The sequence below is a fragment of the Heterodontus francisci genome, chromosome 3, assembly GCF_036365525.1.
Source record: "Heterodontus francisci isolate sHetFra1 chromosome 3, sHetFra1.hap1, whole genome shotgun sequence".
Classification (NCBI taxonomy): Eukaryota; Metazoa; Chordata; class Chondrichthyes; order Heterodontiformes; family Heterodontidae; genus Heterodontus; species Heterodontus francisci.
The window spans coordinates 62171969-62460326 of NC_090373.1; the positions used below are offsets into that span (position 1 = coordinate 62171969).

Here is a 288358-nt window from a genome sequence, read left to right on the forward strand (position 1 = left end):
GCTGAGCAGATCACCTTAGGTTGTTGCCATCGCCTGATCCATCAGTCAGCATCCTGCAGGGTGACTGTACACAGCATAGGAGGGAAATTCCCAACGAAATTACAAAACCCAGCGACACTTCATTCAATAGCAGCCCCCCTGTAGTCACCCCATCCCCCAGACCCCCTGCTGTTGCTCTAAGTCAAAGAAGTCTGTATTGTATGTGGAAGAATGCTGAAAAAGTCCCTTCTTTGCTTCCTTCAATGTTAGCGAATAAACTGAGCGGGCACCTTTCCCTCCCTCTTTTTTTCCCAAACTAACTGTGAGCAGGGCTGGTCTACATTCAAATGCTTGCTTGTATAAGTCTGGATGGGAGCAGCTTTGAAGCAAGTTCCCCCTGGGCAGGCAAGCAGTATTTCAAGCCCAGGCGATAGTGTTGTGGTTTGGAGAGAGATGCGTCACGGTGGTGAGATTGTATTGGAGCGCTGGATTTGCTGCGCTGCTCTGTAGTGATGTCAGCAGCTGCTGCAAAGGTTTTAGCTTTAAAGAGTCACAAGAGCACATTCAGACTCCAGTGCCACATCACATGAATGGGTCGTTGTGCCTTCATTGTTTACACTACTAAACTGAAGGCCTGAGAGGTAAGACTTAGAGTATCGTTCTGTTCAACCGATTTATATAAATAAAGGTGTATTCATTTGATGTAGGAAAGGAATGAAGTTCTTAAGTGTTTTGAGGTTCTTGTTCAGTCTTGGGCTGTGATTATAATAGGACTTGTAGCCTGACAGCGATCAAAACAATGCGATTTCCACTCAGAAAATGTGACCGGTGTTATTGAAACATGGTTGCTTATATTCATCGAGCTTTCTTTTAAAAACGTACTTTTACATCCTTGTTAGAAAAATATTCCATTATAAATGATTTTTCCTTTTTTTTTTGGGGAGAGCTTAACCTGTCTGGCTTTGGGGGGGGTGGTTAACAAAGTAATATTTCTTATTGTATTAAGTGGCTTAAAATTCGTCTTAATGTTGCCAAGCTAATTTGTAAATACTCAACAGCAACTTAAATCTTTTACTGTTTGGGATCAGACTCCTGAGTCCTCTCCTCCATTTCCTGTATCAGCCCCGAGAGAGAATGGGATGGGCAAATGAGATGTTTCCAGGGTGCGGGCAACGTGACTTCAAAACCAGCTATGAGGAATTGTAAAATCTTACAGCACAGAAGGTGGTCATTTGGCTCAGTCTTCCTGTACTGACTCATTAAAATGAATATCCACTTAATCCTGAGGCCCTGCCCTCTTCACAACCCTCTTAAGTTTTTGTTTTCCAATATTTATGCACTATAAAAAGATATTATGGATTCTGTTTTTGGCATTATTTTGGTGAAGGTAATAGGGAAGTGGATGGACTGGACTCCACACAGTGCTTTCACATGATAGCATGAGTGAGATTAGAAATTCTGGTAGGGTTTACAGGACTGAATCCATGTCCTCCGCTTCCATGGCACAACATTGGGGGCAAACAAGCTTGTGGCAGAATTCTGCCACAAGTCAGAAACAACTTGATAATGTAGATCAACAACACTGCATTTCAGGGCAGTGTGGCAGCATGGCAATAGAACACAAACAAATGTGACACCTCTGCTGAGCTGATGGATGGGAATTTAGTCGGAGCTGTACAGGTGATGTACTGTTTTCTTGACCACCCAAAACACAATGACTTAGGGATCAGCAGCCAAATCAGGAGTGGTCTGATTTGGACAGAAGTTTGGCAACTCTTCAGTTTTATTTTAGGTTAGATTTAAATACATATTGTCTAGTTTGTTTATTTTTATAATTAAATAATGGTGTAGATGTGAAGGACATTTCTGTTCCTCTGTGGCGGATGCTATTTTGTTCATCCCAGTAACATCTCTGGCATTTGCAGAAGTACAATATTTTTAGGTTGGACACTGCTGAATGCATCTATTCTGTAGACCAGCAATGGGCCTGAACCCTAGTGTTTTGGGAGATAACATGCTTCTCATGGTATAGTTGAGGCTTTCTCCGACTGGTACCTGTATGTGTGTGGCATACTGGGTAATCTAGTGTGAGCTGTACTGGAAAGTGTTGTCAAGTGGCAGGTTTTTGGCCTTGCTCACCTTTTCCACCAGACTGTGCATCGTTTTGGTCAAAGACTACATTGGCAACCTCCTCATAAGGTTTCTGGCAATTGGACTGTAATTGGCATTGATATTCAGGTTTTGGATATACTTTGAAAGTCTAAACAACGGTAGTTTTCTTGGCACGCTGGTGAAAGTACTCGTTCAGATACAGGCTTTTAGAATTTAATCTTTTGGGCCTTTATAATCTGAATACAAAGCATGAATTTATCTAAGTTCCCATTTCTATACTGTACATGTGTGGAACAGTGTATTATCCTATCCATTGCAAATGTGCTGTGGAAGTTGGGTGTTGAAGCAGAAGTGCTTCCTCAGAAACAGAGGAAAAGCTGATGGTTAAGTGAAACAAAAACAAGAAATGCTGGATTCACTCAGCAGGTCTGGTAGCATCTGTGGAAAGAGAAGCAGAGTTAACGTTTCGGGTCAGTGACCCTTCTTCGGAACTGACAAATATTAGAAAAGTCACAGATTATAAACAAGTGAGGTGGGGGTTGGGCAAGAGATAACAAAGGAGAAGGTGCAGATTGGAAACGAGTTTTGGTAGATACCTTATCAAACACTAGGAGGGAAATAGAAAGCAATGAAGGTGAACAAGGTAAAAGAGACAAACGAAAATCCCGTCGGAGAGAAGAGCAGAACTTCTTCAAGGTAGGCATTCCTGGAAGAGAAGTGGCAGTGAATTAAACACTAAAATAAAAGCAAAATACTGCGATGGTTAAGTGAGCTCAGTTTGGTAGTACAGAACTTGAGTATTGCTGAAAAAAAGAGACAAACTTCAACAGCATGTCTCTTTTCCAAACAATGCTTGAGCTCAGTTTATTCTCCTCCACTACCTATGCAGATTACAGTGGCATTGGCCTTTTGAGAAATATCACCATGTAGTTTTTTGACCAGATAGATGCACAGTCTGGTGGAAGAGATGACAAATTAAAAATGGGGGAAGAAGACAAACCCCTCTTTCCTGCATTGATGGAAACATTTAACTTTATAGAATTGTTTAGATTTGCAAATAGAAACAGCCTTAAATTAAAACTGTTTACTGCCAGATACCTTTTAGGTAAAGGAGTTGTGTTGGCAGTTTTGTACACTATTTCTGGCAGTGTCAAAGCAGTGACTTTAGAAATGTATCTCTTTTTAACTAATCCTTCCTGTTCTGCAATACTCACAAGGCAGGGCATTTATTGACTGGGAGTTAGCCTGGCCATTTTAACAAAAACACACTCGCGGTTATGGTCAGAATCTGGACTTGTCAGTTCACACCATAACCTTAAGATGCATGGTGGATTGTGCCTTTTGTTGCCACCTTCAGTGTTTTTGTTTTGTTTCTGTGCAGTTATTTGAGTAAATGATCAGGCTTTATTCCTTCTCTCTCTCCCCAGCCAGATACACCCCAAAGGATGGGCACATAACCTATTGTTAGGTCACAACCAGTGACTCCTGTATCCCAATGCCTGGATGTATTTCTGAGCTTTATCCCTGGCTGGTAGTTGTTGCAGACTCTGCCCAGTGCCATGTTACTTGACATAATTCTGAATGAGAGCTGAGTGGAAGGCAATTGGACATCTTCTTTATCCTGTTCCATGGCAGTAACATAATGCTGAGTGCCACCATGGTATTTGTTACCTGCTATATTAATGACCTAACCGCTCTCTCGAACAGGCAGCCTCACCGTGTCTGAAATTTTAGAGGGCTGCCCGACTCTAAAGATAAAAAAAATCTTGGAAGCATTGAAAGGAGGTTCTAAAGAAATACATTGTTATGTATTTCCATAAAATTTGTGGAATCCCATGAGACTGTTCACCAATCCAGGATTGTCCTGAATTGAAATGTTTATGATCTACAATGGCCTTTCACCACATTAATTCTCTCCTCCCTCTGTTTGAATGCTGTAACCCTTGCTAAGGTGTGGTATGTGAGCACTGGCTGTTCAATGGCCTTTCTTACCCAGGTGACCATTCTTAGTGAATGTTGATAGATTATTTAACCATTGGGGACGTTGCAGAGGAACTCAATCCTGTCCTCAGCAGACATCCGCAGTCAAACAGGACTCAAGGGGGAGAGAGATCCGAAATGGAAAGCCTGGCTGATTCTCTTTCCTTCCTTGTTCCACATGGCTGAGCCCATTTGTAATGCCTCTAACTATTGCCCAGTCAGTTAACTCGCATGTACTGTAGATTGAACCTTTTTATATTTTTGAATAATACATTGACCACAAAGTCATAGGACAGAAATTTGCTTGGCACTGCTCCTGTAACTTTGCCACAACTATGGTGGCTGGTGCTGCAGCTACTCTGAGGAATTTCCCAGTCATGGTGTGTTGGTATGTTGAGTCTACTGCAGTTTGATCAGTGTCATATTTTAGTGACTTAGTGACGTATGTTGTGTTTATACTATGGCTGCAGTCTCTGGAACAAAAAATGCACAAGACCAGAAGGGGCTATTGTACTCCACTTGGGCAGTCCCAGATTTCAAACATTATGCTGCTCTATTGCTTTCTCTGATTAAAAATCTATTCACTTTCTCCTCTCCACCTTGAATTCACTCAGTGCAATACCACTTTTATGTGACGCATAGAGCTCAAGCCAAGTGCCTGTCATGCACCAGGCTGCTTCATGGTGCAACAAAACAAATCCTGAACAAACACAATAGGTACACAGAGTATAAACAAAAAACAGTGTTGAAAAAGAATCGAACTCCAGTTTGTGTATGTTGTGGACAAAGGTGATATAGTGGAGGGTCATGATGCCATAAAAGGCCTTAGGCCCTAAAATAAATGGTTATAATTGTATCTTGTATTGATGCGTGTTCTGCATCTGATGGTACTTTGAAATATCTAGGGTATTTCCATGTAAATCTCGCACTATGTTTAAGCTATGTTTTTGGCATGATCTCGTATAAAACAAAGCGAATTGTTACAGCTTTTGAGGTTTTTAAATATGTTTGGAGAGTGTTGAATTCTGACTTCTCTATGTCATAGTTCTGTTGACTCCATGTAAATTGAAAATTGCCCTCTTCACATTGTTTACACATATAATTTACTCAGCTCCCAATGTTTTAGACAGGTATTCTGATTTCCATTATGAATAGTTTCCCCAGGATTTCTGTTTGATGCTATATGACATAAAACTAGAGGTGTACAATGTAATCGCCCATTTACATCATGTTGTGTGATCCTTGTGGAGAACACTTAAATGAAAACTGATGACTTGTTACTATAATGTGGCAAAAGATTCTCATAACTGTACTCCAAAAAGGAATCAAGAGGAAAGACATCGGAAAAAGAATCAGGAAGGGGGGAAAAAAATTAAAAACTACTAAATGTTGGCACGCTTGTGCATTTAGTCAAAACAAAACAGCAATATTTTTCAAACTAGGCTTCAGTTGAAACATCGTACTTATCTTTTGTCCTGGAACAAGTTTCTACATGCATGTAGACTTTTGAATTTGTGATTGAGTTTTGTATAAGACAAGCCCAAGATCATAAATTTCAAAAACATTCCACCAGTTATAGGCAATCTGATATGCAGATGGTTCAAAGAACATCAGGACATCTGTTAAAACATGACCAAATACCTTCATAGCAAAAACAGATATGTTGTTCACCTTGCGGAATAATCACTTTTCAGCTCTGTTTGCCTGTTCTGAAATGGTTGACTAGGGGGTGGGGGGGGGGGAGTTTTGAAACCAAATAGGAGGGTGGGAAAAATAAGATGGGAGGGAGAGGACAGGCTGATGAAGAAAAATAAACAAATGGAGATGGTAATGTTGAAGACTGAGTAAGAAAATGTCAGTAATAAAGATGGAAAAATGCAACAATGAAGGAGTAAATAAATGTGAGATAGAAAGGTCCTTTTTAAATCTTGGAAAGGAGAGTGACAAGTTGCAAAGAAGCTCTTTTAAGGAGTTCTGACAAAGGGCACCATTTAAAAAGACTTGCCTATCTTTCATTTTGATGTCCTGTTGTGCATTTCTAGTATTTTTCTGTTACCCTGAGAACGTTGCTTGATCATCGGTGGGATGATTGTATGGGAGTATGAATGCCAAGCTTATGGGGAAAGAGCAAGAAGATGCAGCAAGGGTCCAGGATTGATAATATAAATTGTAAGGAGGCGACACGGATTGGGTGCAGTACATGCTGGAACAGATTGTATACACCCTGTGAAGGAATAGGTTCAATAGCTTTAATGATGTTTCCTCATCCTATAACTTTGTTTCTCTCTCCACAGATGCAAAACAAAACAGTTAATGTTTCAGGTCAATGATCTTTCATTATGTCTATTTACATATAGTTGTACTCCATCAACATGTTACTGTTCAGTAAAATCCTAAAGTTTCTCATCTTACCCAAAACAAAATTTCATGGTATCTTCTCTGCTGAGCGTTTCCAGCATTTTCTATTTTTATAACAGTTACTTGATTCAGTTAGCCATTAGAGTTGAGAATTTGGTAATACCATGTAAACGAAAACAATCAATACTTTTCAAGAAATTCTTACAACTGGATGAAACCATTTTGCCAACATTTGGTTTAACAGTTATTTAATGTGATGAATGATATTGCATTATTCAAAATTCTAATTTAAAAACAGTTGGCAAATTATTTGATTCAATAATGTCAATTTACATTTACTTTCGGTAAATACTTTTGGTGTGGTGGTCCTGTTTTCCTTTTTCATTTAAAAATACATATTTGCTTGGAGAGGACAATATCTTTGGATTCAGAGGAGATTCAACACAGCCACTCCTTTCTTTCTTTTTATTCATAATGCAAAGACTCATATTTCCAGACAAAATGGCCATGCACTGACCATGAAAAATACAACATGCCGCTGTAGGTGTTTAGCAGTGATAGTCATAGAGTTATACAGCACAGAAACAGGCCCTTTGGCCCATTGCGTCTGTGCAGGCCATCAAGCACCCATCTATTCTAATCCCATTTTCCAGCACTTGGCCCGTAGCCTTGTATGCTATGGCGTTTCAAGTGCTCATCTAAATCCTTCTTAAATGTTGTGGGGGTTCCTGCCTCTACCACCCCTTCAGGCAGTGTATTCCAGATTCCAACCAGCCTCTGGGTGAAATAATTTTTCCTCAAATCCCCTCTAAACCTCCTGCCCCTTACCTTAAATCTATGCCCCCTGGTTATTGACACATCTGCTAAAAGAAAAAGTTTCTTTCTATCTATCCTATCAATGCCCCTCATAATTTTGTATACCTCAATCAGGTCCCCCTTCAGCCTTCTCTGCTCTAAGGAAAACAACCCTAGACTATCCAGTCTCTGTTCATAGCTTAAATGCTCCAGCCCAGACAACATCCTGGTGAATCTCCTCTGCATCCTCTCCAGTGCAATCACATCCTTCTATAGTGTGGTACACAGTACTCCAGCTGTGGCCTAACCAGTGTTCTATACAGCTCTATCATAACCTCCCTGCTCTTATATTCTATGCCTCGGCTAATAAAGGCAAGTATCCCATATGTCTTCCTAACCACCTTATCTACCTGTGCTGCTGCCTTCAGTGATCTATAGACAAGTACACTAAGTTCCCTCTGACCCTCTGTATTCCCTAGGATCCTACCATTCATTGTATATTCCCTTGCCTTGTTAGTCCTCCCAAAATGCATCACCTCACACTTTTCAGGATTAAATTCTGTTTGCCGCTGCTCCGCCCATCTTACCAGCCCATTTATATCGTCCTGTAATCTAAGGCTTTTTCCTCCTCACTATTTACGACACCACCAATTTTTGTGTCATCTGCAAACTTAATTTCTCATTCAAGAGTTGCGCATCTCACTCTTAATACCATTTATAGCACATGCTAAGTTTTCATTTCAAAGCAGCAATTTGCATCTTATTTTGTGTTTCTCTTCCTAGTCTGAATGTCACGTTTTGTAATCTCAATACCTTTTGACATTGTTATGACCTGTTTCTTGTTTGGTACTTTCGCTATATTAAAATGGGACAGTTTTGTAAGTAAATATCTTTTCTTTTGTTTTAAAGACACAGACCATGAATTACGTTGGGCAATTGGCTGGGCAAGTGTTTGTCACAGTGAAAGAGCTTTACAAGGGATTAAATCCTGCTACTTTATCCGGCTGCATTGATATCATTGTTGTTCAACAGCCGGATGGAAGTCTCCAGTGCTCCCCATTCCACGTTCGCTTTGGAAAACTTGGTGTGCTCCGCTCCAGAGAAAAAGTGGTAAGAAAGAAACAGCCCTTTAATTTATTACAGGTTAAGACAAGAATTTACCTTGTAGGTACAGGAGTGGCAAGCCGAAGACAAAATTTGAGTAATGGGAAGTGGGTGGCACAGTAGATTATCAAACTGTCCTTTTGCTGCTGGAGTCTAGAATTCAGTCCAACCAAGACAGATGGGATGAAAGTCTGTTTTCTCTTCAGCTTTTAAGGACACTGTATGAAATGAGTTTAGGCCATCTCTACCCATTTCACAGTGGCCACTGCACAAAACGAATGGCATGAAATTGGTAATCTGAGACTTCAGTTGATTATGGGATGGGTAATCGCTCATGGTGCATTGGCAGTGCTTTGAGTTTGGTGTTAAGCCACATATTGAGGCTGTATTGATACTGATGGTAGAGGGGTAATTTTCTGACTTTATTTATCTGCTGGGGTGGTAGATTGGAAATATGAGTGTGCTGCACATGATGTTCCAACTATTTAAAATAAATGGTCACCAAATCATGCATACTATGTGTCTGATTTTCCAGTGTATAATCCTGGTGGGGAAAGTGCTTTATTGGACGCACAATGTTGAAAATTTTGGTTAAAAAGTGGATGATTGCTCTATCCATTAACACTGTGCATCAAAATTAGGTAAATGACATCTGATGGATTCTTCACACACTAACTGCCACTGAATTTATCCTAGAAGGGATAACTTGGCACAATTTTCAACAAAGTTTAGTTTCTGTTGTTTCATATGTCCTTTACTGTGTTATGCCATCTGGTTCTTCAAAATCTTCAGTAGCTAATGGTTTTTATTAACTGTTAGATGAGCATGGTTACAAGCTGAAAAGTCAAGTTGAACTTGATTGGGATGAAGTGGGCCATACTAATGGTTTTAAGAATTTTTTTTAAGATTGTCTGCAAGAAATCCGAATCCATGCCTACTTAGCAATTTGGAGCTGTGCTTGTAGTTTCTGCCTGAAATTTCAACAGTCTGGAGCTGAGAGTTAAGTGAATGGGTGAAGGTTGATTAAGGTCAAATTAATCTAAAATCCAAAATTTGTTTGCTCAGCTGTATTTAGCTATTTGAGAACAGAAACTACAGCAGGATTCTTATGTTTAAAATCTTGCTGTTCTCTCTGGAAAGAGTTTTGTAACCAGTGTTGGGTGCCAAAAATGAACTTTTAGATAGTCAGAAATTGTAAAAAGTATGTACAGATTTATACTTCCAGTTGTGTGCTTATGCGTAAGAGTTTGGGTCAGTACAAAATAAATGAACCACAGTTGCTTGAGGACTGGGTGGCACAGTGGAATAGTAAATTTCCCTCTCATGTTTAAGTCCGAAGTTTTAATTCAGCCATGACTAATGGAATGAGCATTCGCCTCTCCCTGATTATCTATAGAACCCTAATTTAAATGAAGTCCCACAAAATAATAGGAATTCAATTGAGATTAACCACAGCATAAACCTTTCTAGCATTCAGTACCAAGTGGCATTAAGTTGGCAGTGCCATGTAAGCGAGCACAAAGACGGCTGGTGTAGAAAATGCACATCTATTTGCAGTAAGGGGTGCTGTTCTGAAGTTTGGGATCAAGGTGAATTATTGGGAATATTGCAATGTCACCCTGTACTTAACTTGAATTCCTACCATCCCTAGATGCAGTGTGTTAGTTTACTAATGTGTTATATTACTGGTCTACCTAGCTAACATGAAACTGAAGCCCGGCTCGTATGTGCTAGTAATGTTTAGAGGTATTTGCTTGATGAGTCTAGACAATTTTATTCATTTTAATAGAACATAGCCTACTAAAACATTTATTTTATAGACATAATTAGGGATTTCATTATCTACAGGATCACTTACAAATTAATTTAACATTACTAATTGTTAAATTGTAAATACTGAGCAGAGAATGAATATTGTAAGCATACAATGCATGGAATAGAATTTAGCACCAGTGAGAAAGCTACTGACCTTTGGAGCAATAATCAAAAGGATGGTTTTCCTTGGTGTCCTTTTAACAAAAAAAGCATTGTATATATGCATAAAACAGGATATTGATTTCTGCAATCCGAAATGTGGCAACACTGTGCATTGAAGATAACCTATCTAGTGAATGTGATCTAGAGCACTATGAAATGCAAAATTTGTTGTTCAGACCTATAGACATATGCATAGAGTGGTGATTTTTGTGAAATAATCTGTGTCCAAACAGCAAAATGAATATGAAAATTGAAAATACAATTTGCAACTATAGCTTTGACATATACATAATATTTAACAATTTGTAGGTGGACATAGAAATCAATGGAGAACCTGTGCAACTGCAGATGAAGCTTGGAGACAATGGGGAGGCATTTTTTGTTCAAGAGACAACAAATAGAAAGGTAAGTTCAAGTACAGATCCGAATCAAGGCTACTAGTAAATGAATACAGTTCCTGGAACTAGCCTGTTTACTCTTATGTGAGTATTGCCTTGTTTATCTGTATCTGCCCTTAAATAAACTAGAGAAGATGGGCTGTAGCCCATAAATTTAAACTTGTGTGTACTTTTTCCAAATGCTGCCCTCGCCTTCCCCCAACTCACTGACATTTCATTTCTAGGCTGCATTTCAAGTATTTCTAGGGAGGGTCTGGGGCAAGCTCCCTAAATTTTTGTATAAAGGAAAATGTCCATATTCAACAGTTCAATCTCACCAGTACCTCATCAAAAGTTATCTGAATGACCGCTACTGTTATTGCCTCCTTTTACCCATCAAGTTTCATATGAGACCAGGGAACCTCGGTCAACATGGGTTTAAAAATAGAAACCCTGTTAAAATGGAAGCACCCAGCCTCCTTAAGAGGTTTCAATGAATGACCTTCTCCCTGAGAGTGGACTGTAGCCTGCCCCTTATGCTGCCTTCATTAACAACAACAACAGGGGGACCTTACTTTTGACTATCGTTTACAACACAGCCTGTGTAGGCAGCTCTGCATTTGTGTAGAGTAAGAGTGTTTGCACTGTAGCTGTGAGATTGGGCCCTTGCAAAAGGCTCAGTTCAGTAATCGAGTCAAGCCCCCAGGAGCATTTCAGAGTTGATCTAGACCTATAGAGGGAATCTGAAAGTTAGTATAGACTCTGTGCACATCATGTCGAGGGGCATTGCGCCAAATCAGTACTTGGGCACAGAGACCAGGTAAGCTGTATCGGGTCACTGGATTGTTAGCAGGTTAGAACAAGCTATTCCATCGATTTTTGCCGAGGTTGGACGATCAAACGGAGGAACCTGTTGAGTTCCAAGGTCTGTTAGAAAATTTTAGTGCCTCTATTGTCTTTTGGTCTTTGAGCTTTCTCGCGCCAAAATCAGCCTTTGTGGGCGGGGCCAACAGCTGCAAACCATGAGACCGCACCACACACTCCAAGCTTCACTATACAGTTCCACGGAGCTGTGGCAACTTATGGAAGTGTAGGCAGCTGCTGCAAGTTTTTTCCTGACTAGCAAGGAGGCTTATTCTAACTTTAAAAACAAGCTGACTTGGTTAAATAAATTGCAAGGATGAATATCAAATTTCCATTCATCAATTGGAAAGCGACTGATCTGGTCTCAGAGTTCAAGTTGTTCAAACAGTGAGTGAAGTTATGCTTCGTTGACTTAGTATCTGAGCCTGAAAAGCAAGCTGTGAAAATTCGCATTGTTATAGGCAACTAGTGTTTGCCCTGGTTTAATACATCAGGGCTCACGGAGGGGGAACAGAAAAATCCCACTAAAATTTGGTCTACAATTGAAGATCTTCTGCGGATCAAGCTCAATTTCCATGTTGCCGCCTTGAGTTCATGTCATTCTGTCAGCAGCTACACAAATCTATTGATCATTTTGTTAGCAGGTGTTGGGACAAGAGTCGTGACTGCAACTTTTCAGAAGCTGAACTTGCAGAGCGAATTATTGAATTAGTCATTGCATCAATGCTGATGGAGGCAGACCAGAAAGATCACTTGGAGAAATCTAAAGGTTATACCATTGATTCACTAGTCAAGGACAGGCACAAATATGAAGCAGTCATTGCAGGACAACAAAGTTTGTAATCTTCGTGTTCTACTCCAACAATTGGTACTTTGGCCAAAGGTTCCAAATCTGGAAGACCATATCGGAGACGCAGATTCCTACATGTGTCAAGGAGCTATCCCGTATTCAATGATGTGAGCAAAACGTGCGGTGCAAAAGGGCGCTAGAAGCGTCAGTACAAAAGAGCCAAACCTGATGGGAGGAGCCAGGTTTGTGACCAGAATCAAACAGTCAACAAAAAGGTACAACACCCTTATAAGCACAGTAACCATACTGAATACAACAGAAAACAGATGCATGTGGTAACCAGTGGAAGTGACCAGAGTAATGATAACAGTGAGGAACAAGCTTTTCACACTGTGAATGTCATTGCATGTATTTATTCCATCACACCATTGGAAGCATTTGCATCCATACAGATTATATGTCCTAGGAAGCATGGCAAACATATGCTATCGACAAAAGTTGATACAGGGGTGAATGTGAACCTACTCTTTCTATAGATCAAGAATATGTACCCAAAGAGGTGGAAAGCCATGATGACACCTAATGAGCACCCAGCTTACAGCTTTATAATGGGTCAGCAATTCCATGTTTGGGTTTCATAAGAATAGATTGTTGGTACAACTAATCGGCGTGGGCATCCTAACTTTTTTTATATTATTCAGACTACTGAACCAGCAATTGCAGGTCTATAGGCGTGTAGGGTCTTAACGCTCGTTACGGTATGTCGGATTAACCCTCAAGGGGAATGCTGACCGATCAGTTCCATTGATGATCTTACTTCACAATATCATGACTGCTTCAGTAGAGTTGGCAGCTTTAAAGAGGACAAACCGATTCGCTGAGGATCTCGCTCAAAAAATAGAAAAGTTGAAGAAACGTTTGCCACTGCTTGAGATAGCAGAGGAGTACCTGAAGAAAACAAAAGCAAAACACAGCAGTTACAAGGAAAGTTCCTGAGTGAGCAAAACCAGGCCAAAATGTTGGCTGATCAGATAGAGGAAATGAAATTGCAAATGGCAAGGAACAAAGCCTTAGTAAATGGTGAGACTGCACACCAGGAGATTCGTATTTCAGCTCAACAGGACAAAGCAAAATACAAAAGTATTGCAGCAGAACCACGGGTCCTGAAAGAGAAGATTCATGAGTTTTCATCTCCGCCAAGGTCACAGAGGGAGATAATGAAAAACAGAAGTTAGATCAGGGAAGTTTCTGAGTCTGGATCACCGCACGATTCCATCGCAAACAGAACGAGATCCAAAACCAAGTCTCGAGCAAAGTCTATGCATACTACCGGCAAGGAGAAAAGTTTGAGACTGTTCAGCAATCCAAGAGCAGATATTCAGTTACCAAGTCAGGGTGTATGATTAGAACGTCACCACTACATCATCACGGTTTATGAGTCTTTACCACTGTTCACTGACTTGTATATAGTTATGGTTTATTTGTTTAAGGAGGATAATTTTTATTTGGAAAAAGGGGGGATGTTGTGGTTCATCTTTTAAGAAGATGTGGTTATTTTTTTCAGTGTACAACAGTGTAAGGGAAAAGATGTGATGTACCATGTGACTTCTACTCAGTAGTCTGTATAGAGTAGGTGACCAGACCGGTGTAAGATTGCTCCTTGTACTTGCAGTGCAGTTACGAATAAAGAACCTACGTTAAGTGTTAACCAATCCCATATACATGGTTGGTTCTTGTGTGTAGTTTACACTAACAAATCCAACAAAGTGTGTGCATTTGAGGTGGGTTGGGTTCCTGTTTTACTGTCTTTTTATTTTACTATTTTAACCTCCCTGTTTTTGGGGTTAAAATTGCTCCCATTGTTTCAGCTGCATTTTATTCTACATTGCTGAAAACAATGCAATGCTCATGTCTCTGGGATAAATTGAATGTTCAATATACATGTAATTCTTGCTCTGTTAGGGTTCTTTCAAATCCATGATTAGCAAATACAGTAATTGTTCGAGCCAAATTATCCTCTTTTGCATTTGATTTGCAGCCAGGTAGCAGACTGAATGTAAAAGCTGTCAGTCCCAGCTTCAAATGGAATTGTTCAGAGGAGACATAGGATTGAAAAGGTGGCTTTTGACTTTGGAGAGTATTGAGTTCTAGCATTTGGTTACTTATTTCCTGTGCCTTAATTTTACCCGTTGCAACTTTTTACTGTTAGCATTTTATGGAAAGCTATTCCGTTCGTTTCACATGGCTGAGCTATTAAATTCTTTTGAACAAAACATTGGGTAAAAAGCAATCTGTTGTAGAACACATCTATTTAGCACATAATCTCATTCATCAAACTTTTGAGTTTCCTTAACTCCATCATTAGACAATTTGATTTCTTTATAAGTACCTTGGATAACTGCCAAGTCTCACTGGCACAAAATGATTCTGGAAGGACAGTGCCTTTTAAACATTTGATCTTTGGGGACTGCTAATACTGCATTTCCTCCTGATGTTGTTCAATTCCCTTAAGACTGTTGTTAGAACATAAGAAATAGGAGCAGGAGTAGGCCATTCAGCCCTTCGAGCCGGCTCTGCCATTCAATGAGATCATGCTAATCTTATACTTAAACTTCATTTCCTGCACTATCCCTATATCCCTTGATGTTTTTAATATTGCTACGACCAGCTGAGATAGGGATCTAGGGGGTTCCCTCTCAGCCTTTGCCTGGTCTAACTGTAACAGGGTTTAATTTTAAAAACAGCGTGTTTTTAGCACCCCCTCAATGAATCCTTGTTCACTGCTTTCCAATTGTAAGGCAAAGAAATCAGACAGGTTTTCTTAGATTTAACCAAGAAAGGTGGAAACTTATTAATCTTAAACTTTAATTCGGTTAATGACTACGAATGTGCGACGCAACTACGCTAGCATGCACATGCGATAAACACACATGCAGATAGAGACAGAAACAGTAGGAAGAAAAAAGGGGACAAGTTTGAGGCAATATCTGGATTGTAGTTACAGTCCTTTGAGTTCAGTGTGGAGTCTTTGGTTGCCGGTAAGTCTTGCTGTTCATTGGGGCCCATTGCACGCTTTAACTTGTTTTGATGTAGGAGTCTTTTCTCTCTTGAGGTTAACGTGTCTTCACTGGGTCTGGATGCTTGTGAGAAAGCGAGAGAGAGCCAGCCAGGAGAGAGAGCTCGCTTGTTCCAGGTTCTGTTGCAGTCTGAATTCAAACTGTCCTGTGGCTAGTTCAAAAAGCCTGGACCGGCAGGTTAGTCATGTGACTAGCTGGTTTAACCACTTCTGTGTCTGTGGATTCTATCATCTTAGCGGACCCTGGAATGCGCGTCCTTACACCTTCAATGTCTGGTGATCAAAATCCATTTGGGTTAATTGGACCAGAAAGTAGCTGCTTTGTCTCCACAAGCACTGTCTGTTAGTATGCAAATGTCCTCCAATAACTGCTGATCTCTTTAACAAGTCATCTCTTCACTCCAGCAACAGTTTAAAATGAATGTTCATATGACAAAATTAATATGCCTCATTCTTGGCAGGCAGGGGTCTTCATGACAATATGTAGAAATCTGTTGATCTCCGTCTTGAACGTACTTAACGATTGAGCTTCCACAGCCCTCTGGGGCAGAGAATTCCAAAGATTCACCACCCTCTGAGTGAAGAAATTCCTCCTCATCTCTGTCCTAAAATGGCCTGCCCCTTATTCTGAAACTGCGTTCCCTGGTTCTGGACTCCCCCACCAGGGGAAACATCCTTTCTCATCAACCCTGTCGAGCCCTGTAGGAATTATGTATGTATGAATGAGCTCACCTCTCATTCTTCTAAAGTCCAGAGAATAAAAGCCCAGTCCATTTAATCTTTCCTCATAGGACAATCCCTCCATCTTAGGAATTAGTTTGGTGGACCTTCGTCGCACTCCCTCTATGGAAAGTATATATTTTTCCTTGGGTAAGGAGATCAAAACGGCACTCAATACTCCAGGTGTGGTCTCACCAAGGCTCGATTTAATACCTGTTTACTGTATCCTTTGATGTAGTTCCTAACTATGTAATGCCTTATGCTATTACACAAATATTTCACACAATATTTTAATTTTGAAATGCAGTGGCTGGTATGCGTTTCTTTAATCTGTGATCTAATTACCTTGTCCATTGCCAGACTACATAACAGAAGGGATGAACCTCCACTTTGAGTTTCATTGTGAGCTTTCCACTAAACATGATTCTGGAGTTATGTTTAATGCCACCAGATCTATTAAATAATATAACATTTCAATGAAATGCAGAATCCATGAAGGTTTCTCACCCCCCTCACTATATACCCCTAAAAGTACTTTGTTATATTTTTGTGTGATCAAATTACAATTCAAGAAAATAATTTTGAGACTTGCCTACTTTTCAATAGCTGCCTCTTCTACACAAAATGTGATGCATTCTGCTGTATCTCTAAATGTCCTGGACTCCAGGTATTCTCTTTCCCCCTTCCACACCATATTCAGCAGCTCAACATAATGGCCTCGAAACAAAATGTCCTTTTCACAGGTGTTTGTCTCTGATGCAACAATTCTCAGGCATCAAGGCCCGAAATTTATGTTGCGGCGGCTGTCAAAAATGGCGGCCCGCAGAGGCGGGCTTTACTTCGCGGAGCCGCCATTATAATAAACGCAATGGCTCATTTACATGGCTGGGGTGGACTACCCGCCTCCCCCCCCCCCCCCCCCGGATGACGTGGAGGGGGCAGGTGCTCCGTCCCTGGCAACAGCGTCCTGCGCCATTGCACAGGCACAGACGCCATTTTTAAAGGGCTTCAAGCCCTTACTCTTTTGAATTTTTAAAAGAGAGACGTAGACTTTAATTGAAAAAAATTAATAAAAGTTTCAAGCCCCTTCCCACCACCCTAGACCAATGAAATTAGTTTGACCCCACTCCCCCGCCCACCCCACTGAGCTCTCCTCTCCCCACCGGTGTTCCGCCTTACACCACTGGTTGGAGATCCGACGGCGCAGGAGCGCCAGCCACCGACCGCAATATTGGAGCGGGATGGCCGGCAGGACAAGGTAATTAATTTGTTCATTTAAATTTATTAACATATTAAAATGGTGGTCCCGTCGCCCTGCTGCGGGAGGTGGGGTGCCGGAATTGCTGCCACGAGGCCTTGCTGCTGCTGGCAATATGGGGTTGGGTCTTCCTGGCTGCGAGGCCTGCGACAGGCCTCTACTGGATGCATTTTATGGGGCCCCCCCGCCACATCCCCCGAAGTTGAGGGGCCTGTAAAATTCGCCCCAATATGTGTATGCAATTCCAATAAAGGTGCAAAGAAACCCACTTTTTCCTTCGTCAAACAAGTGACATTCCCAGTAAGCCTAGGGCTTAGCAGCCAAAGTCTAAAACAGCATAATCCTCAAACTCGTGAGAAAGATTCCATAAGAGAGTCCCCCATCAGTATTAATTTACTGTAGTAATGTGCCACAGTTGTCAATTGATGTGTGATGGTACATTTTAATGGCATGGTCATCAGTCTGTTTCTAGATATTTTCAGACCTAGCCAAATTCTGCAAGGGGAGAGCCGACTGTGTACAGCCCTGTCAACCAATTTTATCTGCAGCACCTGTGGAAGAGCCTGTTACTCTAGAATTGGCCTTTATAGCCACTCCAGGCGCTGCTCCACAAACCATTGAGCACCTCCAGGCGCTTACCCATTGTCTCTCGAGACAAGGAGGCCAAAGAAACAAAGAAAGAAAGATTGGCAATCTCCAATGGAAGTTCCACATTTCCTCCATTGCTAAAGTTGTCTTATCTAGAAACTCAACTTCCTCTTTTATGCTAAACATGATTTTTCCCATCAATGGCTCTTAAACTTTGGTAAAGTTACATTTATTCGAACATACATATGAACATACGAATTACGATCAGGAGTAGGCCATTTGACCCCTCGAGCCTGCTCTGCCATTCAATAAGTTCATGGCTGAACTAATTACTCCACATTTCCACCTAACCCCGATAACCTTTCATCCCCTTTTATCCTCTCCCATAGCTGGGGAGACTCTTCCAGCACATCTCCTGTACTCCCGCAAACCATAAAAAGAAAAGTTTGCCCCCGAACAATCTTTCTTTTTTCCCTCCCCGTCCCCGCAGCTATCTTATGTCTTTCTCTCCTACGGAAACTTCGTTGGTCAGTGATTATAGTAGCTTTTCATTGAATCATACTATAGTACAGCACAGAACGAGGACATTTGGCCCATCAAGTCTGCGCTGTCTCTTTCGAAGAGCAATCCAGTTAGCCCCATTCCTCATCTCATTCTCCATATCCCTGTTTTCTTCTTCACGTATTTATCCAATTCCCTTTTGAAGGTTACTATTGAATCTGTAACCAAAACCCTATCAGGCAGTGCATTTCAAATCATAATCACTCGTGGAAAACACTTTTCTTCGTAATGCCTCTGGTTCTTGTGCTAGTTATCTTAAATCTGTGTTCTCTGGCTATCAACCCTTCAGCCATTGGAAACTGTTACTCTTTATTTACTCTATCTAAACTCTTCATGATTTTAAGCATCTCTTTGAATCTTCTCTCTTGGGTTTGCAACTTTCTACTGTGCATAATGTATTGCTTAAATAAGGGATCTGTGTGTAGCATGCCGACATTTCTGGAAGAGACAGTGAATGGGGAAAGTTCAATAATAGCAACTTGCATTTATACAGTGTCTTTAATGCAGGAAAATGCCCCAAAGCACTTTAGGAGGAAAAAATAAAAAGGGTGCTCGTCATGGTGGGAGCATTAGGAGAGATGATCGAAAGCTAATGTGAAAAGATGGGTTCTGAGAAAGCTTTTAAGGATGGAGAAAAATACAAGGGTCTTATACATGGAATTTTAGAAGTGTGGCTGAGGTAGCTGAAGGCTTTGCCGCCAGCGGTGAGAGGAACTGGGGATGCACAGAAGGTTACTGTCACTAAAACTCTATCAAAAGGCTGCTGGCATTTTTCAGCTGTACACAGATGTGCAGTGATCTGGGGTCAGTTAACACACCAGGATGGAGCTGAACAGGCCAATGAACTGTGTTCCTTTGGATCTTTGCTGTTCCTTGCATCTTGACAGCTGCTGTATGTATCAAATTAAACCACAGAACAAAATTGAAATCAAAAGAAGGTCTTCGTGCTCCTCCGTCTTAGATTTTTGTTCTGTAAATCCTATCTCCTTCTGGCCCTCACTCACTACTTGGATTTAATGGCAATACCTCAATTAAGCAGAGAGTAAATGTGCTAAAACTATCCCATTCTTAGTAACATCAAAAATGTTCCTCAGCCATAATGGGGGATCAACCCAAGACAATGGGTGGGTGCATACTGAACCAAGATTGAGTAAGACGAGGAGACCATTATCAGAAGTAGTAATTCCATCATTGTTTGGGCCCTTTCAGTTCTTAAGTTGTTTTAAAAAAACGGCTAAACAATAGTGCTCATGGGAAAACTGCTGGGGATTTACATAGAATCATAGAATGCTACAGCACAGGAGGAGGCCATTCAGCACATCATGCCTCTACCGGCTCTTTGAAAGAGCTATCCAATTAGCCCCACTCCCCTGCTCGATCCCCATAGCCATGCAGATTTTTCCCCTTCCAAGTATTCCAGTCTCTTTTGAAAGTTACTATTGAGTCTGCTTCTACCATCATTTCACACAATAAGTAATGACTCACTGCTTAATTTTTTTCCCCCTCATGTCGCTTCTGGTTCTTTTGCCAATTATCTTAAGTGTCCTCTGGTTACTAACCCTTCTGCCATTGGAAACAGACTCTTATCAAAACCCTTCATGGTTTTGACCACCTCTATTAAATCTCTCCTTCACCTTCTCTGCTGTAAGGAGAACAATCCCAGCTTTTCCAGTCTCCACTTAACTGAAGTCTTTCACCCCGATACCATTATAGTAAATCTCCTCTGAACACTTTAATGCCTTGACATCCTTTCGAAAGTGTGGGGCCTAACCAGTGTTTTATCAAGGTTTAAACATATCTTCCGTGCTTTTGAACTCTATACCTCTATTTATAAAGTCAAGGATCTTGTATGACTTTTTAATAGCCTTCTCAACTTGTCCTGCTCTCTTCAGATATTTGTCTGTGTACATACACCCCCAGATCTCTGTTCCTGCACTCCTTTTAAAATTGTACCATTTAGTTTATATTGTCTGTCCCCATTCTTCCTACAAAAATTACTTTACACTTCTCTGCATTAAATTTCACCAGTCATGATGTAGAAGTTTTATATTTTTTGAATGGCAGTAGCTGTTCTTCTCTCTCACAATCATTTCACTAGTTTTTCTAGGAAGTTATAAGCTGACCCCTTGTGAGTGCCTTATCAGTAGTAACACCCCTGCCTCGGAGTCAAAAAACAATGGGTTCAGGCCACATTCCAGTGTCTTAAGGGTTTAATCCAGGCTAACACTTCAGTGTAGCACTGAGGGATTGATCCATTGTCAGATAAAGGCCTGCTACCTGACCCGAACCCAACAGGACCCAACGACGTGTTGGGGTCGGGCCCCTCTTCCATGCCCGGCTTTCGGGCTCAGATAGGATCGCGCCGGACATGCACGCTAAGTGCTCCGCTGGTCAGTATTAAAAATAAAAAAACTTGCTTGAGCTGGGTGTCCGGGACGGAACTGCGTGTGTGCAGTGAGTGAGTGACGTCACCATAACGTCATCACGCACGTGCTGCAGCTTCGTGGAGCTTTCCAGTCAGAAGGTAAGTAAATGGATTGTCAGGTCGGGCACGGGGGCAAAATTGGAGGGACTCTGGCTGGGTCAGGCTCTGGTCTGATGTGGATCGGTTGGGTTCGGGTCAGGTTCTTTTTCCCGACCTGAGCAGACCTTTACTGTCAGAGGTGCCAATTTTCAAAAGGAATGTTCAACTAAGGCTCTGGCTGCCGTCTTAGGATGTAAGAGATTCCAGGGCAACATTCAAAGAAAAGAGCAAGGAAGTTCTCCTTGTCTCCTGACCAATATTTATTCCAAAAACAAAGAGCAGATTATCTTCCATTTTTTCCCTTACATTACAACAGTGACTGCATTTCAGAAGCACTTCATTGGCTGTGCAGCAATTTGGACAATCTGAAATTGTGAATGGTGCAGTATAAATGTAAGTTACTTACAGTTGGAGGACTGCAAGCTGCAGGATGGGATGGAAGGAGGTTTCAAAGGTAGGGTGATCCTGATCCTTGGAGGAATTTGAAGATCTGATATTTATTTGTGTATCTACAGACCCTGTGGTCTCCTCCCCAGCTTGTGATTGACTAGTGATTCTACTTGGCTAATTTCTGAGCTGCACAAACATGAGTGCTGGCACTTACTTCTCTCCTTGTTATCAGTTTGCAGAAATTGTGAGCTTAAATAGCAGAAACATTAAAAAAGAGAAGGAAACCATGTTTGCCTCATTGTTTGTTTTCCTCCTAATCTAATCTTGTCTGTCCACTCGCATTAAAGGCTAGTCAGGTATGATGAGGTGTCAAGAAACTTTGTCAAATGACTCCTTACTGCAGTGCTGAGTGAGGGCACATTTCTCAATATCCAGAAATCCCCCCCTATCTGAGTCTTGGGATTTCCTCTCATTGTGATCAGTTCGTATTCTGTGAATCCTAGGAGCCACTCGTCTAATTTATAAAAACTTTTCTTGAGCTTTACAAATGTGAGTGCTTGTGCTTCCTTGTTTGTAAAGGATTTGCAGAAGTTGAGGTTGAACAAAGAGAGGAATGTAGAAAGGCAAGAAACGGCATATTTCTGTTCAAAATAGGTTAACTGCCTCAGTGTGGATGTTTTGAAATTGTAGAGTATCTTCCAGAGCATAGTTATTCGCTAATAGCTGACGGCCAACACTCTTTGTACGTGTGTGCACATGAGGTGGAGGGTTATTTTATGTAAAATAGTATTTTCCCTGGACACATTCCAAAGCTGTTAAGCTGTGTAAAGAAACTCAATAACACACTTTAAAAAAAAAAGCACATTGCTGAGGGAAGCAAGTGGAAAAATGGGCCATAATTATTGAGTGGGGGAGCGAGAGAGGAGGCGAATGGAGCTAAAAGTTGCAGTTATATTGTTTTTCTTGCTCCTGGAGAGGTTGGGGAAATCTTATGCTCTCCACCCCCTCCCCATCATGTGAGGTTTGGAGGTGGAGAGGGCATATAATCGGGCGGGAAGGTAGCAGTGGTGTGGGGTTCCCGCCACCTTCCCACCTCCACCCACATTAAGTCTGGGGCGGGAAGGCCTGTGAGCGGCTGACTCTGGGCGTGCGGTGGGTGGGGTCCCTTGTTAAAAGGCCTGAGTGAGGGACCTGGCCTCTGGAAGGGGGTCTGCTGCTGAGAGTTACCTGTGGCCTGGTTCCAGGGCCTTGGGTGAGTCAAGTACGAGCAGCATCCATTGCCTCTGCAGTGGTGCTGCTCGGTTAAAGAGCTGCTGGCCTCTGGTGGACGGCTCTCAGCAGGTGGGACTTCTGTCACTCCGGTCCTTGGCACTTGATTTTGACGGGCCTTCCCCAGAGGTGGCAATGCGGGGCTCTCACCTGTGCTTTTGCCAATGGTTGAGGCCCCTGTTGCCAAGACAAAATCCGAGCAGTTGTGTGCATATATGGGGGGTAGGGAGAAATGTACAACACTTTTTGGATTTAAAAAGGCCCGTGAATGAAGTGACTAACATGGAGCTTATTGCTTCCCATAACACCTCACAGCAATTTTACTGACTAGTAAAACCACTGCGGGTGCAAATAACATGACCCCTGCCAGAAGCTGATCGTGCACTCATAGATGTATCAAGATATCACACTGAGGTCAAGACACATCAATGTTATCTTACTGCCGATCTAATGGCACACTTTTCAAACTCTTCAAAATGCAACTTCCAAATGCTCCTGGATGCCAAAAGGATTGAACTCTTGTGTTGAACTATTAACTCTGATTATGGGTTAGTTAAAATCTAGCATTTCTGTGGAAGGCCAGTTGGAAAAAAAATGTTCTGGCTTTCTTTTTCTAGCACGGCAATACTTGCAGTGGCTCATGTGAACATCTATGTGATAGAGCAAATATTTGGCTTATTGTTACCCAGCAAGAAATACAGCAATAATAATTGGGCATTGATATTGACAGAAGCAATTTAATTTTCATTCAGTGGAACTTCAGGTAAAAGTGATTTTAATAGTGAAAATATTTTTTAAATGTATTTGATCTGCTTTCTGATATGATGTAGGCACCTGATTATAAGCCACTCAGACAGTATCCGACCTCAAAGTATACACTGACGCCCTACATCTAATGCTGAGAGTGTGAGCTGGTTTCCTTGGTGTCGAGACAGTTTGATGGAATAGCACAAAATACTCTAGGCTTTAATATCTGCATGCAATTTGCTTAAATGCAGTCACACAACATAATATTTTTCCTGACATAGTGCAAAGGGCTTTGATTTTCAATGATAAAGGTATGAAAATATCACAAAACAATCAATTTGAAGATTGAGCTCTTGAATAATATCACCGATATCCTCTTGATGTTGCAATCATGAATTATAAGTGTGTGTACTGGGCTGGATTCCAGCAGGCTTCAAAAATGGTAGTCTGCCTGCGCGGACCGCACGTTGCGGAGCCACCACGATATTCAGCGCGGCGGCTCATTTAAATGGCAAGGGTGGACCACCCACCCTGATGACGTGGAGGGGGCGGGCTGTCCATCCACAGCAATGGTGTTGGGTGCCATTGCGCAGGCGCTGGTATTTTTAAAGGGCTTTGAGCCCCTCCATTTCATTTAAATATTTAAAGATATGGTTAATTAAAATTGATTAAAAAAAGTTGAATAAATGTTTCTAGCCCCTCTCCCACCCCCCCCCCAATAACCATGCAATTCATTCCTTGCTTTTTTCACCACCACCCCCCCCCCCCCCACCCCCACAAAATACTTTGTGCACCTGACCTCCCCCCTCAGGGAAGTGCCAGCCACCAGCAGCAATATCGCTGTGGAATGGACAGCGGACGTGGGTAAATAATTAATTCTGTTATTAAGATTATTTTGCATATTTGAATTTGCCTTCATCACTGAGCGGCTGGTGGGGGTTGGATTGGGTTGGGGGCTGCCACGAGGCCTCGCCGCCACCGGCAATATTGGGCCAGGCCTTGCTGGCGTTGAGACCCATGGGTCTCCTCTGCCAAAGGCATTTTCCGGCCCCCGCCATGACCCCCAACCTGCGGTGGGGGGGGGGTGTTCTGTAAAGTTCAGCCCACTGGTTTGGAATCTTGCTATTCAGGTAAAAATACAGCCTGCAAATAAATATTGGAACTCCTAACCTTTCTGTGCCTTCCCTTCACCTATTGTGTACACGCTTTTAAAACTGGAGCTAGGTGCAGCTTTAACATTTCTTCTTGAATTATCTTATTTTCTTTTGTACTCACTTCAATTTTGGTGTCCTGTATTCTGGGCCTTGGTCCTTCATCTAAGTTTCTAAAACAAAAAGATGGATTATGACGTTTGCTTATCTACCTTCACCTGACTGTTACATTCTTGATTAGTTTTGTGTCTCAATGAGGCTACAAATATCAAGAAGAATTAACAGTGGACTGGGCAGTGTAATCGACTAGATGCTGATCTTTCATCTCTGGGACCTGGATTCAGATCCAATCCAGATTGACGGGATGAAACTTTAAGAACTTGGTCCTGTAACTAGAGATTGCCACGGTTTTGGCTTCGTGGGTAGCATAGGCGGAAACTGCAGAGCCTCAGGGCTGGGTATAAAGTTTAACTCCATGTTCCAATGTTCAGGTTGCTGATCTTATTGATTCTTGGCATTCTGATTTAGGGTTAAAACACCAAGCAAGAAGCAGGGTCAAAACAGCCCTCTTGAAATCTCTAGGCCCATGAAATTCAACAGGATGTACCAGGAATTAAGAACTACAAATCCTTCAAGGTCCAGATTGGCAGGGTTTAAGGGGTGCATGTGTCACTGAGGCCACAGGCTGGCCACCCATGCTCTGACCCACTCTAGCACAACTGTTGTTTTATGTAATTATGAAGACATATTTTGTCATTATTGAATACGTCCTTACCCTTTAAACAGACTCATAAAGCTAGAGGTAGTAATATGTCTAATAATTCACTTTACTATTGAAAAATAATTACTCAAACACCCTGAACACCTATATGGAGAAACACAAAAGTAATGTAAAGACATAGCAATATTCATTCACTTATAACTGTTTACTCAGCTGTGAATCACCTTGGCTGTAGTTTCTGTTATTATCCATAAACAAATACCATAATAAACATTGGACTGATGAATGCAGGTCTGTCATGTGATAAGATGGCAGGCTACAGCGGCAGTATTCACAAGTCATGGTTACACTAACAGTTCCGCTGTTATGAAATTGTGAAGTTACATAACCATTGCTGTGAGGCAATTGAACTTTCCCAGAAAATTGTGATTTGCTAACCTGAAAATGAGTACTGTAAGTAATTTTCTTGCAGTATGAGTTTAGTATGAAATATTGAGTGATAGATGCATTCTTGATTAACATTTATGTTTTCTGTCTTTGGCTACGAGTGTTATCTAAAATGAATACCAATGTTACATTTGGCACGAAAGCCATAATGCACTCCTTTAGCAACCTGAGGATCACTCTAATTTGCTGCTGCGGCTCCACTGGAGTCCTTCCAAAAAGGTGGCTGTGATAGAGTATAGAATCATACTGTGCAGAAGGAGACCATTCAGCCTATCGTGCCTGTACCAGCCCTTTTGAAAGAGCTAGCTAATTCGTCCCACTCCTCTTTTCCCTATAGCCCTACAAAATTTCCTTTTCAAGTATATATGCAATTAATTTTGAAAGTTATTATTAATCTACTCCTCTCCCGTCTGGTTGTTTTGTATTCAATTATCTTGGCTCCAGTGTAACAGCTGGAGCTGTCATGATGCCCTGGAATCCAGTGTGTTTCATGTCACCGTGACTGGAAAATTGCCTGTATTAATCAGCAAGTCCAATTTTATGCTTTGTATATTCACAATGATAAAAGATTTAACGTGTACGTTTAGATCATGCTCCCTGGTGTCCCTGTTCTCAATGAAATTTGGAGAGAAGAATCATTGTGTGTACTTATAGTGATTCTAGGCCTGGGTAATGGCACTGCAAGTTTTGGAGGCAAGTGGAGTGTTGCTGTCCACAGGGAGCATTGACTAACTGGAGTGAATGAGGGATTACCAGGGTATATTTGCTTCCCTGTTAAGTTAAAGAAAAGAAATTATATAAAAAGACTTGCATTTCTATAGTGCTTTTCACAACCACTGGACCTCCCAAAGTGCTTACACTTTTGAAGTGTAATTACTGTGTTGTAATGTAGGAAATGCGGCAGCCAATTTGCATACAACGAACTCTCAAATAGCAATGTGATAATGACCAGATAAGCTTTTTTGTGATGTTGGTTGAGGGACAAATATTGGCCAGGACACTGGGGATAACTCCCCTGCTCTCCTTTGAAATAGTGCCATGGGATGTTTTACATCCTCCTGAGAGGACAGAAGGGGCCGTGGTTTAAGGTCTCATCCAGAAGACAGCACCTCCAACAGTGCAGCACTCCTTCAGTACTAAACTGATGTGTCAGCATTGATTTTTGTGTTCAAGTCCTGGAATGGGACTTGAACCCACAACGTTCTGACTCCGAGGCAAGTGTGCTACCAACAGAGCCACAGTTAACACCTATTAAACAGTTGCTATGGACCAGTGACGAGTAAAGTGCTTTTTCTTCATACGCCTAAGAAAACATACTTCAATATCAATGTGCCATACTTGCATTAACTAGATGGGTTTAACAATGATATGCACACCTTGTGTAATCCTTTGGAAAATTCTTTAATGTTCAGAGGATCCAAAGTCAGTCAGTCGTATATTAATGACAAAAGTCATGAATTTTTATTTTTGATTGCTGTACTAGTTCAGATCGGGTGCAAGTGAAACATTTTATTTATTTGATTCTAGGTAAATGTTCCTTTACACCTGGCTACTTCACCTATCATTACGTCAGAAGGTGCTGCACGAAATGAAGGAACAGTGGCGAATAGTTTACTTGATAGACAGCGAAATTTATCATCTACTGGATCCACGCAAACCTCAATAGCTATTCATGTTACCCAGGCCTCTCCAGAGAACCAAATGAGTAGCAGCTTTGTGAAGAAAAGAAGGAAAAGGAGACGCAAGTCGAGAGTGGACAGTGTAAAAAGAGATGATAATGGTGATACTTCGGAGAATGAAGACATGTTTCCTATAGAAATCAGCTCTGAAGAGGAGGTGCCAATCACTGAACCTACAAGGTATGTACAAAAAAAATCACAACAGCACAATAAAGCAGAGAAACCATTCGAAGTTGTGTTAATTCATAGTGAATATACTCCTGCTTCACTTGCTTGCAGCTTTAATTGGTTACTTTTGGGATTCACAAAAAAATTTCATAGTTTTATCTATTTGTTCCCCTTAGGAAATTTATTAAACTGCCCTTTCAGATTGTCACTATTTATTGTACTGGGCCAAATTTTTTATTTTGTTGGATATAAACTAAAGATGTGATGCACTTTTGAGTGATTATTACTTTCTCTTATCTATATATGTGTATTAGTTTGACACATAGATTCAAGAGTTTGTTCATCTGGTTTGGTCCAGTTGGTCAGACTGCTATCCAGTACACTACTAAAATGAAGCTTACTGCTGAAGCACAAACTAAGCTGAAGCCTACTGATCCTGCAAAATTGAATATTTGTTTTTTAGATCTTTTAAAAAAAAAAGTATCAGAAAAAAGTGTATAACAAATCACTTTTGTTGTATTACCATAACTTGCACAGTCCTTACTTCCATTATCAATCTCTTGCTCTGCATTACACTCACTCTGAATTTTCATTCTGTTTTCCTATATATTCGACTGTAAATACACCAACAGGAAAAAAAAAAATCTAGCTTTATTTTCTCAGTCTCTTGGAATCTTGTTAGCCGTTTGTACAACTCTGACTGCATTGGAATTCCTTGTCCAAATCTGTCCTTTTAATGTAGGACGCTGCAAAATCAAGGTGAGACTGCCCAGTTCTAAATGTGACTGCAGCTAACATCAGCCCATTGACTGATGGTTAATTTTCTGAAGTGAATGTGAAATTGTTGTTATGGCCACTTGGTGAGATGTGGGTGGTTCCCACTGTTCGACCCCCCACCTAACCTCAGCAAGTGTGTGTTATTAGGGTTTAACCCCTTGGTGTTTTATTTGTCAAATAAACAGACAACAGGTTTTCTTGTAGGTTTAAAAACAGAAAGTCAGTTGTTTATTGATTGATACGCCTTATTCTGAAATTGTCACAACCGCAAACACTCACAAATTTGCTGCGTGCACGCACACACACGAGAAGAGACAAGTAGAGGGGAAAAAGGGGAAAGTGATTTTTAAATGGGGGTGGGGGGAGGTCACGATTAACCTGTTGAATTCTCTTGGAAATAGAGTTCTTGAGGGTTGCAGGCCCCTGGTGATTGTAGATTTCTCTATTGGTTGAAAGTTCAGCTTAAGACGGTGGATCATCTCTTGTTCATTGCTGTCTAGTGTAGATGTAGGATCCTACAGCAGGCACATGCCTTCTGGTTTTCTGGAAGCAAGTTTCTGGATGCTGCTTTTCTTTCTGTTTCTGCCAGTATATCTCTCTAGGCTGCTTTTCTTAAGGTAAAAATGTGTTATTTTTCCCCTCTTGATAGGGTACATTGTGGTCTCCTCCCCATGGTGATCACACAATGACCCAGGACGTGGCAATTCAACCTTTTCTACATAAGAAGACATTCAATTCTGGAATGTTTTAGGATGGGTATAGTTAACACCTCTTAGCATTGAAGAATTTCCTTTTTGTCCTTGTCAGGCAGTTTGAATATACAAAGGCCAATCCCTTTTTTCCCTTGGCCATTTTGGACCATTGTTCACTTTACAAACATAGACACATAGAAAAATAGGAGCAGGAGTAGGCTCTTCGGCCCTTCGAGCATGCTCCGCCATTCAATACGATCATGTCTGATCATCCAAACTCAGTAACCTGTTCCTGCTTTCTTCTCGTATCCCTTGATCCCATTAGCCCTAAGAACTATATCTAACTCTTTCTTGAATATACTTCAATCCATTGGAACTGTTCCAGAGTCTATAGAATTTTGAAAAATGACCAGCAATGCATCTACTATTTCTAGGGCCACTTCCTTAAGTACTCTGGGACGTAGATTATCAGGCCCTGGGGATTTATCGGCCTTCAATCCCATAAATTTCCCGAACACCATTTCCCTACTAATCCTGATTTCATACAGTTCCTCCTTCTCACTAGACCCTATGTTCCCCAACATTTCTGGGAGGTAATATGTGTTTTCCTTTGTGAAAGACAGAACCAAAGTATGTATTTAATTGGCCTGCCATTTCTTTGTTCCCCATTATAAATTTCCCCCGTTTTGGACTGTAAGGGACCCACATTTGTCTTCACTAATCTTTTTCTCTTCACATCTATAGAAGCTTTTACAGTCAGATTTGATGTTCTTTGCAAGTTATTACTCATACTCTATTTTCCCCTTCTTAATCAATCCCTTTGTCCTCCTTTGCTGAATTCTAAACTGCTCCCAATCCTCAGGTTTTCTGCTTGTTCTGGTCATTCTACATTTCTCCTCCTTGGATCTAATACTATCCCTAATATTTTTTGTAAACCACGGTTGAGCCACCCTTCCTGTTTTATTTTTGCACCAGACAGGAATGAACAATTGTTGTAATTCATCCATGTGTTCTTTTAAATGCTAGCCATTGCCTATCCACCATCAACCCTTTAAGTAATGTTCCCCAATCTATCATAGCCAACTTGCACCTCATACCTTCATAGTTTCCTTTAGATTCGGGACCCTAGTCTCACTCTCCATCTTAATGAAGAATTCAATCATGTTATGGTTGCTCTTCCCCAAGGGACCCCGCCCAACAAGATTGTTAATTAATCGTTTCTCAAAACACAATACCCAGGTCTAGGATGGCCTGTTCTCTAGTTGGTTCCTCAACATATTGGTCCAAAAAACCATCACATGCGCACTTCAGGAATTCCTCCTCTACAGTATTATTGCTATTTTGGTTTGCCCAATCTATATGTAGATGAAAGTCACCCATAATTACAGTTGCACCCTTATTGCATGCATCTCTGATTTCCTGTTTAATGCCATCCTCTACATCACCACTGCTGTTTAGGGGTCTATATACGGCCCCCACCATGTTTTCCTCCCCTTGGTGTTTCTTAGCTCCACCCATACAGATTCCACATCAGGATTCTCGGAGCTATATCCTTTCTCACTATTGATTTGCTCTTCTACTAACAACGCTACTCCACCTCCTTTCCCCTTTTGTCTGTAATTCCTAAATTTTGAATACCCTTGGATGTTCAGTTCCCATCCTTGGTCACCTTACAGCCATGTCTCCGTAAGCACAACTATATCATCCATTTACATCTATTTGTGTGGTTAATTCGCCTACCTTTTGCGAATACTCCGCGCATTGAGAGACCATGCCTTTTAGGCTTGGCTTTTTAACATTCTTAGTCATCTTAGCATGATTTCGCACAATGGCCCTATTTGTTTCTTGCCCTTGATTTCTATGCCTTCCACTTTTATGTTTTTGTTTCCTGTCTTTTGTTTCTATCCTCGTTTCCTCCTCCTCAGTCTCCCCATTCAGGTTCCCATCCTCTTGCCATTCTAGTTTAAATCCTCCCCAACAGCACCAGCAAACGCCCCTGCGATGACATCGGTTCCGTTTCAGCCTGGGTGTAACCCGTCCCGCTTGTACAGATCCCACCTTCCCCACAACTGGTCCCGATGTCCCAAGAATCTAAATCCCTCCCTCCTGCACCATTTCTCCAGCCACGCATTCTTCTGGTCTATTCTCTTGTTCCTATACTGACTAACACGTGGCATAGGAAGTAATCCTGAGATTACTACCTTTTTGAGGTCCTTTTTAATTTAGCACCTAACTCCTTAAATTCATCTGGCAGAACCTCATCCCTTTTTCTATGTCATTGGTACCAATATGTACTACGGCCTCTGGCTGTTCACCCTCCCCCTTCAGAATGTCCTGCAGTCGCTCTGAGACATCTTTGACCCTAGCACCTGGGAGGCAACATACCATCTTGGAGTCTCGTTTGCGGCCATAGAAATACCTGTAAAATGCAAAATAAAGGTTCTTTTTTTTTTTAAAGACAATATTAGTTTTTATAACTCTTCAGATTTAGTCCATAATTTGTATCATCTGTTACAATCAGGTGAGGAGGGGTCGAAGGGCATCCCTCTTGTCACTCTCCTTGTTTGGTTGCAACAGGGTATTTTTCTTCTTTTAAAGTGAATGTGCTTGCCAATTTAGTGAGTATTTAGATAATTACATGCTGTGATCAAAACAGAACCAATCGGACAGGTTTTCTTGAGTTTAACCTGGTGTTTAAACCGATCTAAGTAAAAATTATAAACAACACTCGAACTTTGTCTCGCTCGCTCGCTCACACACTCACTCACTCGAGGTTCTCGCTCGCTCGTGGTTCTCGCACGAGGTTCTCTCTCGCTCGAGGTTCACGCTTGCTCGTGGTACACGCTCACTCACTAACTTGAGGTTCATGCTCGCACACTCACTAACTCGAGGTTCTCGCTCGCTCAAGGTTCGCGCTCGCGCGCTCACTCGAGCTTCTCGCTCGCTCACTCGAGCTTCACGCTCGCTCACAGCCTGTGGAGGTTGGTGACTCGGTTTTCTTCCGCATGAACTCGGTCCTCAGGCTTCTGGCTTGTCGAGGTGCACAGATTCGGAGTTTGACTGGAGAAAGATGGAAGGACCCCACTTGGGTCTCCTCTGTTCAGTCCAGTTGCTTGTCTGCTGCAGAGAGAGAAAACCCAGCTTAAAGCACACAGATGGTGGGCCTGTCACATGATGGATCAGTGTCCATTTCCACTTGTAACTTAATTAGTTAATTGTTCGAGTGATTACCTTTGAATATTTCGTCTCCACCAGTTTAAAGTCCCAAATTTACGTTTACGTTTAGAGATACAGCACTGAAACAGGCCCTTCGGCCCACCGAGTCTGTGCCAACCATCAACCACCCATTTATACTAATCCTACACTAATCCCATATTCCTACCACATCCCCACCTGTTCTTATATTTCCCTACCACCTACCTATACTAGGGGCAATTTATAATGGCCAATTTACCTACCAACCTGCAAGGCTTTTGGCTTGTGGGAGGAAACCGGAGCACCCGGAGAAAACCCACGCAGATACAGGGAGAACTTGCAAACTCCACACAGGCAGCACCCAGAATTGAACCCGGGTCCCTGGAGCTGTGAGGCTGCGGTGCTAACCACTGCGCCTTTAAATGTCTTGTTAATGGAGACTAGCCAGGTGATTCACTCCAAGCTTCCCAAGTCATTGTTCTGGAGGGGATTGGCCAGATAATTCGACTCCCTCTCGATGCATTGGAATGTGGGGGGATTTTGATGCAAATTTCAGTGTCCATGTTAGCTGCTGGCAGTCACCTTTTGGTCTGTTGTCTTTTCCTTTTTTAAAAATTTAATTTGGGTTTCCAGCCGATGGATTAAAAAATCATCATTTGGCATGCCTGTGTTTGTGACACCTCCACATCACACCACGTGGAATGAGATGTGATGACTGGAGCATTTCATTATAAGGTTGTAAATAAAATAAGAAACTGTACACACACGTTCATCTTCAAACACTCACTTCTCAACTAAACCAGAGCAGTGTGAGATTTACATCTGGGATTATTCTGTGTTGAGTTGGACTCTGGATAAAGCATTGGCTATCACATTGTTTTTTTCTGCAAAGTGGATAATTTTTAGGTGGTAAGGTTGTAAAACCAGGCTCCATCAAAATAGCCTTGCATTCTGGGTTTTGAATTTCTCCATAAATGTTAAAGGATTGTGGTCAGTATAGACAATGGTATCCCGATATCCATTTTGGACATAGACCTCAAATGCTGGAGAGCTAGCAACATTTCCAGAGCTTCCTGTTCCACAGTGGAGTATTTCCTTTGATGTTGGTTTAATTTTTTGGAGAAGTACCCAACTGGGGTCTCAATGCCTGACTCATCATCTTGGAGCAGTAAGGCACCTACCCCTGGGTCACTAGCATCAACTGTCCCTTTAAATGGTTTATTAAAGTTTAGAGCTGTCAGTACCGGTTTGTTGGTTAAGTTGGCTTTCAGCCTCTCGAAAGCTGTTTAGCACCTCCCAATAAATTGACCGTTGCTCTTTTCTGTAGTAAGTTTGTCAGTGGGGCAACTGTAGTTCTGAAGTTTGGGACAAACTTGCAGTAAAACCCACACATCCCCCAAAATGATTTTATTTCCCTGTCGGTTATAGTGATGGGAAAATCCATCAGTGCTTGTACCTTCGCTGCTCTGGACAGCACCTGCCCTAGACCCACAACATATCCGAGGTAGGTTACTTGAGCTTTAGCAAAGTTGCTCCTTGCAAAGTTTACCGCTAGGTTAGCCAACTGTAACCTTCGGAAGAGGGATTCTAAGTGGTCTAGGTGGTCCCCCAGGTGACACTGTACGCTAACAGATCATCCAGGTACACTATACAGTTGGGTAGGCCAGCCACTACCTGGTTCATCAGCTTTTGGAAGGTTTCTGGGGCATTTCTTAAACCAAAGGGCATCACTTGACTTTGGAATAAGTCGTCTGGGCTGGCAAAAGCTGAGATCTCCTTAACACGGGTGGTTAAGGGAACCTGCCAGTATCCTTTCAACAAGTCTATTTTGGTTATGTAGGTGGCATTTCCTACTCTCTCTGTAGAGTCTTCCAGGTGGTGAATTGGGTAGGAATCAGTTCTGGTCACCACATTAACCTTCCTGTAATCAATGCAGAGTCTTGTTGAGCCATTGGGCTTGGGCTTGGGCAACAGCACAATTGGGGAACACCAACTGCTCTGACTGGGCTCAATCAGCTTGTGCTCCAGCACATACTGAATTTCCTCTTGAACCTGGGTCAGTTTCCTGGGGCCTAGGTGATAGGGATTTTATCTTATGGGAGGGGTCTCTCCTACATTCACATCATGTAGGGTTAGAGTTGTGCACCCTCTTTTGTCCCTGCAGACCTCTTTAAATGCTGTGAGCAGCCTTGTTTAGGATTCCTCTTTGTTCTGCATTTAAATAGGAGAGTATGGTGTCTAATTTCCCTAACATTTCAGTGGAAGCTAACTGGAGGGTAGGGATTTGATTTGGGAATCCTCCAAGCCTCCTTCAAACTTGTCCTTGCTGTCCCTTTTGTCCTCCTCTTTCCTGACTGCCTGACAGACCTGTGCTTGTTTGTCCCCTTCCCGGCTGTGATACCATTTTAACATATTGATGTGGCACAGCTTTTGCCTTTTCCTACAATCTGGGGTGTCAATTATATAAGTCACCTTGCTAATTCTCTTTACTACTCTTTACGGACCACTGAACCGGGCTTTCAGTGGTTCTCCCTCTATTGGTAGCAGCACTAACACATGATCTCTGGGTCAAAATGTTCTGGCCTTGGCATGTTTATCCGCCTGCCTTTTCATAGCTGTCTGGGAGGTCTTTAGGTATTTCTGAGCCACCGCAAAGGCTCTCATGAGACGCTCCCAGAACATGGAGATGTAGTCTTACAGGGAAAGTTCGTAGGTTCGACCCTGTGTCCTTAAAAAAAAAACTCTCATTGCTTAAGAGGGCCTTTCACCTTGTGCGCATAAACTAATTCAAAAGGACTAAAGCCATTGGACTCATTGGGTAAGTCTCTGGGAGCAAATAGAAGAAATCCCAGCCCTTTGTCCCAGTTATGGGGGTACTCATAGCAGTATGCCTTGATCATTGTCTTTAGGGTCTGGTGGGACTGTTCCAAAGCCTCTTGTGACTGTGGGTGGTAGGCTGAGGACTTTAGCTTGGTTATACCCAGATTACCCATCACCTTTTTGAAAAATACCAGACATGAACTTCGTGTCCTGATCTGTCTGGATCTTGGCAGGCAGCCCATATCGGGTAAAGAATTGGGTTAACTCTTCCACCATTACCTTGACGGAGATAGTTCTTAGGGGGATGGCCTCTGGGAATCAGTTAGCCACATCCATAATGTTGAGAAGGTATTGGTAACCCCCTTTTGTTTTCAGCAGGGATCCCACACCAGCATTCTGCTGAATGGTTCCCCAAAAGTTGTTCTGGAAATTAGGGGTGCAGGTTTTAATTGCAGTTTGGGACTTCCCCACAACCTGCCATGTATTGCAAGTTTTACAGAACTCCACCACATCCATGTGGAGTTGTGGCCAGTGAAAATGCTGTCTTATGCAGGCTTGGGTTTTTCGGATACCGACATGTCCAGCCATTGGAATTTTGTGGGCTATTCTCAATATTTCCTTACGGTACCTCGGCAGCACCACTATCTGGTGAACCACTGTCCACTCTTCGTTTGCAGGTCTGTGAGGAGGTCTCCACTTCCTCATCAACGCATTCTTTAAATAATAGCACTCTGGAACTCCCTCTGCTTCAGCTTCAATTTAGGCAGTCTGTGTTAACTTTTTAAACCCTGTGTCACCTTGCTGATCCTCGACTAGGGAAGACCTGTTTAATCCATCCACCGGGTCCTCTAACTTCCCAAAGAAGGCTTTGGATAACTAGACAGTCGGGTCATCCATCTGCAGTGCCAGTTAAGCCTCCTCTGATGGAGTTTGTTTGGCTGTGGACTGGGTTACCACACAGTAGTGGAAAATGCCAGGGACCTTCTCCTGTAACTGCTCTGTCTCCCTGACCTCATTTGGTCTCTCTAAAACCACTGGGGCAGCTACCAGCTTCGCCTCTGCCAGATCATTACCCAGGAGCAGGTTGACCCTGTCCACCGGCAAACTGGGGACAATTGCCACGGTTACCGATCCTAATACAAGGTTGCACTCCAGGTGCACCTGGAGGGTGGGCATGGGCATATACTTTCCTCCGATACCATTTACTTTAGCATTGAATGCACTCTCTGGGGAACGGTAATGTCTTTTCCCAGCAGAAGGGATTAGGTGGCCCCTGTATCCCTAAGTATGACTGTGGACTTGTTTGTCTCACTCGACGGCTATGGGGTCACTTTTTTCCTTTGGACACAAAATTCTCGTAACTCTCAGGGATTTTGTTAAGTTCTCCTGCACTCACAGTGGTAGGTTTACTGGGTCTTACTGCCGCACGTAAAGTGGCAGCCTCATCTGCGCTTTCCATCTGGGCCCCTTTTCCTGCACTGGTCTGGTGTACACTGATTAATCCTACAGGCTTTCCCCGTAACGTCCTGTAGTCAGATCGAAGGTGACCTGCCTTGTCACAATGAAAACACACAGGCTTCCAAGCATCACTCCTGCTCTCAGCACCATCCTTTTTAGCTTGAGTAAGGCCCCCTGTGTTTCCAGCTTTCCCTTGTCGCCCGTAACTTTTCAGGTTGCTATCATCCTCCTGCTTTCAATCCTTTTCAGGATTTTAGAGGTGACTAGGGAAGGGTTTCCCTTGGGGCAAGGGCTTGTGGACAAGCCAGGATTGCTGCCTGTCTGGCTCTTGGAACCTTTTGTTCCTCCACGTGGGTTTTAATGGAAAGGGGAAGTGGGTTTTTGAACTCTTTTGTGAAGGATCACATCTGAGGTTTTCATAGGTGGGCTCTATCTTAAGTGTCCATGTCCATCAGTCAAAAGCGAATTGCTTAACTCTTTTGAACTTGATGTAAGTTTGTTCAGGCTGCTTTCAGAGGGATCAGAATTTTTGGGGGTACGCCTCTGGTACCAGCTCATATGCGCTCGAGATAGCATTTTTGGTCATTTCATAGTCTGATGAACTCTCATCAGGCAACAATGAATAAACCTCATGAGCTTTTCCTGTTAGTTTTCTTTGCAATAGCGGGGTTCAGCCCTCTGCTGGCCACTTCAACTATTTCGCAAGCTTTTCAAAAGAGATAAAAATGCTTCCACATCCCCCTCATTGAACTTCGGTATCAACTGGGAGAACGTTAAGAGCTCTGCACTTGGTCCTGAGCTCGGGTCAGTTCCCTCACTATTGGTGCCTTTACTGGGTACATTGGGTCTTCCCCTAGTTGGTTCGAGCTGCATTAACTCCCTTTTTTCTCCTTCTCCTTCTTCTGGAAAGTTCTTTCTTTCTTTCTTTCTTTCTTTCTTTCTTTCTTTCTTTCTTTCTTTCTTTCTTTTCTTTCTTTCTTTCTTTCTTTCTTTCTTTCTTTCTTTCTTTCTTTCTTTTCTTTCTTTCTTTCTTTATTTCTTTCTTTCTTTCTTCTTTCTTTCTTTCTTTCTTTCTTTCTTTTCTTTCTTTCTTTCTTTCTTTCTTCTTTCTTCTTCTTTCTTTCTTTCTTTCTTCTTCTTTCTTCTTTCTTTCTTCTTTCTTTCTTTCTTTCTTTCTTTCTTTCTTTCTTTCTTTCTTCTTTCTTTCTTTCTTTCTTTCTTTCTTTCTTTCTTTCTTTCTTTCTTTCTTTCTCTTCTCTCTTTCTCTTATTTCTCTCTTTCTCTCTTCTCTCTTCTTTCTCTTTCTCTCTTTCTTTCTCTCTTTCTCTCTTTCTTTCTCTCTTTCTCTTTTCTTTCTTTCTCTCTTCTCTCTTTCTTTCTCTCTTTCTCTCTTTCTTTCTTTCTCTCTTTCTCTCTTTCTCTCTTTCTCTCTCTCTTTCTTTCTCTCTTTCTCTCTTTCTCTCTTTCTCTCTTTCTCTCTTTCTTTCTCTCTTTCTTTCTCTCTTTCTCTCTTTCTTTCTTTCTCTCTTTCTCTCTTTCTCTCTTTCTCTCTTTCTCTCTTTCTCTCTTTCTTTCTCTCTTTCTCTCTTTCTTTCTCTCTTTCTCTCTTTCTTTCTCTCTTTCTCTCTTTCTTTCTTTCTCTCTTTCTCTCTTTCTTTTCTTTCTCTCTTTCTCTCTTTCTTTCTTTCTCTCTTTCTCTCTTTCTCTCTCTCTTTCTTTCTCTCTTTCTCTCTTTCTCTCTTTCTCTCTTTTCTCTTTCTTCTCTCTTTCTTTCTCTCTTTCTTTCTCTCTTTCTCTCTTTCTTTCTCTCTTTCTCTCTTTCTTTCTCTCTTTCTCCTTTCTCTCTTTCTCTCTTTCTCTCTTCTCTTCTTTCTCTCTTTCTCTCTTTCTCTCTTTCTCTCTTTCTCTCTTTCTCTCTTTCTCTCTTTCTCTCTTTCTCTCTTTTTTTCCTTTTCCTTTTTTCTTTTTTCTTTTTCTTTTTCTTTTCCTTCCGAAATGCTCTCTCCTCCCTCCATTCCTGGAACTCTAGCACTAGTTTCCACTGCTCTATCTGGATCTTGGCTAATGTGATTCTGTCTGTTTTGGTTCTAAGCCTGTCTACCATTCTTCAGTTTAAGTTTCAAAATGGTTGGCCACAAGTTTTAGGATTTTGTGTTTCCTCGATTTTGGACAGATAGTTGCCCCTAACTGCCTAGCGACATTCCTTAACTCTTCAATAGATAGGGCTTTTAAATTGTCCCAAGTTACTTTACTCTGTTCTAGGAAGGTTCTGGCCTCAAATTTGGACATTTTAGTACTCTAACACTGAAAATTAAGAAAATGTGTATTGAAGTTTTTAAATGATTGCTAGGGATCAATTTGGTTTCCCTCTTCCAATTTCTCATTTGTCTTTGGGTTTTGATTCCAGACAAGAGCCCCCAAATTTCTGTCCTATATGTCCTGTCCACAAAAAGCAGGACAAATCCAATCTGCCAATTACTGTCCCATCAGTTAACTCTTCATCAGCAAAGTGATGGAAAGTGTCGTTGACAGTGTTATCAAGCAGCATTTACTCAGTAATAACTTACTCACTGCTCAGTTTGGGTTCTGCCAGGGCCACTTGGCTCCAGACCTCATGATAGCCTTGGTCCAAACACAGGCAAAAGAGTTGAATTCTAAGGGTGACATTAGAATGACTGCCCTTGACATCAAGGCAGCATTTGATCGAGTGTGCCATCAAGGATCCCAAGTAAAATTGAAGTCAATGGGAATCAGGGAAAACTTCCCAGAGCTGGGAAGGAGGTGTTAAGTAATGTAAACGAAGGGGCACAGTAAATAAGGAAATAATCGGACTGGAGCAAATGGCAACACTGATGACATAACACACAGAGAGGAGTGGCAGAACGTGAGAAAATTAAAGTAAGTACCGAGCCATCCCTTTGTGTGTTTAGTATCTTTCTTGGCTAATGTTGAGTTTATGGTAGTATAGATTTAATATTCGTGCAAGTAAGTGTGAGTCAGAGGAGAACATGCCAAGTGATTCAATTCTAATTGCATTTCAAGATGCTAAATGTTGATAAATTGCTACGTAATTAATCACTAATTAATTACTCATTTAACATCAAGCTAAATCATCCATTTAAGAAATCCAGACCCTGAATGGCCAGTTAGTTGAAAAAATAAGCTACAGATAATTGACTAATTAATTTATAAAGACATTGTAGTGCAGCCAGTGTGTCAGGATTGTGGTATATGGAAGTTTGTGTATGAGACATTGGGGGAGGCGGTGGCATAGTGGTATTATCACTGGACTAATAACTCAGAGATCCAGGGTATTCATCTGGAGACATGGGTTCGAATCCCACCAGAGCAGAAGGTGGAATTTGAATTTAATTAATATATCTGGAATTAAAAGCTAGTCTAATGATGGCCATGATTGTTGTAAAAACCCATCTGGTTCACTAATGTCCTTTAGGGAAGGAAATGTCCTTAGGTCTGGCCTACATATGACTCCAGACGCACAGCAATGTGCCCTCTGAAATGGCCTAGCAAGCCACTCAGTTGTACCTAACCACTACAAAGTCAATAAAAAGGAATGAAACCGGACGCACCATCCGGCATCGACCTAGGCACCGGAAACAACAACGGCAAACCCAGCCCTGTCGACCCTGCAAAGTCGTCCTCACTAACATCTGGGGGCTTGTGCCCAAGTTGGGAGAGCTGTCCCACAGACTAGTCAAGCAACAGCCTGACATAGTCATACTCACGGAATCATACCTTAACGACAATGTCCCAAACACTGCAATCACTATCCCAGCAGAGGTGGTGGGACAGTGGTCTACAGTAGGGAGGGAGTTGCCCTGGGAGTCCTCAACATCGACTCCGGACCCCATGAAGTCTCATGGCATCAGGTCAAACATGGGCAAGTTAACCTCCTACTGATTAACTCCAACTGATTACCACCCACTGCCCTCCCTCAGCTGATGACTCAGTACTCCTCCATGTTGAACACCACTTGGAAGAAGCACTGAGCATGGCAAGGGCACAAAATGTACTCTGGGTGGGGGACTTCAATGTCCATCACCAAGAGTGGCTCGGTAGCACCACTACTGACCGAGCTGGCCGAGTACTAAAGGACATAGCTGCTGGACTGGGTCTGCGGCAGGTTGTGGGGGAACCAACACGAGGGAAAAAAATACTTGACCTCGTCCTCACCAATCTGCCTGCCGCAGATGCTTCTGTCCATGAATGTATTGGTAGGAGTGACCACCGCACAGTCCTTGTGGAGACTAAGTCCTGCCTTCACATTGAGGATACCCTCCATTGTGTTGTGTGGCATTATCACCGTGCTAAATGGGATAGATTTTGAACAGATCTAGCAATGCAAACTGGGCATCCATGAGGAACTGTGGGCCATCAGCAGCAGCAGAATTGTACTGAACCACAATCTGCAACCTCATGGCCCGGCATATCCCCCACTCTACCATTACCATCAAGCCAGGAGACCAACTCTGGTTCAATGAAGAGTGCCAGAGGGCACGCTTGGAGCAGCACCAGGCATACCTCAAAATGAGGTGTCAACCTGGTGAAACAACAACCCAGGACTACTTGCATGCCAAACTGCATAAGCAGCATGCAATAGACAGAGCTAAGCGATCCCATAACCAACGGATCAGATCTAAGCTCTGCAGTCCTGCCACATCCACTCGTGAATGGTGGTGGACAATTAAACAACTAACTGGAGGAGGTGGCTCCACAAATATCCACATCCTCAATGATGGGGAGCCCAGCACATCAGTGCGAAAGATAAGGCGGCATTTGCAACAGTCCTGAGCCAGAAGTGCCGAGTTGATGATCCATCTCGGCCCCCTCCTGAAGTCCCCAGCATTACAGATGCCAGACTTCAGCCAATTCGATTCACTCCCCATGATATCAAGAAACGGCTGAAGGCACTGGATACTGCAAAGGCTATGGGCCCTGACAATATTCCGGCAATAGTACTGACAACCTTTGCTCAAGAACTTACTGCACCCCTAGCCAAGCTGTTCCAGTATAGCTACAACACTAGCATCTGCCCGGCAATGTGGAAAATTGCCCAGGTATGTCCTGTACACAAAGGACAAGTCTAACCCGGCCAATTACCGCCCCATCAGTCTACTCTGAATCATCAGTAAAGTGATGGAAGGTGTCATCAACAGTGCCATCAAGCAGCACTTGCTTAGCAATAACCTGCTCAGTGATGCTCATTTTGGGTTCCGCCAGGGCCACTCAGCTCCTGACCTCATTACAGCCTTGGTTCAAACTTGGACAAAAGAGCTGAACTCAAGAGGTGAGGTGAGAGTGACTGCCCTTGACATCAAGGCAGCATTTGACTGAGTATGGCATCAAGGAGCCCGAGCAAAACTGGAGTCAATGGGAATCGGGGGGAAAACTCTCTGCTGGTTGAGTCATACCTAGCACAAAGGAAGATTGCTGTGGTTGTTGGAAGTCAATCATCTGAGCTCCAGGACATCACTGCAGGAGTTCCTCAGGGTAGTGTCCTGGGCCCACCCATCTTCAGCTGCTTCATCAATGACCTTCCTTCAATCATAAGGTCAGAAGTGGGGATGTTCGCTGATTGCACAATGTTCAGCACCATTCGCGACTCCTCAGATACTGAAGCAGTCCATGTAGAAATGCAGCAAAACCTGGACAATATCTAGGCTTGGGCTGGTAAGTGGCAAGTAGCATTCGTGACACACAAGTGCCAGGCAGTGACCATCTCCAACAAGAGAGAATCTAACCATCTCCCCTTGACATTCAATGGCATATGATCGCTGAATCCCCCACTGTCAACATCCTAGGGGCTACCATTGACCAGAAACTGAACTGGAGTAGCCATATAAATACCGTGGCTACAAGAGCAGGCCAGAGGCTAGGAATCCTGTGGCAAGTAACTCACCTCCTGACTCCCCAATGCCTGTCCACCATCTACAAGGCACAAGTCAGGAGTGTGATGGAATACTCTCTGATGAGTGCAGCTCCAACAACACTCAAGAAGCTCGACCCCATCCAGAACAAAGCAGCCCGCTTGATTGGCGCACCATCCACAAACATTCGCTCCCTCCACCACTGACGTACAGTGGCAGCAGTGTGTACCATCTACAAGATGCACTGCAGCAACGCACCAAGGCTCCTTAGACAGAACCTTCCAAACCCATGACCTCTACCACCTCAAAGGACAAGAGCAGCAAATGCATGGGAACGCCACCACCTGCAAGTTCCCATCCAAGTCACACACCAACCTGACTTGGAACTATATCGCCGTTCCTTCACTGTTGCTGGGTCAAAATCCTGGAACTCCCTTCCTAACAGCACTGTGGGTATACCTACCCCAAATGGACTGCAGCGGTTCAAGAACGCAGCTCACCACCACCTTCTCTAGGGCAATTAGGGATGGGCAATAAATGCTGGCCTGGCCAGTGACGCCCACATCTCATGAATGAATTAAAAAAAAGACTGCCCCAGGCTGCCGCATTTGCAAGCAATGTCTCTGCCTCAAGCCAATCTGGTTTAGAGTCTTTGAACTGGAATCTGAGCTAGAGACACTCTGACACGTAAGAGAAGAGGAAGAATACAGCATAATACAAGGGATGGGGTGGGGGACGCGGTGGTTGGCATCCTTCCATCTACAAAAGATGATGGACATGCAGCAAACACTCCATTTAGGTGGGGTGTCTTCTCTTGCTGCAACTTTGCTGATGGCTGTGAAGACCAATCCTTGAAAGGCAAGTTCTGCAACAAGTGCTGCACGTGAAGCTGCCAAGTGATGCTGAGTTGTTGCTTTTGGCACTGGCGTCTGTTGTCAAGCTGCTTTAGCAACCAGTCCGCAGAATGTGTCGCCATTTCTTGAATACAGCATAATAGAAGAAGACATTGGAAACTTGCAGACTGGGCAGTTTAGTGGGTAAATTAATTTTAACATAGATAAATGTGAGGTGATGCACTTTGATAGGAAAAATCGAAACATTACCTACACCTTAGAAAATAAGAAACTGAATGGGTAGAAGAGCAAAGAGATTTAGTGATACAGATGAACAAACTTTTAAAAACAACATCACATCAGCAAAATAATTAAAAATGCTAACAAAATACTTGGGTTTATTTCTGGGGGGAGCAGTATCGGACCCTGGTTAGGTCATACTTAAGAGTACTGTGCACAGTTCTGGTCTTCATACTATAAAAAGGACATCAAAGCACTGGAGAAGGTGCAAAAAAGAACTACAAGACCTGAGAAATTACAACTATGGGGATAGATTGAAGAAGTTGGGGCTTTTTTCATTTGAAATGTAAGACATAGAGGTGACTTGATAGAGGTGTTTAAAGTTGTGAATGGATTGGACAGGGTAGATGTGGAGAGAATGGGCCCTATTTTAACTCTGTGCAAGTGTATGGATTTTTAGAATGAGTTAAGATCTCACCCAATGTTTCCACTTTGTGGGAGAATCCAAAACTAGGTGCCAGAAATAGAAGATAGTTACTAATAAATCCTTTCAGATAATAAGAAATTTCTTTACTCAGAGAGTAATTGGAATGTGAAACTCGCTACTACAGCAATGGGTTGAGGCAAATAGCTTAGATGCTTCGAAAAGGAAAGTGGACAAATACATGAGAGAAAATGAAACCGAAAGATATGCTGAAAGGTTGAGATGAGGTAAATGAAATGGGAGGAAATTCATGAGTATAAACACCAGCATGAACTAATTGGGCTGAATGACCTGTTTCTGTGCTTATATTCTATGTAATAGACCACTCCTTCCATCTCGCCTACAATGGGAGAACATTCAGCTTTCTTGGCCCCAAACTCTCCTTTGAACCCCAGCATCTTGCTACCTCCTCCTTCAAATCCCCCCCCTCAAAAACATAGCTTTGTTTGTTTATTAATTCAGTTACCTTCCCAAATATTTCTCCCATTGTTTCTTGATGTCCATTGTCTCCAGAAGTGCCTTGGGAGGTTTATTACCTTACTGGAACTTAACAAATGAAAGATAACAACCTTACTATTGGAGTTTGCGTCACTTGCATAACCTTTGAAAGGGAGAATGACAGGTGAGGCATAACCTGATGTGGTGGATTTACCGGAGGGAGATTGGAAGAAACTGTACGAGGGATAGAATGGCAAGAAATGGAGCACACCAAGAAAATTATTCACTGCTGTTTATAATGCCTTTTGGAGAGTGTCACGCCAACTTGCTTGTTGAATGATAATTTTCTTTAATCCACTGACTGGAGATCTGAATTAATTTTTTTGAAGAAATTTTAAAAAGAACAGATGAAAAAGATGCAACATTGTATCCTACTTTGCAAGGCTTGTGAGGAGAGAGACAAAATGTCTGCTCATTTTCCAGCAAGAACCAAGATCCAGGAAGTTTGAGGGAACTGCTTGTTCTTTTTAGCAAGAGGAAGAAATACTGCTAACTGCTATATTTGAATCACGGAGTGACTGTCATGTGACAAGCCCCTCCCCATTTGGTGTTTTCTCTGCAGCAAAGGAGAAACTTCTGGACTCTGACATGTACAGACTTAAGTAGGGGGTCTCGCGCTCTCTCTCCGCATCGCTGTTTCCAGGAGACCCACCAAACCAATATCTCTTCAAACTAAAAGCCTCAGGACCACCAAATTTAGCTGGAAGCCAGCAAAATCATTACACCCCAAAGACTGTATACCCCTTTTTTTTTTCTATGGACTTCAAATCAACCAATCTACCTTTCCCCACTCTGTAACCTATTTGTATGCGTGTACACCTCTAGTGTGTGTGTGTGTGTGAGAGTGAAAGTAGGCATGTAATTTATTACAAAGAACAAAGAAAATTACAGCACAGGAACAGGCCCTTCGGCCCTCCAAGCCTACGCCGATCCAAATCCTCTATCTAAACCTGTCGCCTATTTTCTAAGGGTCTGTATCTCTTTACTTCCTGCCCATTCATGTATCTGTCTAGATACATCTTAAAAGACGCTATTGTGCCCGCGTCTACCACCTCCGCTGGCAATGCGTTCCAGGCACCCACCACCCTCTGCGTAAAGAACTTTCCCCGCATATCCCCCCTAAACTTTTCCCCTTTCACTTTGAACTCGTGTCCCCTTGTAATTGAATCCCCCACTCTGGGGGGGAAAAAGCTTCTTGCTATCCACCCTGTCTATACCTCTCATGATTTTGTACACCTCAATCAGGTCCCCCCTCAACCTCCGTCTTTCTAATGAAAATAATCCTAATCTACTCAACCTCTCTTCATTGCTAGCGCCCTCCATACCAGGCAACATCCTGGTGAACCTCCTCTGCACCCTCTCCAAAGCATCTACATCCTTTTGGTAATGTGGCGACCAGAACTGCACGCAGTATTCCAAATGTGGCCGAACCAAAGTCCTATACAACTGTAACATGACCTGCCAACTCTTGTACTCAATACCCCGTCCGATGAAGGAAATCATGCCGTATGCCTTCTTGACCACTCTATTGACCTGCGTTGCCACCTTCAGGGAACAATGAACCTGAACACCCAAATCTCTCTGTACATCAATTTTCCCCAGGACTTTTCCATTTACTGTATAATTCACTCTTGAATTGGATCTTCCAAAATGCATCATTATTTTCATTAGTTTGATTTAGGTACAATAAAGTTAACCTCTTTCTTTGTTAAACTCAAGAAAACCTATCCGATTGGTTCTTGTTATGATCGTAGCAAATAAGTAATCAAACACCTTCTGAATTGACCAGTACATCCACTTTAAGAAATAATTAAACCTGTTGTGGTCAAAACAAGTAGAGGGAAAAGAGGGAAGCCCTTCGACCCCATCTCACTTGACTGTAACAAGAGTTATGAAAATCCTAACTGTATATGTTTTAACTAAGTATCATCACCTCATTCCATGACAATATGAAAGGCACAATTCAACATGGTGGCTCCTCATCAGAGCCCTTTCCTATCCTGAGTGGTGTGAAACAGGGCTGTGTTCTCGCACCCACACTTTTTGGGATTTTCTTCTCCCTGCTGCTTTCACATGCGTTCAAATCCTCTGAAGAAGGAATTTTCCTCCACACAAGATCAGGGGGCAGGTTGTTCAACCTTGCCCGTCTAAGAGCGAAGTCCAAAGTACGGAAAGTCCTCATCAGAGAACTCCTCTTTGCTGACGATGCTGCTTTAACATCTCACACTGAAGAATGCCTGCAGAGTCTCATCGACAGGTTTGCGTCTGCCTGCAATGAATTTGGCCTAACCATCAGCCTCAAGAAAACGAACATCATGGGGCAGGATGTCAGAAATGCTCCATCCATCAATATTGGCGACCACGCTCTGGAAGTGGTTCAAGAGTTCACCTACCTAGGCTCAACTATCACCAGTAACCTGTCTCTAGATGCAGAAATCAACAAGCGCATGGGTAAGGCTTCCACTGCTATGTTCAGACTGGCCAAGAGAGTGTGGGAAAATGGCGCACTGACACGGAACACAAAAGTCCGAGTGTATCAGGCCTGTGTCCTCAGTACCTTGCTCTACGGCAGCGAGGCCTGGACAACGTATGCCAGCCAAGAGCGACGTCTCAATTCATTCCATCTTCGCTGCCTTCGGAGAATACTTGGCATCAGGTGGCAGGACTATATCTCCAACACAGAAGTCCTTGAAGCGGCCAACATCCCCAGCTTATACACACTACTGAGTCAGCGGCGCTTGAGATGGCTTGGCCATGTGAGCCGCATGGAAGATGGCAGGATCCCCAAAGACACATTGTACAGCGAGCTCGCCACTGGTATCAGACCCACCGGCCGTCCATGTCTCCGTTATAAAGACGTCTGCAAACGCGACATGAAATCGTGTGACATTGATCACAAGTCGTGGGAGTCAGTTGCCAGCATTCGCCAGAGCTGGCGGGCAGCCATAAAGACAGGGCTAAATTGTGGCGAGTCGAAGAGACTTAGTAGTTGGCAGGAAAAAAGACAGAGGCGCAAGGGGAGAGCCAACTGTGCAACAGCCCCAACAAACAAATTTCTCTGCAGCACCTGTGGAAGAGCCTGTCACTCCAGAATTGGCCTTTATAGCCACTCCAGGCGCTGCTTCACAAACCACTGACCACCTCCAGGCGCGTATCCATTGTCTCTCGAGATAAGGAGGCCCAAAAAGAATATGTTTTAAAAAATGGGCGGCAGCAGTATGGATGCAAACTTGACTAAGTAATAGAAAGCAGAGAGTTATGGTGAATGACTGACCGACTGACCCAACCACCCACCCACCATCCGTCCATCTGTAGGGAGGTATACATGGTGTTCTCCAGGGTTCAGTAATAGAATCACTGCTGCTTTTCTTATACATTAATGACCTGGACTTGAGTTTGCAGTTAATACACAATTTGGGATAGTGATGGATTTTAAGCGGATTTAGACAGGCAAGTGGAATGAGTGGATGAATGGTAGATGAAATTCAATGCAGAAAAGTGTGCGGTGATACATTTTTTGTATGAAGAATGAGGAGAGGTAATACATGCTAAATAGTACAGTATTTTAAAGGAGGTTCAAGAATTGAGAGACCTGGGAGTGTTTGTGCTCAAATCATTGAAGGTTGCAGGACAGGTTAATAAAGTATCTGGAATCCTGGGCTTTATAATTGGAGGCATAGAGTACAAAAGTCAGGACGTTATGCTGAACCTGTATAAAACACTAGTTCGGCCCCAGCTGAAGTATTGTATTTAATTCTGGGCGCTGTATTTTAGGAAGGATATGAAGGCTTCGGTGAGGATGTAGAAGAGATTTACTAGAGTGGTTCCATGGATGAACTGAAGAAGCTGGTGTTGCTCTCCTTAGAGCAAAGAAGGCAAAAATATGATTTGATAGAGTTGTTTAAAATCATGAAGGTTTTAGATAGAGTAAATAAATAGAAACTGTTTCCAATGGCTGAAGGCTTGATAACCAGAGGGCAGCGACTTAAGACGATTGACAAAAGAGCCGGAGGCAACATGAAGGAAAATTGTTTATGCAGTTAGTGGTTAGGTTTTGGAATGTGCTGCTTGCTAGGGTCGTGGGAATAGATTCAGTAGTTGCTCTCAAAGGGGAATTGGATAAATACTTGAAGGAGAAAACAGGATTATGGGAAATAAGCCGGGAAGTGGGACTAACTGGATTGCTCTTTGAAAGAGCTGGTGCAGACTTGATGGGCTGAATGGCCTACTATTCTATGACAGCTGACCTGTTTTCCTAAGCTTACTCTGCATGTTGCAGAACAAGTGTGATGGTTTCATTCCTTTGAGTGTCAGTGACTAATTATAGTCACACGCTCCATCTAAATAACATTTGCTATTTGTTTTGTTGATCATTGCCTATGTACTGAATGTACTGAAGATCACGTAGCAATCATCTGGTGTCATTTTTCTAGTTCATATGTCACATAATATGGATTGAAACCCGAACTGTCTTTTTGTAGATTTATCACGTTGCTGGCCTGAGGTACTTTTAAACAATCTTTAATCAATTTTTTTTTAAAGCAAATTATGAAGTATCTTTTTTACATTAACAGAACTAAACCAAGTTGCCAAATGTCTAAAATGAAAGATTATGAAATGGCTCTGGTAGTTCTATGGAATGAGCAGAGAAACCTCATATCGGTGCAATGTTTGGAATACGTTAGCACATAATTAGTATCTACAGATTTGATATGATAGAAAAAATTGAGTGGTAGAATTTTACTGGTTAATTATGAGTGGAAGTTCTGTACTTTCCTGCTTATCTGTGAAACTGAGAAATGTTCCAATTTTGTCCATAGGAGGTAAAGTAATGAATGCTTGACTACAGTGCCACTTAGTGCCTGATACCCATCACTGCAGAAAGCACCTGATGACTGGAAAATCTCCATGTGCTGTGCTTATAATTCAGCTCAATAATAATTGGGTATAGACATGTGAAGTGTCTCCATGGAGAATACTGTGTGGGAGCAGAAAACCATTGCTACTGTCTTCAGGATTACTGGACTATCTCATGCAATCATCTGGCTTTCTCATCTCCAGTAGGATGAATATAGGAACATGGGAAAGAGGGTAGGCCATTCATTCCCTCAAATCTGTTCCACCATTCTTTTCGATCATCTGAACCTCACCTTTATCTTTTCTCCATAATCCTTGATACACTTACCAAACAAAGTCAAGTGACCTGAGTCTTTAAGAATTTTGATTGACTTGATATCCACAGCCTTTTGGGGGAAAGAGTTCCAGAATTTCACTACCCTTTCTGTGAAGAAATGCTTCCTGATTTCATTCTGAACTGGCCTGTCTCTCATTTTAAGATAAATCCCTTTGTTTTGAATTCCTTCTCTGTATCTACCCTATCAAATTTTGTAACATTTTAAGTGCCTAGACTAGATCCCTTCATAACCTTGTAAACCCAAGGGAATGCAAACCAAATTTAGGCAACCTGTCCTTTAAGACCTGGTATACTTCTGGTGAATCAGCAATGTAGCCCTCCAAAACCAATCCATCTTTCCTGTGGTGCAGTGCCCAAAATGTAGTATTCCAGATGGGGTTAGACGAATACTCTGTACAACTGAAGCACATTTCCTCACTTTTGTATTCCAACCGCTTGAGAGAAAGTTCACCATGCTGTTAGCCATTTGAATACTTTTTGTTCTTGTGCACTAAATTTTAGTGATTTTGAGTACAAGCACACCCAAATTCCTTTGCTCCTCAGCAGCTTCTTGTCTCTGTCCATTTAAGAAAGTATTTCAATTTGTCTTTCTTGAATCCAAAGTGGATGATTTCACACTTGCCCACGTTGATCTTTCCCTCTGCCATAATTTCCCTCACTTTTTCTATCTATGTCCTTTTTTGTAAGTTCCTGCTCCTATTTACACAGCTTACTATGCCTTCTAACTTAGTGCCATCTATAAACTTGGATATGCAACTACATATTCCTTCATTTAAGCCATTAATAAATATGGTGAAAAGCTACGGCCCCAGTACAGATGCCTGAGGAACACCACTTGTTAAATCCTGCCAATCAAAAAGCATTCTCTTTATCCCTACTCTTTGTCTCCTACTTCCTAACTGTTACGATCAGGTGAGGTGGGGTCGACGGAATCCCCTCTTTTTCCTGTCCTTGTTGATCACAAAGTGGATAGACTTGCCAATTCAGTGAGTGTTGGCATGTCTACACGCTGTGATCATTAAAAAAAGCTAATCAGACAAATTTTCTTCAGTTTAACCAAAGAAAGAGGTTAACATTATTCTACTTAAACCGATCTAAGTAAAAAAGAATAAAATACTCACTCAGTCACAAATAGGTTACAGAGTGAGGAAGGATAGATTGATTGAATTAGAGTACTGAGAAATAAAAGGGGTGTACAGTCTGTGGAGGTTGGTGACTCAGCTGGCTTCAGGTTGAATTTGGTGGTCCTGAGGCTTCCTGGTTGAAGAGGTGGATGCTGATTCAGTGGTTCTCCGAGAGACAGCAATGTGACCAAATTCCTTCGAGGGGTATCTCTGTTCTTTCCGGAAGTTTCTCTACCCACAATATCTCCCTTGTCAGGCTTAAGTTATTAAGTACAGTTCAGTTAAACCACTGAACACTACAGTCTGCAACAGAGAATATGCCTCGGTGCTCACAGTCAGCAGACACAGTTCGATGCTTGCAAGGTTTGACTGTTTCGTCTCCACCAGTTTAATATTCAAGTTTCTAGCCAGGGATTAAAAAAATCAACCTAACACTTTTCATGACACCAACCAATTACTGAAACTTGTCACAAAGTTACTTCCAATTCCATGTGTTTTCAGTTTTAATAATCTCTTCTGAAAGGCCATATAGATGACATCCATAAATACTTAGCTAACCACAATGACAGCGACCTCCTCAAAAAAATGCAATTATATTAGAATTAACAGTATTGGATCAAGGTACAGGATATAAATTATGGGCGGCGCAGTGGTTAGCACCGCAGCCACACAGCTCCAGGGACCCGGGTTCGATTCTGGGTACTGCCTGTGCAGACTTTGCAAGTTCTCCCTGTGTCTGCGTGGGTTTTCGCCGGGTGCTCCGGTTTCCTCCCACTTCCAAAGACTTGCAGGTGATAGGTAAATTGGCTGTTGTAAATTGCCCCTAGTGTAGGTAGGTGATGGGGAATATGGGATTACTGTAGGGTTAGTATAAAATGGTTGTTGGTCGGCACAGACTCGGTGGGCCGAAGGGCCTGTTTCAGTGCTGTATCTCTAAATAAATAAATAACAGATTTATTTAACATAAATTTATTACACAAATAACTGAACATTATTCAGTACAAAACAGTATATTTACTGTAGTCACAATTTTTATTCTTCCCCATGAGGTACCTAAAAGTGTTTCTCCTGCGCTTTGTCTCAACATAACATTGATCTTTGAAACACATTGTAGTGTTGTGGTTATGTTATCGGATTAGCAATCTAGAAGCAAAAGAAAAATACTGCGGATGCTGGAAATCCGAAACAAAAACAAAAAATGCTAGAAATACTGAGCAAGTCAGGCAACATCTGTGAAGGGAGAAGCAGAGTTAATGCTTCAGGTCTCACAGGTTAACTCTGTATTTCTCTCCACAGATGTTGTCTGACTTGCTGAGTATTTCTAGCATTTTCAGTTTTTTGCTGTAGAAATCTAGAGGGTGAGGGATCAAGCCTGGGTAGATGTCGCAAACCAAGGGGTAGTGTCAAGGCAGGAAAGCAGAATAGTAATATGGGAAATGAAGGTCAGTGAATGACAGGAATAGACAGAGAGAAAAAACCTAAGGACAAACCAACAGTCAAGACTAGATGTTACAAAGAGAACAAAAAGTCAAAACTAGAGGCTCTGAATCTGAATGCGCATAGCATTCATAACAAAGTAGACAAACGGATAGAGTACATTGAACTGATCTGATAGCCATTACAGAGACATGGCTGCAGGACGACAAGGATTGGGCCTTCAATATTGAGGGTATATGCCATTCAAGAAGAATAGAAAGCTAGGTAAAGGTGGCATTGGTGCAATAGTTAGAAATGACCTTGGTTCAGGAGTTCAGGATGTAGAATCCGTTTGGGTGGAGATGAGGAATAGTAGGGGAATGAATTCACGACTGGGAATGGTCTACAGGCCCCCTAACAGTAACCACAATGTAGGATGAAGTATACAAGAAGACATATTGGGTGTTGCTGATAAAGGGACAGCAATAATCAAGGGTGATTTTAATCTGCATATAAACTAGAAAAATCCGATCGGTAGTAGTAGCCCAGATAGTAGCCCAGATGAGGAGTTCATAGAATGCTTTCGCGATAGTTTCTTAGAGCAGCACATTCTGGAACCATCCAGAGAGCAGGTTATATTAGACTTGGTATTGTGTAATGTGACAGGATTAATTAATGGCCTCATAGTAAAGGCACCTCTAGGAAGCAACAACCACAATATGTTTGGATTTTACATCCAGTTTGAAAGAGAGAAGAGTGAGTCTAAGACTAGTATTTTAAACTTAAATAAGGGCAACTATGTGGGCATGAAAGCTGAGCTAGCTGAAGTGAACTGGGTTACTAGGCTAGGAGATAGATCAATAGAGAACCAGTGGCAGACATTCAAGGGGATATTTCATAATACTCAGGATAGGTATATTCCCACATAAAAAATTCTAAGGGGGGAACCCACCATCCGTGATTATCTAAAGAAGTTAAGGAAAGCATCAAAAGTAAGGAAAAAGCATATAATTGCGCAAAGGTAAGTGGCAGATCAGATGATTGGTCAGAATATAAAGAAAGGCAGAGAATGACTAAAAGGTCAATCAGGAGAAAGAAATTAGAAAATGAGAGGAAGCGAGCTAGAAATGTAAAAAAAAAAAGTTTCTTCGGGTATTTAAAAAGGAAAAGTTATTCACAATATACATTAATGATTTAGATGAGGGAACTAAATGTAATATCTCCAAATTTGCAGACGACACAAAACTGGGTGGGAGGGTGAGTTGTGAGGAGGATGCAGAGAGGCTTCAGGGTGATTTGGACAAGTTGAATGAGTGGATTAATGCATGGCAGATGCAGTATAATGTGGATAAATGTGAGGTTATCCACTTTGGTAGCAAAAACAGGAAGGCAGATTATTATCTGAATGGCTATAAACTGAGAGAGGGGAATATGCAGCGAGACCTGGGTGTTCCCGTACACCAGTCATTGAAGGTAAGCATGCAATTGCTTTACCAGACTGATTCCTGGGATGGCGGGACTGACGTATGAGGAGAGATTGAGTCGGTTAGGATTATATTCGCTGGAGTTCAGAAGAGTGAGGGGGGATCTCCTAGAAACCTATAAAATTCTAACAGGACTTGACAGGGTAGATGCAGGGAGGATGTTCCCAATGGAGGGGGAGTCCAGAACCAGGGGTCATAGTCTAAGGATACGGGGTAAACCTTTCAGGACTGAGATGAGGAGAAATTTCTTCACCCAGAGAGTGGTGAGCCTGTGGAATTCGCTACCACGGAAAGCAGTTGAGGCCAAAACATTGTATGTTTTCAAGAAGGAGTTAGATCTAGCTCTTGGGTCTAAAGGGATCAAAGGGTATGGTGCGAAAGCGGGAACAGGCTACTGAGTTGGATGATCAGCCATATTTGTTTTCATCAATCTTTCTCTGTGCTCCAGAACTTGCCTTGCCCCTCGCCAAGCTGTCTACAACACTGGCACCTAACCCACAATGTGGAAAATTGCCCAGATATGTCCTGTACTCAAAAAGCAGGACAAATTCAACCCGACCAATTACCATCCCATCAGTCTACTCTGTACCTTCAGCAAAGTGATGGAAGATGTCATCGACAGTGCTATCAAGCAACACTTAATCAACAATGACCTGCTGACTGGCACTCTGGGTTCCACCAGGGCCACTCAGCTCCTTGGTCAAAAAATGGACAAAAGAACTGGACTCCAGAGGTGAGGTGAGAGTGACTGCCTTGACATCAAGGCAGTATTTGACCAACTATGGCATCAAGGAACCCAAGCAAAACTGGAGTCAATGGGAATCGGGGGAAAACTCTCCACTGGTTGGTAGCACAGAAGAAGATGGTTGTGGTTGTTGGAAGTCAATCATCTGAGCTCCAGGACATCACTATGAATTCCTCAGGGTAGTGTCCTAGGCCCAACCATCTTCAGTTGCTTCATCAATGACCTTCCTTCAATCATAAGGTCAGAAGTGGGTATGTTCGCTGATGATTGCACAATGTTCAGCACCATTCACGACTCCTCAGATACTGACCCAGTCTGTGTAGAAATGCAGCAAGGCTTGGACAATATCCAGGCTTGGGCTGATAAATGGCAAGTAACATTTGTGCCACACAAGTACCAGGCAATGACCATCTCCAACAGGAGCGAATCTAACTATCTCCCCTTGACATTCAACGGCGGTTCGATCGCTGAATCCCCCACTATCAACATCCTGGGGGTTACCATTGACCAGAAACTGAACTGGAGTAGCCATATAAATACCGTGGCTACAAGAGCTGGTCAGAGGCTAGGAATCCTGTGGCGAGTAACTCGCCTCCTGACTCCCTAAAGCCTGTTCACCATCTACAAGGCACAAGTCAGGAGTGTGATGGAATACTCTCCACTTTCCTGGATGGGTGCAGCTCCAGCAGCACTCAAGAAGCTCGACACCATCCAGGACAAAGCAGCCTGTTTGTCGACGGGGTGTCATTCATTCCCTTCGCCACTGACGCACTGTGGCTGCAGTGTGTGCCATCTACAAGATGCACTACAGCAACGCACCAAGGCTACTCTGTCAGCACCTTCCAAACCCACGACCTCTACCAACTAGAAGGACAAGCGCAGCAGATGCATGGGAACATTACCACCTGCAAGTTCCTCTCCAAGCTTCTAAATGGATGTTGTCGAGCTTCTTGAGTGTTGTTAGAGCTGCACTTATCCAGGCAAACAGAGTATTCGTTAACACTTGATTTGTGCCTGTAGACGGTGGACAGGCTTTGGGGAGTCAAGAGGTGAGTTATTCGCCACAGAATTCCTAGTGCCTGACCTCCTCTTGTAGCCACAGTACTTGTATGGCTACTCCAGTTCAGTTTCTGGTCAATGGTAAGCCTCCAGGATGTTGCTAGTGGGGGAAATTCAGTGATGGCAATGCCACTGAATTGCAAGAGGGGATGGTTGGATCCTCTCTTGTTGTAGATGGTCATTGCCTGGCACTTCAATGGTGCGAATGTAACTTGCCACTTAACAGCCCAAGCCTGAATTTTAACGAGCTGGTGCTGCATATGGACAGCTTCAGTATCTGAGGAGTTGCGAATGGTGCTGAACATTGTGCAATCATCAGTGAACATCCCCACTTTTGATCTTATGATGGAGGGAAGGTCATTGATAAAGCAGCTGAAGATGGTTGGGCCTAGGACACTACCCTGAGGAACTCCTACAGTGATGTCCTGGGGCTGAGATGATTGACTTCCAACAACCACAACCATATTCTTTTGTGCTAGGTATGACTCCAACCAGTGGAGAATTTTCCCGCTGATTCCCATTGACTCCAGTTTTGCTTGGGCTCCTTGATGCCACACAGTGTCAAATGCTGCTTTGATGTCAAGGGCAGTCACTCTAACCTTGCCTCTGGAGTTCAGCTCTTTTGTCCATTTTTGGACCAAGGCTGTAATGAGGTCAGGAGCTGAGTGTCCCTGGTGGAATCCAGACAGGGTGCCAGTTAGCATATCATTGTTGATTTAAGTGCTGCTTGATAGCACTGTCGATGACATCTTCCATCACTTTGCTGAAGATACAGAGTAGACTGATGGGGTGGTAATTGGACATGTCCTGCTTTTTGTGTATCGGATGTATCTGGGCAATTTTCCACATTATCAGGTAGATGCCAGTGTTGTAGCTGTACTGGAACAGCTTGGCTAGGGGTGCGGCAAGTCCTGGAGCTCAACTCATCAGCACAATTGCTGGAATGTTGTCAGGACCCATAGCCTTTGCAGTATGCAGTGCCTTCAGCCATTTATTCATATCATGTGAATCATTCACTAGGCATGTCTGGCTGAAGATGGATGTAAATGCTTCAGCCTTGTATTTTGCACTGATGTGCTGGGCTCCCCCATCAGTTAGGATGAGGATACTTATGGAGCCTTCTCCTCCTGTAAGTTGTTTAATTGTCCACAACTATTCGTGATTGGATGTGACGGGACTGTAGAGCTTAGATCTGATCCGTATTGTGGGATTGTTTAGCTCTGTCTATCACATGCTGCTTATGCTATTTGGCATGCAAATAGTTCTCTGTTGTAGCTTCACCAGGTTGACACCTTTTTTTTAGGTATGCCTGATGCAGCTTCTGGCATGCCCTGCTGCATTTTCGTTTGAACCAGAGTTGATCCCCCGGCTTGATGGTAATGGTAGAGTGGGGGCTATGCCAGGCCATGAGGTTACAGATTGTGGTTGAATACAATTCTGCTGCTGCTGATGGCCCACAGCGCCTCATGAACCCCCAATTTTGTGTTGCTAAATCTGTTCAAAATCTTTCCCATTTAGTGTGGTTGTAGTGCCACACAATACGATGGACGGTATCCTTAATGTGAAGACAGGACTTCGTCTCCACAAGGACTGTGCGCTGGTCACTCCTACCAATACTGTCATGAATAGATCTACCTGCGACAGGTAGATTGGTGAGGACGAGGCCAAGCATATTTTTCCCTCTTGTTGGCTGTCTCACCACCTGCTGCAGACACAGCCTAGCAGCTTTGTCCTTTAGGATTCGGCCAGCTCAGTCAGTAGCAGTGCCACCGAGCCACTCTTGGTGATGGACATTGAAGTCCCCTACCCCACTTTACATCTGTGCCCTTGCCACCCTCATTGGTTCTTCCAAGTGGTGTTCAACATGGAGGAGTACTGATTCATCAGCTGAGGGGTCGGGGGAGGGGCAGTAGATGGTATTCGGCAGGAGGTTTCCTTTCCCATGTTTAACCTGATGCCATGGGTCTTCGTGCGTTCCGGAGTCAATGTTGTGGACTCCCAGGGAATCTCCCTCTTGACTGTAAACCACTGTGCCACTATCTCTGGTGTGTCTGTCCGACAGTGGGATAGGCATACCCGGGGATGGTGATCGTGGCGTGTGGGACATAGTCATATTCACAGAATCCTATCTTTATACACAATGTCAAACTGTTCTCCCAATTTTGGCACAAGCTCCCAGATGTTAATAAGGGTCTACAGGGCTGGGTCTGCCGTTTGTTGTTTCCAATGCTGAGGTGGATGGTGGGTGAACTGTCCAGTTTCAATCATTTTAGACTTTTCTCATGGTTTGGTACAACTGAGTGGCTTGCTCGGCCATTTCAGAGGGCATTTAAGACTCAGTCACATTGCTGTGGGTCTGGAGTCACATATAAGCCAGAGCAGGTAAGGATGGCAGATTTCTTTTCTTAAAGGACATTAGAGTGACAGTGAAATTGTCAGATTAACTTAAGTATAAGCCCACTACTCATCAGAGAAAATTATTGACAATTGGGCAGGGAGTAGATCCAATCAAAAGCACTACCTCAAGGATATCAATCACATAGGATGCTTATTCCAATTCTCTTGGTATTACCTGCACTGGCTGGTTATTCACACACTGTGCAGCTAGCTATGAAGGACACTATTCCACAGAGTTACATCAAGATTCTGTGTATTCCATTGATAGCATATCAACTACCTTTTTAAAAAAAAATGGAAACCAAGCTTCAGCTGCACAGTAATGACTTTGCCTGCCAGATTATGCAATCTACAGAAATATGTTAATAGCCAGCAAGAGCCAAGGTTTGCCATGACCAGCAAGAAGAAATCTGAAAAACAACTTAAGAATGACAAAAATGCCACAGTTGAACCCAGTCATGACAGATGTTCAGGCATCAGTCATTGGATAGTGATCAGAAATGTGACTCTAGTTGAGCTTCCCCATCTCTAGTTTGGAGGCCCTGAGGCCAATTGTAGCACTGTTACTGGCATCCCCGGCTGAGATTAACTCAAAGGCTCTTTAGCAACTGCAAGACTTAAGTTGCGAGTGTGAAGGATAAGAGCAGCAATGCCATTGGAACACCGTCACATCCAAGACCCTTACCAAGTCGATTACTGCCCTAACTTGAACCTATAATACAATTCCTTTTATTGTCACTGGAACAAATCCTGGAATTCCCTATCTAGCTATCTCTGCAAGGACTGCAATGGTTCAAGGTCCGTCACTTCTCAGGGCAAATATAGCCTTGCCAGGAGCACTCCCATTTTAAGGACAAATAAAAGAAATCTGACACTGACCCTGGGCCATAGGTCTACATGACTTATTTACATGTTGCTTTTCCTGATTGAGCTATTAGAAGAGCTCTTTGACATTTGATTATTTTCTATTTTGATTCATATTTCCTGCCTTTACAAGAAAATCTGTGGCAATATGATACAGCAAAATTCCTTCCTGTTCTCAATTGGGCTGCCAGTCTCTGACTAGTAATCTAAAATTCAGTAATATGGGTTTTCTGTTTAAGCCCTAGGTTTGCTACAAACTACCTTGATATTGGGCAGAGAAAGGCATTTTTCAGTTCTTGGGGAGGAAGGGCTCACCTAAGGGAGCTGGCTAAATCGCTGAACCTGAGGGGGAAGTATTTGAAGTAAAAATCAAAAACCAGAACCATAAAACTAGAACTATAACATCCGCCATGTTAGCAACACTTGCCAATTCTGTTGCATCATCATTAATTTTTTTTAGTTGCCTTTCCTTTCATTGAAATATCATAGCTTGGAATTCTTGCCTTCACTTCATGTAAGCAAATACTTACCAAGTTTTACTGCTGCCTTTGACAAGTTATCCTCGAATTTGTAGTTTTCTTGCCTATTACGTCCCACAACATGTAATGAGAATTCCATTGCATGTATCTATACAGTCTGGTATATTAAAATTTGTGAAGAATAAGTTATAATCAAACATCATGAACTGTCCAGATGATTGTCATTGAAATATAAATCATCGAAACATTCTTGTTGGTTATACAAGCCATACAATTAAGGATGTAATAATGTAGTAAAATTATTTTCCTTGAAGTGTTAATTGTGTTGCTGTAGTATGTTAAATTCTGACAATTCTGGAATATCATAAATATTCTTGTTTCTATTTCACTGATGAAAGGGCTTGCAATACCTGATTAGGTTCCTGTGTCAGAGATTCATGCAGCAAAAAAGTTAGAAATAAGGTTTGTAACATCTAATCCAAGAGTTGGACAAATTAAACATTCAGTTCTGTCCCATCACAGTGTCACTTGTTATGCGTCATAAAGGTTTACATTGCAAATCAAGCCGAAAAGCAGAGAGGCCAGTATTTTTGGTTCTGGCTTAAATTTCATCTAATTGGTGGAAAATTGTGACGCTGTAGCACAACTGGAAAATAATGATGGGGAGACTAAATGGCTGTGATGTCCTTTTATACCCAATTGGGATTGCAGGCAATATCATTGTTCACACTACATTTCATTGAACAATTGCAAACTGCCATTGAAAGCTTCCCACTAATTACTGCATTGTTTTTCCTCTTAAGGATCTCAACATATACGCACAGTGACAAGCAATTGCATGTCAGTACCTCAGTTAACTTCAGCCAACTTTTCGTGCATCCCCTTTCAGACAGTGAGTGTTCATCCAGACACAGGTATGTGGTCTTCGAGTTTTGCCATGCCTCTGACACTTTCCTGTATTAATAGATATTGTACCTGCTATTCTATTAACTTCTTGTCAGAGCTATGTACTTGTGATGACAAACAACAAAAAATAATCTTTGACGGGGTGGTGGGAGAATTCCTTGCTGGCATTTAGGATAGTTAATTCATTGTATTAATGAGGTTTTTTACCTTCATACTCTGTGTAGGGATTGGGATGTGGAACAGAAGCACCAGCACATGGAGAGCAGTTCTGTTTCCATGCTGTCTATCTGGTGGGGAAAGTGCTGCTGTGTTGATGAGGAGAAACATTCTGAAATAGATTTATTTCTGTTAACTAATATATCATGACTCAGAGCCACATGATATCATTTTACGTGGTGAGCACTTGTAAAATGGAAGCTCTTGCAGCAGCTTTAATCTTCCTTAATAAAAGCAAAATACTGCGGATGCTGGAAATCTGAAACAAAAACAAGAAATGCTGGAATCACTCAGCAGGTCTGGCAGCATCTGTGGAAAGAGAAGCAGAGTTAACGTTTCGGGTCAGCAACCCTTCTTCGGAACTGACAAATATTAGAAAAGTCACAGATTATAAACAAGTGAGGTGGGGGTTGGGCAAGAGATAACAAAGGAGAAGGTGCAGATTGGACCAGGCCACATAGCTGACCAAAAGGTCACGGAGCAAAGGCAAACAATATGTTAATGGTGTGTTGAAAGACAAAGCATTAGTACAGATTAGGTGTGAATATACTGAATATTGAACAGCAGCAAGTGCAAACCTGAAGAAAAACAACCTGAAAAAAACAGTGGGTAAGCAAACTGAACAAACTAAGATGAAATGAAATAAATGCAAAAAAAGATTGTAAAAAATGTAAAAAGGAATGTAAAAAAAAAGGAAGAAAAAATGACTAAAAATGAAAGTAAAGTGCGGGGCTGTCATGCTCTGAAATTATTGAACTCAATGTTCAGTCCGGCAGGCTGTAGTGTGCCTAATCGGTAGATGAGATGCTGTTCCTCGAGCTTGCGTTGATGTTCACTGGAACACTGCAGCAATCCCAGGACAGAGATGTGAGCATGAGAGCAGGGGGGAGTGTTGAAATGGCAAGCAACCGGAAGCTCAGGGTCCTGCTTGCGGACTGAGCGGAGATGTTCCGCAAAGCGGTCACCCAGTCTGCGCTTGGTCTCCCCAATGTAGAGGAGACCACACTGTGAGCAGCGAATACAGTATACTACATTGAAAGAAGTACAAGTAGATCGCTGCTTCACCTGAAAGGAGTGTTTGGGGCCTGGGATAGTGAGGAGAGAGGAGGTAAATGGGCAGGTATTACACCTCCTGCGATTGCAAGGGAAGGTGCCCTGGGACGGGGACGAGGTGGTGGGGGTAATGGAGGAGTGGACCAGGGTGTCGCGGAGGGAACGATCCCTTCGGAATGCTGACAGGGGAAGGGAGGGGAAGATGCGACTGGTAGTGGCATCACGCTGGAAATGGCGAAAATGGCGGAGGATGATCCTTTGGATATGGAGGCTGGTGGGATGAAAAGTGAGGACAAGGGGAACCCTGTCACGGTTCTGGGAGGGAGGGGAAGGGGTGAGGGTAGAGGTGCGGGGAATGGGTCGGACACGATTGAGGGCCCTGTCAACCACAGTGGGGGGAAATCCTCGGTTGAGGAAAAAGGAGGTCATATCAGAAGCACAGTCATGGAAGGTAGCATCATCAGAGCAGATGCGTCGGAGACGGAGAAACTGGGAGAATGGAATGGAGTCCTTACAGGAGGTAGGGTGTGAAGAAGTGTAGTCGAGGTAGCTGTGAGAGTCAGTGGGCTTATAATGGATATTGGTAGACAACCTATCCCCAGAGATGGAGACAGAGAAGTCGAGGAAGGGAAGGGAAGTGTCAGAGATGGACCATGTAAAGGTGAGAGAAGGGTGGAAATTGGAAGCAAAGTTGATAAAGTTTTCTAGTTCGGGGCGGGAGCAGGAAACGGCACCGATACAGTCATCAATGTACCGGAAAAAGAGTTGGGGGAGGGGGCCTGAGTAGGACTGGAACAAAGAATGCTCGACATATCCCACAAAAAGACAGGCATAACTAGGACCCATGCGGGTACCCATAGCGACACCTTTTACTTGAAGGAAATGCACGGAGTTGAAGGAGAAGTTGTTCAATGTGAGAACAAGTTCAGCCAGGCGGAGGAGGGTGTTGGTGGATGGGGACTGGTTGGACCTCTGTTCCAGGAAGAAGCGGAGAGCCCTCAAACCATCCTGGTGGGGGATGGAGGTGTAGAGCGATTGGACGTCCATAGTGAAGAGGAGGCGGTTGGGACCAGGAAACTGGAAATTGTCAAAATGACGTAGGGCGTCAGAAGAGTCACGGATGTAGGTGGGAAGAGACTGGACCAGCGGAGAAAAGATAGAGTCTAGATAGGAAGAAATAAGTTCAGTGGGGCAGGAGCAGGCTGACACAATGGGTCTGCCGGGACAGTCCCGTTTGTGGATTTTGGGAAGGAGGTAGAAGCGGGCTGTCCGGGGTTGCGGGACTATGAGGTTGGAAGCTGTAGAGGGAAGATCTCCAGAGGAGATGAGGTCAGTGACAGTCCTTTGGACGGTGGCTTGATGTTCGGTGGTGGGGTCATGGTCCAGAGGGAGGTAGGAAGAGGTGTCTGTGAGTTGGCGTTGAGCTTCTGCAAGGTAGAGGTTGGTACGCCATACGACTGTACGACATACATTGATGACTGTATCGGTGCCGTTTCCTGCTCCCGCCCCGAACTAGAAAACTTTATCAACTTTGCTTCCAATTTCCACCCTTCTCTCACCTTTACATGGTCCATCTCTGACACTTCCCTTCCCTTCCTCGACTTCTCTGTCTCCATCTCTGGGGATAGGTTGTCTACCAATATCCATTATAAGCCCACTGACTCTCACAGCTACCTTGACTACACTTCTTCACACCCTACCTCCTGTAAGGACTCCATTCCATTCTCCCAGTTTCTTCGTCTCCGACGCATCTGCTCTGATGATGCTACCTTCCATGACGGTGCTTCTGATATGACCTCCTTTTTCCTCAACCGAGGATTTCCCCCCACTGTGGTTGACAGGGCCCTCAACCGTGTCCGACCCATTCCCCGCACCTCTACCCTCACCCCTTCCCCTCCCTCCCAGAACCGCGACAGGGTTCCCCTTGTCCTCACTTTTCATCCCACCAGCCTCCATATCCAAAGGATCGTCCTCCGCCATTTTCGCCACCTCCAGCGTGATGCCACTACCAGTCGCATCTTCCCCTCCCTTCCCCTGTCAGCATTCCGAAGGGGTCGTTCCCTCCGCGACACCCTGGTCCACTCCTCCATTACCCCCACCACCTCGTCCCCGTCCCAGGGCACCTTCCCTTGCAATCGCAGGAGGTGTAATACCTGCCCATTTACCTCCTCTCTCCTCACTATCCCAGGCCCCAAACACTCCTTTCAGGTGAAGCAGCGATCTACTTGTACTTCTTTCAATGTAGTATACTGTATTCGCTGCTCACAGTGTGGTCTCCTCTACATTGGGGAGACCAAGCGCAGACTGGGTGACCGCTTTGCGGAACATCTCCGCTCAGTCCGCAAGCAGGACCCTGAGCTTCCGGTTGCTTGCCATTTCAACACTCCCCCCTGCTCTCATGCTCACATCTCTGTCCTGGGATTGCTGCAGTGTTCCAGTGAACATCAACGCAAGCTCGAGGAACAGCATCTCATCTACCGATTAGGCACACTACAGCCTGCCGGACTGAACATTGAGTTCAATAATTTCAGAGCATGACAGCCCCGCACTTTACTTTCATTTTTAGTTATTTTTTCTTTTTTTTTTACATTCCTTTTTACATTTTTTACAATCTTTTTTTGCATTTATTTCATTTCATCTTAGTTTGTTCAGTTTGCTTACCCACTTTTTTTCAGGTTGTTTTTCTTCAGGTTTGCACTTGCTGCTGTTCAATATTCAGTATATTCACACCTAATCTGTACTAATGCTTTGTCTTTCAACACACCATTAACATATTGTTTGCCTTTGCTCAGTGACCTTTTGGTCAGCTATGTGGCCTGGTCCAATCTGCACCTTCTCCTTTGTTATCTCTTGCCCAACCCCCACCTCACTTGTTTATAATCTGTGACTTTTCTAATATTTGTCAGTTCCGAAGAAGGGTCGCTGACCCGAAACGTTAACTCTGCTTCTCTTTCCACAGATGCTGCCAGACCTGCTGAGTGATTCCAGCATTTCTTGTTTTTGCTTTAATCTTCCTGTTTGGTTAACTAAAGTTTAATGAGACAAACATTCTGAAAGAGCACTAGTGATTGCATATGTTCAAATTGTTGAAGAAATTGCATTTCAGTTGCAAACCTCAGTGCTGAAGGAGGTTTTTTAAATTGAAATAATTAGAGATATAATGGCAGCATGGGTAACAACTGCATCACTTTCGATACTGTGATGTCATGTAAAAGTAGTATGGCAAAATGTTTGATTGCACATTTCTGCACAAACAAATGGGATAAGATTTGCAAAATCACTTTTCTATTAATGTTCCTTTAAAGACCACTTTTTAGTTTTGTGCAACATTAAAGCAGTGGGCAGTACAGTGACTTATTAATCACCAAAATCAGGACATCTGTTGATATATTACCTTTGGCCTCATTGTCTCTCGAGACAATGGGTAAGCGCCTGGATGTGGTCAGTGGTTTGTGAAGCAGCGCCTGGAGTGGCTATAAAGGCCAATTCTAGAGTGACAGACTCTTCCACAGGTGCTGCAGATAAAATTGGTTGTCGGGGCTGTTACACAGTTGGCATATTACAAAAATATTGATAACATTCATTCCGATTGATGGACAGAAAATGCCTGTTTGTTAGTTACTAAACTAACCGCTAGATTATTATTTGTGGCAGATATTCGTCATGCTTCATCAGATGACAAGGAAATTTCAAAGTTAGTTGTTTCTGAATTTATCACCTAAAGTTACTAAATCTACAGTCAACACAAAATCTTTTGGCAAATCAGATACTGAAAACAAAATTAGGACTGCTGGACATCTGAAATAAAATAGAAAATCTTGGATTTTGTGGGTCAGTTAGTATCAAAGTTAAAGAAAAGTTTAAGCCTTCTCTCTGTTTCTTGTCTCTTTCCCTCCCCCACTTCAATTTTATATATAAATGGATCAAATTGGGATATCCTACACTGTTGTAGACTTAATTCTCCAGTGCGATTAATTTTGCATATATTTGGGTCAGTTATATCAGATTTATGATCTTTTTTTAAAGCACTGTTCCATTTTCAGATGGCAATAGCACTGTGTTTGCTAGCTCAGATGTGTTCTGGTTAACATAACATTAATTGTCGGTACAGCAAGAGTAACACAGGGATGATGTCACAGCCGGCTGCTTTGTTGTCCTTGTCATTGGTACTCTCTGTTCAGGTGTTTCAGCAAGAGCCAGGCAACCTAAATAATTCTGCTTTCTTTGCTGCATTGCAAAACTCCAGTCTGCCTGCAGAAAGCAATCAACGTACTTCACATCTTTTGGTTCCCGTTGCTGGAGGCTTGTCTAGCTCTTGTCCACAGCCATCGTTTCTTTCTCCATCTATGCTCAGGTATAAGTGTGCTGTCGCACTTCCAGCTTTTGTGATGCTGCTAACATATTAACCATTCAGGATAATGTTGTTCGATGATTCTTAACCTTTCAAGTTAACCTGAAGAAGTTTTGGTATGTGTTTTCTCGTAGAAATATTGGTTATATCTTTGTCAAGTGCTTTGAAATCCAATTTGAATGCTTATTGTGCATACGTCATTCCCACTAGCTTTATTGTCGCTATTTTGGCTTTTAAAAAAGGGAACATTTTAAAGGGAATACTATAATTCCAAGGAGCTTAAAAAAAAAGTATGTAGATTTGACTTGGATACACAATATTTGACTTTTAAAAAAATTGTTGGATGTCAAATTCCATTCAGTTTTAGAAGTCTCTGTCATTTGGGGTGAAGTTAATCATAAGTTCCACATGAGCTTTTAGGTCATTACTATATTGTAATTTTACACTTGAAATGGCACAGTCTGCATACATTGGTTTTTACTTTCTAGTCACATTCATTTTATTTTGTCAGTCTGTCTGACACAGTCTGTATAACACAACAGCCAGCATACACAAAAGTTCTTCCACTCTGTACCTCCAAAGGCTAGGTGGATCTTTCACCAAATATTGTGTTCCTTCATGTTGGCAATGAAATATAAAATTTGAGTTCTTAGTTCTGGGTGATACTGACCTGGAGTTGGTTTATCAGACCTTGTGGTATTTAAATAACTTATTTGCCTTGGAGCTGTTTAATCATCTGAAAACTGAACATCATTTGTAACCATTAAAATATATATGTAATTCTGTTACTTTATCATACCAACTTCTCTCAGGCTAGTAGTTGTTGAGTGCAATGTGTGCTCTTCAGGCTAGCTCTGCTGAGGGCAGCGTGTTGCTGGAGCACTGAACGCTGCCAAGAATGAGCTCTTTTTTGCATTTTTGCTTGTGTGCATTCATAGATCTCCTCACTCCCTGGGGCACCAACGTTCTAACATTTCCAGCATGCAAGTGGGGGTGCTCACATACTTCTAACATTAAGGTGGCTCTGCTTATGTTTTTGAAGTGTCCAGGCTGTCCAGTGACCCACCTGAATAAAGTGACTTGATATCTAACAAGTGGTTTATTTCACTTCTGGACCCAAACTGCTCTAGGGAGTCAGGTTTGTGATTTTGCTCCCCAGATATGTTTATGTTAATGTAAAAGTGATAGTATAGTATCATCCTTACGGTGCGGAAGAATTATTTTCTGTATATTTTTGCTGTTGAACATTTATAAAATGAAGTTAGAGTTCCTTTTCTTGGCTGTTCTAACAAAGTATGGCCGCATCCAATCTCAGCACCACCTAGCCACTCCTTGATTTACTTTGTCTTCCCAAGAACATTTTTCAGCCTTAGACCGTCTTCTAGGTTTCAAAATCAAAAGGGTCAGTGAGGTACTTTCTAGATGATGAATTGAGACTCCAACTCTATCTGACCTGCTTCTGTGCACATATTATTGACTGGGTTAAGAATAGCATTGACCTATACATGGCAACAGGTTGCCTGCCTACATTTCATTCAGAATGGAGAGGAGAAAGAAAATAATGAAATCAGAGGAAAGACTACATTTGAAATATAGTGTACTTGTTGACTTACAGGATTTGTTAAATAACGCAGTTATATATTTTAATTTTTTGGCTTGACATTCTTTTGAAGTACTCAAAACAGACAAATCAGAATCAATCCCATATAAATCACAAGGTGGTGCTGTGAATGTTTATCTTTTTATTCATTCTCTCGATATAGTCATCGCTGGTTGTCCATAAGAAACCAGTGGAGTACATTCTTGAACTGATAATCATCTAAGTCAGAATGGCGTGTGAGTTGGAGAAAAAGATGGAGGTGATGGTGTTCCCTTGTATCTGCTGCCCCTCGCCTCCCAGCAGGTAGAGATTGCAGGTTTGGGAGGTGATGTGGAAAAGGTTTTGGTGACTTGCTGCAGTGCATCTGTAGATAGTAAACACTGCTGGAATTGGTGATGGAGGGAGTGGACATTTATGCTGATTGGTGTCCTGGATGGTGTTGAGCTTCTTGCATTGATGGGTGCAGCTGCAAAAACATTCAAGTGGAGCATATTCTTTAGCACTCCCGACTTGCATCTTGCAGGTGGTGGCAAGAATTTTAGCAGTTAGAAGGTGAGCCAGTAACCACAGAACGTCCAGCCTGTGACCTGCTCTAGTAGCCATGGCCTTTATGTGGTTGGTCCAATTGAGTTTCTGGTCAGTGGCAATGCCCCCGACCCCTACAACGTTGATGGCGAGGTATTTGGCGATTATAATGCTTTGAACGGCAAGGGGAAGAGATTATGCTTTCTCTTGTTGAAGATGGTAATTTCCTGGTATTTGCATGGCACAAACATTAATTGCCTAAACCTGAATGCCATCCAGGTCTTGAAGCTGTCCATGCCTGCATGCAAAATTATTTGAAGAATTGCAGATGGAACTGAACACTCTGCAATCATCAGTGCACCTTAATAATCGAGGGAAGGTCATTGATTGAAGCAGTTGAAGATGGTTGGGCCTTGGAGGCTGCCCTGAGGAACTTCTGCAGCGACGTCCTGGGGCTGAGATGATTGACCTCCAACTTCTTCCTTTGTGCTACGTATGACTTCAACCAGTTGTGAGGTCATCCCTTGATTCTCAGTGACTTCAATTTTGCTAGGGATCCTTGATGCCACATTTGGTCAAATGCTGCCTTGATGGTTTTGTCCGTGTTTGAACCAAGGCTGTACCAAGGTCTGGAGTCAAATGACCCTAGTGGGATCCAAACTGCGCATCGTTGAGCAGGTTATTGGTGAGTGGGTGCTGCTTGATAGCATTGGAATGACCCCTTCCATCACTTTACTGCTGATTGAGTGTAGATTAATTGGGTAGAAGTTGGACGGGTTGAATCTGTCCTGCGTTTTGTGGATAGGATGCGCAGAGCAAATTTTCCATGTTGTCAGGTAGACGCTGCTGTTGTAGTTGTACTGGAACAACTTGGCTAGGGGTGTGTTTATTTCTGACAGGGCTTCAACACGACAGACAGGATTTTGGCAGGGCCTGAAGCCTTTGCTGTGCCCAGTACATTCAGCCATTTCTTGATATCCTGGTGAGTGAATCAAATTGGATGGAGACCGGCTTCTGTGATGGTAGAAACTTCAGGAAAAGGCCAAGAAGGATCATCCACTCGGGACTTCTGGCTGAAGACAGTTAGAATGCTCAGATTCACCTTTTGCTCTTGTGCTGGGCTCTGCCACCATTGAAGACGCGGATGTTCAGGGAGCTTCCTCCTCCTGTTAATTGCTTAATTGTCTCCCACCATTCGAAACTAGATGTGGCAAGATTACAGAGCTTTGATCTGATCTGTTTGATCAGTAGTGGTACTTTTTTTAATTCATTTATGGGATGTGGGCATTGCTGGCTAGAACAGCATTTATTGCCCATCCCTAATTGCCCTTGAGAAGGTGGTGGTGAGCTGCCTTTTTGAACTGCTGCAGTCCATGTGGGGTAGGTACACCCACAGTGCTGTTAGGAAGGGAGTTCCAGGATTTTGACCCAGCAACAGTGAAGGAACGGCGATATAGTTCCAAGTCAGGATGGTGTGTAACTTAGACGGGAACTTGCAGGTGGTGGAGTTCCCATGCATTTTCTGCCCTTGTCCTTCTAGCTAGTAGAGGTCGCAGGTTTGGAAGATGCTGTCTAAGGAGCCTTGGTGCATTGCTGCAGTGCATCTTGTAGATGGTACACACTGCTGCCACTGTGCGTCGGTGGTGAAGGGAGTGAATGTTTGTAGATGGGGTGCCAATTAAGCAGGCTGCTTTGTCCTAGATGGTGTCGAGCTTCATGAGTGTTGTTGGAGCTGAACCCATCCAGGCAAGTGGAGAGTATTCCATCACACTCCTGACTTGTGCCTTGTAGATAGTGGACAGGCTTTGGGGAGTCAGGAGGTGAGTTACTCGCTGCAGGATTCCTAGCCTCTGACCTGCTCTTGTAGCCACAGTATTTATATGGCTACTCCAGTTCAGTTTCTGGTCAATGGTAGCCCCTAGGATGTTGATAGTGGGGGATTCAGCAATCATAATGCCATTGAATGTCAAGGGAAGATGGTTAGATTCTCTCTTGTTGGAGATGGTCATTGCCTGGCACTTGTGTGGCGCAAATGTCACTTGTCACTTATCAGCCCAAGCCTGGATATTGTCCAGGTCTTGCTGCATTTCTACATGGACTGCTTCAGTATCTGAGGAGTCGCAAATGGTGCTGAACATTGTGCAATCATCAGCGAACATCCCCACTTTCTGACCTTATGAATGAAGGAAGGTCATTGATGAAGCAGCTGAAGATGGTTGGGCCTAGGACACTACCCTGAGGAACTCCTGCAGTGATGTCCTGAAACTCAGATGATTGACCTCCAACAACCGCAACCATCTTCCTTTGTGCTAGGTATGACTCCAACCAGTGGAGAGTTTTCCCCCCGATTCCCATTGACTTCAGTTTTACTAGGGCTCCTTGATGCCATACTCAGTTAAAGGCTGCCTTGATGTCCAGGGCAGTCACTCTCACCTCACCTCTGGAGTTCAGCTCTTTTGTCCATGTTTGAACCAAGGCTGTAATGAGGTCAGGAGCTGAGTGGCCCTGGTGGAACCCAAACTGAACGTCACTGAGCAGGTTATTGCTAAGCAAGTACCGCATGATGGCACTGTTGATGACACCTTCCATCACTTCACTGATGATTGAGAGCAGGCTGATGGGGCGGTAATTGGCCGGGTTGGACTTGTCCTGCTTTTTGTGTACAGGACATACCTGGGCAATTTTCCACGTTTCAGGGTAGATGCCAGTGTTGTAGCTGTACTGGAACATCTTGGCAAGGGGCACGGCAAATTCTGGAGCACAGGTCTTCAGTACTATTGCCGGAATGTTGTCAGGACCCATAGCCTTTGCAGTATCCAGTGCCTTCAGTTGTTTCTTGATATCACGCTGGGTGCATCAAATTGGCTGAGGTTTGGCATCTGTCATGCTGGGGACTTCAGGAGGAGGCCGAGATAGGTCATCAACTCGGCACTTCTGGCTGAAGATTGTTGCAAATGCTTCAGCCTTATCTTTCACACTGATGTGCTGGGCTCCCGCATCATTGAGGATGGGGATATTTGTGGAGCCACCTCCTCCAGTTAGTTGTTTAATTGTCCACCACCATTCACGGCTGGATGTGGCAGGACTGCAGAGCTTAGATCTGATCCATTGGTTATGGGATCGCTTAGCTCTGTCTATTGCATGCTGCTCATGCAATTTGGCATGCAGGTAGTGCTGTGTTGTAGCTTCACCAAGTTGACACCTCATTTTGAGGTATGCCTGGTGCTGCTCCTGGCTTGCCCTCTTGCACTCTTCATTGAACCAGGGTTGGTCTCCTGGCTTGATGGTAATGGTAGAGTGGTGGATATGCTGGGCCATGAAGTTACAGATTGTGGTTGAGTACAATTCTGCTGCTGATGGCCCACAGCACCTCATGGATGCCCAGCTTTGCATTGCTAGATCAGTTCAAAATCTTTCCCATTTAGCATGGTGATAGTGCCACACAACACGATGGAGGGTATCCTCAATGTGAAGACGGGACGTCGTCTCCACAAGGACTCTGCAGTGAAAATTGGAGAAAACCGTACTTGAGATCAGAAAGCTCATGGTTTGAGAAGACCTCTCCTCTCCTGCCTGCTCATTTCTCAGGGAACTGAAACCATTGAAGACACGTAAACTCAGAGATAAAAGTTTCCTAAATGAACAAGGTTTATGAAGAATACTGGGCCCCAACGAAAGGCAAGATCATATCTGCAATCAAGGAGTACAGCGAGCTCGAGAAACAGTGACAAGATATTACCTCTTTTCTGCCCCTATTTGCATGTGTGTACCGCATGTGCATGCTCGTGTGGGCACATTGTATATCTGTAGGCGTTAACCGTATTAGAGCTTAAGTTTAAGTTTTAATAGAATTTCATCTTTCTTTAAACCTCAGAAAGCCTGTGTGAATTGGTAAGTTGTGAACAAGGATTCACAAAAAGGGGAGCTCAAAACACTGCGTGTTTAAAATTAAACCCTGTTAGAATAAGACCAGGTTAGGATCGTAACAGACCACTAGACACCTTTCACACCTGGTCGTAACATTATACATTTAAAGAGCAGGTTAATGACTCTTTGCCACCTCTACTGCATTGTCATCTAAGCACTAATAACTAACTTCTAATTCATCCCATTTAACAGATAATGAAGAGTGTAAGTATATTTTTGAATTGAAGTACATTTTTATATGGACACTTACTGTTCTATCCCAGATAAGTATAAGAAATGATGGAAAATCAGCTCTTCACATGGTAAATGTCTGTGTTGTTCATTTAACACATTAATAAACTGTGCCAGTACTGTATTTAATTGTGTTAATAGATGCACGTTATAAAGAATCCTGGGTTCGCCTCATTAAAAAGAAGCAAAGATATAATTTAAAGAAAAGTTAGAAGCTGAATCTTCCATGTACCCATCTTAAAATGCATAGGGGTAGATCTTGACTGAGCAATAGTTTAAAACGGCTGATTGTGAGGCCATTTTATATTTCTCCTGATTTTTATTTCCATTGATGATTTATTTAACTATTTTACAGTCCTTCAACATCCCGCCCTCCTACTCCTAACAGTGATTCCGAATTGGTCAACAAGCAGTCAGAAAGAGGAATGAAAAGAATAAATATGCAAATGCACTGGGCTTGGGGAGAACTACCTCAAACTGCCAAGGTATCTGGAAAAATATTAACCATTATGTAATCATGAGTGTATTCATAATGCTATCCATTTATAGGAACACAAGTATGGAATGAGAAAAGGTCATTTGACCTATTCTGGTCTGATAGACACAGTGTACAACAGTACAATGTTGTAGAATCATGGAAAGGTTGGTGCAGAAGTGGGTTATTTGTCCCATGAGGCCTATTCAAGTGCTAGCTCTACATTGGTGCTGTCTATTCTATTGTATTTCCTTGTTTATTCCCCATACCTTTTTTAATGTTTTTCCTTTTCAATTGTTCAACTAATTTCCTTTTAAATGTCTTGCTTGTCTCTGCTTCAACAGTCCTTCATTTAATGCATTGTAAATTCTAATCACCCCCATGTGAAAACATTGTGCCATTTTCCTCCCCCCACCCCTTTATGCTTTTAGTTTGTGCCTCCTTGTTTCTAATTTACGGACTAGGGGAAGTAATCTTTGACTATTTACCCACTCAAATACTTTCAAAATTATGTGCACTTCAGTTAGACATCCCTTTAATCTTCTCAAGTGAACATAGTTTATAAGTTCCTTATTGTAACTATATCCCCTTACACCTGATGCCACCCTAGTGAATTTACATGTTTTTTTTAGAGCATCAGTATCCTTTCTACCACAGGTGCTTAAAGCTACACTAGTACTGCGGTCAAACCAATATCATGTACAGATTCATCACTACTTCTTTTGCTTCTGTATATAAAGCCCAGAATTCCATTTGTACATTTGTTTTTTTCCACCTACAATTCTGCTTTTAAAGATCTGTATCTGTACTCCTAATGTCCCTGCTTCTTCACCCCATTGAGAATTTTAATGTATTGATAAATAAATTTTCCCCGATTTATTACAAGTGTCATGCAGTGAGATGTTTGATTAGTTTGCACACAAGTAATACATTTATATCATATTTTAATACCTGAGATGTTAAAATCATATGGCATGGTATTTTCAGTTGTCAACTGTGTATATGCAGCCTTAACATAAACATGGTTAACAGTGGCAAGCTGCGTCAGCCATTTGACACTGTATTCTCCTCTTTCCCTCTTTTTTTACTCTTTCCCTTTCTTTTCTTCTTTATCTTGTTTTCTCTCTTTTTCATAACTAGCCTAATATTGGAATTTGAATGTATTTACATGCAACCATTCCCAGCATCCTAGTACTTGTGAAAGCCCCTCTTATTAAAACTATCCATCTATCATTTATTAGACATGGAACAGTTTTGGCAATGCTTTATATGGATAAATAAGTGCAACAAATATTAATCATCCTGAATTTTTTTTTCATCAGCTCGTTACTCATCAGAAAACAGAAGAACTTAACAGAGTAAACATCACTCCATCAGGAAACACTCACTTCAGAGTCATCGAGAGTGCCCCTTTTGTAAGCTCTCATGACAATTCATCGACTCCCCCACCATTAGTGAAACCTGAGCCTTTGGCAGCAAGAGAGATTACGTCTCAGTCAATGGACAATTTTACACACTGGGGGCAACTTTGTTCAGAAAACTTTGAACCCTCAACAGCTCCATTGGTGCCAGAAAATGGGGAGTCAAACCATATTGGGAGTCAGATGAAGCAAATCAGTAAAACTGATTCCCCATCCAAGAAGAAAGGTAAGACTGTCTGAAGTGGCACCGGTGAATCGCTCTGCTACGGGTGCTGTGATTGTAAAACAGAACTGCAGAATCTTAGCCTTAATTTTTCATAATAGAATAAAAATACTACATAATGAAACACATGAGTATATAAATGTTGAATACTTTCCGAGTGGAGTGCCATGGTCCTGAAATCTTAGAAATTAATTGAAAAACTTAACTTTCGAGTATTAGGTTTTGCCCTGGTATCAGAAACGCCTATGAAACTAGGAATAAGCCAAAGATCTGAATCCTTTGCACCAGTTTTTAATAATTCTGCTTAAAAGGCATTGGGGCTGGCATTCACTGAATCCGCTGAATCTTGAAAGTATAGACTGTTCCATTCGAAAGGTACTTCTTCTTTGCAGTTGAGAGTCTAGAAGTGGATTCTCCTCTGCAGTTCCCCAAAAAATGAGCTCTTATCTCTCTACGACACATTGAATAGCAGAAGAAATATCAAATTAGCTGCCAGAAATTTAAAATGTAGATAATGCTGTTGGCAACTGCACTGTGGGCTCATTCACAGAATCTTGACTAAGCAAAGCCCAAAATAGTCACCAAGAAACTTGTGACAGGTCAAGGCCCCTCTTAAAATATGCCACAAAAATTTGAAGCTGCATATCCACTTACAAGTCTGTACTTCCTGCCAGGCATTTTTAAAGGTGAGAAACTTTAGTTTTTAAACTCTCCTGCATTAAATTGAAAGTTTTTAAATGCAGTTTTGCAGTTCCTATAGCAGGATTATTGAAATGTTGTATAATATTCTATTGTATAATCCCTGACCTAGCGAAGTATCTTTTTTCTGCAAAATTTCCTGTCTCTTGCCTTCTGCTGTTCCATAAATTTTATGTTTCCAAAATACAGCACATTCCTCTGTGAACTGTTTGGCTGAGGCTGGAGGGGTGAAAAAACATGGAGAGAATTAGCATGGCTAATGGGAGAGGAACCCAAAGTCTGAGACTGTCCTACCATGAATGAAATGAGGTTTATCTGTACTAATCTGTTTCACTGTAGTAGATGATGTCACCTTGCAGATATTAAAGAGTAGTCCACTTAAAAGATTTGCTGGAACTCTGCTGGACTATGTAGGGTTGGGATTTGTGTGTACTCTTCCAGTTGATGTGTCTCATGTTGGTACAATGGAAATGATTTTGGTGCTGAAGTCCAGAAAAAATCTTCAGCTTCTCTTTTTTTTTTGCATTCTCAGATAAACGCAGCCGTCATCTGGGTACTGATGGCGTCTATCTAGATGATATCACTGAGATGAATCCTGAAGTTGCAGCACTTTATTTTCCAAAATGGTAATTTCCATGAAATTGTAGATTCTCTTGTGACGCTCAGTTAATGGCATAATGTAAAGTAGAAAGTATCTGACATGCTAAAATATTTCTGTAATTATTTCTTCTGCAGTGAAAATGGCACAGCTAGTAGGAATTGGACTGAAAATGGAGCACATTCAGAAAATCAGTCACCACAGTCTGTTGGAAGCTCTGGAATGGACAGTGGAGTTGACAGCTTCTCTGATACTATTGGGGACTTGCCGACCATCGCCATTTCACTCTGTGGTGGGCTTAATGACTATGAAGAAATAACAAAAGGTAAAAATTCCATGAGGCCTAAACCCGTGCTTTTCACAGCAATAGTAACAAAGCAAGATCCATTCAATTTAATCCATATCTTGCAAATGTGCCACAACAAAGAATGTATTCATATAACTGCTGTACCAATTGTGGCCTAATTTTACAATTATTATTTGGCTAAATGTTTTGGTGAATATGTGTCCATTAAAGCGCATGGGATTGGGGGTAGTGTATTGCGATGGATAGAAATTGGTTGGCAGACAGGAAACAAAGTGTAGGGATAAATGGGTCTTTTTCCGAATGGGGCAGGCAGTGACTAGTGGGGTACCGCAGGGATCGGTGCTAGGACCCCAGCTATTCACAATATATATTAATGATTTAGATGAGGGCACTAAATGTAATATCTCCAAATTTGCAGATGAGACAAAACTGGATGGGAGGCTGAGTTGTGAGGAGGATGCAGAGAGGCTTCAGGGTGACTTGGACAAGTTGAGTGAGTGGGCTAATGCATGGCAGATGCAGTATAATGTGGATAAATGTGAAGTTATCCACTTTGGTAGCAAAAACAGGAAGGCAGATTATTATCTGACTGGCTATAAACTGAGAGAGGGGAATATGCAACGAGACCTGGGTGTTCTCTTACACCAGTCGCTGAAGGTAAGTGTGCAGGTCCAACAGGCGGTAAAAAAGGCAAATGGTATGTTGGCCTTCATAGTGAGGGGATTAGAGTACAGGAGCAGGGATGTCTTGCTGCAATTATACAGGGCCTTGGTGAGGCCACACCTGGAATATTGTGTGCAGTTTTGGTCTCCTTATCTGAGGAAGGATGTTCTTGCTATAGAGGGAGTGCAGTGAAGGTTTACCAGACTGATTCCTGGGATGGCGGGACTGACGTATGAGGAGAGATTGAGTCAGTTAGGATTATATTCGCTGGAGTTCAGAAGAGTGAAGGGGGGATCTCATAGAAACCTATAAAGTTCTAACAGGACTTGACAGGGTAGATGCAGGAAGGATGTTCCCGATGGAGGGGGAGTCCAGAACCAGGGGTCATAGTCTAAGGATACGGGGTAAACCTTTCAGGACTGAGATGTGGAGAAATTTCTTCACCCAGAGAGTGATGAACCTGTGGAATGCGCAACCACAGAAAGCAGTTGAGGCCAAAACATTGTATGTTTTCAAGAAGGAGTTAGATCTAGCTCTTGGGTCTGAAGGGATCAAAGGGTATGGGGCGAAAGCGGGAACAGGTTACTAAGTTGGATGATCAGCCATGATCATAATGAATGGCGGAACAGGCTTGAAGGGCCGAATGGCCTACTCCTGCTCCTATTTTCTACGTTTCTATAACCCATGGATGTGATGTAAGTGTGATTGGGACACCAGCATTTAAGGTATCTGAGGCACATCATTTACCAATATTTGCTTTATATCTAATAAATGAAAACACCAAGTTCAGTCAGGCATTTTTCTAGTTTAGTTGAATACATTCCACTGACCTAATTTATAGCAAATAGGTGTTAAGCTATACCAAACCTCCTCAGTCAGAGGAAAGTGGTCAGAACAATCGGATGGGATGTGTGAAAGAGCCTCCCATCAACAGTAGTTAATGCTGCATAAATTTTAACTCCTTTGAGAACGAGGTTGAACAGGATTGTCCAACCTTTTCGCATGGGGAGGGGGCACATCACAATTTTTGTTTTACATGGGGGGCTGCTGAGTCAATTTCAGAAAGATACAGGCATTAAAAAGTTATCTTACTATTAGTGTCTGTCCACACACGTGTTGTAGTGATGCAGAGTATTCCGGATAGATATACATCCGTCAGGAGTGATCTTGATCTCTGTCTCTCCCTGTGTTTCCCCCTCTCGGTGTTGTTCGATCCCCGTCGCCCCGCACTCGTGTCATCCTCTCTCCGTGGCACCCCCTTTCTCGCTCCCTGTCCGCCGTCCCCCTTCCTCCCTGTCCGCCGTCCCCCCCCCCCCCCTTTCTCGCTCCCTGTCCGCCGTCCCCCTTCCTCCCTGTCCGCCGTCCCCCCCCCCTTTCTCGCTCCCTGTCCGCCGTCCCCCCCCCTTTCTCGCCCCCTTTCTCTCTCCCTGTCCGCCGCCCCCCCCCCATTTCTCGCTCCCTGTCCGCCGTTCCCCCCCCCTTTCTCGCTCCCTGTCCGCCGTCCCCCCCCCCCCCTTTCTCGCTCCCTGTCCGCCGCCCCCCCCCTTTCTCGCTCCGTCCGCCGTCCCCCCCCTTTCTCGCTCCCTGTCCGCCGTTCCCCCCCCTTTCTCGCTCCCTGTCCGCTGTCCCCCCCCCCCCCCCGGATCTGTCCATAGTTGGGAAGTGCGTTTTTGTTTCAACAGCTGTCAGCTGTGGAACTGACAGCGCAATGTTTTTAAAAGCTGGTCTGCAAGAAGACAAAGGGAAATTTCCCATCTGCAGTCATGGACTCCTGGCGAGGATATGGAATGGCCCTGGGTATAGTTTATATCTGGATGCGGGCTGGATCCTGGCCTATGGGCTGTATGTTGGACAACCCTGAGCTAGAATAATATCCAGTATGCTTAAGATTATAAGAATATGCATAGACGTTAATGATTCACTGTAGATCCTATGCAGCTGGGACTATAGAAACATCTGTGGACTGCATCTGTTCAAGTTTGAAGAGTGTAGTTTGTATTATTAGATTGACGTTTTCACTAATTACTTTGGAGAGTGGGAAGAAATTTCACAGAGATTTATCTTGTAAGTTTTATCTGTCATTATTCACCTCCCTCAAGAAATTAAATAAACTGGGCTCAGTTCATATTATATAGAGTTTGTGATGAGGAACAGGTGCGACAAGTCAAATAGTATTGTTTTGTTCCATGGGGAGAGTGAGGTTTTACCACCAAATGGGGAGAAACCAGAATTCTAGTTTAGTGAGTTTGGTCCTGAGCAGCTATGTTCCGGCTGCTCTCAAATTGACCATATCATGCTGTCCAAATTCAGAACTAATTGTTATGAAATTATGAAGAAGCCCTGTTAGGAGAAGCCCGAGAGATGGCTGCTGTGGAAATGAAAACAGCACACCGATGCAGTAGGGGATAATTTTCCAAGATCACAACAGAGAGCTTCCTTCTGCATCAGACTCATGGAACCTATGATTTGACTATGCTGAATCTTACACTGCGTGTTAAAAAAGAAGAAAAATGCTCCAGTTCACAGAAGCAAGATTTGTTTTTCAAAAAGAATTCAAATTTATTTTGAGCATTCTGTCTTTCATTGACAATTTTCATATCAAATGGATAATATCTCCCATTAAAGGGTTTTTTTCTTTTCCAGTGTTCTATTTGGCAACTTTTCTATTGCCTTATAAATCTGTTTACATAGAAATTAATGTTAGCCCAGGATATGGGGTGAGTACTGAGTGAGGCACCCTAAAGATCGCTCTCAGGATCACTGCTGTTCTCAATTTATATCAGTGACTTCTTGCAAATTTGCCAATGATGCCAAACTAGGAAACGCAGTTGTTTTGGAGAAGACAATTCAGAAAGTACAAAATAATTATATGAAATATATCAATGGGCAGAGCAATAACATGAAATTTACTGTGAACAAATATGAAGTACTGGCTGTAAGAAGGATGGCAGCACATGAAGGATATTGAGAAAGCGAGGGGTGAAATTGAATGAAACCTGGGAATTTTAGTAGACGATGTGCAGCATGTCTAATTAATGCCAAGTGGCAATTAATAAAGTCAGTAAGATATATAACTGCAACAGTGGAGTACAATTTGGAGCAGGTCCTGTTCAGACTGTACAGTACTTGGTCAGTCCATACTCTGAGTACTTGTTCATTTGTGATCGCCAAAACACAAGGGAGGAATTCAAGTGTGGAGGCAGAGTCGAGAAGAGCCATGAGGCTAATCCCTAGTGTTAAGAGTTGTGAGCTATGAGGAAAGACTGAAGAATCATGGATTTTTCAGCCTTGAAAAGATGCATCTGATAGCTGGTCTTGGAGATTTACATGATTGTAAATCGTATGGTAAAAGCAAATCTTGAAAATTACTTTAAAAGTGCAAACAGGACAAGAGAAAATGGGTTCCAACTAGTAAGAGGTCAATTTAGGGCTTATGTCAGGAAGTTCGTCACATCAAGCCTGATCAACACATGGAATAGACACCAGATAGAGTAGTGGAGGCAAAATCTTGGAATGGTTTAATAAGTGAATGTTGCGCTGGGGGAACTTGGGGTCTTCCTGAATAGATGAAGGATGATGGGCCAAATGGCCATCACATCTTTAATTATCTTGGGATCTTGTGAAAAAGCTTGAACTAAAAATCTTTCTGTTCTGGCAGAACAATTTGCAGAGCGTTCAGTAACATATCAAGAGTTTGCAGAGAATCCAGGAATCATTGATGATCCCAATCTGGTTGTGAAGATTGGAAACAAGTAAGTACAATGGAATGAACAGTTAGAGAAACAAAGTGGAGAATTTGTACCAATTGATTGGTCAGAATATATTATAGTTTGTAAATGGGATCTGTAGCAGTTTGGAGTTCTATGATTAATTTGAAGCTGATTTCAATGTTTAATATTTGCATTGATCCTATACTGTGCCAGCATCTTGCTCAAATATTTTGCAACAGTCTAAGGGGAACACCAAAAAAAATCAGGTAAAAGGAATCCATTGATATTTTCCATATACTTTTGCTCAATATGTCACACTTTTTATAACGAGTGTCGGAGTTGTTGAACTATGTTTTTAGAACTCTGACCTGGCTTTCTCCCTTTGGCTTATGCATTAAAGTCCATAGTTTCTCTGATCATCTCTCATTGAGGGCAACACAGTGGCGCAGTGGTTAGCACCGCAGCCTCACAGCTCCAGCGACCCGGGTTCAATTCTGGGTAGTGCCTGTGTGGAGTTTGCAAGTTCTCCCTGTGACCGCGTGGGTTTCCGCCGGGTGCTCCGGTTTCCTCCCACTGCCAAAGACTTGCGGGTTGATAGGTAAATTGGCCATTGTAAATTGTCCTTAATGTAGGTAGGAGAATGGTAGGGAATATGGGATTAATGTAGGAGGGGATGTGGTAGGGAATATGGGATTAATGTAGGATTAGTATAAATGGGTGGTTGATGGTCGGCACAGACTCTGCTGTGCTTTGTGTTGCCCCATGATAAAGCCCCAGTCGCACTGCAAGATCTCATTTAGTTCATATCTTAACTTTAGCAAAACATAATGCGTAAACTTGTGATCTTGTTATATATCCTGCAAACTAAGTTTTAATGCTGTGCTGGTGCTAAATGGGCTATGAATTGACTTTCTTGGTAGCACTGTCCATATTATTGAATCTTATTATTCCATCATATGGCTTTACTGTTAACTAAATGACATACAACAACATATTGCAATTATGTAGTGCCTGTAAATGCAGTAAAACTTCCCACACATTTCAGCTTGAATAATGAAGTAGATAGAAGATTAATCATTCGACCAGGATTCTGTATTTCACATGACATTAAATAATCGTCATCTTGACAAAATCTAGGTACTATAACTGGTCAACAGCTGCTCCTATGCTTCTAGCTGTGCAGACATTCCAGAAACCATTGCCAAAGGTGAGTTAACATTTAAATGGTAAATGACTTGATAGTCCAATAAGCAGATGATTTCAATTTTAAAATAAAATTAAAATTAATCATTTCATTATAATACACTGGGCTGATTTTGTGCAGTGAGATGTGATAATGTGCCATGTATTATGTGCTAACGTCATAACTTGGAAATTATTGAGAATTGTTATTGTACAGACACTTGGGGCTGGATTTTGTTGAGCTCCTGATGTCGGGCTCCGTGGCTGGGGGGCCGCCGGAAGATTGCACCGGCTGCAGCCCGCCATGGAGCCCGATGCCAGTACTGCTGGGCCTGATCTTCCCTGCAGCGGCGAGGATCCATGGCAGCACCCCCTGCTGCTTGGCAACGGGGCCCACCTTTAAATATTTAAATAAAGGATAGGCATACATTTACAAACCTTTCACCGTGATCTTGCCGGCTGTCCGCGATCTTCCGTGCGACGGCCGGCACATGTGCCTTCACTTCTCTGTCCAGGGAGAATTGGCGCTACTGAGGTGGGGAAGGGGGGATTTTTTGTGAAGTGGGGGGGGGGTGTGGGGGAGGGGGATGGGGTCAACTCTGCATTTCTAGTGTGGTGGAGGGAAGGGGTGACCTCTGCACTTTGTACAGTTTTGCGGGGAGAGGTCAAATCAACAATGTAAGTGTTTTGGTGGGGTGCGGGGGGGGAACAGGGTGTCCATTTATTTTCATTGTATGGCAGGGGGACAGGTCAGAAACTAATTTCAGTGTATTGGGGAGGTGGGGTATGGGATTTAACTGTGCAGGTCTGGCAGCCCGCTGAAAATGGCGCCTGCACAGAAGCAGCTGATGCCATTGCTGGCATCACAGAGCTCACCCCCCACCACCACATGATTGGGGGAGCGAATGCCCTGCATATTTAAATGAACTGCCGTGCGCTAGATTGCGACAGCATGGGCCGACATTTTTTCTCCCACTGCCCTAGTGTGTTTATATTGAATTGCTCAAGGATATTGTTTGTAACACCGCTGTCAGTCATATTTGTCAGCTGAACCAACTGGGGAGCTAACTCTGAAACTTGTATTATTGTGTATCATTGCAATTCTGTACAATTTAATTTTTTTGCCCCTTTTTTCCCTCAATGGGTAATATTGCTGCTCTGTAGCTGGCAAGCTGAATGTTAATTTTTCCCCATTGGAAGCCTCATTTCAATGAAATGCAGTTTCTAGTAGCTCAGCCAAGATTTGGTGAAATTCAGGTTGTAATGATTAGCTGTCCAGTGATTTAATCCATCACCCGTTAGCCAGGATGCAGGGGGCTAAAAATGTGCAGGTAGGAGATCTGGCATGTGTCACCTACTGGGCTTTCCTGCGTTGAATAAAAATTCCCTAATCTCCATTCCTGTGGTAGATAATTGTGCCACTGTAGGCGTGTCGTAGGTACCTGACAGAGAAAGGTGGGAGAGGCGGTAAGAGGAGTTGCAGTGTGGTCCAGCTTCTCTCAGGTCTGCCACCACTACCAGCTCAGGAGATGAATAGGCGAATCCCCATTTTAAGAATCATTAAAATCTTCATAGTTTAGCCCAAATCTCAGACCTGGACCCTCAGGTGGGCCACACTTCTGCTAGTCAGGAGGCCAGTATGCCTCCTTTCATCTGGCGCGACCAGCTACTTGACAGATGCCCGGCCAGGAGCGTGGAAACGTCCTCTCCTGAGGCCTTGCCTCCTCTAAGCATGTTTGGGGTGCAGGCTCTCTCCTAAATAAGGCCATCTGTAAAACTGGCACAAAAATTGGAAACCTGGCATGAACTGCAACCCTATGTACCTGTGCCCCAGCCTAATTTCTGGGCTCACCTAAATTTAGGGCTTCCTACCATTGGTACTAGTGGCTTAGACATTTATACATTTATTTATTGGTTTATTTTGCTTTGGTTGGGTGTATGTCAATTTTGTGTTAATACAAATGATAGCTCAATTTGCGTTCTTTCTTTGCATCCTATACTCCCGTCAAAAACTCTTATGCGATTGGTTGCATTGTACTGCATTCTGAACTAACATTGTGTCCATCATTTTATCCTTTGAAAACATCGATAGTATCATCTGGATTTCTTTATAGTATCTATCATATAGCTTTTGTGAATGAAGTCCCATGACTGTGTCTGGAATTTTACGGCCCCACCCTGGGAGTGGGCCTGGGGCATGGGGGGACATAAAACTGAGTGGGACGCGAGGGGTGCCATTCACGGCGGGGGAGATGGCAAATGGTACTTCAGCACCTGAGTAGGTTGGCCAGTAAAACCTGGTGGCCTCTTTGTGGGCTGGTGGTGGAGGGGGGTGTGTGTGGCTCTCCTGTTCGGGCACTCCATGCCCTACAGAGGGCCCCCTAGCAGCACAGGCTGCCCCGCCAGAACTACCCCCCCCTGCCCTGCACCCTGACACCCAACCCTCTTGTTGGGGCCCAGCCTATTGACCCCGTCGAGGCCCAATCCCCATTCACGTTTTCCAGGGCTGTCTCCATTGTTGATGTTCCTGACTGTTTGCAGTCCCAGCAGTGGCCACCACTCCCAGTGGCGCTGCTGTGACTGAGGAGCTGCCGATCCTTTGATTGGCCAGCAGCTCTAGGAGGCGGGACTTGCTTCTTCAGAGGGGTGGAAGCCCCGACCAAGATCTATTAAGGGCCTGGGCCATGCTAAATCGCTGCGGGCATCCAGGCCCAGTGGAGGCAGGCTCACCCCCGACTTTTTAGCCGGTGGGCAGTGCCACCGCTGCAAAGTAAAATTTCTGCCTATTACTCACCGCCACCAAATTATTTTTGTTTTTTATGCATTAGATTCCTATGTACAAAGATCTGATTTGACCACTTAATCTGAAATCATGTAGAACCCTTGCCATGCCAACCCTCAGAAATGGCGTAATTATTTTAGCCTGCCCTTGCTAAATTTAATTTCAGGTGGGAAATTGGCAGTACTTTCCAGTAGTAACGTGGATATAGCATTTGATACCAACATTCCTTAGAATCTTGGATGTGAATTCTAGTTGTGCCAATGACCAGCAAGGAGGGAATCCTGGCATCTGGCACCACTGGGTGCATTTGTGCTTTGCTACAGGCACAAGCCTACATTGTTGTTTGCTTTTGCATATGACTTTCAGATCCTCAATAATTTAAGTATTAATAATGGAGTAGAGATCAGTTTAAAATCGAGCTCGGCTATAGATACTAAAGAAGTATTGGAAATGTGTTATTAAAAATAGAAAATGCTGGAAATACTCAGCAGCTCAGGCAGCATCTGTGGAGAGAGAAACAGAGTTAATGTTTCAGGGTGATGCCATTGCGCCAGAAATAGAAATGCATTGCTACATTATTCCCCCTTCCTCTCCAGCCCTAATGGTTGCTACTTCATGTCAGTGCTGGTGAAGTGGAGCTATGCTGCTAGCTTGCCAGGAGTTCTAATGTTGCTACTGGTACACTCGTGTATGGAGGTAGCTGTTGCCAAACTGGACTTACAGGGGAAAATCTAGACCAATGTATTAACATAAATCTAGTGCTTTGATGCACATAATAAATACATGAAAGTGTTATACTAGTGAATTTGCATGAATATTATCAAAAGAATAGTCCTTGTGGAGAAAATAAATTTGCTTAGAAAATATTATCTTATGTGAGACAATATTCAAGCTTTAATTGGAACCGAAGAAGGGTCACAGACCCGAAACGTTAACTCTGCTTCTCTTTCCAGAGATGCTGCCAGACCTGCTGAGTGGTTCCAGCATTTCTTGTTTTTATTTCAGATTTCCAGCATCCGCAGTATTTTGCTTTTATTCAAGCTTTAGTTATTCTGTTATTTAGAAGCTTTAGATGTCATGAACAGTTAAATATTTAAAGTTATCTTTCTTTTGTATGTGGACATTAATATTTCTATGTCTGATTAGACGTGCCAAATTCTACTTATTATCAAGGCTGAAATATAAAAACCTGTGTTTATATATTTCTAAACTAATCTTTTCTCCTTTCCCTCTTTTTTGTTTTGTGACTTTGAATTTGTTTTAAAAATCATTCAAGTACTCATGCCTCAGTTATCTCCATTCACTTTTCAACATTGCAGCATTTTGGTTTGCAAAGATTAGTTTTGTGCCCACAGTATGTTTTATTATTGCTTCTTTCACTTGGAAAATAGCATTTTATGTTGTTTTGTACAACATTTAGGTTCAATTTTTTTATTCTTTTAGTTACTTTTGTACATTTATAAACAGGTTACTGTGGAAAACCTAATGAAAGAAAAGATGCCTAAGAAAGGTGGCAGATGGTGGTTTTCATGGCGTGGGAGGAACACCAAAGTGAAAGTGGTATGTTTTCCCAGGCCTACCCCCAAATCTTAATCTGTCGAGCCCCCTTGGAATATAGAGTAATGTTGTCATATACTCGGGTACACTTTCACTGTAACGTGCAGTAGAATTAAACTTGACCTCACTCCAGTTCACTTGCAATGTATATTGATTTGGGTGATGTGTTCTAAGAAGGGAATTCGTCTTGCAGTTAGCTGAGGTTGAGAAACCAGCCAATTTTAACTCTTCCGTGTATGAAATTCTTCCCATATCTCAATGTGTTGCTCTCTTGTAATACACTCCTGTCTCTGCATTATTACTATTATCCACCTCCCTCTAGCCTTTGACTCCTGATGTGTTTCTGGATCCATGCCCTTCCTGAGGTGTGTAGATATTTCCATCCCATCCACTCATGCTATTCATATTAAGCATTGTTATTCCTCATTCCTTTCTGACAGAGTGGGCAGCAGAGAGCATCATGAAGGGATTCATACAAGGGGACAATAGGGAGATGAGGAATATCTGTGGTGTGGAGTAAGGGGGAATATCATAAACAATCAGGGAAGGAGGAGAGGTCTGAAGCACAAGTATATGGAAGGAATTACCTGAGCCATGGATTGATGGGTGTTCCAATACCGATATTCAGTTTTGCAGCTGCATTTTCCACAAGTAAGGTAAGTAGTTACTGTTGTTACGACCAGGTGAGAAAGAGGTCTAGGGTTCCCTTTCAGCCTTCACCTGGTCTTACCATAACAGGGTTTAATTTTAAACACATCGTGTTTTTAGCTCCCCTTTGGTGAATCCTTGTTCATCGCTTTCCAATTATAAGTCAAAGAAACCAATACAAACAGGCTTTCTTAGGTTTAAAGAAGAAAAGTTGAAATTTATTAGACCTAAACTTAAACTCTAATTCGGTTAATGCCTACGGATACAAGACACACCCCACGCTAGCATGCATACACGATACAGACATGCAAATAGAGACAGAAAAGAGCAGAACAAAAATAAAGTGGAAAGGTTTGAGGCACTATCTGAAGAGTTGTTCTTACGGTTCTTCGAGCTCATTGTAGAGTCCTTGATTGTAGGTAGATCTTGTTTTTCGTTGGGGCCCAGTATTCTTCTTAAACCTTGTTCGCTATGTGAGAATTTTCTCTCTTGGGGTTCATGTGTCTTCAGTGGATTCAGAGGCTTGTGAGAAAGAAATGGAAGAGACAGGAAAGATCTTCTCAGTCCAGGAGCAAACAGACTTTGAGTTCACCAGACTGATTCCTGGGATGGCGGGACTGACTCATGAGGAGAGATTGAGTCGGTTAGGATTATATTCGCTGGAGTTCAGAAGAGTGAGGGGGGATCTCATAGAAGCCTATAAAATTCTAACAGAACTTGACAGGGTAGATGCAGGAAGGATATTCCCGATGGTGGGGGAGTCCAGAACCAGGGGTCATAGTCTAAGGATACAGGGTAAATCTTTCAGGACTGAGATGAGGAGAAATTTCTTCACTCAGAGTGGTGAGCCTGTGGAATTTGCTACCACAGAAGGCAGTTGAGGCCAAAACATTGTATGTTTTTAAGAAGGAGTTAGATATAGCTCTTGGGTTTGAAAGGATAAAAGGATATGGGGCGAAAGCGGGAACAGGTTACTGAGTTGGATGATCAGCCATGATCGTAGTGAATGGCGGAGCAGGCTCAAAGGGCCGAATGGCCTATTCCTGCTCCTATTTTCTATGTTGCCATGTTACTATGTTTCAAACTGTTTGTACAAATTCAGAAAAACCCAGGTTGCCAAGCAGGTTAGTCAGGTGGCTAACTGGTCTGACCATGTCTTGGATTACAGCAGTCTCTGGAATGCTTCTCTTACACACAATACCTGGTGATCAAGGTCCATTGTGAGTTGAATGTGTCAGGAAATGGTTCTTAGTCCTTCCAATCACCGTTTGTTAATATGCAAATGTCTTTTCTAGCCACGGCTGATCTGTTTAACAAGTCCTTTTTTCACTCTAGGGACAGTTTAAAATCAAGGTTTATGACAAAATTAATGTGTTTCACTCTTGGCAGGTGGGGGACTAGCATGACCCTGTGGGGCACCATAGAAACTAGGATAGAAAAGATTTATTATGATCACCTTGCATTGTTCCTTTGCTCTGCTCCATTGCCAGAATTGTGGTGGAACAGAAGTTGGTGATCTCTGTTCTTGAATATCCAGGCTCAGGGTGGGTTTAAGCAGTAGAGGTGTCAGGGGGTGGTGGGCAAGGAAATTCTAGGAGTGGCATTTCCCTTCCATTGGCCTTTTTCCCCTCTCCATTGTCAGGGTCCATGTTTAAACAAACATAAGTTCTGTTCATCAGAGCCCACCTGTGCAAATTCACGGTCGGCAAATTCTGAGCAAAGATCCAGTGTTCGTGGTTTCCATCAGAATTCCTGACTCCTGTACTCAACCTGTGCTGCTTGACAACAGTTGGGGTGGAGTATTTTTAACCTCATTGACTTCACAGTCATAGCTGGAATTCAAGACCGAAAGATCTGGATTTATCTATATTTGTTGAACTTGGTAGAGCCAAGCCAACATTAAGTAGAGACTCTCATCACTTTTTCCACAGCAACATGGAATTGTGATGCTAAGATGGGATCTTAGTGCTTTGGACACATGCTCCTTCACAGTGCTACCTTAGTGACTGCAGCATAGGTGGTAGAAGGCTGCAGATGGTCTTGGAGGAGGAGCTCTGGGCCTAGGTACAACTTCAGATGGTACTACCTTGGCCTGAGCTGACAGGCAACAGCAAGGGTACGGTTGAAGTGGCAGAGGGTGAAACAGGTTTGTGTTCCATGGAACCACTGCCATTCCCTGGGGTGATGCCTCAGCAATCCTGCTAATCTGTTGAACAGATTGATGAACCTCTGTGATGCCCCGGAAGCCCCTTTGAACAGTGGTATCCAGAGCCACAGTACAGTGGCAGCAGTCTGAGCTTCCCTTGGAACAGTTAGACCTTTGATGAAAGCTCTTTGTGCTGCTATGGAAGCTGTGACATCCGTCATCAGACACCGCATCATGGTTGGTTCCACAGATGTGCTGATGGCGGCGATCATCTGTTCCATAATGGAAAGATGGGCTCCAAGCGCTGTGCAAAGCCCTGTACCAATTTGGTGCTGAACTCCCCAATGCTCCTTGACATTATGTGCAGGTTTTCCAGTGCAGCAAGTATTTATTTGTGTTCATCCATCAGCTGGAAATTTTTAGCAGGTCTGGCAGCATCTGTGGAGAGAGAAGCAGAATTAACATTTCAGGTCAGTGACCTTTCATCAGAAAGATTTCATCAGAACGTTTCAGGTCGGTGATCCCTTGTCAGAACAGCCGCCTTCTGTAGTCTGGCCCACCAAAGTCCTCATCTGATACCTCTGCAGCAGAACTAGTGTGCGACCTCGTCCTCTGGAGAGTTGACGCCTGTGCTATCCTTCCCTGTTCTCCCCCCACCCGGCTCCCCACCCTGGCTCCTGTACACTTGTGGTTGCGAGTGTAAGAACGAGTGACGGTCTTTTCATCATCATTACCGCCTTCCTCTTCTTCCTTTTGGCTAGGAAGGTTCCAGTTCTTGGGTATCTGAAATGAAAAAGGACAAGGATTGGGTTGTAGTGAGGGAAGAGGTGAAAGTGAGAACTGCATGCTGACACCAATGCAGCTTGTGAATCAGAAGCTATTGTGGGATGAGGGAGAAGTGGGAAGAGAGAGGGAGGGTTAGGTATGCGGAAGCCCTCATCATCGATCCCTCTAACCCTGCCGGTTGCCACAGCCTCAATGATGCTCCTTCCCATGATGATCTCCATGGTGATCAAAGCATGCAAGTAGCTTGTCCTCCCTCAGCTCCTTCCTGCTACATCCTGTTGTGTGTCATCTTCTGCAAAATAGAGGGAAATGTGCCAGTGAGAGTTCTACAATATGTTTGGGTGATATGCCTGTCATGGCTGAATAGCTGCCAACGTGTGCGAGCTGTGAGTTGTGGCTGCGAGGCTTGCAACAATGATAAGTGTGTAAGGGTGAGGTGTGAAGCATATGAATTGAAGTGTTAATTGCTGAGTGATAGTGTTTGTTGGGAGGTGGCTGATGGGACTGTAGTGAATTAAGCAGTTGGTAGGATATGCCATTTGTAGATTGAATTTATTCAACTTGACAACTTGTGTCAGATCATTAAACTTCTTGCACTGTATCCAGGTTCTTGGAGCCATACTCCTGCCATTGATGTCCATCACTACTACTTCCACTATCTCCTAAGCATATGTCTGTAGAACCTCCTGCTCCCCCTTCCTTCACCTGTTCCCCCCCCCCCCACCCACCCCATTCTATGGATGTCTTTCCTCTTCTCCACATCTTGTGCCAAGACCTCCAATGCAGTGTCCGAAAACCTTGGTGCCTGTTCCTTTCTTGTTCAGCCATTCCTCATAAAATTTACAGCCCAGATTCACTTTTCGAAGGACTTTCACCACTACTTGTAGCCATGATGCACTGCCACTTTGAGATGCAGGTTGTCTTTCAGTACTGCTAGCAGCTCACAATATTAGGCTCCTTGCTGATTTGTACAGCCAATGAACAGTGCATGAAGCACTGGCTGTGGACAGAAGTCATTTAAAACAGCACGTGGAATGGATTTACCATGCTGCCTGCAATGCTATGAACTGGTGTGGGTTAATCATGGGTTTTTGGGAATTATCCAATTTAAGCTCAGCATAGTATAAAGTTGTGACATAGAATCAGAATTCTGTTCTATTTAACATTTGGGGCCTGTAATTCTGAGTTCAAAATCTCAACAAACTATCTTTCCTGTTTATATTATCCAGACCTCTTAACACTTTCGAGATCTGGATTGTGTTCTAGCTCAGTCTTTTCTTCAATGAAATTGTATTCTGTGTCAGTTAATGGACCTGCATCATTTCAGCCTGGATGAAGTCTGAATCTCTTGTGCATCAAAACAAATTAAAGTAGTCATTTTTCCTGTTGAATTTACCTATGATCAATACTGGCACAAGTCCATTTTCTGCAAATAGACTGTTTGGATCAATATGCTTGGAAAATAACCTGCAATGCATAAACTATGGGGATTGAACAGTTCTTTAATATCACAAAACAAATGATCAATGCAAATCAATAAGTTGGGCATTCAGTATTCAAATGACTTTATGCCTCTCTCAAGATGTATATGACTATTGCACTAATTAACATGCTCATTGAAAGAACAGAGATGGTCTTTAAGAAATAATCTACAGAGCAGACAGCTAGTCAACAACCTAAATCAAGATGACAGAGCAAAGTGACCCAAATAGCCTATTAAATGAGTTATTTTCAGCTTCTCATTTGTTTAGTACTACTCATATTAGTCTTGAAATGAAGGCTTTGACAGTCTGCACTAATTTTATTTGATTTGATTGGGATTAACTCTTTGGGGCATTTTTTTCAACTTGTTTCCCTGGTGTAAGATCGGCGTTAAAGATCAACCACCCTATCAAAGAACCAGCTGATTTTTATTTCAGTGGAACTCAAAACCTAGACTTAACTGGTGTCTTTTTCCTCTCTATTGAGTTTCTGTTTAAATTTTGGGTCTGATGAAATTGCAGTTTGTTCTTTTAGGTTTTTATTTTTATTGTATAATTTGCACTTCATAACCATGGTAATAGATAGTGGAGTGGCTGCATATATAGTCAGATCTTTATGAAATGTGTTTGCACAGATTGGATTCCAGAAATATCATAGATGTCAGAGGAAAGGCTCATAGCCTTAAAGAGGGAGAACTCTCTCTAAGCCTGAAATTTTCAACTTGGTTTAGCAATCATTCTTAATCAATACACAGAAGATCATAAAATTGGACAAGTTTTTTTTAATGAGAAGGTGTTCTACAAAGTTTTAGAGGATTTTGACAAAATGAACACGTTTAATTACACTCATATGTGCTTCTAATGATTCTATGTAGAATGCGCAATCTACCTTTTGTCTCCCTCCAGTTCCCTGCATGGTCTGCTGGATCTCCCTGCACTGCACCTTTGTGTTACTAAAATATAACTAACACTAGTAACTATCAACCTACTCCAGCAACTGCTAATCTTCTCTAGCAGTGCACCTTATGGATTCATTCAATTAAAAAAAAAAGTGTCATTCTTACAATAAATCTCCATTGAGGATTGGGTTGACATTCACCATCTGAATTGCACATCACTTTAAAATTAAAATAAACTCTATTTAAAATTTGAGATGCCTGAATCAAATATAATGTCATGAAGAAAAAATGAACTGCTTTGTAGGCCATGAACACCAGATGGTGCAAGCAAGCTACTTTTTTGAGCAATAGTTTAAAAGGCTTTCTTCCTTTTGGTGGTAAATAGAGGAGTATTCTATATCTAAACCTGATGTTTTTTTAAAAAAAAAATTTGAAATTAGAAAAACCAGCAAGTTGGCCGTGGGAAATGCACCATGACAGATTTCAAATTTATAAATTAGGAGCCCTTAATTAAGTTGAATTTCACTCGATGATTTATTTTCCATACACAGCTAAATTATATTTCATACCGACATTTGTTATTTAAAAAGAAGCATCTTTGATGTGTTATATTGTTTTAGAATAGCGGGGAATGTACCTGCATTTTTCTACACCATAACTTTCTTTCTTGGAATTCTCTCCCAAATCATATTGAATTGGAATGGGAAGTGGTATGAAGTGAGCAATTCATAGTCATTGTTGGAGGAAAACGTCAGCTGACTATTTGCTAGCAAAATTTGCTAGTAGAGTGTACACTCTTATGACTAGAATTTGCATTAGTTTCCAGCCTTTGCAGTCTTAAGCATGCAGCTGCAAAGCCTTGCAATAAACATCTGTTGCAAACTCCTACGAGATTAAACATCAACCCAAAAACTGGCCAACAGGAGCCTCCTTCTTGATAGATATTACAACTACCAGTACAATCATTATCTTTTGACTCACAACATATGTAAAAATGGGGCATATTAGAGTGTAATGGAGAAGGGAACACTTTAATGAATATTCTAATATATGGACCATCTTTGTATTAAATGATCCTTCAAATATTTATTAGTTTGAATTCTTTTTTATTTAGCACGCACACAATAAATCTCACTGATGTTCATAGATCTCAAATATAATCCCTGTTTTCAATTGCACTCAACTATAATTGTGCCAGCCACCATCCCTAAATTTTTGAATGCAGTATTGATTGAAAATCTTTGCACAGTTTGGTGATATGTGAGTATTGTATTGTTTGTCACAAAATATTACACTTGGCATTGACTAGGATTTACTGTTCATAATTGTCAAAATAGTGGATTCATTTTTATCTTTCTTCAATTGGAAATCTCTGTGGATCTGTTCTTTCTAAACTTCTTGGAAGAGTGTGGTACTGATACAATAGTGATACAATACTTTCATTGAACTTTGCAGTAGAGGTAGAGCAGGAAATGTAACTTTGTGTCCCTGTGATTTTTGAAAGGTGAAACATAAATCTAAACTATCTGTTTTGCTATGTTAAAGGAACCAGAAATCAAGCAGATTAGAAGTGGGCAGGATACAAGGGAGCAATCTGCACATCCTGGAAGCAGGTAATAAGCTGTAAAAATTCTGCTTAATTCTTTCCCTTAATTCCGTTCCTTAATTTTGTCCTTCTGTCACTGGTAAAGAACTGTCTGCAGTGTTTCTTTTAGGGGGACATGAACAGGCATTTCAGTGTCTTATTGAAGCCTCAGGGACTAAATGTTCTTTCCATCTAACAAATTACCCAAATACTACCTTAATGTAATATCCAGAGGAATTAATCTTATGTAAGTTACTGTTAATATTTTAAAATGCAATGAAGGAAATCTATCTTCAAATACGTTAATTCATAATGCCCCCTGAATTACATACAAGATTAAATATTTGTTTGGCATAGGAAATCCGCAGCTCTTGGGTATCAGGTCTAGTCAACTCCATATTTTAATATTGTTATTAATTATTATCATGCTTTCCCAATCTTAGATCTCCTGTGCATTTGCCAACACTGAATGAGGAGAAATAACACTGCTTGTCTCAGTTATGGTCACTGGGAGTTGAGTGAGAATAGTCTGGATTTACTGGCTTTCCATTCCCCTCCAACATCTGCTTTCTTTGCGAGGAAATATCTGGCCTCTGCCTTGTGCAATCATCCCAGTATTGTGACTGGGAAACAGCAAGCTTAAACTTCTGTCTTACCATTCAAAACATAGTGTATACATTGCACCACTGAGCTGCATCCAGAACTTTCCACATTCAAAACGACCATTAACGATTCCTATTTAACATCTATTTTGAATGGCGGAGCAGACCCGAAGGGCCAACTCCTCTTATTTTTCTGTGTTTCTATGGACAACTGTGGCACGTTCATTTACATTATATTCTGGAACAGAATTGCACAGTAGTGCCCTCTCTGCATTGATCTAATATGTATATTCATAAAGCAGGGAAATTCAACTTTCTGAGAAACATAATCAGCCCTGTGGTTCTTGAAACTCTGTCAATTTAATTAAAAAGAAGTAGATTTAAAATGTGGAGTTATGGTAGCCGATAGTTACCAATAAGTTGAAAGCAATTTGTTTAGTGTAGGTTTCTGAGTTTGATGGGGGCCACACCACCTTTGTTTCCTTAATATGAAGTATGTATTTCAACCAGATTTTTCCTGAAGGAAAGGGAATGAACTGTTGTAGCTAGTCAGTACTGTACTGTGCTGTGCTTGAACTTCTGTTAGGTTAAAAGATGAGTCGTCATCAAGCGATGAAGATGTTAGAATGATCAACCAAAATTGTAGCACAGGCCAACAAGATCACAACCTGTCAGCATTATCGTATATTTCATATGTGAAATCCCTTCGACTCAGCTCTAACCAGCTTGTAAGTACAAAATGCTTTATTGGATATTGTTTGGATATAGTTTCACATGATCTGTATTAATATATGGTTAGAGATGTAGGATGCTTGTTGCCTCAGAAGTCTCCCATCATTTTTTTTTCAACAATACCTTGTCAAAGAATCAGTTTCAGTCAAATACTGTATAGGTAAACAAGGCTTTGTGGTTACAATTAGCATTTAATTTGCATTTATAGTGCTACTTGGTTTATGCTATTAAATTCAAATAACTCGTAACTCTGACCCATATGACTTGTTTCATCTTTGGTCAGCTGCTGTAGCGCTGCAACATGATATTGTAAAGAATGGGCTGCTGGGTACAAAATAACTTGTATCATTACGTTATACAGGGTATTACAAATACATTAATGCATCCTGTAGAAGAGAGTTTCAATTATTATGTTGATCTGGACTGTAACTAAAATTTTATGTTGACTAGAATATGGAAATAAGGACCAACATAGACATCCATAACTGCAGGGTAATCTGGGTTGTGGCTATCTGAAAGTTGTAGACACCTTTCCAGTCCCATGGCATCCAACCTTCTTGTATTCTGCACTTGCCTTGTTATTTCAACAAACAAATTTCTTAATATTTAAAAAGACAAGGTCTATGTACTCATCTAGTAAAACTGACAGATTCAGTTGTCAGCCATTACTCTGACCTGAACACATTGAAAAATGTTATTAACTGCTCAGTTATAGAACCACATAGAAAATATATGAAAATGATTTCTAGTCTTTCCTATATCTGGAACTTGACCTTGAGAGACAATTGGAACAGATATGCGAGCTGAGGTTAGGTGGCAAGAGAGATTTGCAGACAGGACGGTCTTTTTTTTAAAAAAAAAAACTTGCAAAGTTGTGGAATAAATAAATGTACAGTAAAAGCTTTGTTGTCCGGCACTATACCAACCGGCAAGCTCTTATTATCCGCAATTTCCAAAATCTCCCAAAACTCTCCCAGGCCAAGTTTTCCTGAGTGCAGTCAATTGTTCTCGGCATTAGTAAGTGAGGCTTGTCAGAAAGGGCTGACTCTCGCGTCCTACAAGTATATTGGTGCACTGATCCGAAGGTTTAAGGGAAAATGAAAAATCGGCTTTCCCAATGCCGGTCCCTGGGTGTCCTTTAATCCTCCGGCAATAACTTTGGGACGGAAGGTCTGACCTCTGTGGACAACAGCAGGTGATAGGACTCGGAGAGGCACGGCGGGCAGTACCCGTGATTGAAGGTCTTCTCAACTTATTAGTCTGAACCACCAAAAACTGCTGCAATTAAGGTTGCTATCTGTGGGTGGAAATGCTACCTTGCCTTGGTGACTGGTTCCCCATTGACTATGATGGGATTCTGGGTCCCTGCAGACATGCGTTTTGCTTCGGAGTTCTGCGTACAACCTGTGATTAAGCAAAGTTTTTGATTATCCAGCCCCACTCGGGTCTGACGCATGCTGGATAACAAAGCTTTTACCGTACTTTTTTTTTAAAAGAGAGACTACTTCAAGCTTCAAAATGTTGTGGATAAATAGAGGTTAGAAAGAAACCAAAATAGAGGAACGGGGCAAATAGGTCCCACAGGGATGATTTAAAAAAAAAAAAGTGAGGATATAAGGTGACACCCTGAGAGGAGAGGCTAGTGAGTCATTAGAGAATAAATGGAAATTGGTGGGAATATTTAATAGGTACTTAGCTTCAGTGTTTGAAAAAGGGAAGGATTCTGGAGGATAGGTACATCCTGAGTTGGTTAAAATGAAGGTGATGGGTATAATAAAAATCAAGTATTAAAGCTTAAGATTTGGAATGGGAAAATTTCAGTCTTTAGAAGTTCAAATTTATAAATATCTAAATTGGGAAAATAATTAAAAGGCAGTCAACACATATTTCAGCAAGATGATTGTCCTTGACAAACCTGGGGCTGAATACTAGCCTTCCGATGTCGGGGTCGTGGCGGGGGGGGGGGCCCGGAAAATTCTTCTGGGAGAGGCCTGCCATGACCCCCGATGCCCGGAATGCCCCACCGCATTTTACAGGTGGTGGCGAGGCCTCGGTGCGGAGTGGCAGGGCCTTCGTTTTCATATGCAAATTATATTACAATTAAAGAATAGTTATTTACCTGGTAGCGATAGCCACCCTATGCCATTCGGATGTTCCGAGGTGTGACACTGGTGGGGGAGGAGGACTGAAATTTTCAGGGCCAGGTTGGGGTTGGGGTGGAGGGGTGCGGGATGGGAGAGGTGATTGAAAGTTTCACTAAAATTTTATTTTGCATTTCATTGCGGCGGCACCTTTATAAAAAAAAATGTAATCTATCTGGAGGGCTTGAAGCCCGTTAAAAACGGCGCTGCACCTGTGCGGTGGCGCCAGCCGCCGTTGCCAGGGACAGAGCGGCCACCCCCCTACGTCATCGGGGACAGCCGCTCTGCCTCTTCTATTTAAATGAACCCCCCCCACCCCCACAAAATAGCTCAGATTCTGCGGCGGCTGCTCCGCGGATGCACCGCGCCTTCTTTCAAGCTGACCCGCCGTTTATAAAATTCAGCTCCTGATGAGCGTTCTTTGACGAGGTGATGGAAATGGTAAATGAGGAAAATGCAGTGGATGTGGTGTTAATGGACTTTCAGAAAGGTTTTGTGTAACCACACAGGAAATTATTTGAGAAGATTAATGGGTATGGAATTAGGACAAGGGTAGAAAATTGTATTAAAAATGAGTATGAATGGAAGAAACAGAGAGCAGGAGTTAAAGATACATTCTGCAAGTGGTTGGAGAAGTGGGTAGCGACGTCCCATGAAATGGTGTCCAAATTTGAAGACAATACTAAAATAAGAAAGACGATAAACACTGCTAAGAACCAAGAGAAGCTCCAAGAGGATATTGATAAGATGGTGGAATGAACACAAGAGAATTCAGTGTAATTAAATGTCTGTTTTCATTTAAAAAAAATAAAAGTACTAATACTTTGGGGAAGAGCTGGGTGATCTGGAAGCTCTGAGGGATTTGGAGGTTCAGCACCTCTAGAAATTAAGGCCATAAAATAAAAAGGTACTTGAATGTTAGGTTTTATGAAGAGGTGTCGAAAAAAAAGTGATGAAATGGCAAATCTAAAACCACAGTTGGAATACAGAAAGTTTTTATAGGAAGAATTTTGATTCTGTAGGATGCTGTATGGTATAAGAAAATTCTAATATGAGGAAAGACTTGAAAAACTGGGGTTGTTTTCATCAGAACAGAGGAGATTAAGTGGTGATTTGCTAGTGTTGCTTAATATTATGAAGGGATGAGACAGAGTAGACTGAAACAGATTATTCCCATAGTTGAGGGGTTTAGGGTGAGGGAGACAAAGCTGCATGATTAAATGTGAGGGACTTAGGACAGAGAGCAGGAGAAACATTTTTGCACAGAGGGTTTTGAAGATGCGAAAAGCACTATGGGAGCAAGGGATTGAAGCAAAGTTCATGTCAACTTTTATGAATAAAGGGATATGGGGTTCAGATTAAAACTCATGGAGCGTAAACACCAATATGGACTGGTTGAATTAAATGGCTAGTTTCTATGTTGTCATTTCTATATAATATTCTCCATCATTACAAAATATGTAGGATAACTTGTCTATTGAGGGAAATGCTGTAGGACAAGGCTTTGTTATTGGCTTACTATAAATACTGTTTTTTTTTCTGTGTTAAAATTATATTGCCACGCAAAGCAATTTTGTGTGCATTTCAGTGTAAAAGTGTTTGTATAACTCCATTATCAAGCATACTAATGTTGTGATACATCAGACTCATTCTCAGAAGCTCGAGCACACAACTCACTGTGAAGTACAGTGTAACTCTAGCTTTATTTTTGGTAAAACTTTTACACTCATCAAGTGAGAAATGCTACCATTGCCTCACAACACTTAATGTAAAAAAAAATCCTCCTGCTCTTTGTCATAAATCTGTTTCATTTTCTCATCCTGCCTCAGTATTGAACACCTTCCTGTCAGGTGTGAAATAAGCATAATGTTCGAGATCCCCTATTCTGCCACACCAACTTGCCTGGACCGGTGTGAATTCTTGCACTTCTCATTATGCATCCCCAAGATTGTGATTGCTAATTTAGATCAGTTTTTTACTGTGGGCCCATATCCCACTGGATTTAAACTGAGCCAATTGTTCTTTGTAGTTATAGGTAACTGCACTCAATGATCATTTCATAATACATACAATATAAAAAAAACAATCTGCTCTGCACAAACTGGTCATTTTAAGACATCACATGAAGTAAAGCTTTTTGACGAAGAATGTGTTAGTTGGTTAATACAGCCATATTTTCCGATTAACAGAAAAGTCTGCAACTAAAGGAAGGTCCAAATGATGTTGTGTTTAGTGTCACAACACAATACCAGGGCACATGTCGCTGTGAAGGTACCATCTATCTCTGGAACTGGAATGACAAAATTGTTATTTCTGATATTGATGGAACAATAACAAGGTACGTTTTGATCTGATGTACTCCCAAGTCATGTTTGAACATACAAATTTGAAGTAGAGTCCATTTGTTTTCCAAATACAGACAATGGAGTGCTGAACAATTTATCTTTTTTTTTACAGATCTGATGCCTTGGGTCACATTTTACCTACACTTGGTAAGGACTGGACGCATCAAGGCATAGCTAAACTGTATCACAAAGTTAGCCAGTAAGTTTTGTAATTACTTTTACAAAGGTCTACAGTTATTTTGCTACATTGTACCTTGGATGTTCCAGTGCATTTTCTGTTTATAACTTATAGCACAGGCTACAGCAGAAAGTACCAGCACTATCCCTGAAACCATTTGAATGCTATATAAATGAGTCCGAAATGAATAAGCCAGTTCCATCTTCATGGCAACACCAACACTTTCTAAAAAAAGAACAAACTTGGATTTATATAGTTTCCTGTCCTCAGAATATCCCATTGGCTTCGCAGCCAGTGAATTATTTTGAAGTGTAGTCAATGTTCTGTAGACAAATGCAGCAGCCAGTGTGCAATCAGTAAGGTCCTGCAAATGGAAAATGACATTGGAGAGTCTGTTTTAGTGGTGTTTGGTTGTTAATTGTTGGCCACAACATTGGCAGAACTCCCCTACTTTGAATAGGGACTATGGGATCTTTTACATCCACCTGCACAGGCAGATGGATCCTTGTTTTAACATATCATCTTAAAGACAGCAGGCAAGATTTTCAGGCCCTATGGGGGGCAGGAATGGAGACAACTGGGCTGGAAAATACCGGCACTGGCTGGCGCGCTGGTTTCCCGGTGCCGGCCATTTTTACCCAGGCGGATTTGAGGCTGGCTGGCTGGAAAATCAAGAATTTTCCAGTTGGTCTCCAGTTTCCTGCACCAGTGGGGGCCAGTTTAGATGGCTGGAGGTGGGCACCCAGTGGCAGGCCGGGGAGGTGGGGCCAGCCCTCCAGGCAGGCCAAGAGTCCTCCCTGCTTGCCTGGGTATGGGTGCAGCTACTGGCCAGCCTGTAGGGGGATTTCCCCCACCCACAGTGGCGGTCTAGCTGCTGTATCTGTTTATTAAATTTAAAATTGAAAACAGTTGGTGAGAGGACACATCCATGTCGAAGAACCCTCTCAGTAGCTTACCATCCATTGCAGGCTGCTGTTGCTCTCAAGCTGGAAGGCCTCTGTTTGGCCCTTCAGCTTCAAGTGCCTTTCCCATAGCCCATAATTGAACAGGGAACCTGTCTCTGTGCCAATTAAGGGGGCACCTCCGTGAAAATTCCAGTGAGCGACTGTTTCCACCTGGGGCAGATTCAGAACCTAGAAACAGTCCTGACTTCTGTTTACCACCCCCGTAGGGAAAATCCAGTCCGCATCTCTGACAATGCAGCACTTACTCCGTACTCAAGTGTGCTCAAGTCCCTGGAATGGAGTTTGGAACCAATAAGCTTCTGACTTGGGCAAGTGTTCTCCCACTGGATGAGGTTAACATTTTAGTTCTTAATCTGTGTTCATGGCACCAGTTCATGAATTTGGAGATTGAGTAATGGTAAGAAGTCAATGTTGGAATTTTTTTTGTTAATTGTAAAATCCATTTTTAGTAAACCAGTTCTTCTAACAGACAATTACTTCAAAGTTTGTTTGAAAATCCATGTTATTTCCTATGATGGCTTAATGGGAAATTGCTCTGGTACTGTACTATGCCATATGGGCTCGGGAGCTCACCTGTTTGATGCCTGGTATGTGCTGAGATAGCTGAACTCAACCTTCCAGGGCAACCAAAGGGCCACCACAATGTGTCTGTATGCCCTTGAGTTCTAAAAGGGACAAGCTCAGATCACTGTTCCTGGGAGGAAAGGGTTGCTGTGATCCTAATGTGCAACAAAATCATAAACATAATTTTGTTGCTACACATAAAGATCAATGCTAATTATTCTAGCCCTCTGCACTCCAAGGCCTTGATGATTATCTTGTGACACTGCTGGAGGCCCTGCAGGTATGGGTGGGATGGGGCTCAGCTGTGATATCCTCCGCAGTTCAATAGTTTGTGACTCTTTTCCCACCAACACCCTCCACTCTGGTCTTAAGCATTCTCAAAGAAAAGCCATGTGAGTGAGGTACGGGTGGGGGTGAGGGGGCCTGCAATGTCTGTGCAGCCATAACCTAGCAAGCATCAAAATCTCCTGTGAGAGGAGTGGAACTGGCGAAAAGATTTCTGTAATAATGTAGCATTAATACACTAAATGGTAAGTGTTACTGAAATAACTTGATCACATTTCCTGTTTAAACAATAGCTTTTCTGTGTTTGAATTCCTCATGGTGAATGATAGCAATTGTGGAAAATAAAGCGTTTAATTGCATTTTGTACTCTCAGTCTGTATTAAGTTCGCTCAAGATTCTCTAGTCAAAACATCAGAACAGGAAATTAGAATGGTTTGTTGGGGTCATAGGTGAGGAAATATTTGGATGCTAGAAATAAAGAAGATTATTTACTTCTACCTTGGGTTAAGATGTTGTCCTAACTTTGAATTCTGTACTTGAAAATAAAGTGAATATTTTAAGTAGGTAAATCAAAACTTCCCTACCTTAGCCTTAAGTAGAAGATAAATGATGATGACAGAAGTTTAGTCATATCAGGACTGCATTACACATGGACTGACGAATGCACGTCATTAATCAAGTTACAATCACATACCTTGGTGAAATTAATAAAGCCTTTGAATAACAGGTCCTAAGAGAAACAAAGGGCTGAATTTCATGAGCGCGCCACTAATCTGATGTCAGAGTTCTTCCCGCGCGGATGTGCTGTCACTGAGCCCCTGCGATATTTGCGCGCAGGAGCTCATTTAAATGGAGAGGGCAGAGCGGCCAGCCTTAATGATGGAGGGAGGTGGCCGCTTTGTCCCTGGCAATGGCGTCCGGCGCCACTGCGCAGGTACTGGTGCTATTTTGAAAGGGATTCAAGCCCTTAGAAGAAATTTTAATTTTGAAAGTTATATTGCATTGGTTTTAAAATTCTAAATAAATGCTGGAGGCCCTCCCACCCCCCCCCCCCCCCCCCCCCCCCACCCCAACCCCTCAATGTTTGTTTTTGGGATTGTATCACCAAAATGACAGTGCTATCAAGCGGCACTTGCTTAGCAATAACCTGCTCAGTGACGCTCAGTATGGGTTCCGCCAGGGCCACTCAGCTCTTGACCTCATTACAGCCTTGGTTCAAACATGGACAAAAGAGCTGAACTCAAGAGGTGACAGTGACGGCCCTTGACATCAAGGCAGCATTTGACCAAGTATGGCATCAAGGAGCCCTAGCAAAACTGGAGTCAATAGGAAGCAGGGAAAACTCTTCGTTGGTCATACCTAGCACAAAAGAAGATGGTTGTGGTTGTTGGAGGCCAATCATCTCACTTCCAGGACATCACTGCAGGAATTCCTCAGGGTAGTGTTCTAGGCCCAACCATCTTCAGCTACTTCATCAATGACCTTCCTTCAATCATAAGGTCAGAAGTGGGGATGCTCGCTGATTGCACAATGTTCAGCACCATTCGCAACTCCTCAGATACTGAAGCAGTCCGTGTAGAAGTAAAGCAAGACTTGGACAATATCCAGGCTTGGACTGATAAATGGCAAGTATCATTCACGCCACACAAGTGCCAGGCAATGACCATCTCCAACAACAGTGAATCTAACCATCTCTCCAGGACATTCAATGGCATTACCATCGCTGAATCTGCCACTATCAACATGTGGGGGGTTATCATTGACCAGAAGCTGAACTGGAGTAGCCATATAAATACGGTGGTGATAAGAGCAGGTCAGAGGCTAGGAATCCTGTGGAGAGTAACTCACCTGCTGACTCCCCAAAGCCTGTCCACCATCTACAATGCACATTTGAAGAGTGTGACAGAATACTGTTCACTTGCCTGGATGGGTGCATCTAAAACAACACTCAAGAAGCTCGACACCATCCAGGACAAAGCAGCCCGCTTGATTGGCACCCCATCTACAAACATTCACTCCCTCCAACAACGATGCACAGTGGCAGCAGTGTGTACCATCTACAAGATGCACTGCAGCAATACACCAAGGCTCCTTCGACAGCACTTTCCAAACCTATGACCTCTACCACCTAGAAGGACAAAGGCAGCAGATGCATGGGAACACCACCACCTGCAAGTTCCCCTCCAAGCCACACACCATCCTGACTTGGAACTATATTGCCGTTTCTCACTGTCGCTGGGTCAAAATCCTGGAACTCCCTTCCTAACGGCACTGTGGGTATACCTACCCCACATGGCCTGCAGCGGTTCAAGAAGGCAGCTCGCCACCACCTTCTCAAGGCAATTAGGGATGGGCAATAATTACTGGCCTAGCCAGCGATGCCCACATCCCAAGGACGAATAAAAAAAAAAGGACGAATAGAAACACAGAATATTATTTGCATGGAGAGAGACTGCAGAATGCTGTGGCACAGAGAGATCTGGGTGTTGTATATGAATCTTTCAAAATCAGCATGCAGGTACAGCAAGTAATTCGGAAGGCAAATGAAATATTGCAAGGGGGTTGGAATGTAAAAGTAGGGAAGTCTTGCTACAAGTGTCCAGGGCATTGGGGAGACTGCACCTAGAGTGCTGCGTACAGTTTTAGTCACCTTATTTAAGGAGGGACATACTTGCATTGGAAGCAGTTCAGAGAAGATTCACTAGGCTGATTCCTGGGATAAGGGATTTGTCTTAGGAGGAAAGGTTGAGCAGGTTCGGGCTGTACTCATTGTTGTTAGACGATTGAGATGTGATCTTATTGAAACGTGTAAGATTCTGAGGGAGACTTGACCGGGTTGATGCTGAGCAGATGTTTCCACTTGTGGGGGATATAGAACTCGGGGCCACAGATTAAAAATAAGGGGTCTCCCATTTAAAATGATGATGAGGAATTTCTTCTTTGAGGGTTGTTAGTGTTTGGAATTCTCTTCCCTTGTGAGCATTGGAGGCTGGGTCATTAAATATATTTAAGTCTGAGTTCAACAGATTTTTGATCGACAATGGAGTCAAGGGTTATGGGGGGCAGGCAGGAAAGTGGAATTAAGGCACATTCAGATCAGCTATGATCTTATTGAATGACAGAGCAGGCTCGAGGGGCCGAATGGTCTACTTCTGCCTCTATTTCTTATGTTCTTACTCCCCTGCTCTTCTTCGAAGTAATGCCATAGTATCTTTTACAGCCACCTGAGAGGGCAGACGGGGCCTTGGTTTAATGTCTCATCTGAAAGGCAGCACTTCTGACAATGTCACTCCCGCTCTGTACTGCACTAGAGTGTCGACCTTGATTTTTGTGCTCCAGTCCTGGAGTGAGACTTGGATCTGAAACCTTCTAACTCAGAGGCAGGAGTGCTGCCAGCTGAGCCATGGCTGACACCATGTTCTGAATCTGAAAAAGCTGTTGTATATAGGCTTTGGAATGAATAATTGCGACAGTAAATTGCTATATAAATGCAAATTGTTGTTGAATTTAGATATTTAAATATTCCCTCCCCTTTTGTAGTTTTGGCATGTGCCAGGAGATCAGAGGAAAATGGGAATCGGAGTAGGCTCCTGAGCCCTTCGAGCCTGTTCTGCCATTCAGTTAGATCATAACTGATCCATACCTTAACTTCATCTACTCATCTTGGTTCTGTCACCCTTAATACCCTTGCTGAACAAAAATCTATCAATCTTTGTCTTAAGTTTCAATTGACCCAGCATCCATAGCCTTTTAGATGAGCAAATTCCAGATTTCCGCTACCCTTTATGTCAAAAATTGCTTCCTGATTTCACTTCTAAATGGCTTTGCTCTGATTTTAAGATTATGTCCTCTTGTTTTTTAATTTCTCATCAGAGAAAATAGTTTCTTTGTATCTACCCTATCAAATTCTTTATTCTTCATTCATGACCTGGAAAATTAAGAAAATTCAATGGCTGACTTTATGATCATTGAGTGCTAGAAATATTTTATTTTCCTCTGCAGAAATGGGTACAAGTTCCTTTATTGCTCTGCACGTGCTATTGGGATGGCTGATATGACTCGAGGATATTTGCACTGGGTTAATGAAAAGGGAACGGTGTTGCCAAAAGGCCCCTTGTTACTGTGTCCCAGTAGTGTGTTCTCAGCATTGCACAGGTAATGTTTTTCTTATTGCTTTTATTAATGTCCTGTTTTTCAATTGCATTCATCATGGAAATGGATCTTTTCAGCAGCCAGTGTGATCATGTAAAAAATCAAGCCCCCATGTGAGGAACATATTTAACCTCTTCCTAAATAGTGTCCAAAAGATTATAACTGGATGTTGATATTGCTGCCAAAGTGTCTGCTCTTAATATTGGCTTAGACTGAACCGAATTACTTTCCACTTCAAATTTAACTTGAGTGCTAGTAGCGTGATCCCTGTGCTGAATAGATTTAGATTTGTTAACTGTAAATGGTTGAATGTCGGTCCTAATTCGCTGCATTAATTCACTAAGATTACATCTATTGTGTGGAAGCCAAATATTAAAATGGAAGGGGTAACTCAGTGCAGCTTTTTGATAAAATTCTGATTCTAAGTTTATTTTGTCTAAAGCCAGCTTTTAGTGGTCAAGGTTCCACCCTGATTCTTCAAGATTATAATTCTATTTCAAGTGCTTTCCCAAATTATTATCTATTATATTCATTAATTATTTTTCATTTCAGAGAAGTAATTGAAAAGAAACCAGAAAAATTTAAGATCCAGTGCCTAACAGACATCAGGAACCTCTTTTACCCAAATAAGGAACCCTTCTATGCTGCTTTTGGAAACCGATCTAATGTGAGTCAAATGTCCACCTACTGAACCTCAAACACTGTGGAGCATGTCAGAATGTACGGTTGTAACCAAACCGCACAGGCATATACATTAAAGGTGCAATGCTTTCTAAAGACTTACAGCTTTAAAGGTAACACTAAGACTAGTCAACTTATGCGAAATTGTGTGTGGTTTTATTTCAAAGATATTTCGGGGAGATGTTTCAAAGATGTTTCGGGGAGATGTCAGAGGTAGGTTGTTTACACAGAGAGCGGTGGGTGCGTGGAATGCACTGCCAGCGGTGGTAGTAGAAGCAGATACATTAGGGGCATTTAAGTGACTTTTGGATAGGTACATGGATGATAGTAGAATGAAGGGTATGTAGTTAGTTTGATCTTAGAGTAGGTTAAAGGTTAGGCACAACATCGTGGGCCGAAGGGCCTGTACTGTGCTGTACTGTTCTATGTTCTATATTTAACTTTTTATGTCAGAGTTCTCTCTTGCATTGCCAATTGTTCTGACTTTGGTTCTGATTCTGCTTCTTGATGTACTAATTTAAATTAATGAGTTGTACAGAATTAAGTTTCTCAACGCTGCATGAGATCTTAAGCTTACATGCAAAAATTCAGATATCTCCTGAAATGAGTTACGCTATAAATGTAATTTTAGTGAGTGAAATATTTTAATGATTCTTTAAAATTCTGCAATTTACAATATAATGCACTGGAATAGTCATTCATTCAAATTTGTTTTATACAATGCATGATAGAAACCCTTTCTGTAAGTTATAAATGGTGAATTGTCTGGCATAATACAAACAGAAAGGAAATGGTGAAGTAGAAACAGAAAATGTTGGAAATACTGAGCAGGTTTGGCAGCATCTGTGGAGGGAGAAAGAGTTCACATTTCAGGTCGATGAGAAGTGGAAGATGTTCGAGATGAATAGCTTTTAAGCAAGTAGATCAGGAAAATGGGGGCAGGGAAAGAACAGAAAGAAGAGGTCAGTGATGAGGTAGAAATTGGAAGTTATTAAATGACAAAAGTGATGATGGTGCAAGGCAAAAGGAGGTGGTGATAAGATGAGTACAGTGATAAAATATGCATCCAGAGGAGGTGTGAATGGTTAGGACAGAATAACAAAAAGTGAGGGAAGCTCAGAAACTCTGCCAGAGAAGGCTCCTGTGGCCTGGGAATGTGCCAGAAGGAAGATGGGAAGGGCCCAATGTGTGGGTTATCACATTGCTGAGAAAACAATGTTGAGCAGGTGATTAATGATAAATAAACTGAGTATGTGATGGTAGTGTTATCACCTGCCTCCTCTGTTGTGTCTGTTCAACTCACTTCCCTCATCCTCTATAAAAACTCCCCTGCACACAGCCACCTCCCTCACACAGCCATTTCCTTCACTTTGAAAGTATTGTCATTTATCACTTTTTTTCTTATAAGTTTCCCTTTCCCATCTTTAACTTTCCACTCTCACCTTCTAACTCACAAAAAATACAACCCTTCCTTGAAATCCCTGAGATGCCTCATATTTGCTCTGCAATTACCTTGTCACCTTTGTCAATGGCAGATACTGGGTTGTTTCCTACTTCCACTGTCCCTTGGTGTAATAGCTACTTAATAGATTCAAATCAAGATTGAATAATGTTAGATTTCTATCCTGGAGTTGTTTACTAATTAGCTTGGTGTTCAAGAAGTGATTTCCTAACTGCGAGTGACCTACAAATGAGGTGCCTTCCTGTAAACTAGAGAACACTGAGTGCGATCCAGTGTAACTGCAGGCATCACGATATGGCAATTCCTGGTCTCTGTCTGTTTGGTTCAGATCCACTCTCCATGTTTTAACTCTTCTGTTTCTGTATTCAAGATAATGTCTGTTTTGTTACCTATTTAAATTAGGTATTTTTCTGTTTTGAATACAGCATTTGAGTTAGCATTTATTGTGATGGGTGGCTGTTTTTATAATAACACGCAAGTGTGAACAGAAATGGATTTAGAAATTTCTGAAGTTGATTATTTGTGCTGAAGGTATAAGATTTAGTTGCTAGAGATACTTGTGTTTAACTCCCCCCCCCCCCCCCCACCCCCTCAACACACAATGAAAATTTGATTTCTGCCCTTTTATTTGGTTCCTTTTCCAACATTTTGGAGTAGACTCTTAACTTACATGTAAATATTTTGCTTGTGTCGAGTACTTCATTTGACATATTTAAGATAAGAGGATAAATTCTTATGTACATGTTCTTCTGTGTTGCAAGACAGTATTAAATTAAAGTCATCAGTCAGCAGCTTTTTTTGCAGATTCTTTTGCAAGTTTAGAAACCAATTTAACATTTGTTAACTATGTATAAAATGAGCCATTTCAGAAGATTTTTTTTGCAGCACTCTTTAGGGAATCCCAGCATCTAAAAATACTGTTGCAATTTTTTTTGTTGATATGCTTAAGAGGTGAGAATGTTGGGTGAGATTGCTGCCTGTGTAAGTGTTTGCCCATTTGTGATATATGTGTGGCAGGGGCAGAGCTGAAGACAGAAGTAAGGGTACAATATGTGGGTGTACCAAGCAGTCCTAGCTGCTCTGAATCAACTTGTCACCAGCAACTTTGGATTCCTCTCTGACAACAAGCGTGACAGCAGGAACAAAGGAGAGCTCAGTAATAGAACAGCTGGTACTGCAGGAAATTGAGTGTTTTTTCATCCTGTCTCATTTATCTGGGAAAACTCTTCTCTACCTATTTACACTCAGTTCTGAGATTCCCCCCACCCCCCCCCACCCCCACCATTGCCTCACCATAGCAAGCAGTTTGTTTTTAAGTTTTAAGAAAAATTGGGATTTGCTTAGGGCTGTTTTAATATATTTTTCTGGTGTTCATCAAGCCTTGGTGCCTTAAGTCTTTAATGCACCAGTACTTTTTATGACCATTTAATTTTGTTTATTTCATCCATTTGTATTATCATTCCCGCCACCCCCTCCCCCCCCCCCCCCCCCCCCACAAACTGTTTTCTGAATTAATACATTTCCAAGGATGGTACAAATCATCAGAAACATTTCATCTGCAACTTTAGAACTGAATCACAGAGGTGTTCATGAATAACAACAAAAATGACCTACAATCATAAGAACTTAATACAATTTTTTCCTTTTTATTTTTACACAGGATGTTTACTCTTATAAACAAGTTGGTGTCCCAATAAATAGAATTTTTACAGTCAATCCTAAAGGCGAACTAATACAAGAGCATGCAAAGACCAATGTATCATCGTGAGTAAACATTCATTTCATTAATTTATTCGAGGTGAATTTTTTTAAATAAATTGTTCATTACTTCAAATGTTTTGAATCGAACATTTACGTCCTTTAATGCATTTCCTGGTTTTCTGCCTTTCTTTTTAAGCACTCTATCATATTTGCTTCCACATAAATCACTGGACCAACTAAGCAGCATGCCTTTCTCAGATCTCTCCTATTCTGTCTTACGGCAGCCCATCTACCCCAAGTGCTTGCGCTATCGCCATCCACTTCTACTGCCTCTTGCTATCTTCAGTGACCTTGCCTTTTCTTGCTCCCTGCCATCTGTCACAACTCCTGTGCCAACTGCCCTGCTTCCCACTCCACACTCACTACTGCCGCATTCCAAGCAAGAGTACCTCCCTCCCCTCTTCCACACTCCTCCCCAATTCCTCTTGCTGTGTTTTGCTGCCTCTGCTCTTTACCCCTCACCAACACCCAGTCCTAACAGTCTTTCGCAAACCCCCCAATTGTTATGCCATTTCCTCCACACCAAGAACCCCCACAACCCTGGACCTCTTGGTACTGTCTTCTGAAGTATTGCTTGTTACTACAATTCTCCTAATTGACTCGGCCTATTACATCCAAGCCAATGCTGAAAGGTCATATGACCCCTACTCCCAGTTCCACTATATCGAAGGAGCCTCTCCAGTAGTCCAATATCTGAATATTATACCCCAGCACCACCACACCCCAACACGCTACTCCCAAACTTTAGAACCTTGACTCACTATATCCACACTCCCACCCAATTGCAGCATTCCCATACCCCAAGACCCCTCTTCTGACCTGTCCCCACACCTGAAAATCCCAACAAACCCTTCCCACTTTCATTACACTGATGTCCCTTTTATAATACTCCCAAATGCCAAGATCCCCTCTGACTTCTCCAACACTCCAGGACTGCCCTCCCAGTTCAAACAGCCTGAAACCTCCTTCCCATATTTTTTCATTCCCTGTACCCCTCACCATTCACTGCACACTTCCACATCCCCAACACTCTAACACCCAATGTCTATACAACTGTGCCATCCCATAACTCCCCTGCCCTTGGCATTCCCATACCATGAAACCACCTCCAATACTCTTAATTCCCACAATATGGGCTGATTGTGTTGAGCTCCTGACATCAAGCTCTGTGGCAGGGGTGCTAGAAGACTGCAGTGGCAGCAGCCCACCACGGAGCATGATGCTGGGATTGCCGGGCCCAATCTTCCTGGTGGCGGACCCCCCCACTGCTTGGCAATGGGACCCAATTTTAAATATTGAAATAAAGGACATGAATAAATTAACATCTTACCAGCTGTCAGCAATCTTCCGTGTGACGGCCGGCACTCGCGCACCTTCACTTTCCTGTTCAGGGAAAGCTGGCACCACCGAGGTGGGGAAGGGGAAAACCTAGGGTGTTTAGTGTTGTTTTGTGGGGGGGGGGGGGCGTCAACTCTGCATTTATAGTGTGGGGTGTGGTGGAGGGAAGGGTGACACCTGCACTTTCTGCATTTGGGGGTGGGGAGAGGTCGACTATTCAAAGGTTTTTGGGGGGGAGGGGCAGGGGAACAGGGCTACCATTTATTTTCTGTGTATTGTCAGGGGGACAGGTCACACTTTTATGTATAGTGTAGTGGAGTGGAGGGGGTTCCGGGGTTGAACTTTGCACTCTCTCTCTATAGGTCCAGCAGCCCTTTAAAAATAGCGCCAGCACCTGCACAGAGGGAGCTGACGCTATTGCCAGTATCACAGAGCCCGCCCCCGCCATGTGATTGGGGGGAGGGGCAGATCGCCCTGCATATGGAAGTGAGCCGTCGCACGCTTGATCATGGCGGCGAACGGCCCATACGTGTGGGCTGCCATTTCTTTCACCGCGGCGGCAGAATACGATTCAGCCTTACCAGTTCCACTTCTCCTACTTTCAGTTGCACCTTCCCATCTTTACTACACCCTGTAATCCCATTCCTACTGCATCCCAGATACAACTTCCAGAGCTTGAGATATTCCCTCGTGCGAATCAAATATCCAGTGACCCAATGCTGAATCCTCCCGTAACCCAGCAACACATTTCTAACTTTTACCAAAACCTTAAGCCCGACTCATATCCTAAGTGCACAGTTTTTTTTTAATAAATGTTTTCCTCCATTCCTTCCCTTTCACCTTTTTCTTTAGCACCCTGACTCTACAGTTCCCACCGTCACTTCATCCCACCAAACTGTGCAATGCTTTAATGCCCCTTCCCCTTTATCACCAACCTTTCACTGTTTATATCATTCAACCCAAACTCCCACTTATCACTGTTAATGGCCGGGATTTTACATTGGGCGGATGGGAGCTGTCCACTGACTGAAAAGTCAGTGGCGAACCCGCTTCCGCCTCGCCTGGGGATCTGTTACATATTTTACGGGTCCCCAGGCTTTAATTGTTCCAAGGCAAGACTTCCACCCACTTGAGGGACGAAGTCCCACCTCATTGAGCTGCTGGCCAATCAGCAGGCTGGCAGCTCTTAGTCCCAGCAGCGCCACCGGGAGTGGTGGCCACTGCTGGGGTTGCAGCCCAGCCGACCTCTGAGGCAGATATGGAGCCGGGAGTTGGTAAGTTTTGGTTGCCTTGCCGGGGTATTCGGTCGGGCCCCGGCGAGGCAAGGGTGGTCAGATGGGGATGGTCTCCCTGTGCCCGATCATTAGGGCCCCCCACCCCCCCCCTCTTCCCTTCTTGAGTAGCCACTTAAGAGCTTTGGCCCGGAATGGGTGGGCCGTTTTTCACCCTCGCCGCCCTACGTAAAGTGGCGGCGGAGACGGGATTGGCATGGGAAGGCCTCCCGGAGCCTCCGGCTCCCATTTTATGCCATCCCCCCGCCACCGTCCCGCTCGCTGGGGTGGCATGAAATTCCGGCCAATGTCTTTTCCACTCACCACCACCAATCTATCTGCACCCGTATTTTGTTCTGCTCCTTCCTCTTCTAATGTTCCATTTGTTCCCACCACTTAACCCAAACTTGCCAATCCTCTCCCTGTTGCACACGCATATTAAGCTTGACGTTCACACCACATTCACATAGCAAACTCTAAAAAGAAAACAAATCTTCCACAGGGCCATATTTAGGAATGCAGTGCTCCCAGCGATCAGCTTTGCATAGCCGGAGTGCTGATTCGGAATATTGGGATGAAGGTTTGATTCGTTGTTCAATTAATTTTCCACCAATTGAAATTAATGGATGGAAAATTAACAATCTACAAAACTTTTTCCTCTGTTTTTCTGGTAATTACTGCTTTCACGTGAAGCTAGCCACCAGAACCCGTCATTGTAGCTTACGCCCCTATTCCTTAATGCCTCCTGTTAGTTAAATACTGTTAAATACTCACCAATATTAAAAAAATAACTCACCCTCCCACCCCAGCATACAATCTTCACAAATATAAAAATCTACAATTTCTTCAATCCGTGTACAAAATACTGCATGCACATTATATTGAATGTGCATTTTACACAAATTAGTTATTCTCTATCAATACGTAAATCTATTTAAATTAATGTGAAGTTTCTGAAAATTAATTTGCATTCTCTATTCATTTTCAAATCTTGCAAAATAAAATTTCATAATTTTCAATTCATTTAATGTTTTAAATCTAGTTTCTATGTCAGTTGTGGCTCAGTTGTAGCACTAACACATCTGAGCCAGAAGGTTGTGAGTTCAAGATGCACTCCAGAGACTTGAGTATATAATCCAGGCTGATATTTCAATGCAGTACTGAGGGAATGCTGCAGTGTTGGAGGTGCCTTCCATCTTATGAGACATTAAACTGAGGCCCTGGTTGGATGCGACTTGGTTAGGCGGGAGGATGAAATTGGATGGAAATGTGCTTTGCTGTTTGCCTACCCTTTTTTCTGCCCATTGGATTTCCTGATGCCAACACCTGCCCATATGTTCTCATCATTTGTGCCATGGCAACATTGATTGCAAGTGAGGCCTGTTGGCAACTGAAAACCAGCATTTCTACAGACAGCACCAGTGGGTGCAGGGGGACTCATGACATGCCCCCACAATTTGCTTTAAGATTGGCCAATTTTGTATGTCATGAAGCGACCAAAATTGACTGTAAATAATTTACTCATTTAGCTTTTAAATTCCAGATCACGTTGCTATTTTAAAACCCGATACAAATGGCAGCACAACGCTGGAGGACATTGTGTTGTGTCAAGTCTGCAATGTTAGTACTTTAATTCCCTGCCCTCCCCACACAATTATCAAGATAGGGATGTGGAGCAAGGACATGGTAGTGAGAGTTAAGGTACAAATCAGCCATGATCTCTTAGAACAGGACCGAGAGGCTGAATGGAGTACCCCTATTCCTCTGTAATCCTTTGATCATAGCTCCACTCCTGGGCTACGCAAGTGCTGTTTAAAATGTAAATGACCCAAAAGCATATGGTACTAATGATCAGATTTGGACTTTCATGCAGTGGGCCCAAGTTCAAATTGGAGGTTCAGCTGTATTTATGCTCAGTTATCCTCTATGGGTGAGCTTAGCTGAGCCCTTTAGATATCAAGCTTCTCAGCAAAAGGAGATCTAAAAGAATACATCAGAAGTGTGACTTACTCTACCCTGCTAAATATGTCTCCATCTGTTGATATGGGGAAAATCTACAGTCCAGGTTATCTCACTCTTTCATTTGAAGGAGGAGGCATAGAGGTAGCTAGACACGGGGAAAAAAGATGATACCTGGGTAAAATTACACCAGACAAATTAAGCACAAGCAGCCACTTACTTACAGCTTGTGTTTCAAGTATAGCATTAAGTCATGGTTACTGTATTTTAAAATTGTGACTTCAGAAGTTGCAATTTGTTCCACCTCATATTGTCTCAAGACTAGGTCATTCAGGCCAGTGAATGTGAATTTGTATTTAAAGTAATTGCACCATAACATTTAACAAAATGTGTCAGTCAGTGCTTCCTGGAAAGAGAACGAGAGAGATATTTTATGGCCTGTTCAAGAGCATGGGAGATGGATATTTAAAAAAAAAATGAAATGAGGCATTTCAGGGGAAGGTAGATAAGCACATTAGTCAGAAAGGAATAAAAGGATATGCTGATGAGGTTAGATGAAAAAGGGTGAGATGAGACTTGTGTGGAGCATAAACACTGACATGGATTTATTGGGTCGAATGGCCTGTTTCTATGCTGCAAATACTTTATAATTTGTAAATGCCAAGTATAGAATGAAGGCACATCTGAGATATTTTATAAATATAGTATCCTTAATATGTATTTGGTTGCTGTTGGTGATCCCATTATGGTCTGATCTTCCTGCGCTTGATCCTTTCACCTAGCATCCACCTATGACTGGATAATAAGTGTTTCATTTCTATATATTCATAAAAATCCTTAGTGGGCAAGAAATTTCTAAAAACCCATAGTTAATGCACATTTCTAATTTAAAAATCATCAAAATATTCATCAGAATGAAATGGTAGAACTCAACTGATGTCTTTAGTAAATATTTGATCTACTGTAATTATGTTTAAACTTCATATTTAAGTAAACATAGATCCCTTGGTAGTAATGAGCATTAATTCTCGATTCTGACACTCCATCCCTTACAAACATTAGCCAGTTTAATGCTCTCATCTGAATAAAACACATTGCTGATCCATTGTTGTCTCTGTCAACCAATGGACCAAAGAGTAGGATGCAATGCTATTAGCAATTTTAAACTGCATTCCTCCCAACTAGCCAGGGTTGGGACTAATGTTCAGCACTGGAATCAGATTTGTACATAATACTAGGGCTGCCAGGAGATGGAATAAGTGAATGAAACAGCACCACAGAACAGAAAGGAAAAATATTGACTCTCCATTATTTTGGACTTTTACCCTTTTACCACCCAACACCCATAATTCTTTCAGAAAAGAGGCACAACTTGCACAAGTGAAGAAATGGTCTTACTGAGGCACATACTACATAAATTGAGATATAAAATGCTATTTTCAGAAGCATGCACCGAGAGAAACAAACCAGTAAATTCTCTGCTTGCAGAGCCTAAATGTGTTAATGTGATGGTGTATTAAGTTTCTCATGCAGAACTATACTGTTTCTTTTTCCAGTTACGTAAGACTGAGTGAAATAGTTGATCATGTGTTCCCCCTGTTAAAGAGAGAGCATTCCTCCGACTTCCCTTGCTCAGATACCTACAGTCAGTTCACGTTCTGGAGAGAGCAGCTGCCAACTGTGGAACACCAGGACCTTCAAGCTTCCCACAATTAAACGCGACTGCACATTGTAGATTGATTTTTATTCCTTTTAAGTGCTGGCAGCCATTGCTCACATTGTTATAAGCTGATAGTAATGTAGTAGGAAAGCTGCTATTGTATCACTGAGTATTTTACTCCATCAGGTGTTCTTTTATAAGGAGATTGTTACAGGCTAAGAGTGAAGCCACTTGATTGAGGTGTGTTACATCTTAAGCACTAGGTTTCTTGTGAAGAAGTAACTTTTGTTTTGACATTTTCCTTACTATCTGTTCCAAGTTGATGATTCAACTACTTTAAGATCACTGTCCACTCTCAAGCACTTAATTTGTGAGAAAATTGTTTTTGGTGATCTTCAAACTATTTTTTCTCAACAAACGTAGAATTATAAGTATTTATAGTATGTACTTTTGATTAATTAGTTTCATTGAGTCCAAATTCTTGCTTTAGATGCAGCTTGCATAAAGCCTCAGTAAACACTGCAGTTTCAAAGGCTCAAGTAGGTTAATCACTTATCTTCACCAGATGTTTTCCTCCCACACACTTCCACCCCTTTTTCTGTCAAGAGGGCAGTGACTCCTGCTGAGCTAACGTTCTGTGGGGCTGCCAGCTGCTGTTTGCATGCGGGCACACCACCCCTGCCTTTGCACCTCAGCAGGGGTAATGGTTAACGATCAAGTGCAAAAACCTTCGACATTTTTATGGTGCCAATTGTAGTGCTCCAGTTTTGCCCTGGTTCAGCACAGGATAAATATACATTGAAGCTGGGATCTCCCTGGCCTGTGCATTTGCTTATTAAGCTATCAAGAGAGTATTGATTAATTATTAAGACTGTAAAACAATTATTTGATCAAAGCATTGCTCTGAGGGCATTTTTTTATTTTTAATTTATGAATCCAATTATTGCACATACTAATAATTGCTTTAATTTTCTGGAGAATATATAGGAAATAGCTCATGCTACTGATTATAAATTTTAAAATGCTTTGCAGATAGACTCCTTGCGGAAGTTTTTTTATCCAGTAAAATAGTTCGAATACAGAGGCCTATATTTTCCAAAAGTAAAGTACTGCAGATGCTGGAAATCTGAAATAAAAGCAGAAATTGCTGAAAATGCTCAGCAGGTCGGGCAACGTCTGTGGAGCGAGAAACAGAGATAATGTTTCAAATGGATGAGTTCTGATGAAAGGTCATAGATATGAAACGCTAACTCTTTCTATCTTAGATGCTGCCTGATCTGTTGAGCATTTCCAGCCTTTCCTGTTTTTATGGCCTGTATTTTTCTTTTGATGTAAGGCTACAAATGCCATTTATATCAGTGCAGTGGGATTGCAAACTTGTTACAGGCTGTAATTCAGGTCTGTGCCAAGGGCTGCAATGTGGCATTTGGTAGGAGGGCGAACTGCATCAAGCTTCTCCAACCATCCTGGTCCAATATATATCCAAGTATCACAGTGTAAATTTTAATCTGGAAATGGTCTCTGCTGTGTGCAAAGAGACATTTTAAGATTTTATTTACCTAGAAAGGAAAATCTCACACATTGAGTTCATTGTGTCTCAGACAGAGTCTCTTCCACTTTAATGTATTATTTCCACAAAAAAACCTCCTTTAAACTCTTTTAATTCAGGAGTCGTACTAAGTTATCTGATTGGGTAAAAAGAGTCAACAAAAAAGACCTCTGGAAAGCAAGTACAATGGAACATAATTGAATATTTTGTATTTTATCTTTCATTTTCTGAAACCATGGTCACAAATTGGAAAGTGCCATTCTTGTGATACATGCAAGTTGTGCCTGATTCTTTTTAGCTGTAACTAAAATGGGGAAAATCAGGCCCAGAGCGTAATGCAAGGAGTATTTTCTTTCTATGAAAGATAAATAATTGAAGCTTTGCTTTCAAATCTGTTATGTTTTGTTACAATTATTACAACAGTCATCACACAACCACTGTGTGTAATGAATTGCAATGTTACTGTAGGTAAAATAATGTTACACCATGCAGATATATGATTGTCAATAAAAGCAGAATATTATAAAATGTATGAGACTCTGTGACTACCACTGGGTTATACAGTATCTCTATATTTAACAACAGCATTTATATAATGTCTTCATGTAGAAAAATGTCCTAGAGGTTTAATGGAAAAATGGACACTGAGCCAAAGATGAATGAATTAGGAAGGTTGATCAAAAGTTGGTCAAAGAGATGAGTATTAAGGGGTGTTTTCAAGGAAGAGAGGGTTACAGAGAGGCAGAGGAATTTTAGGACTGGGGTACTGACGATGAGCAAAAGGAAGGGGAGATGCACAAAAAGCCAAGTCAGAGGAATGGAGAATTCAGAGAGGGTTGTACAGTGGGAGGAGGTTACGGAAATAGGGTGGAGTGAGGCTATGAAGTAATTTTAAACAGAGAATTTTAAATTTGAGACTTTCAGGAACCAGAAGCCAATGTCGGACAGTGAGAGCTTGGGTGATAGATGAGCAGTAATTGCTGCAGGATATGATGCAGACAAAAGAATTTTAGATGAGCTGTAGTTTATGGAAGATGGGAAGCCAGCTGAAGAGCACTGAAGTAATTGTGTCTGGAGGTGTCCAAAGTGTTACAACCAGGTGAGAAAGGTGTCTAGGGGCCCCTGTCAGCCTTCACCTGGTCTTACTGTAACAGGGTTTTATTTTTAAATGCACTGTGTTTTGAGTGCCCCATTGATGAAGCCTTATTCACTGCTTTCCAATTATAAAGCAAAGAAACGAGCACAAACAGGCTTTCTTGGGATTATTTTCTATCTTTTCTAGAGAAGAAAAGTGACATTTATTAAACCTTAAATTTAAACTCTAATACAGTTAACGCCTACGGATATATGACACGCCACGCTAGCACGCACATGCGATACACACACGCAAATACGAACAGAAAAGAGAAGAAAAATAAAATGGAGAGGTCTGAGGCAATCTCTGAAGCGTTTCTTGTTTTTTGTGCTGTGTTTCCAGCTTGCTGTTGAGTCCTTGATTGTAGACAGCTGTTACTTTTTGTTGGAGCCCAGTATTCTTCTTAAACCTTGTTCACTGTAGGAGACTTTTCTCTCTTGGGGTTCATGTGTCTTCAATGGTTTCCGAAGCTGGTGGGAGTGAGATGAGAGCAGACAGGTTAGAGATGTTCTCAGTCCAGGAGAAAACCGCCTTCTGACTTCAAACACTGTTTTCGCCAGTTTAAAACGCTCAGTTCAAAACTTTGCAACAGCCAGTTAGTCATGTGACTAAACACTGCTATCTTAGCAGTCAACCTGGAATGCCAGCTCCCCCACCTTCAACGTCTGGTAATCAAAAGTCCATTGTTGGTTGAATGTGTCAGGACATGGTCCTTTGTCCCTTGTTCCAACATTTTCTGTTACTCTGCATATGTCTTTCCAGTCAGGGGCTTGCAATTTGAAGTTTTAATGTTCATGTGGCAAAATAATGTGTGCCTCAGTCTTGGCAGGTTGGGGGAGGGGTGGTGGTGGTTTGCCTGGCAAAAGTATGAATAAGGGTTTCAGCAGCTGATGGACTTTTGTACGGACAGAGGAAAGTGATATGGAAGTGGAAGTAGGTGCAGAGGATATGGGGTTGCACACTCAGCTTGGATTGAACAGGATGCAGTGTCTGGTGCAGCTTAAGGTGATGGCGAGGGAAGGGGGTGGAGTTGATGGCAACGGTAAGGGGTCTGAGGTGGGACCCCAAGATGGTAGCTTCAGTCTTCCCAATGTATAACTGGAGGAAAATTATGCTCATCTTAGACTGGATGTCAGATAAACAGCCTAACAGTGCAGAGCAGTGAAGGGATCAAGAGAGATGGTGTCGATATAGAACTGGATGTTGTTAATGTACATCATAGAGTTAGCGCTATGTGTGTGGATGATGGTCTCAAAGTACAACATGTAAAGATTTAGGAGCCAAGTACAGGTTCTTTGAGGATTCCCAAGGTGAAGTTGTTGGGATGAGAAGACAAGCCATTGATAGTGATGCTCTGGCTACAGTAGGTATTTAAATATACAAACAATCTGACAAAGAACTGTTTAAGTTGCCTTCTACAAATAAGTATATGAATGTAACGTTAAAGGTTCTATGACAAGGATTTTCAAATTAATCTGCTGTTGAATTGACTTATAATGTTCCTATTTAATTCCACTTGCAAAACAGAAGATAGAAAAGCAAAGTTATATTTTTAATCCTTACCCAATATTTTGTGGGTAAAAATTTTTTCACCAGATTTGAGTCTGGAAGTGATCAGCAGAAATTTAGAAAATTATTATAAACAGCCCTGTTCCGTTTTTTTTTCAACATTCAAGCTATAAAACAAGCCTATTAAAATGATTGATATTTCACATAAATAAAAAGACTATACAGTCCATTATATTCTCCAAGTTTTAGAATGTTCTAGTTAATTACATACTCTTGAAATTGGTCTTTATTGAATGTGTAGTGTGCATTTTCTGCATTTTACCATCAGTAGGTAATTTGGATCGGTAGAGCCCAGCTACAGAGCCATTTGAGGTCCAAAATGGTGTCTGCAGCACATGCGCACATTCCTTGGGTGAGTTGTATCAGATACCATGTTGGTGAGGGTGTTAGTGTGCACAGTGAAAACCTCTAGAAGTAGGCAGACTAGGCAGATTTTGACGTCAATCAGTGTGCAATGCTGATTTGAAACTAGTGCTGTCATTTGGGATCTCAGGCCCATGGCTCGGACCATCTCATAATCACACATGGTTGACCATGCGTCCAACAGCAGGAAGGAGCACCCCACCAGTGTTATTCTAAAGGGATCTTCAACTACTCACAGGTTAGTTGCTGATTGATTTCTTCTGACTGTTGCTGTGATTCTACAGTGGTGCTTTCTATAGTTGTTTAAATTTACAAAAGTCTACATGGAGCAGTGCGGCAATTGCTGAAGTACTTTAAACTGAATTCAGGCATCTGTGCAAACCAGCTGCTCCCAGAGATGAATGTACTAGGGTAGGAAATCCCCTTGGAGCACAGCATGGCTAAAGAATGAGTAGAGGGCACGCAGAGCAAGACAAGCTGTTGGAAGAGGGAGGGAGAGAATGGTTCTCAGCAGGAGGCCATATATATGCATAGGGTGCTCAGGGAGCAATTCCATCTCGGCCTCAACTACTGTATGAAACATCTGCGCTTCCAGAAGCATGTCTTAATTGAAATCTGCCAACTGCTGCAGCCACAACTTCAATCAGAGCAGGGTAAGGATGGCATTGCCAATGGCTGTGAAGGTGACTGCAATGACGAACTTTAATGTTTCTGGTTCCTTCCAGGCTGGAGCTCGAGATATTAGCAACTTATAGCAGTTTTCTGTTCACTGTTGCATAAAGGTCACTCTTTTCCATTTATTTGAATGCTAACTACATTTCATTCTGTCTTCTCGGAGAGAAGCAGGCAAAGCGAGCATGAGGCTTTGCAGTACAGAGAAGGTTTACTAGACTAATACCTGGAATGGGCGGGCTGTCTTATGAGGAAAGATTGGACAGGCTAGGCTTGTATCCGTTGGAATTTAGAAGAGTAAGAGGCGACTTGATTGAAACATACAGGATCCTGAGGCGTCTTGTCAGGGTGGATGTGGAAAGAATGTTTTCTCTTGTGGGAGTACCTCGAACTCGGGGTCACTGTTTAAAAATAAAGTGTCGCCCACTTAAGACGGAGATGAGGAGAAATTCTTTCTCTGAGGGTCGTGAGTCTTTGGAATTCTCTTCCTCAAAAGGTGGTGGAAGCAGAGTCTTTAAATATTTTTAAAGCAGAGTTAGATAGATTCTTGATAAGCAAGAGGGTGGAAGGTAAGTGGGAGTAGGTGAAAATGTGGCGTAATCAGTTCAGCCATGAACTTATGGAATGGCGGAGCAGGTTCGAGGGGCCGAGTGGCCTACTCCTAATTTGTATGTTCATACAATTGCAGGCTTCCCATGTTGTAGAGTGCCAATGACTGGGCACAAATTGCTTTGCGGGTGCTGCATGCCAATTCTACCATATACCACAAAAACGGGATTCCAGCTGGTTTGTGCCCATAGGCAAAGAGTCACCCAGTATCCTGGCAGCAGTCATGATGCCTTGTTTTTCTGGCAGTCTGCTGTGCCCACAGTATTTAAGCCAACACGGTCAACCACCACAGCAGTCTGAGATTCCATTATAGCACTCCGATTTCTGGTGGAAGCTGTTTGTGCTGCAACGGAAGCTACCGACCATCAGATGCTACATCGTGGTTGGGTGCACAAGTGTGCTAATCGAGCTGGCCACCACTTCCATGCTAGAAAGGATGGGCTCCAAGCTCTCTGCAAAGCCTTGTACCAAGTTGATACCAAACTCTTCCGTGCTCCTTGACATTGTTCAAAGTATTTCTGGCAGGCCTCTTAATGCATCAAAAGCTTGTGGTTATGCATACCTACCAGCAGCCTTCTGTACACTACCCCACTGAAGTGCTCATCTGAGTCCTTTGCAGCAGAACTCATGCAATCTCGCCCTCTGGTGAGCTGGCACCTGAGCTGTCTTTTTCCCTTGTCCTGACTGCAGGCCACTTGTGCGCAGTGTCTTATCTATTTTCTATGCACAGCGCCAGTAACTGAGCTGGTGGCTGCGAGTGTGAAATTAATTGACGGTGCTGTGTCTTCATCATCACTGTCTCATGGCTGTTCTTTACTGCCTGGCCAGGTTGTACTACTTGGGCATCTGAAAGGAGAAAGGCTCAAGGGTAAGGTTGTTTGGAGAGGGGGGGCAAAGTAAGACGTGCATGCTTGCAACAGTTGCAGCTTGTAAATCAGAAAAGTGTGGGATAAGGGAGAAGTGGGATGTGAGAAGGAGGATAGGAGCATACCATCATCTTTAGCGGTTTCAGTTCTGCTGGCCATGGCCTCAGCCATGGGTGGGGGTGGGGGCAGGGGCAGGCATGATATGCAGGCATGCCTGAACCTCTCCAGTTAGCTTCTGCGGCCTCTGATTGTACATCAGCTTGTCCTGCACGAGAGTGGAAAGTGTGTCCGAGTGTCCCGCAATCTGTTTGGCTAATGTAACTGTTATGGTTGGATAGGTGGAATTATGTGCAAACTGAGAGATGTGGGTGTAAGGCTTGCAGTAGTGCTAAGTGTGGGAGGGTGAGGTGAAGCATATGAATGTCAGGTATACTGTACGTAGTACTCTAGCTGTGGTCTAATAGTGTGTTATACAGTTCTTGCCGCCTTGACCATTTTTTCCACCTTCAGGGATCTGTGCAGTTCTGGTCATTGCATTACAGGAAGAATGTGGTCGTACTAGAGGAGAGTCCAGCACTTGAGTGCAAAAGACGAAGCTGAAGAATTTGCAACCATCTTCAGCCAGCGGTGCTGAGTGGATGATCCATCTTGACCTTGTCCAGTGCTCTCCACCATCATAGAAGCCAGTGTTCAGCCAATGCAATTCATTCTAGGTAATATCAAGAAATGGCTGAATGCACTGGATACTGCAAAAGCTCTGAGCCCCGGCCTGCATTCTAGAAATACTCATATCTCCAGCCAAACTGTTCTCCGACAGCTACAACATTGGCATCCATCTGACAAATTGGATAATTGCCCAGGTATGTCCATGCAAGACGAATGAAATCGGGCCAATTACCAGCCCATCAGTCTACTCTCAATCATCGACAAAGTGATGGAAGGTGTCATGGCCAGTGTTAACAAGTGGCACTTGCTCAGCAATAACCTGCTCACTGAAGATAATATATGTAACAATGTTAATTTAAATAAAATAATAATTGCTATGCAATATCATTTTGCTTAGGAATCCATACAGGTAACCAGTTAGAGAGCTTACTTTCTGAATTGACAGATTCTCAAATGCACAAAAAAATTAGCACCTCCTGTCCATTCAGCAGACAAAAACAGACCATCTCTTTCAATAAAATCTAATATTTATTTTAATACAACACTGGCTAAAACATAATAAAGCAGATATCACACTACTGCATTGCAAGAGCTGTGCTTTATGATAAATAATTCAAATTTCATTCTAGCTCACTCAGAGTAATAGATATTTAAAGATCAAGAGCACTCATGAATGAACCCTTTTTATCCACCACTATAATCCTTGGTAATACTTTGACAATTCTGCTTTAAGCACTTATCAACAAGTGGTTGTTGGCAATTAACTGCTGTGCCGGCCTTGTGGAATTTTTATCTGTAACAAAGTGATTCAAATAGTTTTGGAAAGAATTACATCAATAACCGTTATTAATGAGCACAAAGGGTTGTCGGGTAAAATGAGACTAGATACAAATCAGTACGTAGCTTAATTTCACAGTAATGTGAATATACAGAACAGCTGTTCTGATTGGATTTAACTAGTTCCATCTAGTATAATAATACAAAACAATGAGTATGCTACAGTACCCCATAATCAGTGGTCATCAAACATGACTCAAATAACATGACTTTGCCCCACCAGCATTTCTGACCTTTTCATATTGGTAGGACCTGACTGCTTCATAACTTTCTGTTGCATAAACCTGACTGACTGGGGATAATGCTGACCTAATGCACCCAGTGGAAAACTGACAGGCATAGATTGGTCTCTCATTTTCTTCCCCACTTGAATTTACTCTCCATTGAAGCCAAAATTACCCCCAAAGTGTCTGTATTTCTGCTTTAACTTCCTATGTTTATAGCTAAAAAGGATCAAAGATTTTCCAATAGGATGGGTGTGTGATAATTTCTGAGTGCCAGGACTGGCTTATTATTTACAGTCTATGTATAAACAATATCAAAGGGAGCTCATTAGCATCTTGACTACTTTTGGTCTTGCAGCCTTTTTTTTGAACTTGTGTGCGTACACTATAGTTTAAAATGCAACTCAAAGGTAATGCTTTTTCAAAATCTGTGCGGACAATTGGAGGATGCAGAAGCTTGATAAATAACATTAAATATAGGAAGAGAAATAGTAATATTCAGCATGTGACTCCAAGTGCAGAAATTATGACATGTATATGCTGTCCATGTCCTAACTCATACCAAGTCCTGTTCACCCATCACCCCTGTGCTCACTAACCAACATTGGCTTCCTGTTAAGCAACGCTTCACTTTAAAAAAAAAATTGCATCCTTGTTTTCAAATCCCTCCATGGTCTTGCCCCTCTCTATCTTTGTAATCTCCTCAAGAATCACAACTTTCCAGTTTATCTGTGCTCCACTAATTCTGGCCTCTTAAGCATCCCCGATTTTCATAGATCCACCACTGAAGGCCGTGCCTTCAGCTGTCAAGGCCTTAAGCTCTAGAATTCCCTCCCTACACCTCTCTGCTTCTCTATCTCTCTTTCCTCCTTTAAGACACTCCTTAAAACCTATCTCTTTGACCATCTGCCCTAATATCACTTTATATGACTCAGATCAAATTTTGCTTTATAATGCTCCTGTGAAGCGCCTTGAAATGTTTTATTATGTTAGAGGCGCTTTATAAATACAAGTTGTTGTTGCTATAAACAAGTGCAAAATACATTATAGGAATAGGTGAAGGAAGAAAGGGATGAACAGATGGGGATGGGTTGGAAGAAGGTGGAGTAGGGGAGAGGGCAACAGAGTAGTCCTTTTTCCTGGGTAATTTAAAATCACATCGTTACATTTAAAATTTTGCTCCCAGTTCCTCCACATGTGCATGTGTACAGGCTCCCTTTGTGTAGTCTGACATTTCTTCACACTCTGCTGCAATGGTGACATTGATGTACTCCAATTGCTGCAGCAGATACAATAGAATTCGATGTATGTTATATGGAAAGTACCTTTTGAGGTCCATTTTCACAGAGATTTTAAAAATAACTTGCACTTTAACTTGCAGTCCATATCCTAATGCAAAATGTCCAAGAAAATTCCAATACAGCTTAAAGCTGAGGATTTGGGTAGAAATGTCTGTCTAAAGTGTCTAATGATGCTAAAGTGGCTTTGCAGAATCAAGCGTTAAAATCAGGCAGGCACACAAAGAAACAGAATGGTGACTACTTTTAAAGCTGTCATCTTGCCATGATCTCTAATATCAATTGTACAAGTAATGAAGTAATATTTCGAACTAAAGATAACAATAAATTCTAAAGAGCAGTGAGAGACTGAGGCAGCGAAGTAAAATGCAAGGAACAATGATCAAGAGAACCAGAGATCACTGGGAGATCTAGAGTTGCAGACTTAATCCTTTGACCCCTAGTTAAACTTGAGATGTAAGTAAGAATATTCTAATGCACAGTACAAAACTAAAGGATCTTTTGTCCCACTGCAATGCAAACAAAAGGAAATGGACCAGACATTTATGGATCAGTACAATGATAGAGCATGCTGTTTATAAATGGGCTGTATGGAGACTTTTCTTCATGCACTCAGGTCCTGTATGTTATTTTTTATTTAATTATTTAATATGTTATCCTTGAAAATTTGAGTGGAATGTATTTGAACACACATTTAACCACAGAATAATTCATAGTCATCTCAGATTGGTTGCAAATCTTTAAACAGAATGTTTATTTCTAGTATTCTGAAGAGTACATAGTACAAAGAATCTGATTAGAACTATTTTTCTGGTTCAGAAAGTTTGTAATAAGATTCTACCATCATCACGGTGCTGTGAAGGAGCTGCTCCTTCTTTGTGAAGCAGCCATTTTAGAGGCATTCTAACAAGGGAAATGCGACCATGCATTTAGTCTGATTCATTTGTATGGCAACATACGTAATAGGAACAGATGTGATTCGTCTACTGCTTTACCCAGCATTGTACTTGAACTTCGAAGCCAACAGGACACAGAGTACAATACCCAGTATTCTTTAAAAAAACTTAAATCAAACAAACTTAGATGACAGTAAAACCAAAGGACAATTTCTTTAGATAAACCTAGTTCTAGCATGAATCTTTGCCGCAGTGAAAGAAATAATGTCCCTGTTGAGGTGACAGCTGCCTTTTGGAGATTTTAAATTTATCACATGTTTGCATATGGAAGTGTTTTCATGCAAGAGTTATATGCATTATCCTGTCTGAAAACACAGACGCTGGTGAATGTTATATTCCTAACTCAACTGGCTTTATACCTGGAGGCTTCAAAATCTCCAAAGGTTAATAAACTCTGCTCACCCTTGACAGATAATAACTGACTGAAGAACAGCATCTGACATCTCAAAATTCACTGCACACATAAGAACAACCTCTGTAACTGGGTCATGGGTTTTGTACCATGACCAGAAATGTTTCAGCCAGAAAAGCAATGTTGCAGGACTGATACAGTAAATTCTACAGTTTAAAACCACTGTGTAGAGGAAAATTGCTGCAGAATTCTCATTGTTGCACTGAGTGGAGTCTCTCTAACGTACCTTATGCTTGAGTTTTATGCTTTAAATTGCTGGTTAAAAGCAACCTGAGAGCTGAAATCTGTACACAGTCCCCTTTTTAGTGACATTGTGTTGTCAAATAGAAAGCTGTAGACGTTCCAACCCATTTCATGATCTGATTGAAGACGGGACTCAGCATAAAATGTTAGCTCCCTGGATCCTTAGAACCAACAGTTTGGTAGCCTAAAGCATTACAGTGTTACAGTACCCTCACTTAGGCTCCAGGATTATCTGGCAAAGCAGTAGGATAATACACCCAATTAATATCAATGGATTAATTTGTTTTGCATTTAAACCAGACATTGGAACTCCCATGGATTATACTTAGTGACACACGTGGTTACTGTAGGAATGTAATAATTTTCAGTGTCATTGCTGAAATGTTTCCTTGGTTTTAAATGTCTGATCTTTAAAGTGCTGTAATTCTGGAAGGCATCTGCTGACTAGGTGTAGCACAAAAAAGATAGTGCTGTAAAGCTAAGGATTATCAGCATTTATCGGCAAAGTATTGAAGGGAGGGAACAGAAAATTCATTGCATGCTTTCATCTGAACATTTGCATCATTAAAATAACAGACTGTTGATTTTATCATATTCAGAGGAGAATCACCTTTTCACTTTTGTTTCTCCTCGGTTTTCTGCTTGACAAAATAAATCGAGGCCACATTGTCTAGCCTTCTATGTATTTGTTACATAAATTATCCAGCCTGTCTATAATAGTTACATACTTATTTTAGTCTTTTTTTGGTATTTTACACATGACCTCTTTTATTAATACTTGCCAGTGAGTATATTTTACAAACAAACCATTGAACACCTACTTCCAGTTTTAAGCATTGAAATAATGAAATGCACGAAAACCTATATTATTATTAGAGCATTTTTGGCCTCCCAAGTACCCTCCTGCATTAACTACAAATGAACCAAATCTCCACTGCCTGTTGTCCTATCCTGGACTAAATATTACTCCTTTACCAACCTCCTTTGCTTTTCTGTTCCTCAATGCACCAAATTCAAAGGACTGGATTTTGTGCTGGAGATGGGGCTCCCAGCCAAAAAGGAACCCCACCTCTGCCTTTTTGTGTCCCCACCACCCCCACCCCGAGAGCAATCCTCTGGTTTTTTTGAATCAAAGCTTTAGAGCTGCTGGCCAATGAGAGGGCTGGCAGCTCAGCAGTATCAACAGCGCCAATGGGAGCGATGGCTACTGCTGGTACTGCAGAGGCCTCAGACCCAGGCCCCAGTGGTGGAACCTTGGAACTGAGGTAGGTGAGGCAAGATCGCCAGGACCAGCCGGAAGGCCCTGGTGGTGTGTGGGGGTGGGATGGTTGGTTGTGCAGTCCAGTGGGAGGGTGGAACCTGGTAAGATCCCAGTGACGGTGGGAAGAGACTCTTAATTGGCTGTTAATAGGCCACTTAAGGACCTCAGTTGGCCTCTGGGCGGGAAGGCCATCGTCAGCCTATCCCACCCTTGGGAAGATCACAGGGAGGCGACAGACCTTTCACACCCCCTGCCACCCATCTCGATACTACTTGCCCCCCCCGCCTCAGGGGCCTCCCAAAATCCCAGCCAAAGTCTTTGTTCTCATCTCTGTGTCCTTATGAGGCTCCATCTTTCCCCACTTCTATAACCTTCTGTAGACTTGCATGTCAGTACATGCCCTTCACTCTCCTGACTGTGGCTTCTTTCACAACCCCCTCTCTCTGCTTCACCTTTGGATAGCCATCAGCTATCCTGGCCCCATACTGTGAAATATACTCTCAAAGACTCCCCAACTGTCTATGTCTTTGGCCATGCCCTCAGTCAGCTTCCCTAACTCTTCTCCCAGTGTCGTTAAATATTCAATATTGCCTCTGTGAATTCTTTGTGATGTTTTATTGTGTTGAAGTTACAAATTGTCCTAAATTTCAGGCTTTATTTTTCTAAATTTGAGTGAAAAAATCAGATGAAATTAATCAATACATGCTTCCTAGGATCATGTTCAAAGTGTTTATGATCAGAAAACTTCGTATGGAACAAATAATATGTTAATAAGCAATGAATGGTTCTAACCAGTGCAATGTTAAAAGGAGTCGATATGCATCATTAGCTGTGTCCTCAGTGCCTCCTCCTGCTCCATGGAACTTCATTCAACTGTTTGTATGCAATGCAGCCAACTGAAGGCATGCTCTACATTGATGCTGCCTGTTGCTAGTAAAGGAAGATGAAGTGCTTCCTGTGCCAAACAGGGAAAACCACTTTGTGCATCACATCAGAAGTGCAGCATGCTGAAGTAACCAGATGTAACCCTAATTTGTGGATTCATGCTTCAGAGATAATTATCGGATTTAATTGGGCTTCATCTTAAAATCAAAAGGGTTAATTATTATTTTGGCTTACTTATTTTAGGTGGCCATCTGTGTTCCTGATTTCACGTTCATAAAATGTGTTGCAAAGAACATAGCAACATTTTAGCTTTTGCCAGAGATATAAATTGTCATTGAGATTAATAGATATCTGGTGAGCAATATACTAGAAGCACAAAAGTTTAACAAGCCTGCGATGCTTATAGACTGATTCATTATATGTCAAAAGCTAACTTGACCTATTCTAGAACCTGTACCCCTACAAAGTTCTCTAATTATGTCACAGAACAAGGTATGTTTTGGAAAGCCATCAACTTTATATTTGTTTGTGGCGGTAATGATGAATTGCTTTAGATCGAAGGGTAAGTTTGACAAATTTGAAATCCACTATGGACAGAAACTCTACATGGATGAATTTCCAGATTTCCAACATGTGCTCCCATTGGGTGAAGCTCCATACCAAGTGTGTATGCCTGTAAAATTTATCTTCTAGTGTATTGTTTAAAGCACCATGTATTAAAGGTGAGGGTCTTATGGTTCCTTTCGGCTTCTGGTAGCATCCACTTAGAATTTCAGCAGGGCTTTTCCGAACGCCTGCTGTAACACCAGTGGAAATTGTGGAAAGTTTTGGAGAAATGAAGTAAACAGCTATTTACTCCAGTTTGACTGAAGTTTCTGTTGATATTCTGAGGAAGTTATAGCGAGAGGTGAAGAGAACCCTTACAAAAATTCTACCTTCCATGTACTGATTTCACACTGCAAAATATACATGTGTGACGTTTGTGACAGACACCCAGCTAGCAAACAGGGTTGGTCAGTCATAAAATCCTCCATGAAATTGCAACGTAGCATCTAATTTCATGTTGATTTAAATACAATTGAATCTTATTTAAGAATATAACAATTTAGAAATGATGAAAATAGTACTTTTGTCTGACATATGTCTTGCATATGTATCTTTTTATAATTGTGGTAAGACCTAAAATAGATTCTAAGTACTAGTCTGACTACTGTAATAGCTAATAGGAGATGCTTTGTCTGGATTAGAGTCCCAGAAAGTTTTGATCCCAAATTAGTTGACTTAAAGGTTCTCTTTGAAGCAGAAAGGGTATTTTAAATGGTAATTACAATATTCAGCTTTCCTGACAAGTGAATTGTTTGCAACTAGTGTGCGAGTAATGTTAGCAAGGATGGGCGAGTTAGCTGATGGATGCGTATGACTCTTTGTTCCCATAACCGCTAAACAAACTGAGATCCATTGTACAGTGTGGTTAAGGATTAGCATCACTGTCAAAAGCAAGATGTCATTGTTGCTTTGATACTTAAAGCAGTAAACTGATGGGCAATACTTTTTTCAAGGAACTTTTTTAAACTTCAAAGGAAAAACATGAAGAATGACATTTTTATTTTACAGCCCTTTTAAAATATTTTTAAACAACTGATTTTGTTTTAACTCACCGGTGGCCGACCAGCCAATCATGTCCATTGACTTCACTACTTTATTTTTTATTTAGAGATACAGCACTGAAACAGGCCCTTCGGCCCACCAAGTCTGTGCTGACCAAGAACCACCCATTTATACTAACCCTACAGTAATCCCATATTCCCTACCACCTACCTACACTAGGGGCAATTTACAATGGCCAATTTACCTATCAACCTGCAAGTCTTTGGCGGTAGGAGCAAACCAGAGCACCTGGCGAAAACCCATGCGGTCACAGGGAGAACTTGCAAACTCCGCACAGGCAGTACCCAGAATTGAACCCGGGTCACTGGAGCTGTGAGGCTGCGGTGCTAACCACTGTGCCACTGTACCATCCCAACTGTTTGAAGGCAAGTGCTGACACGTGGCATGAGCTTTTATCAAATTAAATTCAGTTAAAATAAATATGCTGCCATATTTCTTAATCAACTGGTCACAGATAAGGTTTCTCTAGGGTCTTATCCTTGAGTACTTATCTATTGTTAAGCAGTGTCATTGTAGAGGTAATCACTGCTTTTCTGGTGGTCCTTATATTAGACATGTTCTATGTTGTTACTGCAAAAAAGAGGAAATTTGATAGAGGTGTTCAAAATCATGAGGAAATTCCTCAGAGCAGATGGGGAGAAATTGTTCCCATTAGCTGAAGGATTCCAAACCAGAGGATACTGATTTAAAGTGATTGGCAAACGAAGCAACAGCAACATGAGGAAAAACTTTTTTACACAGCGAGTGCTTAGGATCTGGAATGCACTGCCTGAGAGTACGGTGGAGGCAGGTTCAGTCAAGGCCTTCAAAGGAGAACTCATAGAGTCATAGTTGTCCAGCATAGAAACAGGTACTTCGGCCCATCGCGTCCATGCCGACCATAATGCCTACCTATACTAATCCCACCTGCCTGCATTAATTCCATATCCCTCTATGCCTTGCTCATTCAAGTACCTGTCCAGATGCCTCTTAAATGTTGCTACTGTTCCTGCCTCCACCACCTCCTCAGGCTGCTCATTCCAGATACCCACTATTCTTTGTGTGAAAAATTTACCCCTTTGATCACCTTTAAACTTCCTCCCTCTCACCTTAAATCTATGCCCTCTAGTTTTAGTCACCCCTACCATGGGAAACAGACTCTGGCTATCTACCCTATCTATGCCTCTCATCATTTTATATACCTCTATCATGTCCCCTCTCAGCCTCCTTCGCTCCAGGGAAAACAGACCCAGCCTATCCAATCTCTCTTTATAACTCAAGCCCTCCAAACCAGGCAACATCCTTGTGAATCTTTTCTGCACCCTCTCTAGCTTAATCACATCTTTCCTGTAGTGCGGCGACCAGAACTGCACACAGTACTCCAAATGCGGCCTAACCAATGTTATGTACAACTGTAACATGACGTCCCAACTCTTGTACTCAATGCCTCAGCCGATGAAGGCAAGCATGCCATACGCCTTCTTCACCACCCTGTCTACCTGTGTTACCACTTTCAGGGAACTATGTACTTGCACCCCAAGGTCTCTCTGCTCAACAACACTCCCCAGGGCCCTGCCATTCACTGTATATGTCCTGCCCTGGTTTAACTTCCCAAAATGCATCACTTCGCACTTGTCTGCATTAAATTCCATTTGCCAATCCCTTGCCCACTTTCCCAGTTGAGCTATATCCTGTTGTAACCTTAGTCAACCTTCTTCACTGTCCACTATACCACCAATTTTGGTGTCATCTGCAAACTTACTAATCATGCCCCTACATTCACACCCAAGTCATTAATATATATGACAAATAACAGAGGGCCCAGCACCGATCCCTGCGGCACACCACTGGTCACCGGCCTCCAATCTGAAAAAAAACCCTCCACTACTACCCTCTGCCTCCTATCACCAAGCCAATTTTGATAAATATCAGAACAGAAAAAATTTACAGGGCTGTGGGGAAAGCGCAGGGGAGTTGGACGAGGTAAGTTGCTCCTGCAGAGAGCCAGCATGAAAAAAATGGGCTGAATGGCCTCCTTCTGTGCTAACCATTCTATGAGTCTATGTAATCATAACATTTTCTGGTACAGGGTGCCTTCAATTCAGTGAGCAAACCTTTCTATTTCCATTCCAATCAATGGAGCCGCTCCGTCAGGTACGCAAGCCACCTCTGTCACCTACATCAGTAGACTGGCTCATGATGTGAGTGGAGATCTAAAGTGCTTCGATTCCGTTAGAAGAAAAACATGAAAGTAAAACTTAAAGCATATGACCACAGTTCCCATCAACAGGTATTAAGGCAATTTTGGGAAGTAATTAGGCAGTAATTATGGATAGTCACCTCTGAACGATTAGAATCTATTTTCCCTTTTTCCCATTTGCATAGAGACAATAGTGCAAATTTAACAACCAAAAATTATCCATTTGACCTTTGTTAATGTTTGGGACATAGCTCCCACTGATGGTAATGTAGAAAATAGCATAGAAGGCCATACATTTACACTTCAGTGAGTTAGAACTGGGACAGGGCCCATGGTGTTATAATTGTTTGTTCATGATCGGTGGGAGGAATGGACTAGATTGGTTGAATGGATGATTTTGTTCCAAGAATTTTTCTATTCTATTGGACTTCATGTATTAACAAAATAAATTTATTAAAATAAACCGTTTATTCAGTCACATACATCAAATACTGAGGCAAAATTTTGTTAGGAGGGATGCAGAGAACTGCACAAGGCACCATCATGACCTCGAAAGATTGGTACAGGTGAGTATGGGATATAAAATAGGTACAAGACAAGAGCAGGAAGTGAGTTTATTCTTCTGAATAACATTGAATTTCCTTTCTGTAGTGATATATAATGTACTGAGTATGGAGGAGGGGAAGGCACATGATCAAGTTCTTAGGTTCTGAAAAATGAAGCTGATATTAAATGACATCATTTACTGTACAAAAAAATACAACTTGATATAATGTAGGCTAGTATTATTCCAGTAAAGCATTTCAGACCAAAACACATTTTCAGTTTGATATGAATTTTATGAAGTTTCTAAGCAACATTTACTTCCATGTCTTAGCAGCAATCTTTATAAAAATACTCATCCTCAGATGATACTGAGTCCCAAATCAGAATAATGAGATATGGCTTAATATTTAATCAATTGACTTATTTACATCTAAAACTATGGTTGGAAGAACACACCTTCTGAAGAGGAAAATGAAATTAATGAAGACGAAATGCAAAAAGCGGGTGTAGCTATACTGGCATCAGACATCTAAAGTCTAGGGGGGAAAATACAATTGGGAAAAGAATAAGTCAGGAAGACTTCATCTCAATTCCAGGATCCTCCATCACACTACATTATAAGATGATGAGGTTGTACCTAATTGCATCTGACAGCATGAAGTGATACATCAGCCAGCAGTTGTCCTCCACCCCTCTATTCTTCCTATAAGACAGCATTAGGTGATATGGAATATCTTGAGGGCTTAGGGCCTGAATCATCTTTTGATGTTCTGCAAATTTACCTGACACCAGCTCCATCAGCGGGTCACACGATGTTAGTCAGTGCTCCTTGACTGCTGATCAACAGTCCAAGATTGCTAAAGCACTCTCCAGTGCCATTAGATATGATTTTTCTCAGTGGTATTGGGAAGGTCAGGTGAGGAAATTTGGGTCAGTTCTCCCGCCCTTCCACAAATGCATGGGTAATAAATGCTGGCCTAGCCAGCGACGCTCACATCCCATGAATGAATAAAAAAAATGACAACATTGGTGATATGGAATATCTTGAGGGCTGAGGCCCCTAATCATTTTTTGTTATTATCAGCTCCATCACTGAATCAATGTTAATCAGTTTGAATCCCAAAGTATTTTCCAAGGCCAGGACCAGCAGTGGTAGAAGTACCCACCTGAAACAGGCAGGCACTGCATTTAATATATACTTGGGCATGTCCACCCTGTATGTCATGAATTACAGGATGACTAACGGAAAGAACTTCTAATTGTCATGGACCCTAAGGCTGTGAGAAAATGTTGGGACGGATTTTACAGTAGTAATGATGGTAAAATGATGGCGCATCAACACGAGCAGAATTTCTCACCCACAGCTGTTACAAAAATTTCTAAATTCACTTGTAACAGCCCTTCAAAACACTCCCACAGGGGATGCTGAGACCAAGTGGGCCCACATCAGAGACGCCATCTATGAGTCAGCTTTGACCACCTACGGCAAAAGTGCGAAGAGAAATGCAGACTGGTTTCAATCTCATAATGAAGAGCTGGAACCTGTCATAGCCGCTAAGCGCATTGCACTTTTGAACTACAAGAAAGCCCCCAGCGATTTAACATCCGCAGCACTTAAAGCAGCCAGAAGTACTGCACAAAGAACAGCTAGGCGTTGCGCAAACGACTACTGGCAACACCTATGCAGCCATATTCAGCTGGCCTCAGACACCGGAAACATCAGAGGAATGTATGATGGCATGAAGAGAGCTCTTGGGCCAACCATCAAGAAGATCACCCCCCTCAAATCTAAATCGGGGGACATAATCACTGACCAACGCAAACAGATGGACCGCTGGGTTGAGCACTACCTAGAACTGTACTCCAGGGAGAATGCTGTCACTGAGACTGCCCTCAATGCAGCCCAGCCTCTACCAGTCATGGATGAGCTGGACATACAGCCAACCAAATCGGAACTCAGTGATGCCATTGATTCCCTAGCCAGCGGAAAAGCCCCTGGGAAGGACAGCATTACCCCTGAAATAATCAAGAGTGCCAAGCCTGCTATACTCTCAGCACTACATGAACTGCTATGCCTGTGCTGGGACGAGGGAGCAGTACCCCAGGACATGCGCGATGCCAACATCATCACCCTCTATAAAAACAAAGGTGACCGCGGTGACTGCAACAACTACCGTGGAATCTCCCTGCTCAGCATAGTGGGGAAAGTCTTTGCTCGAGTCGCTCTGAACAGGCTTCAGAAGCTGGCCGAGCGCGTCTACCCTGAGGCACAGTGTGGCTTTCGTGCAGAGAGATCGACTATTGACATGCTGTTCTCCCTTCGTCAGATACAGGAGAAATGCCGTGAACAACAGATGCCCCTCTACATTGCTTTCATTGATCTCACCAAAGCCTTTGACCTCGTCAGCAGACGTGGTCTCTTCAGACTACTAGAAAAGATCGGATGTCCACCAAAGCTACTAAGTATCATCACCTCATTCCATGACAATATGAAAGGCACAATTCAACATGGTGGCTCCTCATCAGAGCCCTTTCCTATCCTGAGTGGTGTGAAACAGGGCTGTGTTCTCGCACCCACACTTTTTGGGATTTTCTTCTCCCTGCTGCTTTCACATGCGTTCAAATCCTCTGAAGAAGGAATTTTCCTCCACACAAGATCAGGGGGCAGGTTGTTCAACCTTGCCCGTCTAAGAGCGAAGTCCAAAGTACGGAAAGTCCTCATCAGACAACTCCTCTTTGCTGACGATGCTGCTTTAACATCTCACACTGAAGAATGCCTGCAGAGTCTCATCGACAGGTTTGCGTCTGCCTGCAATGAATTTGGCCTAACCATCAGCCTCAAGAAAACGAACATCATGGGGCAGGATGTCAGAAATGCTCCATCCATCAATATTGGCGACCACGCTCTGGAAGTGGTTCAAGAGTTCACCTACCTAGGCTCAACTATCACCAGTAACCTGTCTCTAGATGCAGAAATCAACAAGCGCATGGGTAAGGCTTCCACTGCTATGTTCAGACTGGCCAAGAGAGTGTGGGAAAATGGCGCACTGACACGGAACACAAAAGTCCGAGTGTATCAGGCCTGTGTCCTCAGTACCTTGCTCTACGGCAGCGAGGCCTGGACAACGTATGCCAGCCAAGAGCGACGTCTCAATTCATTCCATCTTCGCTGCCTTCGGAGAATACTTGGCATCAGGTGGCAGGACTATATCTCCAACACAGAAGTCCTTGAAGCGGCCAACATCCCCAGCTTATACACACTACTGAGTCAGCGGCGCTTGAGATGGCTTGGCCATGTGAGCCGCATGGAAGATGGCAGGATCCCCAAAGACACATTGTACAGCGAGCTCGCCACTGGTATCAGACCCACCGGCCGTCCATGTCTCCGTTATAAAGACGTCTGCAAACGCGACATGAAATCGTGTGACATTGATCACAAGTCGTGGGAGTCAGTTGCCAGCATTCGCCAGAGCTGGCGGGCAGCCATAAAGACAGGGCTAAATTGTGGCGAGTCGAAGAGACTTAGTAGTTGGCAGGAAAAAAGACAGAGGCGCAAGGGGAGAGCCAACTGTGCAACAGCCCCAACAAACAAATTTCTCTGCAGCACCTGTGGAAGAGCCTGTCACTCCAGAATTGGCCTTTATAGCCACTCCAGGCGCTGCTTCACAAACCACTGACCACCTCCAGGCGCGTATCCATTGTCTCTCGAGATAAGGAGGCCCAAAAGATTGATGGTAAAAGTGTCGGTCTTTGCCATCATTACTCCTTTGAAATGGACAGCAACTTCCAGCACACGTCACAGTTAAATGCAGAAAACCAGAAGTCGCTGTCAGTAATTCTGTGCTTCTCCAGAGGGTGCACTTTTGAAATGCTCTCTACGCCTCCCATCCCTTGGGCTGGATTTTACCAGCTCTCGAGGGATGGGCTCGGAGACAGGGGTGCCTGTAAAATGGCACTCTGTGGCTCGTGGAGAGGCCTCCTGGTGGCCATGGTAAACCCTGGGGCAACCCCCCCCCCCCCCCCTTCCCATCATCACACCCTAACCCTCACTGGGGCCTGCCTGACTAACCCCAGCAATCCCCAGAGCCCACGTGCTGGTTACGAGGAAGCCTGCTCCCATGGTGTCCTCTCAGCTAGGTGGCGTCCAAGCAGTGGCCACCACTTCCTGTAGCACTGCTGAGCTGCTGGCCCTCTGATTGGGCGATGCTCTTGGAGGTGAGCTCTCATTCTTTAAGGGAATGGGAACCCTGATGGCAACTAATAAGTTGCAGGAAGGCCGAAAAATGAGGCCCGGTGCTCCCACAAATGACCAAGGTGGGGTTGCCCTGGCCTTTGGGCACGTTGTCAGGGCCCTTGTCGCATTGACAAAATTCAGGCCCTAGACAGCAATCAATTGGGCAACATTGAACTAGGTAGGGAGAACATCCACTCTTACACTTTTAGTCTTGCTCTAAAAACCCTTGAAAAAGTTGCACCTTGTTAAATGAGGTGTCACCTGGTTTTTAAATGGCATACTAAGTTTATAATTACTGCTAAACACCCTCACTGGCCCTAAAGAGTAATTTTATATTTATTAAATGTCAAATTTCTCCATTAGGATGAGAAATTAACATATTTTTAAAAATGTTTTTTAAAAGTTTGTTAATGATGTTATGAAAACCCCACATGCCAAATAGGAAATATTAATTTCATCGATTGTAATTTTGCCTAAGACTTTTACTGGAAATTCTTACAAATAATTTCTTTCAAAAAGGGTAACCTGGCAACCAAGATGGCTATAGCAATTTGCATATGAAATAGCAACAGAGTAGACCGGAGACAACATGACTGAGGCAACCTCGCCAGAACAATGGGGTGCTCTCTAATTAAACTACCTGAGATTGCTTTCTCAACACGGTCATCAACAGCCATCGACACACATTGACTTTGAAAGAGCCAAGCCCCTCCAAGTGCGACTGAATAGCTTAAGGTGTGGTGCCTTGAATCTCAGAGATTTTTCCAGAGGGGCCTCATTAACCCAATGAAGAGGTTTGGGAATGTCGTGTGACTACTGTGCAGCTTTGGAGAGGCTAAGCTTTGTCAGTCAGAAAGCAGACAGTAATTGGAAGCCATCAAAGGAGCAGCACTCTCTCTTTCTCTCTCCCATACAGATCCAGAAAAGGCCCGGCTGCAGCTGGTAAAGCCGAGTCTTCAGACCACCACAACTAACAACTAGGATACAAGGGTGAAAACCCCCTCCTTTGTCTTCCGGAGTCTAAGAAGAAAGCCTGAATATGCATGTGGCCCAGTGCAGACTTCAGGACTACAATTTCAACTAAGGACTCTGGAACTGCTGAACTGTATTTAAATTCCATTTATTTCAGATTCTACTCCAACCACTCAACTCTGTTTTATCTCTGTAATCTATTTGTTTGTGTATGTGTGTGTGTCTCTCGTGTGAATGTGAGTGTGGATGCGTAGCGTATTTTAGTAATATTAACTGGTTTAAAGTGATAAGGATAGTAAACTTATATCTTATTTAAACTCAAGAAAACCTGTCTGGTTCTTTGGCAATAACATTAGAAGAACAGGAGGTGGTAAGTTCAATCACTGTGTTAAAAAAGGATAAAACCCTGTTGCAGTCAAACCAGAGAAGGGGCGAAAGGAGAGTCTGAGACCCCCTCCTCACCTGGTCGTAACAGTGATATTTTATCTTCTTTCTTAATCTCACATTAATGTCCCAATCATTTATTTCACTATCCAAAAAATTTAAATTAGAAGTGAAGGATTTCAGTGGTTTTTATTTCCTTGTTTGCTGTCTGTAAGAATATGCCAATGTGATTGGCTGCTTACCCTGCTTGATGGCATCACTACTGCTGGATGCCTGGAGATCCTCTTGACTTACTGCCAAATTCAAACTGACATTGGGAAAGCGAAAATCTACACCAGACTAAATTGTCATGGACAATTTTCTCCGAGGTCAATGACAAGTGCCATTGCTTTGCTGCTGATTGCAAAATCCAGCCCAATAAACAATAATATAAAGGTAAATTTATTTTGGCCATTTTATTCCTCTCAGAACTTAGGGTGTGTCATGTGCTACACACTGGAAATGCCAAATACATGTGTAAGTGAACTGAACTGATAAACTGAACGCAAACAAAACCTTGGGGTTTATTTCTAGACGAATAGAATTGAAAAGCAGAGAAGTGATGTTAAACTTGTATAGAACCTTAATCAGAACACACTTGGAGTTGGGCTGCAAATTGTCCTTAAATTAAGTAGTGTTAGTTTGGTTCTGTTGATAGCACTCTTCTGAGTCAGATATTAACAAGGGGATTTGAGGACATAACCTGGGCCTGGGATGTCGCGATCTGAAATTTGCAGGGCCAGTAAGCATTTTATGCCTAAAGATGGGTTTTTAGTATATTTCCAGTATTTTGGAATCTACAATGGACATATGCATTACATTTTTATTTTATCTGCACACCACATGGATCAGCACTCAGTGACTGAAGCATGCTGAAACAGTCCAGTCACATTATAGGGAGGCCCTGCATTAGCATAATTATTGACTCCAAGAGCATCCCTTAGAATATGCTCCTTGATATTTTATTTTTTTAAATTAGCACGGCTAACAGTTTTCCTGGATCAAGGATGAAATTTTATTTTTGTTTAATGAGACTTCAATAAAAATGGATAAATAATACCGATTATATTGAGATTGTGAGATTGCCTCCATTTTATTGAAAACTCCCCTCCCCCGACTCTGCACAGCATACTTCACAAATGATAGATTTTAATCTAAAAAAAGTTTTCAACAGACCAACCAGCTTATCAATTCCTCAAAAGCTACCTTAACAGTCACTCTCCCCTATTACATCAGCGATCTTCCCACCAACCTTCCACCCTCCCACTGTTCAGACCGTTTACACCCTCCAGTACCCCAGTTCATGCTGGCACTCTTCTCAGCCCCCTCAGTTCAAGTGAGTTCTCTTTTTTTCCCTCCAAAACCCCCAATCATGCTGGGATGCTTCCTCCTCTCACCCACAATTGATCTTGGCATTCTTCTCTCCCCTTTGCCCAGTGCAAACTGGCATCCTCCTTCACCTCCTCCCCTGTTGAACCTGGCACTCTTCCTTCCTACTCAGTTTGTGCTGGCACTCTACATCCTACTTCCCCCTCAGCTCCAGTTTGCAATGGCACTCTTCATTCTCCTTCCTGATCAGTTCATGCTGGCATTCTCCTTTCCCTCCCCACTTCATGTTGGTTATCTCTTCCTCCAAGCTCATGGTGACAATGACTACTCCCTCACGCCCAATTTAAGCTGACACTCTTTCCTTCTACTTCAGTTCACATTGGCATTTTTCTCCTCTTCTGCCTCCCCTCCATCTTACTGGCATATCTGTCTCCTCACCCCTGGTGCTGGTCTAATGGTTGAATTCTGCTGCATGGAAACAGTGGGAATTCCTAATTCCCAAGAGCATGAAAAGGTGTTCTGTCGATTTCGAGCGGCAGCAACAATGGGATAGATGCCAGGAGCCACATTTTGGCTATGAATGTGAACACTGCCCTAGAAATGCTGACTGCAATGTGACTTGTGGCTTGTTGGGGTATGAATGTGGGTAGCATTACACCTGTTTCAGATGTGCTTCACAGTATTACACATGTTTAACACAAAAAACTACCGTTTGGCTTACTTTAATCAGGCCTGTCCCTGAATATTGATTTAATTGATACTTCAGCTTTTGTGTGTTATTGGCATTATGGCCCTGTTTAATGCTCTGCAGAAAATGCAGACTTGCACTAATTATGGTAGGAGTAGCATTACCATCAACATAACCTCAGACAGGGTGATTCTGTTTACAGTAACTTGGTAGAGGTAAAAGGAAAGCAATGATTTGACTGTTAGGGCTCACTTCTTGTTTTGCTGTTCTGAAACTGAAACCTATATTATAAAATATACCTGCTGGTTAAGGATTTTCACAGCACTATTGAACCTGTTCCCAGTGCCCACACTGTGGCATCATTGTTCATGATGAGGACATCCTCTTCCTTTGATTAAGGCATACATTATAAATTTGATGTTTTGATTCTTTAGGCAATGTAGAATTACCTAATCCATTCATCAAACTACTGGGCACTTCTTTTATTGCACATTACAATTGCATGCTCAATTCACAGACAATATGGCAACATTTTATTTTTCATCAGTATTCCATTCTTCATTCATATTGCAGTGAATTCCCAAGCCTATATCAGTTGACCTCACCACTGACAGCAATCTATTTTTGATACAGGAAATCCATTTTGTCTAACATCACTTTTAATGAGTTCTGCAACTGCATGGCCTCTTCCTGTGACTCATCCTGTATTTCCCAGACCGGAGACTGTGGTTTTGTTTTAAATTTAAATCTAACTGCTCTGTCCATGAATATACTGGCATCTTTAAAGGATAAATAGCTAGCAAATTTTATTTTCATTCTTTTTTTATTTAGATACTCAGGATATGTTATTTTGAAAATTATAGAAGGATAATAAATTACAGTTATAGTTGACATTAGTTAATGGGAATATGATTGATAGGGACATTTCTTTACGGGGGTAATTTTGGCAACACTTGATTTCCAATATACTTAACTCAGTACTGTTGTGTTTTTCTTCGTGTATATAATCTAATTAAAGGGATTCTAGCATCTTCACGCATCTCAATTAACAGGCTTTAGCTTCCACTTAATCAGGAACTGTATCCGTTTTTTAATTCCCTACTTTTATTTCAATCTTGCAACTAAGCTCTCAAATGTTGTTTTCCTCACACATTTCCTGCAGCTTGAGGAGTCTGCATATAAGCTGTGCTCATCGAGTTGCAATGGATTTATAGGTTAGGCTCTTCCAAATTTGCATACATTTTGTTACATTAAAGCAGTTAAGGCTGAACTGATGAACTCCTTCAAAAAAAGTTGACAAAATGATGGTTGGAGGTGAGACTGGAGGTTGTAGCAATAGATATAACTTTAGAAGATCAAATACTCGACAGGACATTTTGACATTTGCTGGCAAAAATGTTGTCTGTGGACAGCAGTAAGACAGAGTTGTGAATACGTTTAGAATTTTGCTCAATTACTTTTGGAAATGAGAGAGCACCTTTCTGGAACTGTCAGGAAATTAAATGGATAAGTGTTCATAATCAGCTGACTTTCACATAAGCTGGAAAAGGGGATGAGTTCAATGGGCCAAGTGATCTTTTTCTTGTTATGGTCTTTTTATATGAACTAAGAGCATGTGACAATGCCAGTTTATTTTCCTCTCAATAGCTCTCGAAGTCGCATGCCAGCCTGACTTGGAAATATATCGCCGTTCGTTAACTCTCATTGGGTCAAAAACCTGGAGCTCCCTTTGTAAACAGAACTGTGTGTGTACCTACACCCCAAGGACTGCAGCGGTTCAAGAAGGCCACTCACCACCACCTTCTCAAGGGCAATTAGGGATGGGACAACAAATGCTGGCCTTGCCAACGATGCTCACATCCCATGAAAGAATAAAAAGAAGCTGAGTGTCCTTTCAAAAGGGATGCTATTGTTTGATCTGGGAATTTTCAGGAGGGGTCAGGTCCAGGCACAGTTCATTCCAAAAGGTCATGTGACTTGCCATCACGTTTATCGCTGGGGAAAGATTAAGCTGCAGCAGATGTTATAGGCTAAAAACAGTATGAATCCTTAATAAACCAAATGCTGCATTTATGTTACAGGTTCCTGCTCTGAGTCTAGTAGCTTTAGTATTAGCTTCAGTCAGGCAATATCTTGTTTTTGCATTGTCTGACTGGTGCAGTTATTCTTCTGCCCAGGACAGAACTTCGTCTTCATGTACTTGCATTGCACGTGTGTAGAAAGTGTGGGTAGGAGCATCTGCACTGTCGAAATAGATCGATCTAGATCTACTGCAGGTAGCTCTAAAAAGGATTGTGCAAGGGCTTTGCAAGGACCAGCAGGAGACATTCTTCTTCAACTTTATCACCAATCTATCTTCAGTTTCTACAGCGAGCTCAAGAAACATAAAGTACTATAAAGCATTTCAACTGATGACAGTCACTGCCTCCTTCGTGCCTCTGACCAGCTGGCACTACTGCCAGAGTCTGCCCTGCATTCAGTCCACTCCCTCTACGTTCAGGCCTACCTCTGGGGTCTGACCTACAGCCCTCCAAGATCTGCGATCCTCCAATTTTGGCGTCTTGAGCATCCCCAATTTTAATTGCTCCAACTTGGCAGATGTAACTTTGGCTGCCTGGGCCTCAAGCTGTGGAGTTCCCTCGCTAAACCTGTCTGCCTCTCTACCTCTCTGTCCTCCTTTAAGTTGCTCCTTAAAACCTATCTCTTTAACCAAGCTTTCAGTCATCTGTTCTAATATGTCCTTATGTTGCTTGGTGTAAAAATCTTTTAATAATGCTCCTGTAAAACATCTTGGGATGGTTCCCACCTTTTCTCCAAGCTGTCTCCTGCTCCCAGACTTCTAAGCTTGGGTCGACATGTCATCCATATTTCAACCGACTAAATAGAAACCATCAGCTCTCATTAACAGTTTTAAAACAGCAACTTAACATTAATTTAATCAGCAAATAGCCATTAAAAAACCTCACATTGGGAGCCAGCATCCTTCAGTCCTGGTGCCAAGCCCTCGGGTCTGTTGTTCTTTTTAAAAAAAATGTATTACTTTTTGTTTTATTGCTGATATAATCTATTTAATTGAAAGTTTTTGTTGCTGATTATTGTTCAAATATTATATTTCCTAACTAATTCCTATATCACTAACCATTAGTGTTCATGAGCAGGTAAACATATATTCTATTAACTTTCATGAAATATATTTTTTCTTGCTAATTGATTCCATTCATTTTCTTCTGGTATTCAGAAATTGGCCCATCCAAGTCTGTGAGCAACAACCATAGTACTAGAAATATAATAGATACTCTTGAGATATTTCAGGACTGCAATCTTGTTTTGGGGCTCAGATGACAGTTATAAACCACACCAAACTTGCTCATGCGGTTTGTGATGTCATCTAAATCTCTCAATGCCTTGTAATTGTTCCCAGGTATCCATTATTCTGGATGTAATGAAGGCCCCACAGAGAACGATATGTAAGTATTTATTTCAAAATGGGTAGCTTGACTTAGTTTGTCTGAAAGCCACAGACAGCCTTATGCAAGTAATTGCTTTCCACTGCTTGGCTCCACAGTTCCAATGTCGCACAATCAATTCTACTGCAGGCGTGCTCTTTGTCCATTCCAAAACTGTCATGGAATGTTTTATAAAATGCTGCCAAACGGCTCCTCGTTCCTCAGTGATTTATTGGACTTTTGGGGTCTGGCATACTATCATTAAGATCATTTTGTTGTATCCCTAGTTTATCAGTAATTTCCTAAGTTAGAAAAATACCGAACATGAAAATATTCACAGACAGAAAACTACCCGTTTCTAAATACCTACCATAAATAACCTGTTGCATATAGTCAAACTTAAGCGATATTTTTCAAAAAAATACAATTGGGTATTTATAAAATAAATATAAATGTAGATGCTTTTGTGCTTAGTATATTATTGTTAATCTATCAACAAAGCATGAAAAAGGCAATCCATGTGTTTCCAGTATGCACCTAATTGGATGAAGCAATATATTAAAGCAAAGCACCATTGTTTTAATGCAGGCCTGAGGGTACGGTGACACTGTCTAGACAGCACTGTCCTTGTTGCTAAATATCAAAGGGTAGATGAGGCAAGACTGAGGTTAAGTTCATCTGAGATTCATGTCTCATGTCTAATGAAACCCTTATTTTCACTAACCACAGGGAGGCACTAAACCAAATTGTAGCAGATATTATTAATGCAAAAACAAAATCAAAATAGTGTGTTTATCCTAGTTTTCCGGAGTTGCTGTCCTCGTCTGCTCAGGTTTTTGGTGAATAAACAAAACCAGTTAAGAGTGCACACTTCTCCCCCCAATTCTTGTTCTAGTCCTTTCACCCCAATTTCTGAGCTGCATACGACAAAAAAGTCACCAATGACCACTGTAGCTGATTGGCATTCCTCATCTTCCTTCATCTCTCTGGCGTTTTCGATTCTGTTGGTCATTCAATTCTTCCCCCCACCTCTTCTTTGGGTTTGAATTCCTTGGATTGCACTCCGATGGTTCCACTCCTATTTGTTATAATACAGTTGTTATACATCTACTCCAATAGCTTATATTCCTGTGCCTGAAGTCTCAGGGCTTCATCTTAGCTCTTCTCCTAATCATCATTTTCATGCTACCTCTTGATGGCATCATCTGCAAATACAAAGTCAGCTTTTCCATGTATACCGATGATACCCAACTCTATCTCTCTGGTGCGACCAATGGTTCCAGAGGTGTTGTTGTACTAGACAACTGCCTATCTCACAACATGTGGGTGAACTTAAACTTGACAAGACTGGCGGCATCTTCTTCAGTTGTCACCAACATCTACCTGCCCCGGCTCTGATTCAATTACCCATCCCGGCTGTCCATTCAGACTCAATCTGTTGGTGCACAGACTTGGTGTTCTGTTTGTGCATTTGTTAAACGGTCTCTCCGCAGTAGCATGACTTCACAGTGCTTCATGTGGCTTGACTGCTCTTGTAGCTACTTCATGTATGTCTTCAAGAAAGTGGACAAATAGTGACAATGTGATGCATGGTTCAATATTACTACTGACAGAGGCATTGGCATCATTTTACTTGTGATCAGCAAGTAACACTGAAAAAGGGCAAGGAGGGGCTACCATATCTCTCCACTGAAACTGGCAGCACAAGCACTGTAACAGCATTTGATTGATTTCTTCTATCCCCGAGCTGTTGCACTAGGACATTTATCTAACGTTTGCTACAATAAGATCTGCCTCATCTCCTTACCCACTGTTGTCTTGCATCTCACCAGTAACTCATCAACATATCTGCTGATATCCCTTGAGGTTTGCAGAGCAGACACAGGCAGCCTAATGTTTTAATTAGTAGCAACATTTATTTAACACTAATGTGCATTACTATGCGGACCCCTTTCTGTCTCATTAAGCTGAGAGTTATATTGTACTACTGATCTGAGACTGGTAGTTATAAAATCAATTTGTAGTGAGCAGCATGTTATTTGTATGACCTTTCTGGAATTGTGCTCTTTTGCATGCAAGGAGGGCCAACTGGTAAATTTGACACTTTTAAAACATTAAGAAAATTGCTTAACTTTATAAGGTAGAAGCACCTTTTAAAGCTGGTTTGACACCACACTGGAATTCATACTCTATCATGCGAAGCTCAAGCTGTGCTTGGCAGCCAGTCCGAGGGGGTCTAAAACCACAGAAAATGTTTTGCAGTGACACAAAAGTGGTATTATAACTGCACCCTAACCTCGTGCCTCCAATGGAGTATTTGTGCAGAACTGCAGCATGCACAAAGGTATCTTTATGTGAAAAGATTTATGTGTGATGTAATGGAAATGGGTACCTTGAAGTGAATGGTTGAGCCAAATTTACTGTGTGTATGCCACTGTAAGTTCTAGTGCTTTTTCTCTACCTCAACATGCTGTGGATGCAGGGATGTACCAGGGATTAATGGCTGTGAGACATTCCCATCTACCAATAGGGATCAGAGGGTCTCTGGCTCCAGTTGTGAGCAAACCCACTGGTCCAAGGAACCTTTTCTGACGCCGTCCTACATCTAGGAGCTGAGAAGGTGTTCTTCTTCTGACTGTTGTTCTGGACTTGGAGTTCACACAACGGGAATACCTGGACACCTTTGCTGAAACAAGGCATGTTTTCATGAGGGATACTGATCTGCTGGAGCACTGAATGATACAGTTAGAGCTGCAGCAATCCCTCCTGCAGAGTGGTCTGCAGCCTTATTCCCAATGGGCTGAAGTTCGATTTCACAGCTGCTTGTGTTCCATCACCAAAGATGCCTATGGTTACATTGTGAGCATCAATGAAAGGAATACCTCAGCACTATGGCACAAAAGCTGGCACTGCCTACACTGCTGAAGCATTCCTTGATTGTGCATCTGACATTGCTCAGGCTGCCTGAATTGGTTGATATTATGGCCCAGATTTTGCAGTAAGAATTACGGTCAGGCTATCAGGGTTCACCATTATTAATGAGTAAATTAAACAGCAATCTCCGGCGATTGCACATGCACAGTTAAAAGTTGAAATTAGGAGGTTGCTGTCCAAGTTGCTCTGCTCCTCCACAGGCTTCACTGTAACAGTATCTTGCTGAGAGACTCTGCATTCAAACACAGGAAGGGCATGAAATTGGGGTACTTATTCACACCAGAAAATGTTATGGCTTGTCCATTCAAGTGCAATGGCATGATAAGTCTTAATTTCTGCCTAACGTCTGCTCTTATTTTTAAAAATATGGGGCTTGATTTTAAATGCAGAGTCAGTAACCTGATGCACGGATCATTTCCGGGTGTGCTGCTGATGTGACGCTATCTTCAAACGCAGATCACCTAATTGGGCTGGAAGTGAGCTCGATGTCCAACTAGTGGCACCAACCATCGCCAGGAGGTGAGAGCTGAGTGCTGAGCACTATCATCAGAGGCACATGGCAGCCATGACTGGGCACGCCGCTGCCTTGCCAAATAGAGGAGGCGGAAGATCAGAGGGCTAGCAGTCTCATGGTGCAGAGAAGTGGCCAAACGGCCAACAAAAAGGTACTACACCCACTCTGACACAATAACTCTTTTTGTCAAAATATTTTCTTCATCATTAACATGACTTGAAGGCTCCCCGCGTTGCACCCGACAACTGTGCAGTAACATGCACCAGACTGTTTGGGTTCGCCATCTGCAATTTCAAAATCACCTTCTGGCCCTCCCCAGCCCCTTAACAAGCTCCTCAAGGAGCAGATTTCCAGCTCTCCCCAAACCCCACCCTCGCTTTGAAAATAACAGCATGTCCCTGAAGCGTCGAGACGCTGACACACCATCCAGGTGCACCATTTTCAAAGCGGCTCAACCAATCTCACCTCCACAGGCAATTGAAAATCCCAGCCATAGAGGCTCAGTCCTTCAAATTTAATTGTTGTTGATTTTCTGTCTCTTTTAAATCTTTTTTCGAATCCTATCTTTCATTCCCTCCCCTCATTTCACTTTCTCAAGATGATTGGACATTGAATTAACTACTCTAACATTTCCTGGCTTAAGACACTGTGGACATGAAATTGGGCAGGGCCTGAAAATGGATGCAGGGATCTTGATGCAGGATTAACCTGCACCCATTGCTTCCAATACAGGTAACATGCAAACTTTGTGCTGCTGTTAATTTAAGTGGTTGTAGCATGCAACCTGCACGGAGCATGCTGTTGAGTTGTTGCACGTCTTAGAAGGGGCACAAAATTGTGAGAGGCTGGCACAAGTTAAAGCGAGCTTGCACTACTTAAAGCCAGCCTACAGCTCTTAAAGGGGACCTGCATTATAGCTGGAGCAGGTGCTGGAAGTCGTTCTCACTTTGGAAAGACACAAGAATGGCTCAACATGGCAGAGCACAGACTCCAAGGTTTTCCAGAGGTCTTGATGCAGGAGGTGGCAAGGAAGAGAGTTGTTATCTACTCACAGGGAGCCAGAAAACCCTCCAGACCAACTTTGCAAAAGTAATGGGAGCAGATAACTATGGCGGACAATTCCAGGAGTCGAATGCTGAGGATCTGGATGCAGTGCTGCAAAATATTCAATAACCTTACACGAGCGATCAAGATCAGTGAATGTATTTACAAATGCTATATCCCACCAACTGCACCACTAGCCTCACACACTGGTGGCCAACTCCATGAGAGCACTTGCAGACCCAATCATAATGCACTGTTTGATAGCCGATGTCTCAGCTTCCATTGCAGCACAAGCAAAAGCCACTCAATGTCTGAGTGCTGCAGTGTAAGCTCAGACTCCTGTCATCATAACTGTGGATACCAGTGTGCAATCAGGCTTCCAGGGTATCACAGCAGTCCAGCAATCTGTCCTCTAACACATTACTAGGATTTCTGAAGTGCTGCCCTAGGGGAGTGCCAGTGGCTCTGTGGAGCACAAACTTGCTGTACTCTTTCAGGATGACAGAATTTGACCACAGCCACTCTCCCTTGCTGTTGCCTGTCACCCAGTCAGCCCAAGCTGCTGCTACCCACATTGAGGTAGTGCAGTCCAAAGCTGGGACTTCAAAGGCCAGAACTGCTTGAAAATGTCCAGCGAGGCCATCTGCAGTCTCCCCCATTGAAAGTCAGCAGCCTTCCACCAGCAATACTGCAGGCATTGGGATAGCACTGTGTCACGTCTCATCCTTCTTCGCTCCAATGAGAAAAGCCCTATCTCCCTCAACCTTTCTTCGTAATACATGCCCTCCAGTCCAGGCAGCATCCTGGTAAATCTCCTCTGCACCCTCTCTAAAGCTTCCACATCCTTCCTATAATGAGGCGACCAGAACTGAACACAATATTCCAAGTGTGGTCTAACCAGGGCTTTATACAGCTGCAGCATAACCTCGCGGCTCTTAAACTCAATCCCCCTGTTAATGAAAGCCAACACACCATACGCCTTCTTAACAACCCTATCAACTTGGGTGGCAACTTTGAGGGATTTATGGACGTGGACCCCAAGATCCCTCTGTTCCTCCACACTGCCAAGAATCCTGTCTTTAAGCCTTCAAATTCAACCTTCCAAAATGAATCACTTTACACTTTTCCAGGTTGAACACCATCAGCCACTTCTCAGCCCAGCTCTGCATCCTGTCAATGTCCCTTTGCAACCTACAACAGCCCTCCACACTTTCCACAACTCCAGCAACCTTTGTGTCATCGGCAAACTTACTAACCCAGCCTTCCACTTCCTCATCCAAGTCATTTATAAAAATCACAAAGCGCAGAGGTCCCAGAACAGATCCCTGTGGAACACCACTGGTCACCGAGCTCCAGGCTGAATACTTTCCATCTACTACCACCCTCTGACTTCTATGGGCCAGCCAATTCTGTATCCAGACAGCCAAATTTCCATGTATCCCATGCCTCCTTACTTTCTGAATGAGCCTACCATGGGGAACCTTATCAAACGCCTTGCTAAAATCCATATACACCACATCCACTGCTCTTCCTTCATCAGTGTGTTTTGTCACATCCTCAAAGAATTCAATAAGGCTTGTGAGGCATGACCTGCCCCTCACAAAGCCATGCTGACTATCTCTAATCCAACTATGCTTTTCCAAATAATCATAATGATATGGTTTTATTTATAAACTTGCTTTGGAATATTTATTTTATTTTTGTATTGTGGCCATATGGATGCTGTGAAGGTTAGTAACAGATGGATGGTAAGGTGTGGGACTGTTAGTGATAGGGAATTGGGGTTGTGTTTACTGGTATCGCAGTTGGATGAGTCGACCATAGACAACCCGCCAGAGAGGGGCTGTGTTGGTTGCCTCTTCTATAAAGAACAAAGAACAGTACAGCACAGGAACAGGCCATTCAGCCCGCCAAGCATGCGCCGATCTTGATGCCTGTCTAAACTAAAACCTTCTGCACTCCTGGGGACCGTATCCCTCTATTCCCATCCTATTTTTGTATTTGTCAAGATGCCTCTTAAACATCGCTATCGTACCTGCTTCCACCACCTCCCCCGGCAGCAAGTTCCAGGCATTCATCACCCTCTGTGTAAAGAACTTGCCTCGCACATCCCCTCTAAACTTTGCCCCTCACACCTTAAACCCTATGTCCCCTCGTAACTGACTCTTCCACCCTGGGAAAAAGGTTCTGACTATCCACTCTGTCCATGCCATTCATAACTTTGTAAACCTCGATCATGTCGCCCCTCCACCTCCGTCGTTCCAGTGAAAGCAATCCGAGTTTATCCAACCTCTCCTCAAAGCTAATGCCCTCCAGACCAGGCAACATCCTGGTAAACCTCTTCTGTACCCTCTCCAAAGCCTCCACGTCCTTCTGGTAGTGTGGCGAACAGAATTGCACGCAATATTCTAAGTGTGGCCTAACTAAAGTTCTGTACAGCTGCAGCAGACCTGCCAATTTTTATACTGTATGCCCCGACCGATGAAGGCAAGCATGCCGTATGCCTTCTTGACTACCTTATCCACCTGCGTTGCCACTTTCAGTGACCTGTGGACCTGTACGCCCAGATCTCTCTGCCTGTCAATACTCCTAAGGGTTCTGCCATTTGCTGTATATTTCCCACCTGTATTAGATCTTCCAAAATGCATTACCTCACATTTATACATCTTCCTCTTGCTCCTCCTCCTCTTCCCTTCCTCCTCCTCCTCCTCAGCTTGTTGGCGTAGCTGGTGGCAAGGGCTGTGCCCTGACGATGGTAAGGTTGTGCAACATGCACTATGAATCTTGACACCCGCTCTGCCAAGCACTGCAGGGCTTTTACAGAGTGGGCCTGGCAGCAGAAGTGTTGTTTCAGCACCCCAATGGTCTGCTCGATGTCATTTCATTTGGCAGCATGGCTTTCATTATATGAATGCATGGCTTGCGTACCAGAGTCATGAGGGATATCATCAAAGGATATCATTTGTCCCCCAGTAGCCACCCTCTGCTTTGCTGTGGTGATTCAAATGCAAATGTACAGCAGACCGCCACAGAATGAAGGCATCATGATTGTTGCCAGGATACCAGGCATTGACCTGCACGATTCACTGTGCATAGTCGCACAGCAGCTGGACATTGAGGGAGTGGAATCACTTTTAGTCGTGCTACACCTCAGAATTGTCATGCAGCACCCGCAAAGTGATGTGCGTGCAATCAAAGGCACCCTGCACCATAGGGAAGTCTACAATCCTCGTGGAGCTGTGTGCTCGCTCCGCCTACTTCTCTCAGGAAAGAGAGAATGAAATGTATTCAGCTCTCTTTGAATACAGAGTTTCAGTGACCTCCCTTTTTCACCAGTGGAGGCAAACTGGGAGATGTTGCAAATGTCACCCGCTCAAGCCAGACGTGTAAAAGTTCATGGTCATGGCCACTTCACGGACCTTGCCCAGCTCCAACGTTGCAGTCGTGGCTGCAGCAAGTGGCAGATTTCAGTGAAGACGCCTTTAGTGAAATGCAACATCTTACACACTGTCCCTCACTGAGTAGAGCATGGCTACCCAACCCGAACCCGATGGGACCAGACAACATGTGTCAGGTTTGGGTCGGGTCGTTCTTCTGGGTCCGACATTTGGGCTCGGGTCGGGCTGGGTCGGACACACTCTATCACCACCTCCGATACGTGGCTCCAATTTTAATGTACTTTTTAAACAACTTTTCAAGTCCAGTTACAGTTTTTGTTGCTTATCTGCACAAGCTTAAAAAGTGAAAAACAGAAGCTAGGTTAACTGAACATTCCGGTGGTCAGGTCGGGTTGGTTTGGGTGTGGGTAAAAATTAAAGGACTCGGGCCGGGTCGGGCTCAGGTCGGATGTGGTTTAGTTTAGTTTAGTTTAGAGATACAGCACTGAAACAGGCCCTTTGGCCCACCGAGTCTGTGCTGACCATCAACCACCCATTTATACTAATCCTACACTGATTCCATATTCCTACCACATCCCCACCTGTCCCTATATTTCCCTACCACCTACCTATACTAGTGGCAATTTATACTGGTCAATTAACCTATCAACCTGCAAGTCTTTGGCATGTGGGAGGAAACCGGAGCACCCGGAGGAAACCCACGCAGACACAAGGAGAACTTGCAAACTCCACACAGGCAGTACCCAGAATTGAACCCAGGTCGCTGGAGCTGTGAGGCTGCGGTGCGAACCACTGCGCCACTGTGCTGCCTGTTCTGTCGGGCTCGGGTCAGGTTTCATTTGCAGACCTGAGCCGGCCTTTAACACTGAGGTTCAGGTGGGAGAATTTCCCTCTGAACACCAGGGTGGATATGGCCTCCTTCTGAAAACCCTTCTCCCCCTTATCCTCCTCTTCATTGCCTCCGCTCATTCTCCCTGTCATGCTGTAGTCCAAGGGGAAGGCATACCAGTGCACTCACGTCTGGGAGCAACTGGCTTGTGCCGCACGCTTGAATTCAGGATAAAGTCTTCCAGCATGTGCCACACCACTCCCTGTAAACTTTCGCAACTTTAAACAATTCTGGAAACCACCAAACACTTCTCTAAACAGCAATAGAAATCAATCAGTAAGTAAGCTGTAAATATTTGATGATCTCTTTAACTAGTGCTGGTGAGGATCCTTCCTGCTGCTGAACGCATGTTCAGCTGTCCAAGGCTAAAAGATGGTGTTAGCTCAAGCGTTAAGGTCCAAAATGACATGCTGATGAATCAGTGTTACACGTGTGAACATACGAATTAGGCCACTTGGCTCCTCGAGCCTGCTCCACCATTCAATAAGATCATGGCTGATCTGATTGTAATCTCAACTCCACATTCCCACCTACCCCCAATAACCTTTCACCCCCTTGCTTATCAAGAATCTATCGACCTCTACCTTAAAACTATTTAAAGACTCTGCTTCCACTGCCTTTTGAGGAAGAGAGTTCCAAAGACACTTGGCCGTCTGAGAGAAAAAGTTTCTCCACATCTCTGTCTTAAATGGGTGACCCCTTATTTTTAAATAGTGACCCCTAATTCTAGATTCTCCTGCAGAGGGAAACATCCTTTCCACATCCACCCTGTCAAGACCCCTCAGAATCTAATATGTTTCAATCAAGCCGCCTCTTACTCTTCTAAACTCCAGTGGATACAAGCCCAGCCTGTCCAACCTTTCCTCATAAGACAATCCACCCAGTCCAGGTATTAGTCTCATAAACCTTCTCTGATCTGCTTCCAATGAATTTACATCCTTCCTTAAATAAGGAGAGCAGTACTCCAGATGTGGTCTCACCAATGTCCTGTACAGCTGAAGCTTAACCGCCCTACTTTTGTATTTGATTCCCCTCGTAATAAACAATAACATTCTATTATTTCCCTAATTACTTGCTGTACCTGCATACTAACCTTTTGCGATTCATGCACTAGGACACCCAAATCCCTCTGCATCTCAGAGTTCTGCAATCTCTCATCATTTAGATAATATGCTGCTTTTTTTATTCTTCGTCCCAAAATGGAAAATTTCACATTTTCACATTTTCCCACATTACACTCCATTTGCCCACTCACTTAACCTATCTATATCCCTTTGTAGCCTCCTTATGTCCTCTTCACAACTTACTTTCCTACCTATCTTTCTGTCATCAGCAACTTTAGAACTATATCTTTGGCCCCATCATCCAACTTATTTATATAAATTGCACTGATCCCTGTGGCACGCCACTCGTTACATTTGCCAACCAGAAAATGACTCATGTATGCCTACTCTCTGTTTCCTGTTAGCTAGCCAATCTTCTATCCATGCCAATATGTTACCCCCTACACCATCAGCTTTTATTTTCCGCAATAACCTTTGATGTGGCACCTTATCAAATGCTTTCTGGAAATCAAAGTACAATACATTCACCTGTTCCCCTTCATCCACAGCACATGTTACTTCTTCAAAGAATTCCAATAAATTGATTAAACATGATTTCCCTTTCTCAAAACCGTGTTGACTCTGCCAGATTACCTTGAACTTTTCTAAATGCCCTGCTATAACATCTTTAATAATAGCTTCTAACATTTTCCCTATGACAGATGTTAATCTAACTGGCCTGTAGTTTCCTGCTTTCTGTCTCCCTCCCTTTTTGAATAAAGGAGTTACATTGGCTGTTTTCCAATCTAATGGAACCTTACCCAAATCTGGAGAATTTTGGAAAATTAAAACCAACGCATCAACTATCTCACCAACCACTTCTTTTAGGAGCCTAGGATGAAGTCCATCAGGACCCGGGGACTTGTCAGCCCACAGCTCCAACAATTTGCTCAGTACCACTTCCCTGATGATTGCAATTTTCTTGAGTTCCTCCCTCCCTTCCATTTCCTGAATTACAGCTGTTTCTGGGATGTTACTTGTATCCTCAATAGTGAAGACCAATGCAAAATACCTGTTCAATTCATCTGCCATCTCCCTATTTTCCCTTTCCATAGGACCAACGCTCATTTTGTTAACTTTTCTTTTTAAAATATCTGTAGAAACTCTTACCATCTGTTTTTATATTTCTAGTTTGCTTTCTTTCATTCTCCAATTTTTCCCTCCTTATCTATATTTTAGTCATTCTTTGCTGTTTTTTATATTCTGTACAATCTTCTGGCCTGCTATCTTTAACTTTTTTTGGTTAACCACAGATAGTGGGTCCTCCCCTTGGAATTTTCCTTTCTCTTTCTTGTTGGAATGTACACCTTGATTGACTTCACAATCTGCTTACTCTGTATACTTGTTAACATCCTCACCAAAATAGTGTCCAGTGTGGCTAGCACCGGAAATGTGCACGTGTACCGTGGATACCATTTTGGAGGTAAACAGCACTTATACCGCTGAAGAACTGGGTGCCATACAGCTGCATGTCTCAGGAAGGATTCTTCAATCTAATTGGTTGAGGAGACACGCCTTTGCTTGCCCTTCTCACACATGTCTTTGATCCCCTGCAGACAGCACCGCACTGTTTCTAATTAGTGCAAAAGCCCACATAAAGTATCTGATCAAGTGTAAATGTAATGAATGGCGAGTGCTAGCTGTTTGCCGCTGATTGCAAAATCTGGGCCATAGACACTTTCAGAGCAAGCAGATCTTGCCACACAGTGCCCCCAAATAAAGTGGGCCTTCTAGGTGGAAGAGGTCACAGGTTTGGAAGGTGCTGTTGAAGGAGGCATGCTGAGTTGCTGCAGTACATCTTGTATATAGGACACAATTCTGCTACTGTTTGTCGGTGGTGGAGGGAGTGAGTGTTGAAAGTGGTGGATGGGGTGCCAATCCAGCGGGCTGCTTTGTCCTGGATGGTGTAGAGCATCTTGAGTTGCAAGCATCCAGGCAAGTGGAGAGTATTCCATTACACTCCTGACTTGTGCCTTGTAGATGGTGGAAAGGCTTTGCGGAGTCAGGAGGTGGGTTACTCGCTGCGAAATTCTCAGCCTCTGGCCTGCTCTTGTAGCCACAGTATTTATGTGGCTGGTCCAGTTCAGTTTCTGGTCAATGGTAACCCCCAGGATGTTGATAATGGGGGATTCAGCAGAGGTAATGACCTTGAATGTCAAAGGGAGATGGTTAAATTCTCTCTTGTTGGAGATGGTCATTGCCTGGCACATGCGTGGGGCAAATGTTACTTGCCACTTATCAGCCCATGCCTGAATGTTGTCAGGGTTTTGCTGCATTTGGACACAGACTGCTTCAGTATCTGGAAGAGTTGTGAATGGTCCTGAACGAGATACAATCATAAGCGAACATCCCCACTTCTGACCTTATGGTTCACTGATGAAGCTGCTGTTGGTGGTTGAGCCTAGGACACTACCCTGAGGAGCTCCTGAAGCGATGTCCTGGCGCTGAAATGATTTGGCTCCAACAAACACAACCATCTTCTTTTGTGCTAGGTAAGACTCTAACTGGAGCATTTCCCCCTAATTCCCATTGACTTCAATTTGGCTAGGGCTGCTTGATGCCACACGCAGTCAAATGTTGCCTTGATATCAAGATTGTTCTTCCGCTTGCTGCTGGGAGAAGCCCTTGATCAGATTTGGGGCAGGGACAGCACATGGGATAATGGAGAACTGGTTAATCTTACTGTGCAGTCACGGAAGTACATGCTGTACGATTTTTACTTACCTTGTGAATTCGTTACTGCCTGGATACTATGATACTCACCATAGAATTATGATACTCAGCACATGGCTTGTACTTTTGTGGGACTGCAGGATCCTTGGTTGGGGGTGGGGGGTGGACTTATTCTAGGAAGTATCATGGTTGGTGAGCTGAACTAGGCAAGTTTTCCAGGGCAACAACAACAACAACTTATATTTATACAGTGCTTTTAAAGTAATAAGATGTCCCAAAGTGCTTCACAGGAGCATTATAAAACAAAATTAGACACTGAGTCGTATAAGGTGATATACGGCAGATGGCCAAAAACTTAGTCGAAGAGGTAGGTTTGAAGGAAAGTCCTAAAGGAAGAAAGAGAGGTAGAGAGATGGAAAGGTTTAAGGGTGGAATTCCAAAGCCAAGGGCCTAAGCAGCTGTAGGCAAGAGGCTAGAATTAGATGAGTGCAGATATCTTGGAAATTTGTTGGGCTGGAGGAGATTACAGAGATAGGGAGGGGTAAGGGCATGGAGAGATTGAAAACAAGAATATGGATTTTAAAATTAAGCCAATGCAGGTCAGTGAGCACAGGGGTAATAGGGGAATGGGATTTGGTGCGAGTTAGGCCATGGGCAGCAGACTTTTGATTATTTCAAGTTTATGGAGGATAGAATGTGGCAGATCAGTCAGGAGTGCATTGGGATAGTCAAGTTTAGAGGAACAAAGGCATGAATGAGAGTTTCAGCAGCAAATGAGCTGAAGCAGTGGTGAAGTTGGGCGATGTTATGGAGGTGGAAATAGGCGGTCCTAGTGATGGTGCGGATATGTGATTGCAAGCTCCTTTTGGGGTCAAATGTGACACAATGGTTGCAAAACATTTGGTTTGTTCTCAGATAGTTGCCAGGGAGAGTGATGGAGTCGGCAGCTAGGTAACAGAGTTTGGAGTGGGGACCAAAGACAATGGCCTTGGTTCCCAATATTTAATTGGAGAACATTTCTGTTCATCCATTAATGGATGTCAGATAAGCAGTCTGATAATTTAGCAAAAATTGGAAGAGTCAAAGGATGTGGTGGTGAGGTTGAGCTGGGTGTCGTCAGCGTACATGTGAAAACTAATGCTGCGTTTTTGGTTGATGCTGCCAAGGGGCAGCATTGTAGATGAGAAATAGGAGGGGGCCAAGCATAGATTCTTGTGGAACACCAGAGGTATCGGTACGGGAGCAGGGAGATTAGCCATTGCAAATAATTCTCTGATTATGATTGAGTAGATAAGAAAGGAACCAGGCAAGAGCAGTCATTGGAGGAGGATGATTTGGCCAACCGTGTCAAAGGCTGCAGTCAGGTGGAGAAAGATGAGGAGGTAAAGTTTACCTTTGTCACAGTCACATAGGATGTCATTAGCGTCTTTGATAAGAGCCGTTTCGGTACTGTGGCAGGGCTGGAAACCTGATTAGACGGATTCAAACATGGAGTTCCGGGAAAGATGGGTACAAATTTTGGAGGTGACAACACGTTCAAGGACTTTGGAGAGGAAAGGGAGGTTTCAGATGGGGCAGTAGTTTTCAAGGATGGTGGGGTCAAGGATTGTTCTTTTGAAGAGACAGAAGAATATGGCAAATTTAAAAGAAAAAGGGACAGCATCTGAAGATAGAGAACCATCAACAATATTGGCTAACCTGGGCACCAAGAGGGGAAGTTGGATAGCATGATCTTGTCCCACAAAACTCCATCTCGGTATTTGTGACTGTGATCTCATTGGCCACTTTTGTCTAGCATGACTGATTTTATTTCTGGGCCACATGATTTTAATCACAAGATCCCAAGTTAGATACTGAAGAAGCCCAACTAAGATTATCTATCTAAAAAGAAGATACCAGTCCCTCCATCACAACATCTATTTATTTCTTAAAATGAGTTCAGATTTTTGCCTGTGGTACTCTATCAGGATATTCACAAGGTAAATGAAAATGAGAGATGCCATTCTACCCTTGTCCTTCCATTGAATCCAAAAATTACCCTCAATAAGAGCTTCTTATTGTCTCTAGATTGACTCTAGAGGTTTTCCTCTACCACCTGGCCCAGAATCATGTCATGTCTTAATTACGTTTTGTGTAGACGTGTTTCCTGATATCAGTACTGAACTTGTTTTTTTAATCAATTTGTACCTATGTCCTCTTATTGTACTGTCTTGGCTTAACTTGACATTGTTCATGATTAACCCTTTTCATTCTACTTCGTTTTTAGATTTGGGAATGGTCCCATCAGATTGGAAGTTGGCAAATGTAACACCACTTTTTAAGAAAGGAGGGAGAGAGAAAACAGGGAACTATAGGCCAGTTAACCTAACATCAGTTGTTGAGAAAATGCTGGAAGCTATTATTAAGGAAGTCTTAACAATGCACTCCGAAAAGCACAGTATGATTAGAACAAGTCAACATAGTTTTACTAAAGGGAAATCCTGTTTGTCAAATTTATTAGAGTTTTTTGAGGATGTAACTAGTAGGGTAGATAAAGGGGAACCAGTAGATGTAGTATACCTGGATTTCCAAAAGGCAGTTGATAAGGTGCCTCACAAAAGGTTAATAGACAAGATAAGGGCTCATAGAGGTGGGGGTAATATATTAGCATGATTGCTTCCTGTCTGTTAACCAATCAGTGGGCATAAACGAAGAATTTTCAAGTTGGCAGGCAGTGAATAGTGGAGTGCCGCAAAGATCAGTGCTGGGGCCTCAGCTATTTACAATCTATATTAATGACTTAGATGAAGAGACTGCGAGTAACGTATTTAAGTTTGCTGATGATACAAAGGTAAGCGGAAAGGTAAGCTGTGGGGAGGACACAGAGAGACTGCAAAGAGATACAGACAGGTTAAGTAAGTGGGCAACAGGATGGCAGATGGAGTATAATGTAGGGAAATGTGAAGTTATGCACTTTGATCGTAAGAACAGAAAAGCAGAATATTTTTTAAAGGTGTGAAACTTGTAAGTGTTGATGTTCAAAGTAACTTGGATGTGCTTGTATAAAGGAACGCAGAAAGTTAACACGCAGGTACAGTAAGCAATTAGGAAGGCAAATGGCATGTTGGCCTTTATTGCAAGGGGATTGGAGTACAGGAATAAGGAAGTCTTGCTACAATTGCACAGGGTTTTGGTGAGACCGCATCTGGAATATTGTGTGCAGTTTTGGTCTCCACATTTAAGAAAGGATATACTTGAATTGGAGGCAGTGCAGCAAAGGCTCACTAGATTGGTCCCTGGGATGAGGGGGTTGTCCTATGATGAGAGGCTGGGTAAATTGTGCTTATATTCTCTGGAGTTTAGAAGAATGAAAGATGATGTTATTAAAACATACAAGATTCTAAAGGGGCTGGATAGGGTAGACACTGAGAGATTATTTCCACTGGTCGGGCAATCTAAAACACGGGGGCACAGTCTCAGGATAAGGGGCCGATCATTTAGGACTGAGATGAGGAGAAATTACTTTACTCAAAGGGTTGTGAATCTTTGGAATACTCTACCCAGACTGGAGTGTCAGTGCTCCAGGCAGACCTAGAGCCCTCCATGCCTGCTTGGGTGTTACAGTAGGCACAGGCTGCCCTGTAGAGGGGCTCCCCCACCATAGTAGTGGCCTAGCTGCAAAAGTCATTTTGTAATTTAAATTTAAAAAGGTTGGAGAGAGGGCACCTCCATTTTCAAGCCTGTAGCTGCTTTCAAGCTGGAGAGCCTCTGATTAGCCCCCCAGCTTTAAGAGCCCACCCACCATCTTTAATTGGACAGTAAGCCTGCGCTTTGGCCATTAATGGGTCACCCCAGGGAAAATCACGATGAGCTTCCCACACAGCGTGGGCTTCTGATCCACATTTCAACCTCATGCTGGAGTTCAGAAGTCTGCAGGGAAAATGTAGCCCCAGGAATCATCCTCCTCACCTCCTCAATGCACTGTTTCCAGAGTTTGGATGTTTTTCATTGGTGTTTGTTATGTTCAAGGTACAGTCTAACAAGAGCAAAATCGAGCATCAGCACAATGGCTTCAGACTTAACTTCTGTGGAGTTTGCCATATAGCTCAGCATTCTGTTTTTATGCTTAGTGATTTGCATCTTTGCAGTGACTGGACATAGTAGAAGTATAGTCCAGTGTCACTTCCAGGTCTCTTTAAGGTTCTCTAGCTAGTTCAATATCATTTATTAAGTGTGTTTTCTTTTAATGTGTATGACTTTACAGTTATCTTTACTACTCTTGCCTTTCAACTATTTTCTCTGGTGGGGGAATCCAGAACAAGTTGACATAATCTTACAATTAGAGCTGTGCTATTCAGGAGTGGTGTCAGGAGGCAGTTCTTCAGACAAAATCTGGAACTCCCCCCCCCACCAACAAAGAAAACTGGAGAGACTCGGTCAATCGTAAGCGTCAACACTGAAATTGATAGATTTTTGTTTGGTAAGGATATTAAAGGTTATGGAACTAAGGTGGGTAGATGGAGCTATGATACAGATCAGACATGATCTAACTGAATGGTGGAGCAGGCTTGAGAGGCTGAATGGCCTACTGCTATTTCTTTCTTCCTATGTTTGAACCTGAGCCCCTTTGTCCTCCCAGGGTAAAATGTGCTGTTGCCATGCTGCATCAAATCAAATAAAAAGCATGACCAGTTCATTTATACAATTTCAAACACAGGACATAAATGATAATATTTCTTCCTTTCATTTTTAGAGAGTTTATTGGACAATCTGCACCTTCCTTAAATATTAATTTATAATAACTGCAAGGATAAGTATTCCTTATGAGTGCCCCTGCAATAGTTGTAGCCCCATTGCACATTTATTTCAATGGGATGATCATGGCCAGAATATTATGTTGAGGCGGTGGCCCCACCCACTGGCTAAGGAGTCGGGCAGCAATTTTGCGTGGCCCAGGCCCCTAATTGGCCTTGGTCGGGAGTTGCATCCCTCTGAAGGAGGAAATCCTGCCTCCAAGAGCTGCTGGGCAATCAGAAGGCCGGCAGCTCCTCAGTCCCAGCTGTGGCACCGGCTGCTGGGACTGCACCCAGCAAGAAGGGGACGATAGACGTCGCCCTTCAGGAAGGTAAGTGGGGCTCAGGCCTTGCCGGGGACAATCGGCTGGGCCCGGGTGGGGGGGGTGGTGAACATAAGAAATAGGAGCTGGAGTAGGCCATTCAGCCCCTTAAGCCTGTCCCACCGTTCAATAAGATCATGGCTGATCTGTCCCAGGCCTCAACTCCTCTTTCCAGCCTGCTCCGCATAACCCTCAACTCCCCGAGACTTCAAAAGTCTACCTACCTCCTCCTTAAATACATTTAGTGACCTAGGCTCCACAACTGTTTGAGGTAGAGAATTCCAGAGATTCACCACCCTCTGAGGGAAGAAATTCCTTAGCGTCTCAGTTTTAAATGTGTGCCCCCTTATTCTGTAACTATGTCCCCTAGTTCGAGGTTCCCCCACCAGTGGAAACATATTCGCAACATCTACCCTGTCAAGCCCCCTTAGAATCTTATATGTTTCAATAAGATCACCTTTCATTCTTCTGAACTCCAATGAATAAAGGCCTAACCTGTTTAGCCGTTCTTGATAAGACAACCCCTTCATCCCAGGAATCAGCCTAGTGAACCTTTTCTGAACTGCCTCCAATGCTAACATATCCTTCCTTAAATATGGGGACCAAAACTGTACACAGTACTCCAGGTGTGGCCTCACCAACACCCTGTACAGTTGTAACAAGACTTCCCTATTTTTGAACTCTAACCCCTAATAATAAAGGCCAAAATTCCATTTGCCTTCCTAATTACTTGCTGCACCTGCATGCTAACCTTTTGTGTTTCATGTACAAGAACACCCAGATCCCTCTGTACTGCAGTATTTTGTAGTCTTTCTCCATCTAAATAATAATCTGCTTTTTTATTCTTCCTACCAAAGTGGATGACCTCACACTTTCCCACATTAAACTCCATCTGCCAAGTTTTTGCCCACTCACTTAACCGATCTATATCCCTTTGCAGATTCTTTGTGTCCTCATCACAACATGCCTTCCCACCTATTTCTGTATCATCAGCAAATTTGGATACACTACACTCTGTCCCTTCCTCCAAGTCATTGATATAGATAGTAAATAGTTGAGGCCCTAGGACCTAGGAGTGGGTGTCAGAGAGCGGGGCGGGGTATAGTTTTAGCAGGGACAGCCCGTGCTGCTGGGGGACCCTCTGTGGGGCACAGGGTGCCTGATCAGGAATGACTCGCCCCCTCGCACTCCCCGCCCAGCACACAAGGAGGCCACCAGGTTTTACTGGGCAGCCTCCTCAGGTGCTGATTTGCCTGTCCGTCACTGGTAAAATACCAGCGGTGGCAGTAATTGCCAGTTAAGGGCCTCAATTGGCCTGGGGTGGGTGGGCCATTTGCCACTTCCCCTGCCACTGGTAAATTAGCAGTGGAGGTGGATAGGCGATGGGAATGGCGTTCCCCACCTCCCCCTTGATTTTACGCCCCCTCCGCCTCCTAGCCCTCTCCCAGGGGTGGTGGGGGGAGGGGTATAAAATTCCAACCCATTTTTATTTCATGTTGTAGTAGCAACAATACACACACATTATTAGCAACTTCCCACAGATCACCTTACATTACACATCTTCCTTTGAGCCTTCCTTTTTGAATGGCCTTACATTTGTATGTTTAATTTGAACTTTTTCCCAATGATGACTCAGAAACATAGCATCACCTTATTAGAAATTTCATGTCAGGGGAACTGGTGGGTGGATATTATAGAATCATAGAATCATTAAGGCACAGAAAGAGGCCACTTGGTCCATCGTGTCTGTGCCGGCTGAAAAACAATCCACCGACTCTAATCACACCTTCCAGCATTTGGTCCATAGTCCTGCAGTTTATGGCACTTGAGATGCATATCCAGACTCCTTTTGAATGAGTTGAGGGTCTCTGCCTCAACTACCCTTTCAGGCAGTGAGTTCCACACCATCACCACCCTCTGGGTGAAAACGTTTTTCCTCATCTCCTCTCTAATTTTCCTACCAATCACTTTAAATCTATGCCCCCTAGTGACTGACCTCTCTGCTAAGGTGAATAGACCCTTCACCTCCACTCTATCCAGGCCCCTCAAAATTTTGTACATTTCAATCAGATCAGCCTTCTCTGTTCCAAGTAGAACAACCCCAGCCTATCCAATCTTTCTTCATAGCTGTATTTTTCCAGTCCTGCCAACATCCTTGTAAATTTCCTCTGTACCCTCTCTAGTCCAATGACATCCTTTCTGTAATAAGGTGACCAGAAAAGCACACAGTACTCAAGTTGGGCCAGCTCACAGAATGATTCCCATGCTGGAACAGGTAAACCTGAGGCCTGGTCGACTTTGGGCTTCAGGGCTCATTTTAATAAGATTGGTGAGATGTGGATGCCTACGTGTCCCCAGGCAGCTGGCTGGCAAAACAAGGGTGAATGTTGGGTCACTGTGATGCTGGCAATGACCCTGAAGTAGGTTCTAGTGGGAGGTGCGGGGGGCGGGGGTGGGGGCGGTGATAAAGGTAATTGAGAGAGGTCCCACTCTATTGCCAAGGAGGCAGGAGGAACACTCCTGCTCCTTCAGGCTCCACATTGAGGTAACTTTAAAAGAAGTTTAAAGCCATAAAATGTACCTGTCCTTCGGTGGTCTACAATTGTCCCTTCCATGACTGCTGGCGACACCATTGTAGAACTGCCAAAAGCTAGTCAGAACTTGCACACGACACCTTGGGAAAGGTGTCTGAAACAGACACTAGGCCCCTTTTTTAGGATCTAATGCCCATTTAGGATGGTGCCAGGGACTCCTGTACAGTGCTGGATGCAATATGGTGTCAGATGTGCTACAGGAGGTAAGACTTCTAAAATGAACCTCTGTTTATCCATGTAAAACGATTGCAACAAGGTCCAGTTTTGCCTCCCTGATATAAAAGCAAAATACTGCGGATTCCAGGAATCTGAAATAAAAACAGAAAGTGCTGGAAATACTCAGCAGGTCTGGCAGCATCTGTGGAGAGAGAAGCAGAGTTAAATGGCAGATGAAAGGTCACAGACCTGAAACGTTAACTCTGCTTCTCTCTCCACAGGTGTTGCCTGACCTGCTGAGTATTTCCAGCACTTTCTGTTTTTATTTCCCTCCCTGATGTCTGGCCTTGACAATGTTGATTTCTTCACACTCAAAAGGAGGCTCTCTCCCTTGCTTATCTACAAGTATGGACAGAAACATGTCCAGGAAATGGTCTTTTTTTGTGGCTGGCAATTTCCTCTGAGTTGGTCCCACTCCATTACTTCATCAGAGGTGCGGCGAAAGTCCTTTTTCCACAAGCAGGAGGTTTCTGGCCGTGGCAGCCCTGATATAACACCACTAGGTGTTACATGTGTCAGCTAAGCCACTTCAGAAATCTGAGGTAAGTTAGGATTGAACAGATTCCTACATTAACATTAACAATAAAGTGGTGTAAGATTGCCCCCAGTTGAAAATGGGTGGTGGGGGTGGGGGAGAAAGTTGGGGGAGAGGGGTTTTCATATGGATGAATATCACTGTTAACAGGCCTGAAAATAGGGATATTATTGCTCCTAAAACAAAAGCAGAATTGATGGGCATAATTATACCCTTAGGTGATGGCGTTCAAGTCTTCAGAAGAAGGAATTTTCCTCCACACAAGATCAGATGGCAGGTTGTTCAACCTTGCCTGTCTTGGAGCGAAGACCAAAGTACGGAAAGTCCTCATCAGGGAACTCCTCTTTGCTGACGATGCTGCATTAACATCCCACACAGAAGAGTGTCTGCAGAGACTCAGCGACAGGATTGCGGCTGCCTGCAACGAATTTGTCCTAACCATCAGCCTCAAGAAAGCGAACATCATGGGACAGGACGTCAGAAATACTCCATTCATCAATATCGGTGACCACGCTCTGGAAGTGGTTCATGAATTCACCTACCTAGGCTCAACAATCACCAGTAACCTGTCTCTCGATGCAGAAATCAACAAGTGCATGGGAAAGGTGTCCGCTGCTATGTCCAAACTGGCCAAGAGGGTGTGGGGAAACGGCGCACTGACACGGAACACAAAAGTACGAGTGTTTCAAGCCTGTGTCCTCAGTACCTTGCTGTATGGCTGCGAGGCCTGGACAACTTATGTCAACCAAGAGCGATGTCTCAACTCATTCCATCTTCGCTGCCTCCGGAGAATCCTTGGCATCAGGTGGCAGGACCATATCTCCAACGCAGAAATCCTCAAGGCGGCCAACATCCCCAGCATATAGTCCCTACTGAGCCAGCGGTGCTTGAGATGGCATGGCCATGTGAGCCGCATGGAAGATGGCAGGATCCCTAAGGACGCATTGTACAGCGAACTCGTCACTGATATCAGAACCGTTTTAAAGAAGTCTGCAAACGCGACATGAAGTCCTGTGACATTGAGCACAAGTCGTGGGAGTCAGTTGCCAGTGATCGCCAGAGCTGGCGGAGTCATAAAGGCGGGGCTAAAGAGTGGCGAGTTGAAGACACTTAGCAGTTGGCAGGAAAAAAGACAGAAGCGCAAGGAGAGAGCCAACTGTGTAACAGGCCCGACAACCAATTTTATCTGCAGCGCCTGTGGAAGAGTCTGTCACTCTAGAATTGGCCTTTATAGCCACTCCAGGCACTGCTTCACAAACCACTGACCATCTCTCGGCGCTTACGCATTGTCTCTCGAGACAAGGAGGCCAAAGAAGGTGATGATGTTAAACAAGCGATATTGAAGTGGCTGCCAATTAGAACATCCACCTTAATTTCCTTTTCCATTTCAATAGAGGTGAAAACCAAATGAGGTGTTTAACACGAGGCTGGCCTGATATCATCTGACTTATACTGTCACCTAAAGTTAAATTTAAATTAAATTTAAAGCTAAATTTACCCCATGTGTGTTTGTCCATCTTGGGCACATCCCTTCCCCATGCTTTAACAGATGTAATTTTCAGCCCAGTAGCCATCTCAAAGGCAACAGATTTGTCTTAGACTGACATCACTTACCAATAAATTTGGTACTGTGATTGAATGAGATTATTTACTTGCTGAACATGATGTTTAATAGATGTTTTGCACCCTTCGTAACATATTCAAGTTAACATGGGCTATTTCTCAAGTATGTTACGCTTCAGCCGTAGGCCTATGAGTCCTGAAAGGTATTCAGAACTGTTTAAAATCAAGGTTCAAATGAGTAGCCACAGCTATGGTATTGTTGCATGTGTTGAGAAAACTGTCTGTTATTAACAGCAGCAGGGTAAGTGGGTTTTTTCTGGAGAAAGAATGAGACATGAAGCAATCAGCTGCTGCACCTCGTTGCTCACTTAAGGACTTTGTAGTTTACAGAAGTGCTCTGCTGCCAATTTTTAAGGGTTAATCCTCAAAATTCCAGCGTCCTTTCTGTCACCTTTGCGGTGAAAAACAGACTGGTGCCACCGAGACAAATTTGTATGTTAACAAACTCACCCGAGAGTTAATGAGCCAGCCATTGAAACTGTCACCCATAATGATCTGGGATAATAGGTTTATGATCTCATTTCACATGTTTCCAGTAGGCATTCACACATGAGATGATGGGAAAATTTTCTGTGTCTGTACACATAGCATGGAGCTCTCTGGCAGATATCCACTTGTGGGATGGCGGCAGCCAATTCATTTGGCAGCTCTACTGGTGCACCCCTAGACAGAAAAAGAGCTGGAGAGATCCGTGCCCCAAACGTCCTCCTGTGCACATCAAAACAAAAGCACAAATGGCCACATGTTTGAGGTCAGTTTGGAAGTCTGCTGAGAGAAGCAGGCACAGGCTGAGGCAACAAATTAAGATGCAGCTGGTCAGGTTTCAGCGAGAGCTGGCCAGAAAAAAAGTGTGATTTCAATTGGAAAAAAAAACTTGGAAATGGTGTAAAAATGTGATGCCGATTTGTAATGAGCCCATTTTGCACCATTGCAGAAGTCCAGTTTCACCTCCAATAGCGCCACAGTGGGGTTCATGTCTGTTTCACATATAAAAGGAAAAGATGTTTAAATTCTATCATAGCAGCTGTACAATCTTTCCCACTCTTAGCCCCTGTGCTTATTCTCTCTTGGCTGTAGCTTCCCATTAGCTCCCTTCCAACCGTGGTCTTCTGCTTCTTTCCTCAAAGCTCCATTTAGGACACGGCTTTTCCACTTGATCCCTCATGTGCCAGGGTGAGCCCTGGCTTCTCTGCTCACTCCCTGCTGCCGCAAGCAGTTTCTCCCAGCTGTGACCTTCTTGCTTCCTTCCTACTCACTCACTCCAGCTTCAACCTACATCTGACCATTCAGACCCAGCATGGGAGCATGGAGGGGTCTGTGACCTGGAATGGGATGGGCTGCAGGTGCCATGACCCCATGATTTGGGACATAGATGCAAGCTCAACAGGATAACTTGTATTTCTCCCTTGGTGAATTGGTGAAAGGAAAAGCAAAGCGAGAGATGTACTGAAAGAACAAGAGAGAGCGTGATAGCGAGGGGGGAGGATGTGAGGCATTTGGAGTGGAAAGCATACAGAAAGAAGGCAACAGACAGGGAGAAAGACAGATATGTGACAGGCATACAGAAATATTTGGAACACATAAGGGAGGGAAGAAGGAGGGAATGGAAAGACAAAGAGGAAGCGAAGAAGAGAAAAAAAGAGTTAAAAAAAAGGAAGCATTCCTAAGGGCTAGAAGGCTGGGAACAGACAAAGCCCTTGAGGAATATAAAGAAAGAAGGAAGGAACTTAAGCAAGGAGTCAGGAGGGCTAAAAGGGGTGATGAAAAGTCATTGGCAAACAGGATTAAGGAGAATCCCAAGGCTTTTCATACGTATATAAAGAGCAAGAGGGTAACCAGGGAAAGGGTTGGCCCACTCAAGGACAGAGGAGGGAATCTATGTGTGGAGCCAGAGGAAATGGGCGAGGTATGAAATGAATACTTTGCATCAGTATTCACCAAAGAGAAGGACTTGGTGGATGATGAGTCTCGGGAAGGGAGTGTAGATAGTCTGGGTCATGTCGTTATCAAAAAGAAGGAGGCGTTGAGTGTCTTGCAAAGCATTAAGGTAGATAAGTCCCCAGAGCCTGATGGGATCTACACCAGAATACTGAGGGAGGCAAGAGAAGAAATTGCTGGGGCCTTGACAGAAATCTTTGTATCCTCATTGGCTACAGATGAGATCCCAGAGGACTGGAGAATAGCCAATGTTGTTGCTTTGTTTAAGAAGGGTAGCAAGGATAATCCAGGAAATTATAGGCCAGTGAGCTTTACGTCAGTGGTAGGGAAATTATTAGAGAGGATTCTTCGGGATAGGATTTACTCCCATTTGGAAACAAATGACCTTATTAGCGAGAGGCAGCATGATTTTGTGAAGGGGAAGTCGTGTCTCACCAACATGATTGAGTTTTTTGAGGAAGTGACGAAGATGATTGATGAAGGAAGGGCGGTGGATGTTGTCTATATGGACTTCAGTAAAGCCTTTGACAAGGTCCACTTATGGCAGACTGGTACAAAAGGTGAAGTCACACGGGATCAGAGGTGAGCTGGCAAGATGGATACAGAACTGGCTCTGTCATAGAAGACAGAGGGTAGCGGTGGAAGGGTGCTTTTCTGAATGGAGGGCTGTGACTAGTGGTGTTCTGCAGGGATCAGTGCTGGGACCTATGCTGTTTGTATTATATATAAATGTTTGGAGGACAATGTAGCTGGTCTGATTAGTAAGTTTGCGGACGACACAAAGGTTGGTGGAGTTGCGGATAGTGATGAGGATTGTCAGAGGATACAGCAGGATATAGATCGGTTGGAGACTTGGGCGGAGAAATGGCAGATGGAGTTTAATCTGGACAAATGCGAGGTAATGCATTTTGGAAGATCTAATACAGGTGGGAAGTATACAGTAAATGGCAGAACCCTTAGGAGTATTGACAGGCAGAGCGATCTGGGCGTACAGGTCCACAGATCACTGAAAGTGGCAACGCAGGTGGATAAGGTAGTCAAGAAGGCATACAGCATGCTTGCCTTCATCGGTCGGGGCATAGAGTATAAAAATTAACAAGTCATGCTGCAGCTGTACAGAACCTTAGTTAGGCCACACTTAGAATATTGCGTGCAATTCTGGTCGCCACACTACCAGAAGGACGTGGAGGCTTTGGAGAGGGTACAGAAGAGGTTTACCAGGATGTTGCCTGGTCTGGAGGGCATTAGCTATGAGGAGAGGTTGGATAAACCCGGATTATTTTCACTGGAACGATGGAGGTGGAGGGGTGACATGATAGAGGTTTACAAAGTTATGAGCGGCATGGACAGAGTGGATAGCCAGAAGCTTTATCCCTGGGTGGAAGAGTCAGTTACTAGGGGACATAGGTTTAAGGTGTGAGGGGCAAAGTTTAGAGGGGATGTGCGAGGCAAGTTCTTTACACAGAGGGTGGTGAGTGCCTGGAACTTGCTGCCGGGGGAGGTGGTGGAAGCAGGTACGATAGCGACGTTTAAGAGGCATCTTGACAAATACATGAATAGGATGGGAATAGAGGGATACGGTCCCCAGAAGTGCAGAAGGTTTTAGTTTAGACAGGCATCAAGATCGGCGCAGGCTTGGAGGGCCGAATGGCCTGTTCCTGTGTTGTACTGTTCTTTGTTCTTTGTAAGAACAGGCGATGTGGACAAAAATAGAATTAGACAATAACGAACACAAGAGGCAGACAAAGTGAAAAAGAATGGAAAACAACCAGAAAGTCAGAGAGAGGGAGACAGGAGGTATTGGGGGAGTAATTATAAATCTTAACGCCAGGTGAAAATGGCAATAGTGAATTAGCTGCCTGTTTCACACCTCACTTGATGGAAAAGAAAATTGGGTGGAATGTCAAATGGACAATCTGTTGTCTATCACCCATTTTTTTACTCAGTGATGAAAGTTAAAATTATCCCCAGGTTGTGGAAATCAAAAAGACACTTGTAGAAAGACAAAGGCACTTGTATTTACTTTGTTCTGTGAGCATCATAACAGGATGTCACCTCATAAACTCAATATTACTGACTCTACTGCTTGATCGGCTGGAGTGAAGAGGTGGCTGCTTGGTTTGAATATATGAAATTGATTGGCAGGTATATGACCATAGATGCAACTTTAGTAAAATGATAGAATCTCAAGTATTAGAATACTTACTTAGCTACTAGATCTACTGTCAATTTTAGTAATTGAATATCTTTGTGTGTATCTGTATATGCATTCAATATATTCAACAATTTCAAAGTGGTTTCAATAAAACAAAACACAGATTCCATACATCATTTCCAACTGCTGTAGACTCCAATCCTCTGTGGTCAAGTACAAAGGAGCTACTTTCATTTGTATCTTCTAGTACTCGGCACTTCCTTTTTCCTCCTTCGGGGCAGTTTAATTTCCTTGTGGCCTGTTTCTACAATGTGGTGCCAATAGAGTTTAACTTGGCCGCTTTCTTCTTTGCCATCTGGAATACATACCAACAGTTGATTGAGTGTTCATTTGTTCGACATTCAACAGATGTTACCAAACTACACCTCCTTTCTCCTGATTGTTGTACATATTTCGAGAGAAAGACATTCCTTCCACCTTCTGGATTCTCTATCACACCATCCCATTTGATGCCCAAAATGTTTTTTTTTTCCGTAGCTAGATTTCACCATATCTTGTTTAACTTTGTATCATTCAAGATGTACTTTGTGCTGATAGAAAATGCAGAAACCTTTCCAAACTTAAACTTTGATTTAATCTAAGGCAATAAAGTCTTTCCCACACAAAAACAAGAAATGCTGGAGTCACTCAGCAGGTCTGGCAGCATCTGTGGAAAGAGAAGCAGAGTTAACGTTTCGGGTCAGTGACCCTTCTTCGGAACTGACAAATATTAGAAAAGTCACAGATTATAAACAAGTGAGGTGGGGGTGGGGCAAGAGATAACAAAGGAGAAGGTGCAGATTGGACCAGGCCACATAGCTGACCAAAAGGTCACGGAGCAAAGGCAAACAATATGTTAATGGTGTGTTGAAAGACAAAGCATTAGTACAGATTAGGTGTGAATACACTGATTAGGTCTTTCCCACATTGGCCTGCTTTCCAAATGGTGATTACATTGGACAAATGGAGTTGTTATCATCTGGTAATCTAATTTTTTTATTCTTTCAAGGGATGTGAGTGTCGCTGGCAAGGCCAGCATTTGTTACCCATCCCTAATTGCCCTGGAGAAAGTGGTTGTGAGCTGCTTTCTTGAACCACTGCAGTCCATCTGGTGTAGATACACCTACAGTGCTGTTAGGAAGGGAGTTCCAGTTATTAGATCCAGTGACAGTGAAGGAACAGCGATATAGTTCCAAATCAGAATGGTGTGTGGCTTGGAAGGGAACTTGCAGGTGGTGGTGTTCCATGCATCTGCTGCCCTTGTCTTTCTCAGTGGTAGAGGTTGCAGGTTTGGAAAGTGCTGTTGAAGGGGCTTGGCAAGTTGCTGCAGTGCATCTTGTATATGGTACACACTGCTGCCATTGGTGGAGAGTGTGAATGTTTAAGATGGTGGATGAGTGCTGATTAAGTGGGGTACTTTGTCCTGGATGGTGTCAAGCTTGCGTGTTGTTGGAGCTGCACCCATCCAGGCAGGTTCGGAGTATGCCAGCACACTCCTGACTTGTGCCTTGTAGATGATGGACAGGCTTTGGGGAGTCAGGAGGTGAGTTACTTACTGTACAATTCCCAGCCTCTGATCTGCTCTTGTAGCCACAGTGTTTATGTGGGTGGTCCAGTTCAATTTCTGGTCACTGGTACCCCCAGGATGTTGGTGATGGGGGATTCAGTGATGGTAATGCTGTTGAAAATCTTACTGCCTGGTAGATAACTTCTTCTGCTCACTCATGGTTGTTAATGATTTGAAAGAAAATTCAGGGAACAATCAATATATGGAACAAAGTTACAAATTGGAAGAGATTAGAGGCTTCAGACTGAAAGTGAATGTTATATGTTATAATGATGGATTCTTTGATGCCCTTGTCCCCAATAAAACCATTACTCTCTCTCACCCTGGCCATTTGCCAGGTATGGCCCTCATCTCCAGTTCCTTTAAGTCCAAGGGATGCAGACTTGCACGGGTATGGTGTACAAGTGGTTTAGCCATTCATTGCCAGGTCTGGCTGGACCACATAAAGGATTATTGTGTCCTGCTGTTTTCTGTTAAAACTGCTCACTATTCCAGAATCATCCTGGAATGCAAAGATAACCCCAGGCTTCTTTTCCCAACTGTAAACTGTCTTCTTAAACTCCTCTCCCCTCCACCCTCACCTTCAACAATAAGTGCGAGGAGCTCATGGATTTCTTTGTCACTAAGATCGAGACAATCTGATCAGCTGCCTGTGCCGCTTCCCCCCCACCCTCCACTAGCCTACCAGGCCAAATGTCCTATAATGCTCACCCTCTGTCCTAGCCCTGAACTCGCATCCTTCTCCAGTTTCTCTCCTATCTCCAGTCATGCCCTCTCTGAGCTCATCTTGTCCATGAGACCCACCTCCTTCCTCCCTCGACCCTAATCCCACTAAACTGCTGATCATCCACCTTCCCCTCCTGGTCCTCATGTTAGTTGATATTGTTAATGGTTCTCTATCGTAAGGTGTTGTTCCTTTCTCCTTTAAATCTGATGTCATCACCCCTCTCCTCAAAAAAACAACCCTTGACTCCACCGTCCTTCGCAAGCTATTAACCCATCTCCAGACTTCCTTTCCTTCCAAAGTCCTTGAACATATTGTCACCTCCCAAATCTGTGCCCATCTTTTCCAGAACTCTATGTTTGAATCCCTCCAATCAGGTTTCTGTCCCTGCCACAGTACTGAAATAGCTCTCATCAAAGTCACAAATGACATCCTATGTGGCTGTGACAAAGGTAAACTTTCCTTCCTTGTCCTTCTCGGTCTGTTTGCAGCCTTGACAAAGTTGACCACATCATCCTCCTCCAGCACATATCCACTGTCGTCCAGCTGGGTGGGACTGCTCTCACCTGGTTCCATTCTTTTCTATCCTAATCGCAGCCAGAGTATCACTTGCAATGGCTTCTCTTCTTGCTCCCGCACCGTTACCTCTAGTGTCCCCCAAGGATCATTGCTTGGCCCCTCCTATTCCTCATCTACATGCTGCCCCTCAGTGACATCATCCAAAAGCAAGCATTAGTTTTCACATGTATACTGAAGTCACCCAGCTCTACCTCAACACCACCTCTCTCAACTCCTGCACTGTTGCTAAATTATCAGACTGCTTATCCGACATCCAGTACTGGATGAGCAGAAATTTCCTCCAATTAAATATTGGGAAGACTGAAGCCATTGTTTTTGGTTCCCACTTCTAACTCCATTCCCTTGCTATCGACTCCATCCCTCTCTTTGGCAACTGTCTGAGACTAAACCAGACTTTTTGCAACCTTGGTGTCATACTTGACCCTGCGATGATTTTCTGACCAAATATCCATGCCACTACTAAGACTGCCTAAATCTATCTCCATCGTATGGGGACATAAATATTGTGGCTACAAGAGCAGTTCAGAGGCTGGGCATTCTAGGCAAGTAATTCACCTCCTGACTCCCCAAAGCCTGTCCACTATCTACAAGACACAAGTCAGGAGTGTGCTGGAATAGTTTCCACTTGCCTGGATGGGTGGAGCTCCAACATCATTCAAGAAGCTCGACACCATTGAGGACAAAGCAGCTTGCTTGATTGGCACCCCGTCCACTACTTTCAACATTCACTTCCTTCAGCACCAACACACAGTGGCGGCAGTGTGTACCATCTACAAGATGCACTGCAGCAACTCGCCAATGTACCTTCGACAGCACCTTCCAAGCCCGCGACCTCTACCACCTAGAAGGACAAAGGCAGCAGATGCATAGGAACACCACCACCTGCAAGTTCCCCTCCAAGTCACACACCATCCTGACTTGGAACTATATCGCCGTTCCTTCACTGCTACTGGGTCAAAATCCTGGAACTCCCTTCCTAACAGCGCTGTTGGTGTACCTATACCCCATGGTCTGCAGTGCTTCAAGAAGGCAGCTCACCACAACCTTCTCAAGGGCAATTAGCGATGGGCAATGAATGCTGGCCTAGCCAGCGACACCCACATTCCCTGAAGGAAAAAATATTGCCTGACTTTGCCCCTACCTCAGCTCATCTGCTGCTGAAACCCTCATTCATGCCTTGGTTACCACTAGACTTGATTATTCCAATGCACTCCTGGCTGGTCTCCCACATTTTACATTCTGTAAGAGGTTCCGTTCCTGTACCCCCTTACTACAGTTCTTGGTCTTTAGGAATTACAAGAACAAAATTGCACACAACACAGGGTTCGGCTTAACCATGAATTGTTGTTTTATTGAATCCAATAATATCTGTAATACAGACACCTCTATGGTTAGTTGAAACAGAAATAAAACAAAACTGTCCTCAGTACAAAACCTCCTGCAGTAACTTAAAATTGACACCCTCCAATTCCCAGCTGAACCCTTCTTCGGAACCGAAGGGTCACTGACCCGAAACGTTAACTCTGCTTAGGTAAATTGGCCATTATAAATTGCCCCTAGTATAGGTAAGTGGTAGGGAAATATAGGGACAGGTGGGGATGTGGTAGGAATATGGGATTAGTGTAGGATTAGTATAAATGGGTGGTTGATGGTCGGCACAGACTCGGTGGGCCGAAGGGCCTGTTTCAGTGCTGTATCTCTAAAACTAAAAAAAACCTGCTGAATGGTTCCAGCATTTCTTGTTTTTATTTCAGGTTTCCAGCATCCGCAGTATTTTGCTTTTATATCAAATATATTTCCTGCTGTTCGTGCTGTTCAAAATGTCTGGTAATTAACACCTCTTAGCTTATTTCACGCATAGCCCAGATGAATATGATCAGCTCATACTGGTTGAAACAATATAGTCATTCCATGGAAGAAATAGCCCAGATGAGTATGATCAGCTCACACGTTGTTTAAACAATCCTCCTGTTGTTTTGAGGCAATACAGTAAAAGCGCCTGGCGCCGGGGTTGATGAAGGTGTGACTGTCCCATCTCTATCCTCGAGAGGAACCAATCATAGTTACAACGGCCAGATTGCAGCACCATTGTCTATGATGCTGGCCTTAGTTGTATTTCCAATTCCTTAATTAGATTATCTCTATGGAATGTTCCTTGTACCAATGTGTAGGGTAATCAGTCTCTTCATTACATTAGCCAATGGCAGGTAATGGCTTTTCCCTGGTACCATTGTTCCATGATAGCACTCAGTCAATGTCCAAATTAACCCTTTTCTGCCCAGTCTGTACTGCTGGCTGCAGCTTAGCTTTTTGTATTGTAATCCAAACATGAGATCAAAGCATGTCTGTGAGTCTGAATTTTATAGTCCATAAATTTTCCTAGTTGGAGGGGATTCCAATCCTTCTTCTTCTTCTTCTTCTTCTCTGACCTCCTTGTCTCGAGAGACAATGTGTAAGCGCCTGGAGGTGGTCAGTGGATTGTGAAGCAGTGCCTGGAGTGGCTATAAAGGCCAATTCTAGAGTGACAGACTCTTCCACAGGTGCTGCAGATAAAATTGTTTGTCGGGGCTGTTACACAGTTGGCTCTCCCCTTGCGCTTCCGTCTTTTTTCCTGCCAACTGCTAAGTCTCTTCGACTCGCCACACTTTAGCCCTGCCTTTATGGCTGCCCGCCAGCTCTGGCGATCAATGGCAACTGACTCCCATGACTTGTCATCAATGTCACAGGACTTCATGTCACATTTGCAGACATCTTTAAAATGGAGACATGGACGGCCGGTGGGTCTGACACCAGTGACGAGCTCGCTGTACAATGTGTCCTTGGGGATCCTGCCATCTTCAATGCGGCTCACATGGCCATGCCATCTCAAGCGCCGCTGGCTCAGTAGGGTGTATATGCTGGGGATGTTGGCCGCCTTGAGGATTTCTGCATTGGAGATATGGTCCTGCCACCTGATGCCAAGGATTCTCCGGAGGCAGCGAAGATGGAATGAATTGAGACGTCGCTCTTGGCTGACATACATTGTCTAGGCCTCGCTGCCGTAAAGCAAGTTACTGAGGACACAGGCTTGATACACTTGGACTTTAGTGTTCCGTGTCAGTGCACCATTTTCCCACACTCTCTTGGCCAGTCTAGACATAGCAGCGGACGCCTTTCCCATGCGCTTGTTGATTTATGCATCGAGAGACAGGTTACTGGTGATAGTTGAGCCTAGGTAGGTGAACTCTTGAACCACTTCCAGAGCGTCATGGCCGATGTTGATAGATGGAGCATTTCTGACGTCCTGTCCCAAGATGTTCGTTTTCTTGAGGCTGATGGTTAGCTCAAATTCGTTGCAGGCAGCCGCAATCCTGTTGATGAGTCTCTGCAGACACTCTTCAGTGTAAGATGTTAATGCAGCATCATCAGCAAAGAGGAGTTCCCTGATGAGGACCTTCCGTACTTTGGTCTTCGCTCTTAGATGGGCAAGGTTGAACAACCTGCCATCTGATCTTGTGTGGAGGAAAATTCCTTCTTCTGAAGACTTGAACGCATGTGAGAGCAGCAGTGAGAAGAAGATCCCAAACAGTGTAGGTACGAGAACACAGCCCTGTTTCACACCACTCAGGATAGGAAAGGGGTCTGATGAGGTGCCGCTATGCTGAATTGCGCCTTTCATATTGTCATGGAATGAGGTGATGATACTTAGTCGCTTTGGTGGACATCTGATCTTTGCTAGTAGTCTGAAGAGATCGCGTCTGGTGACGAGGTCAAAGGCTTTGGTGAGATCAATGAAAGCAATGTAGAGGGGCATCTGTTGTTTGCGGCATTTCTCCTGTAGCTGGCGAAGGGAGAACAGCATGTCAGTGGTGGATCTCTCTGCTCGAAAGCCACACTGTGACTCAGGGTAGATGCGTTCAGCCAGCTTCTGGAGCCTGTTTAAAATGACTCGAGCAAAGACTTTTCCCACTATGCTGAGCAGGGAGACTCCACGGTAGTTGTTGCAGTCACCGCGGTCACCCTTGTTCTTATAGAGGGTGGTGATATTGGCATCGCGCATGTCATGCTCTGCACTCCTTTGGACCCCACCAGGACAATACGGAAGGCAGATGTTACGGGTTATAAGTCCAGCTCAATTGGCGTAGAGATTGGGTGCCACGGGTTGCCTTTGTCGGTGGGAGAGGTCACCTCATCTCACTGGACAGCTACCACCCTCCTCAAACCGGGCAGCCCCCGGTCAGTAAGGTTCTGTCCCGCCACAGTCCACCTGCTTCAGTAGGTGCTTGGAGCTCAGGTCTTTGCCCGACAAGTGGACTGTAACACCGCACCAAACAGCACGACAAAAAAGGAAAGAAGGTACCAGCCCTTTGTTTTGCAAGCTGGAACGTCAGAACTATGTGTCCTGGCCTGTTGGAAGACCTTACACAAATCAACGATTCTTGGAAGACCGTCATCATTAACAACAAGCTCAGTAGACTCAATGTGGACATTGCAGCACTTCAGGAGACATGCCTCCCTGCGATGCACAGGTGGCCCTTCTGCTTAGAGTGATGCAGCTTCTTTGGTTTGAGTCTAACCTTGCTGCACATCAGGAAGTGGTCAGTGTCGCAGTCCGCACTGTGGAAGCTGTGTGTGATTTGAACGCTGTTTAAAGAGGCTGGCCTTGTGACGATGAGGTCCAGCTGGTGCCAACGACGTGATCTTGGGTGCCACCAAGAAACCTGGTGACAGGGTTTAGTGTAAAAGAACGAGTTGGTGATGCAGAGGTTGTCAAGCAGTCTCTGTCCATTCTCATTCAGCCTTCCAATGCCATAGCGCCCAAGGCAGGAGGGCCATGAGTCATGGTCGACCCCAACCCTGGCATTAAAGTTCCCCAGCAGGAACAAATGTTCGGTATTGGGGATGCTACTAATGATATTATGGAGATCCTTGTAGAACTGGTCTTTAACTCCAGGTGGGAAGCAGAGTGTTGGAGCATAGGTGCTGAGTAGGTGTACTGGACCAGAGGCGGTGAGCATCAGCAGTAGCAGAATTTCTTATCCAATCCTACACCTCCGTAAATGTGAGGTCATTCAAAGCTCTGCTGCCCATGTTCTAACCTTCACCAAGTCCCATTTCCCTATCACCCTGCGCTCACTGACCTACATTGGCTCTTGGTCAAGCAACATCTTGATTTTAACATTCTCAGCCTTGTTTTCAAATCCATCCTTGGCTTTGCCCGTCCTTATCTCTGTAATCTCCTCCAGCCCTAGAACTCTCCGGGATATCTGCACTCCTCTAATTCTGGCCTCTTGTGTATCCCTGATTTTATTGGTGGCCGTGCCTTCAGTTGCCTAGGCCTCAAGCTCTGTTGTACCCTCCCAACACATCTCCACCTCCTCACCTCTCTACCTCACTTTTCTCCTTTAAGATACTCCGTGAAACCTAACTCTTTGACCAAGCTTTTGGTTATCTGAACTAAAATCTCTTTAAGTGGCTCGATGTCATATTTTGTTTCATAATACTCCTGTGAAGCACCTTTATTATGTTAAAGGCACTATATCAATAAGTTCTTGAGTATAGAGTAAATTTTATGATGACTAGGATAAAAGTGAATTGTCAGGACAATATAATGATTATTTAGTTTGATGCTGATTTATAACATCCCTACTATAACAATCTCCGATACTCATAGAATCATAGAAGCATAAAGTGTAGAGCAGAGAAGGATGCCATTTGGCCCATTGTACCCATGCTGGCTCTTTGAAGGGGCCATTGTGCTTAGTCCCACATGCCCACCTTTTGTCCGTAAGTGGTGGCACAGTGATGCAGTGGTCAGCACCGCAGCCTCACAGCTCCAGGGACCCGGGTTCGATTCTGGGTACTGCCTGTGCGGAGTTTGCAAGTTCTCCCTGTGACCGCATGGGTTTTTGCCGGGTGCTCCGGTTTCCTCCCACCACCAAAGACTTGCAGGTGATAGGTAAATTGGCCATTGTAAATTGCCCCTAGTGTAGGTAAGTGATAGGGAATATGGGATTACTGTAGGGTTAGTATAAATGGGTGGTTGTTGGTCGGCACAGACTCGGTGGGCCGAAGGGCCTGTTTCAGTGCTGTATCTCTAAAAAAATAAAAAAATAAAAAGTTCCTTATTCTCAAGTATCTGCGCAAAACCCTTTTAAAATTATTTGTGGAATCAGCTTCCACCATCTTTTCAGGTACAGTGTTCCAGATCCCAGCATCTGTCTGACCAAAAATAATTCTCATCTCCCCTTTAGATCTTTTGCCAATGATTTTAAATCTATAACCTCTGATTGTTGACCCACTACCAAAGGGAATTGTTTTGTTGTACTTACTCTATCAAAATTTCTTATCTTGAAAGCCTCTTAATCTTCTCTGTTCCAAGGAGAACAGGCCTAAATTTTCCAACTTCTTCTCATAACTGGGGTCCCACATCCCTGGTAACATCCTTGTAAACCTCCTCTATACCCTTTCTAAGTTCTTTACATCTTTCCTGAAGCGTGGTGCTCAGAATTGTCCACAATCCTCCAGCTGAGGCCGAATGAGTGACTTATAAAGTTCAAACATTATCTCTTTGCTTTTATATTCCATTCCTTTATTTATAACCTCAAATAAACCATATGCTTATTTAACCACCTTATCAACTTGCCCTACAACCTTTAAGAATGTGTATATATGGGCACCAAGTTCTCTCTGCTCATCAACACTTTTCAAAGTCATGCCACTTATAGTACACTGTCTTTCCATATTAATCCTCCTGAAGTGCATAATTTCACACTTCTCCACATTGAAGTCCATCTGCCATGCTTCTATTTATTTCACAGTCCTATCTATGTCATTCTGAAATCTATAACTATCATCATCACTATCTACTAGTTTGCCAAGTTTTGTATAATTTGCAAACTTTGTAATACTACTCCCTACATCAGAGTCTAGGTTGTTTATAAAAATGGAAAAGAGTAATGGACCCAAAATTGACCCTTGGGGAACACCACTGCAAATCATCTCCCAGTCCAGTCTGAAAAACATCCATCCACCACCACCACCCTTTGTTTCCTGTCACTGAGTCGATTTCATACCCTACGACCATTTTCCCCTTAATTCCATGAGTTTCTTAATAAGCCTCCTGTGTGGCACTTTGTTGAATTCTTTCCGAAAGTCCATATATACATCTACTGCACCACTTTGATCAATCTACATTCATCAAAGAATTCAATCAAGGTAGTCGGACACGATTTACCTTTAACAGATTAGCCTATGCCTTTCCAAATAAAAGTTTATTTTATCATTGATAATGGCTTCCCAAAACTTTCCCACCACCAATATTATCAATATTATTCATATTATCAATATTATTAATATTATCAATATTATCCCTCTCCCCTTTCTTTAATAGTGGTATAACATTGGCAATGCTCCAGTCCTCCAGCATTAAACTTGTATCAAATGAGGATTGAAAGACTGTGACCAATGCCTCTGCTATTTCTATCAAGAACATAAGAGCTAGGAGCAGGAGTAGGCAATTCAGCCCCTCAAGCCTGCTCCGCCATTCAATACAATCATGGCTGATCTCATCTTGGCCTCAACTCCACTTTCCTGCTTGTTCTCCATAACCCTTCAACGCATTTCTAATTAAAAATCTGTCTATCTCCTCCTTAAATTTACCCAATGTTTCGGCATCCACCGCACTCTGGGGTAGTGAATTCCACAGATTCACAACGCTTTGAGAGAAGTAATTTCTCCTCATCTGTTTTAAATCTGCTACCCCTTATCCTAAAACTATGACCTCTCGTTCTAGATTGCCCCACAAGAGGAAACATCCTCTCTACGTCTACTTTGTCAATCCCCTTAATCATCTTATATACCTCAATTAGATCTCCTCTCATTCTTCTAAACTCCAGAGAATAAAGGCCTAAACTGCTCAATCTCTCTTCATAAGACAAGCCCCCCATCTCTGGAATCAATCTAGTGAACCTCCTCTGAACTGCCTCCAATGCAACTGCATCCTTTCTCAAGTAAGGGGACCAAAACTGTGCACAATGCTCCAGGTGCGGTCTCACTAATGCCTGTACAGTTGCAGCAACACTTTCCTACTTTTATCCTCTATTCCTTTAGCAATAAATGCCAAAATTCCATTTGCCTTCCTTATCACCTGCTGTACCTGCAAACTAGTTTACTGTGATTCATGCACGAGGACACCCAGATCCCTCTGCACTGAAGCACTCTGAAGTTTCTCTCCGTTTAGATAATAATTTGCCTTTCTATTCTTCTGACCAAAATGGATAACCTCACACATATCCACGTTAAAATCCATCTGCCAAATTTTGGCGCATTTATCTAATCTATCCATATCCATTTGTAGATTTTTTATTTCTTTATTGCAACTATCTTTGCTTATCAACAACCTGGGATGCTTTCCATTTGGATCAGGTGACTTTCAGTAATGCTATCTTTTTAGTATATCTCCTCTATCTATTACTATCCTGCCCATATCCTCCCTCTGCTCTTTTAGTGTAATTGTTAGCCGTTACAAAGTTAAATTAGAAAGGAACATCTGGGGAAATGCAAAAACTTTCCCATCTATGAAGCTTCAACCTTTCTTTTACTTCTCTGTGAGATAAATTCCTAAAGTAACCTCAATATCATTGGGTTGAGCCAGAAAGATAAGAGGCAACCTCCCACATATGCATATAGCACTTACAAGAATTGAGACTGTTTCTCCCATCACAGAAATTCCTCAGCAGAGCTGAGAACCTCACAACCCACTCACTGTTCATGAATATACACACATATGAGGCACAGACATGCAGAGAGTAACATGCTGGACTTTAAAAAAAAAACAACTTATTAAAATATATTGAAAGTAGTTACTGCAAATCTTTCAAGTGTACAAACATTATAATATATTGAATAAAATAAATTGTTAAAAAGAATTCAATTTTTAAATTTTTAATAGATGAATGAATTTTCCAGTACGTATTAGCCAAAATGTAAAAATTCTTAAATGTGATCACCACCAAATCCACCTTTTGACGCATAATAGTATACCTTCCCTGCTTACAGCAAAAGGCTGCAAATTTTACTGTGTGGTTAAAAAAAATGAAGCCTTTTAACTTTGATTATAATCACAGTTTACTTTCCCCAAACTAGCTTCTTGCCATATTTCTGGCTTTATAGGATCATAGGATCATAGGAAGTAGGAGCAGGAATAGGCCATTTGGTCTGTCGAGTCTGCTCTGCCATTTAAACAAATCATGGCTGATCATCTACGTCTACGTCACTTTTTCCCACTATCCACATCACAGAATCACAGAATCGTTACAGCACAGAAGGATGCCATTCGGCCCATCATGTCCGCACCAGCTTTCTGAAAGAGCAACTCCCTCAGTTCCATTCCCTTGCCTTCTCCCCACAACCCTGCACATTCTTCCTTTTCATATAACTGTCAAATTTCCTTTTGAATGCTTCAATTGAACCTGCCTCCACCACGTTCTCAGGCAGTGCATTCCAGACCATAACCACTCGCTGCAGAAATAAGTTTTTCCACATGCCACTCTTACTTCTCTTACCAAATACTTTAAACCTGTGCCCTCTCATTCTCGATCCTTTCACGAATGGGAACCGTTTCTCTCTATCTACTCTGTCCCGACCCCTCATGATTTTGAATACCTCTATCAAATCACCTCTCGGCCAAGGAAAACAGTCCTAACTTCTCCAGTCTAAATTCATAACTGAAATTCCTCATCCTTTGAACCATTCTCGGGAATCTTTTCTGTACTCTCTCCAATGCCCTCATGTCTTTCCTCAAGTGCGGCGCCCAGAATTGGACGCAATACTCCAGCTGAGGCCAAACTAGTGTCTTATACAAGTTCAACATAACTTCCTTGCTTTTGTACTCTATGCCCCTATTAATAAAGACCAGGATATTGTATGCTTTACGAACCGCTCTCTCAACCTGTCCTGCCACCTTCAATGACTTATTTACATATACACCTAAGCCCCTCTGCTCCTGCACCCGCTTTAGAATTGTGCCCTTTATTCTATATTGTCTCTCCATGTTCTTCCTACCAAAATGAATCACTTTACATTTCTCTGCATTGAACTTCATCTGCCACCTGTCCGCCCATTCCACCAACTTGTCTATGTACTTTTGAAGGTCTACACTATCCTCCTCACAATTCACAATGCTTCCAAGTTTCGTATCATCTGCAAACTTTGAAATTGTGCCCTGTACACCAAGGTCTATATATCAGGAAAAGCAAGGGTCCCAACACTGATCCCTGGGGAACTCCACTACAAACCTTCCTCCAGCCCAAAAAACATCCATTATCTACTCCTGTTTGTTTCCTGTCACTCGGCCAATTCCATATCTATGTTGCTACTGTCCCTTTTATTCCATGAGCTACAAGTTTGCTCACAGGTCTGTTGTATGGCACTGTATCAAACACCTTTTGAAAGTCCATGTACACCACATCAACAGCATTGCCCTCATCAAACCTCTCTGTTACCTCCTCAAAAAACTCCAGCAAGTTAGTTCAACATATCTCTTGATGTCATTAGTATCCAGAAATCTATCAATTTCTTTCTTGAACATACTCAATGATTGAGCTTCCACAGCCCTCTAGGGTAGAGAATTCCAGAGCCAACAGCCTCTGAGTAAAGAAATTCCTCCTCATTTCAGTCTTAAATGGCCTGCCCCTTATTGTGAGATTCTGTCACCTGGTTCTAGACTTGCCAGTCAGAGGATACATCCTATCCACATCTACCCTGTCATGCCCGGTAAGAATTTTATAATTTCCAGTGAGATCACCTCTCATTCTTCGAAACTCTAGAGAATACAGGCCCAGTTTCTGCAATCTCTCCTCATAAGACAATCTCGCCATTCCAGGAATTAGTCTGGTGAGCCTCCATTGCACTCCATCTATGGTAAGTATATCCTTCCTTTGATAAGGAGAGAAAAACTGTACATAATACTCCAGGTGCAGTCTCACCAAGGCTCACAATTGCAGCAATACATCTTTACTTCAAGTCCCCTTGCAAGGCTAACATACCATTTGCCTTCCTAATTGCTTTCTGCATCCGCATACTAACTTTTAGTGACTGATGATCAAGGACGCTCAGGACCCTCTGCACATCAACGCTTCTCAACCTCTCACCATTTAACAAATACTCTGTCTTTCTGTTTTTTTCTACCAAAGTGGATAACTTCACAACTTCACACTTATTCACATTTTATTCCATCTGCCATGTTCTTGCCCATTCATTTAGCCTGTCCAAGTCCCCTTGAAGCCTCCTTGCATCCTCCTCACAACTTACATTTCCACCTAGTTTTGTGTCATCAGCAAATTTGGAAATATTACATTTGATCTCCGCATCCAAATCATTTATACAGATAGTGAACAGCTGTGGCCCAAGCACTGATCCTTGCGGTACCCCACTAGTAACAACCTGCCATCCTGAGAATGACCCATTTATTCCTACACTCTGCTTTCTGTCTGTTAACCAATTCTCAATCCATTGCAGTGTATTCCCCCCAATCTCATGTGCCCTGATTTTGTTTACTAACCTCCTGTGTGGGACCTTATCAAAAGCCTTCTGAACACCACATCCACTGGTTCTCCTTTATTTATGCTATAAGTAACACCCTCAAAAAACTCTAACAGGTTTGTCAAACATGGGCCGAAATTTTACGCCACCCAATGAGCTGATTGGTGGCCGGGTGTGGGTGGGGAGGTTGGTGGTGGCGTAAAATGGAGCAGGAGGCCCCGGGAGGCCTTCCCGACCCACTCCTGCCTCTGCCCCACTTTACATAGGACGGGGGTGGGGGCGAAAGATGGGCCGCCCACCCCAGGCCAATCAAGGCCCTTAATTTGCCAATTAATGGCCACTTAAGGGCCTTCGCCCGCCTCCACGTGGATTTTACCTGTGGCAAGCAGGCATCCTGGAGCCAGGAAAGGCCGCCAGCTTTTACCTGGTGGCCTCTCAGCGCCCCGGTGGTGGGCCCTGAAAATCGGGCACAGGGTGCCGATTGAGGGTCGCCCCCACTTCCCCAACCACCCCCAGAACCCAAGACGCCCCCCCTTCTCCCCAAACGACCACCCTTGCCTCACCGGGGCCCAACCGATTACCCCTGGCAAGGCAACCAAAAGTCACCTGAAATCCCTGTGGCCACCACTCCCGGTGGCGCTGCTGGGACTAAGAGCTGCCGGCCCCGTTGATTGACCAGCAGCTCAATCCGGTGGGACTTCCTCCCTCAAGCGGGTGGAAGTCCCGCCTCGGAACAATTAAAGCCTGGGGACTCGTAAAATGTGGGACGGATCCCCAGGCTAGGCGGAAGCGGGTTCACCACTGACATTTACGTCGGTGGCCAGCTCCCATCCGCCCAACATAAAATCCAGCACATGATTTCCCTGTCACAAATCCATGTTGACTCTGCCCAATCATATCATTATTTTCCAAGTTATCTCATCCTTTATAATGGATTCTAACATTTTCCCTACTACTGACATCAAACGGCAGGTCTGTAGTTCTCTGTTTTCACTCTCGCTCCCTTCTTAAATAATGGGGTTACATTTGCTACTTTCCAATCTGCAGGAACCCTTCCAGAATCTATAGAATTTTGAAAGATAACCACCAATGCATCCACTATCTCTATAGCCACCTCCTTTAATAATCTGGGATGTAGCTCATCTGGTCCAGGGGATTTATCAATTTTCAATCCAATTAATTTTTCGAGTACTACCTCTTTATTGATGCTAATTTCTTACAGTTCCTCATTTTTACAAGTCCCTTAGTTTCTAGGTATTTCTAGGAGCTTTTCTGTGTCTTCCTCCTTGAAGACTGTATTATGACCAGGCAAGATAGAGGTCTAGGTGTTCCCTCTCAGCCTTTGCCTAGTCTAACCATAACAGGGTTTAATTTTAAAACACCGTGTTTTTTGCTCCCCCTCAGTGAATCCTTGTTCATTCCTTTCCAATTGTAAGGCAAAGATATTAGACAGGTTTTCTTAGATTTAAACAAGAAAGGTGGAAGTTTATTAATCTTAAACTCCAATTTGTGTAACGGCTATGAATATGCGATACGACCACACTAGCATGCATACGCGATTAACACACTCACAGGTAGAGCCAGAAAATGTAGAAAAGGATAAAGGGGACAGGTTTGAGGCAATAGATGGATTGTAGTTACAGTCCTTTAAGTTTGATGTTGATTCTTTGGTTGCTGGTATGTCTTGCTGTTTGTTGGGGCCCAGTGCACACTTTAACTTGTTTCGATGTAGTCATATTTTCTCTCTTGAGGTTTATGTGTCTTCACTGGGTCCGGAGGCTTATGAGAAAGTGAGAGAGAGCCAGCCAGGAGAGAGGCTGTCTTGTTCCAGGTTCAGTTGCACTCTGCAGTCTGAATTCAAACTGTCCTGTGGCTAGTTCAAAAAGCCTGGACCAGCCAGTTAGTCATGTGACCAGCTGGCTTAACCACTCCTGTGTTTGTGAATTCCAAAGCTCTTAATGGGGGGTGTTGTGCTGTCTCTTATTCCGACAAGATATGGATCACCATTGCCCAGCCCAATCTCTGTTAATTGAATCAGTGAGCAATTCTTTTGTCTCTCCAAGCACTGTCTCTTAGTATGCAAATGTTCTTCCAGCCAAGTGTCCGGTGATCTCTTGTATAAGTCATGTCTTCACTCCAGCTACAGTTTAAAATTAATGTTCTTGAAAAATTAATATGCCTCATTTTTGGCAGGTGGGGGGGTCTTCATGACAACTGACACAAAGTAATTTAATTAGGAAATACTTTGTCCGTTGCCAACTGCCATACATTCACTTTTGGTGATTTGTTTCTTCTTTCTTCTTCTTCTTTTGGGCCTCCTTATCTCGAGAGACAATGGATACGCGCCTGGAGGTGGTCAGTGGTTTGTGAAGCAGCGCCTGGAGTGGCTATAAAGGCCAATTCTGGAGTGACAGGCTCTTCCACAGGTGCTGCAGAGAAATTTGTTTGTTGGGGCTGTTGCACAGTTGGCTCTCCCCTTGCGCCTCTGTCTTTTTTCCTGCCAACTACTAAGTCTCTTCGACTCGCCACAATTTAGCCCTGTCTTTATGGCTGCCCGCCAGCTCTGGCGAATGCTGGCAACTGACTCCCACGACTTGTGATCAATGTCACACGATTTCATGTCGCGTTTGCAGACGTCTTTATAACGGAGACATGGACGGCCGGTGGGTCTGATACCGTTTAAAACACAAAATAATTACTCATTCAAATAAATGGATTTTGTCATTGTTAGTCATTGAGAAACTACAGAGATTTGTTCAGACTGGAAGATATCAAATTCAGTGTGCAGTGTCCACAGTTTGAAAATCTTATTGACACCATCTGCAGCAGTTTTCTTGGCAGCTGCATTGTAATTCATATCAAGCTTGTAATTTACTTAAAGTTTTCCAATAAATTCCTGCTCAGATTCAAACTGACATAAAATAATCATCAAGCTTCAGGGGAGACAGCATCTATCTTGTGGATATAAATGAGCAAAATTACAGTAAGGTTTTATCATTTTCAGGTTTTCTGGTTTATTGGCCACCTGTGAATCATTACCATATGAATTCTTATTTCCCAGTTTGATTCATTTACCCCCAGATATGTTTTCTGACTGTAATTATACTAATAACAACTAGTGATGCACATGGAGAGCTAAATGTTTCCAGTACATGCTGGTGATGATGGACCTTGCCTACTGGCAGTGCACATTCAGTAAATTACCCTCAAAAATGTAATGATAAGTTCCTATTACACCAAGACTTCATTCCACCCTGTTTCTGAGTGTACTCACTCTGATGCTGAAAGTCATAAGGCCTTCCCCTCCATTCAGCTGCAAATAGTTGTTTACAAACTTGCCTCTCATCCCGGTTTCAATATGATGCAATCTAATGCGTTAGGCCTAAAATTATTGAGATTTAACTAGTTTCATATAGAATAGAAAAATTTCAGGTAATTTCATGCTAAAAGCGAAGCACAGAGCTTGAAGATCAAAGCTGAGAATAAATCCTGTTTCTGTCCGCCTGCTTTCCACATCTATATTCCGGCTCATCTCTCCTCAATAATAGGCATTCCGTGCCAATTCACATGTCAATCCTGGCACCCTCCATTTTGAAGTACAGCTCCTTGTATTAATAATATATGCAAATAAATTTACCAAAAAAGCATAGGATATTACAGATTAGGAAAGTTCAATAAGTAGAGATAATACAACTAACAGTGCATTTACACTACAGGGTGTGTGGGTTTTACATCAATCCTAAAATTGTGGAGTGTAAATCCAGTGTAAAGGCCCAAACTATCTCTGAGGCAGAGCAAAGTGAGACATCCTCGTGAAGGAGTCTCACTCTGTTTCACTCAGTGTCAGTTCAGTTGTAGTGTAAATGCACCCTGACTCTGTATTCAGACTGCATTTACACTGGTGGATTAGTACGGTGTTAGTATAAAATAACTTCTTTGCACCAACACTAGTTAGAAGGGCTGCTTTCCCGGGCCTCATCGACCCGGGCAAAACTGCACTGGTGCAGCGTGCCAGTATTATGTTGCTCTTGCCCAGCACCCGGATCACCTGGATTTCTGTTTTGTACCATTTTAATGGCCAGGTGGCAGCCTAGAGAATGGGAACTCCTGGCTGCTGATGGAGATCGACAGCCAGGGGATCCACTTTGAAGCTGAAAGCTTTTTCATGGCTTGGAGAAGGGAGGCTAAAAATGAAAGAGTTGTCTTACCTGAAACTCTTCTTCCTGCTTTTGGGACACTCATGGACTCTCATATTGGTAAGGGTTTGGGGGTCAGGTCTTAGTGCCAACTTTTCTAGGTGCTGCTGTGCCAGCGGGCATTGTATCCCCCAAATGAGGTGAGAGGCTGGGAGCATTCCCTCCCGTCTCATTTTAAATGTCAAAAGTGATCTATAAAGCAATCTTCAGTGAGTTGCTGTCTTTCAATTGCAAAATGCCATGCTTGATCTTTTGAAACCTTCATGACATAAGAACAACTATACAACAATCTGGAACTTTAATACTACATCCACAGTTATGTGCAATCAACCAAATTCAATTTTTCTTCAATAAAATGCTGATTTCTTTCTTCATCACTGAGAATAGAACACAATCAGCTTGAAAGTAAATGAGGATATATTAATGTAAGAGCACTGTTGTTTCAGTAGAGGCACTAACCTATGTAAAATAAATGTTTTTTCATTGAAGATATGAGTAGTTCGTCATTTTCTTCCCCTGCAGTTGAAGGCCATAAGTACACTATTTTCACTCCTAGTAGTAATATTTCTTTATCTTGCTACACTTGTTAAGTTTTAGTAATTTTTTTGGTACTGTCTATTTTTCATGCCTAACTCCCTGACTCCTGACCCCCACCCTTACAGTCATTCAACTTGAATAGGACTTAAACATTATTGTAAGTTTAACACCAATTTATTCATGCCAGATAAATTTTTGCATTTAATTTGAAATACTGCAGGTGGTGCTATTTTGACAGGAAACTGTCACGGTGAATAAATAGTTCTGGTTCACTGGGAGAATGTCATGCAAAACACTTTGCGTCTGTCAGCACATTCCTGGAAGGTCACGATGAATGATGAATGCTTCCATATAGAAGCAAAGTTTTTTTCTCCTTCCATGTGTTGCATCACTTGGCAGCCCCTTGGCTTCATTTGTTTGACTCCCATGTTTGCAGAGCCCTCCCCCATTGTCGTAGGGCTTCACTTCCTCTGCAGCCTTTTGTGGCTGCATGAGGAATTTTATGCCTGGCTGCCCTGAGGATGCTGGAAGTTATCCAGTTACTTTCCACAGAGGAGCAGCTCACTTTCCCCGAGGTCTACAATATCCTGTGGTTTGGTTAGCTCTCAGGATGTTCTGAAAAAACATTTAGGATTGCCGTGTGACATACCAGCATTTCTTTTCAAGAGGAAAGGAAAAAAAATCTTTTTTTTTGCAACAGTCCATTCTTCTCTGTAATGAATGGCTCATTCACCACAGAAAAGGAGTGGGCCCTCCATTACTTTATTAAGCAAGGATAATGTTTTCAACATATATTCAAATGAAGAAAACATGCCACCTTCATCCTATTGTAAAATAGATACTGAGGTGCTTTGTACAGAACTGCAGGCTTCACATGAAGTGTAACATTGAAAGTAGGAAGATTCTGTAGTTTTATAATAGAAGGAATGTTAGTTGACTGGGAGCCTTAGTGATGACGGCCCCTCTACATTGTATCTTTTCTATCCAAACAAAATCCTTTGGAAATTAAAAGTTGTGCATGTCATGTAAAGATACAGGGAAACTTGCAAAAAAAAAAATCTCAAAATATTCCACTAGTTTATGCACATGACATTCAGTTCTGGATCCCTTTTCCATTCCCTTGGGGCAGATGTCCACAGCTAAAGTGTCCTCTGTGGAAATGAAGGGCAGCAATGAAATGGTGGTTGTGATACAATCACTCCTTTCCCGATAAAAGACTAGAGCTACTTGGCCATATGAAAATCTGGAAAGAAAATTCACAAACAATAAATGTGCCAGAAAATAACAAACCAATTCAGGGCTTTCATCCTATTTCAAATCCAAAGGAATAGGATTGCTTCCAGAATGCATATGACATATTTCGCACAGAAGAATTGGAGCAAGAGTGACAATTATTTCAACACAGGGATTCATCCAAGGACATGAGGACTGCACATGGAGAAAGTAAGGAGAAGAAAGCAGATCAATTTGATTTGCTCCTTTGATGGATGATCCCTTAGATCTGATCACTTTGATTTCTTATTTAATAAATCACTCTTTTAAGAAAAATGAAAATATTTGAAGCATCATGTGTGATGAGAGAATTGCCTCCAATATCCCTGACAAGAGATCTATGCTAAATTGCTAGACCTTCAACTGAGTCTCCCATATCTCCGTTTAATTCTTCCTTTTTATTGCTGAGCATGCTGTGATTATCAGAGCAGATCAAGCGATGACTTGAAACATACCATTCTGGTGATGGAGATATATAATATGATGGCTCTCAAATGTTGATCCATTAGTGGAGTTCTAATGTTTCACGATGTATACCAAACTCAGATAACCTTCTTAGCAAGAGGATGCAAGTAAACTAAGGCTTGAATTCCTGCTCAGTTATGATCAACAAAACAATGGAAGTTTCATTTCTAAAGAAGGGTTTGAAAGAAGGGAAAGCTCAATATGGTGTGTGAGAAAGTATACTCCAAAAGGCATAAGGTGCTAGGATAGTCGGGAATGGATGGTGGCAGCCATCTGAGCTACAAAATCAGTGCTCACAAGTGTCTCGGATTAAAGAAACAAGAAAGAGGGTTAATATAAACCAAAGGTTTTAGATAAAGGGCAGATGAAAGATATAGGGTTGGATTTTAAGTAGCCCTCAACGTTGTGATCGGTGGTGGGGGGGGGTGCCTGAAGATGGTTCTGGATGAGGCCTGCCACTGACCTCAACATCGGCAGCACCACCGCACCCACCCCCCCAGCTGCTGGGTGATGGGAGCACAATTTAAATATGCAAATCAATAAAATTAATAAATCTAAATACACTTAACTGCAATCTTGAGGACCCACCGCGATCTTCGGTGCAGCAGCCGGCACTCCCGTGCCTTCAGATCCCCGTCCGGGGTAACACGGTGCTACACTAGTGAGGAGGAGGGAGGAGGTAATTTTGTCAGTGCGGGACAGGGGGACGGGGTCAAATACATGTAATGTGTGTAGAGGATGGTGGGAAGGGCTGAACCTTAAACTTTGCGCAGTTTGTGGGGGGGAAGGTAAAAAGTAAGTGCTTTGGGGGGGGTTGCGGGTGAATAGTTATTGTAATTGTTATTGGAGGGGTGGGAAAGAGGTATTAGAATTTTATTTATTTAATTTTGGGGGATCTTTCTTTCAAAATTTAAATATGCCGGAAGGGCTGGCTGCCCTTTAAAAATGGTGTCAGTGCCTGTGCACAGGCAGCTGACGCCACTGCCGGGGATGGAGAGCCCACCCTCTCCATGTGATTGGGGCCGGGGGGGTGCGGGAAGGCCGCCCAGACTATTTAAATGAGCTCATTAGCGTGTGGCCTATTTTGAGCTCGCAGCCCTCTTAAAATCCAACCCACAGGTTAGTGGCAAGTTTGAAGTGGATTTTGTTTGATGAATCAATCAATAAAAGTGTGCAGGAGTGCAGAAACTGCCTTTGGATGACTGAACTGAATTGGTATTGAGAGCACAAAGAGGTGACTGAAGATAAAAACAGAAAATGCTGGACATACTTAATAGGTCAGGCAGCATCTGCGGTGAGTGTAATAGTTAACATTTCAGATCAACAACCTTTTGTCAGATGTGGAAGAAGTTAGAGATATAACAGGTTTTAAGCAAGTACAGAGGCAGGGGATGGGGAATGGGGAAAAGAGAAGGGAAAGTCTGTTTTAGGGTGAAAGACAGGAGAGATTAAATGACAAGGAATGATGGTACAAGGCAAACGAGGATGGTTATAGGACAAATAAAGAAACAAAATATGGGTCTAGAGGAGGTGTAAATGGGAATAGCAGAATCATTACTAGCAGCTGCCGTCCAAAAAATGGGAGCAAAGGTTGTGATCTGAAATAGTTGATCTCAATGTTAAGTCCGAAAGGTTGTAAATTGCCTAACTGAAAGATGAGATGTTGTTCAGTGAATTTATGTTGAGCTTCATTCGAGCAATGTAGGAGGCCAAGGCCGAAAGTTTGGAGTGAGAGTGAAACTGAAACTTAAAATGACAGGTGATCTGAAGTCCGGGTAATGCTTGTGGACTGAAGTGATCACCCAATCTGCGCTTGTTCTCTCCAATGTAGAGGAGACTGCATTGTAAGGAACGAATACAATATACTAAATTGAAAGAAATATAAGTAAATCACTGTTCCTCCTGGAAGGAGGGTTTGGGGCCCTGGATGGTGGGCAGAGCAGAGATAAAAGGGCAGGTGTTGCATCTCCTATACTTGCACAGGAAGGGGTTGATTGAGGAGTGGATCAGGGTGTTGGAGAGGAAATGATTCCTTTGGAATGCTGAAAGGGGAGAGGAGGGGAGGGAATGATGTGTTTGGCATCACACTGGAGGTGGTGGAGGATAAAGCATTGAATCTGGAGGCTGGTGGTGTAGAAGGCGAGGACAAGGGGAACACTATTGTGGTTCTAGGAGAGAGGGAAGTGGTGAGAGCAGGAGTGCAGGAAATGGAATGGTGAGCAAGTGCTCACCGCCTTGAGGCTGGAGGCACTTGATCACAGCTGATTCTCTTTGAGGGAATTTTCCTATCAATTACCTTGTTTTTATAATGTGTGTTGAAGATTGGAATTAAAGCTGATTGCTAAAGCAGTCTAGAAGGAGAGCTAAACTGCATCTCTTGTACCTGGACAGCATTATAAAAATATGATTCTTTATCCTCATGCATTGTTCTTTTCACTGCTCAATGACATGAAAATTAACTTAACAAGAGCCAAACCAGAATACCACACCAGTGACGGTGCATTTCCATTGTACTTGCAGTCCTGAGAAAGGCCTCAGTATGACTCATTGACTCTCATGGAACAACAATAGCAATACACTGTTACCAGTATAATAACCATACTGAACTAATTTCAAGAATATTGGCACTAGGAAACGAAAAGTTTCCCCATGAGAAGGTCCAATAAAATGAGAAGATTTAAGCCTTCAGCTATGGAGAAAAAAATAATTGTCATCTTGTGCCCAGTGCTGAACAGCCTATAGGAAATTCCACATTCTTGCTTTTTTAAATTTCTAAACTGAAGTAAGAATGAATAAATAAATTAACAAACAACAAAATGAAAACCTTTCTAGGAGTTAATTGATATCCCTTCTCAATGTTCTGTCCTAATTTCCTGAGGGTGCTGCTCATACTGGGGTACCTGTATTCATGGGTGCCATTTGATTATAAGATAAGCTAGTTCTGCTAGGCTGAGATCAGCTAATGCAACACAGGCTGGGAGTCTTCGACTCTGTACTGCTCAGTTCCACCCTGGGCAATGAATTTACCCACTAAATCATTGGGGGAATCATCTACAAAATTCTAACATCTGATTGCTGACTTATTACAAGCAAAACAGATTACTAATGGAAAGCAGATGAGGGAATTCTAAATTTTAAGTTTCTTGCACATCAGTTTATTAAAGCAAAAAAAAAGGAATCACTCATGAAAATAACTTACGAGGTTGAAAATTCCTGGGGCTATATTTTATAAATGTCGATCATTGGTGTTAAATCTTGCCATCCATGTTAGTATTCTAGTGCCACATTATTGTATATTCTTCCGGCTGCAGTTTTAAAACCTCTTTCAAATTTCTGAATTAAAGGCACAGATTTTAAATGATTGAATTAAATGCCACTGAATAGATGCTGCAAGTGAATTAGTCAGTCAGCAATTCCTAAGTCGATCCAGGGAATTGAAGAGAATATATTCTCTAAACCTGCTCACTTTTGAAGGTCGAGAGAAACTACACAAGGTAAAAGTAGCATGTGGGTAATTTTAACCTAACCTGCCTTGTGGGAAGCTAACTGGATTAGGCCATTGTCTGTTTTACACACTGCCCAACTTGACTTTCCATTGACTTGAGCGGATGGCCAATCTAATCCTGTCAGGTGGATTAGATTGAATTTATTCCCCATGAGTAAAAATAAAAATGAGAAGGCTGGAGTTAGTAATGAAGTGAGTTTCTTGTCCGCCAACCTAACTGTATTGCTTAAACCACTGGTATCTGGTATCCCTAATTAGATATATGGGGTGGATTTTGACCTGGTTTGACCTCTTGGGCTTCTGCCACTGAGAAGGAGGGAAATTGATGGTGCAGCCAGTAAAAAGCTGTAATAAAAACAGAAAGTGCTGGAAATACTGAGCAGGTCTGGCAGCAACTGTGGAAAGTGAAACAGAGTTAACGTTTCATGTCTGTGACCTTTCATCAGAAAGGTGTTCTGATGAAAGGTCACAGACCTGAAATATTAGCTCTGGCCAGAATTTTGCAGCCCCCCAACAAGCACGCTGGTGGAGGGGGGAGGGCCAAAAAATTGTGTGCAAGGTTATGGGGGTGGGTGGTGGTGGGGAAGGGTGGTGGTAGCCGTTCCCTTTGCCTTCCTGTCTCCACTGCAATTTTACACGGGGAGGCTGTGGTGAGAAATGGCCTGCCCGCCCCAGGCCTCCACATGCCTGGATGGGTGCAGCTCCAACACTGAAGAAGCTCAACACCATCCAGGGCAAAGAAACCCGCTTGATTGGCACCCTATCCACCAGGTAGGTGGTAGGGGAAATAGGGACAGGTGAGGATGTAGTAGGAATATGGGATTGGTGTAGGATTAGTATAAATGGGTGGTTAATGGTCGGCACAGACTCGGTGGGCCAAAGGGCCTGTTTCAGTGCTGTATCTCTAAATCTAAATCTAAACTTCAACATTCACTCCCTTCACTGATGCACAGTGGCAGCAGTGTGTACCACTACAAGATGCCCCGCAGCAACTCACCAAGGCGCCTTAGACAGCACCTTCCAAACCCATGATCTTTATCACCTAGAAGGACAAGGGCAGCAGATACATGGGAACACCACCACCTGCAAGTTCCCCTCCAAGTCACACACCATCCTGATTTGGAACTATATTGCTGTTTCTTCACTGTCACTGGGTCAAAATTCTGGAACTCCCTTCCTGACAGCACTATTGGTATACGTACACCTCAAGGACTGCGGTGCTTCAAGAAGGCAGCTCACCACCACCTTCTCAAGAGCAATTAGGGATGGGTAATAAATGCTGTCCTCGCCAGCGATGCCCACATCTCACGAGTGAATAAAAAAAGGCCAATCAATGCCCTTAAGTGGCCAATTAACTGCCACTTAAGGACCTCTTCTCACCGTTGCTGGTATTTTACTCACAGAGGCCGGACAGCAAAGGACCCAAGAACGCTGCCTGGTGAAACCTGATGGCCTTCTTGCAGGCTGGTTGGGGGCCCTCCTGACTGTGCACCCTGTGCCCCATGGAGGGCAGCCCCCGAAGCCCCATCTGCCCCTAATGCACAATACTCTCCACCCGCTCCCCTCAACCAACCCCTCTTGCCTCACTGGGGGCAGGCCGTTTGTCCCCGGCGAGGTCCCAAAAACTTACCATCTTTCAGGAGCTGTCTTTCCTCTTCCTCCTGGAGCTGGGTGTAGACCCAGTAGTGGCCACTGCTTCCAGTGGCGCTGCTAGAACTAAGAACTGCCGGCCTGCTGATTGTCTGCCTTAAGGAGGTGGAAGTCCTGCCCAAGACCAATTAAGGGCCTGGGAAGCGAAAAATCCTGGCGTGGGTCCCCACGCCTGGTAGAGGTAGGCTCCCAACTGACTATTCAGCTGGTGGGCAGGGCCTCCCATCCAACGTAAAAATCTGGCCTCTGTTTCTCTTTCCACAGATGCTACCAGACCTGTTGAGTATTTCCAGCACTTTCTGTTTTTATTTCAGATTTCCAGCATCTGCAGTGTTTGGCTTTTATTTTAGTAAAAAGCTGTGACTAGTTAAGGAGGACAAGATTTTATGGATGCAGTGCCACAGTGACAGCATCTATCTCAGGAATGGAGGCATCAAGCAAAGAAAGGACTTCCCACATCTCAAATACATATATCGATGTTGTACTGGCTGATTTCAAGGGCTGTAAGGGAAAGCATGTTAGGAAAAGTGGATTGCAAATATGGAGGCAAATTATTGTCAAATCTGCCTCATAATACAGGAAGATGTTCAATGACCTCAAGGCACAATGTACCAATAATAGAGGTGTCACTCACCTCCTTACCTCATGTTCTTTTTACGCCATCAGCTGGGTGTTTGAGAACCTGATCATGTGAAGGAATGCATCTCGAAATGCTGCTGTGCCAAGTCAATTTGTATTTTTTCTTTGCATTTTTTTCAATTACAGAACTGCTGGTGTAAAGCAGATTTTAGAATGAAGGGTTATTATATAAAAGTGCTGCCTGATCAAACAAGCAACTGTTTAATTTCAGATTCTGTAATGTTGGCAGAAACTGCTGGAAATACACACTGGTACTATCAGCATCTTAAAATGAGAAAAGGCAGATTAATAGATTCAGTAGAGGCTGTTCCAAAGAAGAATCTCAACGTTATTCAAAAGAAAGAAAAACCTGAATTTATATCGCATCTTTCATCACCTGATGTCTTGAAGCATTTTGCAGTACTTTTGAAGTGTAATCACAGTTGTAATGTAGGAAACACGCCAGCTATATTGTGCACAGCAAGGCCTCATGAACAGCGACCTGTTTTTGTGATGTTGATTGAGGGATAAATATTGACCAGGGCACTTGGAGATCTCCCCTGCTCTTCTTCAAATAGTGTCATGGAATCTTTTACATCCACCTGAGAGGATGGGCACGGTCTTGGTTTAACATCTCATCCGAAGGAGCTGGATAGAAGGATTCATATTGTGTATAAAATAATATTTTGTTGCTTGTTCACCTTGGTTAAACAAATTCAGTAAATAGTTTTAAAACCAAACTGGGGTCTGATGTGACGCACTTCTGCTTAACAAAAACATGAACCTATGGAGGCAGTAGAAAAATAATTACTGGAAATTATACCTTTTTTTATCTTAGTTACTAAAAGTTTACCTAGAGATCAAGGCTAACAAAGATACTCTGGAAGGCATTGAGAGTTGGGACTCACTTATGGGAGTGATTTATAAAGGTTAAGAGAAAGAAAGGTAGGAAAGACAGAAACAAACTATCCATCTCCTTCTATAAATTGGCACTACATTTACCTCCTTCCATTTCATAGTGCAGTCAGCATTTCTTGACAAGCACCCTAAGCCATTTTTACTGAGGCCTGCCGATTATAAGTTTAAAAGAGGGCCGTCCTCCCTTGGCTCACTTGCTCTAGTAGGTCCCAATAGCCCCATTCAAAAATCAGGAGCATTCTTTGGCTGGAATGATTAATTAAAGATATCCCAGTAATTTACTATACATTAATGATTCTTGTTTGTTGTTAGAAATATTAATACTCCTTTAAACTGATGTAGGCCTTTACAGCATATAATTTCCCACTTACTGAATGAGAAGCATTATGGAGATTAGAAGCTCATTTTCTGAATATAAATTAGGCTAAGCTCAGAAACAGGGGTGGGGTCAGCACACTGAGGGGATAATTTTGACTTTGTACAACAATATAAAATGAGCGTTCGCGAATCAACAGCCCATTTTACATTCTCCTGATTTAATTTTCATTGAAATCAATGGAAATAAAAATTGGGGAGATATAAAATGTGCTGCTGACTCACTATCACCCATTTTATATTATTGCACAAAGTCAAAATTATCCCGTAATCACACAAAGTCAAAATTACTGCCTAGCAGTCAAGATCATCCTAATAGCACATGGCCTGATTTATGCCTGAGCAGATGTATCAGCTGAATGTATGGGCTTATTTCTATCTTCTGTTTATAGTGTTACAATCAGGTGAGGAAGGGTCGAAAGGCTCCCCTCTTGTTTGACCGCAACAGTGTTTATTTCTTTTAAACAGAGCATGTGCTTACCAAATCAGTGAGTGTTTAACCCTTTTATCTGCTATGAACACAAAAGAACCAATTGGACAGGTTTTCTTGAGTTTAAACAAGAAAGTGGTTAGTTTATTGTACTTAAAAATCAAAACCCGATCTAAGTAAAATAATAAACTATACTACTTTCACACACACACACACACACACACACACACACACACACACACACACACACACACACACACACACACACACACACACACTACAGAATGAAGAAGAATAGATTGGTTGGATTATGTCCAGAACAAATAAAAGAATATACAGTCTGTGGAGTCTGGTAATTCAGTTGTCTTCCAGATGAACCTATGGTCCTGAGGTTTCTGGCTGGTAGAGGTGGCCACCCGGTTCAGAGTTTTCTTGGAGACAGTAATATAGATGGTTTCCTCCCTGGGGTCTCTGTCTACAGTAATGATAGACTTGGATGTTTTACATCTTGCAGGCAGGGTCCAAACTTTACAGTGTTGCCTGGAAAGAGAGCGAGAGAGGCAGAGAGACAGACTCCCACTTGGGTCCTGCATTGATCAAAAGCAGGTGCTTGTCTGTTGTAGAAAGAAGGAACACAGATGGAGAAACTGTCACATGATTTTCCAGTGTATTCTCTCTTTTACATCTTTATTATTTCAAGTCTTAAGAATTTCAATCTCTCTCTTAGGTCCCATTGTTTCAGTGTTTACCCTTTGAGGTTGTCTCCGCCAGTGTTAATGTTCCAAGATGGCTTTGAATGTCTTGTTAATGGAGGTGAGACAGGTAGCTCATTCAAAAATTAGCAAGCCATTTTTTTGGTAGGAGATTAACCACATGTTCATCTCTACCTCAATACCTTGATATGTGAGGTATTTCAATGCAAATTGCAGTGGCCATTTTAGCTACTTTCTTTTTAAAAGTTTAATTTAGGTTTCCAACTGATGGATTAAAAATCATCATTCAGCATAAGACGTATCCATGACAATAGAAATCCTGATGCAGAAAGGTCCTCTCACATTTAATATGATTGTGAATGCCCAGCTGTAGTTAAACCACCAGATATGAGATGGCACAATTCATCAGGACTGTATAATCAGGTGGAATTAAGGTCACACCTTAAACTTTTGACCTATCTTTTTTTTCAAACACCAACTAATGCATTGACAGCATTCCGTTTCTATTTAAGCTTTCCAGCATACACAGTTTATCTGTAGTTTTATATTTCAATCATAGAAGACGGGATGCACAGTGCACAAAAATAACTCTAATTCTTGGTCCGTAAATTATTCTAAGCTCTGAATTTTCAGAGATGATTACACAGGACTAGCAGAAGGCTGCAATACTGTAAAACCTATGCTATGCAGGTTTTCTTCTTTTTTTTTTGTCATTTTCATTTGGGATCTACTTCAGCGAAATAGAATCAGGCACTTAATGGTAAATAAAATGCCAGAAAACGTTTGGTTAAATCCATGCATCCAGCAGTTCAGGTGGGGACAACAATTCTTCCAGTATAACTGTTTTGAAGCAAAAAAACACAATGCTCCTTAACCCCCAGTTTCCTGAATGGTTAAAAAATGGTTGTGCTAGCTTATTGATCTGCTCTCCTGTGCCAAACCTCGGAGGGCTGGCTTCTGATGTAAACTCCAACATTGGTGAATGTGAATCTTGAGGTACCAAAGCATGAGTTGCAGTGGCAGTGGTGGTGAAAGGGACAGAGGTTAGCAATGTTGCAACGGTAGAAGTGTCTTTGCAAGGAACAGTATATGGAGATTGCATGCTATCTGGCTCAGCCTGTGAGCAGCTGGGGTGAGATGGGTGTTGGGGGTTGTGGTGGCGGTGAAGGGGTTAGGGTCTGAAGCTTTTGGCCAAATAAGACAGATTTGATTTTCTGAAAGGGACTGTTTGAAATAGTTGTGGTTCATCCAGGACTTGGGATAAGATAGACTGTCTGACAATGCAGAGATGGTCGTAGAATTGAAGCTGGTTTTTGGAGAGGTAGAGCTGACTGTTTTCAGCATAGATATGAACACTGACCCTATCCCTGCAGGCCATAGGGTAGTGTCATGAAGGTGCTTCCAGTATTAATATTTTTTGAGGACTCGCGTTTAAAAGATTATGAAAATTGGTTAATTTGAAAGACTAAGGAGTTGCGAATGTTACTGAACACTGTAAAATCATCAGTGAACATCCCCATTTCTGACTTTATGATGGAGGGAAGGCCACTGATGAAGCAGCTGAAGATGGTTGGGCCTATGACACAACCCTGAGGAACTCCTGCAATGATGACCTGTGATTGAGATTATTCGCCTCCAATAACCATAACCATCTTCCTTTTAGCTAGGTATGACTTCAACCAGTGGAGAGTTTTCCCCTTGATTTCCATTGACTTCAATTTTGCTAGGGCTGCTTGATGCCACATTCTGTCAAATGCTGCCTTGATGTCGAAGGCAGTCTCTCTCACCTCAGCTCTGGAGATCAGCTCTTTTGTCCATGTTTTGACCACGGCTATAATGAGTTCAAGAGTTGAGTGGCCCTAGTGGAATCCAAACTGAACATCACTGAGCAGGTTATTGCTGAGCAGTTGCTGCTTGATAGTACTGCCGATGACACCTGCCATCACCTTACTGATGATTGAGAGTAGGGCGATAATTGGCCAGGTTGGATTAGTCCTGCTTTTTGTGTACAGGACATATTTGGGCAATTTTCTACATTGCCGTGCAGATGCCAGTGCTGTAGTCATACTGGAACAGCTTGGCTAGTTCTGAAGCACAAGTCTTCAGTACTATTGCCGGAATGTTGTCAGCGCCCATAGTCTTTGCAGTATCCAGTGCCTTCAGCCGTTTCTTGATATCGCGTGGAGTGAATCAGATTGGCTGACGACTGGCATCAGTGATGCTGAGGACCTCAGGAGGAGGTCGAGATGGATCATCCACTCGGCACTTCTGGCTCCCCCCCTCCCCACCCCACCATCCCTGTCCTCCTCCTCCTCCCGACTCCCTGCAGCCCCAATCTGCTCTCCTTCATCCTATATTGCTTCTATTCCCTTGTCCATTAAAGTTGTAAGCAAGGCAATATCCTTTGGGAATCACAAACATGGGACTCAGATCCTCTCACTGTGCATGGGGAGGAACATATCCTGGTGGTCTCACTGATCCTCAGGCTGTCAGAGGTATGTGCAGCTTTATTTAGGTGCAAAGCAAAAAATAAAATGCTTTAAAATCTCTTATGTAACTCCGGCAATCTCTCTTGAAAGTTTCTTCAGGGTGCAGCCTTCAAAGTAAAGCAATTCCTCCTGTCTCAGCTGACACTGGTAACAGATCCACCTCATTTATATTGTTCCAGCTTATCCCTAGTATCCCCATCACTTCCAGGATTGAAAGCAGCAGCCTGCAGAGTTGGTGAATTAATACAGTAATGCCCCAAGCCCAATCAGAACTGACACCACTGCCATTATGAGGCAGAAACTTGGTAGAAACGATTCTCATCTCAGAATCTGACTCTGAAAATTCTATGGCACTGAAAGAGTGCCCCAGAAATGCTGTAGAAAGCAAGTAATTTCGGGGTAAGTTTCTTTAGAATTGTTATATCTGATATCAAGTTAAGAGATGAAGGTCACAAAATCCAGAAAGGACAGAAAAGTCATTCATATTCTTTCTTGAAAGTGTTCTGTTATTTCACATTAAAGATTAAATTACATTATTCATGTTAAATGAACATGCCCTTTAATAGCTAATAATTAAAAAAGAAAGGTACATTAATTTTGATGAAGAACTATGATAAAGATTTTCAATTAACAAGGTAATTAATTATTCCCTGTAAAATGAATGGGGAAGCATAAAGAGATGATCTTGCTTTCCTGAGGATAACCATTAGGCCATCTTTTTTACTGCACTGATGGCATTCCAAATGTAATTTTTATATTCTCCACATCTAGAGCGATTATTCAAGACTTAAGTGTGATTACTGGTTTAATAATCAATCTGTAAAACATTCTGTTCAGTTTCATAATAATGCCACGCATTTGTGCAGCAAGAATGTTCAGGAGTGTATACTACATTGACTCCAGAGGCGTTTGGATGCACATTGATCAAAATGTAGAGCTTGATTTGGCTGAGGTCCTGACATTGGGATCTGTGGCTGGTGGGGGGAGGGGGGGATGGCGGGGGGAGGGTGCAGGAAGATTGTAATGGCAGCGGCCCACCACAGAGCCCGACACTGGGAGTGCTGGGCCCGATCTTTCTGGCAGCAGTGAGGCTCCATGGCGGCCCCACCTCCCTGCTGCTGGATGACGTGACCCAACTATGAATAAGTAAATTAAGAAAATGAATACATTTAAATAAAATTGTCAGTGATCTTACCTGCTGCCCGGGATCTTCCAAGCAGCAGCTGGCACTCAAGTGCCTTCACTTTCCTGTCCAGGGAAAGCTGGTGCCACCCAGGTGGGGAAGTGGGGTACTTAGGATTTTCAGGGTAGTGGACAAAGGGTACAGGGTCAAATGTGCATTAGTAGTTTACGGGAGGGGGCGAAGGGGTGACCTTTGCACTTTGAACAGTTTGGGGGCGGATAGGTCAAGTCTTACATGTAAGCCCTTTTTGGGGAAGAGACAGCAACTATTATCTGTAAGTGTTATTGGGGGGGTAAGGGACGATATTTTTTATTGTGGTGCACTGGAGGTGGGGTACAGTTTATATTTAAAATTAGCAGCAGGTCTGGCTCCCCTTTAAAAATTATGTCAGTGCCTGTGCACAGGCAGCTGGTGCTGTTGTCGGCATCGCAGAGCATGCCCCCACCATGTAATTTTTGGGGGTGGCCCGGACCGGCATATTACCTTGAGCTGCCGAGTGGTAGATCACGGCGGCATGGTGGCACGTGGCCTGCGTGTGCGGGCTGCTATTTTCTTCGCCTGCCGCCAATCTTGGCATCGAGGAAATAAAATTCAGCCCGTAGTAGTATAACTTGAGTAGCCAGGATCTGAATGGGAGAATTTCATATACAGGAGGCAGTCTTGTGCACCTTTGAATTTGTATCGGATGTAGCATAACTACCACCTGAAGTGAAGACACAATTTAAAAGTAACCAGTCAGGGTCAGATACATGCTTTTGAAACATGGGTGAAATCGGTCTTTAGTTTATGGCAGCAGTAAATTAGCAGCCATTTTACATCTCGCTCAATTTTCTTATTTTATTGCCATTGATAAATAGCAGCACAAGCATGAAACACTATTCATTATACATTATTCCACAGCTGCTCCAGAATCCGTTGAATGCTTCCAGTATTTCCTGTTTTTACTTCAGATTTCCAGCATCGGTAGTATTTTGCTTTTGTGATACACTGACCCAGATTTTGTGCTGGTAATGATGGCATTCACCATCATTACTCTTCTGAAACTGACAGCAACTTCTGGAGTCTGCACAAGTGCAGTTAAACATGGAAATCCAAAAGTTGCTGTAAGTGATTCTGCTCTTCTCCATTGGGTGCACTATTGAAATCCCTGTAGACGACACTCAACTAGAAATCACTAATGTTATGACCAGGTGAGTTAGGGGTCTAGGGCTCCCCTCTCAGCCTTTTCTTGGTTTGGCCGTAACAGGGTTTAACTGTTAAAACACAGTGTTTTAGCTTCCTCTCAATGAGTTACTCAATGAGAACAGCTCACTGTTCTCTAATTGTAATTGCAAAGAAATCAACCAGACAGGTTTCCTCAGATTTAAACAATAAAGGTGGAAGTTTATTAACCTTAAAACTCTAATCCAGTTATAACTACTAAAAAATATATGACACGACCACGCTAGCATGCATATGCGATAAACACACATGCAAATAAACAGAGGAGGAGAAAGACTTAAAGGGGAAAGGTTTGAAGTGATACATGGAGTTCAGTTACTGGTTTTGGGTTGAATGTAAAGTTTTTGATTGAGGTTAAGTCTTGCAGTTCTCGTTGGGGCCCAGTGCACACTTTAAAACTTGTTTCACTGGTCTTCTGTCTTGAGGCTTAAGTTACTTCCGTGAGTCCCTAGAGCTTTGCATGAGAGAGAGAGAGACAGAGACAGAGAGAGGGAGTGTTCTCTTCTTGAAGTTCAATTGCAGTCCCTTTCTTTCTGTGTCAGGCACAATTCAATTAACTCCATGTTGGCCAGCAGGTTAGTCATGTGACTAGCTCCTTGTTTAAAACAGCCTCGCCTACGAGATTTGTGGATTCCTCAGAGCTTACCAGGCACTCTCAGTGGAGTGGGGGGTGGTGGAATGCTGGCTCTTACACATTCAATGACTCTCAATATCTCTTGATCATCACTATTGACAAAAGCCTAATTGAGTCCGGGAGTACTCCCATTGTCTCTCCATGCCACCATCTTTTAGAATGCAAATGTGCAGCCATGTTTTCAGCCACTGTTCTGTGGTCTTTTTAAACAAGTTTGTTCAGTGCCCTGTAAACGTTCAAATAATAATGTTCTATACGACAGAATTAATATGTCTCATTTTGGCAGGTGTGGGGTTTCCATCACACTGAACTGATGAGAACTTGTCCTTTTACCCTATTAAGTCTCTCTGTAAAAACTCTGAAAAAAAGTACTCCTGTTGAATGGGATGCAATTGGGTTCTGAATGCCGTGCTAAGATCATAATTGCTGCTGAAAATAACTCTCTACCTACACCTCTCTGCCTCGTCACCTCACTTTCCTCCTTTAAGACACTCCTCAAAACCTAGCTCTTTGACCAAACTTTTGGTCACCTGACCTAATATCTCCTTTTGTGGCTCGATGTCATACTTTGTTTTATAATGCCCTTATGAAGCGTCTTGGGATGTTTTATGACATTAAAGGTGCTTCATAAATATAAGTTGTTGTTGTTGAAAAACCTGTCTCTGAAAAACTAATTTTCTATTTGTATAATGTCAAATGTCTCTATTATCAAAAAAATCCACATATTTTTAAAATAATAATTTAAAAAAAAGTTTGATGGTATTTCAGCTTCTGCCTTAATCTGTTGCATATGTCCCAATCATTTATTTTGCGATCTGTAAAACTTAACAATTAAAAGTGAAGGGATTCAGTGTTTTTCAGTGGCAATGGGCAGTGGTGGCTCCGCCTCCATTATACACCCTGCACCATTTTCCCATAATGAACAGCCAATCCGCTAAAACCTGTTTTCTGCCACCACTTAAAGTTAAAATTAGCCCTATCATATTTCCTGTCACTATTGTTACTTCAATCTGGAGCAAAAATACAGCAAAGCTGCATACTATAGTATCATGGATAAATAGAGCTTGCTCACACAGACAATAGAACTGAAAATCAATGTACAACAGTTAGATTCATGGCCATATGTCACCTCAATCTCTCTGCTTTTCTCAAGTAGATGAATACTAAGATCCACGGAGGTGCTCCATAAATAGCATTGTTTAAACAATCATGACAAATTAAGGGCAATTTTTTTTCTGCTGGGAGCTAGATTCAGAACACTTGAACATTTCATTTTGGACCTTGAGCAGTTTATCAGTGAGAGGAGAATGACATCCCATTTGTCTGAGTTGCTTTGAGATCAAACCCTTTATAATTCCCCAGAATTGTCTACGGTCTAAAGGCTCAGAATTTTATTGTGAATTTAGAGGGTATTTAAGCACTTCTAGTTATTTTCACACTTTTCAAACTGAATAAGATATATATTAGGTTACTGTGCCCAGCAGATGATCCTATTCTGTTCCTTTATTTAATTTAGAATTCATCACCTGAGTTCACTGCTAAACAGAGAATTTTACACCTTACGGGTAACATTTAGTATGCAAAAAACAACCCACAAAATTAAATCATCAGATAAAAGAACCTTTGAAGTGCAGGTAACAAACTGAGTTATTTGTACATTCAAGTTACCTTTAGTTCATTTCACCAAAAAACAATCTGTTGAATCATCATGGAATGTAACTTTTTATCACAGTGCTGGATAGCTGTTTCTATAGAATTGTACATGGTACCAGATTAAAGGGGCTGAATTTTCACTTTGGGGGTGGGAAACAGGATCTGGAACTGTTCTGGGTCCCAAACCTGGCCCTGGGGGAAACAGTCACTGACGTGGGATTTTGATGGAGGCGCCCTCTTAATTGACGCGGAGACAGGTTCCCTGTCGAATTTAGAGTAGCAGGTGGCCTCTTGAAGCTGGAGGAGCACCAAGCTGCATAAAGGGTAAGTAACTGGGAGAGCATTGTCACGCCAACTTGCTTTGTTGAATGATAATTTTCTTTAACTCACTAACTGGAGATCTGAATTTATATATTCTTAAAAGAAATTTAAAAAAGAACAGATAAAAGAAAGATGACTTTGCTGACAGCTTAGGATGGCCACCTAATTTGCAACACTGTATCCTACCTTGCAAGGCCTGTGAGGAGGGAGACAAAATGTCTTCTTATTCCTCAGCAAGAACCAAGACCCAGGAAGATTAAGGGAACTGTTTGTCCTTTCTCTTTTAGCACGAAGAAATGCTGCTAACTCCTATGCTTGAAGGTCATGTGACAAGCCTCTCCCCATCTGCAGTTTTAAGCTTGAGTTTTCTCTGCAGCAGCAAGGAGAAGCTTCTGGATTTTGACATGTTCAGACCCAAGTGGGGGTCCCCCTCTTTTTCTCTCTCTCTCTCTCTATTCTAGCTTACAAGCTTCGAACTCTGCCTGTTATCGGACCACCTTTGTATACTCCGGCTACAATCAGAAACCCCGTTGGAGGAAATCATCTGCATCACTGTCTCCAAGAGACTCACTGAAGCAGTCATCTCCCTCTTCAAACTAAAAGCCTCATGACCACCGAATTCAGGTAGAAGCCAGCTGAATCACCAACTGCCATAGACTGTATACCTTTTTTCTATGGACTCTAACTCAACCAATTTACCTTTTCCCACTCTGTAACCTATTTGTGTGTGTGTGAACCTCTAGTGTGTGCGGGTGTGTGAGTGAAAGCTGGCACGTAGTTTATTATTTTCATTATTATTTTCTCTTTCCACAGATGCTGCCAGACCTGCTGAGTGGTTCCAGCATTTCTTGTTTTTATTATATATTATTTTCATTAGTTCGGCTTAGGTGCAATAAAGTTAACCTCTTTCTTTGTTAAACTCATGAAAACCTGTCCAATTGGTTCTTGTTATGATCATAGCAAGTAAGTAATCAAACACATACTGAATTGGCCAGTGCATCCACTTTAAGAAAGAATTAAACCTGTTGTGGTCAAATAGGAAGAGTAAAAAAATGGAAGCCCTTCGACCCCTCCTCACCTGAGCATAACAGAAAGAAGGTGCCCTCTCACCAATTTAAAAAAAAATTCAAATCAAAAATAGAAAAAGCAGTCAAGCCACCACTGTGGGAGCTGGGGCCAGAGGCATGGGGAGATAAATCCCTCTACTGGGTCGCCTTTGGCTGCACCACACCCAGGCAGATAGGGAGGACCTGCAGGCCTGCCTCTTATACTGGCCTCTGGTACTGCCACTGGGTGTAACTCCCAGGCAGGTAAACTGCCCACCCGCTGGGAAAATCCCAGTTGGCCTCCTTTAACTGCCCATAACAAGGCTCTTAATGAGCCTAATTGGCTGCCCGTCTCATGAGGTTGGGCAGCCCTGCTGGGCCCCAAACCCACCTGAACTAAAATGCGGGAACAGAGTTGGAAAACCGGCACGCTGGCTTGTGCCTGGTATTTTCGGTCCCATCTGCCTCTGTTTCTGACCTGGGTGGACCCCGAAAATTCTGCCCAAGATGTCAGAAGACAAGTACTCATTGCATGATATGGTTTTCTTCTATAATGGAACTGTAATGCTGCTTAAAGAAGTAGTTTCACCACAAATAACAGTTGAAGAAAGCTAGGAGTGACTGTTTGTTGGTTTTGAGAAGATTTTTGTTTAAGCTGTGAACTATGAGGAGCTAGTTGGGGGAAACAACATTTTCTTCTTTATAAAGTTTGCAATACAGTAAAAGTGATTGGAAATGCATAATGCTTAAATGAAAATATTCAGAATAACATAAACTATCTTCAAAGTTTTATATGGAGTAGTTGACACAAATAATATAGATGCCTTTAAGTGGCAGTTAGATAGGTACATGAGGGAGAAAGGAATAGAAGGATATGCAGATAGAGTTAGATGAAATAAGGTGGGAGGAGACTTGTGTGAAGTATAAACACCAGCACAGATCTGTTGGAGCGAATGAGCCGCTTCTGTGCTCTAATTTGTATTAAATATATAAGTTTGTAATATACTTGATTTTGGTACGCTGCACCATGCTCCATTGATGCACGGCAATTGCAAGTCTCTTAAAATGCTAACTGCAGATATTTGTCTTTGGCTCATTGTGAATAGAGCTAACAATTTGAAAGATGGCTCCTTTTGTCTCCTCAGATAAGCTGCCATATTCGAGATCCATTCCATCCATTTCAGAGATCACTGGCATTTCTGAGGGTACGAAAGAGGCTGAGGTAGACCAGGGGCAGGATTTTCCCTGTGGGCTTTTGAACCCCGCCATCAGGCTGAAATGGGGCTCAGAAGCCTACACAGTGTGGGAAACATTCACTGATTGTGATTTTCCCCAGGGTGGCTAATTAATGGCCAGAGTGTGGGCTTGCCATCCAAAGAAGGATGGCAGGTGGGCTCTCGAAGCTGAAGCGCCAATCAGAGTCCTTCCTCTTGAAAGGAGCTACAAGCTGCAACAGAAGGTAAGTAAGTGAGAGGGTGCTTCAAAATGGAGGCATCCTCTCTCCAACTTTTTTTACATTTAAACTAAAGAATGGCTTTTGCAGCCAGGCCATCACTGAGGATGGAGGGGGGTGGGGTGCGGTGGAGCCCCTCTACAGGACGGTCTGCGGTTGTTGCTGCACCCAGGCAGGCACGGAGTGCATCTAGGCCTGTCTGGAGCACTGGCCCTCTGGTCTGCCACCAGAGGCTGCCTCCAGGCAGCTAAACTGGCCAAGCTGCCTATGGGTGTCAGGAAGCCGACTTGAAAATTCCAGTCAACCTCCTTTAATTGGCCTTAAGTGGCTGTTAATAAGTTGGATTGGCTACCTGCTGCAAGTGGGTAGGTAGCCCTACTGGCCCCGCATCCCACTTCCAGGAGAATGGACTGGGGGTGGGATGGAGCCGGGGAACCAGCACACAGACCAGAGACACTATTTTTAGCATTCACTTGCCTCCGATCCCAGCCCCCAGTGGGGGCTAAAAATCAAGCCACTGGAAACCACATGTGAGCATCTGTCTGTGCAGCCATTGAAAAGAATCCACTCAGGGTGTCCACATCTTGAGAAAAATTACCAGATGCTCCACAAATGTTTGTCAACATTTATCTTGTTTTTAGGAAGTTCTGCGCTCTCATGCTAGGACATCTATCAGCCTCGCAGAAGAGATTACGCGGTTGGTAAAACAGGCTGTGGCAAAGGCCATGCCAGCATATATGTAACAATATCACACTTTCTTGGTTGACCTTCATAATAGTATATAGATTTCTTATCTATTAATCATTTCTTATAGCATGTATTATACTCCGAGTATGGAGTTCCTATTTATTCAGCAGGATAAGGATTAAATAAAAGCAAAAGTGAAGCATATGTTGCAGCATTCCAACTAAATGAAGAATGTCAGTTACCAAGCATTGCTTTTTTTTCTGAACAACCACATTTACGTGATTTTTTTTATTCTACCCAGGTGATTAGATTCAATGCAACAATGTCCTGAAGGCACTCATCTGTCATTTATTTTCCCTTAACTATGTCCTGAAAAACTGTAGAGAGGCTTATTTGGCAAAATTATTGGTTGCTTTGAGGCTGTGCTGCTGAACTTGTATCATCATACCACAGGTCAACTTCACATTGAGACAAACCTAATATTCCATATTACTGAACTATGGCCATTCAGTGCATGAGGAAAGTAATTATAATATATTTAGACAAAACCATGTTGCCTTGCTAAAATGACTGTGATTGTATAGTGTTAAAGTCATCCCATTCTAATTGGTTGCAGAACCCTGTTCTGAATAGTCAGGATTGGACATGTTATCATGCTGATAATCACAGTGAAACTTTTGCTTCTAAGTTTAACAATGGAAAATATGCACTTATCGAAGGCATTCATGCAAATAATACCTACATCTGGCAACCATTTTTCTAATATTTGCGCACGGTGTGGGCAGCTACCCAGGGATCAAAAGTGACCTTTCATCTCAGATAAGAGACAGATATATTTAATGAATCACTTCTTCGTGTTTTTAGGGGTGGAACAACAAATTCTGTCACAACACATAAACCCTGTTTGTCCTAGGAATAATATATCAATGTTAATCCTATGTTCGCACACCTACAAATGTAAATGTTATATGTTTCCTCATTCCTTTATGAAAGTGCTGACTGTGGCCTGACTGCAGATGACGAATGTTGTTGACAATATAAACAAACTTTCTCTATTAATAGGATAGCACAAATCACCAGTTTATACTATATATTATAGACTGCATTAATCAGAATACGATTTCAAAAATCAACCAGATTGGCACTTACTGCATCTAATTAGTGGGGATTTGCTTTTTGACCCTTGCCTAAAGCAGTTTTTTGGCGTTTTTGTGATTTGAGCTTCAAAGTTAGGAAGCCAAACTGTAGTATAAGGGTCTGAAAGAGTTAATGTTGAAAGAGTGCAAAGAATGGCTCCTACCATGATGATGTAAGAGATCACATGAGAGAGAGACTTGAAGATAGATGCAGCGTGGTTTTAGAGGAGTCACACAGACTGGTGTGAAGCTGTACATAGTTGTAATGTAATAAATGTTAATGTTCTAATTACTTCAGACTAAGGAATCTCTCTAAGCTAGACTAACTAAGCATATTAAGGTGGCAGTGAACCAAACAAACATACAATATGGTGATCAGCAGTGGATTGAAAACAACTGTGGTTCTTACCATGCTACACCCAGAAGAAGATTTTGAAGAAATTTAGAAGAGGGCTGACCTGGGAAAAAGCGCCAAAACTGCAGAACTTGAGAAGAGGTTGTGGAAAAGCTCCAGACAAGGAGAGTTGGGGAATAGTTGACGCTTCTTCAGTAAACGTTTTTAAAGCTAAGGTAGATATCTTTTTGAATAATAAAGGAATTAAGGGATACGATGAGAATGTGGGTAAGTGGATCTGAGTCCACGAAAAGATCAGCCATGATCTTATTGAATGGCGGAGCAGGCTCGAGGGGCCGGACGGCCTACTCCTGCTCCTACTTCTTATGATCTTATGAAATCAGGTCCAGCAGTCGTAGGCTTCGAGTTGGAGAACCAAGCAATGATCGAGGATCTGGTAAGCAACCCTGAAAGAGGGTAAAAAATTTCTGTCCTAGATGAGATGTATCCCAGTCTGTTATGTGAGGCAAGGGAGAAGATAGCAGGGGCTGTGTCACAAATTTTCAAATCCTCTCTGGCCACAGGAGAGGTACCAGAGGACTAGAGGACAGCGAATGTGGTACCGTTATTCAAGAAGGGTAGCAGGGATAAACCAGGTAATTACAGGCCAGCGAATCTAACATCAGTGGCAGATAAACTATTGGAAAAAATTCTGAGGGACAGGATTAATCTCCACTTGGAGAGGCAGGGATTAATCAGGGATAGTCACCATAGCTTTGTCAAAGGGAGATCATGTCTAATAAACTTGATTGAATTTTTTGAGGAGGTGACTAGATGTGTAGATGAGGGTAAAACAGTTGATGTAGTCTACATGGACTTCAGTCAGGTATTTGATAAGGTCCCACATGGGAGATTGGTTAAGAAGGTAAGAGCCCATGGGATCCAGGGCAATTTGGCAAATTGGATCCAAAACTTGCTTAGTGGCAGGAGGCAGAGGGTGATGGTCGTGGGTTGTTTTAGCGAGTGGAAGCCTGTGACCAGTGGTGTACCACAGGGATTAGTGCTGGGACCCTTGCTGTTTGTAGTGTACATTAATGATTTAGAGGTGAATATGGAAGGTATGATCAGTAAGTTCGCAGATGACACAAAAATTGGTGGTGTCGTAAATAGTGAGGAGGGAAGCCTTAGATTACAGGATGATATAGATGGGCTGGTAAGATGGGCGGAGCAGTGCAAATGGAATTTAATCCTGAAAAGTGTGAGGTGATGCATTTTGGGAGGACTAACAAGTCAAGGGAATATACAATGGATGGTAGGACCCTAGGAAGTACAGAGGGTCAGAGGGACCTTTGTGTACTTGTCCATAGATCACTGAAGGCATCAGCGCAGGTAGATAAGGTGGTTAGGAAGGCATTTGGGATACTTGCCTTTATTAGCCGAGGCATAGAATATAAGAGCAGGGAGGTTATGATGGAGCTGTATAAAACGCTAATTAGGCCACAGCTGGAGTACAGTGTACAGTTCTGGTCACCACACTATAGGAAGGATGTGATTGCACTGGAGAGGGTGCAGAGGAGATTCACCAGGATGTTGCCTGGGCTGGAGCATTTCAGCTATGAAGAGAGACTGGATAGGTTAGGGTTGTTTTCCTTAGAGCAGAGAAGGCTGAGGGGGGACCTGATGGAGGTATACAAAATTATGAGGGGCATTGATAGGATAGATAGGAAGAAACTTTTTCCCTTAGCGGAGGGGTCAATAACCAGGGGGCATTGATTTAAGGTAAGGGGCAGGAGGTTTAGAGGGGATTTGAGGAAAACTTTTTTCACCCTCAGGGTGGTTGGAATCTGGAATACAATGCCTGAAGAGGTGGTAGAGGAGGAACCCTTACAACATTTAAGAAGTATTTAGATGAACACTTGAAAAGCCATAGCAAACAAGGCTGGAAAATGGGATTAGAATAGATAGGTGCTTGATGGCTGGCACAGATACAATGGGCTGAATGGCCTGTTTCAGTGCTGTATAACTCTATGACTCTATGACTATAAGGCACTAGGCAGGCAGCACCAGGAAAGTCCTTAGTGAGGGCTGATCTGAGTTCAACGCGATTACACGTGGCATCCGGAGCGAAGAGAAATAAAACAAACAACGAGGCTGCAAATCCTCGATTCTCTGTGAGAATGGAGTTCAGGGAGTATAGCAGTAATGCTATTAAACTGAGTTTAATACAAGGAGCAAAATAATCCTAAGTCTAGCTGTGATATTTCAAAGGCAGAAACTTTGGCCATGGCAAGATTCAGCGCAGGGCTGAAAAAGCCTGGGAAACTTCCAACACTGAAGGGAAAAACCCAAAAGTGAAAGTAAAACAAATTGAAGCTATGGAGCTTAAATTCATAATACCAGAGAAGTTTGGACACATGGAAGGACCAAATCAAACCCAAAATTGGTCACTCTGGCAAAAAAGATTTCTGAGATTTAGAATTGCTTCCAAATTAGACAGCCAGCCTGAAGCAGAATAAGTTAACACATTATTGTATTCTATTTGGGCTGCAGCAGATGATGTTATTGCAAGACAAGGCATTAATAAGACATCTGCAAAATTTGATGAAATTTTAAAAGCCCTTGATTCTTATTTCAACTTGCAGAGTAATAAGATTTTAGAAAGAGCAAGATTGAACAGAAGGGTCTGGAAACCAGGCGAAACAGTTGATGCTTTTATCAATGACCTTTACAGGCTAGCTGAAGGATGTGAAAAGGGAGATCTAAAAGCAGAATTAATAAGAGACAGTATTGTAGTAGGTACTACTGATGAATCCTTATCAGATTTATTGCAGTCTAAAGAAGACCTCACCCTGGACAAAACAATTCAGCTGGTGAGGTAGACAGAGGACGCAAGAACAACAGAGCAATCCTGAGAGGTGAAGAAAAACTTTGGTTCAGGAAACCTCCAGCAACCGTACAGATCCTTAACCAGAGGGCAGTAAATGAAGCACCAGGAAAAAAAAGTACAGTCACCGAAAGACGCCATTAAACCTTGCCAGTGCTGTGGTGCCTAATGTACCCATAGGCGCAAACAGTGTCCTGCAAACAACGCAGAATGCTTCCACTATAAGAAAATAGGACATTTTGGTAAAATGTGTCAAAGTAAAATGTCTACTCCCACAAGTTCAAAAGAAAAAGCATTCAAGCATAGAATGGTTAACAAAGTTAAACAGCCTCCTTCAGGAGAGCAACCAAATGCTTTCTTGGTGAGATCAATTATCCTAATCAGGCATTTTGGTCTGCGAAATATGTCAACAGACATATCACTAATTTTAAACTTGACACTGGAGCAAGTGTAACAGTCTTATCCGACAAAGAGCCGTGGTTATCAACACATTTTCTGCAACCGACAGAAACTCAGGAGGGGTTGAACTCGAAGTAAAGGGGAAGCTACAGGTAACACGCCAGTGCAAGGGAAAGCAGATATTAGAAACATTGTATATTCTAAAGAATCAGCAATTCTCTCTCTTAAGTAGAAGAGTTTGTTTTGACCTTCATCTTATAAAGAAAGTAGAAGAAATTAAGCAACGAGAATCCAGAAATCACTTCCAAGAGGAATTCCTGAAATCGTTTACTGGTCTAGGGAGACTGAAGACCTAATATAGTATTACTTCCACACCTACAAAAATTCCACACCCTTAATGAAGCAAGTCCAACATCAATTAGAAGACATGACCAGGATGGGAGTCATTTTTCCTGTTACTGAACCTACAGAGTGGTATTCGGGAATGGTTCCAGTTCCTAAACCTAATGGTGATCTTCGCATTAGTGTAAACTTGACTCCACTTAATAAGGCTGTGGCAAGAGAAGTTCATCTGATGTCCTCAGTGGACGAAAGCTTGGCAAAGTTATCCAAAAGTACTGTCTTCACGAAGCTTGACACGAATAGTGGCTTTTGGCAAGTTCCATTGGATAAGAAGTCAAGGTTATTGACAACCTTCATTACTCTGTTTTATTTTAACCATCTACCATTTGGTATCATGTCAGCATCAAAAATATTTGAAAGAACTATGTTGAATATTCTACAGGTGTAATATGCCATATGGATGACATCTTAGTTCACGGTGAGTCCAGTGAAGAACATGACCTGAGGGTTAGAGCAGTTTTGAATCATCTGCAGGATGAAGGCTTAACACTCAATGAGAAATGCGAGTTTTCAAAAACATCCATTCATTTTTAGGACACATTGTCAACAGTAGCGGCATAATGGCAGACCCGCCAGAGACGAGAGCCATTAGCAAATTTCCATGTCCTATTTCTGTCTAACAAATTTATCATGCGCAGATGCAAGATGAAGAATGCATCTATATCCTCCAATATTACAGGCAAGGCTGGCCACAGCAGCATTCCAAGGCTAAGAGGATGAAAAATTCTTCAAACTTAGAAGACACTTTACCATAGTGGATGATTTGCTCACATATGACAAGAAATTGGTGATTCCAGAGTCACTCCGGGTTGGCATCTTGGAGAAAATACAGCAGGGTCATATGGGCATAACTAAACATAGAGCATGGGCTCAGGTGTCCATGTGGTGGCCAAGGATATTGAAAGATATAGAAGAAATGATTTCAAATTGCCACATATGTGCAATGCACAGACAGGATCAGAGAGAACCTCTTATCTCGACCCAATTCCCAACCAGACCGTGGGAAAGTCTAGCGATAGATCAATTCATCTTTGACGGAAGATCCTATCTGATTGTAGTCGATTACTTTTCTCGGTCCATTGAGGTTAACTGTATGTATACAATAACAACTGAGGCAGTCATTTGAGTGTTACAAGAAATCTTCGCAGCACATGGTATACTTGATCAGATAATGGACCAAAATTTGTAAATGATTACTTCACGCACTTTGCGGAAAACTGTGGATTTGTACACCTAATAAGTTCCCTTAGATAACCACAATCTAATGGAAAAGCTGAGCGAGCAGTCAGAACTATTGAAGAACTGTTAAAGAAAAATCAAGATTTTCAAACAGCACTTCTGAACTACAAAACTACTCCATTGTTGTGCGGATTAGCACCATCTGGACTGTTAATGGGAAGAAAACTTAAAACGCAACTTCTAATCCTACCCAAGAAATTACTTCCAGGGTTACAAAGCAAGGATTATCAAAGAGCTCAAGACAAAGAAAAGTCTTACCAAAAGAAACAAGCTCATAATTGTGACAGGAAATACCGTATCAGGAACCTACCAAAGTTGTCAGAAGGGCAGGAGGTATGGGCATGAGACCAAAACAGAGAAGGAGTAATTGTCCAGAAAGAGGAGAATCAACAGTGATTTTATTTAGTAAGGGATTTATTCAGAAAGTGCTATAAGAAGAAACAGAAGGAATCTTATTCCTATTCATCAAAGATGCCAATCGGTCATGCATTTAGATGAATCAGATGTTGAACCTGAAATTCAGAAAGCACCGGATACCACAAACCTCAATGAAGGCTATCCAAGTCAAGAAACAAGAATTCAGAGCAAGGCTACTGATCTTCCGAGTCTGACTACAACACGATCAGGGAGCGTTGTGAAGCCTCCTGACAGATTGAACCTATGATGTCAGAGACTTGGGGGGAGATGGGGTAGTTTGTAAATAAAAAGTGGATGTCTATAAATATATATATTTAGATAAGGACTGGGGGGAGATGTAGTATAAGGGTCTGAAAGGGTTAATGCTGAGAAAGTGTAAAGAATACCTCCTACCATGATGATGTAAGAGATTACATGTGAGAGAGACTTGAAGAGAGATGCAGCTTGGCTTTCGAGGAGTCACACAGACTGGTGTGAAGCTGTACATAGTTGCAATGTAATAAACATTAATGCTCTAACTACTCCAGACTCAGAAATCTCTCTTTTAGCTAGACTAACTAGGCATATTAAGGTGGCAGTGAACCAAACAAACATACACCACAAACCGGCGTACAATTCATAAATTTCAGCTTTAATTAAACTTGGTATTTTTGAAGGTGATTTCCATACACTCAGATATTAGTTAATTAGGATGAATCTCTGTGAGAAGTCTTTCAGGGTGGAATGGGGACAGGCTGCAACCTCTACCTTCTCAAGGACAGTTAGGGATGGGCAATAAATGCTGGTCTAGCCAGCGAAGCCCACATCCCATGAACAAATATTCAAAATAACCTCCTCATTTCTGGTCAGATTTATGTCTAATTGAAATGTTTATGTTTGTTTTTGAAATACCACCTAAATATCAGGCACATCCACAGCCACCACTGATAAAATAAAATAGAAAATAATTACCTAACTTTGAAATTGCTATGATGAACACTGCCTATCTACACGTGCCGCCACTGTTTCTAAATAAAAACAAATTGTCTTAACTTTCAGCAGCTCAATATTCCTTTCCCTATCACTAAATTTCAGAAATCCAAAACATGAAAAAAAATCAAATCAGATCAAAATAGACAGACCTTTTCATTCATGTAGTACATAGAATTACATAGAATTTGCAGCACACAAACAGGCCACTCAGCCCAATTGGTCAACACTGGTGTTTGTAGTCCACATGAGTTTCCTCCCACCATACTTCATCTAACTCTATCAGCATAACCATCTATTCCTTTTTCCCATGTGTACTTAAATAGCTTCCCCTTAATGTACATCATTGTATGCTTGATGAGAAGCAGTAGAAAATTCTAAGGGGTATTTTGAACTGGGCAAGCTAAGCCAATTAATTTTTATTAGCAACCATTGCGTTTAGTTGTCCAGGGCTTACTACACTTTGTAGTTGCTTCCAAGAAAAAGCAGGGAATTTTATGGTGACTGCTCAGTGAATATTTTCTCACTGAATCTTCTTTCCACAAATGGTATTTTATTTGGAAACAGCTCTTGAGCTCGCTCCAATGTTACCTGTTATTTTTAAACTAATAAGTACTGGGGAGTCGGTGGCCAGTTTTAATCCACTTTGTAATACCTACCATTGAGTGATCAAAGAACGCTGACGTCCAATGCATTCCTTATTATTGATTCAAGATGACCTCCACACATAAGGAATAACTGGCAGTTACTGGGACATAATGTAGTCAATATATACACTAATTACGACAATTTAATCCATTCATTTGAAGTGAATAAGATAAGGGAATAAAATTGTACATTAACGTCTGTAACACAACAGAAATCAACTAAACACTAACTGTAGCTAACCAATATTGATATTATTCCAAGACATGAAATAAGTTTTAAATGGGTCCATCTGTCTATAACGGCAAAAACTCTTTAATTTACTGGATATTATTCATCCTGCGATGTGATCCAAGAATATTTTCTACTTAAATTCTAAAAATATCCATAATGGGGGCTGAAATTTGTCTTGGGCAGAACAGGTGAGAGCAAATCAACAGACTGTTTTATACTTCGTCAGATTAACTTTTCCATTGAAATCAGGCGCTGTGTAAAACCGACTATTGATTCGCTATCACTCATTCGCTTGGTTTGCGCTATTGCTTAAAATGAATTTTACCTCCAAAGTGCCTTCAATCCTTTTCATTGCTCAGGTTCTAATTTATCTTATCAATCTATTTGATTCCTTCTTGCTCAGTTAGTTAGCCCTTTGTGTTTTAGTTGTGTATGAGATTGTATTCAATATGAAGATTTGAGAACAATCTTTGCTCTATTTTTAATGGCCTGCCCAAGTCGTTTCCAGAGGCCATGGTACTTCACCACCTTCACTGAGCTAAATGTCTTCCATTTGCCTTCTGGTAATGTGTTGCCATTACAAATAAATCGCTCACTGAAACTGGCTAGCTATGTGTCATTCATAATAGCATTTAAAGAAAGGAAGAAATTCCATTTACTCAGCGCCTTTCATGACCTCAGGATATCCCAAGTTGCTTCACAGGCAATGATATACTTTTGAAGTCCAACCAAAAATATATTCAGCCCCATTTTTGTTTTGGAAGGTAAAAAGGCATTTTTGGTAATAACTGAGCATTATTAATTTTCAGTTATTTCATCAGACATAACACTTTCTGATCCATTGGGCTGAATTTTCCAATCCCTGGGTGGCGGGCTTAAAAGTTGTGAGCGGGGGGTTGGAGGCACTCGGACAATGATGGCGAGCTGGATTGGGTTGGCTCTCCAATGCATTCTCACTGCCTGGGAAGTTTCCCAGAGTTTCCCAGAGGTGGACGGGATACGGATCGGCCGCCTGCTGAATGTAGGTGGGCAGCCAAATTCAATAATTAAGGGCCCAAATAGGGGTGATTTTTCTAACTTACTGGCATCCCTGTTGCAGGCTGGGGGAGGATCAGAGCTGGAGGCTCTATCCCCCCGAAGAGGGGGCTACCGGCATCAAAGACTACACCTGCGACCCAAATGCTGCTGCTGGAGGGGTTTCCCCTCCGCTTTGAGTGGCCTGCCTGCTTGGCCCTGCTGAATTTATATTTTAAATTTATGCCTCTGAGGGTGCCTCCATTTTGAGGTGTCCTCGAGGTCTCCTGTCTCCCTCAACAGCTCTACCTCTCTCGGCGGGGCTGTCGAGGCTCTCGAGCTGCTATCCCTCTGATTGGGCCTGCACCATCAGGAGCCCACCTGCCATTCCTAATTGGACGGCGAGCTCAGAGTGGCCAATTGGAGGTCACCTCTGGGAAAATATCTCCCCCAGTCTGGCTTGCAGCAAGCATGGACTCAGGACTCCCACTTGGTCCTGATGTCAGTGTCCTCAAGCCCGGGGGAAAATCCTACCCATTGTTTCTGAACTTGCCACCAGAGTTAGGTCATGTCATTTAGTGGCACATTGGCTGAACATAATTCAAATTACATGATTAATATCCAGAAATGATCTCCTTAACCTGTAGAAATGAAAGTGACTACTGCTGCTCCAGTATGAAAAAACAGTAATGTAAGGGTAATGGGTACAATTGGGAAACTGGGTAAAAGTTGCGCTTGAAATTGTGCTGTGTTTCTGAAGTGAAGTTATTGTTCAAGTTTCCACCCAAACTCATTTGCACAAGCACAAATGTAAAATCTTCCATGAAGCAGTGGAATCGGAAAGTGTAACAGAAAATAACTATTTTTTTCTTTGTATTAGAAAATATTCATTGATGTATTTCAGAGTGGTAGCCTGGTGCAGTTTTATTAATATGGCTGAAAGCGAAATTATCACAAAAAATAAGCATTTTTCGTCCTCCACCTGTGAGTAACCTGATTTGAAATCACTGGAAATGACTTTATAAACTTTTCCTGAACCATTTACTAGTTTGATTTGTGCACACTACATCGTTGCTTAGTAAATTAAATTTTTCTGAATAGATAAAAACTTTTAAAAGCTGCTTACTAGTGCCTATAGGCCTGAAAAGACTAAGTTCAATTTGAAGAGACTTGCTCATTATTCGATCTGGGGGTGTAACCCAGTTGAACTGGCAAGTATAGTAAATTAGGCATTGTGAACAGATGGTGGACTTTGAAGTCATTGGCACAATAGTTCAAGGCATTCAAAATATTTACAATGTTTTTACTCAAATGCACAGTGCCAGAACCTTATTATGTGATGTTATGCAATTTTACAACAGTGTGATATGGGACTTGGCGGATGGGAGGTGGGAGTGGGGTGGTGAGGAGATCAGCAGTAATCAGGTGGTAATGACCTCAAAATGGGGTCAGTAACTTTACTGCCCTATAAACAGAGGCAATGCAGCTGGTTCTATTTCGAAAATGGCCTACTGCCAGATGTGCAAACTTGCCTATCTTTTTCAGGCAATTGGCCCCTCTTAACATGGAATTTGGAGCCCTAAAATGTAATAAGGAGCCAATGTCCACTTTGGATAGAACTAATTGGAACCTGGGCTGCACGCTCTCTCAAAAGCTCTCTGCCCGCGGGAACCAGATTGGCCCACCAAAGTAAGTGTTGAATTATTTTTGAGGGCCCCAGAGAGCAGCAGGCCTCAATCTGTGAGCTGCATTAGGAGGCCTGGCCCTACAGCTCACCTGCAAAATTTAAAAGCGACCTGGGCCTCAAAACGCGAGGGCTTCTTTGCTGCCAGAATGGGCACCTGACCAGTGCACTTTGCAGTCGGGAACCCAAAATTGACTCCACGGTTTCATGGATTTCAGCAAAGCCTTTGACAAGGTCCCACATGGGAGACTTATCAAGAAAGCAAATGCACATGGGATACAAGGTAACTTGATAAGGTGGATTCAAAATTGGCTTAGCTGTAGGAGACAGAGAGTGATGACAGACAGCTGTTTTAGTGACTGGAAGCCAGTGTCCAGTGGCATACCACAGGGATCTGTGCTGTGTCCCCTGTTGTTTGTTATTTATATAAACGACATAGATGACTATGTGCGGGGTAGGATCAGTAAGTTCGCGCATGACACAAAGATTGGCCAAGTGGTTAACAGTGAGGTGGAGTGTCTTAGGTTACAGGAAGATATAGACAGGATGGTCAAATGGGCAGAAAAGTGGCAGATGGAATTTAACCCTGAAAAGTGTGAGGTGATGCACTTTGGAAGGAGTAATGTGAGACAGAAGTATTCAATGAATGGCCTGACACTGGGAAGTTTCGAGGAACAAAGGGACCTTGGCGTGTTTGTCCATAGATCTCTGAAGGCAGAAGGGCAGGTTAACAGGGTGGAGAAAAAGGCATATGGGACACTTGCCTTTATCAATCGAGGCATAGATTACAAAAGCAGGGAGGTCATGTTGGAGTTGTATAGAACTTTGGTAAGGCCACAGCTGGAGTACTGTGTGCAATTCTGGTCGCCACATTACAGGAAGGATGTGATTGCATTGGAGGGGGAGCAGAGGCGATTCACCAGGATGTTGCCTGGGATGGAACATTTAAGCGATGAAGAGAGGTTGGATAGGCTTGGGTTGTTTTCGCTGGAGCAGAGAAGACTGAGGGGTGACTTGATCGAGGTGTACAAGATTATGAGGGGCATGGACAGGGTGGATAGGGAGCAGCTGTTCCCCTTAGTTGAAGGGTCAGTTAAGAGGGGTCACAAGTTTAAGGTGAGGGGCGGGAGGTTTAAGGGGGATTTGAGGAAGAACTTTTTTACCCAGAAGGTGGTGACGGTCTGGAATGCACTGCCTGGGAGGGTGGTAGATGCAGGTTGCCTCACATCCTTTAAAAAGTACCTGGATGAGCACTTGGCACGTCATAACATTCAAGTTTATGGGCCAAGTGCTGGCAAATGGGATTAAGTAGACAGGTCAGGTGTTTTAATGCATCGGTGCAGACTTGATGGGCCGAAGGGCCTCTTCTGCACTGTATTATTCTGTGATTCTGTCTGATTCTGTTTCATCAAGTTTTCTGTAGGCCGATCTGTAAGGGTTATCCCATGAGCAACCAGTTCTGCTGTGGCAGTTTCACTGTTGTAATGTTATACCCAAGAGCTATATCTAACTCCTTCTTGAAAACATACAATGTTTTGGCCTCAACTGCTTTCTGTGGTAACGAATTCAACAGGTTCACCACTCCCTGGGTAAAGAAATTTCTCCTCATCTCAGTCCTGAATGGTTTACCCTGTATCCTTAGACTATGACCCCTGGTTCTGGACTCCCCCACCATCAGGAACATCCTTCCTGCATCTACCCTGTCAAGTTCTGTTAGAATTTTATACGTTTCTATGAGATCCCCCCCGTCACTCTTCTGAACTCCAGCAAATATAATCCTAACTGACTCAATCTCTCCTCACACGTCAGTTCCGCCATCCCAGGAATCAGTCTGGTAAACCTTCGCTGCACTCCCTCTATAGCAAGAACATCCTTCCTCAGATAAAGAGATCAAAACTGCACACAATATTCACCAAGGCCCTGTATAATTGCAGCAAGACATCCCTGCTTCCATACTCGAATCTTCTCGCTATGAAGGCCAACATACCATTTGCCTTTTTTACCGCCTGTTGGACCTGCATGCTTACCTTCAGTGACTGGTGTACGCGAACACCCAGGTCTCGCTGCATATTCTCCTCTCTCAGTTTATAGCCGTTCAGATAATAATCTGCCTTCCTGTTTTTGCTACCAAAGTGGATAACCTCACATTTATCCACATTATACTGCATCTGCCATGCATTTGCCCACTCACTCAACTTGCCCAAATCACCTTGAAGCCACTCTGCATCCTCCTCACAACTCACCCTCCCACCCAGTTTTGTGTCATCTGCAAATTTGGAGATATTACATTTAGTTCCCTCATCTAAATCATTAATATATATTGTGAATAGCTGGGGTCCCAACACCGATCCCTGCGGTACCCCACTAGTCACTGCCTGTCATTCAGAAAAAGACCCATTTATCCCTACTCTTAGTTTCCTGTCTGCCAACCAATTTTCTATCCATCGCAATACACTACCCCCAATCCCATGCGCTTTAATTTTACACGCTAATCTCTTATGTGGGACTTTGTCGAAAGCCTTCTGAAAGTCCAAATAAACCACATCCACTGGCTCCCCTCATCAACTCTACTAGTTACATCCTTGAAGAATTCTAGTAGAATTGTCAAGCATGATTTCCCTTTCGTAAATCCATGCTGACTCTATCCAATTCTACCACTGTTCTCCAAGTGCTCTGTTATAAAATCTTTGATAATGGACTGTAGAATTTTCCCCACTGCCGACATCAGGCTGACTGGTCTATAATTCCCTACTTTCTCTCTACCTCCCTTTTTAAATAGTGGGGTTACATTAGCTACCCTCCAATCTGTAGGAAATGTTCCAGAGTCTATAGAATCTTGGAAGATGACCATCAATGCATCCACTATTTCTAGGGCCACTTCCTTAAGTACTCTGGGATGCAGACCATCAGGCTCTGGGGATTTATCGGCCTTCAATCCCATCAATTTCCCCAACACCATTTCTCTACTAATACTGATTTCCTTCAGTTCTTCTCTCTCACTAAGCCCTGTGTTCCCCAACATTTCTGGTATGATATTTGTGTCCTCCTTTGTGAAGATAGAACCAAAGTATGCATTTAGTTGGTCAGCCATTTCTTTGTTCCCCATAATAAATTCCGCTGTTTCTGTCTGTAAGGGACCTACATTTGTCTTCACCAATCTTTTTTCTCTTCACATACCTAGAGAAACTTTTACAGTCAATTTTTATGTTCCTCGCAAGCTTGCTCTCGTATTCTATTTTCCCCTTCTTAATCAATCCCTTGGCCCTCCTTTGCTGAATTCTAAACTGCTCCCAATCCTCAGGTCTGTTGTTTTTTCTGGTGAATTTATATGCCTAATGCTATCTCTAATTTCCCTTGTAAGCCATGGTTTGGCTACCTTTCCTGTTTTACTTTTGCACCAGACAGGAATAAACAATTGTTGCAGTTCATCCATGCACTCTTTGAATGTTTGCCATTGCCTTTCCACCATCGTCCCTTTAAGTAAAGTTTCCCAGTCCATCATAGGCAACTTACGCCTCATACCTCCATAGTTTCCTTTACTAAGATTCAGGACCCTAGTCTCAGAATCAACTATGTCACTCTCCATCTTGATGAAGAATTCTATCATATTATGGTTGCTCATCCCCAAGGGGTCTCTCACAACTAGATTGTCAATTATTCCTCTCTCATTACACAATACCCAGTCAAGAATGGCCTGTTTTCTGGTTGGTTCCTCAACGTGTTGGTCCAGAAAACCATCCCATTTACACTCCAAGAATTCCTCCACTATGGTATTGTGACTAATTTGATTTGCCCAATCTATATGCAGATTAATGTCACCAATAATTACAGATGTTCCTTTATTGCATGCATCTCTAATTTCCTGTTTAATGCCATTCCCAATATCACCACTACAGTTTGGGGGTCTATATACAACCCCCACTAATGTTTTTTGCCCCTTGATGTTTCTCAGCTCTATCCATACAGATTCCACATTGTCAGAGCTAATATCTTTCCTCGCTATTGCATTAATTTCCTCTTTAACCAGCAATGCAACGCCACCATCTTTTGCTTTTTGTCTGTCCTTCCTAAATACTGAATACCCCTGGATGTTAATTTTCCATCCCTGGTCACCTTGCAGCCATGTCTCCGTAATCCCGACTATATCATACCCGTTTACATCTATTTGCGCGATTAAATTCATCCACTTTATTGCGAATGCTCCACGCGTTAAGGCACAAAGCCTTAAGACTTGTCTTTTTAACATTCCTTGGCCCCTTTTCACTATTTTTCACTGATGCCCTGTTTGATTCTGACCCTTGATTTCTCTGCCTATCACTTTTTTTTATTCTGCTTACTATCTTTTGTTCTTGTCTTTGATCCCCCCTCCTCTGACTCCTTGCAAAGGTTCCCTTCCCCCTGCCATTTTAGTTTAAACCTTCCCCAACCACTCTAGCAAATACTCCCCCTAGGACATCAGTCCCAGTCCTGCCCAGGTGTTACCCGTCCAATTTGTACTGGTCCCATCTCCCCCAGAACCGGTCCCAATGTCCCAGGAATCTAAAACCCTCCCCCTCACACCATCTCTTCAGCCACATATTCATCCGATATATCCCGCTATTTCTACTCTGACTCGCACGTGGCACTGGTAGTAATCCTGAGATCACTACCTTTGAGGTCCTACTTTTCAACTTACTTCCTAGCTCCCTATATTCTGCTTTTAGCACCGCATCCTTTTTTTTACCTACGTCGTTTGTAGCAATATATACCACAACCACTGGCTGTTCACCCTCTTCAGAATGTCCTGTAACCACTCTGCAACATCCTTGATTCTATCACCAGGGAGGCAACATACCATCCAAGGAAACTAATATTGAATTAGAGATAAGGATGCACCAAAATTAACATAAGCAAAATAACAGTAATGAAGAAAATAATAGAACTAAGTTATGACAAATCCCTAGGACCAGATGGTTTCCACCACAGGGTTTTAAAGGAAGCAGTGGGAATATTGTAGATGCCCTAATTATAATCTTCCAAAGTTCTCTTGATTTGGGAACTGCTTCCTTAGATTGGAAAATTTCGTATGTCACTCTGCAATTTAAAAAAGGTGACAGAGGGAAGCCAAAGAATTATATCGACCAGTTAGCCCAACATCTGTTGTTGGGAAATTACTAGAATTTATAAGTAAAGAGAGAGTGACTGAAATTTTCAGCTGTCCAGAGAAAGCCAGCATGGATTTGTTCAGGGTAAGTCATACTTGGCGAACCTGATTGAATTTTTGAAGAGGTGACTAAATTAGTTGACAGGGGAATGTCTATGCATGTTATTTATATGGACTTCCAGAAGGCACTTGATAAAGTCTCTCATAAGAGACTGTTAGCTTAAGTTGAAGTTCATGGAACTGAAGGCACATTATTAACCTGGTTAGGAAGTTGGCTGAGTGGCAGGATACAGTGAGATACAATGGGTAGGTACGCAAATTGCCAGGATGTGACATGTGGTGTCCTACAAGGATCTAAATTGGGGCCTTAACTATTCACCATATTTATTAACAACTTAGATGATCGGATAGAAAGCCACATGTCCAAGTTTGCTGATGGCACAAAGATAGGTGGTATTGTAAGCAGTATAAATGGAAGCAAAAAAATTACCAAAATATATTAATAGATTTAGCAAATGAGCAAAACTGTGGCAAATGGATTTTAATGTTGGCAAATGTGAGTTCATCCACTTTGGACCTAAAAAGCTTAAAGCAGATTATTTTCTCAATGGTGAAAAGCTAGAAATAGAAATAAAAAGCTAGAAATAAAATTACGACATTGAAAGAATTGCTGGAGCCAAGTTTTTCTCCAAATTAGACATGAAACATTGTCTGTACATTTATCAGAAGGATCACAGGAACTAACCACATTTAGAACACAATTTGGAAGGTATTGTTTCCAAAGATTACCATTTGACTTATTTGTAAATCAAGATCTATTCCAGCAACATATGGACAGCATTACCGAAAATGTTCCATGTTGCGTTCGTATAGTGGGTGACATTGCAGTCATGGGTACCACGAAGGAACAGCATGATCGAAATCTTCATGTGTTAATGGAAATGACTAGTAGAGAAGGTCTTGTTTTTAACAGCAAAAAATGCAAAATAAATGTAAGCCACATCAACTTCTTCGGTTTGCACTATTCTAACACTGGGATATGTCCTGATCCAAGCAAAATAGAAGACATAGAAACTACACCCCAAGACTGAGCAGGTTTGCGATGATGTCTAGAGTTATTCAATTTCTTAGCACCCTATCTACTCAACGTAGTACACCCACATGAGGTTCCATCGCATCCCTTTTCAAGGATTGCAATGGATTTGTTCACCATTCATGGTGACAATTTCCTCTTACTCACAGATTACTTTTCAAAATTCCCAATCATCAGTCAGTTGTGGGATGCACTAAGCAGATTTGTAGCGAATACGATGAGTGCTATATTTAGTCTTTTTGGTACACCGGAGGAGATTGTATCAGATAATTGTCCAGGCAATATACAGGCAAACCATTTCAGGATATGTGCACCAAGTGGGGCATAAACCATGTAACAACCTCTCCACATTATCCTAGATCCAACGGTCGTGCCGAGAGAATGGTTCATACGGTTAAATCGCTAATTGTGAAGTGCAGCGAAACAGAGCAAGATTTCCAGATTGCTATGTTGCATTTACGAGTAACACAATTAGATATGGGATTACTGTCACCAGCCAAAATCATGTTTGGGAGGCAAATCAGAACAACACTTCCTAGTCATCATCTGTCCAGGTTTGCATCATGCAGGAAAGACTGCTGGAGAAGCAGCAGAAGATGAAGTCTACACACGATTGGCATGCAGGTGCAAAACTGCCTAGTTTACATGTTGGGAAAAAGGTTTGAGTTAATCACCCAGCAGATGGAACCTGGTTCCCTGCAGACGTATCTAAGGTTTGCAGTGATTTAAGATCATACAAGGTCACAAATACCTAACGGAGCAACATTGAGGAGGAACAGATATCAACTAAGGGCATTGTCCAACAGCATCTTATCCAATATTCCAATAGCGGTGAGAACATGTTTGCGGGTGAGGTCTGAGTGAAATTGTGGAAGACTACTGTGTAAACAATAAGCACAACGCTAATGTGCAGGATACCCACATGTTTGCGTCAATGAGTCAAGAACACCGTAGTGATCATTCTAGATCTCAGAAGAGTCTTACTATTATGAGGTCCAGGTGTATTAGTACACCACCTATATGTTTTAGGGACTCTTAAATGATGGATGGAGATCTAATGTTTATGTAAATAGTGTTCACATCAATCCTGTGATGTGATTTATTCTTATTTTATAATGTTCTACTTAAGGAAACAGGGATGTCGTGACATTGTTTTAATGGAATATGTAAATAATGAGAGTGCATCATCACTGCAGGAAGTGATGTCATACAGCATATGACACAGGAGTAGGATTTATCTTGATCCCCAGTAAGATGTGAATGTAGAGCTTTCCTGTGACTTGTATATAGTATTTATAAGTCTTCAATTCAAAGAACCCAAAGTATTTGTTACCATTCATCAGTGTGTGATTGGTAAGTTTGTGTGAAGAGCACAGTAGCACAACAACATCTATAAACAAAGAATGGTAGAAGTTTGGAACTCTCTTCCGCAAATGGCAATTGAGGCTAGATCAACTGTTAATTTTAAATCTGTGATTTATGGATTTTTGTTAAGCAAGGGTATTAAGGGATATGGGAAAGGGCGGGTGGATGGAGTTAGGTTGTGCGGATCTGCCATGATCTTATTTGAATGGCGGAACAGGCTTGAGGGGCTAAATGGCTTACTCCTGTTCCTATGATTCCATATTTCCCATGAGCATCTAGTAAAGCTCCTGAAAAACAGTGGAGACCAACTGTGCCATGTCTCTGTTTTCAGGAATATGCTGTAGGGTCCAGTAAGATGATATCTCTGTCCATCCCTTACTTGGGCACTCATTTCAGTGGGGGCAGGGTCGCTCAAGAGAAGTCCCAATGATGGCAGTTCCTCTTGGCCAACAGGAGATACAGTGTAATAAAAAAGGCTGTTACTCTGAAAGAGAAGAAATGGACTGCGTTCCGACCTGGCTTGAGTGGGCTGCACCGGGGGTGGTGGGGGAGGGGGGGGGTGGTGGTTAGGGGTGGTGCTGGGGGTGGGCAGTGGTTTCCTTGGGCCTGTACCCCTGAAGGTGAGGGAGTACTTTTTTCAAAAAGTCATTCACCCACTTATGAAGAAGGCCTCAGAGCACTCTCAAATTTGTTGTGTGGGAATCTAGCACCGTCGCTCAGCCACTTATGCTGCTCTATTCAATCTATTCTGGTGGGAGTGAGCCATGTACACTCTCAGGTGCCAAAAAACTACTTTTCATGGCCCTGCCCTCTGACCCTGTGAAATTTGGTGAGGTTAATGGTGACCATGGTGACCACAGATGGCCGAATCTGATGCATCCGCGGGTTCATTTTCAGATCTGTAATATCTTTCTGTGTGATTCATGACAACACAGTTCAAACATATTTGAACTTCACACAATGCAGCTGTTTAGTCAGCAGTTTTGTCCTTTCAGTACTGTCAAAATGTAAAACATAAACTACTCTTTCCCAATCTTACTTTCTTTTTTTCTTTCTCTTAATCCAATATTTCTTTATCTCTATTTCCCTTTCTGTACTTGATTTGGCATTGAATTCATCCCCTTTAATTTTCTCTCTATGGTGTATCAGCTGAGTGGATAGAACTCTCACCTCTGAGTCACAAGGGTGTAGGTCCAAGCCTTACATGGACTTGAGTGCAACAATCTAGGCTGACATTCCAGTGCAGTACTGAGGGAGTGCTGCAATGTCAGAGGTGTTGCCCTTTTGGGTAAGATGTTAACCTGAGGCCCTGTCTCCTCTTTCAGATGGACATAAAAGGCCTCTGGCACTATTTTGAAGAAGAGCAGGGGAATTATCACAGTGTCGTGGGCAATATTTATTCCTCAATTAACATCACTAAAAACAGATTATCTGGTTATGTTTATTACCACATTGCTGTTTGTGGGACCTTGCTGTGTGCAAATTGGCTGCTGTATTTCCTATATTACAACAGTGGCTACAATTCAGCACTTCATTGGTTGTCAAGTGCTTTGGGATGTCATGGGGTTGTGAAAAGCATGATATAAATGGGAGTCTTTCTTCCTTTCTTTTCCACATTCTCAATCTGTTTATTTACCAATCTTTAAATCTCATTGGTTAAGGAGATACCCAGTTGGTTGCCCTGTTCACTCAGTTCCCAAATGCCATTTCCCGTGCTGCGCCATTATGAGTTTGCACTTTCAGCAACTTTATGGGGCAAACTTTTTTTGAACTGGTGTCCATAGACAAGTCCAACTAATAGCAGACATTAAATGCTGTGCTACAGCAAAACCTGTCCCATAGAATTTTGTTCAATTTTAGGAAAGAATGAAATATAGACTACTCATAGTCCAGGAAAAAATATTCATTCACTTTCCCAAAATACTAAGGCTATGGCTAGTTCCATTTCATACATAATAGTCAGGTGTTACCAGTTGAATTTCTAATTATATTTCATAAATTGAAATTAAGTAAGATTACAGTGCATGTTTACAGTTTATTTTTTCACTTGATTCTGATTTATAGCATTAGGAGCTGATAATCTGTGCATTCCTCATAGCTAGTCTTTTACGTTTGCAGCCAAATTTAGTGCCAATCAGGCACTTAACTGGACAGCGGTGGGCCTTCCATAGGATTTAGGACCCCGTAGCCGGAAATTCCTGCCTTGGCCAGTCAGAGGCTGGCAGCTGCAGTGCCATCGGGAAGGCGGTGGCTGCTGCTGTAGCTGCAGTGACCAGACACCGAGGAGCAGCGCTGGAACCAGGCTTAAGGTAAGTCAGGGCATGAGTGGTCTCATGGGGTGGAGGTCACGGGAGGGGAAGTGGGGTTGGCAGCAAGGGCAGGGGATGGCTCTTAGCGGGTCCCCCCATTGCCAATGCTGGGTCCCTCGTTCAGGCACTAAGTGTCTTGCGAGGATGGAACCCCCCCCCCACCTGGAGCCGGGAAGCAGCCCACACAGTTTCTCGTGCCGTGCTTCCCGTGCACTGGCAGGGTAATTGTGGCTGCAGCGAGAAGAGGCCCTTAATTGGGAGTTAATTACCCAGTTGAGGTCCTCAATTGGTGGCAGGGCGGGGAGGCCATTCACAGATCTTCCTGACCAGACTAAATTTTGGCGGAGGTGGGATGCTGGCGGGGGAGAGCATAAAATGCCACCCAATGTCATTGCGTAGAAGATTATATTGTGGCAACTTCACTAATGTTTCTTATTTGTCACAACACCAACTAACACAGATATAAACCCATAATGAAGCATTACAGTTTGTATCACAAGGAACAAACAATTTAAAATAATTTTCATAATGTACTTGGAAATACAATCAAACAGTAATATCGCAACAGGATGCTATTGAAGAAACCCAGCTTAATTAAACAAACTGACCTAGTGATCTTATTCTTCAAACACGATCCTTGGCCCCAATCATGCCCACTGTACTCCTGAGTGTACGTTATTGTTTGAAGCCCACATTAATTCCTGCACGAGTTGAAAGCAAATTACGGGCTAGCCAAGTGAGATCACAATTGGAGCACAAATCTTCATCAGAACCATAATAAGCAGTAATGCACCGTAACTAAAATGCTCTCTTAACTCATCCCTTTATGGGCAGAATGATAAATGTTAGGCCAGGGTTTCATTTTATGAGTATCATTAAAACTATAATGACTTCAGTGATTCCTATGTAAGTCAATGCTATTCTGTTAATGGAAACTATACGGCATGTATTTTGTAACTCAGCTTATATTGCAAATGTATTCTGGTTTTCAACAGAAAATGAAACTTACTGAGCATAACATTTCTGACATAAGGAAGAATAATAAGGGCTAATTTGTACACTTAGTTAGCTGGAAAATAGAAGATACCAGAACTGGATCTTAGTTCATATGTATACATATCTACCGGGTGATCAATTTTGCAACACACTTTTCCTTGAATAGAGCTTTGCTAGATATTATCAAGGGCAACAATAAACCTAACAATGTTATACAAAGCAAAATACTGTGGATGCTGGAAATCTGAAATAAAAACAGAAAATATTAGAAATACTCTGCTGGTCAGGCAGCATCTGTGGAGAGAAAAACAGCGTTAACATTTCATATCTGTAACCTTTCATCAGAACTAATCAGAATTAATCTATTGATTAATTAATTAATTAGTCTATTGATCTATGTGTATGTTACAGCCCCCATGTCATTCTTTGAAGAGAAGTAGTGAGTTCTCGCAATGCCTTCGTCAACATTCCTCCCTTAACCAACACTTGATTAACCAATCATTCATCGCATTGCTATTTTTGGAATCTGGTTGTGTATGATGGCTGTCACATTGGCCTACATTACAACTGTCGGTGCATTTTATAACAGCTTGTGTTACTCTATTGCAAGGAGTGGAGCCAATGTTTTATTAGACAAAAATAAAGTCAATCAGGCCCATCAATTCTATAATAAAAGCAAAATACTGCAGATGCTGGAAATCTGAAATAAAAACAGAAAATGCTGGAAATACTCAGCAGGTCTGGCAGCATCTGTGGAGAGAGAAGCAGAGTTAACATTTCTGATGAAAGGCCACAGACCTGAAACGTTAATTCTGCGTCTCTCTCCACAGATGCTGCCAGACCTGCTGAGTATTTCCAGCATTTCTTGTTTTTATTCCATAAATTCTGTAGTTGTCGTGTCATATTAGAGATTATGTTTATGCAATTATTTGTTGAGGATTTTTTTGAAATATGCTTGAAAAATTATTGTTTTGCACCCTTGGGTGAATTGTTCTCTAAGATCATGTAATGTCGTTGCTGTAACTAATTAGTAAAAATTATTGACGTACTAATATTGCACAACACAACTTCACCCAATTGTTCATAAAGAAGCAAAGATGTAGTGGGGATAAGAGACATTGAAATCTATGGACTTGAGTAATTAACATAAGAGAGACTGAGAGAGAAAATATTTTTGTTTCCTTTTCATATCTGTTTAAGATTTTTCTTTTATAGGTGGATTTTAGTGTCCTTAGTTTGTTTTGTTAGGATCTAAGAGTTTTGTGAACACAGTTTCATAAAACCTCCCCTGTACTGCATGATGCCCTATTGGCATTCTTGCTGTGTGCATGTAATTATCAATGTTTCACTAGTGGCTTGATGTGTTGTAACTAGGAAGGTCATGGGTTCAAATCCATTCTTGAGCTGAGTTATCTGTTCTCAGCTAAGGCATTGGATGGCAAGAGAGGGTAGAATTGGACTTGGCTATAATAGTTTAGTAGTAGAATAATTGATAAAATCTGGAATCAAACTTGATGAATGGCCACTTTGGCAAGGTACTTGAATATTGCTGCCATCTTTGGAACAGTACTGTAACAAGACTCACTACCTGCAAAAAAAGGGGGAGAAAAGGCATGAAGATTGGAGGAAAGCAAAAACAAAAAAAGCAAGGTTGTCCTCTGAGTATGTGGTAGGCCTCAATTGAAGTGATGAATATCATTGTTCCAAAGATTATTGCTGATTTACAAATCAGTTGCTTAATCACAAATCAGCACAAGGTTGGAAAATAATTCAACAGGAGATTCTCTTCAGTTCTGTTTCTGATGCTGTTATTTCCCCAAATACGGCTTTAGTTTTCTTGATTTAAAAGGATTTAAGATGTCTGACCTCAGTGAAATAGGAAAGCATTTTTAAAAGTCGGTAATACAGCAGATTGCTTTTCTATTGTGCATGAATACCATCAGGCTTAGGTTGCATCCGATAACATCCTGTGTGGCTAGTAATAATAGTTTGTTACTTTTAGAAGGACAAAATTGTGAACAAACAGGAAATTAGTTAAAATAAGAAGGAATTGCTTCTTTCCTGGTATAAGTGAACAGTAAGAGGGGCTTACTTCTTAAGCTGCCTAGGCCCTAAGGTCTGGAATTCCCTCCCGAAACCACACCACCTCTCTATCGCACTTTCCTCCTTTAAGATGATCCTGCAAATGTAGTATAAGGATCTGAAAGGGTTAATGATTGAGACTGTGTAAAGAATACCTCCCACCCTGATGATATAAGACATCACGTGTGAGAGAGACTGGAGGGAGATGCAGCGTGGTTTCAGAGGAGTCACACAAACTGATGTGAAGCTGTACATAATTACAACATAATATAGGGTACAAAGTACAATAGACTAAGTAAGTACATTAAGGTGGCAGCATAAAACCAAGCATACAACATGGTGAACAGTGGTGGGATGGTGAACAGCAGTAGTTATTATCTTGCAACATCCAGAAGAAGAACTTGAAGTAGGCTGACCTGGAAAAAGCGCCAAAACTTCAGAACTTGACAAGAGACAATGAAAAAGCTCCAGAACTGCTCCGTGCTCTAAGGAGGCACAGAGAGTCGGGCAATTGGCTGGTAGATATTCAGGATGCACCACTGAGGCGGGTAGTCTGTGAAAATAAATTCTGGTCCCGCGATCGCAGGCTTCGATTTGGAGAACCAAGCAATGGTCACTTAAAGCGGTTCCTAATGATACTAGGCAGGCAGTACAGATAAAATCAAAAATCCTTAATGAGGGCAGATTCAAGGTCAGCGCCATAACATGAAGCGACCGGAGCAAGTGATGAAAACAAAGACAAAAAACACTCAATACTCCAAAGAAGGGAGTGAAAAGGAGTATATTAGAAACACTACAAAACTGCATGTAAAACGAGGAAGGCATAAATCCGAAGTCTAACCGTAAGATTTCACAGGGAGAAAGAGTCACCATAGCGGAAGCCAGCATGAAGCTGAAAAGCATGGAAAGCTTATGATACTGGAGGGAAAAATTTAAAAGAGAAAGTAAAGCACATGGACAGCCATAGATCTTAAATTCACAATACGAGAGATGTTTGGACACATGGAAGGGCCAAATCAAACTCAAAATTGGTCACTCTGGAGAAAAAGATCTTTGAGATTTCTTCCAAATTAGACAGCCATTCTGAAGCAGAGCAAGTTAACACTTGCTGTATTCAATTGGGGCAATGGCAGATGATGTTATTGCAAGACAAGGCATTAATGTGACATCCAATAAATTTGATGAAGTTTTCAAAGCCTTTGATAGCTATTTCAATCAGCGGAGCAATAAGATCCTGGAAAGGGCAAAATTTAACAAAAGGGTCCAGAAACCAGTTGATACTTTTATTAATGACCTTTACAGACTAGCTGAAAGTTGTGAATATGGTGACCTAAAAGCAGAATTAATAAGAGACTGCATTGTAGCAGGTATTGTTGATAAATCCCTATCAGATTTATTGCAGTCTAAAGAAGACCTCACCCTAGACAAAGCAATTCAGCTGGTGAAACAAGCAGAGCTCCAGAAGAAGAACAGAGCAATCCTGAGAGGCGAGGAAAGACTTTGGTTCAGGAAACCTCTAGCAACCGTACAGTTCCTTAACCAGAGGGCAGTAAATGAAGCACCAGAAAAAAAGGTACACTCAGCGAAGGACGCCATGAAACCCTGCCAGTGCTGTGGCACCTAATGCACCCACAGGCATGAACAGTGTCCTGCAAACAAAGCAAAATGCTTTCATTTGTAAGAAAATAGTACAATTTGGTAAAATGTGCCAAAGTAAAATCTCTACTCCCACAAGTTCGGAGGAAAAGTCTTCAAGCATAGAGTTGTTAATGAAATTGAACAATCTCCATCTGGAGAAAATCAAAAAAACTTCCTGGGTGAAATCAATGATCCTAATCAGACATTTTGGTCAACAGATATATATGTCAATGGACATTTAATCAATTTTTAAACAGGACACTGGAGCAAGTGTAATGGTCTTATCAGACAAAGAGCCATGGTTATCAATGCATTACTTGCAACCAATAGAAACTCAGTTACATGGCCCATGAGAGGTTGAATTGAACGTAAAGGGGAAATTACAGTCAACACTCCAGTACAAGGGAAAGCAGATATTGAAAACACTATGTTCTAAGGAATCAGGCATCCTCTCTCTTAAGTAGAAGAGCTTGTATTGACCTTCATCTTAGAAAGAAAGTGCAAGAAATTGAGCAAGAATCCAAGAGTCACTTCCAAAAAGACTTCCTGAAATTATTTACTGGTTTAGGAAAATTGAAGACCAAATGTCATATTGCTTTGTGAAAAGATGCTAAACCTATATGTCTTTTCACGCCTAGAAAGATACACACACATCAGTGAAGCAAGTCCAACCTCAACTAGAAGAGATGACCAGGATGGGGGTCATTTTAGGAAATGGTACCAGTTCCCAAACCTGAGGGTAATCTTTGCATTTGTGTAGACTTAACACAACTTAATAAGGCTGTGGCAAGAGAAGTTCATCGGATGTCCCCAGTGGACGAAAGCTTGGCAAAGTTATCCAAAAGTACCATGTTCACAAAGCTTGATGTGAATAGTGGCTTTTGGCAAGTCCCTTTGGATAAGAAATCAAGGTTACTGACAACCTTCATTACTCCGGAAGATTTTGTTTAATCCTCTACCATTTGGTATAACATCAACACTGGAAATATTCCAAAGAACAATGTTGAACTTCTGTAGGGCCTTAAAGGAGTAATACGCCATGTGGATGACATCTTAGTCTATGGTGAATCCATTGAAGAATATGACCTGAGGGTTAGAGCAGTTTTGAATTGTCTACAAGAAGAAGGCCTAACCCTTAATGAAAAGTGTAAGTTTTTGAAGACACATTGTCATTAGCAAGGGCATAATGGCAGAGCAACAAAAGATGAGAGCCATTAGTGAATTCTCACTTCCTACTTCTGTCCAAGATCCTCAATGATTTCTTGGAATGGCCAATCAGTTGGCAAAATTATTACCCAATCTAGCGGAAGTTACAGAGCCTTTACAACAACTATTAAGGAAAGCTCAAGCATAGTGATGGAATGCACATCAGGAGCAGGCATTTCAAAAGATCAAGGAAATGCTTATTTCACCAGATATCTTAGCGCATTATAACCCTTCACTGTCAACCACAGTTGCAGCAGATGCTTCACCTACAAGGATAGGGATAGTCCTTTTCCAAGAACAGCCAGATGGATGTCGAAGATTGGTTTGTTATGTATCAGGAGCATTGTCTGAGACTGGAAAAAGGTACGCCATCATAGCGAAAGAAGCTCTCACAGTCACGTGGGCTTGTGAGAAGTTCTCAGGTTATATTATCGCCTTAAAGTTGTCATAGAGACAGACCACAAACCCTAGTTTCCTTACTTGATGAAAAGGAACTCACTAGGATGCCTCCGCGAATCCAGAGATTCCGGTTGAGGCTAATGAGGTTCAGATAAGAAACAGCATACGTATATGGCAAGCAACAAACGACAGCAGATGCATTGTCCAGAGCTACTGTCGACCATCCTACACAACAGGATGTTAACTTTATTAATGAGATTGAGTCATATTGTCAGTTCACTGAATCAAAATGGCCTGCAAGCTCAAAAAAGCTCCAAGAAATTCGTCATGCTCAGATGCAAGATGAAAAATGCATCTATATTCGCCAATATTGCAAGCAAGGCTGGCCACATGAGTGTCCCAGCAATAAGAGGATAAAAATCTTCTTCAAACACAGAAGGCACTTTATGATTGTGGATGATTTGCTGGTATATGACGGGAGGCTGGTGATCCCAGAGTCACTCTGTGTAGACATCTTAAAGAAAATACACCAGGGTCATATGGGTATAACGAAATGTAAAGCATGGGCTCAAGCGTCCATGTGGTGGCTGGAAATATCGAAAGATAAAGAAGAAATGATCACAAATTGTCAAGTATACGCAGTGCACAGACAGGATCAGAGGGAACCCCTTATCTCGACCCAATTCCCAACCAGACTGTGGGAACGTCTGGGGATGGATCAATTCATGTTTAATGGGAAATCCTACTTGATTGTCATCGACTACTTTTCAAGGTGGATAGAGGTCAAACATTTGTATACAATGACAATGGAGACAGTTATTCGAGTGTTACATGAAATCTTTGCAACACATGGAATACCTGACCAGATAGTGTCCGATAATGGATCACAATTTGTGAACGAATACTTCAAGCACTTTGTGGAAAACTGTGAATTTGTACATCTTACAAGTTTCCCTAGATATCCTCAATCTAATGGAGAAGCTGAGAGAGCAGTCAGAACTATCAAAGCACTATTAAAGAAAAAACAAGATTTTCAAACATCACTCAATCTACAGAACTACTCCATTGCTTTGTGGATTAGCACCGTAACAACTGTTGATGGGAAGGAAGCTTAGAAGACAACTTCCTATCCTACCCAAAAAATTACTTCCAGGGCTACAAGTCCAGAATTATCAGAGAGTTCAAGACAGAGAGAAGTCTTACCGAAAGTAACACGTCTATAATTATAATGGGAGATACCGTATCAGGAGCCTACCTAAGTTGACAGAAGGACAAAAGCTATGGCTAGGAGACCAAAACAGAGAAGGAGTAATCATCCAGAGAGATGACAATTAACAACAATCTTATTTAGTACATACTTCAGAAGGTACTTCAAGAGGAGACAGGAGGAATCTTATTCCTATTCATCAAAGAAGTCAATTAGTCATACATGTGGATGAAGCAGATGTTGAACCTGAACTTCAGAAAGCACCAGATATTACAAACCTCAATGAAGGCAGTCCAAGTCAAGAAACAAGAGTTCAGAGAAAGACAATTGATGATCTGAATTCGATCAGGGAAGTCTCCTGACAAATTGAATCTAAGATGTCAGAGACTTGGGTGGAGATGGGGTAGTTTGTAAAAATAAAAAAATGAATGAAATATAAGTGAATGTAGGTCTATATATATATTTATATATATATATATATATATAATGCCCAGTTTATCCCTACTTTCTGCTTCCTGTCCATTAACCAATCCCCTATCCATGCTAATATGTTACCCCCAAATCCATGCACCCTTATTTTGCATATTAGCCGTTGTGTGGCACCTTATCAATTGCCTTTTGAAAATCCAAGTATACCACATCCACTGTTTCCCATTATCTCCCCTACTAGTTACATCCTCAAAAACTCTAATAAATTTGTCAAACACCATTGCCCTTTTGTAAAACCATGTTGACTTTGTCTGATCATACTATGATTTTCTAAGTGCATTGTTAATGTGTGTTCGCTGAGTAAATCTACGTGAGGTCTTACTGTAAGCAGCCATTGTCCAACAAACTTTATTTGCACCACCCTAGCAGAGAGGGAAGCAGAGAGGTAGTATAGCCATATACAAATGCTTAGCCATCACAATACACTAACCCAGCCACACTACATTCCCTCCCCACTTTAAAAAAAACTATACAGTAAATTGTAAAATGATAAATGCACATAATTTCCCAAATACAATAACAATACCTTGAAATTTAACAGGTTGGATTGCATGCTTCTTGTTACTGTAATCACAACTAAACATATATGACCAATATTTCCAGAGTAATTTATATGTTACAACCATTGTTTTCCCTTAACACCAGTATGTCTTTAACAAAAATATGACCATTTGACAAGAAGTAATGAAAAGAACTGCTTTTTTCTTTTTCCATTCTACATGCTTTCAATTAAGCTATCTGTCTTCTTTCTCTTTCTGTCTGAATATCTTCTTCCATTTCCATTGCTTAACTCTGCTCTCTCAACATCTCAGACTGTGTCAACCCTAAACTTTGACTTTGACTGCCAACTCCACTTAATGGTTGCGACTGTGAAATTGATTGATTAGTCTTAATCAAAGACCCTGAATCACTTTGCTCTCCCGGTGGATTCTGTGATACCAGCAAACTTTCAGTTTCTTTGTGGTTCGCACTTTCTTTCTGACTTTCACTCGGGATTGTAGGAATTTGGACTCTAGGAGGTTTCTCCTGCTCTCCCATTGTCAGATTTCCTCTTTCAAGCAAATGATCTACAGGACACTGACTGAGTCTATATGTAAATGCACCTGTTAATGCTTGTAAATGCATCTAGTCTTTTTACAACAACTCCAAACACGTACTTCTCCTTCTCACCTCAGTGGTTTTTCACCATTACCTTCTCACCTGCACTGAACTCTCTAAGTTTCATGCCTCGAGTATCATGATTCATCTTCACTCTATCTTGCTTTTCTCTTAATTTTCTATTGACGTCAGGCTTAAGCAAACTAAACTAGGAGCATGTTTGAACACTAAATTGTAATGTGAGCAACCTTTTGTAGATTGTGTGGTTATTCTGAAAGAAAACAGAAAAATGTCTGGCCTGTGTCAAAGAGAAACATGGAAATTACTGCCTAGCTTGTCACCTAGCCAATGCTTCTGCAAAGACCTCTTCATAATTTGTACACTTCTTTCTACAGCACCATTCGATGCTGGATGATATGATGGTTATTAAAGTGTGTTTGACTCCATTCTTACTCAGAAATATTTCAAACTCTTCTGATGTAAACTGTGGAGCAGTTCTGGCAACCTATAAATTACAAACCAACTTTTCAAAACCTCAGTAGTTTTCTCACTTGTGGTGTTGGGTGTAAACTCAACATTTATCCACTTGTTACAGCTATCGAGCAAAACAAAATACTCTTTACCTTCCACTTCAAAGAAATTGAATGTACTCAGTCCCACAATTTACTTGTGTTTGATCATGGAATGAAAGGAACCTTGGTAGGATCATTTCTCATTCTGAAACACACTTCACAACTTTTCACCCAACTCTTCAATATCTCTATCTACCTTTGGATGCCAAAAATAGCTTCTTGCCACTGTTTTCATACAAACTATCCATGTGTGCTCTTGATGAAGTTCCTCTGACAATCTCTCCCTAAACCGTAGCGGAATAATAACTCTTAAACCCCGTAGGCGGTAGCTTTGATCTACACTCAGTTCATTTCTTTGTATTAAACACTCCTGCAAATTCTCATCTTCACACTCTTTAGAACAGCCATTCAAAAACAAATAAGAGAAGCAAGGAGAGAGTATGAAAAGAGAGTGGAAACTAACTTACAAGGGAATCCCAAAGTCTTCTATAGGCATATTAATTGTAAAAGGGTGGTAAAAGGTGAGTAGGGCCAATTAGGAACCAAAGGGGGATTTACGCATAGAGGCAGAGGCAATAGCCGAGTTATTAAATGAATACTTTGCATCTATCTTTACAAAGGAAGAAGGTGAAAGATGAGGTAATTAATACACTAGAAGGCATTACAATTGATGAGGAGGAGCTATTAAATAGGTTGTCTATACTTGTTGATAAAGCACCAGGGCCGGATGAGATGCATTGAAGGATACTGAGGGAAGTGAGAGTAGAAATTGTGGAGGAACTGGCCATAATTTTTCAGTCCTCCTTAGATTCAGGAGTGGTGCCGGAGGACTGGAAAATTGCAAATGTAACACTCTTGTTCAAAAAAGGCTGTAAAGATAAGCCCAGCAACTACAGGTCAGGCAGTTTAACTTTGGTGGTGGGGAAACTTCTAGAAATAATAATTTGGGACTAAATTAATAGTCACATGGATAAATGTGGGTTAATTAAGGAAAGCCAGCATGGATTTATTAAGGGAAAATCATGTTTAACTAACTTGTTGGAGTTTTTGAAGTGGTTGATGAGGGCAATGCCGTTGATGTAGTGCACATGGACTTCTGTCACACCAACTTGCTTTGTTGAATGATAATTTCCTTTAATCCACTGACTGGAGATCTGAATTTATATTTTTTTGAAGAAATTTAAAAAGAACAGATAAAAAAATGACTTTGCTGGCAGCTTAGGATGGCCACCTAATTTGCAACACTATATCCTACATTGCAAGGCTAGTGAGGAGGGAGACAAATGTCTGCTCATATTCCAGCAAGAACCAAGCCCCAGGAAGTTTAAGAGAACTACCTGTTCTTTTAGCAAGAAGAAATACTGCTAACTGCTATGTTTGAATCATTGAGTAACTATCATGTGACAAGACCCTCCCCATCTGTAGTTTTAAGCTGGTGTTTTCTCTGTAGTGGAGGAGAAGCATCTGGACTCTGACATGTGCAGACCCACAAGATGGGAGGGGGCAGGGGCAGGGGAGTCCCTCTCTCTCTCTCCCTCTCTCCATTCCAGCTTGAAACCTTTCAAATCCTGCTTGTTGACTGACCACCTTTGTATCTCCGTTAACATCAGAAACCCCGTTGGAGGAAATCATCCGCATCGCTGCCTCCAAGAGATTCACTAAAGCAGTCATCTCCCTCTTCAAACTAAAAGCCTCAGAACCACTGAATTCAGATTGCAACCAGCTGAATCACCAAACGTCAGAGATTATATACCCTTTTTTCTATGGACTATAACTCAACCAATCAACCTTTCCCCACTCTGTAACCTATTTGTGTGTGTGTGTAAACCTCTAGTGTGTGTGTGTGAGTGGAAGTTGGCACATAGTTTATTAGAATTAGAATTAGAACATTACAGTGCAGTACAGGCCCTTCAGCCCTCGATGTTGCGCCGACCTGTGAAACCATCTGACCTACACTATTCCATTTTCATCCATATGTCTATCCAATGACCACTTAAATGCCATTATTTCCATTCGTTCGGTTTAGGTACAATAAAGTTAATCTCTTTCTTTGTTAAACTCAAAAAGACCTGTCCGATTGGTTCTTGTTATGATCATAGCAAGTAAGTAATCAAACACCTACTGAATTGGCCAGTGCATCCACTTTAAGAAAAAAAAATTAAACCTGTTGTGGTCAAACAGGGAGAGGGAAGAAAGGGAAGCCCTTCGACCCCTCCTCACTTGACCGTAACACTTACAAAAGGCATTTGATACAATGCTGCACAACAGATTTGTGAGCAAAGTTAAAGCTCATGAAGTAAAAGGGACATGGATACGAAATTGACTGAGTGACAGGAAACAAAAAGTAGTGGTTAATGGATATTTTTAAGGCTGGAGGAAGGTTTGTAGTGGAGTTCCCCAGGGATCAGTGTTGGGACCCTTGCTTTTCCTGATATATATCAATGACCTAGACCTTGGTGTACAGGGCACAATTTCAAAATTTGCAAATGATACAGAACTTGGAATAATTGTAAACTGTGAGGAGGATAGTGCAGAGCTTCAAAAGGACGTAGACAAGTTGGTGGAATGTGCAGGCAAATGGCAGGTGAAGTTCAATGTGGAGAAATGTGAAGTGATTCATTTTGGTGGGAAGAACACAGAGAGACAATATAACATAAAGGGTACAACTCTAAAGGGGGTGCAGGAGCAGAGGGATCTGGGGGTATATATGCATAAGTCATTGAAGGTGGCAGGACAGGTTGAAAGAGTGGTTAATAAAGCATACAGTATCCTGGGCTTTATTAATAAGAGCATAGAGTACAAGAACAAGGAGGTTATGTCGAACTTGTATAAGACACTAGTTTGGCCTCAGCTGAAGTATTGCATCCAGTTTTGGGTGCCACACTTTAGGGAAGATGGGAAGGCATTGGAAAGAGGACAGAAAAGATTCCCGAGAATGGTTCTAAGAATGAGGAACTTCTGATATGAAAATGGATTGGAGAAGTTGGGACTGTTTTCCTTGGAGAAGGGAAGTCTGAGTGGAGATTTGATAGAGGTATTCAAAATCATGAGGGGACTGGACAGAGTGGATAGGGAAAAACTGTTTCCACTTGTGAAAGGATCGAGAACGAGAGGGCACAGATTTAAAGTGATTGGCAAAAGAAGCAAGAGTGACATGAGGAAAAGCTGTTTCACGCAGCCAGTGGTTAGGATTTGAAATGCACTACCTGACAGTGTGGTGGAGGCAGATTCAATCATGCCTTTCAAAAGGGAATTGGACTGTTATCTGAAAAGAATGTGCAGGGTTATGGGGAGAAGGTGGGAGAATGGCATTAGGTGAATTGCTCAATCGGAGAGCCGGTGCAGACATGATGGGTTGAATGCCCTCCTTCTGTGCTGTAACAATTCTGTGATAACATAATTGAATACTTTACTGTGCACCACATCCTGCGAGTTTCTTCAGAAATTTCTCTGACAGACACTGGCATGCCACTTGTGTATGTAAAGTAATTCACAGGTAACTCATTGGCTAAAATTGAATCAAACTTCAGTTCCTCAATGTCAGACTTACTCTTACTGATTTCTACTATAAAAAACTTGGCCCAGTTTAACAATTTTCTTAAGCTAATTTCTTCCCATCAGGGAGATGTTGTTCCCTCCTACTACTACCAATGGCAAGCAATGGGATGCATTGAGGGCGGCACAGTGGCTCAGTGGTTAGCACCGCAGCCTCACAGCTCCAGTGACCCGGGTTCAATTCTGGGTACTGCCTGTGTGGAGTTTGCAAGTTCTCCCTGTGTCTGCGTGGGTTTTCTCCGGGCGCTCCGGTTTCCTCCCACAAGCCAAAAGACTTGCAGGTTGGTAGGTAAATTGGCCATTATAAATTGCCCCTAGTATAGGTAGGTGGTAGGGAAATATAGGGACAGGTGGGGATGTGGTAGGAATATGGGATTAGTGTAGGATTAGTATATATGGGTCGTTGATGGTCGGCACAGACTCAGTGGGCCGAAGGGCCTGTTTCAGTGCTGTATCTCTAAACTAAACTAAATATTCTACCCTAACACTAACTTCACCTAATACTGGAAACCTGTTATTAGAATAACTACTCAGTTTCACACCAGTTTTTCATAAGGGAGTGTGACCTAGAGTTATGAAAGTACTTCCATTTTTTAGTATTTTGTGAGGACTCATGTTTTAAAATTGTGGAAATGGATTCCTTTGGAGGACTGAAGAGGTTACATAGATGCTGTACTTGGTTTTTTGTTTAAAAGGTCACTGGAAGGACTTTGGGACTTGGTTTAGAAACACACTTACTGGAAGTTACATGTCTTCAGCTAATTAATCAACAGGAGCCTTGGTGACTAGGGGGAGTTGTTTACAGAGAAGTGACATGCCAAGATTTATGGTGGTCAAGAGTTGTTTCCATTTTGGATTGTTTTGAGTCAGTTGGGGGTCAGCCTGCTAAGAGAGAAGGCACCAGCTCATCCTTTCTCCACCTTTCTGAGAAACCCTGAGATTCCAGTGTGTGATGTCTGAAACCCCTGATGCTACATTTCACCTGGAAAGCCTGCCAGATTAATCCTTGAAGTCGCCTGAAGAGAACTGCTCCAAAAAGATCCCAGTGGCATACATCTATGCGTATTTGGATGCCAGAATAAAGGGACAACTGATATCATTCCATATCTTATCCTTTTCCTTCAAGAATTAACAAGTATTTGGCCAAAGTATTTTTTTGTCTTTTTTTGTAAAGAAATCCCTGCAGAGAAAACATCTTCATTTTTCTTTAACCGTTGTGTGTGTGTGTGTGCATGTGTTGGGCTAATTTAAAAAGGAACTTTCATATTTCAATCTGTGTGTAAATGCTTTACATCTTTATTGTATAAGTCTTGTTTTATAATAAGTTAATAATTTTGCTCTTTATTAAAGAAGCTTGGTTGGTAGATTTTATTTTGAAATAAAATTAGAGTATATAATTGGCCATATCAGTAACTGGGTAAACATTTACATATATGTTGTGACCTGTGGAGAAGTAGAACTAGAGGAAGACAGCGCACCCCTCCCACCTCAGTCGTAACATTAGGGACTTATTTTACTTTTCTTCTGAGATACCAGACACTGTTGCAGCTGTATCAATAATGAAAGTAAATGGTGACTCCCTGAGTTTCATTTTTACAGTGGGTACTGGAATTATATCTTCAGCCCTTTCTCTCTCAGTTTCCACGTGCTGTTTTTCTTGCTCTCTGACTGAGGACAACTCTTGATCTTCCTGCTCGATAACATCAACTACTGTTTCAATATCCATCATATGCGCATTTGAGGACTACCAGACTCCTGAACTAGCTTTAGGTCTACCACAACCTTGACCTGGTGCATTGTTGTGACATGGAGCGTTACCATGACCTGGAGCATTACTGTTTCCTCTACACCTGCATGCTGCCTGGATATGACTGACTTTCCCACAGGCATATCACATTGACTGGAAATGAGTCATTTAGTTGGTTGGTGGCTACCATGGCAATGTTAGCATCTAAATTTTTGACTCTGAGTCTGTGAATTTGGCTGCCCTGGCCTGGTTCCCGCTGAAATCTGGTGAACCTCCCCTGCTGGTTCCGGAGAAGAACTTCCTTGCAATCTGCAGCTGTCTCTTCTTGCCATTTCCATGGCTGTCGCCTCATCACAGGCCTCCTTTCATGTCAGATAATTGTCTTTACCCAAAACCTTGGCCTGGATTGTGCTGTCCTTTAGACCTCCAATGAATGTGTCTCTAAGGTTGACTTCTAAGTTTGCAACATAATCACAGTGATGAGAGAATTTCTTTAATTCAAGAATATAATCTGCAACATAATCACTTGGCAACTGCTTCCTTTCACAAAATGCAACTCAAAGTGCAATTTCAATTCTTAGTCATGCCATAATATGAGTCCAGAATCTTATTAACTTCAGAGTCGTCCAAAGTACTGGGGTCCTCCGGACAACATTTGTTAAACACCATCTCAAAAGCATCTGGCTCCATTATGGTGAGGGAAAAATTCTCTTTATCCTCATTTCCAATTTTATTAGCTTGTAGTCAAATGTATAACCTTTGTTCATAATTACACTGGTCCTCTTTTTTAGGGTTGAATTTTCATATTATCCAAAAATATGTCTTCAGTGCCATTTTTTCAGTACGTACCATAAGAACATAAGAACTAGGAGCAGGAGTAGGCAATTCAACCCCTCGAGCCTGCTCCACCATTCAATACGATCATGGCTGATCCCATCTTGGCCTCAACTCCACTTTCCTGCCCGTTCTCCATAACCCTTCAACCCATTACTAATTAAAAATCTGTCTATCACCTCCTTAAATTTACTCAATGTCCTGGCATCCATCGCACTCTGGGGTAGTGAATTCCACAGACTCACAACCCTTAGAGAGAATTAATTTCTCCTCATCTCTGTTTTAAATCTGCTACCCTTTATCCTAAAACTACGACCTCTCTTTCTAGATTGCCTCACCAGAGGAAACATCCTCTCTATGTCTACTTTGTCAATCCCCTTAATCATCTTATATACCTCAATTAGATCTCCTCTCATTCTTCTAAACTCCAGAGAGTAAAGGCCTAAACTGCTCAATCTCTCTTCATAAGACAAGCCCTCCATCTCTGGAATCAATCTAGTGAACCTCCTCTGAACTGCTTCCAATGCAACTACATCCTTTCTCAAGTAAGAGGACCAAAACTGTACGCAATACTCCAGGTGCGGTCTCACTAATGCCTTGTACAATTGCAGCAACACTTCCCTACTTTTATACTCTATTCCTTTAGCAATAAATGCCAAAATTCCATTTGCCTTCCTTATCACCTGCTGTACCTGCGTACTAGTTTTCTGCGATTCATGCACGAGGACACCCAGATCCCTCTGCATCAAAGCACTCTGCAGTTTCTCTCCATTTAGATAATAATTTGCCTTTCTATTCTTCCAACCAAAATGAATAACTTCACAATTATTCACATTAAACTCCATCTGCTAAATTTTGGCCCAGTCACCTAACCTATCCCTATCCATTTGTAAATTTCTCATTTCTTTATTGCAACTTACTATCCCACCTATTCTAGTGTCATCTGCAAACTTGGCTATAGTACCTTCTATCCCTGCATCCAAGTCATTAATATAGATGGTAAATAGTTGGGGTCCGAGGACCGAACCCTGTGACACCCCACTTGTTAAATCTTGCCAACCAGAAAAGGACCCATTTATCACGACTCTCTATTTTCTGTTGGTTAGCCAATCCTCTATCCAAGCTAATAAATTGCCCCTAACCCAATGTGATCTTACCTTGTGTATTAACCTTTTGTGCGACATCTTATCAAATGCCTTCTGGAAGTCCAGATATACTACATCTTCAGGATCCCCATTATCCACTTTACTTGTTACATCTTTGAAGAACTCTAGCAAATTAGTCAAACATGATTTACCTTTCATAAAACCATGCTGACTCTGATGGATTGCGTTTTGACTTTCTAAATGTCCTGTTATTACTTCCTTAATAATGGATTCTAACAATTTCCCAACGACAGATGTTAAACTATAGTTTAGGTCTATAGTTTCCTACTTTCTGCCTCCCTCCCTTTTTGAATAAGGGTGTTATATTAGCATTTTTCCAATCCACTGGAACTTTCCTGCATCCAGGGAATTTTGGAATATTATAACCAATGGATCCACTATCTCCGCTGCCACTTCCTTTAAGACCCTAGGATGTAGGCCATCAGGCCCCGGGGACTTGTCTGACTTCAATCCCAATAGTTTGCTCAGTACTTTTTCCCTAGTGATGATGATTGTTCTAAGTTCCTCCCTTTCTATAAACTCTGCATTACCTGTTATTATTGGGATGGTACTAGTGTCTTCCACCGTGAAAACTGAGGCACAATACTGATTTAGTGTCTCCGCCATTTCTGTGTTCCCCACTATTAACTCCCCAGGTTGATAGGTAAATTGGCCATTTTAAATTGCCCCTAGTGTTGGTAGGTGGTAGGAGAATTGAGGGAAGGTGGGGATGTGGTAGGGAATATGGGATTAAATATAGGATTAGTATAAATGGGTAGTTGTTGGTCGGCACAGACAGTGCTGTATCTCTCTATGACTCTATGACAGTCACATCCTCCAAGGGACCAATATTCACTTTAGCTACTCTCTTCCCTTTTATATACTTATGGAAGCTTTTGCTATCTGTTTTTATATTTTGCGCTAGTTTTCTTTCATAATTTATCGTTTCTCTTTTTATTACATTTTTAGTAACCCTTTGTTGATCTTTAAAAGTTTCCCAATCTTCCAGTCTGCCACTGGCCTTTGCAATATGGTATGCCTTAGTTTTTGTCTTTATGTTATCCTTAACTTCCTTGCTTAACCTTGGATGTTTTTCCCCCCTCTTAGAATCTTTCTTCCTCTCTGGAATATATTTTAGTTGGGAGGAATTGAATATCTCCTTCAACATCTGCCATTGCTCATCAACAGTCCTATCTTTTAGTCTTCCTGCCCAGTTCACTAGGGCCAAATCTGTCCTCATGCCTATGTAATTACCTTTCTTTAACTCCAGCACGCTGGTGTGGGACTCCAGTTTCTCGCCCTCAAACTGAATTTGAAATTCTAGCATGCTATGATTACTCTTCCCTAGAGGATCCTTAACTATGAGATCATTAATTAATCCTACCTCATTACATAATACCAAATCTAGAATAGTCTGCTCCATGGTTGGTTCCACAACATATTGTTCCAAAAAACAATCTCTAATACATTCAATGAACTCTCGCTCGAGGTTACCCTTGCCAATTTGATTAATCCAGTCTGTACACATATTAAAATCACTCATGATTATTACCGTACCTTTCTTACAAGCCCCCAGTATTTCCTGGTTTATACTGTGCCCCACTGCAGAACTACTGTTTAGGGACCTATAGATTACTCCCACCAGGGACTTCTTTCCCTTGCTATTTCACATTTCTACCCAGACTGATTCTACGACTTGATCTCCAGTGCCTATATAATTTCTCACTACAGCACTGATCTCTTCCTTTATTAACAAAGCTACACCACCTCCTTTTCCTTCCTGCCTATCCTTCCGAAATACTGAGTACCCTTGGATATTCAATTCCCAAACCTGGTTTCCCTGCAACCACCTAATCGCCACTAAATTATACCTATTCGTCTCTATTTGCACTGTTAACTCATTAATTTTATTCCGAATGCTTTGTGCATTCAGATACAAAGCCTTTAAGATTGTTCTATTGTAAAATTTCCCTACACTTGTACAATTCCTTGGTGCAATATGATATTCACACGTTCTGTCCCTACCTTTTATTTTCTGGTAACAATCAGCCTCATCACTAACCTGCACTCCTACCTTCCCTAACTTTGACTTCCTAATTTTCCATGCAACTGAACCTCCCCCCCCCAACTATTTAGTTTAAAGCCCTATCTACAGTCCTAGTTATGTGATTCGCCAGGACTCTGGTCGCAGCATAATTCAGGTGGAGTCCCTCTTTCCCTTGTACTGGTGCCAATGTCCCATGAATTCAAACCCATTTCTCCCACACCAATCTTTGAGCCATGCATTTACCTCTTTAATCTTATTGACCCTGTGCCAATTTGCTCATGGCTCTGGTAGTAATCCAGAGATTATTACCTTTTTGGTTCTGCTTTTTAATTTAGCTCCTAGCTGCTCATATTCTTTTAAGAGATACAGCCCTGAAACAGGCCCTTTGGTCCACCGAGTCTGCGCCAACCAACAACCACCCATTTATACTAATCCTACATTAACCCCATATTCCCTACCACATCCCCACCTTCCCTCAATTCTCCTACCACCTACCAACACTAGGGGCAACACTAGCAACCTGCAAGTCTTTGGCTGTGGGAGGAAACCGGAGCACCCGGCGGAAACCCACGCGGTCACAGGGAGAACTTGCAAACTCTGCACAGGCAGTACCCAGAATGGAACGCGGGTCGCTGGAGCTGTGAGGCTGTGGTGCTAACCACTGTGCCACTGCATTCCCTCAGCCGAACCTCTATCCTCATTCTACCTATATCGATGGTCCCTATGTGGACCACGACAACTGGATCTTTCCCCTCCCACTCCAAGTTCCTCTGCAACCCAGATGAGATATCCCGAACCCTGGCATCAGGTAGGCAACACAGCTTTTGGGACTCTCGATCCTGGCCACAGAGAACAGTGTCTATGCCCCTAACTATACTATCCCCGATTACAACTACATTTCTCTTTTCTCCCCCCACTTGAATGGCTCCCTGTACCATGGTGCTATGGACAGTTTACTCATCCTCCCTACTGTCTCTGCTCTTGTCCACACAGGGAGCAAGAATCTCGAACCTGTTGGACAAGGACAAGGGCTGAGGCTCCTGGAGCACTACCTCCTGGATCCCTCTACCTGCCTCACTCATAGTCACACCCTCCTGTCCCTGCCCACTGGCTGAATTCAAGGTAGTTAATCTAAGGAGTGTGACTGTCTCCTGAAACACAGCGTCCAGGTAACTCTCCCCTTCCCTGATGTGTCGCAGTGTCCGAAGCTCAGACTCCAACTCATCAACTCTGAGCCGAGTTCCACGAGCAGCCAACACTTGCTACAGATCTGGTCACTAGGAACCACAATGGGGTCCACCAGCTCCCACATCATGCAGGTACAACACATCGCCTGGCCCTGCATCTCTATTTTATTTAATTAGATTTTAATTTATAAAACCATGCTGCATACACAACCAGAGCAATCTTTCAAATAGCCCAAACCTCCTCAAAATCGACTTTGGCAGTTCCAAAAGTGTGTTGCAATGTTCTTCAAACTGTAATCTCTCAAATGAATGTAAAAAAAAATCAATTCCATCCTTGTCACCATCTTTCTATTGTGTATTTACTGAGTAAATCTGCATGTGGTCTCACTGTAAGCAGCCATTATCCAACAAACATAATTTACACCTCCCTAACAGAGAGAGCAGTAGAGAGGCAGTATAGCAGTATACAAATACTTAGCAATCACATTACACATTCTCAGCCAGTTCAATAAAATACACTACAGTTAAGACTACCTTAATAATAGATTCCAGCATTTTCCTGATGACTGATGTCAGGCTAACTGGCCTGTAGTTCCCTGTTTTCTCTCTCTCTCCTTTCTTGCCAACTTTTGCATACTTCCAATCTGCTGGAATAAAAACAGAAAGTGTTGGAAATACTCAGCAGGTCTGGCAGCATCTGTGGAGAGAGAAACAGAGTTAACATTTCAGGTCTGTGACCTTTCATCAGATCTGCTGGGATGGTTCTAGAATCTAGGGAATTTTGGAAAATCATAACCAGTGCATCCAATATCTCTGCAGCTATCTCTTTCAGAACCCTTGGATGTAGCCATAAGGTCTTGGGGATTTGTCAGCTTTTAGTCCCTTTAGTTTCTCCAATACTTTCTCTCTGCTGGTATTACTCTTATTAGCCCCTCGGTTTCCCTCTATTTCTGGTAGGTAATTTGTGTCTTCTACTGCGAAGGCAGACAGAAAATATTTGTTCAACATCTTTGCCATTTCCTTGTCCGCCGTGATAATTTTCCTATCTTTGCTTCTAAGGGACTAACATTTATTTTAGCTACTTTCCTTTTAATATACTTGTAAAAGCTCTTATAATCTGTTTTTATATTCCTGGTAGTTTACTCTCATGTTCTTTTTCCTTTTTATCAACTTTTTCGTTTCCCTTTGCTGGTTTCACAAATACTCCCAATCCTTAGGCTTACTACTATTCCTTGCAACATTATAAGCCTCTTCTTGTAACTCTCTTTAACTTCCCTAGTAAGCCATGGATGGATCTTTCTTGCTTACTTTTTGTTTTTAATCAAATGTATTTTTGTTGAACATTTTGAATTATTTCTTTAAATGTTTCTCACTGTTTATTTACTGCCATACATTTTATCTATTTACCTCATACCTATGTAATTGGCTTTGTTTAAGTTCAGAATTCTTGTTTGGGAGTAGAGTATGTCGCTTTCAAACGTAATATGGAATTCAATTGTATTATGATCAGTTTTTTCCCAGAGGACCTTTTACTGTGAGATTACTAATTAACCCTGCCTCATTGCCCAATACTAGATCCAAAATAGCTTTATCCCTAATTGGTTCCACAATGTATTGTTCCAGGAAACGGTTGTGAAAGTATTCTACAAATTTATCTTCCAGATTACCTTTGTCAATTTGATTTGTCCAGTCTATATGAAGATTAATGTCCTTCATAATTATTAAACTGCATATGTTACAAGCTCCAATTATTTCTTGCTTAATACACTCTCCAATTGTATAACTACCATTAGGGGGCCTATAAACTATTCCTACCAGTGTTTTCTGACACTTTTTATTCCTAATCTCCACCCATACTGATTCCTGATCTTCTGAACCAAGATCCTTTCTCACTACTGTCCTTAGGTCATCCTTTACTATGAGGCCTACTCCTCCTCTGTTCTGTTTTTGTCTGTCTTTTCGAAATGTTGTGTATCCTGGAATGTTTTTTCCAAACCTTGGTCACCTTGTAACCAAGTCTCTGTAATCGTGATTAGATCTAAACCATTTATCTCTATTTGTGCCACTAGTTCATCTATTTTATTGCGAATGTTTCACACATTCAGATAAAGAGCCTTTAATTCTTTTTACACTATTCTTTGCATGGACCTTTTTCTTTAATACACTACTACTGTTAAACTCTCTGTCCCTTCCTGTCTCACTCTGCTTGTCTTTACCCAAATTGCTACACTGCTCTATTGTCTCAAATTTTGTTATTAGATTCCGAAATCTCCCTTCACCTGATCCCTCCCCCGCTCTTTAGTTTAAACAAGGCCTGGATTTTAATGTTCAGCTGCAAAGGGCCTGATAATGTGTGGGAAACCCAGAAGTATGTGAAGCAAGTCTGTCAGTATCTACTTAGCCTAGGAACTGCATTAATATATGTTAGTCGGCGTGATGATGACCCGCATGCCACAATTTCAATTCTACTATTTAACGTTGAAGCAATTAGAGGTGTAAATGAGAAAGAAATGTTGCCATGGAAGGTAGAAGGTCAAAGGCTTCAGCAATGCCCCCTTGATGTGCTGTTGGGGCTATGAGGACTCAGAGGGATATGCTGTTCCAGAGCAATAAGAGGAAGAAACGTGGCTGCAATTAAGACTCAGGCGCCGAAGTAGGTGGCGGACGTAAAAAATGCAGGCCGTATGCATGGATACCATGTGACGGAGCCACTGCGATTTCAAACACAGCCGCTCATTTGCATGGCCGCAGCACCCGCCCCCCGCGATGGCATGGAGGGGGTGGGCGAGCTGTCACCGGCAACGGCATCTGTTGGCAATGTGCCGGCACCATTTTTAAAAGGTTTACAGCTCTCAATGGAGATTTAAAAGTTAAAGGGCCAGGTAAGTTAAATTTTTGCAAAACAAAATTAAATGACCTTTCCATGCATTTTCCCACCCCCTCAATGGCATTTCCAAACATTCCTGCCCTTTTCCCCACTGGATTTCCAATATTGAGAATTTGACCTTCCTCCCCCCCCCCTCAATGTTTGGCACCTTAGTCCTTTACCCCTTCCCATCACCTGCCCCCCGACCAATTCGCAGCACTGTCACCCCGCTCCCCCCTCCCGCACAGAGAAAAAAAACACCTCCCCACTCCCCACAGGTGTCATGCCATGTTTCCCCAACCGGGGATTCGAAGGCGCGGCATTGTTGGCTGCAAGAATGAAGATGGCAATGTGATGGCAGAATCGCTGCGAGATGAATGGTAAGTAGGCATTTACATATTTTAATGTGGGTCCCGTTGCCAAGCGGCGGCGCAGCTGCGATGAGGCCTCACCGCCGAGATCAGTATGGGGCTTGCCGCCGTCGGGGTAGGTGGCGGGCCTCCGCCGCACCGATCCTCATTGGCTCCCCACCACCATTCCTGATGGCAGAGGACCTTTAAAATCCAGCCCACAGTCGGGACATCAAGAGTGTGTGTTTGGAGGTGGTACAAGAGGTCAGCAGCAGGAGCATGGTGCAATGTTGCTGAATCCAATGCAGGAAATTATTCAATGACCTAAGCAGGGCAGGAAAGGTGAAAACAATGGCATATTCACCTTCATCCAGATGTGGGCATCATCCCAATTCCCTCACTCTGCCTTCTCAAATTACTGCAGCACATCCTCCTCACACAAACCTACCTTGCAGGTGCACCCATCCCTCTCTGTCTACACACTTCCTCACATCCTCATCTGTCCATCCACAACTAACAGTCACCCTCATCCTAATGCATTGTCATGCCTCTCCCTTATAGTCACCCCCATAAAAAGCACATGCCATTACTCTCACTCTTAGTTCTCTTCTTTGCCTCCTTGCAGGAGAAGGGAGCGCAGACATATTGGATAGGCAGAGAACCGGAAATGGCCCTCCAGCCATCTCAGCTAACAAGTGCAGATGAGGAGTTGCTCAAAATCAGTAGAGTCTCAGCATGCCTGGCCATTGGAGTTGGGGAAATGGGAGCCTCCCAGCTACCTGGTGACAGAATTAAGTACCAGACAGCACATGGCATACAACACTGTCATGTTTACTTGATGTCAACAGCAAGTGAAATATGATCAAGTGAAATATGATCAAATACGTAATGATAACTTCAAACATTCTTACCTTGGCAGTAGTCACTCATATTTTTTAACTCTCATGTGTCTTGCAGGAAGTGATTCCAGGTCATTGACGATGATGATTTCTTAGAGGAGGCCACTTTCTCTGAGTGTGCACCATCACAGGACACATGCAGAACATGCAACAACTCAGATACTCTCACTTCAGTGGGACCAATAAGACAGATAGTTGGGTGTTCACCTGGTGACCAAGAATAGACAGTGAAGGCAGGGACAGAAGTGGAGAGTCTGCATTAGAGGCTGCAAGATGCTTCAAGCTCTGCTTAGCTGGATGTAGATGCTGTACCTTGGGGGCCATTGATGAACAGGATACTTCTTGAGCAGCAGCAAGGATGGGTGATTAGCTGTAGCTGTTCCAGTTGCACTGTGCAAGCTTGTAGAGAGATTGGCAGAGTTTGTCTCAAGCATAAGCACCATGGTGTCGCAGGCTTTTGTGATGATGTATTTGTCCATGGAAAGAGTGGCCACCTGAACAGAGCATCAAATGTGAGTATCAAATGAGTGCATGCAGGCCTTCAGCAATGGCTTGCACACTGTGGCCTGGATTTTATGCTCTCCCACTTGGCAAGTTTGGTGGTGGGGAGGCCATTTAATTGGGTAGGATGGTGGTGGGTGGGGACCCAGCCGCTATGGTGTTCTCGGGACTGAACTAAGGTTTAGCCAACAGTCACACGTGGTTGTTTGCTGTGTCTGAGAGACAGCTCAAAAGTATGTTCAGGGTCATTAGCCTCGATGTTAGCTACATTCTCTCACCTTTTTGCTGTGGTATGTATAGGTGGCACCCTTCTGTTGGCATTGGTCTTTGTAGTTTATTTTACTGATGAGCGACAAACACGAGCAAAGTAGTTGAGTTTTCCACAAGCTTTACACTGTTTAGCAGTAGCAGGACACTCTGTCCAGTGTGGGTCACACCACCACATGTAAACATTCTATGGATAAGTAACAACTCTATTGGCGAGATGGCTGTTGTTGCTTTGCAGGTGGCTTCCTGGCATGTTCACAGGAATTGAAATTGGACTGTGGTAGTTAATGTTAGCAGTCTCAACTTCAGTACCTCTGGGCTTTGAAAGTGACAGTGATCTTGTTAACTCCAGCAGCTCTGACAGCTTTCTGTCTTTCTCAAATGCTTTTTGGTGTTGTTGACCAGAGAAATAGCCTTCGATTATTTGTGTTTTGATTTCCCATTTGACATGTTCAATATCACTGAAGTTACATTTGGTTGTTAGTTGCCTCAATGCGTGCAATATTGGCCATTTGTCTTGTTTGCTTCTTGCTCAGATATTAGGTTCGTATATGTTTTTTTTAGGTGCAAAGTAGGTTGTCAGTGCATTTGTTTGCTGAGTCATAGTCATTTTGCTCAGGCATAAGTGTCTCAAAGATACCTTCTAATTCTTCACCTCCATAGTGGAGAAGTAGGGCAGTTTTCCTTTTGTCATTTGTGATTGCAAAACCTGCCATCGTACCTTCAAAATGTTGCAGACACTTTTGTCAACATGGGAATACAGATGATGTTCCAAATGCACATCAAAAGGTGGTAGACTGGGCATAGATAACACCATATTGATCAGCAACGCAGTGATAATGCGTGATCAAGGACCAGGGATTGGGTTCCTTTTGGAGGAAACTTCTCTGCAATGATCTGAGATTGAATTTTTTTTGATTGGATGGTTAATTTGGAGAGATCAGTGTGTGAGTATACACTATACAAGATTCTTGTGTGTGCCTAACACAGCGCCTAACTTAAAATGCTGTCTTCAGAAAGTAGACAAAAACCTTCCAGAAGTTTGATACCTGAAAGCAACATTTCCTGTTTGTCACCATCCATTTTCTATCTTCCCCGACGTTTTTGTGGTGTTCTTGAGACTGAACTAAGATTCAGATGAGTTTAGTAAAAGATATGAGACTGCATTCTGTTGTGTATAGTAGCCTCAAGTGAACAAAATGCACAAAGCAATTTTCAAAACTCTACAGCCATCTTCCCACTTCCACCCCAATTAAGCCCATGGCAGGAAGGCCTGTGGACGACCTACCTGCCCCGCCCTTAAGGGACAATTAAAGCTCAGTTAAGGCCCTCTTCCCACCGCCCCTGGTAATAACCCAGTGGCGGGTGGGCGGGTCTATCGTCATGCGGGGAGCATGACATGCAACTCTCTGTGGGCTGCTTGTGGTCTCCCGGGACAACACCTTATTTAAAGGCACTTAATGCCTGATTGAGGGACCAGGCATCAGGAAGTGGGGGGTGGGGGGGTGGGGCGGCTGCTGAGAGCCATCACCCTGACCTTGCTGCTGACTCCCCCCTACATCCCCCTCCTCTGACACCCCCACCCCACGAAACCCCTCCTACGATCATTTACCTCTGGCCTGGGTCGCTCTCTGATCCTGGGCCTCTGGTGGGTACATATCCAGCAGCAGCCACCATCTCGCCCGTGGCGCTGCTGAGCAACTTAGCTGCCAGTCTCTGGTTGGCAGCTCTTGGCGGGCAGGTCTTCCCACCCGTGGGATCCTGATCCCATGGAAGGCCTGCCGATGGCTTGTTAATTGCCTGATTGGCTCATAATTCGGTGGGCCTTCCCCAAAGAAGGCAATACGGTCCCTTGTCGGCTCTGCAGCCGAAGGCCGAGACCCCTGTCGCCTCCATAAAATTCCCCCCTCTGAATGCCACCTTAAATAGGATGAATTGTACGCTAGCCTTGGCTATTCATCTCCTCACTGATCTACAGCAAAGTGTTCTCCAGCTCATTGCTCGCAGGGAAATACAGTTGGGCCATAAGAGGGAAGATGGAGAAAAGGGACATGGAAGTGTGGCCTCGCTCAAAGTACTTCCACTTCTCACTCATTGCCCCCCACCCCCCCAATCCGTCCCACTCAGTCAGTCCCACACATGCTGCCTTGTGTCCCGATGGCCAGGTGTGCCTCTGCGCAGGTGCAGGTGGGACAGTCTTTGTCGGAGCCCTCACAGGCTCCAAAACCCAGAGGAGGTCAGCCAAGAGCATTTGAGCACAGAGCAGGGATCTGAGTAACCTGCATCTACCTTTGCTGAAGCCACAAGGTTGAACCACATAAAAGTGCTAGGAAAAGAAAGAGTAAAGCTTTGTAGTTGCACAAGAGTATACGCATGGGCATGTTACTCATTTATAGTTTGCTAAGTTGTCTATTTGAACCACATAAATATTCTCCTTTTGCACCACTTTCCCATCTTGCCCATTCTTGGTTTCTGGCTGGCAAATGGTCTTTTCAGTTGTGTGATGGGGAATAGGAAGACATGATTTGGCATCGAGCAACGGTAGACTGTGGAACGGAGGCTTGGGTGTTTGCAGGACTGCTTTGTGTTAGTGACATTGTGGGGCAGTGGGGGCAAAAGTGGCCTTTACTTGTGGTTGTCAGATGCGTGGACTGCTGAAACCTAAGTTAACCTCGCAAAATGAGGGCATCCCAAGCAATGTGCACTGCTGGTGGTGCCACATTTTAAGTGCATATCCCTTGTCTCCAAGCAGCTAGCCAGAAACGCTGCTTCCAGGTGCAAAGTGATTAGGGAGTGTGGACTGCTGCAGGACGAAAGCATCATGGCAGCTGCCTGGGAATCTTGTGCACACCTGCATAAAGATCCACTCCAGCTGCACATTGTGAGAGTGGAAGCCCTTGTGGTTGATGAACACTCCTAGGTGATCTATGGGTGCTTTAATTGCCACATGTGTACAGTCAATGACATGCTGCACCTGTGGGAAGGAGCCAGAGCCACAAACCAGAGTGCTCATTCTTTCTGACTGGCATCATCTCAGGCAAACAAGCCATAACCTGTCTATGCATTTGTGGGTTGATTAGATTAGATTAGAGATACAGCACTGAAACAGGCCCTTCGGCCCACCGAGTCTGTGCCGAACATCAGCCACCCATTTATACTAATCCTACACTAATCCCATATTCCTACCAAACATCCCCACCTGTCCCTATATTTCCCTACCACCTACCTATACTAGTGACAATTTATAATGGCCAATTTACCTATCAACCTGCAAGTCTTTTGGCTTGTGGGAGGAAACCGGAGCACCCGGAGAAAACCCACGCAGACACAGGGAGAACTTGCAAACTCCACACAGGCAGTACCAGGAAACGAACCCGGGTCCCTGGAGCTGTGAGGCTGCGGTGCTAACCACTGCGCCACTGTGCCGCCCTGACTGAAAATCCTGCAAATGTCTCTGGCAGATGCCTGGGAGCATCCAGAGGCAAAAAAGTTGAAGGCGGTGATGACTTTGACACTCACAGGTAAAGTGCGGCCAGCAGGTGCTGTTGGCAGCAGGTCTTGATCCAGCAGGTTGCAAATGCCTGCCACTACCTGATGTGACACCCTGAGCCTCCTGAGACACTGGTGTTCTGACATGCCGAGGAAGTTATCCTCTGGTTGTATACTCTGTATACCAGGTATGGCCTCCTGTAATCTGCACCACTCTGCTGTTCCCCTCTCTCCTGCTGCAGGTCTGTGGGCAGCAGCCTGTTGCTGGTGGAGGTCCTGCTGCTCCTACTGCTGTTGGTGCTGCTGGCTGGAGGCACCCATGCTTATCTGATAGAACTGAACGCCACAGTGCAGGTCAGGCCTCTGATCCTCCAAAGTGTGGATAGCTCCTGTGTTGTATAATGTGGTGTACTGGACATTGAGTTGTTACTGGGTAAAATATGCTAACCATGCTGTAGACCTCATCACAGGAAGTGATGTAACACCATGTGTGTGGATGCCTTGTGTACAGGCTTGGAAGATGTAAACCATAGCAGTAAAGACGTGTTTAATAAAGCTCCCGTTTCTTTTAACCCCTCTGACTCCAGATATTCTGTACTAGTCTAACAGTAAACAGAATATTACATAAAGTAATCTCTCAGCATAAGTATTGTGATCCAAACCTTCCACACCAACAGGTAAGAAAGTAGATGTGAGTTCTGAATACTTATTGGCATATATCTCTGTCAGGTCGTCATCCCCCTCAATTGATGCTGTGTTCTTGCCTTGCTTTCATTGGCAAATTCCAAGACGCCAGGGAAACCCAGGGTCCCAAAGTTAAATTACAAAATCCACATCAATATTGCTGTAATTGAACTATTAACATATTGAAACTGATAACCCACCTCTCCCAAAGCGGGGTGTGCGCTGCAGCCTAACACACTGGAATGAAATGCAGAAGTCCATCAGGTGGCGCCGGCTTCCCAACATGCTAGCATTTTTCCAGGATTTCAACCCCCACTTGCACCCAAATCTACGTACTCAACCATGGTAAAATTCACACCCCGCCAAGAGTATGAAAAGGGCAGAGGAACAGATCTAGGGGTACAGATAGACAAATCACTAAAAGTAGAGGCGCAGGTTAATAAGGCCATTTAAAAAAAAAAGTACTGGGTTTCATTTCTCCAGGAGTAGAATTGAAAAGCAGACAAGTTACGTTAAACTTGTACAGAACCTTGGTTAGCCCACACTTAGAGTACTGTGCTCAGTTCCAGTCTTCACCGCTTGTGGGCCAGGAGGAGCAGGAGCTTTTCCCTGGCTCCTCAAGCATACCCTCCTCCCTGCCAATGGAACCCCTCCCCCCCACCCCTGGGACCAGGTATCCAACCCCCACTTCTAGGACTAGGCATCTGACCCCCTCCACCTTCCCCGCTGGAATTGGACTCCCCACCTTCCACCCCAAGAATTGGGGATCCGAACCACTCCTGGGATTGGCCCCTCCCCTTCTGCCCCCCCCCCCCCCCCCGCCCCATGGTTGGAGATCAGATCCCCTTCTGTATCAGTGGTCCGACCACCCCGGGATCATAAAACCATGGGGTTGGGCATTGGACCCCACCCTCCCACAGTCCCAAAACACAGCAGCAGGTTCCTTACTTGCTCCTGGAGCGAGGATACCATGCGGATTCCCCTGATTTTCTTTGAATAGTGCAATGGAATCTTTTAATCCACCTAATAGAGCAGACAGGGCCTCGGTTCAACATCCAAACGACAGCACCTCTGACAGTGCAGCTTTCTCAGTGCTATGTTGGTGTGTCAGCCTAGATGTTGTGCTCAAGTCCTTGGAGGGAACTTAGAATTGATGACTTTCTGACTCAGAGGCAACATTACTACCCACTAAGCTATAGCTGACATGGATGGAGTAAGTGAAAAGCCTCTTCTTCTCTTCTACTACCCAGTCTCTGCTAGGTGCTCAGGGAGGAGCTGCACTTGGAGTGTAGAGCAGGATCTCCCTGTGGCTGATTAACTACTCTCAGCCAGGAGATGGTGTGGTACTGGTAATGTTTGCATTTCACCTTGAAAGAGCACTGGTTCTTTGCAGCCTATCTACCTGTTGTTGATTATGTTATGTTTTCCAAATCAGTGTTCCACCAGAAAGGGACATATGTAGCTCTGCCAAGACGTATGGTCTGTATCCCATTTCCTGTACCTGGTAACCATACTTCTTTCATTGTCCACCTGCTTTCAACCTACTTCCTTCAATCCTAGGCTGGTTTCATGTCAGCCAAGCCACAGCAGAGAGTGCTAAAATCCCAGAGCCAAATCTCAAATGCTGATAAAAAATTACAAACAATAAACATATCCCATTTTCTATAATCTGTAGATCCCAAAAGTTGGTCGATTTATTTCATCCAAACAACAATTTAATTGCTAAGCTGTCGTCCTTGCCTAGATTGCAGTTGAAGTCCAATCTTGATTCTCATTGACTGAGGGAGACTTGGGAAGTGACAGTGCTTGTGCATTGTAAAGGAACCAAAGTGGTTTGTGGATGACTTCTGCAAAACATGTGATGTCTACATCCTCACTGACTTTCACAAACACATACAAGGAGACATTGGGTGTAAAGTAGATAAAATGCAGACAATAATTGATGTGAATCCTCTAGCTGTAAGTGGTGAGACCTTCAGTTGAATACATGATTTCTGAGAAAAAAGATGTTTGACAAAACCAGGATTACCCGTGAATGCTTTCCCTTCTGACATTGCCTATCAGCTCTGGCCAATTTTCTAACTTTTCATTGAGCTTCATAATACAATTTTTCTTGCGTATGCCAGCTCTTTCCAATACCCCTCCACCTTTTCTCCTTCCAGGATCTAACTCCAGCTTGCATCTGGCGGTTTAAAAAAATTTTTTTTCAATAGTCCTCGAACTCTGATGCATATCAAACCTCTTGGCAACATGCTCAGAGATGGGGTTATAGAAAATAAACATCAAATTATGATTGCAGTCTCTCTATGGCCTCCCACTTGGTTCTCTCCTTCTCTGCCTGCTGACCTATTCCACCATGTGCAGGGAACATATCGCATGTTACAAATGCATGGAAGACTTGAGTCATGGTGACTCATGAGGCAATCTTGGAGGAGTGCAGAATGTACAAATCCTTCCTGATTACAAGCTAAATGTGCAGGCAGCGTGGGAGTAGGATCCAAACACTGACTGTCAATGACAACCGTTATTTGCAAACCATGAAGGGTTGGCATGCATGTAACTGGCATTAGAATGAATGACTGAATCAGGACAGCTCACTAATAGTTGAATCAGGATAAAACAATTAGGGGTAAATTTCCACTTTGGGCACAATCGACGATCCTGGCACAAATTGTGCCCAAAACTGCACCAGTTTTAAGAATTCTTTTTCTCTCAAGTTTCCATTCAGACTCATTTGGTTACTTCTGAATGTAAAACCTGCCGCGAACCAGCACAATTGGTGCAGTGTTTTAGAATGCAATTTAAAGAAAAAATGTTTTTACTTTAAAATATATTCCTTTATATATTTAAGAGTAGTAACTTGGTTTTAGATGCAGCTGAAAATGGGTTTTTCATAAAAAAATAAGTATTTGAAATCAGAATGTCTAGTTCACCACCTGTGAATAACCTGATTTTAAATTACGGAAAATGAGTGGTCAATTTCTTAGTAAAAATAAAAAATAACTTCCAAAGCTTTTAAAATGTGCCCATTAGTGCCCTTGCACCGAAATATTCCAGCTTAATTTTTACAGCCTACTTGAAGGCCCACAAACAAGTACAATTAACAGATGGTTAATTCGCTCTGGGGCATGACTAACTTTGTGGGTGGGGCTGGCTTCTGCTGTAATGTTTTTTAAAGTAGCACAAACAATTGCGGAATCTTAATTTGTGTTGAACGTAATTTGTGTTTGAACTTCCATGATACGGGCAAAATGCACTCGAGAAAACAATGCATCAGAGCAGAAACTCCAGACCTTTGCCTGGATTATACTTGGATCTGGAAATTTAATTGCTGATAAAATTGGCCAATTTGCAAATATTTCTACAGCAGCCTATCTAACCATTCAATCAGCAATTTGACCTATGCGGAAAGAACAGGAAATATTCAATGTACAGTGCAAATGTGTTTCTACTTCTGTAATTGTTTGTGTGTCAAAGTGCAAACTCTGCAAAGATCACAAAGTATTGATAAAGGGAGGTCATTTATCTCATCGAGCTTGTCCTTTCATAGGAACCTTCGATTCCCCCATCACAGCATCTACAAAGAGCACAAAGATATGTCCAAATCTGAGGGGGCTTGATTATGTTTAGAATGACACTTGTGAATGCATTTTAGTCTCATTCCTTCTCAAATCTCTATAATAAGCAAATACAGATGTAGACCTGGAAAGATACTCATTTTCAGAATAGTGACAAGTTCAATTGCAGCTGCCAACAAGACTCAAATGGAAGCATAGAAACATAGAAAATAGGAGCAGGATTAGACCATTCGGTCCTTGAGGCCTGCTCTACCATTCAAAAAAGATCATGGCTGATCGTCTAATTCAGTACCCTGTTCCTGCTTTCTCCCCATATCCCTTGATCCCTTTGGCATTAAGACATATATTTATCTCCTTCTTGAATATATTTAATGACTTGGGAACATCCTCCACTGCCTTCTGTGGCAGAGAATTCCACAGGTTCACCACCCTCTGAGTGAAGAAATTTCTCCTCATCTCGGTTCTAAATGGCATACCCCTTATCCTGAGACTGTGACCCCTGGTCCTGGACTCCCCAGCCATCAGGAACATCCTTCCTGCATCTAACCTGTCCAGTCCTGTTAGAATTTTATAGGTTTCAATGAGATCCCCTCTCATTCTTCTAAACTCTAGAGGATATAGGCCTAGTCGACCCAATCTCTCCTGATATGCCAATCCTACCATCCCAGGAATCAGCCTAGTAAATCTTCTTTGCACTCCCTCCATGGCAAGATCATCTTTCCTCCGATAAGGAGACCAAAACTGCACACAATACTCCAGATGTAGTCTCACCAAGGTCCTGTATAACTGCAGTAAGACATCCTGGCTCCTGTACTCAAATCCTCTTGCAATGAAGGCCAACATGCCATTTGCCTTCCTAACTGCTTGCTGCACCTGAATGCTTGCTTTCAGTGACTGGTGAACAAGGACACCCAGGTCTCGTTGCACCTCCGCCTTTCACAATCTATCAACATTCAGATAATAATCTGCCTTTCTGTTTTTACAACCAAAGTGGATAACCTCACATTTATCCATGTTATTCTGCATCTGCCATGCATTTACCCCCACTCACCCAACTTATCCAAATCACATTGGAGCCTCTTTGCATCCTCCTCACAGCTCACATTCCCCCCCAGCTTTGTGTCATCCGCAAACTTGGAAATGTTACATTTAGTTCCCTCACCCAAGTCATTAATATATATTGTGAATGGCTGGGGCCCAAACACTGATCCCTGCAGTACCCCACTAGTCACTGCCTGCCACCTGGAAAAAGACCCGTTTATTCCTACTCTCTGTTTCCTGTCTGTCAACCAATTCTCAATCCATGTCAGTATTTTATCCCCATGTGCTTTAATTTTGCACACTAACCTCTCATGCGGGACCTTATCAAAAGCCTTCTTAAAATCCAAATACACCACATCAACTGGTTCTCCCTTATCTATTCTACTGGTTACATCGTCAAAAAATTCCAGTACTCCCTTTAGTAAACCCATGCTGACTTTGTCCAATCCCATTTATGCTTTCCAGGTGTTCTGCTATCACGTCCTTTATAATAGACTCTAGCATTTTCTCCACTACTGATATAAGGCTAACTGGTCTGTAATTCCCTGTTTTTCCTCTCCCTCCTTTTTTAAATAGTGAGGTTACATTTGCCACCCTTCAATCTGTAGGAACTGCTCCAGAGTCGATAGAATTTTGGAAGATGACCACTAATGCATCCACTATTTCTAGGGCCACTTCCTTTAGTACTCTGGGATGTAGATTATCAGGCCCTGGGGATTTGTCAGCCTTTAACCCCATAAATTTCCCTAGCACTTTTTTTTTTACTAATACTGATTTCCTTCAATTCCTCCCTCTCATTAGACCCTTGGTTCCCTAACATTTCTGGGAGATTATTTGTGTCCTCCTTTATGAAGACAGAACCAAAGTATGTGTTTAATAGTTCTGCCATTTATTTGTTCCCCATTATAATTTCCCCTGTTTCTGACTGTAAGGGACCTACATTTGTCTTCACTAATTTTTTTCTCTTCACATATTTATAGCAGCTTTTACAGTCAGTTTTTATGTTTCTCACAAGTTTACTCTCATAGTCTATTTTCCCACGCTTAATTAACCTTTGTCCTCCTTTGCTGAATTCTAAACTGCTCCCAATCCTCAGAGTTGCTGCTTTTTCTGGTAATTTTATATGCCTCCTCTTTGGATCTAATATTATCCCTAATTTTTTTTGTAAGCCACAGTTGAGCCACCTTTCCAGTTTTATTTTTGTGCCAGACAGGAATGAATAATTGTTGTAATTCATGCACACGTTCTTTAAATATTATCCATTTTCTATCCACAGTCAACCCTTTTAGTAAAGTTCCCCAATCAATCATAGCCAACTCACGCATCATATCTTTGTAGTTTCCTTTATTTAGATTCAGGACCTTAGTTTTGGATTCAACTACTTCACTCTCCACCTTATTGAAGAATTCTATCATGTTATTGTCACTCCTCCCCAAGGAACCCCACACAACAAGATTGTTAATTAATCCTTTCTCATTGCACAATACCCAGTCTAGGATAGCTTGTTCTCTAGTTGGTTCCTCAATCTATTGGTCTAAAAAACCATCACGTACACATTCCAGGAAATCCTCCTCCACGGTATTATTGCTAATTTGGTTTGACCAATCTATATGTAGATTAAAGTCACCCATGATTACAGTTGTACCCTTATTGCATGCATCTCTAATTTCCTGTTTAATGCCATTCCTTACATCTCCACTACTGTTTGGGGGCCTACAGACAACCCCACCAACATTTTCTGCCTCTTGGTGCTTCTTAGCTCCACCCATACAGATTCCACATCAGATTTTCAAAGCCAATATCCTTCCTAACTATTGCATCGATTTCCTCCTTAACTAACAATGCTACCCCACCTGCTTTCCCTTTTTGCCTGTCCTTCCTAAATATTGAATACCCCTGGATGTTCAGTTCCCATCCTTGGTCACCCTGCAGCCATGTCTCTGGAATCGCAACTATATCATAACCATTTATATCTATTTGCACTGGAAAGAAAGACTGCAATTAAATCTATAAATTGCAAAAACTAGGTTGCAATCAAAAGCAATGTTAAATACAACAGAAACAATATATTTAAAAACTCAATAAGTATTACTGCAAAATAATGCCCTATAGCTAATAATGGCACACCCCTTTAAAAGTCCAATATTCAAATGGATGACGTTGCAGTACTCATTTTGAATGGACATTCAATGACTTCAGAAAATTCCTGGTGTTCAGACAGGAAATGCCACCACTGGATGATTGGCATATTTTTAAAGGTTTAATTGGCTTAAAAAGTAAAATTGCTCACCGCTATTAAAAAAATAGCTTGGACATAGCATAGCATTATGTACATATCTGGGTGAAAACGGACCCCACTTAAATCTACTTGCCCCCATTTGCCTCATCAGTGCTGATGCTTCTGCTGCACTCATTCACCTAAATGACCCCACAGCAAACACTGTGGGAGCTCGGGAGCAGTGACTGAGTCAGGCGTGTTCTGTTATTCTGTGGGTAAGATTTATGGAAATAAATTTCTGATTATGTGTTGGCACCGAAGAACATTGTCTGATTCTAACTAGTAATAGAGAATTGTGGGATCATCGCTTATGATATTGCACACAAATGAATGAAAAATTGGTACAGCACCCACGCTTTTCTGCATGTGCTGGCAAGATTCCTGCTCTCTGTACATACTCAGAAAATTTAGGCTTAAATTCAAAATACAGCTCAATTTGTCCTTTGGACTATTTAATGATCTGGAAAGATGAAACAACGGGATGGATAATGCTCTCCCAGTGCAGCCTCACTGGCACTGCCTTTCCTCAGTTACTGCTGTTCATGCGTCAGAATGAAACATCCTCACACATTAATGCAAGTCCAGCTCGTAGATATGCTTGCAGAGTACCTTGTATACAACGCATGATGTGCTGGGAGTGCCATGGCGATCGGCAGCTGGGACGTTAGGCACCAGTAGCCAGCAAAGGGTGTTGCAGGCTGGCACCTCTTGCTTTGCATGACACGGTTTCCATTGAAGAATTGGACATTGGATCCCTTGTGAAAAGTGGCTATTTGAGTCAGGGTGGAGCTACAATGAGTGGGGTCTCTGTGATATATTGTAATATCTTTTGTATACTGCCTCTCTGCTGCTCTCAACTGTCCTCCCTGTTGGGAGGTGTAAATAAAGTTTCCAACATCGCTGCTCCCAGCAAGGACCTCATGTTAGATTTACTCTGAATACACTACAGAAACATAATAACGAGAGGATGGGATTTTCTTTTGCATTTCATTTGAGAGATTACAGTCTGAAGAACATTCTGACACATTTTTTGGAACTCCCAAAGTCAATTTTGAGGAAGTTTGAGCAATTTGAAGATTGCTTCGTGTGTCTGCAATTCATGTTCAGCTGCAAATCAGTGAGTACATGATTTTAAAAATATGGCACTGAAGACATATTTTGGGACAATGGGGGATTCAACCCTAACAAAGAGGATTGGTGTAATTACGAATGAAGGTTACACATCTGGCTGCAAGCTGCAATCCTAGATGAGGATAAGGAGAATGCTTTCCTCACCATGATGGGGCTTGATGCATTTGAGGTGGTGTTAACCCAATGTTGCCCATGAGACCTCAGTACTTTGGACTATTCTGAAATTAATGAGATTCTGGACTCATAGCTTGACTAAGAATGGAATTGTGCTGTGACTTGCATTTTGTAGAAGGAAGCAGTTGCCAAATGAGTCTATTGCATATTATTTTCTTTTGAGTTAAAGAAACTTTCTTGTCACTGTGTTATGGTGCTAAATTAGAAGTCAACCTGAGAGATGCATTTGTTGGAGGTCTAAATAACAGTAAAATTCAGGTCAAGCTTTTGTGTATCTGCAATAAGCTAATGTGAAAGGAGGCCAGCGATGAGGCTGGAAATGGCAGGAAGTGACAGCTGCAGATTGCAGGGAAGTTCTTTTGCTGAGTCAGCGGGGGAGGTCCACCGGATTTGAGCAGGAACCGGGCAGCCAAGTTCATAGACAGAAATTTAGATGCTATCATTGCCATGGTAGCCAACAACCATCCAAATGTTCCCATTTACAGTCAAAGTGCTATGCCTGTGGGAAAGTTGGTCCTATCCAGATGGCATGCAGGAGTAGAGGAAACAGTAATGCTCCAGGGTGTGGAAAAGCTCCAGGTCGCAACAATGAACCAGGTCAAGGACGTGGTGGACTTAAAGCTAGATCAGGCTCCTGCAAGTCTTTGAATACGCACATGATAGATATGGAAACAAGTTAATGTTATCGAGCAGTAAGATCAATAGTTGTACTCAATCAGAGAGCAAGAAAAACAGAACATGGAAGTTAAGAGAAAAAGGGCTAAAGATATAATTCCAGTGCCCACAGTAAAAATGAAAGTCGAAGACTCACAACATACTTTCATCGTCAATATAGCCACAGCAATGTCTGTTACTTCGGAAGGAGAGTACAAGAAGTCCTTAAGCCACATTCCCTTATGAAATACTGGTGTGAAACTGGCTAGTTATTCTAAAAACAGTTTCCAGTATTAGGTGAAGTGGGTGTTGAGGTGGAATACAATGATACATCCTCTTATTTGTCATTGGTAGTCACAGGAGGGAACAAAATCTCTCTGATGGGAAGAAATTGGCTTAAGAACATACATTTAAATTGAGCCAAGTTATTAACAGTAGCGATCAGTCAGAGTATATCTGACATTGAAGAACTAAAGATTGATTCAATTGCAGCAAATGAGTTACCTATAAATTACATACACAAATGACATGCCAGTGTCTGCCAGAGAAATTTTTGAAGAAACTCTCAAAGATGTGGTGCTCAGTAAAGTATTCAATTATGCCATGAATGGCTGGTCTAAAAAGTGTGATGATGAGAAATTGCAGGAGTATTTTACATGTAGAAATGAACTAAATGTAGATTAAGGCTATCTCCTATGGGGTTTAAGAGCTATTACTCTGTCAAGGTTTAGGGAGAGAGTGTTAGAGGAACTTTAAGAGCACACAGGAATAGTCTGTATGAAAGCAGTAGCAAGAAGCTATTTTTGGTATCCAAAAGTAGATAGAGATATTGAAAAGTTGGTGAAAAGTTATGAAGTGTGTCTCAGAATGAGAAATGATCCAACCAAGGTTCCTTTCATTCCATGGTCAAACATAAGTAAACTGTGGGAATGAGTACATGTCGATTTCTTTGATGTGGAAGGTAAAGAGTATTTTGTTTTGGTCAATAGATATAGCAAGTGGATAAATGTTGAGTTTATGCCCCATACCACAAGTGCCAAAACTATTGAGCTTTTGAGAAGTTGCTTTGCAATTTATAGGTTGCCAGAAGTGTTGGTGCCAGATAATGGTCCAGAGGTTATGTCAGAAGAGTTTGAAATATTTGTGAGTAAGAATGGAGTCAAGCACACTCTTATACCTTTGTATCACCCAGCATCGAACAGTGCTGCCGAAAGAAGTATGCAAATTGTGAAGTCTTTGCAGACGTATTTGCTAGGCGACAAGCTAGGCAGTAATTTCCATGTTTCTCTTTAACACTGGCTAGACAATTTTCTGTTTTCTTACAGAATAGCCCCACAGTCTACAACAGGTTGCTCACCTTATGAGTTAGTGTTTAAACATGCTCCAAGGACAAGGTTTAGTTTGCTTATGCCAGATGTCAATAGCAAAGAGAAAAGCAAGACAGAGTGAAGATGAGTCATGATACTCAAGGCATGAAATGTAGAGAGTTCAGTACTGGGCAGAAGGTAATGGTGAAAAACCACCAAAGTGATAAGGAGAAGTATGTGTTTGGAGTTGTTGTAAAAAGACTAGGTGCATTCACATATCTAGCGAAGATTGGAGAGAGACTCCATCAGTGTCATGTAGATCATTTGAGAGAAGAAATCTAACAAAGGGAGAGCATGAGAAACCTCCTATAGTCCAAGATCGTACAGTCCCAAAAGAAAGTCAGAATGAAAGTTTGCTGGTATCACAGAATTCATTGGTAGAGCAAAGTGAGTCAGAGTCTTTGATTGAGACTAATCAATCAATTTCACAGTCTCAACCATTAAGTGGAGTTGGTAGTCAAAGTCAAAGTTCAGGGTCGACACAGTCTGAGATGTTGAGAGAGCAGAATCAAGCAATGGAAATGAAAGATGATACCTAGACAGAAAGAGAAAGAAGCCAGATAGGTTAATTGAAAGTATGTAGGAAGGAAGAAAAAAATAAATTGTTCTTTTCATTACTTCTTGTCAATGATATTTTTGTTAAAGACATACTGGTGTTAGGAAAAACAATTTTTTTAACATATAAATTACTCTGGAAATATTGGTTACATGTTTTCATTGTGATTACAGTAACAAACGCGCAACCCAACCTGTTAAATTTTGGGGTATTGTTATTGTATTCTGGGAAATTATGTACATGCAACATTTGATATGTAAGTTGTTTTTTTTTAAGTGGGGAGGGAGTGTAGTATATTGTAATATCTTTTATATACTGCCTCTCTGCTGCTCTTGGCTGCCCTCTCTATTGGGAGGTGTAAAATAAAGTTTCCAACATGGCTGGTCCCAGTATGTGTTGCCTTTAAGAGTAATGTACCTTTAAGATCTTAGAATGCTAATGAGCCAAGTGCCAGGATGCAGTCATGTGACTACATGCCAGTCTCTCTCTCTGTGCTGTAACACCAAGAGGCAAGACCGACAAATAGATAGCTCTGTACTGTATATAGTTGTGAGCTGTTTAATAAACCTTTTTGAGATCTTCAACTACTTGAACTCCACGCATCTCATTTATATTGCATCAGACAACAAAAAAAGCTTCTCATTGCTGTAAGGACCTCATGTTAGTTTTACTCTGGATACACAACAGCCTCCCACTCAGCACCTAATTGAAACAGGTACTTGGAAATTTGGAGCACTGGTTGACACTCCAGCTAATTTCTGGGAAGGACTCCTGGTTAGCATAATATTTGGAGGCTTTGATGAGCCTTGCATGCAGCTGATTGACAGACGCTTAGGTGCTATTGTTTGCTTTTCCCTGTGTTCATCTGGACTGGTGTGGAGTCATAGAGTTATACAGCACAGAAACAGGCCCTTCGGCCCATCATGTCTGTGCCGGCCATCAAGCACCTAACTATTATAGTCCCATTTTCCAGCACTTGGCCCGTAGCCTTGTATGCTGTGGTGTTTCAAGTGCTCATCTAAATTCTTCTTAAATGTTGTGAGGGTTCCTGCCTCTACCATAACTTCAGGCAGTGTGTTCCAGATTCCAACCACCTTCTGGGTGAAATTTGTTTTCCTCAAATCCCCTCGAAACCTCCTGCTCCTTACCTTAAATCTATGCCCCCTGGTTATTGATCCCCCCACTAAGGGAAAAAGTCTCTTCCTATCTATCCTATCAATGCTCCTCATAATTATGTACACCTCAATCATGTAAATCCGTGCCATATAATAAGGGTGCTCAATCGTCAAATTGCATTAATAGCCCCAATATGTCAATGCTCCATTAATGTGTTTCGAAACTGTCATGCAGGCCCCCACCTGCCAAGAATGGAGCACAGTAATTTTGCCACATGGACATTAAATTTCAAATTGTTGCTGGGAAGAAGAGAAATCCTGTTACAAGGGGTTGCCAGGCCCCTGGCTGGAAAGACATTTTTGCATATTAACAGATAGTATTTGTAGACAAAGGACCATTCCTTGACCCACACAATACACAAAGCCAGAAATGGTCACATGACTATTCTGCTGGCCAACTTGGGGAGTTTTAAATTGTCGAGACAGTGTTTGAACTGGCAGAAAGCTGTTGGCTCCTGGATTGAAAAGACCTCTCCTGTCTGCTCCCATCTCTTTCTCACAGAACTGCAAAAACTGACTGAAGACACACGAAACCCAAGAGAGGAAAGTCTCCTACAGTGAACAAGGTTTAAGAAGAATACTGGGCCCCAATGAAAAGCAAGACCTACCTACAAACAAGAACTCTGCAGTGAGCTCGAAAAACCATAATAACAACTCTTCTGATATAGCCTCAAACTTTTCCACTTTATTTTTCTTCTACTCTTTCTGTCCCTCTCAGCATGTGTGTAGCATGTATGCATGATAGCGTGGGTGCGTTGTGTATCTGTAGGCGTTAACCGAGTTAGAGTTCAAGTTTAAGTTTAATAAAAATTTCACCTTTCTTCTTTAAACCTAAGAAAGCCTGTTTGTGCTCATTTCTTTGCCTTATAATTGGAAAGCGGTGAACAAGGATTCACCAAGGGGGAGTTAAAACACAGTGTGTTTAAAAATAAAACCCTGTTACAGTAAGACTAGGTGAAGGCTGAAAGGGAACCCTAGACCCCTTTCTCACCTGGTCATAACAGAAAGATTTTCATTATTGTAATGCGTTATGAACAGCAACGAAAATGGGGTATTCACAATGCACCTTTAACATAATGACACCTTTAAAAATCTAGTAAAGAATAAAATGACAAGCAATTTCCTTTAATGCACAGGAAATGCAGACCTTTTTTAAAGCTGCAGCAGCTGATTTGTGCTGCTGCAATGGGTATTCTGACCTCAGGCCCAGCTTCCACTCTCATGGCCCAATTAATGCTGGCCATCCTGCTTCATTTATTTCAATGAGAGGACCTTGGAAAATACCGTGAAGTTATCTCTGTGTGCTTGCATTGGGAGATAAACTGATGCAATCTGCATCACGCTGCTGCTCAGTGCTCCAAACAGAAATTCTGCCATTTCATGTTCAGAGATGAGTTAAAATTATTTCAATTATACTTCTTATATTTCAATCTATACTCAATATACTCAATCTCCTAACTTATCTCTTGAGGATCACAACAAATAACTGAGAAAACAGTCAATCAAGGTAAGCCACTGAGAATAATTGTTTATTTTTTAATGTCATCTAATAAAAACCATTTCTTCCATTCATTTAATTGAATTCAGATACATATCGAACAACCAGCTGAGGAAAATTTGTTCAACAGGATTCAGAAGGCATACATGCAGTTTTAGTGTTGAGAATGCTTTGCTCCATTGACTTCAAAAGCTGCTGCTGGACTGAGTCACTAATTAAATCCACACCATTCAGGGTGTGACTCACAATCAGCCAAAACCCAACTGCTCATTGCCTTTGTGAGCCATTTAGATTAATGTTTTCTATTTCATGGGTCTGTTTTTAACAATGATTCTGTCACAATTTTTTTTACAACTAAAACCCTTTCAGTACTACAGAAATAACTAATTCAACAACAACAACATACATTTAGCTAGTGCCTTTAACATAGTTAAACATTCCAAGGCAATTCATGGTAGAGTCTGAATTGAAAACAAACGTGCAAATTGTAGTGTTCGTGTAAAGAAAATTCCCATCCTACTGAAGTGAAAAATAAAATTAAAAATTACTTCATTATCCATAAAATGCTGTAAATAAAAAAAGCATGTTTGGAGTTTAGTCTTTAACTTGTCTCTGGTCTTATCTTACTCTTCATCAAATTTAGCGATTGTTTCTCTATAATGAAATGCTTCCAGTTTCAATTAGTTCCTTTAAAAAAATGTTCTCATTCTATCCTCTCCTGGGGATAATGGGGTAGATCTTGACTTTGTGGCGATAGTGTAAACCAGTTACAAACTCCCCTTGACATTCAATGGCATTACAATCACTGAATCCCCCACTATCAAGATCCTGGGGGTTATCATTGACCAGAAACTGAACTGGAATAGCCATATAAATACCGTGGCTACAAGAGCAGGTCAGAGGCTAGGAATCCTGCGGTGAGTAATTCACCTCCTGACTCCCCAAAGCCTGTCCACCATCTACAAGGCACAAGTCAGGAGTGTGATGGAATACTCTCCACTTGCCTGGATGGGTGCAGCTGCAACAACACTCAAGAAGCTTGACACCATCCAGGACAAAGCAGCCTGCTTGATTGGCACCCCATCTACAAACATTCACTCCCTCCACCACCGACGCACAGTGACATCATTGTGTACCATCTACAAGATGCACTGCAGCAACGCACCAAAGCTACTCAGGCAGCCCCTTCCAAACCCATGACCTCGACCACCTAGAAGGACAAGGGCAGCAGATGCATGGGAACACCACCACCTGCAAGTTCCCCTCCAAGCCATCCTGACTTGGAATTATATTGCTGTTCCTTCACTGTCGCTGGGTCAAAATCCTGGAACTCCCTGATAGCACTGTGGGTGTACCTACCCCGCATGGACTGCAGCAGTTCAAGAAGGCAGCTCGCCACCACCTCATGGGAAATTAAGGATGGGCAATAAATGCTGGTCTAGCCAGCGACGCCCACATCCCATGAAACGAAAAAAAAAGTTAGTAGTGAGTCAGCAGCCTGTCTTACATTTCTCCCGATTTTTATTTCCACTGATTCCGTTGCATGTAAAATTCAGGAGCGATGTCAAACAGACTGCCGACTTGCTACACACGGTTTACACTATCACCAGAAAGTGAAGATTGACCCCTGTGACTTACATTGGTGGATGATTCCAAAGGCTGCAGCCTCCAGTGGCTTACCCAAAACACCATTCTTCAAGTGTGAGTCTGGGCAGGGAGTGCTGGCAGCATTTAACTCTCATAACTATTTAACATTGTCTTATGCATTTATGAACTGAGAGAGAACAAATTAATGAGGTTGTCATGCTTTTTTTCAATAATAACTTTCAAAAAAAATTCTTCTTCAGCAATCCATCTGAAGATGAAGTGAGTCTGAAGGCTGCATTTCAGTTGTGAGCAAAATTAGAGCATTAAATTCTAAAGTATTTGTGAATCACATTCTGTAGTACAGGTCTGTTTTTAACAATGATCCTGTCACAATTTTTCATAACTAGAACATTCTTACAGCACTGTAGGAATGGTTAATTCATTAAAAATGAAGGATTCTTATCACGCACTGAACAATGAATCTAATTCACTGTTCATTTAGGGTGTTAAAATTCAATTTACGGTTTCACAGATGTTCCAAGACTCCCAGAATTTATTGAGGATGACTCATGTGCATACCATATAAATGTTGTGGATTTAAATAGTGACTCAGAGCTCTCCAACAGCTTTTGAGATCAATTTCAGCAAAATTATTCCTATCGCCAAAACAGCATTTCTTCCCTTATGCTGTTAAGTCATTATTTTTCTGAGATGTTTTTCAGTCTCTACCTGAATTCCATTGAATGGATGAGAGAAGTGACCTTTATTGGATGCGATTTTAACAAACTTACATTTAAAAATGATTCCTAGTGGATTATGTTATTTGGTAACATCCTCAGTTATTTTATATCATCTCATTGGATTGGATCCAAAATATTTCTGTGAAGTTGGATTAAATTAGAAAGCTATTAATACATTTTTTTTCTATTTATGCTATATCAACTATATTTGCCATCAGTTTGGTTTCATGTCAGCATGGCAACACCACTGAGGAAGTAGAGTGCATGTTGATAGCCTATTTTGGAAGTTAGGTCAAAGGCATATTTTCTGCTTCTACAGATGTGGTTGTGTAACTGTTTGTAATAACTTCCTGTTGTGGATTTTGTTGTTTTTCATTAACATAAATAGAGTTTTAAAAAAAAGTTTTGATTTATCTACCTATCTATCTGTTTAGCTATCTATCTATCCAAAATATATCTATCGTTATACCTATGATCTATCTATATATTCAGACACAAAAATGAAAATACCCACCAACGGACAAATAACTGATTTGCTTAAGCACCAGATTCCTGTTTAGGCAATAACAAGTTTGACACCTATCTGATTCACTTGTTTTTATTAAAGGAGGAAAGTCAGTTATTCTTAACTGGGCAGCTGGACGAAGCGTTGGTGACAACAAGGGACTTCAACCCAACTGAGACCAAAATCTGACCACCACAGTCATCCTGAATTAAATTGTATCTGCATTTCTAATGGTTAGGGAGAAGTCTGTGACCCTGAATCTTTGGGCTGGATTTTCCAGCAGGTGTCGGGACCCTGAAATGGGCCCATATGGGGGTCCCAAGCCCACCAGCGCAACCTTCTGGGAGACAGCTGCCTCCGCACTCGCCGTCCAATTAAGGACAGCGAGTGGGTTCCTCAGGCTGAAGGCCCAATCAGAGGGCCTGCAGCAATGTCAGGCCAGCAGCCCCACCGGGTAAGGGAGGCAGGCAGGCGAATGTGAGGGTGCTTCAATATGGAGGTGTTCTGGGTTGCCTGCATTGAAGTCCTCAAATAAAGAGACCTGTAGCCAGTAGGGTGATTGGGCTGAAGGGGAAACCCATCTGCAGGAGTAGTGATGGATGTGGTTACAGTCTTTCATCTTCGTGCCATGAGCTTCCAGCTGCAATGGCACCCTCGCTTGCCACTGGGAGGCTGCCTTGATTGAGTTGGTGGTCGCTGCACAAGGTGGAGGGCCACTGCAAAGGCAGGAAAATATCTAGATGTTGTATACAGTATATCTTGCATGACTGAGAAGTACTAGAATAATAAATGAGTGATAACTTTTCAAAGAACAGATTTGAATGCAACTTAAAAGTGGAATGAGAAACTCCATCATTTGCAAAATCCAGAATTGGACCAAAGATGGGTAGATGAACTTCCTTTCGTTAATTCAAGATTGTACAATATTAAGTATTTAAAAATAAGGGAGTAAGTGACATACCAATTAATAGGTAAAACCTGTAACTGAACTTAATAATTCAGCACAAAATGCGAATGATATCGACATCCTATACACCCCACAAACTGGAAGCTGCTGGTCCCTTTATATAACATGGTTTCTGTTACGGCCAGGTGAGGAGTGGGTCTCAGGCTCCCCTTTCACCCTTCCTCTTGTTTAACTGCAACAGGGTTTATTCCTTTTAAACAGTGGTTGTGCCTACCACCTTGGCTACTGCTTTTCCTTTTACCTTTACTGTGATCTTGAAAGAACCAATCAGACAGGTTTTATTGAGCTTAAACAAGAAAGAGGTAAGTTTATTATGCTTAACACTCTAACCCGATTTAAAAATACTAACACAAATATGCTACACATTCACGCACACATTCACATGAGAATCACACACGCACAAATAGATTACAGAGGGAAAAATAGATTTAGTGGTTAAATTAAAGTCCAGAATAAATGGAACTTCAATACACAGTCTATGAAGTGGATGATCCGGTAGTCCTCAGCTGAAGCTGTATTCTTGAAGTTGTCGCTGGTTAAAGTGCACTTTGTGGTTGGCCTGCTTTGCTCAGGGTTTTCTTGAAGGTAGAATTGTAGTTGGCTCTCTTCCCCTGGTCGCTGGCTGTAGAAGTTTGTAGGCTTGGACGGTCCACAGTCACAGACTGTTTTCAAACTAGAGATTTTCAAGGGAGAGAGAAAGGGAAACACACAGCGTTCTCTGCTGCTGCAGTGTCAGTTATTTCTTGTCTTCTGTGGGTGGAACAAAGCTCCTGTTTTTGCAGAGATGGACATAGAATCACATAATTCTCTCAATCCCCTTTGTTTTTAATAAGATACTAGGTTCAGAATTGGCTCCACAGCTTCAAGGATACCAATATTTACATCGGGATGCGGGGAGGGGGGGCGGGGGGGTTGGCATTTGCTCTTCCAAAGTCAATGGGCTGAATTTTATGCTGCCCCAGTGGGTCAGATGGTGGCATGGGGGAGGATGGGGGCGGCATAAAATTGAGCGGGAGGCCTACCTGCCCTGCTCCCGCCTCCAGTCAACTTTATGGCAGTCGGACGGTGGGGAGAAAGGTGGGAAACGGCTCGCCGGCCCGCCTGAGGCCAATCAAGGCCCTAAGTAGCTGATTAGCTGGCGGCTCACTGAAGCAAGGCTTCCTCTCTTAAGCGGGTGGAAGTCCTGCCTCAAGATAATTAAAGCCTGGGGACCCGTAAAATGTGGGACGGATCCCCGGGCAAGGCAGAAGCGGGTTCACCACCGACCAATTCCTGCCTGCCTAAGGTAAAATCCAGCCCAATGTGTCAGGATGACCTTGACTATTGTGCTAATGAAGCAATCTTAAGTAATTCAATTACTTAAAGCAAGCCATCATTCTGGGTCCAGGACTTCTCAGACTTCTGTCTGCAGTTCAGTCTCCTAGTATTTCAGATACAAATTGCAGTGACCATCTTGGCTGCAAGTTTTGTAAAAGTTACTGTAGGATTTTTTTCCATTTAAAGTCTAATGTAAGTTTCTAACTGATGAAATTAATATTTCTCATTTGGCATATGCGGTTTTCTTGACAGTTACCTTGTACAGTTTTGTTTAAGAGTGGGTAACCTTGCCGAGTTCAACAAAGCTTTGTTACATGCCATGGATGAAAAATGGCACTTGTGGCAAAGTTCAATTTTTGCTGACGCCGTTGGATATAAGACATTTTCTGTGGCTGAGAACAGAGTGACCTCTCAGTTCATACTTTTCACAATGTGTTTTTGCCATTGCTTATCTATATGGATCTCACTTTGATATTTTGGAAAGCCACACTCCCAGGTGGTGTGTTGGTCATCTAAATATTATAACTAGAGTGCATGCCTTAGATTTTCTAGCTTTAAATCCGGCCGGCTGTCTTTCCTTATGAAATCCGGCAGCTAAAATGAGGTGTGGGCTGCTGCATGGAAGAGATAAATGCTTTTCCAGCACTGTTTGTGGGCCAGGAGGAGGGAGAGTACTTTCCTGCAGCCTCCAAGCAAACCTGCTTCTTTCCCTGTGATTGACTTCCATCCCCTCTGGCCATCGAACCCCTCCACAATTGAATCCAAGCCCCCCACGATCTCTGAACCCGTCCATCTCTGCCCCTGTTCTCTATCAAACCCTCCGAAATCAGCCCAACCCTCCAAATCATGCTGTACTCAGCCCCCACCTTGCAATCTCTACCTCAAGGTGCAGGAATGCTTCATGTTCCTGGGCTGTGGCCTCTTCAGAAATGTTTCCCACCCAATGGAGTCAAGCCTGTCAATCAGGCTGGCTTTGGGGTGAAGGGGGGAATCCAATTGCAAGGGGGTGGGTGGGTCCCATCGAGGGGAGGGAAGCAGGTTAGCTGGGGAGACCATGTTAGGCTCGCTTGTGTTTTTTTTAGCTTCCAGGTTTCCAGACCAGAACCACCGCCCACTGGAAATCCCAACCCAGTAAATACCTGGGCCATGAACTCTCTCCACAGATATTGACTGACCTGCTGGGCGTTTCCAGCATTTTCTGTTTTTATTTCAATGATGGAACTGTTCCAATGAAGGGTTACACATGAAATATTAACTTATCTGCTCTCTCCACAGATGTTGACTGTGTGTTTTAAAAATTTTCTGTTTTTGTTTCAAAATTCTGAAGTTTTTAATTGCTTTTTTAGTCAATTATGGAACCATTTCTAGTGTAAAGGAGCTTTTAGAATGAAGGTTTATTATACTGAAGTGCTGGCTGCTTATACAAGCTAATTTCAGATTTTGTAATGAAAGCAGAAACTGCTAGAAATATGCAATGGAACTATCAGCAGCCCAAAAGGCAGATTAATGGATTGTACAGAGACTGGTTTAATGAAGAATCAGACAGAATTATTCAAACGAGAGAACTTGCATTTATTCAGCACCTTTCGTGAACTGAGGACATTCCAAAGGGCTTTACAAACAATGATGTACCTTTGTATCAGTGTAGTCACTGTGGTAATATAGGAAAAGGTGGTAGCCAATTTTTCACAGCAAGACCCTACAAACAGCAATGCGTAGATCGTCTTTTTAACCTGTCTTTTCTTTATTCTGAGGTTGTTGTGCATTTTCAGCATCTTTTAAAGTTGGAATCATGCTGCATTTATATTTGCTTAATTGCATACCAGCAGTGTGGGGTGGGGGTCCCCCGCCACGTGGGGAAGCTGCCCAGTAAAAGCTGGCGACCTCCTAGGTGAGCTCTGTGGGCGGGGAGGGGGGCCCTCCTGATTGAGCACCCTGTGGCCCATGGAGGACCCTCCTGGCAGCAGGAGCTATTCTCGCTGGAAGATGCACCCCCACTTTGCCAGGGTCTGCCTGACTGGTCCCAGCGAGTCTAACCCCACTCACCTGTGTCCTGGGGTCTCCTCCCGAGCTGCTGCGCCAGGTCTCCTGCAGTACCAGCAGTGGCCATTGCTCCCAGTGGCACTGCTAGGACTGCCGAGCTGCCGGCCCTCTGATTGGCCAGTAGCTCTTGGGATGGCATCTTGTTCCTTAAAGGGGACAGTACCTCCGACAGTGAGCAGTTAATTGACTGCTCGCCATTGGATTCGGCCTGGAGCCTGGCAACTGGCCGAGACGGGTTTGCCCCCCCTGCCTTCCGGCCCGATGTCAGGATGCTGACCACCGAAATAAAATCCAACCCGTTGTTATTGGATTGGATGAGTCTTGACTACCAATTTTCCATCTCCAATAATGGTATAATAATAATTGAAATAGTATTTAAAGAAGTGAAAATGCAGAATGGTACTATAACTTCTCTCCTGTTGTTCAAAGTGGTGTCCTGGATGGCTTGGCCATGTGAGCCGCATGGAAGATGGCAGGATCCCCAAAGACACATTATACAGCGAGCTCGCCACTGGTATCAGACCCACCGGCCGTCCATGTCTCCACTTTAAAGACGTCTGCAAACGCGACATGAAATCCTGTGACATTGATCACAAGTCGTGGGAGTCAGTTGCCAGCGTTCGCCAGAGCTGGTGGGCAGCCGTAAAGACGGGACTAAAATGTGGCGAGTCGAAGAGACTTAGTAGTTGGCAGGAAAAAAGACAGAGGCGCAAGGGGAGAGCCAACTGTGTAACAGCCCCGACAAACAAATTTCTCTGCAGCACCTGTGGAAGAGCCTGTCACTCTAGAATTGGCCTTTATAGCCACTCCGGGCGCTGCTTCACAAACCACTGACCACCTCCAGGCACGTATCCATTGTCTCTCGAGATAAGGAGGCCCAAAAGAAATTTTTTTTTTGTCCTGGAGATTATCATTAATTCCTAGAGGGTTAGCAGCCCAGTCCTAGGCTACCCCGGGAATTCCTCCCATAACTGAATTCAGTTATGAAGATATATGAAGATAGATTGGAGAAGTTAAGACTGTTTTCCTTAGAGAAGAGAAGGCTGAGAGGTGATTTGATAGAGGTATTCAAAATCATGAGGGGTTGGGAAAGAGTAGATAGAGAGAAACTGTTCCCACTCGTGAAAAGATTGAGAATGAGAGGGCACAGATTTAAAATATTTGCTAAGAGAAGCAAAAGTGACATGAGGAAAACGTATTCAACTAGCGAGTGGTTAAGGTCTGGAATGTACTGCCTGAGCATGTCACAAAGTCATAGAGTCATAGAGTTATACAGCACAGAAACAGGCCCTTCGGCCCATCGTGTCTGTGCCGGCCATCAAGCATCTAACTATTCTAATTCCATTTTCCAGCACTTGGCTGGTAGCCTTGTATGCTATGGGATTTCAAGTGCATATCTAAATACTTCTTAAATGTTGTGAGGGTTCCTGCCTCTACCACCCCTTCAGGCAGTGTGTTCCAGATTCCAACCACCCTCTGGGTGAAATTTATTTTCCTCAAATCCCCTCGAAACCTCCTGACCCTTACCTTAAATCTATGCCCCCTGCTTATTGATCCCTCCGCTAAGGGAAAAAGTTTCTTCCTATCTATCCTATCAATGGCCCTCAATCAGGTCCCCCCATAGTCTTCACTGCTCTAAGGAAAGAAACCCTAACCTATCCAGTCTCTCTTCATAGCTGAAATGCTCCAGGCAACATCCCGGTGAATCTCCTCTGCACCCCATCCAGTGCAATCACATCCTTCCTATAATTTTTATTTACTTCATTCATGGGATGTGGGCGTCGCTGACCAGGCCAGCATTTATTGCCCATCCCTAATTGCCCTTGAGAAGGTAGTGGTGAGCTGCCTTCTTGAACTGCTGCAGTCCACGTGGGGTAGGTATACCCACAGTGCTGTTAGGAAGGGAGTTCCAGGATTTTGACCCAGCGACAGTGAAGGAACGGCGATATAGTTACAAGTCAGGATGGTGTGTGACTTGGAGGGGAACTTGCAGGTGGTGGTTTTCCCATGCATTTGCTGCCCTTGTCCTTCTAGTTGGTAGAGGGCGTGGGTTTGGAAGGTGCTGTCGAAGGAACCATGGTGCATTGCTGCAGTGCATCTTGTAGATGGTACACACTGCTGCCACTGTGCATCGATGGTGGAGGGAGTGAATATTTATGGATGGTGTGCCACTCAAGCAGGCTGCTTTGTCCTGGATGGTGTCATGCTTCTTGAGCGTTGTTGGAGCTGCAGCCATCCAGGCAAGTGGAGAATATTCCAGCACACTCCTGACTTGTGCCTTGTAAATGGTGGACAGGCTTTGGGGGAGTCGGGAGGTGAGTTACCCGCCACAGGATTCCCAGCCTCTGACCTGCTCTTGTAGCCACGGTATTCATATGGCTACTCCAGTTCAGTTTCTTGTCAATGGTAGCCCCTAGGATGTTGCTAGTGAGGGATTCAGCGATAGTAATCCCATTGAATGTCAAGGGGAGATGGTTAGGTTCTCTCTTGTTGGAGATGGTCATTGCCTGGCACTTGTGTGGCACAAATATTACTTGCCACTTATCAGCCCAAGCCTGGATGTTGTCCAAGCCTTGCTGCATTTCTACACTGACTGCTTCAGTATCTGAGGAGTTGCGAATGGTTCTGAACATTGTGCAATCATCAGTGAACATCCCCACTTCTGACCTTATGACTGAAGGAAGGTCATTGATGAAGCAGCTGAAGATGGTTGGGCCTAGGACACTACCCTGAGGAACTCCTGCAGTGATGTCCGGGAGCTGAGATGATTGACCTCCAACAACCACAACCATCTTCCTTTGCGCTAGGTATGACTCCAACCAGCAGAGAGTTTCCCCCCTGATTCCCATTGACTTCAGTTTTGCTAGTGCTCCTTGATGCCATACTCGGTCAAATGCTGCCTTGATGTCAAGGGCAGTCACTCTCACCTCACCTCTTGAGTTCAGCTCTTTTGTCCATGTTTGAACCAAGGCTGTAATGAGGTCAGGAGCTGAGTGGCCCTGGCGGAACCCAAACTGAGCGTCACTGAGCAGGTTATTGCTAAGCAAGTGCCGCTTGATGGCACTGTTGATGACACCTTCCATCACTTGACTGATGATTGAGAGTAGGCTGATGGGGTGGTAATTGGCCGGGTTGGACTCGTCCTGCTTTTTGTGTACAGGACATACCTGGGCAATTTTCCACATTGCAGGGTAGATGCCAGTGTTGTAGCTGTACTGGAACAGCTTGGCTAGGGGCGAGGCAAGTTCTGGAGCACAGGTCTTCAGTACTATTGCCAGAATATTGTCAGGGCCCATAGCCTTTGTAGTATCCAGTGCCTTCAGTCGTTTCTTGATATCACGCGGAGTGAATCGAATTGGCTAAAGTCTGGCATCTGTGATGCTGGGGACTTCAGGAGGAGGCTGAGATGAATCATCCACTCGGCACTTCTGGCTGAAGATTGTTGCAAATGCTTCAGCCTTATCTTTTGCACTGATGTGCTGGGCTCCCCATCATTGAGGATGGGGATATTTGTGGAGCCACCTCCTGCAGTTAGTTGTTTAATTGTCCACCACCATTCACAGCTGGATGTGGCAGGACTGAAGAGCTTAGATCTAATCCGTTGGTTATGGGATCGCTTAGCTCTGTCTATCGCATGCTGCATACACAGTCTAGCAGCTATGTCCTTTAGGACTCAGCCAGCCCGGTCAGTAGTGGTGCTACCGAGCCACTGTTGGTTATGGACATTGAAGTCCCCCACCCAGAGTGCATTCTGTGCCCTTGCCACCCTCAGTGCTTCCTCCAAGTGCTGTTCAACATGGAGGAGTACTGATTCATCAGCTGAGGGAAGGTGGTAGGTGGTAATCAGCAGGAGGTTTCCTTGTCCATGTTTGACCTGATGCCATGAGACTTCATGGGGTCTGGTGTCAATGTTGAGGACTCCCAGGGCCACTCCCTCCTGACTGTATACCACTGTGCCGCCACCTCTACTGGGTCTGTCCTGCCGGTGGGACAGGCCATACCCGGGGATGGTGATGGCACTGTCTGGGACATTGTCTGTCAGGTCTGATTCCGTGAGTATGACTATGTCAGGCTGTTGCTTGACTAGTCTGTGGGACAGCTCTCCCAACTTTGGCACAAGCTCCCAGATGTTAGTAAGGAGGACTTTGCAGGGTCGACAGGGCTGGGTTTGCTGTTGTCGTTTCCGGTGCCTAGGTTGATGCTGGGTAGTCCGTCCGGTTTCATTCTTTTTTATTGACTTCGTAGTGGTTAGGTACAGCTGAGTGGCTTGCTAGGGCATTTCAGAGGGCATGTAAGAGTCAACTACATTGCTGTGGGACTGGAGTCACATGTAGGCCAGACCAGGTAAGGACAGCAGGTTTCCTTCCCTAAACGACATTAGTGAACATAAGTGTGGTGACCAGAACTGTACACAGTACTCCAGCTGTGGCCTAACTAGTGTTTTATACAGCTCTATCATAACCTCCTTGCTCTTATATTCTAGGCCTCGGCTAATAAAGGCAAGTATCCCATATGCCTTCCTAATCACCTTATCTACCTGTGCTGCTGCCTTCAGTGATCTATGGACAAGTACACCAAGACCCCTCTGGCCCTTTATACTTCCTAAAGTCCTACCATCCATTGCATATTCCCTTGTCTTGTTAGTCCTCCCAAAATGCATCACCTCACACTTCTCAGGATTAAATTCCATTTGCCATTTCTCCACCCATCTTACCAGCCCATCTATATCCTCCTGTAATCTAAGGCTTTCTTCCTCACTATATACGACACCACCAACTTTCTTGTGGTGGAGACAGGTTCAGTTGAAGCATTCAAAAGGGAATTAGACAATTATATGAAAAGGAAGGATGTGTAGGGTTACGGGGAGAAGGCAGGGGAATGGAACTGAGGGAATTGCTCTTTTCGAGAGTCAGTGCGGACACAATGGGCCAAATGCCCTCCTTCTGCACTGTAATGATTCTGTGATTCTGTGATATGTCTTTAATAAGCCTAAGTGCAACTCTTGCCAGCTGACAGTAGCTGTGGTCAACCTGGGGTCTGTGCCAACAATGCGCCCTTTCAAGTGCCAATGGTCTTCCCTGACTATGCTAATGACCCCTTTTCTACAATTTGCTATTGGGACCATGTTTCTGGGGATCAATGGACTCATGGTCCAATCCACAGCACTTTGACCAGTGGAGTGGGTTTGGGTGATCAGAATTTCCAACCCTGAATTATAGCTACCCTATTTAAACTTTTTTTTGAAACAACCTATTGCAAAAATAGACTGATTACCAGATGGATGATCACTCTCAATTGCAAGTTTTGCAGGTTAACATGTTTGGTGAAATAGGAAAACATAGAGTTACTGCAAATTTTCAGGCTGTAATTATGTTAATGCAGAACTGGCAGTTCTACAGTAAAGGCATTAACATAGATTTTTCTGTTGGACCTTCAACTGATTTAAATACTGGTGAGCTGAGTAATGTCTGTGATTGGGACCTCACTTATTTGTGGGTAGGAAATCGTGTGTTGCTTTACAGGCCTGTTGGAGTTTAAGCAAAATTCTCTAGGGGGTAGTGTCTGGAAAGAGAGCCTGGCAGAAGCACTAGGGAAACAGTGTAAATGTCTGAAAATGGCTTCACTAGCCACATGTGTTGACTATAGGCCAGATCTTTGAGTAGGTTGTTGATGTTTGGAGACCCTGTCCCCTTGCCCTGATGGTCATGTTTGGGGTGAGTCGAGGTTCTACCCATATGTCCACCATTTCAGCAATGCTAGTTGCAGTTACGGGGGAAGTATAACAGAGCAGTTGCAGATTTCATCCCCACAGACTCTACTGGACTGTAATCATAAGAACATAAGAAATAGGAGCATGGGTAGGCTAATCAGCCCCTCGAGTCTGCTCCGCCATTCAATAAGATCATGGATGATTTGATTGTGGCCTCAACTCCACTTTCTTGCCTGCCCCCATAACCCTTGACTCGCCTATAAATCAAAAATCTGTCTAACTCAGCCTTGAGTATATTCAATGACCCAGCCTCCACTGCTGTCTGGGGTAGAAAATTCCAAAGATTAACAACCCTCTGAGGGAAGAAATCCCTCCTCATCTCTGTCTTAAAAGGGAGACCTCTTATTCTGAAACTGTGCCCCCTAGTTCTAGATTCTCTCACAAAGGGAAACATCCTCTCAGCACCTACCCTGTCAAGCCCCCTCAAAATCTTATATGCTTCAATAAGATCACCTCTGATTATTCTAAACTGCAATAAGTATCGGCCCAACCTCCTCAACCTTTCCCCATAAGACAACCTCTTCATCCTAGGAATCAACCTAGTGAAATTTCTCTGAACTGCTT

General features: G+C 42.7%; 1 protein-coding gene across 1 annotated transcript; it reads left to right on the plus strand.

Moving 5' to 3' along the window:
- The first annotated feature begins 309 nt into the window (after nt 1-309).
- Nucleotides 310-117410, plus strand: lpin1a (lipin 1a). Its single transcript, XM_068022705.1, has 20 exons — nt 310-620; nt 8134-8334; nt 10615-10710; nt 27316-27647; nt 60086-60196; nt 72447-72576; nt 73889-74213; nt 75442-75535; nt 75645-75832; nt 80136-80229; nt 81325-81394; nt 85619-85711; nt 93214-93281; nt 94442-94583; nt 98918-99066; nt 99186-99272; nt 105068-105220; nt 105770-105884; nt 109021-109124; nt 115246-117410. The coding sequence occupies exons 2-20, from the start codon at nt 8143-8145 to the stop codon at nt 115403-115405; spliced, it is 2703 nt and encodes a 900-aa protein (XP_067878806.1). The 5' UTR covers nt 310-620; nt 8134-8142; the 3' UTR covers nt 115406-117410.
- Nucleotides 117411-288358: the final 170948 nt, after the last annotated feature.

Bases quoted from the DNA above. Each gene is read 5' to 3' on its own strand.
- lpin1a (XM_068022705.1), top strand. From the start codon at position 8,143: ATGAATTACGTTGGGCAATTGGCTGGGCAAGTGTTTGTCACAGTGAAA. The intron at 93,282-94,441 runs GTAATAAGCTGT...AACTTCTGTTAG, and splicing joins TCTGCACATCCTGGAAGCAG to GTTAAAAGATGAGTCGTCAT. The intron at 109,125-115,245 runs GTGAGTAAACAT...TTCTTTTTCCAG, and splicing joins GCAAAGACCAATGTATCATC to TTACGTAAGACTGAGTGAAA.